The sequence below is a fragment of the Fringilla coelebs genome (genome assembly GCF_963513975.1).
Source record: "Fringilla coelebs genome assembly, chromosome: 6".
NCBI lineage: Eukaryota > Metazoa > Chordata > Aves > Passeriformes > Fringillidae > Fringilla > Fringilla coelebs.
Window position 1 is genome coordinate 37700947 of NC_140034.1, and position 288358 is coordinate 37989304.

The following is a 288358-nucleotide window of genomic DNA, read 5'->3' on the forward strand; positions in this document are numbered from 1 at the left end:
TCTGTTTCTGTGAAACATACTTTTCAAATTAAGAGTAATATCCAGCATAGCATGAAATTCATGCTTGCTCTATAATAACATACTGGAGGAGTAATACAACAAATATTTTTTCCATAAATTCATTAGCCTACAATTTTTCTCTGGGTAAACCTTTCAGATTTTGCTGAAGTAAATTTTTGGTGAGGGCTAGGTATTTCACCTCAAATAAGGCTGAGAAGAAAAGAACAAATAAACAAAACCATGTGGGAACTCAGCGCACCTCTCCTGATGCCCAGAGCTACGGAGAGAACCCTTGGGGAGCTCGGGAGCCTTGGAATGTTGCTAAAAGTACCTGGTGGCTCAACTTTGACCCTACAAGAGATGTACCACCTATATGTGGGGATATAAGAATCACTGGTGTGTAAAGGATATAGAAATAGAACATTTATAGGTTAAAGTACAGTTTTTAAGATTTTGGTACAGGGGGGTTGGAAAAACAAGATGGAGGGAGTTAGGGCCTGCCACATGGTTCTTCCTCCTTCTTCTTGTCTTCCATTTTCCATGTGACGTAGGTATTTTTGATAGGTTTATAGTAAAGGTACACTTAGTAATAAAAATGATAACTATTGGAGACGAAAGATAAATATAGTTTACATAGACTTTGTTATAAAAAGATACGACCACCCTGTGGGCAGTCAGAGTGCCTTTGGCTGCCTTGCTGGTCAGACCCCGGCTGGGCAGAAAGAAAATTTTTGTAGATAAGAAATAATAAACAACCTTGGAGACCGAACCTGAGAGTCCAGCCTTGTCTTTTGGAGCCCGAGAAGCGAGCCCATCTCACCCTTGTCTGGGCAGAGACAAATAACAGCCCGAGCCCGGACAAAACCATTCATTTATACTATCAGAGTTTAAAAGCTTTATAAATCAGGGGAAAACTTTACATCTAAAAGCAATGTCTGTCCCTCTGTTTAAGCAACTATGGCCACATTCACCTAAACCCACAAGGCAACATTAGTGACTGAGTCCCGAAGGATCTGCCAGTAGCTGTGCTTCTGAGCCCATGTTCCATTGAAATTAAAATGTAATAAAAGGTTTAATAAACTTAATAAACAGAGTCCCCAGGGCCAAGTTCCAGTACATGAAGCAATAGTTATCACAAGGGAAAAATCCTGTTTCCTCAAAGATAAAAGATGCCAATGACATTTTTGGATAAGAGATAGATTTTTTTGACCGTGTGGAATTGTTTTTTAATATCAGTGTTCTTACAAGGCTTCAAAGATGCAAGAAGTTGAACCATGTTAATTAGTAGCAACGCTATTTAAAATTAAGTGATAAGTCAGATAAACTTCAGTTTTCTCACAACTTCTACTCTTTCAGAAAGAAAAGTAGCACTAGCAGCATCTAGATTTCAGATAAGTAATGCAGCCTCAGAAAAGCAGTTCTGCATGAAACCTTGCAATGAACCTGTCTGAAAAGATAATAAATTTTTAAATTATTGTCTCTTCACTGCACTCAGATCCTACTTTAGCCTGAATGTAGTAATACAAATAAAATATGGGTTTTAATTGCCCTTTTAACAGTTAACTAAGAAACAGGCCATAGTACCATGTTGTGAAACCGTAGCATGGGTTGTACAAATGTGGCTAACCATGCCTATGTCCAGCTGCCAGCCAGGGTTCACTCACCAGGGGAGAGCAGAATGAGGAATGTCTACAGGAAGATGGCAGAATGCCCTTTGTGCAGTCACAATTTGGTAGTACTGGTAGAGCGATCCCTTGCTTTGTCCACACAGGCATGACTAAATGTCTAAAGCATGTCTCTATTACACATTTTACATGCTTACTCAGAAAATCTGACAGTACTGTTCACTAGAATTTCTAACTAGTGAAGCACTCCTAGTAAATGTGAAGCCCAAAGGGGACAAATCCACAAGGTGATCCTTCATTTCATTTTTATTTGCTTCAAATTTAGAACTATTTGTATCTTTAAAAAGGCCAAAATTAAAAAAAAAATTAAAGCAGAGTGTGAAATAGAAGAAATAGAATAATCTATTAATTAATTTGTATTGTCAATTTGCAGCTCCTGTTCAAATGTTACAAGAGCCGAAAAAAAAGCAGTTTACTGCTTCCAAAATAATGTAGTAGAACCCAACCTACAAGTAAAAGTGCTCAGAAGTTTAGGATTTTTATTGTGGAAAGATTTACCAAGCTGCTTCAGATTTTGGCAAGTAAGAATCCAAAAGGAAAGAGTTTTCTAGAAATAATCTCAAAAATAAAATATCAGTAAAAGAAACTTGTGAGCACTTTTGTATTTTCTGTATGTTTTCATGAATAAGAGTTATTGCACTAGTAAAAAAATAGGTTCATACATCACATTGATAGATTAAATAATTCAGAAATTTGAAGGGGCAAAAAATCTCTTGCATTAAGAGGCTTTTCTAAGGTTTTGAGGCCAAGAGTTTGAGATATCAGTGAAGAAACTGAAGAAGTTAAATAAGATTGTGTTCTGGTTTTTGATCAAAGTAGACAGAACAAAAATACAGAAAACATAGAATGTAATAACCCATGAAGTTCAAATGAGTCTATAAACAATATCAACATTTCTTTTTTAAACTACTACTTTAAATCTATTATCTAAAAAATATTTAGCTTCTTATGTAATTTATGTGTCTCCTCTACATGGATAGTTACACATAATATTTCCCAGATAATAGGAATTAATCCTGGATATCTGGCTTAAATGCTACGCTCTTTTTTCCCCCCCTGCAATTAAGGCAACATAATAAAAAAACTAGCAAACCACATAGAAATGTTAACAACTGCAAAATTATTTCTGCATCTGAGGAGATCAGTTGAAAAGCCGATTGCCCGTGACTAAACATAAATCAGAACTCAGTGTCTTTTAAAACACAAACAGGAAACACAAAAGTTTTAATTTACTAAGAAAACACCCAAAAGATTAAAAAAAAAAAAAAAAAAAGAATCCTACTACTCTTCTAAAAGGAATAGATAAAAAATAAGTACCTCTACAACATTTTCTGTCTCTGGAGCTTCCTGCCAGCTGGATACAGCTTTGTGCAAGTCTGGCTGAGTTTACTGCTTTCTGTTTACTTAATGCCTTAGCTCAGATAAAAAAGAAGGTGTATCCTTAAATACTATACGTACAGCACAGCACATTGTGGTCTTTCTTCAGCAAGCAAGTTTGAAGTTTTTCTTAACAATATTTGACTTCTGAAAAAAGGGAAGAGATTATTTAGGCTGAGTGACCTTTACCTTAATTTTTAAAACTTCCTTGATTTTAAACAATTTCCTTCATTCATTCCCTGTTCCTGCACTATGCAACCTTTCAATTTCTACTTCAAAAAATGTCTGACTCAAAGCTCAGAGAAGTTTTTCTGAGACATTTCAGTCACTGATGTCAAATACATTGATTTCTACCTCTTCTGGTGTGGTATGCAATCATTTCACTTCTAGCCTGTCTGGGTGTCAAGAGCTGTTTGGTGATGTAAGGATGGACAAAAGTGCATATATGAAGTATTCAAAGAGATGAAAGTGTATGCATTGGATGCACCCTGAGACTGATATTGATTGAAGAATTGAAGAACATGGGAAAAGGAATTAAATACTTGAATAGAATGCATTTAGAAATATTTTTTAAATATCTGTCCTTAGCTCTCTCACAGCTCAGTGATGATACTATGAAATAACCCTTGTCAAGGGGATGCCTGAAGCCCCTGCCATCCAAAGTGACATGACAGACTTGAAAAGTGGGCCTTTGAAAATGCCATGGGTTCACAAGACCAAATGCAAGGTCCTGCTCCTGGCTTGAGGAAACCCCAACCACAAAGGCAGGCTGGACATGGAATGATTGAGAGCAGCCCTGAGGAGGACTTGGGGGTGTTGGTGGATGAGAAGCTGGACATGAGCTGGCAATGTGTGTTTGCAGATCAGAAAGCATATCATACCCTGGGCTACATCAAAAGCAGCGTGGCAGAGGGGCGAGGGAGGGGATTCAGCCCCTCTGCTCTGTTCTGCTCTGCTCTGGTGAGACCCCACCTGCAGTGCTGTATTCAATGCTGGAGACCCCAACACAGAAAGGACATGAACCTCTTGGACTGAGTCCAAAAGAGGGCCACAAAGATGACCAGAGGGCTGGAGCATCTCTCCTGTGAAGACAGGTTGAAAGGGCTGGCATTATTTAGTGTGGAGAAGTGAAAGCTCCAGGGAGACCAAATTGCAACTTTCCAGTACTTTAAGGGTGCTTATAAAAAAGATGAGGACAAACTTTTGAATAGGGCCTGTAGTGATAGGACAAGGGGCAAAGTCTTTTAACTGAAAGCAGGTATATTTATTTTAGTTATAAGGAAGGTGGTTTTTATTATGAGGATGGTAAGACACTAGAACAGCATGCCCAGAAAAGCTGTGGATACGCCATCCCTGGATGTTTTCAAGACCAGGTTGGATGAAGATTTGAACAACTAGATCTAGTGGAAGGTGTCCCTGCCCATAGCAGGGTGTTTGTAACTAAATGATCTTTAAGGTCCCTTCCATGTATGTTTCTTTATTGTCAGTGACTTAGAAATCCTCTGATGAATGATGGACTTTACTGACTTTATTAGCCAATCTCAATTAATAAGATTATAAGATTTAATAATTTGCAAATTATTACTTTTGTTAAGGTTATACCTTGAGGCAGAACAACACCTTATTAAATAAAATCACAAGTGGATCAGTTATACATTATTTTTAGAAGTTAAACTACCAACAAGAGCAACTGTGACAAAAGTATGATATACACGCAATTATTTTCAGTTATGACTGTTTTTAGGAGAGCAATACCTAGAGAAGAATTAGAATATAATTTTTCTACCCAGAAGATCTAAATTACAAAGGAGTACTGCTGATAGAACAAACTAACCTTGATAGCATATGCTCATTGTTAGGGAGGCTAAGCAGAAGCTTCCAATGGTTCAGCAAAAGTGACTTTGGTATTAGAGAAATAAGGGGGGGGGGGGCGGGCGGTTCTTACTCTCATATTTATTAGAAGAATGGGGCAACGTGTTTGTGGTACAGGAAAGAAATAAGCAGATCATGTTGCAGATGTGAAGGAAATAATCAAATGCTGATATTTTTACAGACTAACATGGTGCAAACTGAAGAGAATCTTTCTATCTGTCTTTTAAAACAACTCCCTGGTGGAGTTTTTTTAAATTTACTTCTGTTTCTACTTGTGGTGTGAAAAGAAGGTATAGCAAAGGGGAAAAGTGCCTGTTCAATTGTGTTGCCTTGTGTTACAACGTCCCACAGCTTCTGCAAATTTGGAAAATCCAGCTTGTCACTGACTTAAGAGACTTTTTGGAGAGATATAAAACACCCCAATACAGATGCAGTACCATGAAGGCCTGTGCCCAGAACAATATTTGTACTGTCCTGGTTCACATCACAGATTTATGAGAGCTTCTTAGTGGAACTACTGAAACCTTTAGTTTGGGGAAAGCTTTCCTAGATGTAATGGGGCAAGGGACTCTGGTTTTCTAGGCTAGTCACTTGCAGAACTCACTTGCAGAACTCACTGCTTGAAACTAGATACATATGTTTGGGCTAAAGCACACTTCTCCAAAAAGCACGCAACCCTGTTTTAAATGATATTAAAATATGCATCTTTAATGATAAGGAATCCATCCTCTGTTCTTCCATGTTAACTCACCATCACTTGAGTCTTCCCTAATAAAAACTGCCACCTTTTTCCCAGCTTGAATTTGTGAAGACTCACAGTCACCAGCCCCAGAATCTTGTTAAACACTTCTCCAGCCATATTGAACCAACTTCTGCCATCAAGCTTTGCTCTGTAAAGTAGAACACAGACAGGAATAAAAGGAAACCAAGAGCAGCTGGTAACTTTGAAATATCTCTACATAAACACATTTCAGTTATTTTGGATATTCTTATGACCCTTCCCAATCTTCAATATCATCCATAAAGTACAAACAGAAGTACTGGAGCTGGTGCCAGGAAAGAGCATATATCAGTATCACAGAGAAAAGTTCCAGTTTCATTTAATCAGTATTTGAAATTAATATTTTCCCAGAATATAACACACTGGAGCCTAGAGGGCTGGATGCATGCTGTCTTGTCATATGATGGTTTGTAGCAGGCATTAATCATTACAGTCTTTTGTCCTTCATCTTCTAAAAGCGTGACCTGCAACACAGTACATTTGATCTTGTTTTGAAAATACCGAATAAACTTAGTTTTAATCGGAAAAAAGTAACAAGTGAAAATCAAACAAACATTTTCAATCTGAACAACAAAATTTGGGAAAGATTTTAAGAAAAAAAGCCTTAAAACCCTAAAAAGTTGTACAAGTTTAAAGTAGGAGTAGCTATATACCCTTTACCTCCATACATGGATAAACATGAACATACTTACATGATTGTTCAGAAGCATAATAATATCAGTTACCACTGCAAAGCACTGTATTATTTGTCTCAAGTAAACTGATGAAAATGGCTGATACATATTTAAATCTCCTGGAGATAAATTTCTAAGTGCAGGTGTGTCTCAAACATTTGGTGGGTAAAAATCTCGGTCCCAGTCAAACAGGGTGATCTTCAACACTTGATCTAGGGATAAGATTTTCCATGTAAAAAATAAAATTACAATAATACCCATATATGTTACTGATATGTTTGAGTGTCGAGGCAAACAGTTGAAGTGACAGGGTTTTCTAATAAAAGACCAGCAAGACCTCTGGAAGCAGATAGCAGGAATAGTCATTAGGCAGCATTCTCTGCATAAGCTCTCTTAATCATTGAATGGTTGATATGCCAGCTGGCTTTTCCATAAATCAAAACTATTTCAATTTGATTATTTGAATAACCAATGCAAAATAAGGTTTGCTCTCATTATTCTATAAATAAATTCCTTCAAAAGTGTTGAAAAGAACCCGAACCAACCAAAGAAGCCAAACACACACACAAACACACATGCATACACAACCCCAAAACAAAACTGTTGATGTTGTGATCTGAATTTGGAAGAGAAATATTTTCTCTCCTGATGGGAGAAAGGAGGGAAAGTAACATATACTTGCTACTCATAAAAAAGCAATATTCAATAAGGAACATAAAAAGGAAAGGAGAATATGCATAGAAACCCCCATGGTCCCTCAGTTAATATGGCTCAGAAAAATAAAACTCACAATTAGACTGCTGCCCTTCACACACCAGTAATTCACAGTGCTCTTCTCAGACCAAAATAACTGCAGTCTTACCTTGCTGTAATCTCTATATTCAGAAGTCTGACATATTACATCCAATGTCTACATCTCCTTTCAATCCTTCATTTTGATCACACCACACATAACTTGCTTGTCTGGGTTCTGAAGACTCTGCATGTCTTTGCTGTGTTCACCAGAAGTGCTCTCTCAGCTGCAAGACTGCCAAACTGGTACTGTATTACTGGTTCTTCTGGAGTTGAAGAAAATTAAATCAATAGCGTTCCTCTTAACTGGACACAATAACTTTTATCAAAGGTATCATCATCTCAGTACAGCATGATCTACCTTAGGAATAATTTATGTTCCATTTAATTTTTCTTTTTTAATTAATTCCTTTCCTTAAAATCTTGAAAAAGAAATGTAAATGCTGAAGTTATTAGGCTTAGAGAAGACAGATATGAAATGTAACAGTCTTCAAGTAAAAGAAACCTTTGCAAAGAAAAGGAAATAATCTCTTTAGTTTGGAAGAAATGAGAAATAATGTGTGTGTACTACAGTGAGAAACTTCAGTCAGATATTAGAAATAAACATTTTGTGATAATGCTGGTAAACTCCAGCAAGAGGCTGTCCAAGTAGGCTGTGGCTTCTCTGCCAGCTGGGGCTTTTTTGTCTGATTCTCATGATGTGGTTTTCTTGATTCTCAGTGCTTCCCCTCCTGCAAGACCAGAGTTAATGAGACCCAGCCCTCTGCATGAGAGGGTCAACTCTGGTTTTCACTTTTGTGAGAGAGAAAGAGGGGTTTTTTTGCTGTTTTCAGCCGCAACCTATGCAGCCACACAGTACAGCAGCCACAGAGGTGCCTCTGGAGCACCATCATTACCTTCTCTCATGAAGATTTGTTCTGCCCTGGTAACCTAAAACAGGGACGAAAATTCTGTTCTGTTGTGGAAAGTCTATGCATACTCCCACACACATGCTGGGGTTGCTGTCTTTTCATGCTTGACAGTGAGTACCACACAATGAGCATATCAGTGACCATGGACAGGCAAGAACAATGACTTTGTTTCTTGATGGAAACAACTGCTAGAAGAGTGCTTCCAAAAGCCCAAAGCAGACACATTAGGGTCCGAAAAGAAAGAAAGAAAGAAAGAAAGGTAGGTTTCCTTTTTCCTGGCTTTATGAGCATTTCTCAGTCATGTCAGAGTCACAATTTTGTCAAAGGTCACCTGTTTGCATGCTAAGATGATTATCTTGTCACATACATCTACAGATGTGGATATACCTCCAGGGGTGTATTATGCAACATGCATATATGATGAAATGCATTTGTCAACTAGGCAGAGAAATTGGGATGTGCAGGTTATGAATGCCAAGGGAAAAAAGGACAGATATTCTGTAATTGCCTTCAGACTCCACAGAAGGCTTAAGTCTGAACCCATTGTAGTGAGGTTATAGTATCAAATAATGTGGTTTCTCTCGTTCTAAGAGATCAGACCAGTCTGAAATTTTCTATCCACCAGAGCAAAGGGTGAGTTGTTATAGAAAGGTATGGACACAGTTCAATTCTTAAAATTCAATCATCTGTGACTCAACTGCAATAATTAAAATAGTGCTGGCACCAATCAGTATAATAATTCTAGAAAGCTTCTGACAGTGCCCCTCTTGCTGTAACAGAAATGTAGTCATCAAGAATGGGGCTGTCAGAAGTTAGTGCAATCTTTTGTTCCTTCATTTTACTTATTGACTACTGCTATAGTGTAGGTGAGCAGTCCTTGGATCCTAGCCTTCAGACCACAATTCTTTATCTACCCACAAATTGGTTAATTCTTTTAAAAACTAGTCTCCTCATTGCCTCCACTCCATCCACATTTTTTCCCCTAAAAGAGACTAAAGTTTCCCGATAGCCTGTATGCTTTATTTGGAATATCACATTCTCTGCTCAAATGCTGCCATTGTGCTGATAAGTAATAGTCAAAGACTACTTTATTAAAAAAATGTCAGAAGAGTCCTCTGAAAGTCACCTGGTCCAACCCCCCACTCAAAGTGGGACACTCACCAATACCAAACCACATCACCCGCACGCTTGTCAAGACTTGAAAAACTGATGCATAAGAAGGTAGAAGGTGCTGTAGGAGAGTGCTGCTACAGCTTGCACAGTGTCGGTGTTCCTTCTTGGGGAATGCTTCCCTGAGATGCCGCAATGGTAAGGAGACAAAGCCTTTGGACGCTGTTCTGAACACACACATTTCTATGCTCTAGGCCTTGTAATACAAGTGTTTGAAGACATCTGAGGTAATCTCTTTGTTTACTTTTTGCAATACAGAATGAATGACAGTTTCCATTACCTGTGTTTATGATTGCTTTGACAAAATCCCAGAGCAACGTGGATCATTTCACACAAATCTGTCCTGAACAGCAAGTTGTATTAAGTAAAGCAACACTAAAAAATGGCTGTCTTTTTCTCTGTTCCACAGTAAAGTTTTCACCCAAACAACTGCTCCAAATTAAGAGCTAAGGCCTCATGAAGAGTCACAGCTGATGTTTCTCTGCTAGTAGAAGTGTTAGCTGTGAAAATAGTATAGTGGTGTTGGGAGTGAAATCAAAGATACTGCTGTCACCTAGAGCGTCTAAAAACTCCTATCAGGAAGTTTTCCCTGACACTCAGAATAAGTTGTCCCACTGAGATGGGATTAGTGCATACTTCACTAAATTCAGGCAAGTTCAGGCAAGGAAGGAATTTGGCCTAATGAATCATAGTTTGAGTTGGAAGGGATCTTTAAAAGTCATCAGGTCCATCCCTCATGCCATGAACAAGGACATGTTCAACTGTGTACCGTCACTGGGCCTCTTCTAGCCAGATAGCTAGACGGGTCCAGGGTTCCTTCAGGCGAGCAGTCTCGGGCTGGGCAGCTCAGCCTTCTGGAGGCCGAGTGTCCAAACCCTAAGTGCCCTATAGCCTGACACCTCAGCAAGCACCGTGATTAGCAGCTCTTAGTGATTTTCAGCTCTTTTATAATTTCAGCTCTTTGCTTGCTAAGATGCTGGCCTCAGCGGCTTCCACAAAGCAGATGGAGAGAGAGGAGAAGGCAGCCTCGGAGATTCCACGATGGTTTATTTGCAGGGAGTGCGCGAAGGGCTCCGACGGCAGCTCTTCTACCCCAAATAGGCAAGGGTCGCTACTTATATAGGGTTAGGAGGGATTGAAAACTGACCAATTGTAGGGCTTAGGGAAACTAGCCTACAGGGTCACAGAGAGATAAGCTAGGCTAGAGGACCTAAGTGAAGACTCCAGGCTTAGCTATTCTGACTCAGCATTTCCTTATCTCAGGCTTACATCCTCCACGGGGCCTTAGCCATCTCAGTGTCTGCTACATTCAACTAGACCAGCCTGGTCAGAATCTGATTCAATGAAGTCTTTCTGATAACCCTAATACACAAGGAAAGTAGTGCTCCCGTACCATCTCTGATAACAGTTGTATAGGCCTTGGCTCCTGACTACCTCCACCTGTCCCCATATGAGAGGACAGGTTTTTTTCTAGAGACACCTCCTCAGAAGGTTCCTGCAATCTTCTTAGCATCAGCATGGTCATTATGTCTATTTCAGAGGCAGGAGAATATCTGCATACCTGACTCTCCTGGGACCCTTTCCATAACCTCTTGCTGTATAACTGAGAACAAACTGATGGGTTAAATAAAATTGTATTTACATTGTGCAATGCCAGCATTTACAGCCAGCTATGCTGACTGGCTTTCATAGAGTTGATTCTTTTCTTCTGCTTTATAGTAAGAGTAAATTTACCACCAGCTTACTGATGGTATCTCAGTACAATGAGTACAATATAGTCATTGTGCAACATATTCTCCAATTCCAATATACATTTACAGATTTTCACATTTTCTTAGATTTTTGATAACTTGGAAAGAAATTTGGATGAAGGTATTTGTCTTAACTACATCTGCCAAAAAGTGATGTGATTTTATAACATTAAGCAGTGCTTAAACAGCACTGGAAATGTACATTTTCTGAGGAGCAATGGAAGGGCTTTGGGAAGGCTAATCTTAAGGAAAGACAGACTAATATATTTTGGGCTATCATCTCAAAACTGCCCTAGAGGCCAGAATATTTTAGGGATAAGGGACTGCAAGAATCCCTTCAAAGAAGTGTAGAGAATGCTTCCTCTTTCTGTTAGCAAAAGCTTCACAAAAGTAGTATTTTTTTCTCTGCCACACAAAAGAGACTCCAGCCTTTGCGGAAGACTGGAAAAGGTGTGCAAGCACTGTGTAGTCTAATATGTAAGCAACAGGTAATTGGGGAAGAAGAATTTTTTTTTTAATGATTCTGTTTAAAGGTTATCTTCAAACACAAATAATTGAGTATCTCATAATAAAACAGAATAGCCTGGCCTTTTGCCAACAACTTGCAAGAAAGCATTAGAGAGACTTGTCTTCAAGAATTGCTGGTTCTTTCTTCCTGTATCCTATTTTGCTTACACTTTTGTAAAACTAACAATAAAGGTAAATCAGGCTAGACATTGCTGATCTTAACCCCTGCCCTCTCTTTAAGATTACCTCCTTAAGACACCTAAAAATTTTCCAACTAGAAAAAAATTACAGGAAGTCTGATTAAGATTTTAGACTCTCTTTGCAGGCATTTGGCTGAATATTGATTTGGGAAGGTAAATGAAAAATACAGAAACAATGAAACAGCACTAAACATAGGCCCTCCATACTGCAGGGAAAATCCTAAAGTAATAAAACACGCTAAATGCTACTGAAATATACTAGCTGTGGAAAGTTACTGGACAGTCTTTCTGTACTCAGGAATGCAAGTTCTATCTTCTCTCACAGAACTAGGCAATCTTCATATCTAGACCTTCTGCCAGTTTTTCTTCCTCCTACATGACTCTTAACTCTGGTATCTGCCTGGAGATAAAAAGTGAGAATTTCAGGCATCTTGCTTTTCTGAATGTGTTACTTTTTCAGAAACTGCAGGTTTTTGGTTTCTCCTGGTCTAGCTATTCCATAAAATTCCATATCATATGTAATAAAGAAAACAGATACATAATTTTAAAAGGTTTTGTACTGTAAATAAAACATTTGAGCTGGTGGACAAAGATGGGTAAGAACTGACTAATGGATGGTGACTACTGTGTGTTTTTCTGATCATGCAGACCTCGGCACTGTATTTTCAGGAGAGTGAATCAGAACAGCAATTGTTACACTCCAAATGGGCCTTTGTATTGCTGATCACTATAATCAGACAGTTACTTCACCATTGTTTTCTAGAAATCACCTGAGCTGGTTCTTCTGGTATAAGACTGATGAATGATTGACATTAATCTTGGGGATATTGGCTACTTTTTGAGGGGAAAAAAAAGAGATTTCTTCTTAACAGAAGGAATAGAAGAACTTTAGGTAAAGCAATCCATCTGTAGTTTCTTGAGAACCACCAGTACCACCAGTTAAAAAAGAAGAAGGCAAACAAAATCTACATCTTTAAAATACGGTATATGTAGTAATTTTACCAATCAAGGTTTTTTACCTAGCCTGGGCCAAAAGAGAGCTCAGGGAAGGGAGGGAGTTAAGAGACAGCCACGCTACCAGCACAGGCTTGAGCTCTGCTCTGCACTGGTGCAGCCCCACTGCAGTCCTGTGCGCAGCTTTGGATGCCGCCATATAAGAAAGACATTAAGCTTTAGAGAGCATCCAAAGGAGGCCATGAGGATGATGAAGGGCCTTGAGGCCCTTCATAGGAGAAGTGGCTGAGGTCACTTGGTCTGTTCAGCCTGGAGAAGAGACTGAGGGGAGACCTCCCTGCAGTCTGCAATTTCTTGTGAGGAAAGGAGGAGAAGCAGACTTTGATCTCCTCTCTGTGATGACCAGTGACGGGACCAAGGGAACGGCCTGAATTTGTGTCAGGAAGTTTAGACTGGATATTAGGAAAAGGTTTTTCATTCAGAGGGTGGTTGGGTACTGGAACAGGCTCCCCAGGGAAGTGGTCACAGCACAAGCCTGGCAGAATCCAAGAGTATTGTTTGGGCAATACACAGGCATATTGTGTGACTTGTGGATGACCCTGTTCAGGCCCAGGAGCTGGACTCATTGATCTTTGTGGGTCCCTTCCAGCTTGGCATATTCTGTGATTTTGTGATTTTACCTTCCACAGGCAGAACTGAGACCACGAGGGAGCCAGCGGGTTGAAGTGCCACAAAACAATCATGAGGCAAGGGTGTGACCTGGCTGGCATAGAAACAGAGTCACATTAAGTACACTACTCACCTGTTTGTGTGTTGGTCACCCCACAGCTTTGCACTAATGACTAGAGACTAAAGCCACAACCTTTCCTCAGGGCAGCAGCCCGGGAATGAATACTGAGTCCATGGAGAAGCTCCTGCATCCTAGATGGAGAGCAGGATGGTGGCTGGTCCTGCAGCCCTGGGCCCAGGAATACCCAGGATGGCAGGGCGTGTCCCGCTGAGAGGAACAACAGCTGGGTCCCACTGACAGGACCAGGCTCATGGTCCTGGGCCAGGGCTGGATAAAAAGCCAACCCACAGGGCTGGGCTCAGCTCCATCATGGCCATGGGCACAGCCATGCCAGGGCATTGGCCCAAGCACAGGCCCAGGGCCGAGGTGTTGCACAGGCATGGCTGAGCTGGGGACCAGCGCCCGGCAGGGCAGGCAGAGGCTGAGGGCCCTGGGCTGGGCTGGGCTGGCAGTGCCCCAGGGCTTGGGCTGTGGCAGGCTCCGGCTGAGGGCCCCGGGCTGGGCTGGCAGTGCCCCGGGGCCTGGGCTGTGGGGCTGTGGCAGGCTCCGGCTGAGGGCCCCGGGCTGGGCTGGGCTGGCAGTGCCCCGGGGCCTGGGCTGTGGCAGAGGCTGAGGGCCCCGGGCTGGGCTGGGCTGGGCTGGGCTGGCAGTGCCCCGGGGCCTGGGCTGTGGCAGGCAGAGGCTGAGGGCCCCGGGCTGGGCTGGGCTGGCAGTGCCCCGGGGTCTGGGCTGTGGCAGGCAGAGGCTGAGGGCCCTGGGTTGGGCTGGCAGTGCCCCGCGGCCTGGGCTGTGGCAGGCAGAGGCTGGGGGCCCCGGGCTGGGCTGGGCTGGGCTGGGCTGGCAGTGCCCCGCGGCCTGGGCTGTGGCAGGCAGAGGCTGAGGCAGGTCCGGCCGGGTGGAACCCCCAGCGCTGGCGCTGCTGCTCTGGGGGGCCCTAGAGGTGCCATGGGAGCTTACAACGAGCTATGGGCCTGGGCCCCCAACAAAATAACAGTGCTAAGGCTCTTCTATTTCTGCTTTTTGTACTCCTGTATTTCTTCTTTTGCAATCCTTTTTTTGTAAAGGATTTGCTGCACTTTGTGAAAACAATTTTTTAGTAGATTTCCTCAAACTCATTCCTTTGTTTGAGCTGATCGGTCCTCAGGAGGATTTAGCTCACCTGTGGGAGCCACAGCTTCCCCAAATCGACGGCTGAAGAGAATCCTTGGGCTGTTTTCTCACTAGGTCCCCACACTGGGGTTGGAGACAAGCCGCAGGTCCCCTCCAAGCCCTGGTGAAGGCTGGCTCCCTGGGGCTGCAGCAGCCTCCACAATGCTCTCCATGCCCGTTCCCCCTGTCCCTGCGGCGCTGCAGCCACGACTGCACACGTGAGGTGTACAGGGATTGGGCTTCCCATGGAATGCCCATCAGCTCCTGTTCTCTTGTGTGCATGTAGTTAATCATTTTTGAAAAGCAACCTCCCCACAAAATTTCATATCTGCTGTTGGAGCTTTAATCTCATTTGCTGGAGAAAGTAAGATAAATAGTGAATGGAAATAATCAAACTGGTGTGCCATAACTGCATATTTTCTTTACATTCAGCTCTTAACAGACCCTCAGCCCGCTGAAATGTTCAGCTCGCAATTCAAGTTTAAAATCTTTATTTTTTGTTCCTCATCTTGTTTGCTCAGTACCTCACTCCCACTCTTCTGCTGAAAATGGGCGAGAGTAATTAAGCCAGAAATAACACATGCACCAAGCTGCCACAATTAATCCACCAGTTAGACTAATGTAGTCCAATTTTACAATCTAGTTTTCCTGATTTTTCTGTATAAAACACTGCACTTTTTAATCTATCACACCAAAACTTCTGCTTTGAATCAAAAAACTTATCAGAAGGGTATATTTTTAAGAGAGTTAAAAGACTGTAGGGGGTAAACATGGAGCTTAAGACTGAATGAATAAGTGACAGAAATCTGGTACATCTTGCACTTCCACAGATCAACAGATGATCTGGGTTGATTGTACCATTTTCAGAAAGGAACAATTATCTTTACAACCCTCTCTTCCATAAGAAAAAAGATTACACAAGGCATTTTCAAATGTCATTTGATGATTTCCAAAGCAGCTCCTAGCATTTGCTCTCTGCAGTGATTGGCTCACTCCTGTTCCTCAAAGATGTCAAAATTTAACAGCCTGTTCTGTATTTTAACTTAAAAACTCCTACTTCTCTTTCCCACCCCTTCCCCTTTTTATGCAATAATTCATATTTTCACTGTTGGTTTTATATACCTGATATTGTTAGATAATAATTTTGTACCTACCTGATGAAAATTTAGAAATGCCTCTAGTCTTTCCAATTTGTTTGCCACTGTCTCAAGTCTGCTTTTTTCTAGAATATTTTCAGTTTTATTTTTTGCTTGTGCAAGTAGCAGATCACAGTATTTACATTTTGAATATTGCCAATTATATTGTAAGGAAGTTCAGTTCTCAAATTTTTATTGAAAACTACCTGAATTCAAATATTTTTCGCTATGCCAATTAAGAATTTGGGCTTAACTGGAGAGTTTAAAAATATCTATACTTTTTCTTCCATGAGAATATTGTGTTGTGGATACTCTACACTCAGTAGAAAATGGACACAGTTGTATCATTTTGCAAAACATTTGAACTTATGGTAATCACATTGGGTACTATTTAAAAGCAGTTATCATATTTAGCGTGGCATCACATATATATCAGATATTATTTATAGCTTTTTTAAAAATTACATTAGATATTTAGTATTTGAATTGAACTGTTGCTGCTAGTTGAGAAAATAATCCAAACTGGAAGACAGTTTCAAGCACATGCAAGCAAATCAAGACCATTTTTCAACTGCAGATCCAAAGTCTCCGCAGTTATCTTTGCAAATTTTTCTTGGGTGTTTCTGGGTTTTTTCAAATTTCCCATTCTTTGATATATTTCTAAATCTTCATTTCTTTGAGTCTAATAGTATACAATTTTAGCCATTTTTAGATTGCTTTATTCCCTGGAGCTAAACCTAAATAAATTTTTACACCCTCATTTTCCATAATTACTACAGAATTAAGCAATTTGATAGACTTCTATCTGCTGTTCTATTTATCAAATTAATCTCCACATTTCTGCTGGAGCACTAAAGAAACATTTGTAGGTGTGCTGTAGGTCTTTGGCAATACTGCCTCATCTTGTATTACAGCAATTTCCTTCTAACACGCTTTAAAACATTTCTACATTGATCATCCTGTCTGTGAATATATGTCTACCTAATGTACACCTTCTCTAACAAGCCCTGGGACATACAGGCATGGAATAAATATTTCATTTTCTAAAACAATTGAAAGCTATGCATTTCCAAGATTTTATCTTTACACCTAAATTATTTATGTGTGGGAAGTTATTTCTGTGCAATATATTCCAAGTCATGTTTAACAAGAATACATTTTTATAATTTTTCTCTTAATGTACATTAATACCTCACTGCCTGATAAATATGTATTAAGATTTCAGCCTACAAGTGGATTTTCCAGTCTCTGGACATAGCTCTTCCTTTAATGTTTTCAAAATAATTGTGTTGCACAAAATCTGTTTATTAAGTTTCTTGGTAAGCATTTCTAGTCCTTGTATTTGGGCTTTGTAAAACACTTTTGCTATGACAGTTGTACTGGCACTTCGGAAATGCTGGGAGTCACTTCAGTCTTTGTTCCTTCCTCATGCAGTCCTGTGTTCTGCTCCTTGTCAGGGCTCCCTTGGAGCCTTATTGGTTTTATTTTGCTTCCTGGTGCATTTGATTGTTGTTTCCTAAGTATAAATTGGGCAATTCTAACTATATTTTCCTCAGTTGTGGATACTGACATCTTATTGCAAGATGGCCTTGGACCAGATAGCCTTTCCCCAACAACTTTTTACTCATTTTTGTTGTAAGGACTTTATTTATTTCTTTCTGGAAATTCTGTGTTCTTTGGTACCCAAATGACTTTTCTTAACTTGCCTTCTATTTTTGACAGATATCTAAAGCAGCCTCTGAATCAGCCTTTTTTAACAGCTGCTTTACTTCCTTTCCTCATGGTGCTCAGGGTTAAACACAACTTGCACATGTACCCCTCCAATTTGCCTGCCCACACTTCTGCAGCATTTCAGGCACCCAGGGGGTTTGGTCTCCTTGTTTCATACACACAAGCTCTTATGCAGTTTCTTGACACCCTCTTTTTTCTACCTTATTCCTGGCAAAACTTCCTGTGTTTGGCTGCTAGTGAAGATGGTGGTCCTGGTTCCAAGGAGTACTCTGCCACAGTAGCTAGAATGAAGCCAGTTGGTGACTTAGACTCCAGAGGAGACCTTAATAAAACACCATCAGCTTCCCCAGCTGGGTAATCCCATGTCTATTCCTTTTTTTTCCAAGGTTTCCTCTTGGCAGGGCAGACAGGAGGGCCTGGCAGCAGTGCGATGGTGGCAGGGTGATGAAGTAACTGTGAGCACAATATGTGCTCCCTGAATAGACAAGGCACTTTCCTCGCAGGGTTGCAAGATGAGCACCTTTCACCAGCAGCATGTTTGTCCAGAGTAAACAAAGGCTAAGGTATTGCAGATCAAAACATTAGCAAATCAGGTTGTCATAGCATTGTAATACTGACATTTCAGCTCCTCTTGAGTGAAATTGAGGTCTTTCTGTAGTACCATTTGCCTTCATTCTGCAATAAACACACCTGTTTAATTATATTCTCATGAGCCTGGACAATTGAATTTTTTTAATCCAAAAGGATGAGTTTCTGTGGAGGACAGTCACAGTTTTCTTCATTCTTCAGTTTTCTGTGAAAGTCACATTCTATGCGTCAGAAATATTCAGTCCTAACCCTAATGCACTTAATGTCTTCATTTAGTCCATGAAGTAAAGCTGAAAGCATATTCAGGCTTGGAGAGAGAGAGAGAAGGAAAGACATGATGAAACAACGATTGTGGTATACCCATTGTTTGACCATTTGAGAACTGTATGACCTTTGAGTTTACTGAGAAATATGAATAAACATGTGAACATAGTGAGCAATTTCTCTTCTCTGAAAGCTTATTGTTTTTGGAAGAGACTTTTATAACATTTGTTTTTGTCAAAGATAAAGGACAAATCCTCCTAGCTACCTTTACTCAGCTCCAATGCACACATTGTGAAGTTTTTTCTGTAGAGCATGAAATAAACAGAAACTCGAGTGAGCATAAATATTTGAGGACAGATTAGAAGTTTCTGTGCCAATCATACATTCTTTAAATAAGCCTGACATGGTTTTGTTCATGTTTTTCCAGGAGACACAAGCAATTCTGCAGAGCTGATCTAGACAGAACAGAAAGTTATGTGCATTATGGTGGGGAAAGAAGAGAGTTACCAGCAGTCCTGTGAGGACATGACAGACATCATTACAAGCAAAGGCCCCAGGATAATGTGTATGAAGAGGAACACAAAATCAGCAAAATAGGGTTCAACAAGATCACCTTAATTGCTTACAAGCAACTGCTCTTCCATGTGGAAGCAAGGAATACCCACAGGGCACTGTGATGGGAAGACCCAGCAGGACACCAGTGTGCCCCTCAGGAGTGCCTGCACACATGCATGCAGCATTGGGAATAACCATGAGGAGCTAGAGATCCGCCTGCCATCACAGGCCATGATCTTTTTGGGACCACAGAGACATGGTGGAATGGCTGTCATGGCTGGAGTGCTCTGGCAGAGTGATATAAGCTCTTAGGAAGGACAGGCTTAGAAGAGAAGGAGAAGTTGCCCTTTGTGACAGAGCATCTTGTGTGCAGGGAGCTGTGCCTGGAGATGGATGATGAGCCAGCTGAGAGTCCAGGATGTACTGCATAGTCCTGGGTAGGGAATCAGGAAAAAAGCATCATGAAATGCTTTGCTGAGCACTAGAAGAGGTTGTCGAAGAGAGGTTGTGAAATCTCCATATCAAAAAATAGTATATTAAAAAACCACCTGAACATGGTCTTGGGCAACAAGTGACACTGCTTGAGCATGGGGGTTGAACATTTCTTTTAACCTCAACCATTCTATGACTTTGTGATCATACAAAGACTGAAGTCAAGTGTTGTCTGGCTAATCCAAAGGGAGTCTTAGCTTTGACTTAATAAAATGGTCGAAAATAGGTAAATTACAAATTCTGTTGGTATGAGTCCTTCCAAACCACCACTCTATGAAGTCTGGAGATACAATCAGCAATGAACCCATTCTTCATTACAGGAGCAATCTCTGAGCTCTAATCATAACAACTTCACGATAACCTAACTCTTTCATAATGAAAAATAGCACTTGGAGTTTGAATGGACTGCACTGTCTTCCAAGGCCACAGAATGCAACAGTTACTGCATTGGACAATGTCCTCTGCCCACACAGAGATGTCTATTCAGGAGGCTGGAAGTGGACACAAACACCAAAGAAGCAAAGTTTTGAGACAGAAGTTTTCATTCAAGTCCTATGACTAATGCAAGGAAGTACTGGAATTAACACTTTTAGTAAGAGCAAACAACTCATACGTTGGAGTCACATTAAATACATTCACACAAAACATTTGCTTTGTTGATTCAGATGATAAATACCTCAGTAAAAATTCCTGAGTGTTGAAAGGAGTAAAAGGATTAAGTCATTGTGCCCTTTCTGTGATACTGATCTGACACTTTTGACAAGAGTTCCTCTCTGGGTTTGGTGGAACTAGTAAAATGTTAGCAACAATGGAAATATTTGTTTGTTTCAAACTGGATTGTCACTAACAGACAAGAGATCAGTATCTTTGAATTTAGCCTGTGCGTTCATGACCTATTGGAATGGTATTTTAAAAATGAAGTCTACCTGGTTCACACTACCAGTTCTTCATCATAAGATCTAGAGATTATACTTCCTCATATTCCCTTTAAAAACATCCTGAGATTTGGGGAGGAAAAAGAGTACATTCAATCAGTTCATCTCTGTACTTATTTACTCCCAAGAGGAAAAGAATGTGTGCTGCACATAGTTTTGAAGTGGAAAAATGTGTGATATGGAGAGAGGACAAGATTATTTAAAAGTTATCTGAGAACAAATAAAAGGAAAGGAAAATATGTATTTATCCCATTTTTCATCAAAAAATTAAATTTTCAAACATCCTTACAAAAATCTCAGGTTTGAAGAAAGGAAGGAGAAAATATGTGGAATGTAATATAATTACTATCTTCATGCTAGATATGAAAATAAATATTCTGAAAACCCTGTGTATGGATATAAAATTTTCATCTGGAACACTTAAGTAGCATTAAGACTTACAGTTTTGTTTCCTTTTCAAACACATTAAAGGAATAGTAAAACTAAAAAATAGCACTTGTGAACATTTGAGGAGGCGACAACCTGAATGAGGGGATCATGTGCCCTCTCAGTCACTTTGCAGGCAGTACCAAATTGTGTGGGAATGTTGATCTGTGGAGGGTAGGAAGGCTGTGCAGAGGGACCTGTACAGGCTGGATTGGTGGGCTGAGTCCAGCTGTGTGAGCTTCAACAAGGTGAAGTGCTGGATCCTGCGTTTGGATCACAACAACCCCGAATAGCACTACAGGCTTGGGGAAAAGAGGCTGGAAAGCTGCCCAGCAGAAAAGGACCTGGGGGTGCTGGCTGACAGCAGCTGAACATGATCCAGTGTGTGTGTGTGTGTCCAGGTGGCCAAGAAGGCCAGTGGCATCCTGGCCTGTGCCAGCAACAGTGTGGCAAGCAGGGTCAGGGCAGTGATTGACCCCCCGTACCTGGCACTGGTGAGGCCACACCTCAAGTGTTGTATCCAGCTTGGGCCCCTCACTACAAGAAGGACATTGAGGTGTGGGAGTGCATCCAGAGAAGGGCAATGGAGCTGGGGAAAGGTCCAGAGAGTAGATCCTATGAGGACTGGCTGAGCAAGCTGGGACAGTTTAGCCTAGAGTAAAGGAGGATCAGTAGTGACTTTATCACTCTCTGCAACTTCCTGAAAGGAGGTAAAAGTGATAGAACAGTGGAAATGACCTCACGTTGTATCAAGGGAGACCAGGCTAGGACCAGAAGTTTCTTCACTGAAAGGGTGGTCAGCATTGGAACAGCATACCTAGGGAAGTGGTGAAATCAACATCCCTGGAAGCATTCAAAAAACATGTGAACGTGGTTTACTGGTGAACATGTCAGTGCTAGGTTAAGAGTTGGACTCTGTCTTAGAGGTCTTTTCCAAACTAAGTGATTCAGTGATTTTCTTACCCCGCTGCATTTGCACAGAATTCAGCTGCTGTAAATTGTCAGTCATGGGTAACAGTAATTCCATATTCTCCCCTTTGAGATGTAGCCCTTAAACTACAGAGTATGCCTAAGGCCTGTTTGGCACTTTGTCCCAAGGCCCTCTGATGTTGTAATGAATGTTACAGTGATGACAGAAGGGGAACAGGAGCTTCTAGCAAACAGTCAAACTCTTGAGATTGCAAAACTGCTTTCTTTCAGCTTTCAGTGCTTGACGTATAGTTGTGATGGTGGCTCCATAGGCTCAAAAGGATCAGAAAATATTGATAGGTTTGGAAAAAATCTTCTCTGCTTTACTCACCATGGTTTGTCATAGAGGATTAAATTTTCTGCTTTTCCTCCCATATCTGCTCCTTAAAACAGGTCTGTGCTTTATTTGCTCTGTGTTCTCTTTGGCATTTGGGCAACATTCACCTAGCAAATTCACAAAATTCACCTAGCAAAATCTCTTCTGACCTTACATTAAAACAGAAAACTAAAGGAAAAGAAAGGGAAGCTGTACTAGGTATTAACAAACAGAAGTGGCAGTTCAGCAGCAGTACTTTGCCAACTGGCAGGATGAAAAACCAAATGGTAGTGAGTCTATAGCCTGGCCTCAGCCTGGAACATGATTTCCCTTTTAACCACCTGTTGGAAAATTCTGTCAGTGACTTGCAGCCCAAAATAACACTGCAGGAGCTGGTGCTGCACTGTCACCTGCCACTAAATGTGAGGCTAAAAGCACAATGGGAAAAACAACAACAACAACTCTGCGGCTTTCTTCTGCTGGATGGCTGTGGTGAACTGCCCAGGTAAGAGCTGGGGCAGAAGACTGAGCCTGACAGGCTGGGAAGTAAACACAAAAGGAAGGTAGTGTGGCTGGAGGTGCCAGGGTGGGGAACTGGGGCTCTGTAGAGGAAACAGAAGGATGAATCGATACCCTTGAGAATATTTACATAAAGTGCTTCAAAACTGGACAAGCAGCATGGTAAAGAAGCATGGAGGAACTTTTTTGAAAGATATTTAAGTCAGCCATAGAGATCAGAGACAGGAGTCAGTGCCTCATTAACAATGACAGAAAATTAATAGGGTGGGGATCAATAACAGAGAGCCTTAAAAATGAAGGCATATAGCCAATGTCTGATGTAATTAGAAAAGTAGATCTCAGAAATGGGATATAAAAAGAAAGAGAGAATGGATTATATGTTGTCAATCAAATAAGACCTTAAGACAAGTCCCAGGCAGAGTGATCTTGTAATCAAATTAAGAAAGATGGCAAAGTCACATGGACAGTAAGTGACAGACCCTATAGCAATTTCTCCCAGTCTTTTCTCAGGATAGTTCAGACGGCTGAATCCTCATAGCAGAGGAGATTGTGAACACACGTACCTGCCAGAAGAATGATGCTTGGTGCCCCACACCAGCAGAACTCCTGTATTGGTTCTGCTTATGCCTCAGCAAGGAGCACATGCCAGCAAGCCAGCCAGCTAAAAAGCATGATGGTTGGGCAGGAACTCTGCTCCTCACACTGCTCATGTTGCAGTTTGTTGTCTTGATCCAATAAAAAGCAGAGGCTTTGGAGAATGTCGCTGAGACCTACTCACTCCAATACTGTTTCCTCCAGTACCACACTTCCTTTTAGCTCCTCTTCACCTATTCATTGCTTGAAATAAGAAAAAACTCAAGATCTTTTACAACAAGGCTGTTGTTAAATACTGACTTTTAAAGTCTACAATCACACCCACAGTACTCAACTCCTCTGCAAATTTTGGATCCATCAAAGACCATCATAGTTTCTCCCTGACCCTTGCTCCTCCTCCAGAGATCTCTTGACCAGTGACTCCCAGAGACTCCTCTTCATGTTTCTTAGCCTCTATTGGCTGTAAAAAATATTGTCTTTTCTGCCACTTTAGTCTTCTCATGCTTCCAAAAGAGACTGAGAACAGACAGAAAGAGGCAAGGTCTGCTGATGGTTACCAAGAAAGTGCAACAGTTTTGAAACCACCTCTGGCTCAGGATGTTCCTGAACTGTGGATGTTAAGTTCTCAAAGAACAGTTTCTTCATGGCCTATTTCTTATGTTCATGTCCTAATCATCCCACAATGGCTGTTGTCTGAGACAGGATAATGGCTCAAAGGGATATTTGATCAGACTCAGCCTGGCAGCTCTGATGGCAGCCCTTTCCAACCTAGAAGGGGAATGCTGCATCTGTATTCCCTGGCAAAACTTCTGACAGTCTAACTGCCTTCTTGTGGGAGCCCTTCCCACCCAGCACAACTTTCTTTCTCCACTGGACAGGTTTGTAGTATTTATAAGACCATCCTGTTGGGAACCTGTCAGAAAACCTACTATATTTCTCCCTCGCCACACAATTTTATTGTGAAGCATTCAGTCCCCTGACAGAAAAGAGAGAAATCAATCTTCTACAGCCTGGTCAGATAAGTAAGAAAGTAAAGCTTATTATAGTTGTACATCTGTCCTGTGCAGGACATCTTTACTTTTTTAGAGAGATCCTTGCAAGGGATGATCCAGAGCAGGGCCAGGAGTCAGACTCAGTGGTTCTCTTGGGTCCCTTCCAACTCAGCATATTCTGTGATTCTGTTTCTACTTTAATTTTTTAAAATTAATCCCAAATAAATTTCAAGACCACAAAGAGACTAGCAGAGATTCTGCAAAACCTTGTCTCTCCAGCCTGATTACCAGCTTCAGGAATGTTTGTTTAATTCTTGGAAACTGAATGCAGTGTTAACATCTGATGCAAATTAGCTCTGTAGCCTCATGGTCTGCTACTGTCTGGAACAAGAAATTTCACCGTAAGTATTCTATCATGACAAGTAAGTGCTCCTTCTCTTTTTTCTTCCTAATGCAAGTACCGCTTTTTGAGCAAGTCACATTTTCTCTTAGCTTTGTTCACGTCTGAAAATAAAGTCTGGGATAAATGAAACAAAAAAGAGCATGTAAACATTTTGACAGGTGTAGAGCACCACCTCAGCCTGTTCGACCAGTGAGCCACTAGCTCCTTCCGCAACCATGCAAGCAAACCAAACAATTTCATTCACATCCAAAGACTGCAGTCCTCCCACACCAAGAGAAACCCCTCAGAAAATTCACCTTTTGCTGTGCTTGTGCTAGAATTGTAACAATAGCCTGGCTTCTAACCCATTAAAAGGGTCAAATGTTGTCACTCACTTCACTTGCAAAAAGCATAATATCTGAATGTGCCTGCCCAATGGATTGTTACCACAGCTCCCTGCCATGGCTGAATGGTGCTTTCCTTCCCAGAACTTGACAAATCAGTTCTTTTTAATACTGAATGACTTTCTACAATACCGTGTTGGTTTTTCCACAGGATTAATTTTCAGGCTCGGTAATAAGTTAAGAATAGAAGTATGCATAAATATGTATGTTGTTTTATAAAGAAAACAAAGGCAATAGTAAACTACAGACACATTTTTTCCAGAACTTAATCAGATACAGTTGTGTTATTACAAACTTGTGACAAAAAGCTAGTGCAGGCATTTGGAGAAGAGTGCTTAGGAGATGCTGCTGAGCTGTGGCAGTTGTTCCGCATGCTCGGGAGCAACCTTACCTCCGTGCTCCCCTGAGCTCAGGGAACTGGAAAGACAAGCCAAGAGACCACAAATGGAGCCAGGCCCTGCTTTAGAAGCACAGTTCTCAGGTTTGAATGGGCTTGCCTTTGAGGCACTGCCTTTCATTCTCTTTGCTGCCCAGGCACTGCAGCCCCAGCGTCACATCTTTGGTGTTTGAGAAAGGCCACGCTGAGAGACCAAGAGTTAGAAATACCTTTATGCAGCCTGGACCACTCGCTCTGTGACAGCCCACTCTGCCAGCCCCTCCTCTCAAGGCTGGGGTTTAGATCACATTTGCTGTATTTTTGTCAAACTCCCACTTCAATTCAGCCCTACTTTAACATCTGAAAAAACATCTGTTGTTCTGCTGTGACCATCTGCTTCCATCCCCTAGAAGCCAGGCCAAAAATACCCTGGGACTTTGAAGAACAGCGTTAGCTGAGACACATTTATGTTAAGACAGCCCAGCAAATGGGTTATCTTAAAACTTACAGGAATTAATGGAACTTAGTTTCTACCTCCAAAGGTAAGTTAGCATCATTATTCCCTTTGAAAAGGGACTGCAGAAAATGGAACTAATCTACCATATAAATATGCAAGGTGAGATAAAATGAAGAATTCACTCAAGGTGTCTCAGGGATCTCTAGCTTGTCAGAGTGACCCTGAGAAAGGTGGAAGTTCATGACCAGGAACAGAGGGGCAATAATCCTTTAGAATTTAAATGCTTTCTAATTTTATAGTAATAACTAATTATTATTACTATCAACCAGGCATCAACAAATTTGTCATGAGTGATGAGTCACCTTATGGTAGATTACGGTGGATCTCTTTATGCATCACTTTTTGAGGAGAGCAAGATCTGAGGAACTAGCCAGGCTGTCTCTGCCCATAAGTCAAAACGTTATTGTGCGGCAGTCCACAGCTAGCTCTGCCTTCACTTTCAGTAAGTAACACAAAATAATCACCACAGGAAGAGTCCTGCCATGTGACTTTGCAATTCGAGTCAACCTGTGAGTGAAAATATTCCTCATGAGGACTCTATCCAGTTCCCACTGCCTCCCACAGAGTCTTCCCTTTCATTGTAACACTGGCTAAATAGACCATAATATAATATTTGGGACCGTATGTCTTCAGGCTTCTGGGCATTCAACCCAAAAGTGTTTCAAGATACAACTTATTTTTCCCCCTCTTTACTCTTAATCTGCCTCTGGAAGAGCACTAGCTGGTGTGAACAGATTGTGCTAGCTGAAACAGGCAACACAGTGACAGGAAACACAAGAGTACACTCTGTAATATTAATGTTCTAAAATTAAAAACCCTTCATTGTTATGTACTAAAGGGATGTTAGCCCAAAGCGAAGGTGTTTGTTAAAGACCATATACCCCATGCTGTTACAAGAGTTCATTCCCACTTCCAGACTTTGGTTGCTAAGCTAAATTGCAGAACTCTTCATAGCAAATCCTTTACCAGGAGTAGAGCTAGAAGAGGATTTGACAAAATGCTAAAATGGTACTCAGCTTATATTTCATCTCAAGTTTGGCCATCTTTGTTTGCTGTCTTCAACTTCCTATCTTTGATAATTTGAGAAAATATTGCAGAAGTTTACAATGGAAATAAAAATCAATAATCTATTTAATAATTAACTAACCCTGATTCAAAATTGAAAGTAACTGCTTTGTGTTTGAAATTCATCTAGTCTTTCTCAGATGAAGACAGCATTTATTGAAACATTAAAGTTTACTTCAATAGTGGAAAACTATTGTATTGCACTAGATAGTTTATTTTGTTTTGTACTGGGTAATTTGAAATTTGCACTAAGTAGTCCTTATATTGCACGAATTGTTATTCCCTTCTCCCATCACATGGTTTCTCACTAATCCACCCCTCTGCCCTATACCCCTGGTGGTCTGTCCCCTGGCTACCCCTCCCCTCGCCCCTCCTCAGTGGTATTCCATGGGCTGCGGTCCTCTTCCCCCGCCCCCATTCCCTCAGGTATAGAAGTTCCCTGCAAGAAGGGAACCTCCTCTTTTCTACTTGGGGGGTTGCCAGAGTCTGAGGTGTCCCTTCCCAAGCCAATAAACAGGACACTCGTCCCCACGTGGAGAAGAGCGCTTCTCGTCTTCTACTTTCATCCATGTAAGACTGTGTGGGCCAGGGTCCATAGCTAGCTGGAGTGGGCTCAAACAACAGCCTGAGAGACACGGTTTTACAGAAAACCAATTTGCCTCCATAGTCCATTATAATATTTCTGGTGGGAGAGCTTTATTACAGTAAAAATAGCTACTCTCATTTTTCAACAACTGGGAAGTCTTCAAGAGTAAAGCATGAAACAAAAGTTTGGTTTTTTCCTTTTAAGAATATATGCCATATATGATCTGCTTTTTCTAGTCACAGATCAGTTTTTTCCCCCAACCAAGGAAGACTACATTAAATTGACTGTTAAGTGAGTGCTTGTGCTAACTGCAGCCAGAAAAAACATTGCATTAGCACCACTCTTGGGAGAAGATGTAATTTGTCATAGTGACCTTCTAAAGCACACGTGGGATATGAGCAATAATTTTGCTCTGATTTCCGTAGTATTAATCGGTACAAAAAGTCGGCTGGGCAGCAACGGCTTTGCTAAAACTGCCCTATCTGAAGAGGGCCACACAACAGCTGCCAAGTCAGTGGTGTTCAAATTGCCTCTGCTTCTGCTACCACTTCCAGCACACAGCCTAAAAACTCATTGCCACGTGGCTACTTTCAGGAGTTGAGCTTTTACACAGCAATTTCACTATGAAAAATAATGGAAGGAAGCTACCTGTCGGCAGATCTACCACCAGGAAGAATTACAAAGGGATGAAGTAGACACCACTTACACTGTTGCACTCCAGGCTAATATTCTTGCATGCCAGGTGGGGTATCCGACAATTGCATGTTTGTCTGTAGTCTTGAAGGAGAGCCAAAAAATTATTCAAGAACGGTCTTTCAAAAAAGCCCAAATCATCTTGAGTCTCACATAAAATTTTATCTGTTTAAGGGTACATTTTACAGCTGTTGAAATATCCCCCTCCCTTCCCTAAAGCAAAGATATTTTGATTTTTTCCTGAAGCAGGCGCATTGAAACAAGGCATTGTGATCTTGTTTATGCCATTTACAAAGGCAGATCACTCCCAGCCTCTAATGTTCTGCTCTACTGCCCCTTCCTCCAACCCACTGAATCATAAATTCAATCTCCCCAAAGACTTGATGCCTTTTGGTCATCATACATATATACTCATGCCGGAAAATAACCTGTATTCTTTGTTTCCATTCCAATGCTCACTTAGCATTAAGCTGTATTTATGAATCTTGTTTAACGTGCTCTTTAACAAGTTAACAAAGTTACTTATCTGCAGTGTAATTTATTACCCTACCCACCCTTGTATTTTCTGCAGAACAAGCTGACAGAAGTTTAATAACAAAAAAAAACTGCCTCAGGAAGACTGAAGAAATATAAAGTTTTTACTTGAATGTTAATGTGAGATTTGGGACATGAAGCTGAGATTTCCAGCAAGTTTTTTTGCCAATGGCTTTCTTCCCTTTCTCTTTTTTTGTGATCATGGGTTTCTGTACTGACATATTCTAATTTCTCCAGAACAGTACTCAAAAACCATAGCTCTCATATAGCAAAATTGTATACATTTACTAAAACCAAATAAACTTGTGCAGAATCCACAATAATTTATGCACATTCAATTAAGTCAGGGATGTTGCTTGCAAGCATTTGTATGAGTAACCACTAATAACCCAATTGACCAATTTCAAAACTTTATTGTTTCTTAAAAATAATTTTAGAAAATTACTTCCTGCATTATGGTTTTCTGTAATATGGGTGAAAACAATGTGCTCCACTCACATCTGGTTCCACATTTGGCAGAAGTGGAAGGCTAGCCAGAAAGCAACATATTTTGTCTTTAAATTTGCACAGTATTCCTCCTCATGGACCAGAGGTTCTTAGTGTTTCCAGGCTATGACCACTCTTTTCCCACCCTCCTTATGGCTCAGTCTTTCTTCTGTTGCCAGGGGATTACAAATATTTTGAAAGACAGAAGCTCAAAATGGTATCTAAAGAGTTTTAGTGGAGCAGAGAGCCTGCAATTAGCTTTCAGGAATTATACATCACAATCAAACACACCAAGAAATGATACCAAATCTTTTTCTAAAGCTTGATATGAAGAAAAGAAAAAAAATCCCACAAAGAACACCCCTCCATAACCATCCATTACCCCCCCATAACTATCACTCTTAATACACTCCCTCACTTCATACTGCTAAAGGGTATTGAGTCTCTTAAAGTATCCACCTCACACTTTGTCACCGACTGCCAGCACTTAAGAAAACAATTCTTTTTCATTTCAAATAATTACTCATGTTCCAGTACTGAAGACAGAGTACCAAGTTAATGACACAGAGTATATTCTACCCAAAATGCGTTCTACGAGACTTAGTCACACTTAGGTAAATTATTTGCTCTACAGAAAATACACTGAACAATCCACAGACTGCTGGAATGCAGCTCACAGAATTTAGGAAGACAGTTGTTGAATTCCAGGATTTTCCCAATGAGAGACTTGCTGCCCACACCAGCAGTGAGCTACAGTAACAGAACTGCACTTTACATTTTGCATTCAGTTAAAAGACAAAACTTAAGAAACTTATGTGCACTGCATATTCAGAGAAGCCAGACTTCACAGAAATCACTCACTGGCAAATAGTCAAGTCCTGTTTGGCAAGCTGGGTAACTCCTACTGTTTTTTTTTAAAGCAGTTTCACTATGGAACAGACAAGCTACAGCAAAGTAAACTCAGGCTTCACTTAGAATCTACTGTAAATAGAGTCATAGTATAATTTAGATTAAAAGGGACCTCAGGAGGTCCCCAAGATTAGCCTCCTACACCCAGCAGGATCAGATCCATGGCCACATTGCTCCAGATTTATCCAGCTGAAAACTTCTGAAGACAAGCTCTTCAGGCAGCCTGTTCACTGTCTTCATAAAGGAGTTCCACCACCTTTAATCAAAACCTCTAGTTTCAAATTATACCATTGTCTCTAATCCTCCCAGAACCCACAACAGTAAAAAGCAGACCACTTTCCTGACCACCTCTCCAGATTCACTGGAAGGCTGCTATTAGCTCCTCCTGAAGTTGCATCTTCTGTTACACTGAAGATCATGTTTATGGGTAAAGAGGAAGTATAACATATCTACAAGTAAAGCTAAGAATTTATTATTAGCATATGGAAATCTTTATCCAATTAGTCTATTAGCCTAGATGTAATTACTATAGGAAAGGAACAATAACACAGGTTGTGTACTTTTAGACAGAAGTTGCAGTAATAAACTTGTAAGACACATTTCTCCATTTCCCTCCTTTTCAGGGGTTATTTTCACCCTTCTGCTGTTACTCTGCATCTCAAAACCAACATCTCCAGACTGCTGGAAAAGATAACTTGAAGCTATCAGCATCTGAAGTCCTTTGTTGAGAGGAATATGCAGCTGCTTTCTTCTTCCTCCCTCTAAGATCTACTTGGGGTGTTTTTTATGTTTGCTAACATGCTTTTACAACTTTATTTTTCCCTCTTGGCCTTCCAAGATCCAAATATATATGAGCCCTTCACATATGTTACATGTGATTTCTTTTTTCTGTTACTTCCTAAACACAATTTTGTCCAGTTCTTGTTCTGCTTTAAACAACCAACCAAGCCAAACAAAAAACCCACCAACAAACCAACCACAAAACCAGAAAAAAATAGTAAAAAACATACCACACCAAAAAAACCCCACAGCCCAAACAAGGAACCAAATCCCCCCCTACCCCCATATTTGACTGCTGGTGAGTAACCACTCACCAATACAGAACTATGGGGTTTCCAGTTTCACACATGTGCCCCATCACTAATCTGTACTCTTCTATTCTACATCCTTTGTTTCCAATTCTAAAGGCCTGCTATTATATAACATGCCTGCATTTCTCTCTACATCATTATTTTGCTCATAAATGTCTTTTTGCACATAAAATACCTGCTTAATACTCTTACATATATATAACTATGGTTGCACCACCTGAAGGTAAACAGAAGTAAAAGAAATTAACCACAGACACTTGGCCAGTTATAGAAATTGTTATAGCAAAGCTAAGTTAAACAAAGATAGAGGCAGGCCAAAGAAAGTTCATAAAGGGAAGTTTGACATTCCTCCTCAGGCCCTGCAGGCCTTGCCGACTCAGTACTAAGTTGATGGCCTGTTACTAACAGCCATAATACACTATAACAATGCTTGTCACAACCTTCTTGGAAGAAGCTGAACAAGCCCTAATCCATGACCATCTCAGTGGCCTTTCAATAAATACGTTTCAGGTGGCTGAAATCTTCCTTGAACTGGAGAACCCCAAAATTTGTCACAGTCTACATGCAGTCTCATATAAAATACCAGATACATCATCCTAAGTTTTATCAATACTCACCCTGCCTTCTGTTACGGATAGGTAACGGCAATATATTACCTATTTCTGAGAAGTTCCATTCCTTCTTTAATTTGCCTTCCTTAACTACTGATTCTCTTGGCTGAATACTGCTTCTTCTCAGTAGAAAGAAGTATGCTAAATTAAAAGCGTGAAGTCTTCCTCCAAAGGCTGGAGTTATGTGGGTAATGCCTACCTGTTAAGGCCTGACACAGTTGGGCCACAGGAGCCTTTAAATTTTGATGCATGTCAAGTCATAAAGAACCCCAAGCAAGTATTGAATGGCTGACTTTCCAAAGAGCTGTAGAAGTTTAAGATATTACAACTCTCCATGTTTACTAGCCCCACAGTCCAACCAACCAAGCAGAAACCTAAGTTGGTGGTTGGGTTTTGTTTGTTTGGGCTTTTCCACCCAGATAATTCCACACACAATAGACTTTGAGATTCCTTCAGCAACTGAGTGTGAAAGGTGATCTAAAATCTGCAGCAATTGATGATGGTGGTAAGGTAAAACCAGTGAGTACAAGATGAAAACAAAAAGAAAACAAACCTATTTGTTTGGCTATTAAGCATTTCCCTCTAAAAAGACTAAGCTACTGTGCTGAACGTCAGACTGCATATGTATCAGTAGCTTAAGTACCTAATTTACAACTCACAAGTACAGCAAGGAACACTGTGCTAAGCAAATCTCAGTTACAGCTCTTAACTCAAACTTCGAGGCTAAGTCTTCCAGCCTGCTCAGTGGCTAATCTCTAGGGACAATTTTGATTGACAGACAGCCCTACAAGAACCCTATAGATGTCCACAACCAGGGAGTCTCAGAAAGGATGTGTGTTGGGAAATCCTGTATTGCTCATCCGAAGCCACCATGTCTGTGAGACAAATTCTGGGTACTACGTTAAAGGGGATGGGGTGGAGACAGTACTTGCAGGGAAGACAGACAAAACTCGAGAAAGTATAAATTTAGTTATAAACTCATATATTAATTCAGATCAGAAAGGAGCTCAAGGTGATCCCAAATCCATGCTACTTCTCAAAGCTGGGTAAGCTACAAGATTGAATTGTGTTACTCATGCTTAAATCTAGCTTTCTCTTGAAAACCTCCAAAAGAGACAGAAAAATCTCTCAGGCAACCTAGTTCACCATTTAATGGTCCTAAGGATTTTTTTTTAATATTACATCTTGGCAGAATTTACCCTGTTTCAAATTATGCCTGTTGTGTCTCATCCTCACTCTGAAAGCCCCTGAGAAATCTTGCTTCACCTTACTCAGTAGCTTCTTTAAGTTCAGCTGTATGCTTTAGCATTTTTGATTACAAAAGTAGACTGGACTTCTACAAGACAAGCAAAGTCTGTGTTTTAAGTGAGATGCAGTAGAGGTGCAAGTGAACTAACCTTCCAAGAGGCTCCATTTGACTCTAGTGATAAGGACCAACTCCAGATGTTAGAGAGTGATCCGGGAGTCAACAGCTGTTCTTGCAAAGAAAGAGGGCTTACTTTTCATTAATTATTTCACAATATTAGAATTAAATATAATAGTCCAATTAAACTTAACAGCATCAGTTTCTGAAAAAACAAGATCCAGACAGGAAACCCTTAGCACCTCAGATCAAGGGATAAACAATCAACCTTATTAAACCAACAAACCAAGTTTATTTATATAAGTCTGTACAATTGTGATGAACTATGCTAGGACACCAATGAAACAAAGTAAACAAATCTCTCCCTCTCTAACAAGTGGGAGGTGTAGTCACTCACCTTTACATGCACTTAAAGGAAAAAAGATTACAGCTTTCATACAATTATGTAACTATTCAAGAGTACTTTCTTCATGTATTATTCTCAATATAAGAGGTTTGCATAATTTACTGACGGTTGCCTTCTCTGAAAAACAGTATTTTAGCAAAACCCAGAGACTTTGAGAAGGTAAGTGGCAGCTCCATAATTGCAGATAACTAGGACATAGTCCATCATTCAGATTGGCATCCTAAACTCACTGCATCTCCCATGTTTCAATTTTCTCTACTAAAGGATACTTGCAACACTGTATGGATGTCATCCACAATTTGGTGGTTTACAGATAGTCTTGTGTTACCAAATGTAGAAGTTAACTAAAACTAATACATCAAGGCCAAGCATATTAAAAATACTGTATTTGAGTTAAGTTTACCTTTAGAGACCATTTGCACTGCATCTCAGAGCTCTGAGGCATTTCTGTGGAAAAAAATCAGTTCCTGAACTGTTTGATTTGGCAATTATTTCTGCAAACCGCTAGAGTGATTATTTTTAAAACTGTCTATTGCCAAGTAAGTTTAATAATTTTTTTTTATCACAAATTACTTTAGATGTTGAAAAAACCTAATCGTAGCAAATGCTTATCTACACAGTGAATCAGAATGTTTCCTTTGAAGTTATGATAGTACAACCCATAAATCCAATCTTAAAAAGTTGTAAGTATGTATATGTGATAGCCTACTGTAACAACTCCAGAGAAGCCGCTAAAATAGGCCATCAAATAAAGTAGTCTATAATTACATATTTACAGAATAATCCACATGTCCTAGAGCTATGGACTATTCAGTAAATAAGTATTGAAATATTTATATTTATTTGTTTACATGGTTGGCTTCATACGTTGATTTTCTTTTTATACACAGTTCGTAGAATCAATCTGCACATATTACATGATGTTTCTTTAAAGCTACTATTAAAAAAAGGAAGAGAAAGTGAAATAAGAACTAGATTAAAATTTCATTAAGAATCCAACAAGAAAGTGTCAAACACAGGTTTTAAGATAACCAGTGTATGATTTCAGAAAAACAACAATGCTCTGACACAAGAAGAGCATTGCATTTTTGCTCCTTAGAGTCCCTCAGAAACATTCCTATCCAGTTCAGTGCTTGTTATATACGTACTGGCCTGAGTAGGAACACACACGTGCTTGCACGCTTACCTGAACGAGGGCCTCTAACCTTTTAGACTTCTAATTCTCTTTTAATTTAGTTCTTAGTTTCATATATTCTGTTGTATCTTGTTTGGAAAAGTTCTTTGTTAAATGTCACTTATATTTACATTTGAAATTTTTTTTCTTTTTTTACACCTGAGTGATAATTTAGCTGTCAATTTGTGCCTAGTCAAATATTCCATAAAGCCATATAATTCTTGTGCTCGTGTTGCACTCCACTTGTACCAGTTTATATATAAAAAATGTCCATCACCTACCTCTCATATTACCCACTGATCTTTCTATTATGTCCTTCCCCTTCCCTAGAATGTGATTTTTTAAAAAAATTTTGTTTATTCATAGAAGCCCCATTTAAATGGTTCAGAAAGCAAGAAACAAAGTAAGCTGGAGTCCAGTGAAGACAAGATAACTTAACAAATATGTAATATTGAAGGCTTGGAGAAGAAACTAAAGCCCAAGCAAATGAGCTCCCCAGGATCACCCCATAAAAAGCTACTTCACCCAGTTACAGCTGTAGAGTCTGGATGTGCTATAGATGACAAGTCCCACATTAAGAGCTGTGTACCTCTTTCTCATCGGTTAAGTGTAATTAAAAAAGAGAACATGAAGTTAAATAGCTATATCAGCCAAGCCGTTTTAGTAAGAAGAATCACATTTAATGAGTTTCTTTCTTGCAATTTCAGATGCTCAAGTACAGCTGGTAGAAATTCAAACAGCCGTAAAGAACTGTGACAGACGGATACAAATAGTACTGCAGCTTAAAAATGATAAAAAACACCTGAAAAAAAGTCACACAACCCTCCCAAAAAAATTTACACTTTGAACCTAGGCCAGTTTTTGAAGATTCCCTTCTCCAAAGCTAGGATGAAGGAGGAAGAAGAAGAGGGAGAAAGTGCAGATGACCTTCCAGCCACAAAGGTCTCGCGCCAATGTTTATTCACTGTGCCTGTGGTGGTATGTAAGGGGAGATCACCAAGTGCTGATTCTGCGACTGCCAAGAGATTCCTATGGAAATCCAGACCTCAGGCTAATACTGAACACAGAGTGGACCAACGAGCTGCATCAACAAAATAAAAACAAAACTCAAACTAAAAGAAATGGGAAAACCCCAAATAGCACAGATCCACATTTGTGAGGGGAGCAGAGGAAAGGGCAGGAAGGGAGGTCTATACAGTAAATAGTTGAATGGTTTATGTTACAGATGACTGGCAGTTTTAAAGAGTCTCTTCCCAGCTCTATTGCTGCTCCAACCCAGAAGGGAGAACTGAAAAGGGAGGAAGAAAAAGTAGGACATCATCATGGAGCATGCAGGATCAGAAGCAGCAGAGTGGGCATGCTCAAATAAGCCCCCGTCTCTTTTTGTAGTCCTCCAAGTTCAATGATCGCCGAGGGGCACCATCTTTTGCTGGAGGAGCCTTGGAGGTGATGGCCAGTGCCTTAGATTCTGTTGGGGACAAGAAAAGAGTAAGGATAAAACTACAGGCAAAATTTTTACTTGTTGTTTTTGCTGACAACTTCACCACAAAATCATGTTTGGCTTCTCCAGTATACATCTTCAGTTAATAATACAGACAGTATTGGGGAGCTTATACTCATAGATGCAGCACATGCAGTTTTGACTCTGTATATTAATCCAGAGAAAGAGAGTAAGCAAAAAAAGTCAAATGTTCTACTTATGTCTACAACACGCATTTTTATCAGTCTCCAGATTCTTCTGTTAAGGAAGGAGACTGCACAAAATAAGATGCCAAAATGGTGTTCTAAGGAAAACTGTGTTCCTCATCCTTCTCTCTTCAGTGCCTAACCCTCATCTGCTTGCTAACTCTCAAGTCCATAACTCTCGCTAGCTGTTACACAAAATCTCTTGTTTTTGACCTCTTGCCTCATTCTTTAGTCTTACATCCAGAGTTGACCTCATCCGGGAAACAACTTCTCATGCTCTTGCTTCTTGACAAGGTTTGTCTTTGTGCATTCTTACAGTGCTTCCTAAACTACTGTCCTCCAAGAAACTGCAGGTCTAATCCTTCAAGTAATGAAAGAAATGGATGTTGCTATCACACATCCCCTCCTCTTCAGTTCAAGTTACCAAGATGGTAAACAGAGTCCTTACTCCCATTTCCAAAAGCCCACCAATCTTTGAAAGAATTATTCCAGAAGAAGTAAGTTCTATCAAAATGGGCTGGACAATCACATCCCCAAACTTAGATGGAACACCTACCTGAACTGGGAACCTGAAGATCAATCTTTACATCAAAGTCATGCACTTTGAAAAGATCTTCTGAGAGGTCACTAGCTGATTTAGAGTTCACATCTTTATCTTTTCCTTGACCCTGAAATGAAAACTACAGGTAAGTCTCCAAACCTTATCTGGCCACAAAAACAGAAATAAAAATGTTTTTGCCCCTCTTCTGTCATAAACACAGTTAGTGCACCTTTCATACTGCTAGAGCAACTTAAATTTCCTTTTTCCAGTAACCAAGAAATGATTGCTTTTTATGATAAAGCTCTACAAGATACCCTGTTCTAGAACTGAAGCATGCACAACTGCTATTTCTCACAAGCTTCACAGAGCAAAAGGATGATGGTGTGAGGAACATAACAGAGACCAAGATGGAAACTTACCTTATTTATGTCCTTTGGAGCATCTGGTAACACACCAGATCCATATTTTGCATTTAGCTGGGCAAGGATGGCAGCTTGGACAGCAGGATCTCTGGACTGCAAAGGTGAAATATTAGACAACAATAAAAATAAAAAATTCATGCCTTTAAACTTGCAAAAGCTAGAACTACATTTTGTTAAAACACTGTTCATATCCATGAATCTAAAGCCATAAGACCCAGCTTTCAATATCTCAGAAGGCTACTGAAATCATCCTGACATCATCTGACAATAGCAAACTAAAAATCATCTTCAGAAAGAAACCAGAAATACATTTCCTGATTATACAGTTTGTTTCTGTGACTAGTCTTAATGCTACTTATTGCGTATTTGCGTTCAGCTTACAGTTCTGTCTGAAACACAGACAAGAAATCTACAGAAGACTATTTTCTTTACCTAACAGTTCTCTAGCATAATAAAGCTACTCAGTTACAATTCTTTTTCAATAAAAAAGTATTTCAGAAATATTTCATTCAAGCCCTGCAACAGAATTTCTCTTTTGTTTCCTTGCTGGTTTGTGGAGACTGATGAAAGCCAACTGATGAGAAGTTGGTTTTTTAGGTACCTACACCAGAACCACATACTATTCCAGAACAGACCTCAACAAGGCCAGATTACTTAGAAAGAGGAGGTGATCACCTTGTTACTCATCAGTTATATACAGAGGAACTGCAGGAGGAGGATTTGCAACAGTATCACAAGGGAGGTTTATGTTGAACTACTTCTTCCATCACAGGCCCAAAATGTTTGTTCTCCTCTCACCCTAAACTGATCTTTCAGGAAACTTTCAGCTAATTAAAAGTGAAACTCACACCTAAAGCAAACTGTCTTCCCAGAGCTAACGAAATCTGAATAATTCAACATAGATGAACTCACGACAGAAGTCTCAATCATGGTTGCTTTTGCAGTACATACCCACATCACTTATGTCCTTCACACTTTGTATTAAAAAAGAAGAGGGACCAGGATCTCACTCAGCTGTATCTCACACTGGCATTCAGGGTGTTAATAGCATATGGCACAGTTAGGAATTTTTGTTCCTACGTTCTGCACTACACTGGTTTCTGTTTTTCAACTAATTGCCTCAACTGAACTTAAGTCTTACACTCACATTAGACACTATTGTGGGCTTGCACTGCCTCCTAGTAAAGGGGTCCATTTGTTGGTTCTTCATGCTGTGACTTTCAGCCTGGAGAAGAAATAGCACATGGTTTTGCAGAGTTTGCTACTTGTACTCTTTTAAATCCTCCCACAGGCCCCCATCCATGCAATTACTCATCTGCTATATACAATACCGGGATCAGAGAAAAACCAGCAACAACACTACAGATTAGAAAGATTTTAATGCACCCATCATCCTGTGCTTCACAGGAAAAAACTGTATTGCATGCAACAACAGAAAATAGGGACACAACTCTCAGGAAGGTTAATGCTTAAGCATTTGTTAACAAGCTTAAATCTTCCTTCATAAAAATGTAACTATGAAGAACCTAATATCTCCTTCACTCTTTTATTATCTGAAGTCTCCTTTATGAGAAAACTTATTTTCTTTCCCACATAAAAAGCATTAAGTCACTCTTATAGTGACTAATCTGCTGATAAATGAATTGAGCATAAGGATAAAGCCATGTGCTTTCAAATCATGTTATTTGCCTATATAAAAGATTTTACAGACAATTTTAAAAAATTAGTGACTTTGCCATGCAATTATCCCTCTTTGCATCATTTCATCTCTACTTGTAGAAAAGTATTAATTCAGCACTATTTACCACAAGAGCCTTCTCAGACTCAACGATATTCCACTCTCTATTTCTCTGGTTGATGTAACTGCAGAATGGAAAAAAAGGAGGGTGGGGGAAAGAAAAAGAAAGTGACTGTCATTTATCAGTCCCTACACAGCAAAACAGATGAAAGCATTCTTACAGCTTCATCCTGACCACAAATTACTCTTATTGTAACACAACTTCCTCCTGGGGTATATAGGAGAGAGTTTACATTTTTGACACTTAACTGCATGACAGATACAAGAAAGTGAAGATAGACAAGAACTAACAAAGCCATTACAATACACATTAACACAGTGTACAGGAAAAAAGAAACAAAATCCTGCAGTTAATTTGTTAATTCATTAGTTCCTCTTTTTAAAATATTGTTTGATACTATTTAAGAAAGAAAATTCCCAATATCTGCTTCTTACCTGATTGCAGAAATATTTTTTGTTCGTTGACGATCCAGGGCCTCTGCTCTCTCTTCAAGTTCATTAAGCTGATCTTGAATCTGCTTGGCCTTGTCTTGGTCTCCCAAATCCTCAGCCATAGCCTTCAACCAAACAGGAACTCATTAGGCACTACTCTCTACCCAGAATTACTCAGAAAGACAACGGATATATCCATGAATCAGTCAGCCAACCCTACTTCAGTCGTGAATGTTCTTCCCTGCATGGTAAGAGTACAACAAAAAGCTACACTTTCCTTACAGCTCAGGGCAAAACTGGATTTCTTATTCTGAAGAACTCTGAAAACCCTTACACTAAGGAGGATGTAGGAACTCCAGTCCCAGCATGGGAAGGACAGGTCCGTTAGATTACTTAAGTTGCAAGTTTTATTAAAATTTAACATCCCCATTTAGCACATCAGGAAGAGAATTATTTCCACAACTGCCAGTTGCCATTTACTTCAGGGAGCAGGCCCCCGAGGCACGACAACAGCTTATTGCGCCACCTGGTGACAACAAAAAGCAACTGCACTCCCTCTGACGGGAACCTACCTAACAATTTACATGTTCGTGTATAGTAAAATAGTGATCACAAAAATACAGTTAAATCAAGGAACCAAGAAATGCACATTAATACAAGCTCTTGCGTTTTACTGTTTATGAAGCTTTAATGTCTAGAGAAAGACAAACAAATTTTGGTTCTATTTGTGCTGTCCTATCTTCCGAGATACTTAAGACTGCTCCTTTTCTTTGCTTCTTGGCTTTGACTTTTATGCAGTTAGGCCTACTTGTTCCAGGAAGACTACAGGTAAAAACAGTTTGTGGCAAGTAAACCTTTCAGCCACTTCTTTTTTTTCAATAGAAATTAGTAGGCATAAAGTGACAATTCAGTTACCCCTGAGTAAAAAATGTAACACAACTTCTGCTTTTCCTATCTTAAAATAAGAACAGGAAATCAACTTTCGAACATTATTACGAGGTACTCTAAAAACAAAAACAAAACAAAAACAACAACAACAAAATGGACACAAAAAAACCCAAAAAGAAAAAATTAATAAAAAAGGAAACCTTTCTGAGGCAGACCAGTTTAAGACCTTGTTTAATGGACACAAGAAGAGATAGCATGAAGTGTTGGCTATTGCCCCTAAAAAAAAAAAAAAAAAAGTGCAATAGCTGACTGGATTCTGAGTGTTCTGATTTCAGCAATGAACCTTGAGAACCCCCTTCCAGCTGCACAGTTAAACTTGAGCCTACTGCTGACTACTGCCAATCCATGATGAGTTCCTCTTCTGTGAAATCAGACTGTATTAAGCTTGCAGGCATCATCTGATCTCTCACCTTCTCCTTTAATAGCTGAGTTTTCTTCATGGCATAATTTGGAGGTGCTTTTCTGAACCTTTCCTTCTCTTTCACAATCTGTAAGATGCAGAGGAAACAATATGAATATGCAAATATGGAATCTCTATTTCAGTACTTGGACATTTGAAGGAACAGATGAGTATCACGTAAGAAATTTATTTATTGCCACTGAATTTGACATACACTCTGATGGTTCCATTTTTTAGTTTGTGCCTTTGGTCATGAATTACAGCTCCATTCTCCTCACTACCTACAAAAGCCTGATGCTAATCACCTTTGGTCAGTACCAAGCAAGTACAAAACTGCAAAATCTGTGATAAATGCAACTACCATGATGCTGTCAAGTTTTTCAGAACTTGAGAACTAAGCTGCCATACTCAGGAGTTCAGAGATACACAACACAAGTTCAAGAGGACATAAAGGCATCAATGATAAAGAAAAGAAGGACTGAACACAAAACAACAGCAGGATCACCGAATTACTCTATCCAGTTATGAAACTTCCTTTTGAGCCCTTTATTCCCTTCTTGGAAAGCAAATACCATGATCATTTTGCTTGTAACTACTACTGCATGAATTCCTGTCACTTTAAGCCCTGACACAGCTTCACTATAATGCACCATTTACCTCTTCAATGTCCTGATCATTAAACTTGTAATTGAGGGCTTCTTTGATGGACACTTCCTTCTTGTTTATCTCATCTAGTGTGGGTAGCTGCATCCCAGCAGAGAACATCTAAACACAAGACAGAGTTACTTTCTACTTAAAGTATGTTTGGCAGAAAGCTGCTAAGAAGAAACTGAAGTCTGGCAAACTTACTGCTTCCTTCCACTTCATAAATTCACTTTCAGTAAATTCCTGATTTGAGACAAACTCCAAGCGAAACACACGTGAATCACTGCCATGCCTGCAACAATAAAATGCAAAACATCCCCTTGTGATGGTGTAAAGTGGTGACATTAGATGTATATGTGTAATCTGATTAAAGATAAACAACCACACCTCAACATAATCATAACAGCCTGCATGAAATTTTTAATTTTGTAATTTTATAATTTCTGCTACGCACATGGAGGAAAAAAAACCCAAATAAACCCAACACAAACATTCTAGCATTAAGCAGCATGACAAGGCTCAGTCTACTTTTCAGTTCTCGCCTTCAAATCCCACACAGACCATTATTTGCTCTGAAAAGTGTTGTACAGAAAAGGATGCTGATTTATGAACTAAAGAGGACTCCTTTAGTATCTTACCGCAACTGTAGACCTTTGTTTGTCCGTGTGCCACCAAGCTGGTAAACCTTTGCAGTCTCTACCACACCAGTTATTTCAGCAACCTGTATCAAAGAGTAAAATATATGAAAAGAAGGATGCAAGAGAGGTTTAGCGATTTTTTTTTTCACGTTCCGGGAATGTAGCTGGCATATTCAAGCCTCTCCATTAGAAATGAAAAAACTTAATCTAGCTAACAATTCTAACCAGATCAAGGAAAACAAGACACTTCAGTATACATTATCAGGTACTGAATAATGAGTTGCCTCATACATAATTTTTGAGTTAAAAAATTATACCATCTGAATGCCTGATGCAGTTTTTGTATCTTCTCTGCCTTCCTGCCCAAATAGTGTACACTCTCCTACCTTTTATATTTCCTTCTTAAATAATGTTGGTTTGCGTTAACATATGTTTCAAATTAAATACACTACTGCTGCTCAGATACTAACCACAACCCTTCTAGGGGCCTTTTTAAGGCAATTTTAGAGACTATTATTGTATCCTATGATTACAGCAATGAAACAGAAAAACAAAACTGTGTTCTCAATGCAGTCTCTTCTGAAGGCACAGGGGTGTACTAGAAACTTTGTAAAAAAAGTCAAGACGACACAATAACTTGAGAACAGTCATAGAAATAAGGAATGAATCTTATTCATCCTTACTTGGTCTAAGCAGAGTCCAAAACTAGCTTGAAATACAAAAGATAAGACATGATAATACAAATGATAACCAAAACTGGAAGATGAGGCTTTTTTAGTGCTCCGTCTCTCTCACTAAATTTATCTCCTCCCCTAGGTGGTCACACAGATTTATTTATTCTTAAACCAGTCTCCTCCACCTCTTTGGCAGCAGTTACATTTTCTGGTTATAAGCAATCTTTTTTTATCAGTCAAACAGTCACTGGCACCTGAGACCTGATAAGCTGCAAATATTTTGTTACAGCACACAAAAAAGAACTAAACCCCTCAGAGCTAAGCTCACCCGATAAACAGGCTTGCTGTTGTGATTGCCGATGCCAATACGGACGAAGCAGCCAGTGACTGTCTTGGCAAAGAAGGGCATGTGACACCAGCGCTCCAGCTTGTGCCGCGACAACCGTACTCGGTTCAGCTCTTCAGGCAAGGACACGGGCTGGGACTTGGGAGGAATTTCTTCTTTCCTGATTTGAGAAAGGTGAGAGGGAATAAAGAAAAAAGTAGAGAAATAATCAAAGCCCAAAAACGGGGTCCTGAGTAAGGTGCAGCATGAGCACCTTACTTAATTTAAATTACCAGTAAAAGGAATGATTCATCAACTGACTGTAGATGTGTGAATTTAGCATTCATGAGAAAGGCTTAATGTGAAATCCTAGACTTATTAAATACTGCCCCTGCTACCAGAAAGCAGAAAGACACACATCAAGGCAGTTTATAGACTAATGCTTTAAGATAAGCCAGCACATGTATTTGCCCAGATATATGCCAGAGTTCTGCAGCAGTTGAACTGCAGGACTAAACAAATCAGTACACAACAGTGTAATCTGGGCTAAACCTGACAGCAGGGAACTGAAGTTGCAAACCTACCCAAGGTAAACAAGTCCCATGAACCATGATATAGTGCCAAGGACTCAAACCTGAGCAATGCAATTGTGCCCAGAGGCAAAAACACTTTAGAGACACTGAACTGCCCCAAGCAATCCTCTAAAACAGCATGCGTCTACCTAAAGTAGATCTCTATTTTTGAACATACTTACAAGTAATCATAGCCCAGTGTTTACTACTTACTCTTCCTCTTCATCAGAGGATGACGATCTGGATGAGCGATCACTTTTCTCACTAGACTTATCATCCTCCTCCTCCTCTTCATCATCAGAGTATACTTCACTAGTTTTTAATGGCTGTTTTTTTGCAAGCAATTCAGCTGGGTGAAGGACAGAGAACAAGGAAAAGCAAACTATAAATATTTTATGAAATGCTTCCCTATAAGAGCTGAACCTTAATTGCTTTAAAAAAAATCCAAGAGGCAGACAGGTATTAATTTTACACTAGATACAGGTGGTACATGTTCAAATCCACTAGTAATCTGTGCACTTCATTGACTTCTCTCTTTGCATATACATCAAGTATTTAAAATGATCCTAAATCTCAGCCTCAGCTGTACTTAATTTCAGTCTCCCAATTTGACTGCACATAGTAATTCAAGATGGGTGTAACAACTGGATATACAAGTAAAAAAACTATTATGATCAGACAACTCATCGTTATTTTACAAGGAAAAATAAAAAACCTCATATTTGGAGAGGATTACAATAAAATCCAGCAGAGTAAAAAAATTGGCTACATCAAAAGTCAGTGGCAAGATGGACAAGATGATGGGCCAGTGAAGAAACAAGCAAATGTAGAGAGGGTATCACAAATACAATAAGCAGGAGTTTGAATGATTCAAAGATTAAAAACCTGAATCCAAGAGACCAATTCAGACACATTAACTAAACCTTATTAAGAACCATTCAGTGGACTGTGATTAAAGTTCTGGTTTTAGGCCACTCCAGGGAGGGGCAGGGGTGAGGAATACTCCATCAGTGGTAAATTGCCAAGTATCACCCCAGGTGGTCATGTTGGGCAAAGACCAAGGAAAACAGACATGGAATTCATTCACTCCAAGGTGTAGGATTGTTGCAATAATTTGAAACAGGAAGTAGTGCTTTCACAAAGCTGCAATAATGCCTCAAAAACTGTAGCAAGAGCAACATTCTTTCATACCTGTTCTGTTCTTCCTTTTCTCTCTTTCTGCTTTTAGCTCCTCCATTGCCTGAGATTTCTTGTCTAGCTTTTCATCCCGCTTTGATCTCCGCTCTTTGTTATGTGACATGACCTAAAAACATACAGAAAATCTCTCAACACCATAAATCCATAAGTTGAAAAGCATCAAAACAAGAATTTGTTTGCATACTTTGAAATTTTTTCAAATAGAAATTACTAACTTAATCCTTTTTGAAATCAGTTTTTTTCAGTTCATTTTTTATGGAAGCTAGAGAGGGAAATCAATCTGCAGCATATTTCTTTATTCTGCTTCATATCAAAAATAATGAACATATTTATAGTTCAACATTTCTGCCACCAAGTCTTAGTCTCATAATTCCTCCTTTCAGTTAAAAAAGGACCAGAGAAATAAAACAAGTAATTCAGCAAATAACATGTAATGAGGAAAAACTGGATGAATAATCTTCTCATTTGCTGGTTCTGCAAGGCCAAATCAAAGCACTAGTTTCCATTTAGTAGCAAAGAAAGAAGTTATGTTAAAAAATACTTAAAGCAGAAATAAAGTTGCTTGTAAAATCTGCGAGATGGATCCAAATCTTAAATGTTTAAAGTCTTATTGTATTTTCCATTTCTAACAGGTCTATCTCTATAGAGAAAGCAGCCTCTATAAGCATAAAAGACAGTCATTTCAGCAAAGTTGAAGTAATGTCTGCAAGGCACTGTAAAAGAACTCTAAATAAGGTCCTTATACACATGCATATATGTATTTGTGAGCACACTTCGTGTACTATAAATGGACTATTAAACTATACACACATGTACATATATGGGGTTGAAGGAGTAGGGAAATGTGATTCATTCCATTCAACGTGTGCCTAAGGGAAAACTCATCTCACCCAATCTGATTTTAGGTGTTAAACATCTGTTTCACTAGAAAATAACACAGAGTGAATTGTCAGCTGAAGATGCCCTCTTGCATTGCACGAAACAATAGGCAATAAAAAGCGTAAACAATCAGCTGGTTCTTAGATGGCTGAAGTTAGGTAAGATGACTCTGGGAACCTGCCTGGCCTGACTCTATATTAATGGCATAATCTTCACTATTTGAGACCACAGCTCAGTTACAGAGGCCTGACCTCAAAAACTAGTGTTGTCCTCTTTTTACTGGAGGTAGGAAAAACTATAGAACTACTTCTGCTCCTCCTGGCATTCAAGCTTTTCCTTAACATCCCTGCCAGAGGAAACTAAGCATCTTTGCCACTGTATGTATGTGCACACAAAATAATTAATACAGCAGCTGAGCAGTTTTTAGTCTGCTCTCTCAAACTTTTCAAGAAGAGCATGGAATGTTTCAGACTGAACTACAGAAGTTTGGCTAAAGGAAGTATAAAAGGTTGCTTTCCTTTTCTCATATGGGAGGGCGATCACAGCATCTGCAGACACAGCTGCAACTTTGATTTTTCATTAAAGTAGTATCAGTGCACCCCTCAATAGGCCAAAGATGTTAACTTCCTTAAATGAACTGGAAAAACTGAAGATAGCTAGAGCACATAAATTAACTAAATTCTGATCTGCTTACTACACTGCTTGACATTAAGGGAAAACATTAGGGGTAGAGAGGCCATATCCTATCTCCTTTCGCCAAGGAAAAAGGGCTTATTACCAAGAACAGTTTCATTTCCTACCTGGGATTCCTGGATCTGTGTGAGTTTTTTCTTCTCCTGCTCTTCCTCTTGCTTTTTCTTTTTCTCTTTCTTTTCTTTCTTTTTTGCTGTTTTTAGTTTTTTCTTGATTTCAAATCTAGTAGAGGTTATTGGAACAAAAACAATGTATGAAAGAATGCTCTTCCTGAGAGAGCAAAGGATTGCTCAGATGCTATCACAATTGCTATTAGGCTGCAAGTAACACTTCAACTGCTTGTTGCTTGTTCCTTTTATGTTATCCTGTCCCCCATTCCCATCCCCTCCCTTCCCCAAGAAAACATAGTGAAGAAAAGCTGAACACACCAAGTGCAGACTTACAGAGAACTAACCTAAAGGGCTGATGAGACCATGTAGAAATTACTATTCCACAGAAATATGCCCTTACTCCATCTTCCTCTTTGCCAGTGCAGCAATCATTGCATGCTGCCTCCAACTCTAAAATCATGTGGCTATTTCACATAGTTTGAACCTAAACACCTAAATATTTTTTTCTTTAAAGCCGCTACCATGCTAACTTTTTCATGCTTAAACTTCATCATTTTACTAGCACTGGTCTGTATAAGAATGACTACCAGGTTTCAAGTCCTCCTTCAGCAGCTGAATTCTCATCAGACTCAGTTTCTGCAGAATAATTTAAGCACTTCCATATCTACCTTCATGAAATAAATCACCCTGATGTCTTATTTTCAGCCATTGAATTCAGAAGAGTAGTAATTTCAATAGAAGAGACCCAAGACTGAGATTCCACTGAATCCTGGCCTAGTCATTGCTTTAGTGAAGTGTGCATATGGGCAAACACAAGAAAAAAAACAGCTTCTAAAAACTGAAATTCAAAATGTTCTATCCACATGCACATTTCACAGTCCATTCTTCTTCAGTCCTTTACACCTGGATTTTGTAGACAACAAACCGAAGTGTCAGATGAGCTCATTGCCCTTTATGCCTTTAACATGAAGCATAACACACAAGGCACAAGCATTATATTAGATGCAATGTCTGCTGTAATCCAAATGAACTCACAGCATAATGTGCATACAAAGAGCTTTTGAAAGATTCAGCTTATCCTAAATGACTACCCCACCACCCCCTTAGTTTTAACTCCCAAGACTTTACACACACAGCCAAAATTCATTTAAGATTAAATCAGTAACTCAAGCTTTGACTATTCAGCTTGTTTGTATGAAGTATTCTCCAGCATTCATTCTAAAACAGAGACACTCAGTTACCATAAAATGGAGAGTAAAATTTGAAAGATATTATGTCCTTCTACATGATCTAAATCCAAACTTACAATCATTCTGATCCCTTTGAGGAGAACAGCAGACCACATAAGATTCTGAATGTGGTGTTAAAATCAAGGCAGGCAGGCAGTGCTCTAGCTATGGCTTGGACAAACACAGTTTGGCAGTCGCTTGTATTGACATGATTTACTCAACAGATGCCAGTCCTCTAGGGAAATTTCTCAGCAAGTGAGAAAAGAGAAGGGACTAAAGAAGAAAGAAACTCAAGAAACCTTGTCCCATACATGCCAAATCCTTTTGATTAAGACACATGGGAAGTAAAATACCTCTACTATAAAAAGCTGCCTGGACAGTGTAACAGCTACAGACAAACAACAAACAACAGTACATAAGGTAGAAATCCACAAAAGATTCCATGAAAAGGACATATCCAACACCCCTCCTCATTATTTCAGTATCTCTACCTTCTATTAGGGCCCAAACCAGTTTCACACCCATATACAGGCAACCCTAACACTGACCTGTGCTTCACCATCGTTTTCTGAAAAATTGCTGAAACTCATGTACACCTTATGCTTTGTTTGCCTTTTCCCAAAGCCTCAGCACATGACAGTTAATACAAAAAAGATGAAGAAAAAGCAGGTCTTCTGACTGTCTGGCATCTAACCTATGGAGTAGCAACATAACTACAAGGATAGCTGATAGTTTCTCAGCTGTTAAATATGCATGGTTCTGTCTCCTACAAGAATATGCAGAACTCCTGCTGTGTGCTTCTTAACTACTACAGGGACAGTTTAGTTACAAAAAATATACAGTCAAGCTTAACTCACTTAACAATGCTGAATGCTTGGACCTTAAACAAGAGAGCACAGTCAGCATACTCCCTACACAACCTTTAAGAATTTGCTACCAAATATCAACAGATATAAAATTCACCTTCTCTTTAGCACTTCTCTCTTCTCTATCCGGTTAAACAGTTCCTGCTCTCTCTCCTTTTCTGTCATTTGTTCCAGTCGAGCTCGGTCTTCTTCATCTCCCATCAGGTCTTCTCCATAGCCATCATGGAATTCTTCATCTTCAGATGAAGAATCTGAATCTGAGCTAGATGAGGAGCTGTTGCTTTCTGAGTCAGAGACTTCTCCTAAATCAAAAATATAAGGCAGTGACAATCAGCTGGGGCAAAGCCCAACCACTTCGCTAAAGCATATTAGCAAGGGATAACATGAATTAATTCTACACTTGTCTTCCACTACACTAAAAACATACGTATAATGAAATGTAAGGCCGGACTGAAATTATCATAATATATGTATGCAAAAAAATTTTAAAATGAGTGGACTACATTTGAATACAAACTGGGTTATAATTAAAAATTCTTAGTAGAACAAACAAATTTAAAAGGACTTTTAGTAATGTGTTGCAGTCCTGAAGTTAGACTTCTATGCCTATATGCTTATGTCCCTGACAAGTTGCTTATATAGCCATGAATTTGTGGGCACACACCTCAAACACCATGATCAACCACCACAGAATTGCACATTAACCAACTCAATTATAGCAACCTGAAGGACCAAAATTAGTCATAAGAATAGTGCAACACTTTGAATTGCTACACCAGGAGATAAAGTTGAAACCAATATCCTCAGGGCTGGCAATGCCCTGACACTAGCCCTGTTACTGTAACAACCCCTCCCAGCTACCCAGGGGTTTAAGGAACAGCTGACTCCCCTATAGTATTGGGTAATACCACCTTTAAACTTGCTCCAAGTCCAAGCACTTTGATTATCTCAAATTGAGACTGAGACTCAATCTCAATTGACTAAATTACATTGAATTACGAAAGCAGGCCATTAGGATTCCTTCTTTCACTTCCATTCTGGTATTAGTATATCTGGAAACTTCAGCTTTGCAAGCTCACACTATGAAAACCCTTGATTTGTAAGCACTGGTATACACAGATGCAGTCAGACCATGCCTTTGAATCTGCTGTGCTTGATGCACTTAAAACTGTAAGCCCCTTCATATACTTGTTTAACTTCCGTTTTTAGTATCAATGGATATTGCAAGTAAGCACTTGCAAACCTTTATGGACATGATGAAAACAGAAGACAGGAAGTTTGCCCAGCATTGAAATGTATTCAATATTCATGTAAAAAGATTCTGACAAAGTTATAGAATGATTTTTCTTCTTCTATGTCAGTATAAATGGGCAAGAATTCCAATTCAGAGCAAATGCATGAAAGATAAGCTCTCATTTGCATCACAAACACTATGTACCTTTCCCTTTGTTATCACAAGAAGTTTGGGATGGGAAAATATGTCAATGAGAATCAAAAATGCTACCCACATGGATAGATAGGACATGCTAGAAGGAAGCAAGGAATTTTCCAGGAGAAAGTCCAGCAATGAAACATCATTCATTCTTCAGCTGAAATAGCATTTAGTTTGTAGTTGTAATGGAGTGCTCACAGCAACGCTATACTGAATTACCTTAGCCACAGTAAATGTAAAAGTTACCCTGACTGTAAGTTACACAACTAAAAATCTTTGAAGATGGTCTTCAACATCACCATGCAACATGTCTCTTTAGGGTGCACAACAGGCAAGTTCACGTGGAACCACTCTAAATAAATGCACACATGTTATCTTACCCTCTTCAGGTGCCGAGCTCTCAGCTGAGCTGTCTTTATCTGAGCTGCCAGAAGAGGCAGCTTTGTTCATCTGTCTCTTCATGGCTCCTTTCTTCTCTGCCTTACCCGCTTTTCCCTTTTTTTTGTTTTTAGAACCTCCAACAGTCCACTGCAAGGAAAGAACCAAGAAAGGGATCATGGGACACAAAAACCACTCTCTTCTCCCTTCTCCAGAACACTGGAGTAAAAGCAGTTGAGAAATAGCTCAATACCTGATGGCAAAAAAATCATACAAGTGTAAAGAAGAGGAAAAAAAAAAGAGAAGCCAATAGGAAACTTATCACATAAATGAGAGCCTTTTACAAGGTTTTTGGGAGTAGAGTGTTGTGTGGTTGGTTGAAGTTTTTCCTTTGGAAAAAAAAAAACCAGTTTTAACAGTTGGTAGGTCTCTGCTTTTAAAAGATAATGAAGACTTCAAAGTTGGCAACATCTGCCAAGCAAGGAGGTATTGAAAATATTTCCCTAAGAAAATAATTTTAAAAAATGTGTCCAATGTGTTTGTAAAGATTAGGTTGTTTACTATTAAACAGAAGCAACTAATGTTTTTCCAGAACTAGTTTAACCAGAAGCAGATTTTACATTTCATGAAGGACACCACTTGTACACGACAGCCTCTCCAAAATCTCAGTTTTACCAAAAGTACACAGTGTCTGTATTTCTATGCAACAAGCCAACAGTGCACTCATAGATGCAGGTGGTGGCACTACCCCCTATGTACACAAAGTAGAATCAAATCAGAATCACAGAAGTCAGTAAAAAAAAAAGGAAAAAATACAGTATTAAGTCCTAATTTTAATTTTCTTTTAACGTCATATTTTCAGTCAACTTAGACCACAGTTTCAAAGTACAGGACTTACATCACCAGACAGATAGCCATTTTAAATCCCAAAGTCCCAGAAGAACTAGTATTTACCTTACAGTGTGATTTCTTAATAGAATTTTTACATTGTTCCACTACCTGGGTAAAACCAGAAGGGAATAGAAGCAATAAAGACTGCCCATGTATTACTTAAAGGCATTACAATATTTTGCACTTCACCACCTCTTTCCTGAAATTCTCCAGGCATGAGACCCTCAGGCTTTATATATATATATATATATACACACAAAAATCCTCTAAATACCTGTATATTATTCTCATCTTTCACATACATCACCATCTGGTTGAACATACAGTCTTAAAAAACCAGTCATAATGTAAGTGTGCGAATACAACTGTGCAAAACTGAGGTCTTGCACTGAAAACTACTCTAAGTGGATAAAAAAACCACCTTAGATTTGACCTCAAACACATACAAACTTCAGGCTTCTTACCCAATCACTCTAACCTGGGGGATGAATCAAGTCTATCTCTGCAGACAGTCATCATTTCATCAAATCTGACAAATTGTTCTGTCTGATAAGACACCATCCTCAGAGAAACCTGGTGTTCAATTACCCTAGATGAAACTCAAGCAAGCAGTTATAAGCCCCTACCTAATCTAACAATACCTGAACTAATACCTTTGGAATTTCCCAGGTTTTGATTACTCTCACACCCACCCTTGTACTTTCCATACTACCAAATGCTTCGTCATGTACTTTTAGGCATCATTCAAAAATCTCTGTCAAGGCAAAAGCTGGTTTTGTTTTTTTTTCCTGAGGTAAAAGTACAGTGGTGAGCCTTGCAATTCATACCCTATGCGAGTACCCCAGAGTCTGTTATAGTCCATAGGACAGGTGAGAAAAAACTGCACAGAAAGCTTCTAACTTTATACCAGCCTGAGCTTCTACTGAAGTTTTAACTGGCTTCAGCATTAAAGTTTTACTCGTTCGGTGTTACAATATTGGTGTCTAATATTACTTCTGGTTACTATGCTCATATAAATCAGTAAAGAACAAGCCTGCACTCTGTCTAAATCTCAGCATTAAGGAATCATCTCCCAGGTGAACAGAAAAGTGCATTTTTGCTATTTGCTAACACTCATCACCGGCATACCACAGAAGACACAACAGCAAGAAAAGTGAAACTCAGTGTTTAGCAGTGCTGCAGAGGTGCCTCCCTCCTAGAGCTCTGCCACTTCTTTTCAGTGTTCTAACGCTGAATTATACCTCATGTCAGCATGCTGCACAGCAAGGAGGCAGCACACTGAAAGCCACAGTAGACAGCACAGTTATATCAAGACCTTGAGAGGTCATGCTGAGATTAAAGAAGCTAAGATCAGATAAAAACCAGCAGGACTTCAGTGAATAAAATGTTTAATAGCTGTACATACATGCATTACATATCACTGTTTTCAGCTTTTAAATCACTAGTAGAATTGTGGAGAAAACCTGTGACCAGGAAGATAGGACTGAAAAGAAACCTATGTGAAAAAAACCAAACATGGAAAAAAACCAAAACAAATCCAAAAACATGGAAACAAACCAAAACAAAACAAAAAAACAGCAACCAAAAAAAAACCCCAAAAAACCAAAGAAACAACAAACAAAAAAATCCCCACCCAAACAACAAAAATCCCAAACACACAAATAAACAGCAACAACAAAAAAATAGACCACAAAACCCCAAAGCAAAAACAAACAAAAAAAGCACACCACCAAAACAAAAAACCACCCAAACAAACCAACACAGAATAAGGTAATTAAAAAATCTGCTCTCTCATCTAGGAAAGTGTGCTTTGGTTTCTCTTTCACCCTGGAGATAACACTTCATCTCACTTTTGTTCATTCAAGTGACCTCTATGTCCATCTTCCAATTTCAGTGCTGTCACAAAGCCAAATTCTTACCCAACTCAGTTGCTTCTGGGCTTATTCAGTTACCTCAATCTCTCATGAATGCCTGGTTATTCCCAGAACAACTATAAGACAAGACAAGAGTTAGGACAAATCTTGGACCACTCAAAACCAGGACAAGCGTTAAGACTCCTAGACTCACAAAGTGCAGTTGGGCACTGTTGCACTTGTCATTTGGACACTCAATGAGCTACCTGCACTGCTCAGAGATAGTGGCCAATAGGAATTTCTTCTTGCAACAGAGGAGGACACAACAGCTTAGCTGGTCTAGGAGGGAGAGAGAAGGAAATATTGGAAAGCCAAAGTCTTGAGTCCCTTCCTCATGCTACAGCACGCCAGCAGAAATCAAAAATGCAACATGTTCACGTGCAACATCAAGTAAAAATGCACACAGTTAGAGTCAGAAACATTTCTTTGCTCTTTTTCCCTTAACTCCAGACAACAACCACTTTCCAAAATGTGTCCTCTACTGCAGTTTCTCCAGTTCCCCTCTTCCACGCTGCAGTCAATGCCTCTCATGCTTCCCGTGACTGTACCGCCTGCTGGGAACAGCCCCTCTATTCAGCGCTGCCTCCTCGGCCACCAGCTGGAACCCTCCATGGTTCCAGACACAGCAAGTTCATAAACCCGTGCACAAGTGTACTGCAACGTGGCTTTCTGCTTATTGTTTAGCACTACCAAACAACAGAGCTTTATGGCTTTCTCACAAGAAATAGCCAGAAGAGCCTTTTGAATTTTCCTCTTGCTGCCAAGGTTCATAGTGCTAATAGCTTGCATATTTCCTCCAAGAAACAGTTGGACATGATGATCCTAAAGGTCCTTGTCAACCTAAATAATTCTTTGATTCTAAGAAGTCCAAATTAAGCCACAGTAACCAGAATGGACTTAGGGAAAAAAAAAAAAACCCAACCCACCACATTAGAAATTATCTAGATTTAGAAGTCAGCTTCTAAAAAAACAACTACACAAAGTGACTTAAGAAAACAATTTATAGCTCAGACAACCTGGAACATATTTCCAGTAGGGAGATGAAATAAGATTGTGGAGAAAAAAAAAGAAAAAAGAAAAAACCCCTATATCTGAAGTGAGCTCAGAGTGCAGAATTGTTCTACTGCTCAGATAGTTGCTGTTTCCTTCTATGCACATGGTACCTAAATGCATTACACACTGAGATTTTAATTTGCAAATGGGTGTTCTCCCAGCTTTTTTTTAACCCTCTATCAACCCAGAGATGCACAACTAAGGTTGCCAGCCTGTCTTGCCATATACTTCCCTCCTGCCACATCCAACAGCTTTATAAGCAAAATGCAAACTCGCCACAACATCAAAGCAAAACAGGTCCCTTACCAATGTGTTCCTTTCCAAGACCACATAAACTTCAGTAGTCCGGTTGTCACTGCATTTAAGTGCCCCAAGGTAAGTAACAACAGCTCAGCTTACAAACTTTCATGCATTCATACAGGAAAAAAATAAGGCAGTCCACCAGGCAAGCCATGAAACTACAGTTTCAGCCTGTCTGAACTCAACAGCAGGAAGCACAGATATGAAAATAAGGCAGTATTTACTGTCTTCAGGCTTTCTCAAAGCTCAGAAAACTCTACAGACGCTTCAAGGAGGAAAATGCTCTCTACTACTACTTTTAAAACAAAATAGTAAATAAAAAGCTCCTGTTGTTTATCCTGTCTTTCACGATCTACACCTGTCATTTGAACACCTCAAACACCTTCATGATAACAACAGCCTAGCAATAAGAAAACTTTAAGAACTATTTTAGGCACAGAGAGGAAACTTTAGGTATGAACACCAAATGGAAAGGAAATAAGCAAATAAAGAAAACACCTTTGGAAGCCAAAGAAGAGGCTTTCCCAGGAACTGGCTGAAGAAGGCTTCATGGCCAGATTATCACCAGACACCTGATCTACCCTTTTCATTCAAGTACAGCTCCAAGAAGCTCCCAGAAATCAAATCCCAAGAAGTTATCCCCATGCTAGTTTGAAATTTAAAGACGTTAGTTACAGACTAAATTTTATACCGATTTTGTCCACAGTTTATTCACATTACTCCTTTGGACATGCCAGCCTTCATACAATTAGCTTGTGCTATTCAGATTTGCACTTGCACTTTATTTGGAGTGGAAGAAGTAACACCACCTCTCTTACTTGAGAAAAGCTTTACTATTGCACCCATTAATAGCTGAAGGAAACTGTCTCCAGGAAAAGTCAAAGTTACAAAGCACAGTCTATAAGCTGTGTATAAGAAGATTAAAGCATGGCCTGTTTCAAATTTCCTAAGCTTGAAAAAAATGTGTGGCAAAGGCCTCATAGGACTGGAGAACCTACTCATTTTTGAAGGTTTAATTAGGCAGTATTATAAAATAAAAGTACGGAGAAAAAGACAATATTCAGTACTGTAATTTCTACAAACCCACAAAAAGGCATCCCCAAAACAGAAAGAACACATGCAGTATTCTGTTCATCTGTGCTTCGCTGGAGTGCTCTAACAAAGTGCAGTAAGCAGATACAAAGAAGCATAAAACCCTCTAGGCTGTTACTTGAAACCAATCTCCTCACTAGCTGCATGACTACTGCTCACCTCCTCTGTCTCATAGTTCTTGACAAGATCTTCAGCTATACAGTTCCCTAAAAAATTAGCACATTTGTAAAAAAAGGTATAAACAGGTAATCCTCACTAAACTCCAGAACAGTACTAAGCACTCATTATATAAGTTTTCTAATTCTGGAAGGATATTCTGTCCTTACCCTGTAGGTGTTAAAAGGCAGAACTGAACCCTTCCTGACATTAGAATGAGTGTACTTTTCAAGAGAAACAAACAGGAGCTCCTGTAGCATTGTGGCTTTATGTCTAATCAATGCTAATGTCAGTGAAGTTGTTGCAGAAGTCATCCACTCTTCTCACACAATAGAATGAATTATCTTACTGTAAGCAAAGATGCTTAAAAGGAAAAGCAAGAGCCCAGAATTAACCTACTGCAACTGAGGAACATCATCCACCTAATGCCTTTAATCAGTAACAAGAACACTTTGTGGACACACAAACCTGGCATGGTAGCCCCAGCAGGAACCTGGCTAGCACCAAACTGGTTACATGCAGAAAGCTACCAGTTTGACATGGTGAGCTCTTGAGCAGACATGGTCACACACCAGATAAAGGAGCCATCTGTGTACAGATTAGTACATCTCTTTGCAAAGGTAGCTCTCCTCATTGCAAAGCCCTGCAGCCATTGCTATTTATCAGCTCTCTGAACAAAAGACTATAGTGATTCAGTCAAGAATGCCCCACAGCCCCACCAGAAGACAGTTCAGAGAATTCCTCCTATTTCATTGCTTGCAACTCACTTTCAGTCTGGTAGCTAGGAAATTTGATTCAGACCACAGAGGTGGTTACAGAACTCAGCATCTGGGCAAGAAGCACATTCTCACTGATACACATTAATGTAACATTAAAGATGTAGTGACATCCCTTGGGCACTATTGTATAGATACAGCATGATTTGTACCTGCTGTTACTCAGTAATTCCAAAATGTTTTTCTCTCCCCTATGCCCCACAAACTTTCCTCCCTCTAAAAGAAAGCAGCATGCTGCATTATGCTCTGCAATAGATTTAGGCTTCTTTCCTGTACATGCAACATAGTGCCAATCTTGGAACACTTAGTGCTTTCCAGGAATCACAAAGGACATGCACATTGAAAAGCCTCTGTGGAAACACATGGATATGATTAGGCACATTTGTCCAGGGCAGCAATTTCCATGCCTTTGCCTCAAGGTCTTCACCTTGCAGGAAGTCCAATAATACAAATTCAACTTTTAGACCCCCCCCATTTCAATTTCCAAGGTCGAACAAACTTCAAACCAACCACAAGAATACTTATTAAAACCTGAGTTATTCAGCAGGACTAGTGTAGTCAAGCCCAGGGACGCACAGAACGGAATGACTGGCAGAAGCAGAACTGTTGTAAGCCAGCCGCTCATCCTGCTGTGACAAGCAGCAGTTCAGAATGCATATTTCAGGCACAGGAATAGAAGCAAATGTCCTAATTACCTCTTCTCTAAATCTTTTTCCTCTTGCGGCATGGAGGTCAGAAAGAACATAGTATCAATTGGAAATGATACACAGATTAGAAAGAGTATCAAACACAGTGGGTGCAACAGTAGCACTGCTGACCTGCAAGGTCTGTGCAAATTTGTGAAGAGGTATTGTCACATTCCACATATAATAGAAAGGTAGACCTTACTTATTATACAAGTTAAAATTCTGACAGCTTTCAGAGATAAACACAGAATGGAAGGCTTTATCATCCACATGCTCTCCACACCCAAGTCTACTTTTTCTAGACAAGCTGGTCTCCACATAACTTAGAATAAATAAACTGTGAGCCAGCAGATCTGAACACACACCATGACAGACTGAGTAGCTCCCCAATAAGAAACCTAATATATCTATGTTGTCCACAATTTTGTCTGTCTTGATGCCTTAAATGTGTATTAGATATACAAGGAGCAGGTTTTTTTTTAAAAATTATTGATTTGGAAAAGAGTTCCAAGCATATTTATTTAAAAAATGTCTCAGGAAGAAAATTAAACTGCCTATTCTTCACACTTACTGGAAGAACTCTGCTACACTAACAAATGCTTTATAGTTGATCACTGGCCTACCCTGTTAGTCTGCAAGTTGCCATAATGGATAATCTGCACTGTTACTTTGGAATAAAAAATACAAAATCCCACACCAAACATCTTCCTGTCAAATATTTAAGAATAGGTGGAATAAATGACATCACTATAATTTGCAGAAAGTGTGCAAAAATATTTGTAAGCTTTCCAGAAATTGCTTTTACTCACATACCTGTATAACATTTGTCAGTGCCTGTTTTAATAGTTTTTAAAAAAAATTTCTTTTCTCGATGCACAGGCTTTCAACCAGCTCTAGACTATAGTATCAAGAACAAATACTAAAAACACAACCAGCACATAAGCACTGTTATACAAAAAATTGAGAAACCTTAAAACAAAGTAATGCTGAACTCTTTCTTGCCTCTTTCTTCAAAGATGTTGATCAAAACACACCCTGTTGCATATCCAAATGGCCAGACAGCTAATTCACAGCACAGTTCTTGGAGAATAAAAGTAGCTAAGGAGAACAGTTTTACTACCTGTGAAATAGTACTATTTGCCTTGACCCTTCTCTCAAGAAGGAAGCTCCACTCAAAAGGTGAAAATTTCACTCCCTGAATTCAGAGTCCAGCTTTAGCAGCTTCACTGCTACTTCAACAGCAAGCACAACACAGGCAGCTCACCATACCATTTGAATGTGGGAATAAACTGGCAGTCATCTTTTCTATATACAGACTATTTTGTATACAATTAGAATCCAAAACATATTTTTAAAAAACAATTTCTAGCCTTAATGAGTCTCCATTAGTCTCCATCACTGATAGCCAGTCCCATCTTATGAAATCAGCAGGCTAAATATACTGTATGACAAACACACTTTCACTGCTTAGGTATGATCAGGCAAATAACCCATAGCAATGTCATTGATAACACGATAAAGTCACCTCATCATCACTGTCTGATGTCTCAGAGTCCGAAGATGCTGTAGGTTTGCTCACAGGTGGTTCCTTTTCCTCAGAGTCACTGCGTTTCCGTTTGGCCAATGACAGGAGCTCCTGGTGTAAAAACACACACGTTTATTTCAAAGTGTTGTAATTAGTTTTAACAATCCAGGTCAGCGCACATGCAGGTTTCTCTGCAATATCTGAGTACATCTCAGTAGCACGATTATTGCCACCTACTAAGGAACAACTCTACTTATGTTTCATAAATATACATGTGCACACACAATTTTAATATTGGATGCTACAAAAGCATTTTAAAGATAACAAGCTATAAAAGGTAACTATTAGTACCATTACTTTCTTGGCGTAAACAATATAATACAAATTACTTTCAGAGTCATGTCCAGATCTGTCTTATTTGGACTGGGTAATAATTCAAAACCACCCTAACTACACCATGAAGCATCAGCCCTAAAAAGCCAAATACCAGTAGACAGCAGCTTCTCCTAAACAACAGAGATGTTTGCAATTATACACTTTAACGGGTAAATGCTTTAGGCATCACTTTTTCATCATGTTTGGTAATATTTAGTCAGTGTGTTCAATTCCTTTCACTGCTGGTACATGCCCCAGAATGCACTTAAAGCTTTGGACAGACACAGAGCAGGTCTCAAGCTCAAAGTCTGTTAAACTTAGTAGAGCTGTTCTGCTCAAAAGAAAGCACTTTCACAGACAACACACACCCACACAAAGAACTACATGGCTCTCAAATACTCTCATCATCTACTGTTCATCACTTGTTCAGGTGACACAAGCAGTAGTACAAAACAAACATTTTTGAGGCTGTGTTACTGCCTTTGCAGCCTGGGACACAGAACCTATTCTCAGAAACATTACTCTGGGGCTGATGAGTCTTAGCTGTGTCTAGAAATACAGCCACACCAACTTCTGCAGTCTTGGGAAGTTGATGCTGGACTGGCTTCCATTAGTTTCACAACTGGATTATCTCAACAAATTGATTACAATTTACTACCTCAAATGAGAACACAAACACTGCAGAAACTGATGGTCTGCCTACTTACCAACAAAGAAACTTTTCATTAGTTCATTAGCAATGGCATTTTACCAGCCGTTCTCTAAAGAAGCCCTGCAACATCAACATAGCACGTTTGTACAATTAACAGACCTCTGGAACCTCCTGAAGAAGCTTCAGCAGGGCTTCTCCTTGGGAAGCTCTTGAAGAGGAGCACCCCTTTAAAGCCATATTCCTTTTTCTTTTCTTTCTCTCTACACTAGTTCTGTTTTTTCCAAGATACTATATTTAAAAGGCTGCTAGCCCTTTGATTCAACAAGCCTAGATTGCCATGGGAATCCGTCAAACATTTAATCTACTCAGTAATCAACATTTAAGTCAGTATTCTCTCATCTCAAAAACACGGCCTCCCTGCTACCTGATCTTCATCGCTGCACACACACCTCCCTGCTGTCACAGTTGCTACAAGCAGCTCAGTGGAGGGGGAAGCACCTACTACTCAGGTACAGCTGCAGATGTCTGCTGCCGGTGAGGGATGGAACAGATGCAGAACCACGTGGTTACTCCTACCACCATCACTCCGATTGTCCGACTGATGCTAGAGCTAGTCCAACTCCCATTTTCAAGTTCTAAAACTGTCAAACTGATACACTGGCAGCAAGATGCTGGCAGTGCTAAGGACTAAAGGTATACAAGATCAACCACATCAGCTCCAGTGTATTTGTTTTAACAGAGTATTTGATTGATTTTTCTGAAGCCCCAGACTGCAAAATTATTTTTGTGTTTTGGGGAAGGCTTTTTATTGCAACATAGCAACAGCTTCTATATTAAAAACTCTGAAGGTCCAACACATAAATTTCACCAGACATGCCAGCTTCAGCATCTTCGACCCACCAAACTTCTCCCCGGAGCAAGCACTGCCATCCAAACTGCAACACACTTCACCTATAATGTCTTTATTTACCATTGGAATCACACCATCAATACCTGCTACACCAAAAGGTGAATCTTTGAAAGCAGCCCACTGCACAGGGGGAGACATCTCTTTTGCAACCCTGACACACTTGAACTCACACCAGACATCGCACTTACAACCCTGGGAGATGCTCTGATGACAAATACATAAATACTAGCCCTTCTCACATCTACAGGCTGGTTTCCCATCAACAGAGCTCCCCAGTGAGGTCACCAAGATTGAGAGGGTCGCATTAAACACGCATTAACACTCCGGGAGCCTGCCTGCCCCGAGGAGAGGCAGGGACCTGACACGCTGTTCTCCCGGCGTACCAAAGCAGCATGGAAAAGTTGCCCAGCCCTTTGGGCCTCTTTCCCCACTACTCGAGGTGAGGAGACCGCTGGAAGCCGGGCCTCGCTACCCCCTCCTCAGGGCCAGACCGCCCGGAGCATCGCCCCGAAGCATCCACCGCCCCTCCGTCCCGCCGGCGCCGAGCACCGGGCCCGCTGCAAAGAGCCCCCGCCAACGCGGGCCTCCTGCCAGGGGCGGGCCGGGGACCCGCCGGAGGGACGCGGGCTCTCCCCACGGCGGCCGCGGGGCCCCATCGGGCTGAGGAGGGCGAGAGCGCCGCGGGACCACGGGGCGGGAGCGAGGGAGGGATGGCGGCGCCGAGCCTCGCGCGGGCCGGCGATCCCAGGCCCCGCGTTCGGGCCGGGCCTGCCCGCGCACCTGGTCCAGGTTCTCCTCGCTGCCGCTATCCTCGGTGTCGGAGTCGATAAGGACACGGCCTTTCCGCTTCTTCACCATGGCGGAGCCGGCGGTGCCCCCTCCCCGCCCCGGCGGCGGCGGCGCTCGCACGGCCCGGCCCGGCCTGACCCGCGCCGCCCGCCCGCCCGCCCGACACAAAGGGCACCGCGCATGCGCGGCCCGTGGGGCGGGGCGAGGGCGGGGCCGCCGCTGCCGCTGTCCCCTCACGGAGCCGCGCGCGGTCCCCGCGGCCGCGCCTCCGGCGCCCGGCGATCCGCGGAGGTCACGGGTCGCGCCTCGGTCGCCGCTGTGGGCGGGACGTCGGTGGGCGCCGTCGCTGGCGGCGGAACCGGAGCGGCGCGGTGCTCGTTCCTTGGCGGAACCGGAGTGGCGCGGCGGACCCGGCGGCGGGAAGGTGAGGCGGTGTGGGTGCCGTGGTCTGTCAGTCGGCCGCTCTGCGGGGACGGGGTTCGGCCGCCGTCCCCCGTTCTGGCCTCGCCTCTACCCGCCGGGCTCGGTCGTGCGGGCGGGATCCGGGCCCGGTGCCCAGGCCGCGGCGGAAGCCGAGGCGTCGCAGGGCCGGGCCGCTCACCGGGCCGGCGCTACAGCGGCGGGCTGCCAAAGCCTTGCCGAGGGACAAAAACCGGGCTAAAGTAGAATGTATTCAGATTCTCCGCTCTCTTCTGGTAGTCGGGTGAAGCAATGAGGAGGAAGGGTTTCTTGATCGCGAACTTGCTCCGATCGTGCGAAGTGCACGACAGAGCATAATGTGGGTTTCTTCAGTGTAGCTTTAGACATAACTTAATTAGTGTGTGAGAATAACAGTAGTTAATTTTACAGTGAGTGAAGGAAGGTGAGTGACATATAGAGGATATGAGTGGGGTACCTGACTCCAGTCTTAAAAGCTCACACAAGTTGAATGCATGTGACATCATTTTTGGTTTTGTTCTGTGGCATGAAAAAAAACCCTCGTTTAATTTTACAAGAGAAAATCGCCTCTGTACAGAGCATTGGGGAGAGTTTTCCTGAAGCCTTATTAAAAAAAAAAAAAAACATATTGAATTGTAGTCTTTCATGTTAAACTTTTCACTCTTTGCAAATGTCTCTGTAATCCTAACACAGGTATGTTGAGGATGACTTGGAAGAAGATTGTGGGACTTAGTATTTTAAAAGTCTTGTCATCTGTGTCAGATGAGATTGTCATTTTTGTCTATGTGGCAGCAGCATCTGCCTGTTGTGGATTTGTGATTTTCATGCACAAATAAAACTTTTTAGTTATATAGGTGTCATCTTTCAGAAACCCTCATGGGTTGTTTTGTTTTTGCTGGTGTTATCCATAACACCTAAACTTATTGTTGGAAGGGATGAAGAGAAATTGCTTTTCTTTTCTCTTTTCAGTTTTGTTTGAAGTAGTTTACTTGGGTTTTCTTATTTGCATGGGGATTTTACACTATGGGGAGAGGGGAAAGCATAGGGTGGAAGTTAATAAGTAAACTCAAGTTTTGAGGAAGTGTCATTCCTGATTTTTTTTTTCATTCTGTTTTCCAATTACTTGGATTTCCAGCCAGTATTGATTATGAAAGGTAAATAATTTCACAAGCATCCCATATCTAATCTTATATAACCTTTTATCTTTTTCATTAAAGGTGAAGATCAACTACAGTAACTACAGTAAGATAGCTCTGAATACTAGTTCTGTTGTTAAATTAATGTTCAATCCATTAATTGCCTTACTGGACGTGGATTCTTCAAGTTACCAGTATGGCTCTGGCTGTGATGCTGCTGAATGGTGCTTCCTTCCACGGTGGATGCTGCAGGCACAAAGTTTTGCTCTCCTCGCTTGGGCCTCTCCTCAGCAATTCCAAATTGTACAGCAGCTACAGGAGGCCAGGGGCAGAGCCTGAGAAAAAACTGTCTTGGCGGAACGCTGATTTCAGCTTTAAGAAGAGCTTTGATCACCTGAAGACTCAGCTAAGCTTGCTGAAGAAGGAAACCCAAGATTACTTAAAAGGACCTGGAGGCCATCCATTAAGTCAGCACTTGTTGGAACAAACAAGGGTGTTGTGGCAGTTTAGGAGCCAAGAAGATTTAAATAAATGGGTTGTTTCCTCTGATGTGGAGATTGGAGGGAAAAGTAAAGTTTACATCAAATTGGGTAGGAATAACCAGGCTGCTCTGCTGTATGGAACCCTCAATACAGAAGTGCCTCGTGATGGGGAGACCAAATACAGTGGATATTGCACTATGAGATCCAGACCACTAGTGGTAAGTACAGCTCTGTGTTTGCGCAGCTTCTGATACTGGATCTGAGCGTGTTTGTGGAATCCCGATGACAGCAAGTGGCCTGCTCTTTACTGCTGATCACTTTCAGGAGTACTGCATTTTCTCTCAGGCGTGTAATTGCTGCTGTGCCCGTTTTGACCTGGAAGGAACTTAAATTTTTTCTTGCATTTCATTTTCCTTTCTTAGAAAAGGAATAATACACATTCGATCATTTACTTATGTACAATAGACAGACCTGTTTGCAACATCCTTACAAATGAAGGATATGGAATGAAACTTTATGTCCAAAATTGATATGATTAAAATAGGCATCTTTCTAAATTTGAAGTTGATTGAATGTGTCATAAGTAAGAGTTTTCTGGGCTTTAACTTAGTCTATTCATCAGACTCGGTTAGGGTGAATGAATCATTTTCTCACAGGAACAGAAAACAGTGCTTTGAAGTGTACTTTTTAAAGGTCTGCCTCCTACTGTACATCAGAAAAAAAGCAAGACACAAATCTTTGATAGCTCAGAATTGAGCAAAATAGAACCAGAAAGGGGTGTGCTTATTATAGATACTGCTTGTTTCATCCCTTATTTCTAAGCACCTTTAAAAGCAAAGGAACATTTTCATGTGCTGGATAAAATCCTTAAATATTTAATGTGTTCTGTTGTTTGTGTCTTGGCACAAGTGCTTAGGTAAAATAATTTCTGGGCCAGAATCTTGAGGAGCAGAGAATATGAGTAAGCAAAATCAGTGGGTAAATGAGAGACATAAGAACACTGATTAAAATGGTGACATTAGATGAGATGACTGGAACAAGTGGAGTCTTGTCTGAGTTAAACTCTCAGGACTGCTGCTGACTTGTGCAAATGTGACTCAAACTTTCACCTCCTAATCCTGAAGTAGTGGAGTGTATCAGTCCATCCTTATTTAAGTAGAAAGGCTCAAAACTGTTTAAGCCATAAAATGAAGTAGCTACAGGCCTTATATTTATATATTCATAATTACTTATTCTGTTACCTACAGGATGAGTTGGTAGAACAATAGCTGATGGTTAATCATAGTAGTGCTGTAAAATAAAGGGGAAGCATCTGAATTTTTGGTGCTAATTTTGACTTCTTGGCAAGTTTGGCCAAGAATAACCCCCCTCATTGCTCCAAATGACTACACTGTAGCTCCCTGAGACTCTTGGACATGTCATCATGCAAATGACAACATCAGGATTTTTCAGATCTTGAAAAAAATGCAATAAAGAATTAGACATGCTTGCAATCTTATTATTTTACACAGTTAGTAAAAAAAAAAGTTGGAAAACATTCAATGCTCCCAGTGTTCACTAATCTTCCGTTGGGAAGTTATCAAATGGGATAAATTATTTCACTTCTTCAATTTCCTGCTGTCACTTCTGAATGACCTAGAACTGACCACAGAATATTAAACTTAGTGAACTACATAAGAGCTGATCTATCACTACAGCATTTATGTAATTGCCTCGTAGGGAATTCTGTCCTTGGAAGGAGATCTGATTTCTGATAGTTACAAGATTGTGGCTTATAATGAAAGTGTGAGTCCTCAGGCGGCAATATTGCAATTTGTGGTCTCTAATGTAGTGCTGAAGGAAATTCAGTGTGCTCAGCAGCCAGGCTGATGATAGAGTAGCTGTGTTCACTCTGTTACAGTAAATACTATCTGATATAATAACAAGGGCAGTGATCAAAGCAACAATGCTCTGTTCCTCATAATGAAAGTGTCCCTCTATTAAGGAGAAATAATTCTATTTATCAATAATTTGTAGGGATCTTTTAACAGGAAGAAGTTTTATGACTGGTCAAACTTCAATAGTCTGTATTTACGTGTCCGTGGTGATGGCAGACCTTGGATGGTAAACATTTATACAGACCCCTACTTCTCTCATCAAAAGGATGACCTCTACAGCTACTTCATGTTTACCCGAGGAGGCCCATACTGGGAGGAAATAACGGTGAGCTAATGAATCTTTCAAACTAAGGAGGCTGTCTTGAGGTCCTGGCCAAAACACAGGAAGGAGAATTCTTTCCAGTTTATATTGCTGTCCACTCGATGTTTTCTTTATACAATAGACATGTGCCTTTGGCTTGGGAGTTCCCAAAACTGGACTAGGGGAGGGCACACCGTGTCAATTGTGTTAAAGAATTGATCCACCATATGTTTCTCTGAATGCCTACTGTTGGCTCTTACTGGAGTAATAGGATAGATACAGCAATTGAAATTTAGCAGGTGTTGCCTGGAATATTCTCTGTGGTAACCATTTTATCTGTAATCCAAATGGATGTGGACTGTTGTAGGATTTGATCCCGGCAACAGGATTTGCTTAACTTGCAGTCAGTCTCTCTGGAGTCAGTCAGACTCAAGAGTTGGGGTTTGTCATTTGTGACCCTTGACTCTGTGCTGTGACACAGAGTAATATTTTTAAGTGTGAGTTGTGGTTCTTTTCTGGTGCAACTTGACAACCTTTTGTAATTCTCTGATGACAACTGTAGGGAGGTTTGCACATCCATGTGAATTGGTGTTGAGTGCTCCACAATACCATTATCCGGTCATGTGGGAACAGCCTGCTGTTCCACAGACAAGGAGCCAGGAGGATGAAAGTTGGAGTGTCATTGCTGGCTTGGATGTTTTCCTCTCACCCTCACCAGCCAGCCCTGCTTTCTTGCTCCCACTACTTTCAAAGAAATTTTTTCATTACCCTGAAGTGCTTTGCTGGAGATACTGATGTCTGAGTACGAAGTTTGTGCTGTGAAATCCGCAGTTTGGGTGCAGATGAGCTGTCAGTATGTACCCATGGTAGACTTTGCAGTAATTTCTGGCTTATATTTCCATGTTACTGGAAGGAGATATTCTCACTGTGAGATTCTCTCAGCCACCTCTCAGTACTGCAGCCGTTCATTGTGTCCTGACAGGGTAGCGCTCCTGTGTGATGCCTGCGGCCACCACAGGACAGGGTGGGCCTGGAGCTGGCTGCGAGTGGACAGTTGAAAGGGTTCATGTGGCCCATTTCTTTGTGCCACTTTTATGTACCCAACTAATGCTAGTACCAGATACAGCAGAGTGTTACTTTGCTAACAGGTTATTTTCTTTTCCCTAAGTTTCTATTTTATACAGTGGTGACACTAAAGTCTGATTTTGTGTTGTTTTGTTTTTGTCAGATTCCATTCTCCAAATTCTTTCTCTCCAGTCGGGGAAGAGTCCAGGATAACCAGCATCCTCTCTGGTTAGACAAGGCAAGTTTTCTGTAGGCTTTATTTGAAATTTCATTTGGAAAGGCAGCATAAGGAACACACAACTGCTCTGTAAGAAATTAAGAATTTCCTTCAAGATGGCCTGATATAGATAACTTAAAAATTCTCTAATGTTTGTGAATTTACAATTGAAGGGCCTCCTCGTATTATAAGGTACTTATTCTCATGTGTTTTTAAATGAAAACATAAGTTGTATATGGGCTATTTAAAAATATTTACTAGGAGTTAAAGGGGCAATCAGTACTTGATCTAAGTATCCTCTGAAGTTTTGTTGATGACTATTTTATGTGTGACATTTGACAGTAAAAATTATGCACTTGCAGTGTAATTTTACAAATATATTTTAAAGAAACCAAATAATCAGGGAAGCAGTGTGAAGGTAGTTTAAGAAATCTTAATAAAATGTCTTGGTCACACACAGAATATTTGGAGTTGGAAGGGACCCGCAGAGACCATCAAGTCCAACTCTTAAATGAATGGCCCTCATGGTACTAATGTATGTTTTCCTGGGAACCTGGAAAGACAGAAAATAATTGTTAAATATGAATAAAAAAGCCAGGAAACAGTCAGTGTATCTAGGGCTTGCGAAGAAATAGATTCTTTAGAGCAGAGTTTAGGTGACTCCTGTAGATTAACTGTAAGAATGTGATTTGGAAAAAAGGAGCTTTAAAAACTCTCTGGACTCCAAAAGCCAAGGGGCTGCTTGTAGAGCTTGCTGCCGGGGAAGGAATAGCATTGAAAGCATTAGAATGATCCAGAGGAGTGTCAGTGCATTTACCTAGCTTTGTTGTTATTTATTTAGCATGTATTTGCAATATAGATTTAGATTCAGTCCACATTTATTCATCTGACACATCCTAGACATTATTTTCCCAAACTTACAGCAGTCCTTGAAATCATGGGCACTGTCCAGACCTGCATGTCAGCAGGCTTTGGGGCAGCTGAGTTTATGAGGAGGCATGCACTGGTGACTGGACTGAGCTGTTAATGATGGAGGTGTTTTGTAACTTGAGAGAGCTGGGGGAGCATTCGGGCAAGCCACAGGCTAATAGAAAACACACATGAGCCACACAAATTTGTTCTTATATTTAAGAACATTATTCTAATTGGAAAACAGTGGCTAAGAACCTTGTCTTACTGTTAAACTCAGTAATTAAGTTTCATGCCAGCTTAAAATTAAGTTCTAAAATGTCTGGTTTGCTGTTTTCACAGAGTAGATAGTGTATCACTACCTAGAATGATCCCTTCCATCCTTAATTACATCTTTGTTGCTCCTATTAATGAAAGAATTGTGATTTGTGATTTTATGAAAATATGTTTAGAAACCCAATTATGATGAAAGTGGCTGTATACAAAGCATGAAGGATAAAAGTAACTGTTGCTTTAGACTCGGGCCATTTTAAATCAAGGATTTATTTACACAGTGGTTGAAAGGCACATGTGGAGTAATTTCCCACTGGGGTCTGTATTGAAAATGGGATAGTGAAGTGTTCAAGCCTTAAAAAATGCTGCTGCATTTTGAACAAATACCAGTTTAAAGAAGATGGCTGTGATCAGCGTGTAAAATAGGGAACTGGGAGATACAACTGAGTTTGATTGTAATATTATAAATACTGTTCTACCCTGTGTGTCTTTTAACTAGGTTAGAACCCTTGGATTCACCATTGGAGATAAAGTAGATGGTCCATTCCAGCTGGAGATCGATTTTATTGGTCTGCTAAACGACAGAGCTCATAAAGAAAAGTTTGCCTATGAAGCATATGACAAGAACACTCCAGTTTAAGTTGGGTGGCTGTCCTTTGGAACATTCTTCAGATATTTGGTTTATTTTTATAAAATACTTATTAACATGTGGCTTTTAACAACTTGAAGGGCCTATGTAAACATGAAATAGATGAGTGCATGAAGTGTGGCACCACTGGCATCTTTAACTACAGAATCATGGAGAGACTGTACATGGATGGACTGCAGTGTAGCGAGAGCAGTTGTGATGTTCTCACAAAGTAACTCTTCTTGGTGAAATAAAAGTATTTCACAAGTTTGTTCTTTTTTTATTCAACATTTTCATTTTCTACATCATGTGGTTTGTTGACTGTTGTAAAGCACTTGCATTTGCTAGTTTTAAACTGAAAAAGGTATGAGAATAAATACTCTGAGGACTGGTGCTTGAGTGTGACTCAGCTTCTGAAATTTACAAAGAGCAGCACCAGAAGTGGAAAAGGCAGAACTATTTCAACCTTTAGCTTTGGCTCCTCTACATAGCTAAAAAAAGAAAAAGCTGCCACTGCCAAGATGGAAACAAGAGCTGTGCAGCAGGCTTGACTTTTCCTTCAGAGCTGTTGAAGATAATCCTACAATGATACAGAACCAAGAAGTTGGAAAGAAGCAATGCTCCAAAGGAGTGGTGGGAGGAAAGCTGCAGCTCTGTCTGCTCCCTGAGGAGGCAGAGCTTGGCTTACTTAGCACCATTACAGGGCAGGGCAGATCTTGGCTGTGTTGTAAGAATTCACAGCCTCAACTGGTGCACAGAACCTCAATACCTCCCTTTTTAGAGAAATCCAGTTTTCAGTAATTCAAGATAACCACTCAGCACTTGTTTTGTAAAGTATATGTTTCAGCTGTCAAATTCAAGTAATCAAAGCACTGATCTCCACAGTCACCTTGTTTAAGTATACTGTAGAAATATTAAATATACCTGTATTTTATATGGAAGAGACCACAACGAAGCAAGCTGAAACAGAATCTTGTACTTCCGTTTTCATTTCATTCATTCAGCAGCTTAATTGTAGAAGAAGGATGATACCAGGAAGATTGCAGAGCTAACATCTTTCATGGAGTGGGAGGCAGGTGAGTTGGTGAGGAAAACTTGGCGCAGGAAAACACAGCAGTAAATACACGTGTGAACAAAAAGGGTGCCAGAGTAAGGAAGCAGTTGTAGTTAGTATACTAAATGATAAAGCCAGTGATACACAGGACATATACAAAATATTTATTCTCTTCTTTATTAAAAAAATTGCTTTTTCTTGACATTGCAACATATATTTGATTGGACACCATTCAGTGAAACAATTATTTGCTCAACAGCTGAGATTACAACTGCTAAATTACCTTTCCACTTCTATCCCTAAAAAATCCAGACAACTTTTCTATGTATTTTTTACATGTAAAAGTAACAGCTTCTTTTAAAACCAAGTATTGAGTGTACCTCAACCCAATTATAACATCTTCTCAGCATCTTAAGAGGTGAAAAGCAAGAGAATTTTAACATCTGCTATATACCATAGAAAGGAAGAAAACCTTACTGTTGAAAGCATTCACTGGGTAGTTTGTAAATTCAGTTGTGACTTTTTCAAAAAGGTAGTTTACAATTATGTTATGCATTAGTTTGCCAGACAGCTTGCATATTTTTTCTTCTCTTTGAAATTCCCTACTATTTCATAGGCATTAGATTAGAAATGCTGAATAATTGCTGTAACTTAGAGCATTTAAGGATTGATCTGCAGAACAGGGCAAGCAGGTACTTCCAAATCTTGCCATTTTAAACACTAGAACATTTTGAAGCTACTGCTATCTAAAGCCTGAATTCTAGCACACAACAAGTGCATACTGATGCACAAGTCTATCCTAAGTTACAAGGAGGCTTCTCAAACATTTTTCATCCACTGATATTTTCTTCTTTAACATCTTTTAGTCAAGTAAATTAGTTAAATGAAAACATTATGAAGCAACAAGAGAGTTGTAAGCCCCTGAAAGTTTAGAATCTCAGTGAAGTTGATCATAGATACATTATGCTCAGAGCACATTACAAGGTCTCATCAATTGCTTTCTGGATTCCACTAGCTAAAAGCAACGTGAACCATACACAGAGCACAAGCCTTTACATGAGAGGAACAGTATTTACAATGATGTCTTAGATACTTCTCGTTCATCCTAACACCCAGATAGGCCTCTACGTTTTCCAAGAGCATGAGCCTTTTTCTTTCTTCTGTCTTGCTCAAGCGTCTCACGCCTTTCTTCCCTGGAGGGAAAAAAAGAGACCATGTCAAGTTTTATTACACTAGCAACAAAAGGAATCTGAAGCTGACCACAGCCTAACACAAGTTTAATCAGTGTGCTGCCTTTGCCATAGGCAGAGATAAGAGTACTATTATGGACTGGACCCAAACATTCAGGCAAATACATCTGCTGAGACATGCAGGTCTAACACTTGAGGTAACAGCATGTCAGTATTGACAGCTTCTTCCAAGAAGAAGGTGAATCTCCAAACTCTGGAACTGATACTGTTCATGGAAAAAAAGTCTTAACAGATTCAGAGCAGCCTTTTGTTGGCCTTCTTGAAATTGAACAGTCATTGGAAGGAAAAATGGCTTTAATACAAAAGTATTCTTTCCTAAACTACATTTAAATCCTAAGAAGAATGAATCATCATATTATATCAAGTAACACCATCTATAAAAAGACGAGTGGGGTACTAACCTTGTCTGGATATGTGGCTGTTTGTAATCTTTCCTGTGTGAACAGATACCACCAGACCTACCGAGAACAGCATTTTCTTTAGATTCTCCCCACGGTTTTAGTCGTCCTACAATTTAGGAGCAAAAAGAGAGACTAGTTTAACAGTTTAGTAACTAATTGTGTGCTTAACTTCTTATTAATTTATCCTAGCTAGCCTGTCTCTTACTGGTTGTCTTGAAGATGATATGCCTCTTTAAGCTGTATTATCAGTTTCACCAGCCCATTCCCTACAAGTAGTTCTTCTGTAAGTAGAAACAGGTGACCGCACTTAGAAGTAACACTCACCATGCAAAGTTCAGCTTCTCAGATGAGATTAAAAAACCCCACATCATCGTGTAAGGAATATTTTGTATTTCCTGTACATGCATCTATTCAGTGGAATGCAAGGATATACATTCTTGTATTTATGGGCTTTAGGTCATAAAATCCTAATCTTCAGTAGGGAGGCTATTGAAGCACATATTATGAAGAAATTTCATATCAGACTATGTGGGAATCCAGAGAAAATGGAAAAGGGACAGGAAAAGAGACTGTAAACTTTGCTCTCACTGTTTGTATCAAAGTGCCCCGTAGGAGCAGCTGAGTCTAAGGGCTGCACAGGGTCACAGCACCTTTGTGTGGCTGATACCGAAGTGGCCGAGAGAGACTTGCTTTGAGATCAAACGTCTTCTTTCCACTTGTGGGTTCTGCAGGTTGAGCTCCAAACTTGAAGGGGGTAAGAACTACAAAAGGCACCAAGATACCATAATTAGAGTAGCGAGAGCATCAATGTACACAGAAAGACCACACTACAATTATCAAGACCAAAGAACTATGAAATGCCCCTGCTGCTACTTCTAAAGATAGAATTGCACAAACAATGCAATTCTCACTTGAAATAGGGAGGGGCAAGAGTTGTAGAGTACTGGCCCTTTAGCTATCATTATACTACCGAAGAGCACATACAGCTCCATGTGTTCTTCTAGTCCTTCAAGGCAAATTGAGTTTCTTCTATGCCTATTTGGAACCAAGTTGTTTTTCACGTTTAAGAAGAACTCTTTTGGAACAGGTCAGCTTCAGATCAGTGTGGAATTTTGCTTGCCCCTTGAAAACATCAGTATTATTATACAGCAAACCAGGAAGCTCTGGGTTCTTAACCTGTGCAAAGATCCCTGTAATGCTAAGGGCGTCAGTGGCTGGATAGCACAGCTGTGCTGCTGCAGAAATTGTTAGTAATCAGAAGACTTCTGATTTTTCTTAATTTTATTTCCTGAGTTATCACGGTGCTGAGGCTGATAACAGGTTGTCCTAAAGCACAGCTAGAAGCCTAATGCATGCTAACCCCACAAGAAGAACGAGACCTCTGAGAAGGTGTCAGGAATTCCTTTCTGTGCTGATGGAGGGTCCCTGTATCTGCTATATGAATCTTTTGCTATGTAGTCCTTCTATGTCTAGAAGACTTTCTATCCTCTTTCCTGAAGGTAGCTAGGTACCATATGTTTAAGTTGTAGCACCTAAACATTTTAGTCAAATCACTGGAAAACAAAGGAAACAAAGAAACTACTGCAGTTTCTGAAGAACCAGTCATAAATTAGAGAATTAAATCAAAACCTGGGTATACATGACATTCAATTGTTAAAAACTTGTGCACTAATTCAGTAAGACAAAAGTCTTGATCTGAAAGAGCCAAATATTCACCATCCACCTTACCCTTTGAGGCAGTCAGATCATTATTTTTTGCATTTCCCTTACTGTTCTTCTGACTTATTAGTTTGCAGCTCTTTTGAGTGTCAGGTGTGCAGATCTCCATGTATGGAGACATTCTAGATGGAGTCTTGGTAAGAGAGCGTTTGTGCTCATTATCTTTTGTGGCTTCTGAGAACCTGAAAGATTTTAGAAATATAAAGACAAGTTTAGTCACCTACAAGGAATGTAAGCAAAGTGCCAGAATTCTGTATTATTTATTATCATTTATTTATTATTGATAGAAAGATCAACTGTGTGAAAGATGTTCACAGCTCATACAAAAACCATACTAAAATACCTTGCTGGTATAACACTAAGTTTCGAGCCAGTGTCAATAGCAGTAAGTACTACTAGGAACTACAAAGAACTGACTTTTTTGTTATGTTGAAAAGCAAATATCCTTTATATCCTTTGGTGCAATAAGCCAGTAGATTTATTCACCAATAGATACGATTTACTTTAGACTGGATTCTGTAGTAAAGCATTGCATATTTCATTAGTTTTAAAATTCAAATAAGGAAAAACTGAAAGACAACTAACAGAATGCTGGGACCTCAAAGACCTACAAGAGGAAAAAGCTGAACATTTTGAAACACACAAGTTACCTGCATACCAAGACAAATACATTCCATATGTATTCCAAATGTGTATATACACATTTTTAATGAACACCTATGATTACTCATATCTGTGCAGATGCATAAAATTCAAAATCTCACAGAAACGCAAGAGAATAAGCTATGAGCTTGCAAGATTTAGAAAGACAAGGAGTAAATGTTGAAGAAAGCTGTTTTTGTGAGTGAGCAAGTTTATGATGAAGTACAGCTTACAAGGTCCACCACAGTGCAACTGGGGAATGGAATTTTGGAAACAAATTCTATGTTTTTGGTTCACATATTGCTAGAAATCAATTAGGGCTACAGTGAAGACATCCAAGCTCATCCAAGAGGACACTAGAGGCAGTGTATTTTTTACATTTGTTATCTATTGAAGTTAAAAAGACATTTGAAGCAAAAACAAAGCCATTAAGTTTGTAATCTTGATTTTGACCTTTGAACAGCAGAAGACCTGCATGCCAAAGTCTCATAAATATGTATTAACAGACAGCAATATGAGAAGTTGCACTATCTGACTTAAAAACAAAAATCCCACATACACTTTAGTCAGGGACAAAAAAAAGGCCCAGCAGCCATGATCTTGGCATGCAGAAGTGGAAAAGTGAAGGTCATCAGAGAAAGGAACACAACCAAGGGCTGTGAACAAGTGTGTATTGTTAGCAAAGGGAGAATATCTAATCAGAACTTCAGTCATTGTGGAAGGTTTAGGACAATGATTATAGTCAAAATTAGTATAACAGTTAGAAATCAACAAAGAAATAGTAGAAATAAAGGCTTTCCTTAGAAATCCAAGCAAAAAGAACATTTATTAATAGGATACTGTAAGGACTGTCCTTTCAATTTCTTCTTTTAAAAGACTTTAGGAAAATTATTAAGAAGCTAATAAAACATACTGATAACAGAAGTTCATGAAGTATTAACACTAATAGAGAATTACTGTGGAGGAATGATGACATACACATGATGTTCTAAAAGGAAATGAAATGAGGTATAATAGCATTGAGTAAGAGTTCATCCATTTAGCAATTCCTCATGACTTCTGGTGTCAGTTTCCATCTGCTAGAAACAGTCTACTTATAGTAGTCAATCACGAGAGGACCCCTGCTGTGACACTGAAGGGGAGGGGAAGTAGAGGACAAAAGGAAGAAAGTACCTAAAAACCATTGCAAGACTCACCTAGAATACTGAAGAGAGTTCAAAAATACAGAAAAATTATTTAGGCTAAACAGAAGCTATTAGGCTGCCTGGCAAAACAGAAAACCTAACACAGTAATAGAAGAAAAATAATTTACTTGATTTTGCATCATTTGGCTTTAAAAAATGAAAGCCAGGACTTGAGATTCTTTCAACAGACATAAAAATGAAGAATGAAGATAGTAACAGCACAATGAGGCTTAAACCACCCACAAAGCCAGGCTGAAAGTTAGTAACCAGAATTAGTCTTGCACAGTTCATGTTTGGAAAAGAAATAATGTAGTAAAATCACAGTCAGTGTTGATTATTTCATGTGTATCACATCAAATGGCTTGCTGGTAGCTTTGGTTTGTTCTTTTTACCTGACATTCATTTTGGATGTTGAAAGTACAGAAGGATGAAATGATGATTTCTGGGATAAAATGCTCCGATTAGCAGCGTTCAGAGAATTGCGTGGTGAGCGCCGCAGGTTAAAAGGAGTGCTGGTGGTGGAGAATCTGCCTCTTTCTGCATTTGGGCTGAATAAAAATCTTTTGCCACTGGCTTGTTTCTAGGGAAAAGCAAATTCTGAGTTACTATACTCTGCTGAAAATTTATCTACAAAGCAGCCAAGAGGAAGGGAAAACACACAGTGAATCAGAAGCATATGGCCTCTTCCGTTTTCTCCCTTTTTTCATCTTTAAAAGCATACTTTAAATCTAAGTATTTTTATTATCAAATTGACCTGACTACAAATACCTTAGACTATGGAGTGTCTTTTTCTGATGCTCTTAAGGGATTTGATTTTCTGGTCAGCACCTGCCAATAGTAATTTGTCTGAAGTATAAGTTGATGAAATATATGCCATTTTAAAAATAAATATAGTGTTCAGGAGTTTCATTCATTGTTACTGTTTGATATGGACAGTGCTAGAGTAACCAACCTGAACAATTCTATGGCCATTGCCATATTCATTCACACATTCATTGATACATTACTGTCACTTTTTTAGGCTCTACTGCACTTTGTGAGAGGCCCTGTTAGCAGCTTTCACCAATGTGAGGGTGAAATACAAGAACTGAGAACAACACATATTGAATGTATTTTTAAGGAGAATCATATGCAGCCATGGGATGATAGTTCAGGCACAAAAGAGAAAATATTAAATTCCTGCTATTTGAAAAACAACCTATCCCCTTGGTTAAATTTTGCAGCAATTCAGTTGTAAACAAAAGATCCAGGAGGTCTTTCACAAAAGTAATTGTGACAATTATTTTTACTCAAGAACAATGAGTTAGTTGTTGGTTTCTACAGCAGTACACTGTTAACATGTAAAACCTTGTATTGTTATATAAGTTTTATACAAATAACTATATATATTGGCTATAATATTCCACTGCAGGTCCACATGACCAGCTACTTACTGATCTAAAGAGACCTGGCAGGCCTTTTACAGAAAGGCCCTGGAAACAACTGAATATGCCAACAATGGGTATCCTCCTGTATTTTCTCTTACCTTGACTGTGCTGCAACTTTCATTCAGTTTTTTTTTCCTCTCAACGTAGTCAGCAATAGATTCCATTTTCTTGAACTGAGCCTCATGCAACTTTTTAAAGTCTAAGAAGTTCCAAAAATAAGAACATTCACAGATATAATATGGTTCTAAGGGAGTGTAGTACGTAATAGGAGAACTTTGTGACACCTATTGTCATGGGCTCAAAGAAGTCAATGCATCCCTCTAATTAAAGGCTGTAGACACAGCTGACCATACAGGACCAAAAGAATCTCTGTCACCAGCTACATGGCCCGTTACCTGGTAATCTGGAGGATTATAGAGTCATGGTCTGGGTTGGAAGGGGATTTTAAAGATCATCCAACCCAACCCCCAAATTCTGCAGTTAAAGAAAACAATAAATACTTCTACATTTGAGATGATTTAACACACTTTAAGAAGTGATGAATGTGAGCTAATGTATAGTAGTACAGCACAATCACAGTATTTATAAAGTGAAAACTAAAAAAGCAGGAATTATAGTATATATGTGTTCCTGTTCTTTGAAAATCATTAATACAAGTATTGTATGGAGAAGTCACCAAAATGTTCAATAAACCAGTTTTTTAACATACATGCCAGTCATTTACTACTATAAATTTACAAGCTGGCATATGTACCTTGAAGTGTAACATTTTGGAAATTTTTTTGTTTGCTTATTTTTTAAAGAGAGGATATTCTTTAATTTGAGCAGGAATAGAAATCTGAGTTGTAAAAAACTAAGTAAAGTCTCTCTTTACACAGAGAAAACACATCTCTTCCTAAAGATGGCAGGCTATCTTACTTGGTGTGGTAGTTGTCACTCCTGCAGACCTAGATGCACGGCCTACAAGTAAAGGGATCTTCCTTCCTGCAGGATGAGCATTACCTGGTACAGCAATATTAGAAAAAATCATTATAACTCCTGGATGATTTAAAGTAATCACAGTAGTTTTAAATATTGTTCCAATGTTTGTTTCAAAACACACTTTATCTCTTCAAAGCGGGTTTAGATTTTGAGAAATAGAACCATCTGGAATAGGTATGTTCTAAGTCTCTCAAAACTGATTTAACTGGTTTGTCATTAATAATATATCTTGTAAAATCACAAGCCCAGCATGATTCCTAAAATCATGTTAGGTTCGTATTTATGAAAGTAAAATATTTTTCAGGGAAAGTTTTCAAGAGAACTGTGCTTGTGGTAAACAAAAACTTTAAATTCACAGGCCTTGATATGTGTTTTTTAAATGTTGATACTAAAGACGAAATGCCTTTTGACCAACTTTTCTGCCACTGCCTTATTTATATACAAAGTCCAAGTTATTTTTGTCATCTCTGTTCTCAGGTGTAGTAATACGCTCATGTTCACATTTTAATGATTAATTTTCTTAAGAAAAAAAAAATCAGGCAACAACTTTACATCAAATTCAGCATTTGCGTATCAACAGCAAACACTTGCTTTTCTGGTCATTCACATCCCCTCAAAAGTAAACTTAGATGACCACAATATATTGAAAGAAGCCCTTATTGGAAACAAATAATGGCATACAGTTAAAAAAATCAATTTGTTGATATTGAATGCAGACTTGTTACTACAGCTGTAGGAAGAGATGAGCACTGTACTGTCAGGATGAGTGATGCCCCCAAGCATCCCCCACATACCCTATTGCTTTTGTTTTTAAAAACAACCTTCGTAGAAAACCCCACATTTTTTAGTTAGTTCAAAATTATTGGTGGTCTCCCATAAGATTGTCCTTGTAAATTCTATGGAACAACAAGAATATCCATAATAAAGTTACAGACTACATACACTGGTCCTAAGAGAGCAAATGCAGAAGTGTATCTTACTTGACAGACACCTCAATATCAAGAAATTATCAGATTAGGTAGACAAACTCATTTCTTTATGTCAGCTGCATACACAAAGCAGTGGAGGATAAATAAATTAATATTTTCAGTAGCATCGTGTTTGAAGGACTAAAAACACCACCAGACGAAAAAGTGATCCAGTGGAACACATTCAGATACTCTTAGGAAGTTCAAACAAATGGTAAAGGATTTTATGTTTTCTGCTGATTTTACTCCTGGAAAGCAAAAGATCAAACTGTTCACCTGTAGAAAAAGATAAATGGACCATAACAAAGCAAGTCCTCCCTTTCTTGCCTCCTTCTAGAGGCCAAACAATACCTGAAGGGTACTCCAAAAGGCACTGATCCTTTTGGAAGTGTAAAACTCAAATACACTCCTCTCTGAAAAGTCCTTCACTAAAAACAAGAGTTCTGAAGTCAAAGCCAGCAAAATTCCTACACTGCAGAATTTGTGGATTTGCATTACAAACATTAAACAACACAAGCTCAAACCAGATCAATTTTCTTCTGGTATCCCCAAAACAAGGTTCTGATCAATAGATGTGCCACAAAAACTGTAGGAAGACTCAATAAAATTATCTTGTGGTTGTTCTAAGTAGCATAAATTAAAGTTACTTTTATCCAATTTTCTACTTACATTGTCTTCCCCTGCCTTTAGCAGAAGTCTTCTCTGCCCGTTTCTTCTGTCCAGCACCCATCCCTGGATTCTCAATAGCTCTCTCTTCAGTTATTTGGATTTTGTTTTGTGATATCTTCTGTCCCTTTTTGTGCTCACCCTGAGGCACTTCATTTTCTTTCATTTCAGAATGCACCTGAAATTTAAACATACTTTGTTTAACCAGTTTGTTCCAACTGGATATAAAGCAAGGCTGTTGTTCTGAGAACAGTGAGTCAGTGGAACACATTGCCCAGAGAGGTGCACAGCCTTCATCCTCAAGGGTTTTCAGCACCAGATTGGATAAAGCCTAAAGCACTGGGCTCTAACCTCATAGCTGAGTCTGCTTTGACTGGGAGATTGAGCAAGAGATTTTCTGCAGTCCAAACTGAATTAACCTGTGAAATACTTACCCTGTTACTTCAAAAACTTAGATATATTAGAAAGCTTTGACCTGCATAGCTCTCACATTTTAGTATAAAATTGCCTTTATGGATTACAGTTAATGATTTGTAAGCAAGATTAAATTCACTGGGGATGTTACTTTTTACTGTTGTATTTTTGCATACTGTACAATTCTCTAACACTAAAAGATTAACACTCCTCATTTTCTCATTTCCCTCCTCTACCTCAGTAAAAGTCTTTCAGACAGTTCTTAATTTACCCACTCCTTGCAACTCAAAAAAAGTTCAACCTCCATCTCACCTTGTAACTTTCTCTTCCTAAGTCACACAACCCTCACAATAAAAAAAGTTATGAGGCTTAGGCAATTATGCAACTTCTGATAATTTTTTCTGTACCAAAAAAGAGAGAACAGCCTTATTTTAGCTAAATTCTGAAAGTAGCCTAAGATTCAGAATATTACAATGAACTAGTGAAAGCAGCCTTACACTCAGATAAAGTTTTTGGAATTGTATATTTCTTAGAGGAATTTATTTTCTTGAAGCAGTGACTAGAAGTAATGTCTGTTTATTATGGGGCAGTGCATAAATGGACAAAAGTCAGTGCTACAAAATACAAAAGACCAGTACCAGAATGCTTGAATATCAATTTCTGTACATGTCTATACACACAAACACACGTATATAAACACATACCATCTAAAAATGGGGACTGAAAAGAAATCAAGTGTGCTTAAACTACGCTCAGAGGAAGGGAGGACAGCACACAAAAGCATGCAAAGCAAATCACCTCTTTCTCATCAGAAAGCAGTGGGTTTTCTTCACTGCTATTAGTTTCCTCACGGGAGTTCCTCTTTTTTCTGGTTATTTTCTTATCCTTACCACGTCTTTTTGTAATGAAACACACTGAATCAGACATAATTTCCTCCTGATCGCTCAGTTCATCCGATTTAATGGAAGCAGATGCACTCTTTACAGGACCCTGTAGCAGAAAAATACTATAAGTGGAAAATATATCTGACACAAATATGAACTAAATACTCCAGATCAGTTTCAATTTTATTATTTTAAAAAGTATTTTACACTGAGGATAAACAGTAGCATGCCACATAGCAGCATAGTAATCAAGAAACTGGCACTATCTAGGTTCCCCTAAGCATCAAAGCTCTTTGATGGGAGCATCATCAAAGCATCATCTCTTCTCATTGAGGACAGCATCAATGCTCTCATCAAAGCATTGTTTGGAGACTTTAAATACAATTCCTATGATTGGTTTATCATATTTTATTTTAATAAGATTATAAAAGCCTAATATTTTATATTTGGAATCTAACTTGCATGATGCCATGACCCTTCCATATTTGTACATTTGTGGAATACTCTTCACCAGTAAAAACAGGGCTCCTTTCCTGCTCGTGAAAATTGTAAAAAAGCTGACAGGGTTTACTCCAGTTCCTCAAGCCTTTAAAGAAGATTTTTAAGGGATGCACTTAAAGGGAGATGTATTTTAGAAAAAGCAGATAAATTACTTTAATCAAAAACATTGCCACACTCAACAAAATAATTCAGCTTACAGAAAACTTTTTAAAAAGGTAAGAAAACAAAACACTGAGAGACAAATAAAGGAAGTAGCATAACTGTATTGCTTTCATTATAGAGGAACTAAATTGTAGTAGATGCAAAATGCTTTCCAATCAGTACCTAGTCCCCTTCATTTAGGCATTCAAAAGGAATAAAATCTTTTTATATTTGGTATTGAATAGTGTTTGGAGCCAAACAAGCAAGAATTAAGATTTGTTCAGTGGAAATTAAGTGTTATTGTTCACAGAGAATATATTTGTACTGATCCTGAAAAATACACTGCTAATTTTGGCAGCTGAAAGGAAATCAGCTTTTAGTTGTACAGGCCGCTTCAAAACTAACATTAGCATGTGTATTTGTGTATTTCTATCAGTATATAAGTACTTTAAACTAAGGGCACTAAGAAGAAAAGGTATTTTTCTATTACAATTCCCATTGTGGTCAAAATCACCCTTAAGCACATGCCCTGCTCTATGGGTTACAAATTAAAGTTTACGTTTCTTAAAAGCAAGGTCTGATTTATTATGTTACCATATTTTCTCTTTCTTCATTTGTCCTTTCAAAGTGTTGCTTCAATGATTCCAGTAATTTGTCTGCCTGAAGAGAAATCAGAACAACACATGAACCAAACAGTCCATGAAGTCACTGAAGAGCTGCCCAGGCCCAGCCCACATCCTATAAACTGACCCAACAAGTGAGCAGAACATTTCCTAAATCCAGCAGCATAAGGACAAACCTAGGACGTGTTCGAGTCAGTCAATTAGAGGAAGTGCCTAAGGCCACAGATAAATCTGCAGCATATTCTCCACGGAGGCTCAAAGGCAAATTTCCTTGACTAGGTTTCTCCTGCTCTATTTTCCAGGAGGCTAATTGTTCAAGGAAGGAGACAAACTGTTTTAAGCCCCATAGCGCAGCTGAACTTGAATTAAAATTGTGTCAAATTTCTGCAGTCGCTTCTGTCTCGCCCATGCTACATGCAAAGCATTTTTTTCATCCCTCGCATACGTTCAGTGGTAATAGCAATAAAATAACGATGAAAACACACCATTGATAATTCAGACCTCGAAAGACTCCTAAACACCTACATGGAAAGGTCACCACAAGAACAAAGTGCCCCAAAACTCACATTCCCAGAAAAACTCTTAGTCCTGTGAGGCCAGGGAGCTGCCTTGTGCACCCCAGATCTTTCTTTTCAGGCTTTCTGGCTTGTGCCATTGCGGCAGGAGGAGCCCGGCCGTGCCTCACACGCACCTGCAGCTCCAGGCAGGCCCTGCGGCGGCCTCAGCCGCGACCGCCAGGCGCGCCCTCTCCTCCCTCCCTCAAGGTACTCTCTTGGGCTGTTCCTCCCACTCCGAGTCGGAAGAAATAAAAACCAAAACAAACCAAGCCAAGCCAAACAAACACACACACAACGACCCGCGCCTGGGGCGAACGGCGCGGGGACACCGGCGTGGGGGAATAGCCGGGCCAGCAGAGGAGGGGGCAGCCGCCCCTTCTCGATGCTCCGGGGGACACCGGAGCCCCGCTCTCCCCCTCCCCGAGTGAGTGGACGGCAGCACAGCCCACCGGGGCGCCCCAGCGCGAAGGCACCGCCGCATCCCGCGGGCGGTGCTGCGGCCAGCGCCGCTCCAGACCCGGGAGGGTGCGCCCCGGGAGGCCAGGGATGCGTTCTTGCTACCGGGTACGGGGGCACCCCAAAACCCAGAGCTTCGTGGGTAGCGCTCCCTCGTAGCCGCCCCGCCTCACCCGAAGGTTGGCCCTCAGCCCGGCGGCCTTGGCGATGCGCTGGAGCTCGGCATATTTCAGCGCCTCCAGGGGCTGCAGCGAAGCGAGCGCCATGACAGCAGCTCCGACCGAGCGGCCCTGCCCGCCGCGCGCCAACCGACGCGACTCGCGCCACACCTGCCGTTCGAACTGACCCGCTGCGCCAGCCCATTGGCTGAGCCAGAGAATGGGCGTGGCCAAAGGGGGCGGAGCGCGGGAGCCACCAATGGCGGCGCGGCCCGCCGCGCGTGCTTATTTTCAAGCGCGATGAGGCGTTCCTGGCACAGCAAGGCGCGCGGTGCGGCCCGCTGCTCAATGGCCGCGGGCGGCGGGGATTGACGTGCCTACTGACCAATGGCAATGCAGACTTGAGAACCAGCCTCCAATCGCCATACTCGGGGGGCGGGCCCCGCGCCTGAACGCTTGGCGGGAGGAGATGGCGGTACGGCAGCGGCTGAGACAGCTGTTCCAGGACCCGCAGCCCATCGGGGCCATTGTGGTGGAGCGGGCGTCCGCCCCCGCCTCTACCGCCTGGGCCTCGACGCCCCCGCCGCCGCCCCCGCCGCCGCCGTCACCGCCCCTGCCGCCGCTGTCACCGCCGTCGTCTTCCTTGTCGCCGGCCGCGGAGCCGGCATCGCCGCCGCGGCGGCGGGGTCCGCTGCCGGAGGAGTGCGCCGTGTTCCACTGCCGTGGCTGCTGGACGGTGCTGGGGGACTCGCTGCAGCTGTGCGGGCAGGAGCCGCCGGGGCTTAGCGTCCTCGTCTGCTTCAGTCAGTGCCGCGTCGGGCCGGCGGGTGCTGAGGACGCGCCGCTGCCCCGCGCGGGCCTCGGGGCGGGCAGCGGCGGCCGGGCGGGGGGTGGTCCGGGAGCTCTCGGCGGCAGCGCGTCTCTCTTTCTCCTCAGAAGTCACCAGCGATGTGACCTGGGAGGACTCGCTGCTGGTCGGCCTGGAGGGAGCCCTCCTGGGATGGTGCGTAGCTCCCGTAGTTCTGCCCCGGGCCTGCCGTGAGTGGCCGCCGCGGTAAATAGTGCCGTCAAAGCCGGGATCCGGCAACACCGGGAGCTCCTCCGGCTTGTGCGAGGGGGGGGGTCTGAGGGGCTTGGCAAACTGCCAAGTGACTTCTGTGCCTGTTTCACATTTCGGATGGAGAAACCTTTTGTAGGGATGTAGTTCTCACTTGAAATCAAAGAATTTTGCTGCTATAACCTCTGCAGTAGAAGACAGCTTAACTTGTAGGTCCCTTTCTTCCCTTCCCTTAAAAGTCTCTTACTTAAAACATCTCTGGGTTTTGTTTGGTTTGGTGGGATTTTGGTTGGTTTGGTTTTGGTGGGAGGGGTGGCTATTGGTTGGTTGGTTTTTCTTAATACTGAAAATAAAAAACTTGTGCTGCCCTATTCAGGAACCTACCGTTTGCAAGGTTTGGTAACTCAGTCTAACGGGAGGAATGTAAAATGTCATCTAGGGGCTTACAGAACCAGTAGCTTGTTTAAATGATTTTTAAAGGCTGTTTTACAAACTGTAAGGACTGGGAACTTTTTGAATATAAGACATACTCTTTTTTTGACTTTTTTCCTTGCCCCTCTCTCTGCTTGGGGTAATAATCTATTTTATTAGAAAGAATTTACAACTGGCACATGCATTGTTTTATTACTTAAATCATGTTTGAGTAGAATATTCTAAACCACTCTGTGATAATAAGATGTACATTTTCTTCCTTAATAGCAACTTCACTTACTAGAGAGATTACTTCTTTCACAGCATGCCCAATTTCTTACGGTCACGTTGTTTTTGTACATATTACTTTTTTGAGGAGGAGGCATTATTATGCCTTGGATTTTGCCCCAGTGGAACTGAAGATTTGATGCCCTCTGACAAATATACAGCATCTGTGGTTTCAGAAACTTCTGTTTAAAAACACTTCCCTTTCAACTTTTAGTGCTTATCATTTATTATGCTGTCGGTCTTGTGGCTCGGCCGTGGGCTTCATTCTTTATTCTTCTGGCAGTGACCTGGCGCATCTCCGGGACTTGTTCTGTTTCTTCAAGGACAGCATCATGTGGTGAGTACGTTGCATTCTTATGGTCAGTGACTTCACAGGTAGTTGTAAGTTACTGTACAACTAGCCTACAGCTACCAAAAGTGGTTTGACTTTTGTCTGAGCACAGTGGTGTGGGATTTTAATATTCTTGATGCCTAAATTGTGTTGATGTGAGTCCCTTCGATTTGCGTAGCACCTCTTGAGTGTCCTTGTGTAATGTAAGGCTTCATATTTCCTTGTGTGCAATGCTGAAATCTCAGGTCCAGATTCATTTAGCTAATGTAAGGTGTCAAAGTGATTCCATGATAGGGTGAGGATTTGACTATAGCAGCTGCAAATTACTTATAGCAGGTGATGAGAGGATCTTGATTCCAAATTGAAACCATTGTTACGTTTTGAATATTTTCATATTTATTATTTTTGGCAACAATCTTGTAACCGCTTTAAAATCATCTGTCTAAATAGTGCAACTATATGTTTTTTAACTGTTTTTCTGTGGCTTTTTTTCATTTCTCCTTTTGTTTTCCAGTTACATCTTAAAAAATCAAATGATTATAGAAGCTTCTAAGGTGAATTTTCCAGCTGTGACCTTAAAGAAACGCATGCAGAATGTAAGATTTCCACAATAATGGAAAATACTTTTAAAATGCTGATAATTTTGGACATTAATTCAAAAACATTGACACAAATATGGGAGTTTTTAGTGCCTAAGATTGAGAAAATGCTGCCTTATTTCACAATAACTGACTCAATGCATGAGACGTGAAACATTTTCTAAGAGCTCTAAACTGCAGAACATACCCAATTCTAGCTAAATTTTGGCAAAAGTTTGTTTTCCTTTTATCTTTATACCTTGCAAAGAAAAAAAACCCTAAAATCATTTATTCAGACTTGGCCTAAGTATTATGACTTGTGTTGTCATTGTTGAAGAATTTAAAAATAGATTTTTTTTTTAATTTGAAAGGGATTTTTAAAGAGTTATATTTTTATGTCTGTGTAAGCTCAAAACAGCATGGCAGTATTTGTATTTTCAGAGAGAACTCCAGGACCTCCCTCCTGTTTAGGTGTTCAAATTGGATGTTCTTATCTGTAACCTGACTTGTTGTTATGTTAGTTAATTGCCTGTGCCTAGGCTCAAATAAAGTTATTGTGTGTAGGAGACAGCCAGTATATCCAATATTTATAATTTGTTCATTACTTTTTTGGGGGGCTGAGTTTAGGTTTTAGTTTCTCTTGTGATGGGGCTTTTACATTTCTTAAGTTTTGTCCTCTTCGAAGTCATCTTCCAGTTTCTGTAAGATCAGAGTGTTTTTACAGGTAAAGTGAGGCTAAAATACAAAAATCTTACCTAGATAAAACTTCTGCAGTCGAGACATTATTTAGTTATAAATCATAAATAATAAAGTTAGTAATACATGATTGAAGTAAAAATATGACAGCACTTCATTGCAAACACAATTTATGGGACTGTAGAGAGTTTGCTTGTTGACTAGAACAAGCTCAAGCATCTAGCCTTTGCTTTTTGAGACATAATGTCCACATGTATTCCCAAGCTAATGATGAAACGTTTGTCCACATATTGTCAAAGAAGATCTCTGGCTGTGTGAAAATTTGAGTTAATTAGGTAAGATCAGGTTCATCATAGTAAAACTGCAGCAACTCCATCTCCATATTCCCTTATGTCCCTGGAAGGGCTGATACTGGTACACATTGATCCATCTCCAGTCTTCAGTGCAGCACTCTGATCTGGGTGCTGGTTTTGTCAGTATTAAACATGCAGTATAGAGATCAAGCCCCTCTATATTTTCCCATCTTGAAAGTGAGCTGCACTTTAGCCACTTAAAGTGGGCGCCAGTCATCCAAAGATCCAGTGTTAGGACTTTTTTTGCTAATTTCAGTACTCTTCTCTTTTTTCCTAGATAAAAGAAAAGCTTGTGGAGTTCAGTGGTCGTGTAGAATCATTGACAAGGAAGCTGGATAAAATAATTATGTAACAGAATGGCAAAATTCTACAACAGATCCAGATGACCTACTATCAGGATACGCAAGAGTTAATGCCAACTAATACCCATTTTCAAGAACTGCTGGAGTTGTTTCTGCATCTCTGCTGAGTTTGGTCATTACGAAGAAATAATGCACCAGACCAGGTCTGAGTATTGAGCTGTCACTTTGTGTGTGGAACTGATGATGAAGTGCAGCCCTTCAAGAACGCATGAGAATCTGACATACTTAAGTTATGCGTGGAAGACTGAATAGCTCACCCATGCAGCGTGTTACTCTCTGAGGCTGTGGAAATCTGACTGGTTTTTCTAATGACTTCAGGGGGAAAACTTGGAAATACTGAAGTCAGGTTTCTGGAGCTATGCAAAACATATTTAACAAGGTGATGCTATTCAAGAGCCACCATTACAAACTGAACCTTCTTAAAAACCTAAAGCTCTTGTCCTACCTCTTAATACAGACACATTATAATTGGCAGCCTTGGTTTTAATGGCAGGTAGATTTTGGTCATGTGGCTCATAGCTACATCTGATATGTGAGCCACTGCTAAATGGATTCCTAAATAGTTTTGAGGTTTGCTTGTGTGCATTGCCTGCAAAAGCAGCAGACGAGCACAGATGCTGCAATGTTCTTAGAGCATGAGTCTGGATGCATGGAGGCAGAACACAAGGTTTTGAATTCCAGGAAAAGGGCAACCCATGTGCCTGCCAAGTCTGCTGAAGTGCAGTCCCAGGAACAGGACTGAGTGAGCTACTGCCTTGAACAGATTTGAGCCTTTCTTTCTGGAATGTTAACTATGAAACCAAGGAACAGTCTTCTGCACAATTGTGGAAGCAGTGCTTTCCTGAAGTTATGACTGCCTGTTGCCTTCAACTGGCCAGCTAAGATGTTTCATAAAAAATACCTAGTTCTGGCTCATTGGCATCTCTCGCTGTTGAAAATTGGTTCTGCTTATTTCCAAATATTTAGAAAATAATTTTATAGAAAAGAAAGCACTACTTACCCTTTATTACTGGAACAGAATATCCCTAATTCTTGTTTTTGGAAGATTAAGGTCCCTTTTCCTCTCCTCTTTGCTGCCTAAAGGGCTAAGGTTTTTCCCGAAAGGGACAATGAACTTTATGGAAAGTTTAGTAGTTGTCTGTAGAAGTCTAGAGAGGATTATATTTACTTGATCAGCTTAATTCCAGTGATGCAAATTGCCTTCTCCTTCCATACATATGACCAGCAGGTTTCAGATGTCATTGCTGCTGCTGCCAGTTCTGTGTTTTGTCTTATTTGTAAAATAACTGCTTGAAGCAGAAGGAACTAAACTCACTGTAAGGCACCTCAGAGGTTTTAGGTGGGCAACTGGTACTTAGGCTACTACTAATGCTCACTGTGCTGCTTTCTGTTTGGGAGTTGTTATGGTCCCAGTTCATTGTTGTAAACAGAACCGTGGAGTATCACCAGTCGTTCTGCAAGGAGAGGAGGGACTCTCACAAATTCTAATACCTTAGCACTTCCTTAGTGCTTGTGTTGTTGCAAGCAACAATGAAATGTGGTTGATAATGGGACTGTTTGCTTTTGCCCTTTCATTTTAGTTTCTGCATTGAGACTGTTTCTTGCTATTTTATATCTGTGTTATGAATAATGCTAAATTGTTTTGCTTCATTAGTGCTGATCCCTAAAAGAAAAAGAAAGCTGTCAATTACATTTTTGTATTATGTTTAAAGTTGTGAAGAAGGAACTTCTTAAATAAAAGCTGAAACTCAGAAATTCATGTAGTCCAAATCACTGCCAATATTATGTGAGTCATAGGCCTACTTCTTTCCTTTGATTATTTTGCAGAAAAAACCCCATCACTTTATCTTGCTTGGGTCCTCATTTGTTATAAAGCATTAAAGTATTGGTTTCACAAATTATATTACATAGCATAGACTTAAATAAATAATGAGTATGTGTTGAAGAATAGCTGGCAAATTTTTAAACTGCATTTCTGTAATCTTTGAAACTGGGAGGACCTCCACCAACCACAGAAGAAATTTTTTTGAAGTGTAGTCACCAAAACAATAAACAATATGTCCATAAAACAGTCTTCTGAGGTGCCTTATTACTTTTAGGCAATCAATACAAGAAGCAGAGAGTTTCTGCCACCCTCTAAAATGACCCTTGAAGGGACTGAAGTTATGCATCTTAGAATGAGTGGAATAACAATCTTTGTTTAGTTGCTGTGTAAGTCAGAAGCTCTTGTGCCTGAAGACTGCTGGGACATCTAGCCCCAAAGCAGATATCCAGCATATATGAATTCAGCTCAAGTTGTTATGTTTTGACAAAGCTACAGCAAGTGCACCTCAGAAGTGGAGTGGAATGTACAGTAATTTGGTTAATTTGTCTTCTGAACAGATGACACATCCAGTTTTAGTGCATTCTCAGCCTGTGCTGCTTTATTGCTAAAAAAGTTTGTATACAGGTGCAGAGTTTCCAGGTTCATTTTTAAACAGTTCCTCTTTACAGTGTCAAAAGAATAAAATTTTATCTTGAAATCCTCAAAGATGCATAGATATAAAAGCAAGCTGCCTTTTGGAAAAAATCAGAATTTGCAGGGAGACATTCTTTCACTGTTACCATGTAAAACATGTGCAATGGGAGTACATAGTTTGTAGTCACACCAATAATTTCCTCCACTAATCCATGCAAGAATGCTATCAGAAGTTCAGTATAAGTATTCTTTAGCCTATAAAGTACTAAGGTAATTTTTAGGAATTGATACCTAATGCTTCTCCTTTGCTGTTATATTTTTCAAAAGGAAAATAACTTCACTGATATCCTGAAGTAGCTTATTCCCCAGGTTATACTGAAGGGAAATACAAAGGATACAATGGCTTACTCATTACAATATTTAACAGACTTTAAAACCATGCATAGTGTTCTAAAGAATTAAAAATGACCATGGTTAACCACTGGGCTAACTTTGTCTTAGAAATTTTCTTGTTTCTTGAAGAAGTTGGCTCAAAGACTTTCATTCAGTCTAACTTGTGATACCATGGAATAGTTATCTTCTCTTATAATATTCGTATCTTTATTTGGCAATCCTTACATATTTAATATGAGCATTCATGGGTAAAACCACAGTTCCCATTCTAAACCCAAAACACAGTGCTTTATGAATGGTTGGCTATGAAGTATGAAGAGGAGTTAACTTGACACACCTTTTCTTCCTCCAAGACACTTCTTTCTACTTAAGAGAGAGGACTGAGCCTCTGTACATGGAGAAGTGTTCTGCACAAGTTAAGCCCACTTACAAAATTAAGCTAAGCTACAAGTATGGAATTCTGCAATTACAAGCCAGTATTCTACATGTTTAATTACAAGTTTAAACTTGGAAAAGTATTAGTGACGTAGGCTATGCCACACATTCTCTAATTTTCAAACTGCCAGCAGAAATTGACTGCATTATCCACGAAGAGACTTGAATTACAGAGAACACACTAAGAGTTTACAGAAAGATGGCACCCAAATTCCCTTTTATCTAGTAAGTGAAATAAAGAAAACAAGAAAATTGCAACCTCTGTTGCAGAAGATAAAGACCTTCAGTGATCAAATCTCATTTTCTGTTTTTAAAAATCTCTTTAAAGAACTTAAAAAATATACAAGATTACCAGTATTTTCAGGTTCATTCCTGCAGATGCCATTATTGCTGGCTGGTACCAGTATGCTTCAGTACAGCTGCCTATGTGGCTAGAGTTACCTGAAAATACTGTCTTAAAAAGCTATTCAACACCTGAAAAATATGTACTGTGCTTATTAATTTCAGTATTCTCCAAATAAGTTCTCTCACCACACTCAAGCTATTACTTACTGCTGTCTGGCAAATACTACACTCAATTTGAGTCTGTGGTTTTGTTACTTGTTTGTCGCCTTGGGTTTTGGGGTGATTTTTTTTTGTGGGTTTGCTTTTTTTTTCTTTCCCACCAGTTGCTCCCCTGTACCGTGTAAGAAACTCTGCACCCTTTTCCATGCTACAGCTGCAGCAGGTGAGAAACCTCATCTCGCCTCTAAACATGCTTAGTTCGTGCCCTGCTTTTTACATGCTCAGGACAGTGATATGAACCAGACTAGAGGTTATAAAGGCGAGCTCTGCTGATCTCGGTTCCTGATTTACAGTTTTGGTGCCATGCTTCTGTCCCTATCTATACATTCTGCCCCCTTCTCTACAGAGGCAGCACATTCTCTAAAAAAAAACCCAATATTTGAGAATCAAAGCAGGAAGTTCAAGCTATTGGTATATTAATTCCTATTGCTTCATTATGTAAAAATGCATATCTCAATTTACTGGTAATAACTACATTACACTAGACATTTTGAATCATGCATAATTAGAATACTAGCTCTAAGATTTGGTTTGTGGGCCTGTGCCACTTTCCTTCAGTTTCTCCATGCAGTTCTTCATGCCTAAGGCATTACAAACTACCTGCCTTTCATTTGACCTGCAAACACACTCATTTGGAGGGGAAGTGGAGAGAAGCAGACAGGATTTACACAGGACACACTGAACAGAAAGTAACCTTCTATCTTTAACTTTAGATGGGGTAAAAGTCTTGGGAGTTTGTCTATATTATAACCCGGTCAGAAACATGCTCTGCTGACATCATGAACACTGACACTTTCTCTAAAACACAGGAGGAAGTGTAGAGATTGAAAGGGAACAGACATCAGAATCCATGGTTAGTATTCTGCACTGTTGAACAAGACACCCTGATTCAACTGTTGGCTTTTGTGTACCAGTCGAAGTGCTACAGGGGTAAAATGCTGGATCATTCCTTGAAAGAAATCCAGTGGAATCTAACTTGAACTGTCATTCTGCAGCTCTGTACCTAATCAGCAAGCAGGATTATTAGTTTTGGAGGAAGACCAACCAGCTTCCTAAGGATGCAAGAAGCAGTAATTTCTAAGATTCATTATACATCAAAAATAGTTCCATCTTCAATATATTTTTCTTTTCTGCCTCCCCCCCAAAAAACAGACTGCCAGTTCTTGACAATGTAATCCTCATGTAAAGTGTGAGTATCCTCAAGCTCAGTACAATTTATTCCCACTTACTATCAAGAAGTCTTTGCAAGACTTCCTTTTTTCTCATAAATTTGACAAATACCCTCAGTTTCAGAAGGTACAATTCCCAACACAATTCCCACACTGGCTAGACCTTCTGCAGCAGCACTACTGGATATACAAACAGAATATATTTGTAACATCTGGGTTTAGTACTGCTAAAGGAGGCATGTCCATACTGATCATTATACCTTTTGATATACCACACCCAAGCGTGGTAGCACCTGACACTTCCGCTTAGGTTTAGAAGCTGTTAAATCAAGGAGGTTGAAGCAAAAGCCATGCCACAGTACAAGAGCTGAAAGGCAAAGGGATTCCTTTTGTTGCTGTGAATAGTAATTCCTAGTCCAGCAACCCATAGAATTCAGATCATTATTAGAAGCCTGAACTGGGAAGTGTATGTAGATAGCTTGCCTGGCTCCATCAGTCTTTATTTCCTTCCCCCTGTTCTGAGTGGATATACCCTCGAAGAATTCTGTTCAGCCACAAAGTTCATACTTCTGAAGCATGAATGTGACTTTGTTTTCATTAAAATTTCATTATTATGTAAATGTACTTGCTGATCACAGACCACGTAATTTCAAAATTTCTCAAATGTAATCAGAGAGCAATCAAATGCAGGTCCCTATGGCCAGCTTCCAATTTTATCAAAAAATCAATAGTTGGAATTTAAGCTGATTACAATCTTTCAGATCAATTAGTTTTCATAAGCATATTACATATTAGCCAACACTTAATTTAGACATTCTCATGCTTATCCTGTTACTTTTTACTGCAAAAATGCTCACAGCCCTCACAGTTCCATTATCAATTTATTAATAGCCAAAGTGCTTCAGCCCCTGGTTTAAAAACACAAGAAGCTTCCATTAAGCTGGAAGCTTACAGTCTAAATTACTTCAGCTTTCCAGAAGAAATGCAGTCATATTGATCTAAACCTCTGATTCTGTTCAGAGTACACTACTATATGTTGTCCATACATGAGGTATCTACACTGAGAAGTGTCAACTAGGAACAGTTTGGAACTCCTGTGGCTCTTTTATGCAACCCTTTGATAGCAAGTAATTTTCTGGATGCAGATCTACAGGTGAAGATCAATAACCCTTTGTGTTACCAGAGGCTTCACAGTACATTCCTCAGCAAAACTTCAGGCATCAGCTGAAATTAATTATAGTCTCAAGCAGTGTTTAGCAAAGCTGAAATTATTTTCCGCTGTAACATCTTTGGAATTCTACAGTTGTGCTTGGCATGCACAAATGTTTTGAGTGTCAAGTGCTCTCTAATATTTTGGTTTTTTGTTTTTATTTAAGGACTACCTCAGATTGGTCTTTATAAACAAAGAAAGCAAAACGTATTTCCCACCACAAAAGCTTCTAACTTTAGAATCAGGTTCTCTTCACAGTACAGTTATTTTGAAAAGTTTAGTTTCTCAGAGAAACAGAGCAAGTGCTAGGCTACAGGGAAAGAAAAAAATTACAGGGAAACTTCAGCTATCCTTTCAAAGGGAACTGTCTGCCCTTCCCCCAGCACTCACTGACAGTGCTTCAGACATGTGGCAAAGCTAATTTTTCTTTTTTTACTATATATATCACGTTCATTAACTTAGTATTCAAGTGCCAAATTCCCTCCAATGAGAGGAACATAAGAAGAATTCACCCTTCTTCTCAGGAAGACTCTTCACACAACTCCCTGCAGCACAGAGCGCCACAAACTTATTTGGTTATTACCCACTTACTCTACTGTACAGTCTTGCTAATGCAAGTTATTTACTATCACATGCAAAACAGTTATTGCTACTAAAGTTCTATTTTCTTATTAAATCATCTTATGGCTTTGTTTGCATCAGGGATTCTTCCCCCTACATACTGTGCTATTTTGCATTCCAGTTTCAGAGGTATTTTTCAATTGATTCTCCCAAGCACTAAACTACTTTGTTCAATGGTACAGCTATGTCCATTTAGAATTGAACCTGACTCTTAGCACAGGTCCCCCAGAGCTCTGCTGTAAATGGCCCACCTGTCCAATTTTCTCAGAAATCTATTAGATGCAGAGGGTTGTTTGGTTGGTTTTGTTGGGGTTTTTTTTTCCCTGTTACATACATTAACTCTGCCTGGATTACTGTCATTGCACGGAAGTACATGCTTTTTGATTAATTACTTTAAAGATATATCGTACCAAAATTACAAAACCAAGCTACCCATTCCCTCCCTCCCCCTAATGGCCATTTACAGGCAGGTCTCAGGAAAAAAAGATGCAGTATCCTCTCTAAGCTGAAAGAGAGAAATGGGTGAAGAGCAGCACTGGCGTCAAATAAAAGACTTATTCCTAGGAAATCAGAGGATGCCATCCACAGAGCAATGCACATCTCAAGAATCATACCAGTCTCCTATTCGACCAGTCCAAGCTGCCCATTGAGTGCTAAATCAATTTTACTTCCCTGGTCTAAACTTTCCTTCTGAAAAACGCAGAGGGAGAGACAGAAATCACTAAAATTGAGCTTAGAGCTGGAAAGCAAAACTGGAAGTTACCTAAAATACAAGATACTGAATTCTCACTAATACAGGGGTGGGGAATCTCTGATCCATTGGCTAGAGACAGCCTGCTGCACAGACACAGCCTGCAACTTCATTTTCCAACAGCCTTTGACCTTAACGTAGTCTCTCTTACTAAGATGTATGTAAATGCAGGATCCACCAAAGTTATTTTAAGATTCAATAGGATTTCAGCCAAAAAAGGTTCCCCATTCCTGCAATAATGGAGAAAACTCTTCTACGCATAATTAGCACATCACATTTTGCAACTATTAACTTATCACACAATGAGGATAATGTTCTGCTAGCTATAATCATAGAGTCAGATCTGAAAAAAAGACAAGATTATTTAACAGGCTTTGTAAATTATCTGAAGGTAAGAGCTGTGTACAGAATGTACACAAACTCCTTAGCATACTCATACTTTTGTGAGTATATCACAGGATGGGTAATAGATGGTTCAATAAAATTGAAAATGGAAGAAAACACCAACAAAGATCTAAAAGAAAAGAATCACACCGATAGGGATGAGAATTATGGATACTTGCGTACTCTAGCTTACTACTGCTGTTGGACAAACAGACAAATATCAAAAAGTCAACTATGATTCTATGAAGCCCATTAAGTGAATGAGTTCCATTTCTAAGGATAGCATTGCCATTGTCAAAGGGAGGATACTGCATGTTTAGACCATGTTTTTGACATTCCTATTGTATCCTTTCTAGTGTTAATTACATTATCATCACTGTTTACTAATAAATTTGTCACTCAGAAATTGTAAAAATACTACTAGGCTCATGCACTGGTCCTAACATGGCACTACAGTTTGCTACAAAGCACTAATGCTTATGGAACTATACACATCTCAAAATGGAAGACATTGGTGATTTTGTTGTTTTCAAACAACTTGTAACATCATTTTGTCCACAAGTATTAAAATATATATATGTATATATATATATATGAGCTATTGCACATGCCCCTTGTTTTTGTAATCTTTCACATGGGAAGATTTCCAACCAACATAAAGGAAAAGCGGAGCAAGGAAAAGTGAGTCAGACGAAGCAGCATTTCCAAACACAGCAGCTCTTTAAAGGTGCTGGCCAGGAAGGTACAACAATGGGGGTCTTCTGGGCATGCACTATTGGAGTATTACTTCTGTGAAAGCCATAGATCCTTAACCTAATAAAATCCTGATGTTCTAAAATTAAACTCAAAAATTAATGCTGCTACACTGTCATGAATAGGAGTTAAGAAAAAAATCAGTAATTCTACTTTTTTGTTATAATGCCGGGTTACAAAATATTGAGTTTAAGGAGCTTAGATTATTAGCTCTCTAGTCAGGGAAATTTGCAATTTTTATACATGTCCACAGAAAACTAAAATACCTTCCTGTCCCCCAAGTATTTTGTCAAGCTATGCAAGAAACAACTGCTATCTCTAACATCAGAGGGGTAAGTATGGGCAGAAGGAAGAAAATTCCAAGATCTACATCAGACATTTCTTATACCACATACTTCCCAACCACTGTAATCCTATGATATTGACAGTATTTTCCACCACTTAGATATGGATCCTGCTTCTACAGACATCTCCATTAAATCCTATTGACTTCAATGTAAGGAGGCCCTAAAACAAAGTGTGCTTTTCTAGTTGCCTTCAATGCCAGAAAGTTCAGACCATATTCAGCAAAGTCAGGCCAAGCTGGTGGTTGCCTCATCAAGCTCAATGTTAGCTCTTATCACACAGCTCACCACAATGTTACATGCAATTTTAAAGCACCTCTCTGCTCATTAAATTTGGCATTACTTCAATATGCAGCGTCCCGCCCACCACTCTTAAGCTTACATGTCTGCTTTTTGCTTCATGGAAAGACAAAATGGGTGAAGCTGTCATTAAATCCTATTGTTACAAAACAAGTCTAAACACAGACATTACTTGGAGGATTAGAATCAACATCAACGCTTGTCCTCACTCTGCTACGGAACTTGGTCCCATAAAATGTCATCCCATTTTTGATACTGGAATGCTGCCCTGGCAATCAATCACCAACATTTAAGAAGGATTTCAATTGTTTGCTTTTTCAGCCATTTTCAGGCTGGCTCTCTCCAGCAGTTTTCTAAAAGGAAAAATAGAACAAGAAATCTAGAACACTTCCCGAACCATTTTAGTATCTTCCGTACTTTAAGCTAGCAAGCCACATTTCTAAATCACAAGCTTGGAATAAGGTGCACTAAAAAGAGTTTCAGATTGGAGGTGGAATATAATACATATCCCAGTTCTGGTAGTTTTTTGCCAAAAATCTTGTTATAGATAAGCCCATAGCAGGGAGCATGTAATCAATATATGCTCCCATCTCAGAATGACAGAAAATATCCTATATAATCACAAATTACATAGACAAAGAATCTTGTGTAAACATGAGAACAACCAGATTGTGCCTTAGTTTGGGAAGGAATAAGAGCCAGAAAAAGGACTGTACTAAGTATTTCTGCTCTCAACTCACCCCTCTTACGTGGCTAACATTCCATTTTCTTGGACCTATTTCTACCTAGATGGAGGAAACATAAAGGTCCTCTCAGTCATGAAAGAATCAAAAAACTAGATTTCATCAGTGGTAGGAAAAGCTGAAATTGTGTCGAGGAAGCCAGGTAGATAAACTGCAACTTTACAGCTCTGGTCTCTTCCATCCCATCAGAAGTTAATTTCTATAATAAAGAAAGATGTTCTGCCCATCTCTTCTACTGTAGAATGGTCTTGTTCCTTTTGATGCTAAGGATTCATTAAAGCCCAAGGAAGGTAATGATTTAATGCAAACCTAGTCATTATGCTGTTACCCCCAGAGGCCTTCAAAGCTTCCTTTTTCTTTGCTAAAAATGAAATGATGCAGAGTAATTTCTTCTTCAGGTGAAAGCTCTTCATATCCTGCACTTACAGAGATTCACACATGCAAACACACATTTTGATCACAGCCTGGGTATACACAGTATAGACAAGGTGATTCTGTATTTGTTCTTGTGCATTAGCTGCTTTATGTGAGTTGATACCTATCTACAAAGTCTAGCCTGGGATCTGGGACCTGGACTAGAAAATACCTGTAAGAGATGCCCCTACTTGTTTAGTAAGTTTCTTCCTCATGTCAGAGCAGAAAACATTCTGGTTTTCCTGCTGCAACTTTTCATATATATGAGGGCAGTCTGACACAGCAATGCATGCAGGTGCTTTATCTGCTAGGAAATCCAATTTGACACAGCGAAGTACTTAACCTTCCTAAAATTAAGAAGGAAATACCAGTGAAAAACACCAGCTTCTACTTGCATCTGATTACCAAGTATTTTTCATTTTAAAACAGAATGCAGAAAGCTGAATGAAGAGCTGGCACAGATGACATTTTTTCAGGAAAACAAATGCCGATTTCTGTTACTCTGCTTCTGAGTTTTGATAAAACAGTGGGCTACTTCTGTGGGGGAAGTCATCTGGTGAATCAAATGTTTGGTGAGATGATTCAAAGAGAAGTGGACAGATCTTTGTTCATTCAGCTCCATGGAAATGAAGGACGGGTTTTGCTTGCTAGAAGAGAAATATCCACATTTTACAGCCTTTCAGCAAGTAAGAGGACCACCTTCTTAGGAGAGGATCTGGAATTCCAAATTAAAAAAACAGGGAAGGTAGTTTAGGAATCAGAATAAAATACATTCAACGTTAAAATGCCCACCAGATCACTACTTTAAAAGCCTGACTCTAATGAATAAAATTATCTGGTTTCACAAACTGCAATAATCCCTTGGTCTGTAAGATTCTGCATCTAACTTTAGATGGCCATAAGCCGGCTAAGGAAACACTTCAGAAATGCTGAACTATACACTTAGAAGCAATGCAACTAAAAATATACCACTGTTAATTAGCTGTGGGGCTTCAACTGCGTCTCCAACACAGAGATGACAACAACGAGGCAGCAGCAGAGCGCACATGGCACAGAGTGTACGTACTCTGCTCTAGCAGGTCACAGCTCAAAGAGACATCATAAACTACCACCCAACTAATTATGAAACTGTCAGTCCTGGAGAGGAAAAGAGCACTTAAAACAGCTTTAAGATCACATACATTAGCTTCTTACTTTTACTCATTTCTCCCCACTTATCCACAGCATAGCCAAATTTCAGCAGATCCCCTGGCCTTCCATCAGTGATACTCACCTGGTACTACCTAGTTACAGCAGCTGTTAACACCAATATTTTTGCATTAAGTTGGAAGCTAACATGGGTGCTCTCCTGCATTGCTATTGCCAGAATGTTTATTAACACTCTCTTGTGTAAAATAAGAGATTCAAAATAGAGAAAAAAAAGAAAAAAAAAAAATCTTTCTCATATACAAGAACATGAGAATAATTAACCTCTTCCTCTCTTTTCCCTGTCTGTATTTCTTACTTTAATTACTTTAATTACCTTATCATTCCGTTGATCAAGTCCAAAAATAGTCTTCCAGTGACAATTTTCAGCTCCTATGTTAGAAGCAGTGAGTAGACCATGAAAATGGAAATATAGTACATATCACTGTCGATATCACTCTTGAGTCACTCAAATATTTCAGCTGATCATTGGGTTGACCATTGACTGCTGGGAAAATCTTATTCTTATGAAGATGTGGAAAAACAGACCTGGAGACCTGCAATAAAACATGCCAAAGGTTTGTAACAGAGCTGAGAACAGAATACAGCCCTTTGTTGCACACTTTAACTACCAGAATATCTTTATTTAATTCACTGGGAAAAAATAAAACAAAACTACAGAAGTTTATTGTCATCTTGGAAATTCTGAATGTACTTTTTTTTATTTGATAGTTTACATTTGGTTATTTTGTCATCCTTCCAATTCTATCTTTAACAAATAACATTTTTAAGAAAACTATTCCAAATTAACACAATTTGTCTTAGCAGAGCAAATGACATCACAGGACAGGGATTTTATGACTTTCAAGGCATTTATTCTTTTTAGAATATATAAAAGTCAAATCAATGTTTCTTTAAGGTGAAGCCCAACCTCAAATCTGACACTGTGGACACATTCCAGTTCTCTGAAAGCACACTACAAAAAATTAAAATCTCAATGACAGATTTCTTTGGTCAGGAAAAAGGGAACTAAATCAGCTGACAAACTTGGTTTAGTACCTTACATTTAGTACCTAAATAACCTCCCACTTGTACTCACCATTATTTTTGATCATTCCACATCCTCTTCAGTGAGCTTAGAAAGAAAGAGATGAATAAACAAAATTAAATTTGCATCTAGGAAGCAGCTCAGATCATACACGATTAACTGCATAAGACACAAAAGGTGTACCTTCCATGAATGAGGTATCATTTTTCGATTTCCTATGTAAAACATGCTGATGTTATTTTTCAAATTATCAGATATACCCCCTCTTTTAGTTTAAATCAAGAAAATTGGACTCAAGTGTGAAAGAGCCAGGACCCACAAACTTTAAACAACTGGAGGCACACATTTCAGTTTCATGGGAACTGAGATGGATACATATTCCGTCTCCGTAAGGCAAGAAACTTTTTCACGTTAATAACAAACTACTGTAGTGAGGATGCTGAGCTGACAACCTAACAGGAAGAATAATGGATTGCTATAAGAAGAACTATCTCATCACACAGAACCTAAATTATTCAAAATTCCTCAGCAGAGTATTATTAGCTTCCACACCCCTGCACAACACAGCACTTCTACAAGCACCATGCACCTGGACCTTCTGAAAATCCCCAGCCATCAGACAATCCCTATTTCAGGGGAGTTACTTCCTTCCCATGTTGCCAGTTCTGACCCCTCCTACTCAAATTTTCCCTCAATAGCCAGCCAAGCACTATGTGACTTTGAGACATTAAGGAACCAACAGCAAATGCTTCACAAAATAATTAACTTGAAAAGGAACAGTTACCAGGATTGGTAATAACCCCAATTGCCTTGTCATAATAGAAACCAATCCAATCTTTGAAAAGCTGGGTCTTCTTTCAATAAGACTATGAATTAACTAAACTAAACACTAAAGTAATTCTTTTTAAAAAAGAAAGCAGCTGGTGACATTTGAAGCAACTCAAGCAAAGGAATGGTTCATCCAACACTGAAATTCAGTTAGCTTTAACCTACTTTTTTTAATTTTAGCAAGTTCACTGACTTTGAATGCCCCAGTTTTTAACTACTCTGCTTGATACACTCTCTACCTGACTTTCATCAATTCCGTGAGCACAGAGTTCACAGCAGTCCAACAGAACTTGCAAATGCAACTGGATATATCAAGGCTATTAAAAATGAGCAGGCACTGAGACTGATGGCGACACTATCAACTCTTCAGATAAAAGCTAGTGGACATTACAAAGAAAAACAATTGCCATTTTTCTTGTTTCATACCGTACTGAACATACAATCAGTTGATGTGGAGCAAGAAATAACTGTGAAAGCTCAACACTGCCTACATGACTCCTCCTTCTTTGTTAAAAATTCATAATGTATTATTTTCATTAAGTCTTGACCTATTGACCATTAATTTTTTTTGCTCTACCATAACTAAAGATTAGATTCCATGAACTTTAAATCTCACATTCAGATAGGTGCCTGTATTGAAGAAGTTCAGTAACTTCAGGGATTCCAAAGCCGAAAAGAGATGAAGTGGTATCTCACAAATAAATTTACCAGCAAAACTGCAATATTTATCTTCTCATATATATTAACATACTGTATTACCAATTCACGAGTATGGCAAAAAAAAAAAACCCCACAAAAGTTGGTGTTCTGACATAATCAGCACACTGGAATTGGAGACTATATTAATATAATAGTATACAGCTATGCAACCAACTTTCATTCTGCCCTCCATGCTCTGTTTTAAGGTACAACAAAAACTGAGATCCATCAAAACACTATCTTTGACTCTTACACAGACACAAATCCTCCAGGAGATGAACAGAACTAAAAGGACTCAAAAGATGATTCCTCTTCTCTTACCTAGAGCCTGAGAAGTATGAGGAAGTAAGGAAAAAAAGATCTAGAAATGGGTTTATGTAGAAAGACCAAAACACAAAAAATTGGAAGTATAGTGGAGACCTATGGAGACACAGAAAGCAAAACTGGCCCTACACAAGTCCACTATGGTTTTCCCTATGGCTTAAGAACTGCCAAATTTAACCTGGAAAGTGGACAACGACAAGTGCTTAAATTACAAACACAAATACAAGAGAAAGTAGCTTACACTCCTGCAAAAAAATTAGCTGCCTTCATGCTCTTTTTGCTTTCTAGCCAACTTTGAACTAAGCATCTGAATCCAAGCTACAAGGCAAAGGTTAGAACTTGTAAAAGAAAGTCTAAGACTGGTGTGACTGGAGAAAGAACAGGAGCACCTGAGTGTGGAGGCACCAAACTAACACTGAGCAGGAACTGGGCTCTAAGGGGCTTATGTTAGCAGCACCCAGGTTTGCAGGTCACATCCCCCTGCCACTTCAGAAGACCTGGAGACAACATTGATAACCCACAGTCAGGACAAAGTAGAGACACAGGGCAATGTCTCCTCCAAAAGAGTACACAAAGGCACATCTGAAGCCTAGAATGGTTGCCAGCCTAGGAAGAGGCCAGGAAACAGTAAGGACCTGTCAGCTTTTGTCCCCCATCAACAAAGACTGCCAGTCTGCTGGATCCATAGCATGCTGCTATGGTGCTTGGCTGCTGTAGAGACATCCCAGGCACCATACATACTCCATCTTAATTTTTTGTTTCACTCTGTATTTTTAAATAAAACCCCTTTCCTCTTTTACCAGATTTCCAATGCACATCTACTTAATTGTTGGTACAATATTTTAACAGTACTTCATACCACAGCAGAGAAAACAGGGAAAACTGCTTAAAGATGAACTTTCAATTTCCATGATACACACACTGTAGGAACGTGCCCTAGGAATACTGCTCAGGCAAAGAAACAACCCTTCTTCCACACTCTAGTTTGTAAAAATCCTCTTCATTTTTTTTAATCCCCTAACGACTGCGCAGGTTTTGCATCTTGCACTCACATAATCTCTGGCATGTCAGGACTGGTTTCAAACACTGCTCCTTTTTTAGCTTTTAAGAATGAACATGGGAAGTGTTCAAGTGATACTCCAGACTCTTCACAAACTTGGTCACAGCCTTCTAGCCTTGGCTGGCCCATGACTTCTGACACCCCTGAATAAGAAGTGACAACCATGAGATGCATAGCCTGCTTATGCAAATTCTCACACTGCAGACTCACAGCACTGTGGGCAAGATTGTGAACCAATGCATATTGATTTGACATATACCAGAGCAACAGGAAATTCTGATATTATTTTTAAGATACTACTTCTTTCAGCTTTTGTGCACTGAAAGCAATTAAGAATAAATACTAATCCATGTGAATTTCTTACTGCTAAAGTAATATACAACTTCACACAAAAGCAAGCTGATTGCTTATTATTCTTCTAATGATAATATAAAACAGAATCATCTTTATATGCAGTAAGCCAAAGACAAATCCCCTGGCATATTTTAAAAGTTCATACACATAAGTAGAAATATTCATCAGTAGCAGCATACTGTGTCTTAATGTTATACTGCTATAAGCTGCTATTACTGTTACTACACCAGTAAGGGTGCACACGAAAATCAGTAAAATGCTCCTTAAGAAATTTTTCTCCTAAGTAGCTACTGCTTTCAGAACTAATTGTAAGACATGCTTATATTTCTTTTGAGTTATTTCACCAGTTACAAACAACTACTTCATTATAAGGTCATGCATGCTAACACACCACGTCTCCACAAAATCTAAAGCTACGCTTCTCATTTAACCACTTCAACTTGCTTCTTCTACCTGACATGCAGATTGAAAATGCAGTCACAATTCCAAGACGAACCCGAGATTTTAAGGACTACTATCAAATACAGAACACAAGGAATCTCATGCTATTGATACTAATTCTTTTGCATTCAGTAAGAACTGTTGATCCCCCCCCATTTTCTTTTTCTTCAGATTTAAACTAAGTACCATTCTCTAGCACAAAATTCCACGACAATTTTGAAGAATTCAGTGCATACCTGGCCTGCTTACTAACAGGAAAGAAGAGTTAGTGCATTTAGCAATAGTTTCACGTGTTTCATGGTGTCTTAAATTCTTTTTATCTTATTATCAACATGAATCTATAGAGCTAAATAAAATTCCACTATAATCTCTCCTCTTTCCAAAGAGCTTGTTTTGCAGGGTAGGTTTTTGTACCTTCTGGTTTTGTCAAACAACCAGGAAGCCATCCCTTTTGTGCACTCCTGTGTCAGCACTACAGACATCATAAAAGGATATAACCATTCAGATTAGCAGAATTCATCCAGCCCACACATCGCATGAATAAGAACGATAACAGCAGCGTAGCTGTATTCGGCGCTATGCTCGTAGCCAGACATGCGAAGCCTCATTTCAGATGATACATTTCGGTTTCCCTTCCCCAGGTCGCCGCCGTCCGCAGCTGTGCCCAGTCGGCTGCGGGGTATCGCTGCGCAGAGAACAGGCTCTCCCGCTCGGCCATCTGCTGCAGCCCGCCGCCGGAGCTGCAGGACGCCCTCGTCCCCAGCGCCGAAGTTGCTCAGACTTTTCAGGGCAGCGAGCGGGTGGGACCGGCCCGATTCCGGCTGCCGTCCGTCCCCACACGGACACCGGCCCGCTCCTCGCCCGGGGCCGGCGCGGCGAGAGCGCCCAGCCGCTCCCACTGCTCTGTCGCGGCGCCGCGGGAACGAGCCCGAGCCCGGGCCCAGCCCAATCACGGGGCGGGACGGGGAGGCGGGTGCGCGGGCGCTCGGTCCCAGCCCAGTCGGGGATCCGGCACCAGGCTTCAGGCTGGACGCAGCCGCTGGTCCCGCCGCACTCACCTGAGCGCGGCCGAGGCCGCGGGGCCGCGGCCGGCCCGGCCCCTTCGCCTCCTCCGCCCCTCACTCCGCCATCTTCCCCTCCTTCCCCCGGCCTCCCGGCGGGGGCTCACTGCGCCCGGGCCCGCCCACTCGACCGTGAGCCTATTGGGTGCCGTGCCCATGCATCAGCCCTCTGGTTTTGGCGGTGATTGGCCAGCGGCGCTGTCCATCACGGGACTGGCCTCCCGCCTCCAAGGAGGCCCGCTCTGATTGGCCCCCGGCAGGGCACAGGGAAGCGATTGGCTCGTGCCGCGCGAGCGGGACTGGCCCGGGGCGAGTCCTCCGGTGACTTCCACGGGGATTTAAAGGGGCCGCGCCGCACGGGCTGGACAGCCGCCGCGCACCGCCCGGCCGGGGGCGAACGGGCGCGGGGATGTGGGGTCCCGGCCGGCGGCCCTGCAGCACCTGCTGAGCTCACCGAGCATCATGGTTGCTCCGAAAGGCGGCCTTCAGTCATTCTGCCGGGTTTTTGTCATCCGCAATTTTTTTATTCAATTTTTTTTTAGCAGCGGTAATTTTGCACTTCAAGCTGACGGGTGGATGCATTGAAGAGTGTGAAGAGGAGTACGTACCCATTCAGAAAACTCTCAAGAAACACCCCCGTCTCACCGTGATTCATCCCAGATTACTACAAACCATTTAGCTCAAAATCTTAACACGTGTGTTCGAACATTTAATACAACGCTTTTCTGCCGCGTCACGTTTTGGAGCAGACTGGAATGAAACGCTTTTGCTAACTTCAATATTTTGCCTACATTCTATTTACAACCAAAGCTCCAGTTTCAAAGAACCAAAAGCACGTTTTTATGTTCCATTCTACAGTTACAGAACATAATTTTTACCCCTGCTCTTCATGAGTCAAATCCTGTATTTGGATTCTTTTCCCAGTTGTTGCCAAGCTAAGGGGCCCGCAGGTTTCAGTACTGATTAGATAGCAAAGCTATTTCTGCTGTCTACAATCTTCACAATACTCTGGTACCAGCTGCAACCACATATTTCTGCAGTCAAGCCTCCAGCCAGTCTCAACATAAACTCATAGGTGCAGATTTGAAAATAGACTATCCCTCAGTAGACTGGGTCACCTGTATTTAAAATCCTATCCCTTGTACTACTTTTCCAAATGACAAAGATGAAATATTAAGTAGCTCTATGAGCTGGCAACACATTCACCTTCAAGATGACCTTTCTCAAGAAAAAATACTTTTATAAGCAACCAGGTATGCTACAAATACTACTTTAGTGGAAATCTGCTTGTATCTGTACAGCTTAGTTAAATTTAACAAATTTAAGATCTCAGGTCTCTAAAACTCCTCTTACAGTTTACCACCTTTTAAATTATATGTTACATATATAGTTTTCAGAATATTGAGTAAGATAGCTATTTACATGTCATTTATTCTGCTAATGGCAAAGTTAGATTTTGATAGTTGAGTTATTGGAGGAAGGTTGGTTGTTCTTTGATCAATTGTGTTATGGGGTTTTTTTGCAGTACATCTGTTAGACCATTTGTGTTCACCTTCAAGCACATTAGCAAAAATATCTGACATCTGAGGTGGGAGCTTGTAGGAACAAATGTCACAAATGAGCTCTGCATGTCCTCTTCTGGAGCTCATGTTTTGCACTGGTTTCTGCCAGCAGAATGAAGCATTATCAATACTTTGAAAACAAGCTCAGTTATAAGAAACTGATCTGTAAGACCTGCTAGCACCATTCTTACTGGTATTTAGCTTTTCCAGTAATTAAAGGATAGTTGGTTGCCCTACAGGAAGAGCTAGGGGATGGTTTGGTTTTGGTTTTTGTTTATACAGTGGAAGGTTTACTTATGGATTGATAAATACAATATCCAGTCTCACTGGGACAATAAGGCACAACCATAGGTTACAACTATAGTGTCAGAAGACAGAAACACCTACTTCTAAGCAAATCACAAAGCCTACAAGCAATTTTTACTTTTCATTAGTACTGTTACATTCCTATTTTACATGAGGCAGTTATAAAAGTATAATGTTTCTTTCTCATACAGAGTAGAGCTTTTCAATTTACATTTCTTTCTAGAACTGTGCTGCACTCTGCAAAACCATGAAGTGCAACATTTTCCTTTTGAATTCCTTTATTTATAACAAATCAAAAATCCTTCAGAGACTTGTATGTTATTTTTCAATGAAAGTGATGATTGAAGGAACTGAGAAAAAAGGAAATGCACATTTAACAGTAGTTTTGAGACTGGTAAGTATTTATAGAAACATTAACACATGACAGAGAAGCAGTTATAACACCGATTCTTCGACAAACAAGCTCCCAGGATTTTTTGGTTTTATTGGAAGTATCTCCCAGATTGTGCAATGCCCCAGCTGAACTACACAAGATCATTTGTCAATCTAGCCACAGAAAATTGTTACTATTGAATCTTCAAGGATTCCAATCTCTTTAATTTATCAGCAGTACAATAATAGTATTAATCATCTTACATTTGCAAAGAGATTTGTATAGAAATACATTCTGAAATATCTGGGATAATATGATCTTTCCAAAATTGTATTCTTAAGCCAGAGCTTTCTTAAATACAGCTACCACCCTCAACACAAATATAATAGACTAGGACTTTCATACTGGAAAATATAAATAATTACTCATTATGCAGGCCACTATAATTTGGGAAAAAACCTTATGAAATCAGTTTCACGATTTCATGTTTCATTACACTGTTACCAGGGGCCAGTTACACAACTACAAATCCAGATTTCAGCATGACTGGTTTTCTTGCATTTGGCACACTGGTAAACAAATTTACAGTTTCAGACACAAAACCACCCTGATGAGGGGAGGGATCTTAGACGAAAACAATCTGGAGAGGACACTTCATGGTCCACCAGCTGTCAAGCCTGCAAGCTATGCAAAGGAAAGAAACAAGTTTCTGCCTCTGCTGCTAGAACAGTTCAAGTGACATAGTGCAGATTTCCTATTCCTTTTGAGAATATCACAGCCTGTCCCCACCATAGATTCTACTATTGTCCCTGTGAATTCATTCCACAAAGAACAAAATCTATTCACAGTACTTTAAAGTACTCTTAGCTATCATCATGCATTTGTGCTAGTTGTACAATGAAGCCATAGAAACTGAGAAGTTCTCAAGTAAAAGGCAGACTTAGAAGCACTGAAGAAACAAGTCTGCATGTAAAGAGCCAAATGGGAAAAGGGCAAAAATATTTTTTAATAAAAGGCAGCTGTAATGTGGCAAAAGTGAAACTATCAATGCACCTAGTATTTGAGTAGATGCTTGTCTCTGAAATATTTCAGAGGGCACTTCTGTGGCATGTTCCTGTTTTTCTAGTCTCAGATTCAGAGCTCAGAAGAATCAGTTTGTAGATTAAACAGTAGTGTTTAAGGAGAGACATTTTTACTGAAACGGTAGTGCAGAAGGAGACAAGAGAAAGGGCAAAAAACCCAGGATGGACAGCATTAAAAAAAAGCTCCTTTTCCAAGTTGCATGGCAGCCATTTCCCTTCGTTCCTGTTGCACAGGGAATGTTCACATTGGTAGAACAAATCAGGGAGGGGTTGAGATGTACTGTATATGCACCAGTAGCAATGCTCTGGGGTATGGTGCTAAGGAGAAAATGAAGTTCTATTCATTACATAGTTGGAGTAGAAAGGAATAGGCTCTCCATCCATCAGTGAAGGAATCGAATGCTCATTTTCTGCTCTACATCCACCTTCTCCAAAACCTGCAATAAAATTGAGAAACAGCTACTTAAGTTATTGTACATCTCTCCTACAAGGTTTCTTATTCTAGTAGTGAGGAAATGGGCAGGAACATGGGATGTCTTCAATTCAGCATGCCAGTACTTCATCTAGATGGAGACTGCTGTTTCTCATTGTGGGCTAAGGTCTGTCCAAGGGAAGGAACTTAGCCATCAAAGCCGCAAGAAGGCCATCGATCAAAATGTAACTAATGTGGTTTCAGTCTGCCAACAGCACAGAAAGGCCTGGATTTCCAAAACTAGATAGTTTGGTAACATCCAGCCAGGAAACACAAGGGAGAATGGAACAGAGAAAGGGATGTGAGCAATCATTGAAGGGCAAAATCAAGACCAGAGCACCAGTAATGTAGATCATTGCAAAACTGGGGTGGCAAGTTCATTCACTAAATTGCTATTAACACTGAGGCATGAAGACATTACTCTGCTCCAGGCTTTTTCAGGCAGCAGACTTCAGTGCTCCAAGATTAATGTAATTTATGTTTGAAGAGACCTCTGTAAGTCTTTCAGTCCAATCCTTCAATTCCTACTTAAAGCAGGACCTACTAAATCAGGTTGCTTAGGGCTTTGTACTGGTTAAGCTTTAAGTATCTCCAAGGAAGAAATTTCCACATCTTTCAGAAGCTATGACCATCCTCTTAGTAAAAAGTTTTCCTTAGAGCAAACCACGATTTCCCATATTGCAACTTGTTTCTGTCACTTTTTTGTAATCTCCAAGATAAGTCTAGTTCCTCTTGTCAATAGTATCTCATTAGGTAGCTGAAATTGTTCTGCTACAGGATAACTTCCTCCACTGACTTTCTAAAATGGCTCCCTATTATTACCTATTTCAGACTATCAAAACATGTAATTCAGAGTACCAGAGCTAGGAACTTGAATACCAGTATTGGTTGTATTGCTAGCAGATGAAATCTACACATAAAAGCTGATCAGTGCTATTGCAGCAGAAGAATTAATCTGTTCTAACTGTGCTAGTCAGGTTACTTTTGTAGAAAGAAGAAGTTACAAAACAAAAAGCGAAAGTTCTTTAGTATTTTCAGGGCTGTAGCTTTATTTAAGAGTATAAAGAAACATGTGGACTAATTATTAGCACCCCAACAGTATTAAAAAAAACCAAAACATTACTAATAAAGGCATGAAAAAGCTAGCAGAAGGCTTTGCCCAAATGCAGGCACAACTATTTTAATGACTTCCTCTCTGTTCCCATTTGCATGTCTGAATGACTTGCTCATTACTGAGCAGCTTCACTTAGTCATTAAAAACATAGTTTACAAACCTTTACAAATTCTGCAAAGGAGATGGCACTATCTCCATCTTGATCAGCTTCCTGGATTGTCCTGTCAGCAATGCTGCCCAGCTGTTCATCAGAAATATTTACACCAACCATCATCCGTAATACCTGTAGCATACAAAATAACCATCACTGACATAGGAACAGAAGTATTCTTAGTGCCTTCTTTTTATGTGTACTGTCAAAATAACACCACACAAGATTTTCACTGAATTAATTTCTAGTCAGACTTCTGTTGTCCTTTGTACATTAAGTCTTTCAGGAAATACAGGTATCTTTTGCAGCCACCACTGACAAAGAATCCTGCTTTTTCACTAGGCAGCAGGAAAAGGCAGAAGCAAGAGAAAATTTTTGGAACTAGGAATGAGTAATTTTGTCCAATGCTTCTTTTTCCCCCAGAAAACATACCAGCATTTGATTGAATATCTGCTATTTGAGATATCTGCCTACAGGAATCTTGAAAGTACATGGTCCAGTGCTGTTACCCTCCACATTCAGTAAAGCATTTTCTGAGCGGATAGAAGAGGGCAGTTCCAGTCAAAAGCAAACCTTTTTCTTACATCAGGAACCACAAATTGCCATGTGTACTTCCCAGGATTAGTAGCATGTAATTACTCCTAGCACAAGCCTAGTTTCATACATACACAAAACTGATGAACTTTGATTACCTTTGCTACAATTTCAAGAAGTTTTATTGTGTATAGAGGATGCACAGAGGATCAGGCAAGCAACCTAATCCACCTCAGCGACTGTCCTTTTGAAATCCATTTAGAAGTACCTTTGAAAGTTACAGAAGGTACTTTTTAAGAAGCTTAGTGTATTTGTTGAATGTTTAGGTGTCACTAGCAACAGGATCTGCCTAGTCTACCAAAAAGGAATTAAGTCCCATACTATATCTAAAGCTTTAAGGCAGAGGTAAGCAAAGCCACCACATTACTCCAGCAGTTCTTTTGAGAAAACCATTCTAGCTCCCCTCTTCCAAGTGGGTATGAAGTGACAGAGAACATCATGATTGAGTCATTCAAAGTAGCCCGGTGCTATTTACCTGGAGAAGCTCATCCCTGGAAATTTTGTCATCTTTATCTAGATCATATAATCGAAAAGCAACTACAGGGAAGAAAGAAAGAAAGAGAAGGAACAGTTAAAATCAAGTGCCATTATTTTTCTCCAAAACAACAGATGTATCTAAAAGAAAAACAACAAAACTAAATACTTGTAAATTATTTTAAGAGAATTAGCTTAAAATTTTAATTCACCATAGAACTCATCCTCAGTTCTATAAAGTATTGTTACCACAGACAGAAATAGCATTATTGCCAATAATGGAAAAATTTTTTGTTCACAAGCACTCTGCTTGCAGGGTATTTCCTAAAAACCTCAAGTCATGGAAGAATAATTATCACTAAGATACATTTAGACCTTTAATTTCAGAGCCAACTGTTTTTACATGATCATTCATTCTCTTTGACTATATTCTGGATGAGATATGACAGAAATTTTAAGTGCTCTGGGGACTGTTACCAACTTTAATTAGCAAGAAAGAGCATTCTGTTCATAAACTGCAGGCAGACATCCAATACTTAAGAAAGCACTCAGCTGAAGGTGGGGGAAAAAAGCAGAATTTTATGGAAGAACTGGAAAAATAAGCATAAACGTTCATTCATGTATGGGACGTGGCTTCTAAATCTGAAATAATTTTGATACAAACCATTTTGCAACACTTCTGTTATGAGACATTTTGCAAAGTATATATATTACTCAAGAGTCAACTAATTCCACCAAATTCTAAATAACAATGGCTCAATTGTTGACATTCTGAACAGTTAAGGTTCCAAGTAAGCTTTTCAAAAGACCAGGCATTAGAAGAGATCATTCCACAGGAAATAACTGTGCAGGAGATCCCAAGCCCCTTTCCTCCATTCCTAAGCAGGGAAAAAAAACCCCAACCCAAGCAAAAAGAAGATGGAAAAATTACTGATTCTATAGGAAGGTTCATATTTCTTACAGTGGAGCTTGTTACTTCTGCTGTTCAGTGGTTCTGGTCCATTCTGGTCTTTGCTCTTTTCATTATCTTCTATGGGTCGGAAGTGGGCTAGTGTCCTCATGAATCCACGGAAATTCACCTGGTCCTCTCTGTGTAAGAATTCAGCAGGTCAGTTTTCGGCGTACCTTACACAAGCTCTTCATTTCAGTAAGGAAGGCTATTAATATCCAAAGCACCAAGAGGATGTGAACTCTTTCATTCCCATCTCCCCAGGGCTTGGCTGCCTATGCTGTTGCAGGCTGGGATCGTTGCGCTGTTACAAAGTATGATGTGTAGAAAAACAGAAGGTGTGAGAAATCTAACTGGGCTCCCCTTCCCTGACCCGCAAAGTCTATTTAAACTGAAGCCCTCACCCTTAACCCACGCCCAAGCTTCGCTGCTGCTGTGCCGGAAGGTAGCAATGTATCTTGCTGATCTGGATCGACCTAATACTAGTTTCAGCACTGTCAAGCACAGGACCTTGGCTGACCTGACTGCAGTCAGTGGCCCTGCTCTGCTCTCTGTGTTCAGGTGTGTGCCCTTCTTCAGCAAGTACATCACCCCTTCCAGCTCTGCTGTCACCCTTGGCCCCTGCCTGTGGGGCTGTCATTGCTCACTGCTCTCTGACAAAGAGTTCTCTACTTTCTGTGGGAACCAGCCATGTAAGTACTTTCCAGGGTGCCTGCTTTCTGTTCAGTGAACCCAGCCTTGTTTTAGCTGATGTTATGACTCGATCAGACAATCCAACCCTTCATCAATCAGTAATAACAACTGTGTTCAAGAGATTCCATAGGACAATCCAGAGAGGCATAATGAAGAGAGACAATATTGAAAATTTGATCATCTCTTTGGATTTGTGTTAGAAGTATCATAATCTATGTCTTAAATGTAATAAAAACCTAAAATCAACCAACCAAAAAAATACAATGGAATAACAATAGTACACTTACTATATCAGATACAGTAAGACCAAATTAGTTAATTGTAATGCCACTTAACACAGAATAATGTCGATACAAGTTTGCATTAAGAACCAAATTATATACAGGGCCTAGAATTTCTTCATAAGTGTTAAGTAGTTTAAGAAGAAGAGTGGAAAACTCTGACAGAAGCCTGAGTTTGTCAATAAATAAAGCCAAAAAAAAGTCTTGTAAAGTCAAAGTATTTCTCATTAAGAGAATTAAAATATGCTGAGGAAATTATGTACTCACACACACTGTATGGCAAGTTTGAAGTGTTCAGGTATTACTCACTTCAAATTCTGTGCTTTAACTATCAGCATTTCACTTCTATGAAAACTTCTGACAAACTACAAATTTTGTACCGGCTCATCAATTCAGTTTGTTGACACTCACCCTTCTGGAAAGAAGGCATTGATAATTCTGTCTCCGAGTGGATTGATGGCAAGCTCTGGAATCCGCTGGAAGTCTTCACGGCTAAGGAAAGCAAGAACACAACCAGTCAGCATAAAGTTGAAGTCAAAGAAAAAGTTGCTTAAAAAGAATTCGCAGTAAAACATCAGGGGAATCCTATTTCTGCAGCAAGACATTTGGTGATTTTGAAAATGCAACTTTTTAAATCAGGTTTTCTTTATGACTAATGGCAAAATAAAGCAAAAGACAATGCCAAACCTATATTGCATTACAAACTAGCAGTGCTCATTTATCACATAAACAACACTTCTCAGACACTAACATAATTTGTGCTAGAAACATTACTTAATAATGCCAACTAGTTTGCAATGTAAGAAAAGGAAAGCTTCTGAAGTTGCTTTGAAAGAAATTCCGGCTCAATGAAAATATTCATTGGGGTTTTTAAATAATTATTTTGATACTTAATCATATGAGTTGTCATGACTTTTCCAGGCTGCCTTACTTCAGATTCTGGAAGAATACCATACTTCTCTAAGCATACTATAGGTCATTAGCATGTTCTGATAGATTTTTTTTGTCTGTTTAGGCAATAAATCTGTATCTTATTATAAATGCCAAATTTCAGATTATTTTCACTTCAACCAAGCAGTATTCCTATTTTAAACTGGCAATTTTACACTTTTACAGGTACCTGTACAGCAGATATAATTTCACCAGTACAGGCAAATACTCACTGCTCTTGCCAGCCATTCTCTTTTCTGGTCATGATTATTTGTACACAGCACAATATAAACACAGCTATGCTTACATTGTTATTCTTCTGATCTGAAAGACATCATGAGCTGTACTGAATACACATTTTAGAACAGTATGACATGAACACATCTTCATTCTCCTATTAGAACTACACTAGAATTTTCTCTTGTCTTTCAATCTGACAGACTGTCAGTGACAGCAAAGTGGGTAATCTTGGTGTGACCAAGGCAAACACACCAAATGTGTCTTAGTGAGCAAGTTTGCTTGGTTTGTTTTTCCTTACAACAGAACACAGCAACTTACCAGTTAGCTCAAGATGCACTTCATAATCATCTAGATTTTAAACTGCAAACAGCAAGGGGGTTAAACTGTAAGAAATTTCCACTCTATTCTGTCTAGATGTGCAACTTGATGTTTCCTGCCCAATCTTCAGAAACGTTGGCAGCTCCCTTCAAGTCAAATGCAGTCTTGATGGTTTTGAAGTTGGGGTCAAACTCTTAAACTTGATAACTGAATGTTTGCTACTTTTCAAAACTATGCTCACTAACTAAACTGGCAACAAGGTCTGACTCATGGCATCATTAAACTAAAAACCTGGCTTAGTAAACTGAAGGCAACCAAATTTTGAGATTATTCAAATATAAAAGCCTTTTATAATGCTGTGATATTAAAGGGTAAAAAAGAAATTGGCTGACTTATCACCAGTCTAGCTTGGGAAAGGCAGAGAAGCAAGATGTTCTAGTTTTAAATGTATTCTAAAGCACTCTTTGCACCCAGTCAACACCACAGCACTATTAAGAATCCTAATTACAGTGCATCTGTTACAACATGGTTAAACTGTCTGACCTTCTAACAGAGTGACCTGACCATATTTTTAAGTTTTAAGAGCAGCAAACTTCTGCTGTGACCAGGTCCCGTGTTATTTTTAATAGGCAAAGTTAACATCTGTTTAGCATGATCAACTTGTTGCCAGACCCTTCAGGACTGCCGCATTTTAAGCTATTGCTGAAGGGCAAAGTATGCATTAGTGATTTAAGCAGGAGATGCAGTGATGTGGAAAGCCTATGTCCTAATAACAGTATTTTAAAAGCAGAACTTCAATGTCAATGCTAACTTTATAACCTAAAAGCTGCTTTCTCTTCCATGTAGACCAAAATCCTAATCCTTCAGAAATTTTTACTTGTATATAATGACTTTTTAGTATGCAGCCTCAGTAGACACTTGGCATTTCAGCCTCCAGTGATTCTGTTTTCTAACAGGAGATTAACAATTAACCACAAATAATTCCCTGGTTCCAAATCTATTTGTCCTGTCATTATCAGGGTTGCAGTAGAGCACTTTTGCTTATTAAGAGCACATTACTGAGTGAGTGTTATAACTGAAATAGCTGCAACAGCCATAAAAGGAAATGAATGTGAGGTAAGTTATTCTCCACTTCATAAAGCTAAGCTTTCCTGCAGTCATTAGGGACCAACTTCACCTGGCTGAAGCTGGCACTTACATGAAACATAATACCCTCTACTTCTTATGTGTTCATACATAAGGGCAACAAGGCTCTTCTAAGGTATCTTTACAAGAACCTGACTTTTAGGAAATCTCTGCTTAAATGCAACAGGCAAAGCAACCTTTAATTTCATGTGAACATTATGCAGGCCAACCATTTAACACAAATATGCCAGTGTATTCGTAATTAGATGTAATTTGCACCAAAGAATTTCTAGATTCTAAGCAAGACAAGCGTTCCTAAGCATGAATATTCCCTCCAAGGCACAGAGCAGATCCCCACTGTAAAGGTGGTTCTGCCTGATCCCAAAGACTGCAAGAAGTCTACAAGACCCCCTTTTTCCTTCCATTTCTGGTTGTACATTCTCCTGTTACTTCTACATATTAGCAAAATGCTGTTCCCTCACCAGGAATGAGGCGGGGTATCTAGAGCTGAGCTAAAATAAAATAATGGAAAGGAAAAAACTCCCACATATACGTTCATCAGAGGTGGTAGAGGAAAGGAAAGATGCCCAGAGAATACAGGTAACAAGAAATGACTTGAAGAAGGGAAATAATTAAAAGCAGTGAGATGTATCATGCAAGTTGGTCAAAAAGATTTAAGAGCTTACTCCTGAAGAGGTTCCATTGCTCTATTCCCTTTGCTAACATTAGCTTTGCATTCATCTACCCTTTTGATGGTCTAATGTATCCCGTATAAAAAACTCCCTACCTTCTCCTCTCCAATTAGCTTTCTGTTGAATTCACAACTTGAGGCAGTTCAAAAACTTCAAAAAATCTAAGAGCACCACAGCTGACAATGAGGCGCTAGAGGCCTGGAGAAGTTATGGGGAAAGAATACCAATATCCCCCCCTTCAGGATTGTGTCATCCATCTCATCTAACTCCATCCTTACGCATGCTCTACACAAATGTTAAAAGTTGCTTAACTATCACAGCACTAATTGGTTCATAAACCTAAGGCCAAGGAGTATGCAAAAAGGTGATAATTAGATGAGCAATAAGGAAGGAAAGAAAAAAGGCAGTATGCATAAAGTGTGGTTGAAGATGCAAGTATAGACTATTCTTGTACCCCGTCTTTTCCAATCCAAACCCATATCCTTCCTGTCTTTTCTATTTTAGATAAAGCTAAAAATGCTTTGCATTTGCTTGAGTGAAAGTAAAGAATTCCACATTCAGAGAGCTAGCTTTTACGTTTTGTAATCTTGCAGTATCTGTTTTAACTAATAGGACCAAGCTTGACATCTTTCCAGACCCAGATGGTTCAGTCAGCTGACAAAGACTGACAGATGGCCTGGCTGGCTCATGTTACCCTTCTCTCAGGATCAGAGGCTTTCTGAAGTTCTCCAGAAGACATGTGTGAACAGCTTTCATAAATATGAGACATGCATAAACAGCTCAGTGTGTCTATTCTCTGTAGCTATCAGATTTCAGAACATTTTCCCTTCCTTCCTTCGTCCATGCTTACCAGGCTATACCAATTACTGTACAGTAAAAACCACTTCTCAAGCGCTTAACCTGTCTTTTCCCCTAGTGCCCAAGAAACTACTGTTAAGTGGAGGTTCCATACAAAAGTTACATGCAAAGATTGCAATGTACATAAGTACCTCCTTTTATAGCTCTATACATGTCTGTCTAGAGCAACTTACAGTTGATAAACTTTGGAACAAAGGTATTCTTGTGTAATGTACACTGCAGTACCAGCCCAACAGGGAGACTCACTAAGCAATCACATACTTGCCCTGTTCATGCTACACTATTTCCTCATATTGGAAATCAGCATGTAATTAAGGACACATGTACTCTTTTCCTCCTGAGCTATAGTTAGGATGTAGACAGAACAAGTATATTCCAGATTTCACAATTTAGATGTAGCTATGGACAACCAAGGGTATCAATCTTTTGTTTTGACAACTGAGCATGTCACAATATTTAAATCAAAGGTGACAAAAGAATTTTCAAGAACAGTTTTGTCTTGTCTTTTCCAACATGGTTTTGTTTAGAAAAACTAATTTTGTTTGGAAAAGGTGAAGCTAAGGAAAATTACAAAATTTTTCTACACTTTTAAAGAAAGGTGAAGGTAAACCTGACATTTTTACCTTTACAGGTAAAACTGGCTGTAGCCACTTAAAGAATAAATATGTGAGAGGGGAAAAAATGAAGCAAAAACCAAGAACTTATTGAAAACCAAGCTTTGTGTTTACCAATAACCATTTCTAATATTTCATTTCTGTAACTCTTTAAAAACAAAGTGCCTTGAAATTGCTCATAGGTACACAGGATAGAAATATCTGGCTATGAAAGATTTCTGCTTTTGATTATAGTTCCAGAACTACCGGGATTAATCATCATCTACCAGATTTTCCATACAAAGTGCTCTTTACTTTGCCCTTCTTCAGAAGTGTGGCATGCATTTAAAGATTTATTTCATGCCATAAAGAACTGACTGACATTTCTTTTCCTAACCATGGTCACATGAGTGATTTTGTCATGTTTGATTTGTAAGTCAAAGGTCTAAGTCATCCTTACGGAAACAATAAATCTTGCTCACAGGAAACAAACAGAAGACATACCCTCTAAACTGTTTGGTGGCAGTAAGCAAGTGATAACTTCCTCTTACTTGCCTTAAAGCATCAAGTTCTCTTTGATCTGTATTTCAGAAATCAACATCTATGACCTTCCAAGTTGTAGTTCTTGCTCTCTCTTCAGTCTATTTTTCAGGAAGTAGTTTTCCATTACCTAAACTTCATAGTGTTTGCATTTTGAGGGTACCAGAACAAGTTTAAAAAATTGAATGCCACTCTTAAGTCAGACATGTTTGAGAGTGGGTTATGCTTAGGGGCCAAGACTGCAAGCTAAGGAATCATAACACACACGGTTGCTAGGATTTCCGAAACAGCCTCCACTTCCTTTCCTAAGTACCACATGATTATCAACAATGGAAGTCTGCCTCCTCCTGATGTATAATACCGTGAAACTAAGCATTGTGCAACAAACATTCATAGCATATTTAATAAATTACTCCTCTTACATAAACTGAGTACAATCACTTTGACATTTATACAAACCTTACGGATTCAGTAAGTGAATTTAGTGTTAGAGGAGAACATGCAAGAGTCAAGGAAGAGCATGTCCTAGGTTCAAATTGTCCTAGACTAATCCAGTAGCCATCACCTTAATTCATCAATTAATATTAAATTCACATATAATTTTAAACATAAGGAGTATTAACCTTATCCCAATCTCATTTGTTGATCTCTACATCAGAACTGTCAATGCTACAATTTATATAATGTGTTGGTTTAAGTGTCAGAGTGAGCTTTTAGAAGTTCCTGCATATCCCATCCCAAGCCAATTTTTTACATGCACAATCAATTTAGTCATCCCTTCAGCTATGCAAGTCTAGAAATTTACAGTACAGCCACAGTCCAAATCACTGGAGTCAATCAGCCTCAAAACCTACAAAAAGCAAAAAGGGAGGGAGAGTATTTTTAACCCAAAATAATCACTCTGTAGTCCTGTTTACCATACAATCCCACATCCAATTACTTAAATGCTGAGAAGTCAGCAATTTGTGGCACCAGAAGGAACTGCGCATTTCCTTCAGGAAAGGAAGCTGCAGTAAGCCCAAAGTACTGCCAAAGACCATGTATCTTACAACTTGCCACTTTGATCTTCAAAGAGGTGATTCCAGCATTACAGTTAGGTTGGCTTATAGGTAGGCCTATAGCTTTTCTGGGTTTATAGTGCATTCTGCAGTCATATTTTACAAGAACACATACAAAACTTCAGGTGACGCCTGAATCACTGAATTTGACTGGGATAGAGCTGCTATGAAAGAAATTAACTCTGTAAGAGCCAGATCTCATGTTATGCTACAATGATGTCCCTTTCCTACTCTCTCCTGCATTCTTCTCCAGCTTTCCTATGCCACTGAGGCTATATGGTGAATGGGAAACAAAATCCATGAGAGTAGGAAAGGCTACAGAATGACAGCAGGCAGAGATATATTTTAACAGGCCATCCTCTCACCACAGTTTACCTTTTGGTTGAGAATACCCTTTTCTATCAGACTTGGTCCATCAAAATGAAAAATATTTTGCAGATAAAGTTAAAGACTCACCTTTATTTAATTGACTAAGCTGTGAGAAACCGGTTTACTTCTGCAGCTTTCGAATTGTAGATAGGAAACAAACACTAAAGATCTTAGAATGTTCTGCACTACCACTTTAAATAATAGAATGTTTGTTTAGTCCCACTGACTTGGTTCCAACTCTTTTTTTATTTTTAAGCATACTAATAGATATGTATGTTCAACAAGAGGTGCAAAGTTAAATATAGTAAATGGATCCAAGTAGCGTTTAAAGACACTGGATATTAGAAACAAGTACGTATAGATCTTTTTTCTTATGAAAGCCAGGATAAAGATGACACAGCAGAACCCTTCTCATATAAAACAGTAGAAGCATATAAAAAAAGGTAAGAAATAACAATCTAAAAGTGTCGTTTCACAATTCTGAACATTTTTATAAGACTCTGAATACCAAATCTGAACTTTGCCTATTAACTACTACAAACCTTTAACACTACAGTAAAGACAGTTGGTACTTAGAGCACCTCAGCTCAACAGTTAGACCTTTCATGTAGACAGCAGGTATGAAAGAACTTCTTACAACAGCCTCAGTGATTTACCAATGAGAAAAACAGGCAGACATCCTGCAACAGCAAGCCACCAATACAGACGTGCCAATGCAAGTACAGCCGAATTACCCACCTAAGAGTGCCATTTTCTCCTTTGTCCAGGCTGGTGAAGCGACTGTATAGGCGGGTGATTTGACTGTGGGAGACTGAAGAAAAAAAGAAAAAAGATGACAAATTAGCATGTCAGTGATTCCTCATAGGAGAGCACCTCATTACGCTGAACTGCGCTGTTGCTAGAAGCTGTATTCAAAAAAGAGTCCACATAGAACCAGTTACATTGAAAGCACATGACAAGGAGCATTCAGGGACTTTGTGAGCTATAAATCACAGCTTAGTATTCAAGAATCTACAAATTACTCATCCTTCAAAAATCTGTCTAAACCATCTTCTACCCATTTCTATTTTTTATCTTTAACAATTTTTGGTTATCTGACTCAGTAAATGTCAATTAAAAAGAAAAAATATTTGATTCATAGGTCCGTTTTATTTTCTTTAATTTCTTTACAGCTAGAAATAATCTGGACACAGCCTACACTGATGACCTCTATATCACTCATGACACTAAAGACCCCTGCTATAGTATCTTTCCTTCACTTTTGCTTATCTCTACTCCCATTGTCTGTTTTCCACCTTAAGACAGAAAGTGAACTCAGTTTCTCTGTATCTGGAAAGTGGTCAGAGAGGCTCTAATTTTTACTTTACTTTTCTTCCTTTACAGGACTGCTGAAATCTGAACATTTTGGAGTTCATAGAATAAGAGAATAACCTGTCTTGAAGGGACCCAGAAGGATCATTTGAGTCCAGCTCCTGGCCCTGCACAGCACCATCTTCAAGAATCTCACCATGTGCCTGAGAGCACTGTTGAAACTGAGGAGCCTGTTCCAGTGCCCATTCACTCTCCAGGTGAAGAACCTTGTCCTAACATCCAAACTAAACCTTCCCTGCCACAGCTTCATGCTTTTCCCTCAGGTCCTATCACTGCTCACCAGAGAGCATTGATGAAGAGGGTTTTGTTCCAGAACTTGGAGCCACATATAGATTTATTATTAAATTTAACAGTATTTTTTAGATCCTGCATTCAACCAGCAAAACTTTGGTGCCCAGCCCTCTGTTAAGATCTCTCTGCCTTCGAGGGAGTCAACAGCTCCTCCCAATTTAGTGACACTGGCAAACTTACTTAGTATGCCTTCCAGTTCTTCATCCAAGTTGTTTACAAAGATGTTAACGAGAACCTCCCTCCAGCCCTGAAATGGAGCCCTGCAGAACCCTACTAGTGACTGGTCACCTGATGTTACACCATTCACTGAAACCCTTTGGGCCCAACCTGGGAGGCAATTGCTCACAAAATTAATTTCCAGGTTCTAGGACATGGAATTTAAAATCAAAAAGCCTATTTCTAAAAAAAATTTGAAAATGAGTGGGGCTACAAAGCAAGCAGAAAGTTATTGCAAACTTTAAATCTGCATTTTGAAACATAAATTACAAAGGCAATACTAAGTTCAGCATAACTGTGTCAACATTACCAAGGTACTAGAGAACCCAAGATATTAGACAACTAGATCTTTAGCCTGTGATGTGAATGGGATAAACCTCTATAGAATAGCAATTCCTTTAACACTGAAAGAACACTTGTCCTGGTTTCAGCTGGGACAAAGTTCATTTTCTTCTTAGTAACTGGTACAGTGCTGTGGTTTTTGGATTTCATAGGAGAGTAACAATGACAACACACTGTTGTTTTGGCTGTTGCTAAGTAGTGCTTACCCTAAGCCAAGGGCTTCTCAGCTTCCCAGGCTCTGCCAGTGAGGAGGTGCACAAAAAGCTGAGAGGGAGCACAGCCAGAACAGCTGATCTGAACGGGCCAAAGGGATCTTCTGTACCACAGAACATCATGTCCGGTGTACACAATTCCGGAGGGAATTGGCCAAGAGGGGCCAGTTGCAGTTTGGGGACAGGCTGGGCACTGGTCAACAGGAAGTAAGCAGTTGTACTGTGCTTCATTTGTCTTTCTTGAGTTTTAGATCTCTTTCATTACAATTAGTGTTATCATTGTTATTATTAACATTTTAAAAATTATTATTATATTTTACTTTATTTCAATTATTAAACTTTTTATCTCAACCCATGGATTTTACCTCCCCTCTCCCCGAGCTTCTCCCCCCTACCCTGACAGGGAGTAAGCAAGCATCTGTGTGGTACTTAGTTGTCAGCTGAGGTTAAACTACAAGGCCCTACAGGAGATCCTGGCTTTTCAGTCTCTTCTGATGAAGTTAATAAATACATGAAATAGGACTGAATTGAATGTTAATGTGTATTCAGTAAGGTGTTATTGTCTACAATGTTAAACTAGGACTTAGTGTAATTTTCAGATTAAGTAGTTTAAAAAGCCTTCACCAGGACATGCACAATGCTTCTCTTACTTGCTCAAACTTATTTGGGAAGAAGTTGCACAGTAGTTGTTTGATCTGTGACAAGTCAGGCAATTTTTTTTTTTCAGGTTTGTTCTTTCTTTCTCAAGGCTATTTGTTTAGGTTCAACAGTTCCCTCCTTTAGCATGACCTGCCAGCAACTGGGTTTTCAAAGACATTCCCCCCCCCCCAACCTTCTTGTCTCCTCAGCAACTTGCATTCTTTGCATAAGATTGGGCAATTTGCTCAGTTTCACCTCAGGCAACTTCTCTACAATCAGACTGGACAGCTTGCTCACTTTCAAGTTAAGCAACACACACAGAAAACAAGTACCAGTACTCTAAAGACTTCAACCTTCTGCATTTCTGATTCAATGTTTTAGATACCATAACAACAACTGATGGTGAAAAAAAAGAAGGCTGGAGTTAGATGTATTAGAAGCCCCATACTCCCACTCCTCCCTGCAAACAAAGAAGGTGATGAGAATTCTACTCAGCTACTATTCCCAAACTGATGTCAGCATCTACATTTTTGGAACATCGCTGTTAACAGCTAGTATGTGAGAAATCGTACGTAGCTGTTGACAGGAGAAGTGATATTTTCATTAACGTCACACTAGACAAAAAGCACATCACAGCTTTGTGAAAAAGGAGGATGATTCAGATTCACCACTGTCTTCTGTCGTAATTTCCTTTTGGCTCTCATCCCTCACAAAAGCTGTGTCACTGGACATTCTTCACTGCATTTGTAAGCAAAGATAAGGATTCTCTTGAATACCTAAGAGAATTAAGATCTGCCATTTGTGACTGCTTCTAAGGTTATGACTGAAAATCTACAGTTAAGGCTTAAAATTAGCTGAAATACCATTTTATCTATACTGCTACTCCACTAAGATTCTCCTAAAAATTTAGGGTCAAGACCTCTAAATTAGGAGTTGCTCTCTCTATTTTACTTATGTTAAATCACTGTAAAGTTTTTAGCAATTACATATTCTTGTCTACAACAGTAGCATAAACTCATATAAATATATTTACATACTTTGAAATATATATATATATATATCTATTATCTGCTACCATGCAAACATTTTTCCTCCTAAATTAAGGTATGAGCATTAATTAATTATTAATCCTTAGGCAGAGTGCTTCAAAGCATGGAAACTAAGGGTGTGAACCAAATAGTTTGAATACTGTTACATTCCAACAGCTTTCCAAAAGCTTGCAACAGAATGCAGACAAGCAACATCTTGGGTCTCTCATCTGTTTTTTTTATAGCTGTTACTGAAATATCAAAGCAATTAGGATGACTTCAAGGTGTTTTCAAGCTCAAATCTCAAAATGTTTATATGCAAAGCAAACACTTTCCAGACATCATCATGTGAGATTTAGGACTGCCAACTTCAGGCTTCACACCTGCTGCTGAGAACCTCAGGCATTACCTTTGCACATGTCTCCGAACTTACCCTACAAAGTGCTTTTCACTACCAAAAAAAAAAAAAAAAAAAAAAAAAAAAAAAAAAAAAAAGAATCCAAGCAAATTTCATTCAAGAGATTGTGTGATTGCATAGTTTTTGAAAGACTATGCTTCTAGTGCCCTAAAAGACATGTTCTTTATCTGTTCTGATGAAGAACATTAACATACAGTTTCTCACTCATGTCAATCTCATTAGCTATTCAGTTTTGTGCTACATTAAATTGAGCAGAAGTTATATAATTCCACAGTTGAACTCAATCAAATTGGTTAAGTGTTCTACTCAGTGCTTCACACCTACCCCAGATGAACTGTAGAAAACACATTTCACAGTAAAGAGGCCAAAAAGGAATCCTTGGGAGCACTTATCAGACCACCAGTTCAAGATGGACTTGCAATGCTGCCAGATTTTTTCATGTCTACAAAGTCCATCTCTCAAACTCTTCAGTAGCTAAAGTATCATCAACATCAAGTTTCCAACAGACCACAGCAGTCTATTTGGTAACAATACCTTAGCATTCTGCCTGTGAACTTTCATCCAGATAACCAGTGTTTGTTTGGGGTTTTTCCCCACCTTGTATAAATATTTTCATCTATATGAAGTGCATAACAGTGCTAACAACTTGGTGGAATTTTCCATCTACCTAGAGAAATATAAAAAAGCTGAGAAAAATCACATTCCTAAACTGCAGTTACAGACTGGGGAGAAGAAGAAAATGATTGATAACGTCAACGAGACACACTGTGATGACTTACAAGCAATCATGAGTCAGAGATTAGCAATGGTTGGTTAACAAAGTAGTATTAATTATAAAATTTACTAGATAAAAACATGAGAAAATGAACAGACGTCAGGTCACAAAGCTGAAACCCACCAGTCATAACTTTGATCACCCTCTGATGATACAAGAAAAGCATTTTGAGGCTAACTAGAGTCAAGTGGATTTATTGCTTACAATGCCTATACAGCCATATTACTGGTATTTATTTAACTATCACGTAAGTCAACTTTAAGGAATAAAACACCACAGACAAAATCAAGTAGCAGCATGAGGAAAAATGTAAAACCTTCTGGAAAAATAGTCCAGATTTGGGGTTTGGATTTTGAAGCATCTTTATAAGTGAGAGGAGGCTACCTTTACTCCATGATCTTTGTGACTAAAAAGAAAAAAAGCAATAGGAAGTATTGCTGGATAAACAGAATTTGACATTCCTGTTTGTTTATCACAGCCTTCCTGCAGAAGGTGTTCATGACAGATGGAAAAATGATCATGGAAACTATGTTAACCCACTCAGCCTGCCACTACACTAGCACCAGTGCCGTCTTAATCTTCTTCTACTCCTTTCCTGTAGCCACTCATTTTCCTGACACAAATAAACTAACACTTAAGAAGAATATATGATACAATTTATATTGGAAAGAAAACTGAAGAAAGCATTTTCAAGTAGCAAGAAAAGATCAGAAAGTATATTCAGAAGAAAAATTGTCAGCTGGGCACGGTATGTTAACCTGAGAAGTTTCCTGGGGAAACAAACAGCAAAGTTTGTGATACCTATGATGTTATGACCTCTGCTCCCCAGATAGTTAGGAAGGCATCCTGCATTTATTACCGTTTAGTGGAACTAAATAATTTATTATCATTTGCTGGAACTCTCAGGCAATCATTCTATCAGGCAAATTAACACTGGAGTTTCACCTTCTCTAAGGTACTTTATGTTTATGCAGAACAACTCGATCAAACACTGTAGGGTAAAGTATCTAAATATTAGAGTCCAGCTTAAATAATGCTCTCTCAGTTGCTGACTAATACAGAAATTTCACTTCTTTTTAGTTAATAACACTTATCTCTCGTGAGTTACATTACTTCTTTTATGGTTTAAATGCCACTCAGCAGTCATTCTGAATACCCTTACGGCAAATTCAGCACCAGCCCACGAAACAAATAACACTTGGGGGAAAAAATTACTATCCAACGACAGTTTCTTTCGGTTAAAAACTGAGAGAAACTCCAGCACCAGGCATCGAGACAGACAACTCTTCAAAACCCAAGGAGTTACCTCTGACCGAATAAATTACTGCACACACCAAGAGCACAGCTTCCCTTCTATCCCACTGGGATCTCGCTGCTGCTACCGGCAGCGGTGGGGGGGAACCGAGAGGAGCTTCCCAGGTTTCCGCGGGCCTGCCAAACATGCCCGGCCCCGGGGGCTGCGGGGGCTGGGACCGGGCACTGCCCCGACGCGAACGCCGCGGCCGCGCCGGCAGGGCCTGCCCGGCCCGAGGGACTGCGAGCGGCCCCGCTCCGGCCGCCGATCCCGCGTACTTCCCGCCCCGCCCCGCAGCACTCAGGCCCCCGCACTCACAGCCCGTCTCCTTCTTGATCTCCTCGATCTCCTCGTCCCGCAGCAGAGTGGACGCCCGGGAACCCATCGCCGCCGCTGGGCCCGAGGGGAAGGGAAGGGAGGGGCCGAGGGAAGAGTTACGCAGCCGAAGAGCGGCGACGGCGGTGCCACAGCCGCGCCGGCACAGGCCCGACTGCGGCCGCCCCGCTGCTCTGAGGCGGAAGGCGAGCGCGCACCGACTGCCGCGGCCCCGCCCGCCACCTCCGCCCGCCCCGGCCCGGCCCCGCCCGGCCCTCACACGCCCGGCAGCCGCCCACGAACGCCGCGCGCACGCGTGTGGAAAGCTGGTGTGCGCCGCGAGAGAGCCGCCAGCTAAAGTAACTGCGTTGTTCTTCCTTTCCCGAGTTGATAGCGGCTCCTGGTCCTGCGGTCTCGCTTCCTTTTGCAAATCGCAGAATCACAGAACGGCTGAGGTCAGAAGGCACTGCAATGGATCAGCTGGTCCAAGCTCCTTGCTCAGGCAGCACTTGGCACAGAATCCCATCCAGATGATTCTTGAGTATCTCCGGTGAGGGAAGCTCCGCAGCCTTTCTGGGCAACCTGTTCCAGTGCATGGTCACCCACACAATAGGGTTTTTCCTCATGTTCAGGCAGAACTTCTGTGCATCCATTTCTGCCCATTGCCTCTTGCCCTGTTGCTTAGCACCACTGAGGAAAGCCTGACTCCATCCTCTGACACCTTCCCTTCATATACTGATAGACATTGCAGAAGTCTTGAGAAGAGGTTCAGTCATCTCTTCTCGAGGCCAAACAGGCCCAGCAACCTCAGCCTATCCTCCAGCTGACCATTCATCTTCATTGCGCTCTACTGGTTGCTCCAGCAGCTCCACATCTCTCTTGTACTGAGGAACCGAGAACTGAACACACTGGTTCTGATACAGTCTCACCAGTGGGGAGTAGAGGAGCCCTGGTGAGAATCAACCCCCTCGATCTGCTGGCAGTGCTCTTCCTAGTGCACAGGACACCACTGGCCTTCTTGGCCACAAGGGCACTGCTGGTTCATGGCTTATTGTCCACCAGGACCCCCAGGTCTTTCTCTGCAGAGCTGCTTTCCAGCAGGTCAGTGGTAATGATAAGCATTTACCCCAAAGAGTGGAACCTGATTCAAGTCTGTATTTTCTTCCCCTCCTTCATGTCATTAAAGAGCTTGGAAACTGGCAGAAGCACTCCAGGATTAAGTATAATTTTTGGTCATGGAATGGTGAGGTTTGCTTACTGCATTTTGGGGCAGGGGGGTCATGCTCACCAATAGTTCAGCATTTTAAATCCTTTTTTGGTCGCATCTGAAATATTCATTTTTTCTCCTAAAATCGGTAGGAATTAGAATGTTGTATAATTGCACGGCTTTTGTTCCCCAATTATCTATAAGTGAAATAATAATAATAACAGCTCACTTTGGGAAGGTCTTGGGACTGTGTTGCATTAAAGCTTACTGGTTAAATAACAATGGTTAATGTTCAATGAGACTGCTAATGAAAGTAACTCCTCCAAAGGTATTCAGCTGAGATAAGAGTGCCCCCTGTTCACATCCTGAAGGCAAGTTCATTGGATATGTTGTTGTACATTTGCAAGACTTATGGACTGTGCTGAGAAGTTAAAATGCTTAAAGCTCATGTTAACTTGATCTTACTTTTATTCACAAAGGCAAAAACATCTCTATTGAATGATCTTTTTATCTGAGCCTCCTTCACTAATGACATAAATATGGGGATATTTAAGAAAAACATTTCTAATGTATAAAGGTCCTGTGCATTTCTATTGGCATCTGCTTTGCTTCAGGGATAGGAGCAAAGTACTGAGGGGCAACTAGCTAGAAGGCATCTACTGGACTTACCAAGTGATTAACTTACTTCATTCTGCCTTTTTTTATGTACTTGCTTTATTCTATATGTTATAGTCTGTAAATTCATTAGTTGTAGTTCAATGCTGACTTTGTTTCTGATGGGATGCTTAAGTCATTAGACGTAACTAGTCTTTAATAAATGCCCAAAATTGCTTTTCAGCACTAGAATATAAATTGTTTTAGTCATTAAATTCACCAGATTCAGGGAAGGGAACAGCAAAGCTTTTTGAGTATATTGAACTACTTCCTTTCACAGGAGGAGAAGGGATGGGAGGTGCTTGCTGGGAGAACCACAACTCACATTGACTATAATTCTGATTTTCAAACTCACTTTTGCCAGTTCTGAAAAGGTGAACAAGGTGGTGGGTATAAGGCTTCTTCCAAGGTAAAAGGTTCCTCCAAGGTATTGTTTACAATTCTTCTCTCTCACATTTTTCTCTCTCTTTTTTACTTTTGTTTGTTTGGTTTGGTTTTGATTTTGTTTTTTGTTTCTTGTTTCCCAGTAGTGTTCCTAGGTAGAAGAATTTCCTTGGTTTGTTTCCTTAGCTTGTGGTTTCAGGGAGAATTTCCTATGAGCATTTCACCTGTGGTGGAACAGTTTCTGAACAATTGCACAGGGAAGTTAAAGTTATATAGATGCTCTCAAAACATTTATAAGTGTTCCTGTGGAAAGCTAGTAAAAATATTTTTCAAACTGTCTCCTGCAGACCCACAGTCTGAGATAGTTTTACTTCAAGTCTTCTCACAAGACCACATTTAAATAGTTATTCAAATTTTATAGTTCTTCTTATGGTCCTGCGATGTTACCATTTTATGATTTTAGTAACTTCTATTTGACTACAGTAAAGTTTCAGTGATGCAACTGTTTTTTTCATATTGGTGAGCTTGTATAATTGCCCTCCAATTACACTACCTAACTAATGGATCAAGTATTATTGATTCAGGGTAAAGACTTACAGATATTTAATTTGCATCGTTTTTGGGCTCCGGTCAGGTGCTTTCTTCTTTGTACCTTGAACTGCAGTTTACCTTAAGACTCTTCCTTATCTTTGCAGTGAACATCTGTTCAAGTTCTGCTTTCACCTTATACTTTCAGAGTAAATGTGAAATTTTATCTGAGATAAGGGCTTTTTTGTGGACAATAACCTTATTGTTGACTAGCTTCAGGATCTTCTGTAAGAACCACTCATGCTGAATTAAGGAGTTGCTTCATATGCAGTTGTTCATTTTCTGAACTGAGGCAGAGGTTATTGCATGAAATACTTCTTTTCACATTGCACCAGCATGGACATTTTAATAATGTTTTGACTTCTGTGTTAGGTTTGGTTGTGTTGCTTGCTCAGGTGTACTTTAAGCTGTTGAAGTGAACAAACAAGCAGACAGAACCAAGTAGACTGTGGCCCATGGAGTTCTCCCTGTGTTTCCTTAGAGAGCCATCTCAGGCCTTCAGATAGCTCAAAATATTCCCTCTGAGGTAATGTGGATATTAGCCAAGCAATGCACTTAGTCTTTGTCAGACAACGTTTTTCCCAGAGATTGTTATCTCTTGGTTTGTCTGTATCAGAACAAGATGTATTCTGAGAGAACAATGGTAACAGAAAGGTAGGTACAGAACTTGTTATCTGCAGACATCAGAAGGAAACTGGTCTGCTTTCCAAAATATTTATCCTGTAGCTCTTACCAACTGTAAAAGTGGCTGAGCAGCCCAGCTTTGGAGAAATCAAAGTGCTTCAGCCAGTGAGCATTCCTCTTAGTGACTATTTTAATCTTATGCTTGTTCCTGAAATGTACATGGCATGTTACATAACTCAAAGCTCAGTAAGTCTATTTGTAGGCACACAGTTTGTGGTGATTGGGAGTGGGGCTGCAGCCGAGCCTCATCCCAAATGGGCTACAGCTGTGAGAAGCAGGTGAGCAGCACTGACAGCCATGAGCCATGCAGTGCCCAGGTGCACTGACCAACCACCAAAGGGAACAGAAGACACACAGCTGCAATGCATGAACATGAGGGTATAAAAGGTTGGGCTAAAGAACGAGGAGGGCAGATGCTTGTAGCCTTCTGAAGCGATATGGTGTTAGTCTGTATGGGCAAATGCTTGAAGCCTTCTGATATGGTGTGGTGATGCTCTGTATGGGCAAATGCTTGAAGCCTTCTGAAATTGTATGGTGATATTTTGTGTGTTGTTGCTGTCTCAACTGTGGCATATGCTGCCACAACGATTGTCCTTTGGGTTTGTGTTGGCTGTCAGGTGCTGATCTGGTTGTAGTGGTTCCTGCTCTGATACATATGCAGGTGTATGCATATACGTGCACCGATCCAAAATCAGCTCCTTCTGTTCTCAGAGAATGGTGACAAGGATGCAAGGCCTTTATAGGCTCAAGAACAGGTATTTGCATTTACCTGGGTAGTGGGAGAGGAAACAGAATCACAGAATGGTTTGGGTTGGAAGGGACCTTAAAGATCATCTAGTTCTAGAGACGCCTTGTATTAGACCAGATTGCTTAGAACTTCGCCCAGCAGCTTTGGTTGCATGACCCCCAGCAGGGGTTGTGTACCTTTTGGGCTCCAGCCTTGAACAATTCCAGGGAGAGGACATCCACATCTCCTTTTATATAAAATATATACTTTGATAATTTTACAATAGTCTGCTGTTTGTATATGCTCCACAGCTGAGCTGCTAAGTGTTTCAGCTATTTCACTGTCTGTTCACTTTTATATTTAACAATTCAAATACCAAAGTATGGGAGTAAAAAAAAAAAAAAAAAAATTAGCAAGGGTTGATGTGATCTGTCTGTTAGTTTTGTCTTTGCAGCAATCTTTTCCTTTCCCTAGCCAAGCCTGGAAATTAGGGTGCACTTGTTTTTAGTGCACGTAATATTTAAATCTCGAACCTTTTTGTTTCATTGTGCATCATAATGAAAAAGAATAGTGCTGCAGTTCACTCTTAGGGTTGGTTTTTTTTTTTTGTCAAATAACAGAGTTGGGGTCATGCTTTAGACTGTAGGCATTTAAATCAGACGGTTCATACTTCAAGTCATGCATGGCTGCTGCTGTGTCTCTTTTACCAGTACAGCATCCTTCAGTGTCTTGGATACACAGATGCTCTTCAAAGGTATTCTGGTTGGCAGCAAAAATTTAACCAAGAGAAACTTCAGAGCATTCTCTCGGAGAAGGTCAACATTACACACACTGGTTGTGACAGTTGTTGAACCGTGTGAATGTTCTGGCTAGAAAGAATGTTGTTCTAGCTAGAAAGAAACTGCAAGCAAGACTGATAGCTAGAATCTTGTGTAGATGTGTTTTAAATGGTAGTTACTACCCAAAAATAGCAGCAGGTTTAATGTGTGGGTTTTTTTAAAGACGTGTTGGCTGCTCTTGATCGAATATGGAACAACCTGAGGCCGCTGTGACTTAAGCAGGAGCCAGGTCATCTTGTGCATTATGTTCTTTGTTCTTTCTGCCCCTTGCACAAGAGCAGAAAGAAATTCAAATACAGGCATCCAGGAGTGGGAAGCACCTCCTGGTAAAAACAGAGGTGAAAATGAGGGAACAGGCCAAATTATCACAAAAATCTGATTTTGCTGGTGCTAGCCCTTGGTGGTATGGTGGTTAGTATGTGTCTAACAGGAGAATTAAGAGCCTTTTGAAGAGAAGAAACTAACACAATGGGCATGGGTATGTTATACATAGTTGATTTGTGCTTGCATATATACTAACTTTTCATGTCATAGGTATGACTGCCTGTCGGAACTCCTCAAATCCCTAACCTGGGCTATGTAGTAAACTTTCTATGGCACAAGTTTCTCTCAGTTACATTCTAATCTTAGTTTGGCCTTTTGCCCTTAAAAATTATGTTATTTCATTACAGATCAAGTATCAGTCAGTGTTAAGTCTTGACTATATGAAAAAGGTAGAGCTGAAAATTCCCACCAGCACTCCCAAAGGTACTGGCTAGAATATGTAACAGAAACAGTGGAAATAATTAACCAGAGCTACCCACAGTAGGATCCAAGGTACACAGAATTGCACTCATTGTTCTGTTGTCTTGGTATGAGCTGCCATGCCTGTTTTCCTCGCACTGATAGTTCTCTATGCTCGGAGATTCAATTACTCTGATTCCTTGGCCTGAATCCTAATTCTAATGGAAGTAAGCGACTGACAGTCTGATTTCGGGTACCCTGTAGTGTACCTGATACCGTGGAATTAAGTTCTCTTGTCTTCTACTCTGTACTGCTGGAAGAATAAGTGGGAGGTACTTCTGAGCAAATTCTCACAGATGCTTTTTGTGAAGCACTTCCTAGAGACAGCTTCTCAGTGTTGTTAAAATGGGAACAGGCTGGGTGCACAAGTGAGACTCTGCATAAAAATGTAGCAGCGGAATTAAAAACTCTGGCTTACATGGAATCCTGCCTGCATAATTTGAAAAATGTTATCCCTGGATTTATCCAGTGGCAGCAACAGTTTATTCCTTACAATAAGTAAACTAATACAATTAACACATCATTTAGAGTGTAGCAATGTTCTGATGTTCTTATAATATACTTAAAAAATCACCTGTTGAAGTAAGTTTATTAAAAGTTTGTGGAAGTTTGGTACTGCTATTTTACGTTTGACTTCCTTGGGGGCAGGGGTTTTATACCTCTTGGGCTCTAGCAGCCTAAAGAGCTGCATAGTGAGCAGGCAACTGGCTGCTGTCAGTGCTTACATCCCTAACCTTGCTTTTTGGGCATCCTCACACTTTGAAACTCCTGCGTTTGTAAAATGTGGGTTGCATATCTGTGCACTACCAAAATAAATACTGCGCTTCTTCTTAAAGGTGTGTGCTGAAAAAAATACAGAAAATTTGACAGCTTGAGAGAGACTTTCCATAAGACAGATGTCCACGAGTCTATGAGTTAAGGTTTAATCATAAAATGTACAAGTGAAGAATTCACTGCTGCTATCTGATTCCACAGGTCAATGCAAACAGATAAAAAGGATGGAACCAGGCTCTATGTGTTGTCAGAGATGAGTCATAATGGCAAAATCAGTTTATAGGCAAAAGGTCTGACAACTTATGTATTCTTTCACCATGTTTTCCTTACCTTGCATCATTATTTTAGGTTTTGGATAAAAGGTAAAACTGTAAGTATCCTGGGAAAGTATCACTGTATGTTTACTCTCTTCTGATACTAAGAGTACTGGGCTAGAAGGAGCCATAGACAAATACAACATAAAACTTATGTAAGTCATTTTTAAAACCTAATCTACCCTTTTACATTACAGCTTTAAGGAGTCAGATTGCTAGCTCTGTGCTGCATGCAGTCAGAATAGTGATTAATTTGCTCATAGCATATTTTACTTCTAATATGCAACCCCACTGTCAAACCTCCACATTCTTTGCCTTGGATGAATGGACATTAGTCATGGCATATTGATCCCTTCCATCACAGGTTGCCAATGCTCTGCAACTGTTCTGCAGTTTTCAGCGACAGCTTGTGGCTTTCTTCTGCACCATGTCTGCACATAACAGGTGAAGATACCTTCCAGTGAGATGTCATCACAAAGTGCAGACAGCAGGTGACTTCAGTGAGTGATTTAATGGGGCACCTTCTTGTGAGCTGTCCTTTGCCCATCTTGAGATGTTTCTGTGTGGTTCTTTTTTTAAGAGCAAGGCAGTAAGCAGTGATTAAATTGCTGTAGCTAAGGACATTTTGTAACACTGCCTTGAGAGACAGGTGCAAGCATTAGTTGGCATCAGTGCTTATGCTGGTGTTTCCTAATAACTCATTTGAAATTCAGGTTTTGAAGAACCATAAAGGTTGTACAATCCAGGCTATATATAACTTGGGTGGGAAGATGTTCTGGATATGTTAATATTTTTGACTACTTCTGAAACCTAGTTTCAACAGAGCAAATTGCTTAAAATTAATCCTGAGTCAGATGTGGAAAAAGGGAACTTTTATTGACAGCACTATTAGAATGAAATAATTCTTGCACAGCTCAGCAGCCAAAGTATCATTCTCTATTTTCCTTGGTTTTGTTCATCTTTCAGATGGGAACAAGCAAGGGAGAACTTGATGGGCTAAGAACTAAGATTTGGGGAACATTAAACTTGATAAAATAGACTGTTTCATATGGAAGGGACCTACAGTGAGCATGTAATCCAACTGCCTGACCAGTTCATGGCTGGCCAAGTTAAAGCCTGGTATTAAGGACATTGTCCAAATGCCTCTTTAAATACTGTTAGGCTTGGAGCATCAACTACTTCCCTAGGAAGTTTGTTCCAGTGTTTGACCACCCTCTCAGCTAAGAAATTCTTCCTAATATCCAGACTAAACCTTCCCTGGTGCAGCTTTGAACCATTCCCACATGTCCTGTCACTAGATACCAGGGAGAACAGCTCAGCACCTTCATCTCCACTGACCAGCTGGTGATGCTGTGTTTGATGCATCCCAAAATGCCAGGGCACACTGCTGACTCCCACTGATCCTGCTGGCAATCAGATCCCTGTCTGCAGGGCCGTTTTCCAGCCACTCTCCCAACATATACTTGCGTCCAATGTTATTCCATCCTAGATGCAGAATCTGACATTTCAACTTGGAAAATTTCATCCCATTAATTATAGCCCAATGCTCCTAACTATGTAAATCCCTCTCAAAGGCCTCTTGTCCCTCAAGAGTCAGCAACACCTCCCAGTATAGTACCATGAGCAAACTTCCTAATGGTGCATTCAACTCCTACATCCAGATTGTTGATAAATATACTGAACAAAACAGGCTCTGGAATTGAACCACAAGGAATACAAATGGTATCCCTCAACTGGTGCCAGTTGCCAGCTAGATAGATGTAGCTCCATTCACTAGAACCCTCTGAACTCTGTCCTTCAGCCAGTTTTTCACCCAGAACACCATGAACCTGCTTATCCCACAGCTGGGCAACTTGTCCAGAAGGATGCTCTGAGGGGCAGTATCAAAAGCCTTACTAAAATCCAGAAAGAATGTGACCATCCAGAAAGCAGGACCCAGGCATTGATTGTCCCCTGTACTCAGCACTGGTGATGTCCTGCCTCAAACCCTGCGTTCAGTTTTGGACCCCTCATTACAAGAACCACATTGAGGTGCTGCAGCATGTCCAGAGAAAGGCAACAGAGCTGGTGAAGGGTCTGGAGCACAAGTCCTGTGAGGAGCAGCTGGGGACCTGAGGTTGTTTAGTGTGAAGAAAAGGAAGCTCAGAGGGCAGGTTGTGCCAGAAGAGGTTTAGATTGGATATGAGGAAAAGCTGCTTCATTGAAAGGGTGGTCAGGCATTGGAACAGGCTGTCTGGAAAAGTGGTGTAGTCACCATGCCTAAAGGATGTGTGGATGTGGCACTTAGGGACATGGTTTAGTGGGGGACTCAATGGTCTTTGATGTTTTTTCTGAGCTAAATGATTCTATAATTTTTCTAGGATTTTTACTCACATGACCTTGCTTTTTTTGTTCTGGAGAGGGGTTGAGGTGGGGTGAGAAGACTTCCAAAGAAGCTATTAAATAAGGATATCAGATACTTAATGAGACCTCCCTATATAGGCAAGACTTTTTATCAAACAGGAACAATCTCTTTCCTACAAGAGCATTTTTTTATCCCTTCATTCTGGTCTTTTAACTTCCTCAGTAAATACAAGTGGGTTTGTGCTGCCTGTTCATAGACTTAAAATCTTTCTTCAAAAGCCTGGATTAAATGTTATTTGATATTGCTATAAAAGCTACTCAGTGAAATCTCTTATTCAAACACAACTTTATTTTTATCTAAGTTTTAGAATTCCCAGAGTGTCTCTCAAAATTTCTGTTTTGAGAATTCTGTACAGCAAACCTAAGCCAAATGACATCATGCCTTCCTTATTACCAGACTAAATAATCCTATTGCCCTGAAAACTAAAAGTGGAAAATGACCATGTAATGCGCATGCAATAAATATACCAGTGTAACCCACTCCATAGTGCAGTTTTGCCCAGGGTATCATGGTCATGTTGCTTAACTGGGGCTTATTTTCATGTTCTTCTGGTTTCAGTTGTGATTGCTGATGATGTTACTATCCCTAGCTGCTTCTCTAGCTCCCTTCATGGGAGGTGGTTTTTTGCCCGTAGGTCTTTTATTTCAGCTCTTAGGAATCCAATGCAGTTTCAGAGACAGATGAGAGAGAATCTAGCATTAAATGCTGGAATAGGTGTGTGTTGGTTTTTAGTTCATGTTTTTTGTTGGTTGGTTTTTTTTGCTGGTTTGTTTTGTTTGGTTTTTTTTTAAGGAAGCAATCCCTCCTTCCAAATTTCTGCTTCTCTAACCAACACAGGCTTGTATACAGATGGCCTTAGACACTGAAAGCATTCAGTTGCACTGAAAATAAAGATCAACATCAGGAGATATGTTGTAAACTGCAGAAGTCTATGATGAAAAGCTTTTTTAATTTTTTTTCAACTTATATAACTGTCTTGGGACAGAGTACATTTTCTTCTTAGTAACTGGTACAGTGCTGTGATTTTTGGATTCAGAATGAGAATAGTGTTGACAACACACTAATGATTCGGTTGTTACTCAGTAGTGCTTATCCTAAGCTGAGGGCTTTTCGATTTTCCATGCTATGCCATGAGGAGCTGAACAAAAAGGTGGGAATATGGCCAGGACAGGTGATCCAAACTGGCCAAAGGGATATTCCATACCATAGAATGCCATGCCCAGTATTTAAACCAGAGGAGTTACCTGGAAGGGAGCTGATTGCTGCTCAGTGATGACACATTGTGCATTACTTTTTCTCTTGGATTTTATTTTTCTCTCTCCCTCCACTTATCATTATTATATTATTAGCTTTTTTGGTTTTTTCAATTATTAAATTATTTTTATCTCAACTCACAAGGTTTACCTTTTCTTTCGAGTTCTCCTCCCTACCCTGATGGGGGCTGAGGGGAGTGACCTTAAAGCTGCATGGTATTTAATTTGTGGCTGGGATTAAACCACAACAATAACTGGTTTTATCTGCACTGGGATGCACAGGAGAATCTTGATATATGGTCCTTGAGACCCTTCCTAGCTTCTCTGCATTAGTTCTGAAAGCTACGTACCTTCTGCTGCTCCACTCATCTCTAATGGATAACTTGATGTCTGACATAACTAATTTAAATGCTTATTGGACTGGGTCTGGAGATCACTTTGTGACCACAAAGGTAGGTATGTCTTTGACTACTTCTCTGGTTAGTGATTGTATCTAAGGCTCTAATGGATAAACTCTGGAGTACCCAGTTACCAGAAGCTTCTTTTCCTGCAGCTGTACACCCTGCTTTATGCTACATACCTTGTTTCCGGTGTGCAGAAGTGCTGGTGTCTGTATCTACCTAGCTCCATTTCCTGTTGGTTCAGTAGCAGAACCCCCACCCCATGTTTGCCTAGTGGATGGTGAGTTGCAGCTCTTAAGGCATGAGCACAGGCACCTGCACCTTCTGTTCACTCGGCTCAGAGACTGAGAACCACTGGGCTCAACAGGGGCTGGTACATGTGTGAGGATATGAGAGTGACAGGCAGGCGTAAAGTGTCTGGAGATGACAGACTTGCTTTGTTTTGGTGAGTGTTTGGTCCCCACATCTTGTTCTATTTTTCTCCTGATCTATCAACTGTACTGCTGAGCTGGTTTGCATACACTGTCTGGTTTTCAGCAATGTTTGTTCACCAAAAATTTTTATTTCTATTAAAGCATGACTGACTTATCTGGTCATCCTTGTTTATTCTTACAAGAGTTATCTAAAAAAAAAAAAAGTGAAAAATCAAATAAAGTAATATTTTTCATCTTTGGTTACCCAGAACCGGTGGTAGTGTATGCTCAGATACCTTGGTGTGGCTGGATGGTGGAGACTTCTGTAATTGTTTGTTAATTTTTAAAGCAGAAAGTGGAGGAAATGAGATTTTTGGTGAAAGAGCTTCACTTATTGCACTGCTGGAAAGAACAGGTCCATGCAAACCAAACAAGCAGTGGTATTGGTGTTGTCTTTTTCTGTCTGCTCAATGACATAATCCTGTGGGAGCTTGCACTAACTGTGTAAGACATTGTTGGTATTAAATTCGGGTGAAAAGTGCGTGGTCCAATATCCTCATTCATAAGAAAGAGACCAAACTAACATGATTAAATCCTTTTCGGTCCTCATTTTTGCAGTTTTAAATGTCTTGAAGTATTTATTAGGAAAAGAGAATGCAGCTCTATCTTCATGAAAACTGGTTTTCTTTGCCCTAGTTTAACAAAGTACTGAAGCACAGACTTGAATCCTTTGGGAATTACTTAAGAGCTCAGAGCCATAAATCCCATTATTGAGGATTTAGGAGTAGATTAGATAACCACAAGAGGTCATAGTTGCTTCACAGATACAAGAGAGGAGGTCATATTTGAAAATCTTTTCTATTTAGAGGAAAGCTGCCAAAAAAAAAAGGTTGTTCTTAGTTCATGGAAAAAAAATGAGCTTGACATGTGAATTTCCATGTGAAATGCATGTGAAAGTAGGCATGACACAAGAGAAAAGAACAGTTTGTTAAAGGGAAGAGAGTACAAATTCTACTTTGCATTGGGCTATTTGTAGAATTTTTAAAGTGGTTCTCAGCTTGCTGAAGACAATCCTTTTGTAAATCCATCTATTCCATAAGATTAGCCAAGGAATTAACTTGATCCTGGGTATTTCAAATGGTATTTTGAAGACTGATTTGATATCTCATCTGGTTGTCATACTTTGCATTCTAAAGCAGTTGGCTTCAGAAATCTAGTATGGGTAGCAAAAGGAGCCATTTTCACTGTCATTTCACTGTTAATAATTTTCTGTTGTTTCTATATCTTGTGGGTAGATCACACAAATAAAAGTTTCTTCTACTTTATTTGAAATCTGTTTGCAATACATATTTAAACTCCAAATGTGTAGTGGCAAAATACTGGAATAACTTTCTGACTAAATCAGCTCCTGCTAGGGTCAGATCATCCTTGTGGTCTTCAACATATTCAGGAGTGCTTGATTTCAGACTTCTGCACCATTGCATGTACCTGCGTCTGATTTACTAGCAACAGTAAAGTATTGCCAGTGGTTCACAGCAGCCAAAAGAGATAATGCAACATTCTTGTTGATGTAGTACTGGCAGAAGAGGATGAAGAAGAAAATATAGAATAAAATAATAAAAAGGAAGGAAATAAAAAGAAAGGCATCTCATTGATCCTGATGTTTTTGGAAAGGTATGTTGACACTTTCTGTGGTTGCCCGTGTCATCATCTGCAAGTGGTAGTTGAGTCTTCTGAATGGTGGATGCTCCCTCCTAAGCAAGGGGAGGACACTCCCTGACTTTTTACCCACAAACCAGATGCAAAGCAGTGACCTCTGATCCTCAGAGCTTCATTAGCGAAACCCTCAGCTTCCCTCTTCCGTGTCTTTCAAAAATTGATAATCTTCCTCCCTGCTGAGGGGGAGGAGTGAACACAAACTTCCCACCCTGAAATGCTTGGCAGTTCCTGCATTTTCAATGTAACTGTCTGCCAGCAGTAATTGTTCTTCTTGTGGATGCAGACACCTAGGAAAATGTGTTTGTTTCTCTGCAGCTCTGTCACTAGAAGAAAGCTAGTAAAGGAGCTACATGTGCTACATTTTTAGCCCTCCTTGTGGATTCATACCGATGGTTGTTAGGTACTTGGAAATGCAGATGTGTTCTCATGCTTAGGACTTAAATTCAAAGAAGCAGATGCCTGGGAACCCGGTGTACAGAAGCAAGTATTTTCCTAGAACTGCAGAGTCCTCTTGTTGAAGAGGTGCCAGTTCACATGCAGAGCTCAGGTACCACAGAGCCATTACCACACCCATGTGCAGCACAGTTGATATCCCCAGTGCACTTATGGTAAAGCTGCAGTGGATAAGGTGCTGTGCTGTATGTGATAGTAGGATTGTTGTGTTCCATTGGCTAATTACAGAGGGACCTCATCCCTGGTTCTAACAAAACTATAGTATGTTATTTCGTATTATTGAATTGATTTCTTTTCTGTTTCTTTTTCTTTGTTAGCTCATTTGCATGGAGCTGCGTCAGCTGGCAGACGTGCAGAAACTGAGAAGGGAGAAAGTAATAGAAGACTACAGAATGAATGAGGATGGTCTTTTGATCCAACCAGCCATGGAATTTAATAGAGGGAAACAATCCATAGAAGGATAGAAACTACAGAGATGATGTCGATTACTTCCCCCCCCCAAAAAAAAAAAAAAAGGCAGGGTCTCACAACACATCCTTCAACAATCAAGGATGTACTTTGTCAAAGCAGAGCTTGAAACTCAAATTCGTGTAGTAAAATCTGTAGGAGGACCTTAAAGTGATTTCAAGCAGACTGTATGAATTTAATTTCTGACACAGGTGATTTGATGAGCTTAGATTGGATGTTTGGAGACATTCAAGTGAAAAAAGAGGCTACTCCCCTTGCAGAGGTGTCAAACAAAAGCTCCTGACTTTACAATGAGAGGTAATTCAATATTCCACTGTTGAATGGAAATAACGATGGTCTGTCTTTTGGAGGAAATTCCTGCTGTGTCTGACTGTTCTTCTCTAGATCTATTTTTGAGATCTATTTTTTCCAAGAGCTATTTTTGAAGAGTGACTTATTTTTCTTGCATTAACAGAAAGTGGTTAACAGACCATTTTCTTAAACTGTATAAGTTCTTTTGCTACCTGTTGCAGGTATGTAAAACTCACTAGAGCAGCTTCCTGCTGGAAGCTGCAGACCATCACCACCACTATTGTTTGCCACACTGCTGCATCCAGCTCTGTGGATAAGGCTGTAACACCACTGTGCTGTGGGGTGTGTGTAAAAAGCACTTCAGGAGGTATAGACCAGTCCCTCCCCAAGCAAAGTAAAATATTAGGGCAAAACTACTGCTCTGCCACAGGACAAAATTAATGTAGGCCATGCCTCAAGTCCCAGAACAAGTTTTCTGACATATTGGCGAACACTGTATATAGAATAGGGAAAAATGGAGAAGGTCAGAGGTCACTGTGCCAACCAGATTGCAGTCCAAAACCAATCTGGGCATCAGGCTGCAAAGGTGAGAATAATGACACGAGCATGGAAGGGATGTGACATCTGCATGTGAGTACATGCCACTACATGTTTGAGTTGGTTTTCTTTTGATGTAAATTGGTGTGACTGTTTATGAAGTATCTTAACATTTAAAAAAATATTTTTAGGGGGAACATGTTGCTTTTCTGGTGTGTTGTGTTTTTTTACTTCTCCCCACAAAGTACCAGATCAGCAGTATTTAAATAGGTTTTCATTTGAAACTGTAAGTCAGACTTGCTCGCTTGGCAGAGTGACAGAAAAACTGCCAAGGTTTTCTTTGTCATTTAACTGAAGGAGATTTTTCCAAGCAGTCATGGGTTATCACAGATCAGTGGGGTACAGTGTGGAACATGCAGGCTCTTCTGTCAGAGACAGAGCAAGAACACTTAGGTTGTATTTCCACAACCAAAACCATTTGGGTCCATACAGTCCTATTACCAGACAGAAAACACTGATATATCAGGTAAGGGAAAGAAGGAGGGAAGAGGAGCTGAGAGATGAAGGCATCCAGTCTGGGATGTAATATGGAATGTCTTTACAGGATACAAAGTAATTGCTGAGGCTACCCTTCTTGATAAGAGACTGAGCTGCTTTCTCATCCTCTTCCAAGGACTTGATCTCTGACTGGAACAGCATTATCATGGAATAAGGATTTCCAGAGAAGGACTTCACAGCCCAGTTGCATCTGTGCCACTATAATGATTCAAGTAGCAAAACTTTCTTGGGTAAATATAAGCACTGCTTTCCCTTTGGTTCTCTTTTGGGAATGGCATAAAGAAAATAAATGTATTGGAATGGAGTCATCACTCACTGATGCACAAGATTAAAAATTACTGTTTTCTTCAAGAAGAAAAAAGGGGTTATTTTTTAACATCCATCAGGCACAGTGATGGTGCTCAGTGCCAGCTCTGTTTGTCTGAGCTCATGTGGTACTAAGATGTAACCAAATCACGCACACCTCCTGAACAACGCCGTTCCCGGCTGTACTTAGGGGCACAATTAGCATCACTAGCTAAGGACAACTCTAGTGAAGTTTTACTGGAGTAGCAGCAATGGTCTTATTTTTATATCCTAGCAACTGTGGGTGGTGGTTTAAGCCCAGCTGGCAACTAAGCACTATGAAGCTGCTCCCTCCACCCTGTCCCAGTGGAATAGGGCAGAGAATCAAAAGTAAAACTTGTAGTTTTAGATAAGGAGAGTTTAATAATTGGAAAAAAAAAAGGCAATAACCAATAAGAATGATAAAAAGGGAAAGAAAAATACGTGATGTGCAATACAGTTGCTCACCCTACACTGACTAATGCCAGATTCCCTTCCTGATTCCAGATTGGCCTCATTTCCAAGTAGTTGCCCTCAGGTATACTGGGCATGATGTCCTGTGGTACGGAATGTCCCTCTGGTCAGTTCAGGTGAGCTGTTCCTGGCTGTGCACCCTCCCAAGATTTCCTTCTCAGTGGCAGAGGATGAGACAAGTCCTTGACTTAGGATAAATACAACTTAGTAAAACTTAAAACATCAGATTTTTTATTCTGCATGCAAAACTCAGTAGTCCCAGCTACTAAGGAATTAACTCCATCCAGCCAAAACCAGGATACGGATACCTACCGAGCACTGGAGCGACAAAGCTTAGTCATGAAATACAGATTTTTATCGCTATGCAGTAGGTGTTATGGATTAATCATCCATTTAAGGATTTCTCCAAGTGTACTGGTTAATGGGTTTTGGGAGGCAGCGGTGCTGAACAGCTGATGGCCACACTGTGTTTACGGTGCAAAGCATCGTCGCAATTAACCTTCAGGCTTATTTCCTCCAGAGCTCCTCTAATGCAACTCATAGCGCATGACGAAGCGAAAGTGATAGAACGCACATAGCCCCACCAAATGTCCCCACGTGTTAACCCTGGCAGCGCCCCGGTTCCAGCGCCGCCAGCCCCTCACCGCTCGACATCTGCGGGGGCTGCAGGCCGGCACAAGCTGCCTGGCTGCCGCGGGCGGCCTCCGCGACACGCACACAGGCCCGGTACCGGCTCCCCGCCTGCGCCGGGCCCGGGAGCGAGAGCGAGCGGCCCCCGAGCCCCGAGCGCGGCCGGGCCCGCCCGGCGCCCCCCGCGGCGCCTCAAGGGCGAGCGCGCGTCACTTCCGGGACGCACCCGCCTCCCCGCGCCAGCATCGCGAGACCCCGCCCCGCCTCGCGCGAGACTCGCTGGCTCACCCGGCCGTCTGGCCGAGTCTCTTCGGCAATTTCCGTCACCGCCAGACCCTACCAATCGGCCGCAGGAGCGCATCGATGAGGAAGGGCCCCCCGCGGGGTCCCTGCGGGGCCGAACCCCGCGGTGCGGGCCTGGGGTCCGTGCGGCGACCACGGCGGCGCGGGCGGGGCGGCGGGGCCCAAGCGCGGGGCCGGGGCGGCGGGGAGGCATGCGGGGTTCGATTGATCAGGCCTGGGCATGGCGCCTCTCCTCCCCCCCGCCATGGCTCCCCGTGTCCCTGCTCCTCTCCTCTCAGTGAGCGAAAGTGGCCGCCGCCGCCGTCCCAGCGCCCGCAGCCGCCGCCTCCTCCTCAGCACCAGCGCGGGCGCCATCTTGGCGAGGCAGGAGCCGGGAGCGCCCCGCGGCAGGAGACAGGCAACGCCAGCCCCGGCAACGCGGGGCGAGAGGCCGGGTGGAGCAAGCGGGGGAGCGAGCCCGGGAGACACCCCCAGCCCCCCGCCGCCGCCGCCGCGTCGCCGCCGGGCCCGGTACCCAGGTGAGCCACCGCGGCCACTGCGCAAAGACACGTCGGGCCGGGGCTACTGGAGGCGGCAGTGGGGGCGCCGGCTGGGCAGGCCGCGGCTTCACCCCCCGCGCCGACCGGCGGCCGCAGCAGCCGGGCCTCTTCTTAAAGAGACAGGCCCCTTCCCCGCCCTGCCCGCCGGATGCGCCCCGCCGTACCGGCGGCCGTGGAGCCGCCGTTTCACCCCCCCCAGCCCCCGTCTAGAGCGGCGGCCGGGCCCCGCCAGCCGCGGGGGGGGGGGGGGGGGGGGGGAAGGGTCGGCGGGAGTGGGGGCTGGGGCGCCGCCGCGCACCTGCCGGCGCACGTGCGGGCGGTGGCGCGTGCGCGGGTGCGGACGGGGGGTGCGGGGCGGGGGAGGGGGGGGGCGCGCGCGGCGAGGGCGGCGGCGCGGCCGGGCCGGGAGCGCCGCGTCACCGGTGGGAGCGCGTGCCCGTCGCCGCCGCCTGCGGGGGCGCGCCTGCGGGAACGCGCTCGCCTCCCCCCTCCCCGGTGCCGTCAGAGCGCGGCCTCCGCCCCGCGGGCCCGGCCGGGCCGGCCCTGTGCGTGAGGCCGCGTGGCGCGGCGGTGCCCGCAGAGCCCGGCGGGGCGGGGGCCCGGGCTGCCCCAGCGCTCCCGGAATTGCCACCGGCACCTGCAGGAAGGGGCCGCCTGCCAGACTCGTGGCGTTGTTGATGGAAAGTGTCTCCCGGGTGCCCCTGAAACGTAGTTGAGCGTTGTGTTCGCGCTGGTGAATGCGCACTTCCCTAAAGCTGCGCTGTAAAGTCCGCTCCTGTTTGACTGCAAACAGGTAGCCTAGTGCAATTCCTCTGTGTAACTCAGTACAATTTCTGTTCATGATTTAGCGTTACACGTTCTTAACGCTATTGCTTGTCTTCTGTGGATGATTTTTCCCTCTGTGGTGTTGCAGATAATAATAAAATCCTTTAGTTTATTTTCGCCTTTGCATGAAGAAAATTGTTCAAGTCAAATTAGTTTTTGTATTGTGAAAAGTGTATAATTCGGATTTTAGTTCCCTTTCTTACAAAATAATATACTGCATGGATTTGTACAGTACATCTGATAAGCCCTGTGTGTATGTGACCAACATAGTTTGTAACTTAAACGATTCATTTTTGTTGTCACTCCTTTAGTGTGTATGTATAAGAGTGTCGTGACACTGAGGGGTTGGTAAGGTAGTGGGGAAAAAGTACAAGAAATAGAACTGTAGCTTGAACCTTTTTCCAAGGCTAAAGGATATTGCCTGTAATTCTTCTCTTGTATATTCTCAAATGTATATTGTTGAAGTTGCTGAAGATACTGCCTCCCAATTCTCGATAGTTCAAATGAGCAAGTTTTGTTCCATTTGGGTATTACATAATAAACTGTAAATTCTGTAATAAGCGTGCTCTTTGACAGGCTAGACTACATGCTACATTGGTTACATGGCAAGTGCTCTTAGAGCTTTTTTTGGACATAGTTCCTTTTTCGTGGTCTGGGGTGGAGGGAGTAAAAACCAAACAAAACTGAAAATATCCATGCAGTTGTTATTTTGTGTGCACAGAATGGCAAAATGTGAGGTTAACTGTTGGTGCTGCTGTGTAGAGCAGAGACTATAAATGCATTGTCAGAGGCCTCCATAAACACTATTAACTCTCTTGGGACAAGAATTACTCTAATTGAACAATTAAATAGGTTTGTTTTTCTGCTAATTTAAACTTGGAAGCAGAGCTCTGACACGCCTACTTTTGTGTTCAGTATGTTTGAAGGTATTCTGCTGTTTGCTATATGCTTCTGATACACTGCTGTATAATTTTTCTTTTAAATAATAAATTAGGCCTTCTCTATAACTGTTTTTTTTTTGAAATTGGAAAATCCAGAGGCTATGCCCTGCTGACTCTTCTCTGTATTTAAAAGTGATTAAAAGGTGGAACACAAATCACTGAAATGCTGTCTCATTCCTTGGAAACCAGTATGAAACCTTACCACAGAAGCAGAACAGCAAAGTAAAGCATCTAGTTTACCTAGATTTCATTACTCAGAAAAGCAATTAAAATGTCTTTTTTTAATTTCAAATTCAAATGGTGTGAATTCAGAGTTTAGTTGTATATACATTAATTTTATTTGTTCAACTTGAGGTTAGTGGAGGCTTTCAGTTCATATGAAATTTCGTATTTGCTTTTTGAAAAGTCATAGTGTCTTATATATCCTAGTTATATTTAAAACGCTGCCATAAAAGAAAAAACCCCATATGGGATCTATGTTTTGCTTTAAAATGTGGTCTATAGCTCTGGGAAATTGTTGTTAGTGTAACTATGCATTTACCAAAGCAAGCTAAAATGAGCGGGGAAAGGAGAGCATGTAATTCAAACAAATAGTTCTTCAGGTTTTTTATGCCACTACATTTTTTTCTATTGGCGATTATATGCATTTAAAGAAGTCTGACAAAAATATGCCTAGGTGCCATTACTGTGCTAGTCTATGTTTTCCACACAGACCTTGACTTGGTGAATCTTCTGTTTGGATATATTTGTGTCAGCATTTATTCTGGAGATCTTACTACTGGAACATCTTTCAGCATTAACTATTCTGCTCCTCCAATAAGACCTGTATGTCTCAATTCTAAATTTCTTCAAGAAGGAAAAGTATTTTAGGGATTTGCATAAGTTTCGAAAATCTGTCTTAGTAATTTGGTGACAAATTGCAAAGCACAAAAAAACCATGTTTGGGAAAAACCCAGAAAACTGCTAAAATTGCAAGGCAATCAAGGTGGCATAGAAGACTGTATTTTTGACCAGTTATAATCCTTATATAGATAAAACCTTCCATGCTATAAATAAATGAGGAATACATACTTTCTGTGATTTCAGGTTTTTGTCCACATAGACGTTTTTGTCAGTGTGTTTGCAGTGATGGATGGAGAAAAGAGGTTGCTTCTGTGGGCTGAAATACTGGAACAAGTATTGGTGCTCACCTGCCAACTGGTCCCATTTCATATCCATGCACTTAGTGTGTGGCTGGGGAGACTGAATTACTTTTACCTCTCTGATTTGCCTTGCTAAGAAGAGGTACTGTGCATTAGTTACAGTCCAGTACCTTTTACTTGCATGGCAGCTTGTGTTTGTGTATATGCCCTCAGCTAGGAGTGGAGTTGTTATCATTATTTGCTATGACAGTTGATGTTAGTCATGAAGAGCAGAAAAACTAATCCTCTGGGCCTTATCTGAGGTGTAGAGGTGGCAGCAGATGCAGGGAAAAAACACAAGAAACTCATGGATGAAAAAGTATTGCTTCAAACAGCTCTGCAAAGCAAACCCCATCCAGCTTGCAGCTAGACACAAGAGCCAGATTTTTCACTTAGCACTTAGGGGGCTCCTGTTTGATACCAGATTTTGCACTTAGCACTTATGGGGTTCCTGTTTGATGCCAGTAGGAAAAGCTTGCTGGACTTCCATTCATAAATATGCAGTGGATATTTGTGTAAATTGGGAGAATCTACTTTTAAAGCTAAGCTGTTTTAGGAGACCATGGTTGTGCTGTTTGGTTCATGCAGGTCAGTGGGCATAAAATTTAGAAACCTTGTTATAAAACCTAGCTGCTCTCAGAAGGTGTCCTTGGAGGATTCTCCTCCAGTGCAGGGTGTTTGCTTACTGACTGGATGCTATAAATGGGCAGACTTGAAAAAACAGGAGTGAGGGAAGAAACCCCACCCCTACATTAACATTGAACTAAGCAATGGGATTTAAAACAGGATAAGGAAGGCTCTGTCAGAACTGAACTTAGATATTAAAAAAATACAATTACTATGAAAGCTATTTGCATGAAGTTGATACATTCCTGCTGATATTTTACCTGTACTTCTAATAATTTAGTGGTCCATATGATACAATTAAATGGCTTCAGTGTGAACTACTGATTAAGAGTGCTAGAAGATTCAAAGTGCCAGCCTGGCAGTGCAGAAGCTATGTATTTCCAATATGCTGTTTTTCTAAACTGTTAGAACTCTAGGGAAGAGGAAGGGAGAAAGCAAATAGCTATTGAATTTGATACTGAAACTTAACATGAAGTTGGTATATATCAGTAAGAAAGTCATGATGGCACAAGGGGCTTCTGCTCATTTTACCCCTGTAACATATGAGTATTTACCTAAATGTTACCATCAGTAATGAAATCTTTTTGAAAATCTGTGTTTTGTCCTTAAACTGAGTAGACAAAAGGATAGATTTTTGTTTCAAAAATGTCAAAGAAAGGTGGAATGAATGTAAATCCACTGAAGCAGTATGTTGGTGGTGTCATACACAGTTACATACAGTAGTGGATCAGGCTGTGTGCCTCTCGTTTGTTCCAATCTTCCCTCACTTCAGTGTTCAATCAGTTTTTGCTATTGGAAATCTTTGTTTGTTAAAACCTATAGTGGAAATGAAAGGATAGGGAATGAATTATCTGTCACTTAGCCTTCTGTATTATGACTTTGATCAGCAGAGAAGCACTCTGTGACTGCCAGCATATAAATAAATGAAAGGCTGAATTAAATGTCTAAGTTATTCACTATTCAGTATGCTTGTGTAACACTTATTAAATTTGTTCTGGGCATTGTAAATATGTTTTATGGATATTGTTAAACTCTCCCGTGCTTATTTGGTAGGCAGGATGCAGACTAGTAACTGTTTTGAGGACAAAAGTAATTAATGTTGTATGTACAGGAGTCTTGTGGAGCAATTAAAATAGGAAGACTAGAAAAAACGTGCCTTTTTATATGGGTGAAATGCAGAGGAGTTGTGCTGTGTCAGGCCAAGGAGGACTTCATTAAATGCGGAAATGCAAGGTTGAGTTTGGGGATGTGTTTTTCTGCAAAGAGCAGACAGGTGAAAGATGCCATGTTTTTTGAGTTAACTGTGTTAATATAATACATGGCCTTGTTGATGGACGCATTTTGAAATGGAATGGGAAAAGGAATCATTATACTTGTTTTGCTATGATACTAGGGAGAGATTTTCGCTCTTGTAATATATGTAATTTTTATTAATGATCATGAGGAAAGGAAAACCCCTTTCACCTTCAAGGTGTTCTTTTCTACCACCTCATGAATGATCTCTTCCATTAGAGGCACAAGTTTCATGTTTCCTCTCCTTTTTTAACCCTTTTACTTAATTTCTTCGCAGAAAGGGTTGTCAAGCATTGGAACAGGTTGCCCAGGCAAGACGTTGAGTCACTGTCCCTGGAGGTATTTAAAAGGTGTGTGGATGTGGTACCTGGGGACATGGTTTAGTGGTGGACTTGGCAGTGTTGGATTAGCAACTGGACTTGATGATCCTAGAGGTCTTTCCCAACCTGAATGATTTTGTGGTTCATTTTGTGTCTTCCTCTCTCTTGGAAGACAGTTCTTGATTTAAGTTTTTTTGTTTGGTTGGTTTGGTTTCAAATGCCTCTTAAGCAGTATGACATATGTAGATGAAAGTTGCTTGGAAAATGTGCATCTTACTACCCTTATCATAGGGAAAGCTTTCAACTTAGCTTGTTGCTAAGTTCTGCTGGAAATGAGGATTTGGTGACAGAGGTCAGTCATTCAACTGCTGTCAGGTATGCAAAGATATAATATGTAGGAAGTTTCGCTCTAAAAATAATTTTTATCACAGAGCTGTTACTTTGTCTAATGAATTCTGGTGTGTTATTGGTTATCTTCTGTGGGTAAGGACATTAACTCAAGACCCAGTATTTATTAAGAAATACTACAATTTGCTCTTGTTCAAGCATAGCCATTAGTCTTAAGCTGAGGATCACTTATCATAGTTTATTGTAGCTTTGAAGTTCTGAATTTGTTCTGTAATTTTGGAGGACAAAAGACTTAGAGAAGGTTAGATGCTGGGCTTAGATCTGTATATGTGAAGAGAGAGCAGCTTGAAGATTGGATACTCAGTCTGTATGTTCATTTAAATAAGCATAAAACAATTTAGTCACTGTTTTAATAATTGAACAATTACATGTCTTTCAATAAATTAATGAGAAGTTTGCTTCAGATTTTGTAGTATTTTTAAGAAGTGATAGAAACCAGAAGAATCCTTCAGAAGAGCATTTAATCTAAGTCTGACTGGTTTTAATTTGAGCATCCTGTTCTAGTTGAGAGGTGTCCCTGCCTATGGCGGGGGTTGGAACTACATGCTCTCTAAGGGCTTTTCCAGCCTAAACCATTCTATGATTTTTGTCCTCCACCAGAAGTAAAAGCTTAAGATATTTGTTTGTTTGTTTGTTTGTTTGTTTGTAAATATTTAAGATCTTGACAGCACTTTCATTTATAAAGTAACAACCTTGGCTTTGGAAATCACGTACCTTTCTCACTGTTATTATTACAGTGACGGCATGTTTTGTAGTCAAAGAAAAGTAAAATTTGAGTTGACAGAGCTATTATTGTAACAGTTGTTATGACATCCTTTGTAGTTGAAGGAAGAGAAAACTGCAGTTGACAGAGGAATAAAATGTTTTGATACCTTTGTTTCTAGAGTATGTAGTATGCAAATATTGCCGGGGGGTGCATTTGAATTTATTAGGAATCTTAAATCCAGAGAACAAATAAAAAAAATCAGGTGGACAGTTTCTGCTAGTGGAAAAATATAATGCTAGAATACATTCTAAATTTGTAAATATTAAAAAGTCTCTTGAAAGTTGCTTTTTATGTATTATTTTTCTTTACTAAAATAACAGTGGTGCTTTAGAAGGAAAGCGTTTTTGGTCACATGTTTGTAGCTTGTTTGCCAGCAGGTAACAGCTATATTTTTAGTGCTGAAAGAGCATTGCTATAAGGTAAAGCAGAAATATTACAAGTATTTAGTAGACTACAGCTGTGAACTGAGTGATAAAAAAAACAGAGGAACAATTTTTTTAGTAATTCTTCCTTTTTGGAGTCAGTTATATATATATGCTTTTTGTTCAGGGTTAAGCATGTTATCTTTAATAATGGTAAAAGCTTACTTTAGTTGCTTGAAGACTGTCTTCATAATACTTGGAGTTTCTATGTCACCACTTGGATTATCATACTTGGTTAAAACAGTGCTTGTTCATATCAAGCCTCAACCACAGAGTCATAAACCAGAAAACTAAGAATCTAGGTTTTGACTGTGGTAGTACTGTGGTGGAAAGTTGAATGGCAATTTCTTTTTGTTTACTATACCTATTAACTGCAGCCTAAGCTTTTGCCCATAGTTGCCTTGTTTTCTTGTCTTTTTTGTCAAACAGGGATCTGTTTGCTCCTTTCAGAGGAGTTGTGGTGCTGATGGCCATTGTTTCCTTTTACAGCTCTGTGTTCAGAGGCACCTGTGCATGAGGAGAAGTTTGTTCTATGGCCTCAGAGCTGGGTGCCAGGGAGGATGGCAGCTGCTCAGAGCTGGCAAAACCCCTCTATCTGCAATACCTGGAAAAAGCTCTGCAACTGGATCAGTTCTTACGACAGACGTCTGCCATCTTTAACAGGAGTATATCCAGGTACCAAAAGCTTTTCTACTTTCCCTTGGGAGTGCCAAGACAGATATTTTTATAATATTGTTCCATGCCTACACCATATGAAGAATTTATCAGTGACTTGTTCTTTAGAAACTTTTCTGCTTTAAAGGAGGAGAGGTTGCTTGGATTGCTCAGCCTAGAGAAGAGGAAATGTAAACAATACTATTAAATTTAATAATAAATCTAGCATTAGCTTTGAGTTCTGAAATAACGCTTTTCTGATTTCTTCTCTCTGGTGACCACTGATAGGACCTGAGGCAATGGCATGAAATTTTGTCAGGGGAGATTTAGGTGGGATATTAAGGAAAGGTTCTCTATCCAGAGGGTGGTTGGGCATTGGAACAGGCTCCCCAGGGAAGGGGTCACAGCACCAGCCTAACAGAGTTCAAGAAGCCTTTGGACAACACTCTCAGGCACATGGTGTGATTCTTGGGGACTCTTCTGTGCAGGGCCAGGAGTTGGACTTAAAGATTTTTGTGGTTCCCTTCCAACTTGTGATATTCTATGATTGTATGAAAGATTTTGGACTATGCTTCTCTCAGTTTATAGTGATAATACAGTGTGCTACCAGCTCATGTATGAATTAGTACAATATTTTAAAGCTCTTTTTTTGTAGCCGAGTGGCCAAAACTTTCTTTATCTGCAAAAAGTAGAATGAGGAAGCCCTAAGTAGATTTTCAGGGACATTTACAGCCTTTAGTCAAAAAGAAAATGGAAAGATTTGTCAGATGCAGAATTTGTGTAAGTTGTAGCAATGAGGCATCATCAGTGTGTGTTTCTGTCCCAACACAATTGCGTATTTAATTTCATCAGTCTTTTGCAATTGTGGAGTTACTGAAGTGATAACAGAATGGGCAACAGATAACAGATATATTTATAAGCATGCATTAAAACCCACAAAAGGATTAGAAAAGGTATATCTACATTTTTCACATGTCCCAGTGAGTATGACAGTATTGTGCTTTGGCTTGACTTGCATAGTTCATGCTTCTAAAACTACACACCTAGTTGGAGACTGGAGGTGCAGGTTGATAACATGGCCAGGCTGATCTCATGATTAACTGTTGCTAAAGGGTTAATGGGAAATTACTAACAGCAATATTTCTAATGTGTAAAATTACATCTGAAGCAGTCTCAATTCTCAAACCTTTAGACAAATGCACATATGTAAGAAAGCTGGATGGGCATCTTCTCTTTTGAATATTTTCCTGTCATTTTCACTGTATTATGGATCTTCTTGCAGTGATGAAAGTGAAGATGGATTGGATGACAATCCTTTGCTGCCTCAGTCTGGGGATCCCCTGATGCAAGTTAAGGAAGAGCCTCCAGACTCCTTGCTTGGAGAGTCTTCTGGAGCAGGGAATTCTGGGATGCTGAACACACATTCCCTGAATGGAGTACTCCAGCCAGGTGGGCATGTATTAGGTTGAATTTCTGCTTTCTTTGGGTTAGTCTGGAAAAGCATTATTTTTTAATAACTTTATTTTTTCTGTAAACAGAACCAAAGTCTGAAAAAGGGAGCTTGTATAATTTTTCCAAACTGAAGAAAAGCAGAAAGTGGCTGAAGGTAAGAATGTTGGAAAGAAATGCAGCTATTGTAGAATCTGTGAGTAGAGTTACCCACCTAGCCATTCTCAGTCATTTAGCAGCAGTCCTGGCTAACCAGGGAGGTCCCAGTTGACTGAAAGTTTGTAAACATGACAACCAGTTACAAGAAAAGCTGGATGGAGAGCCTAGGGAACTACAGAAGTGTGAGCTTGTCCTTGGTGCTCTGTGAAAGGTTATGGAGCAGATCATGTTGAGTGTCATCACGCACCATGTACAAGATAACCAGGAGATCAGGCTCAGCAAGCATGGGTATATGAAAGTCAGGTCCTGCTTGACCAACCTGATCATATTTTGTAACAAGGTGACCTGCCTAATGGAGGAAGGAAAGGCTGTGGATGTCTGTCTAGACTTCAGTAAAGCCTTTGACACCGTTTCCCACAGCATTTTCCTTGACAAGGTGGCTGCTCACATTTGGATGGATGCATGATTTACCAGGTGAAAAACTGCTTGCATGGCTGGGCCCAGACAGTGGTGGTGCCTGGAGTTACATTCAGCTGGTGGCCAGCTCCAGTGGTGATCCCCAGGGCTCAGTACCAGGCCTGGTCCTGTTTATTGTCTTTATCAATGATCTGACTGAAGTGATCAAATGCACCCTCAGTTACTTGCAGACAAGTTGGCTGAGAGTGATGATCTGCAGGAGGGCGGGAAGGCTCTGCAGAGGGATCTGGACAGGCTGGATGATGAGCCAAGGTTGATTGCACGAAGTTCAACAAAGTAAATGTCCTGCACTTGGGTTGCAGCAACCCCATGCAGCACTACAGGCTGGGGGAAGCGTGGCTGTAAGGCTGTCCAGCAGAAAAGGACCTGGGGGTGCTGGTTGAAAGCAGCTGAACTTGATCCACCAGTGTCCAGGTAGCCAAGAAGGCCAATGGCATCCTGGCCTGTATCAGCAGTAGTGTGGGCAGCATGACCAGGGCAGTGATTGTCTGCCTGTACTTGGTGTCCTGGTGAGGCCACACCTTGAGGCCTGTGTCCAGTTTGGGCCTCTCACTATGAGAGAGACATTGAGGTGCTGGAGTGTGTCCAGGGAAGGGCAATGGAGCTGGGGAAGGCTCTGGGTCACAGGTCTTAGAAGGAGCAGCTGAGGGAGCTGGGGGTATTAAGCCTGGAGAAAAGGAGGTTTGGGGGGGACTCCCTAAAGGGAGATTGTAGTCGTGAGGATGAGTTTTCTCTCCCAAGTAACAAGCAATAGGGCAAGAGAAATGGCCTTAAGTCGTGCCAGGGCAGGTTTAGATTGTATATTAGTAAAATTTTCTTCACTAGGAGGATGGTCAAGCATTAGAACAGGCTGCCCAGGGAAGTTTTGGAATCACTATCCCTGGAGGTGTCCAAAAGGGATGTAGATGTGGCACATGAGAATGGAGTTAAGTGGTGGACTTGGCAGTTAGTTTGCATTCAGAATCTGAATTAATTTTAAATTAAACTAATCTGTTATAAAATGTATTAAATGGAGATTTGGGACTTGACTGAAAATTTGTTTTTAAGTTGAACTCAGTACAAGGTCTCAGTGAGGAAGGCAGAAAAGAGTGGAATGGTGGCTTTATGCTGTCTTTGCATTTTCACTGTATTGTAGCCATCTCAAGTTAGCAAAAACTTGTTGCCAAGAGGTTGAATGAGAGCCAAACTTGCAGAAACCAATGCAGGTAGGAGTGGTAGAATAGCAGGACAAACTACAAATGGGGTAGGGTAGCACCTGCAAATGACACATCACAAAATACCCCTGCTGTTATCTTGGTTTTTCTCACTGCTGCTTTTCTGAGACCACAAACAGACAAAGTGGACTAAAATTATTTAACTGTCACAAACTAACAGAAAACTACTTTTCTCCAAATCAGAAAATTTTATTGAATTCACTGCTATATAGGTCTGCTCCTCAGAAATCTATTTTCTAGGAGTCTTTTTAGATGGACACTTTGTTAGTGCTAAGTATTATTGTTGGGCAAAACCCACACCCCTTTATTAGGTAAAGGCTCAAGTGCTTTGCATAAATAAACAATTTAGCGCAGGGACTTGGGATTGTTAAATTAGTTCCCATTTATTCTTATTAGAGTATCCTTCTGAGTGATGATTCCAGTGACACAGATTCACCAAGTGATGAGGATGGAGAGGAGGAAGAAGAATTTTCTCTTTCAAGGGAGGAACTTCACGATATGCTGCGATTACACAAGTATAAGAAATTACATCAAAGTAAATATAGCAAAGACAAAGAGGTAAAATTTTTACATTTTCTTGATTTTTATTCTTTCTTTTAACTGCATTATTTTAACTGCTCTTATGTTTTTATCAAAACTTGTGATTTTGTGAACTGGAAAATACACTGTTGGGTAGACAGTAACTGTCTTACAGCAGTTTTAGACAAGGTTATTGAATCAATTACATACATAGAATGAGATGCTGTGAATCTGTCAGTAGTGTAACTAGTACTGGCACGTGTTATATATAGTTTCCACAATGCTCTGTCCCAGTCACTAGAGCAAATACTGGGTGTTAAAATGCAAGATTTGGAAGATATATATGCAATGTATATGAAAATGAAGTTGCTGCGAGTTAAATTCTAATACAGGTAGTAGCTGCTATTCAAGTGTATTTGTGTCATCATTGAAGTGATGAATAGTAAGGCAATGTTTACAATTTTGAAAGGGAGTGCCTAGTTTACTACTTTGTCATTTTCTGTCATGATTTGAGGTTTTCCTTGACTCTTTTTCTTTCTTTTTACCTTTTTGTTTGTTTTGGATTTTCGTTTGATATTCTCTTTCTTTCCCTTAGAAGAAAATGGACTGCTGCATTTTTGCATTTTTCTTAATAGTAAGCCAAACTCCGTGGCTGCTTTGATTCTAATGTATTTCTTCAAATTATAAGGGCTTTTACAGAAATGTTCACAGCTGATTTGAATTGCAGCAGAAAGTCTTAGATGAAGGAGGCTATCCTATTCTGTTATCTGAGAATGTGTCTGAAGTTAAAATTTGTCTTCCTGTTTTATATTCTTTTCAAATCTCTCCAGAAGAGTGAAGAAATATTTTCCCACACAGGTCTTTGCTTCTCTCTACTTCTTTCTTTTGTTTACTTATGAAGCTCTGAACCAATATTGTGTTAGCTTCTTGAAATATTGCATAGCTACACAAATATTCATACACCACATTTTTAAACTGGTCATAGTTTTGTTAGGTTTTACACAAAAACTTATTTCCAGACTCAAAACTTATTTCCAGACTTATTTCCAGACTCATAAGTTTTTGTGTAAGTTTTACACAAAAACTTATTTCCAGACTCATTATTTCTTATTTCATAAGAAATAATACCCAGTGAGAGTAACCAGTGAGTGTATTGTTAGATCAGCAGTACACAGTTATGGAGGGAGAGGAACATATTTCAGAAAAGTTTGTTTATGCTTGTGATCTCACTTTTCAAAAATCTTCTATTAATTTAAAAGTATGCTTAGATTTTAATTAGTTAATTCCTGAGCAGTACTGCCTTTAATTTGCCTGTTTATGTGTAACCTATGTGGAATTGTTCACTACTTCATTTGAATAATGCTGGGAAAATACTGGCATTTTTCATCATTTAGAGGAAAAAATGCTGAGACAGCTATATTTTTACTTGACAATCCAAGTGTTCAAGTTGTTTGTCCTGTGGAAATCTTTTAAATGCCTTTTCTTTACACCTGTCCATTTACATCCTTTGGAATGATAAAGTAGGACATGTATGTAATTTGGGATTGCAGGCAAAACAAATGTTGGGTCTATAATTGGACCTCTTCATGTACTGTGTTGTCTTGCTGGGCAGCACCTGTATGGAAAAGACAGAGCAGTATGTTTTGAAAGTGCAGCCTTCACTGCACCTCTTACTTAACCAGGTGGGCTCAGTTCCCAGTGCAGAACTTAGAGGCCACCCCTGGGATGAGTGGTTTCACTTTAGACACTCTGATAGTTGATAAAAAGTGTAAAATATGGAGAAGTGCATGCTTCCTGATTTCTTCTTTATGTTCAGGATCTGAGCTTGTTTAGGGGCTGTTTCTGTTACCTGCTCACTCTCCCTTTCAGTTGCAGCAGTACCAGTACTACAGCGCGGGGCTGCTCTCTACCTACGACCCCTACTACGAGCAGCAGCGCCACCTGCTAGGGCCCAAGAAAAAGAAGTTTAAAGAAGAGAAAAAAATAAAAGGTGAAGTCACTAACCTCATGCTTTTAAATCGCTGCTGTGGTTTAACTTCTTTCCTACGTTGTTTCCTTTGATTAAACATAAATGTTCAAAACTTGTGGGTTTTGCAGGGAAATACCAAGTTCTGGCAAAGAAAAATGTCTTCAGAAAATATTGAGCGTTATCCTCTGGCTTTTAGAAAGCTAGGGTGGAAAAAAGGTGTGTGACTGAGGAGTTCCTGGCTTAAGATTTTCTTTGTGGACCTTATTCAGTGGTTTGGAATCCATAAACATTGTTTCATATCATGGTCCATTTACTCAAGAGTATTTTGAAAACATGATAGGTCCTTGAAAAGTTTAGGAGCTTATCCAGTGCCTGCTGCAGTTATTTCTGAATATGTAGTTTTAGTGATCAGGAAGTTACAGGGGGTGAGTGTTTTCTAGAAAAGAGAGGGAACTCAGAGTTGATGTTTGATATCAGTTAGAATAGAATTATATCTCTGACATAACAACTCGAGTTTCTGAGATGCACATTTGCCAGGAAGTACAATTTCCTTTCTTGTTTGGGCTGGCAGTAGTTGTAAACCTGTAAGGAAGCAGAGAAGGCTATGAGCTGTCAGCGTAAGGTTAACTCTCTTAGTGTAAGTACTTAAGTTTGAGCTGTGTTTTAAAGGGGTGGTTTTAGGCTGGCTTCCATTCTTTTTGCAAGTTCCTTTAACTGTGGTGGGTTTTTTTTTCCATTAATCTTGCAGCACATATAATTTTGCATACTCACAATGAACATTTTTAATATCTGATACCAGTATCAATTTCTTCTGAAAGCTAGTATGACATGACAATCTCTTTCAATGCAGTCTTCTCTTTGCTGAGAAGTTTGCTTTGAGACTTACTGTACTAAATGATAATGTTGTCACCTTTAAAAGTCTAACCTTTATGTAGCTTTAAGTAGAATTTAGCTGAGCAAGAAACATGCGCCAAGTCCGAGACGTTTTAACTCCCAAGGTGGAATTATTTCCTGGGTGGAAATAATTGCATTTCACCACTCTATTAAACAGGAAAATCTTTCAATTATAAAGTTCTGAGGAAATATCTAATAGTATAAATTAATTGTGCCAGAATTGGGAAACATGGTTAAGTTTGGCTTTTTAGTTGGTTCCACATATAAATTGACTACGAGAATTTACTCAGGAAAGGTGCCTGATTAAATGTGTCCCAAAAATAGAAATGTATTTTTATGATTGTTGTTGCCATGCAGGCAAGTTGAAAAAAGTAAAGAAAAAGAGGAGACGGGATGAAGAACTCTCTTCAGAGGAGTCACCACGACGCCACCATCACCAGACCAAAGTTTTTGCCAAGTTTTCCCACGATACACCACCACCTGGGTCCAAGAAAAAGCATTTGTCTATTGAACAACTTAATGCACGTCGGCGCAAAGTGTGGCTTAGCATTGTTAAGAAGGAGTTGCCAAAGGTAAGCTTGGCTAATGGCAGTAGATCAGTGATGATACAAGAAAGTGAAATAGAAAATCAACTTAGTGGGGACTTGACACTTAGAAAAACAGAGTAAAGTAAGACCTGATTTTTTTTCTGTAATTCGTAAGCAACGTGTAGTTGAAATATCATCAATGGTACCTAAAAGGATCATGCAGTGCTTTGCTGTGGCTATTCAACCCTCGGCAATGAAAAATGCAGGAAGCTCTGGCAGGTACTCACACTGATCTACAGGATGGCAGTATAGAGCAAACCACTATCTAGGTTTACAGTAAAGTTCAGAAAAGGGGTGTTTCAGTCACAGCACCTGTTTTTTCAAACCTTACCTCAGAAACAGATTAGGGAAAAGTTTTGTATCCTTTACAGTACAAGCTTCAGGCACCTTTGAAACAGAAGGCTGGGTTCACTGTTGGTAGTTTTCTGAGATGGTCAGAGTGGACCTTAGAACCTGCTTTTTGAAGTTCACAGTTAGCAGACTTTTGAATTCTAGGAAGTTAAAACAAGTCATGACTGTATCTTTATGGACTTAAAAGCCAAACAAAGGATCTTTGCAGTGAGAGAGACCATATTTTCTCAAAAGATGAATTTTGATCATGTGAAGAACATAGGATCCACATAAATTCTTAACATCTTTGGGAAACAGTGGAAAGTATTGTTTGCCTCAGTGATAAAAATGGAATAGGAGACCTCTGCTTTGCAACAGTAATAATTAAAGAAACAATTGTGAAAAAGGAGGTGTTTTGCATTCTTCCTTCAGGATTTGGAATATATTTATGTATGCCTGCGGTAATTTAGGGATGAAAGGCTGTTTCAGTCAAAAGGAAGAATACTTACAATACCTATTCTCAATTATACAGTAGTGTGCATGACTGAAGTTGGTACATGTACGTGCTGAAGACTAGGTAGTGATTTTTTAAAATACTGTGAAGCCATTACCCTTTTACTGATTAACGTGTTGTGCTCTTTTACAGGCATACAAACAGAAAGCTTCAGCCCGTAACCTCTTCCTAACCAACAGCAAAAAGGTAGGTGGTGTTTAGTTTCATACTGTTCTTTGTACTGGATGTAATAAACCAACTGTAACCTCTCTGTTTCTTACAATACTGACTATACCAGCAGGGCAGTATAGGAGAAAGCACTGTATACAAGTAATTGTGATTTATTATAAGGTTTCTCATTTTTCAGTTGTGTTGTTTTGTCTTGTTTCGTAAGCAATAGATAAAACAAGCAACATGAGTTCCTTTCATGAAATCTTTCTGGCTTTTGAAAGGTTTAGTTTATACATTTTAAATTTACTAATCTTTGATACTATATATTAGTGGCTTTGGTACACTTCAACTTTTGAGTTGCCCATCTATCCACTACTTAAAACTTGCTGGTTTTAAGCATTCTGGTTGAAATCAAAGGAGCTCTCGGAATATTAAGTGCTTTAATTTAGATAAATATGTAGAGGACCTGAGATCAAAAATAGAGCAGTTTTCAGCCTAAGCGATTGCAAAAGCAATCCGTCTTCTCATCAGTCTTCTCTGAGAGTCGGCATTGTTTCTACCTAGAGAACTTTGCTTACAAGCACTGGGTAACAGCTTTCTGAGCACTTTTCAAGGGTTATGCTCAAGTGTCTGATTCGTTTATATGGCTAATGATGAAAAGGTAATCAAGCATATGACTGAGAATTGTTAGAGACAAGGCAATGTAGGAAATTTCCTGTTCTGAATATACATTATCGAGAAAGGGAGCATTTTCTATGTAAGGGATGTAGAAAATGGGACTTGTTTTTATGTTTAAGAAACTTGGCCAGTAGAATTTATATTTTTTAAAGTTTGACTTTTTTTTTCCCTTATTTTATAGTTTGAAATCTGTATGTTAGAATTGTTGATGTGCAAATTTTGGTGGAAGAAAAAAACGTCACAAACTAAAAAACTTAGCAATTTTGATCACTATTACAATGTGATCAAATGATTTCTACTCGAACAAAAAAAATTGTATTTTCTTATACTTCATGAAATAGTAGCGAAACTGTAGAATGCTCCCTCACTTTTCTGTGTATTAATGTGAACAGAATTGTGTTCTATCAATACTGCTATTGCAGTATTCTTAACTATATTCTTATTGAAAAGTGAAAAAATAACTCCTGAAAAATGTCAAGAAATAGGTGAGTAAGAGCTGTAGGTAAGCCTTGACTTTTGTTCTTCTGAGTCCCTTTCAAGGACCTATCAATTAGATCAGTCTTTTAAGTATTATGTGATGCTGAAACTGTCTTCAGATTTTGTCTTTTCCGCCATCTCAGAATTTTTTTGGCAGATTGCATTCTCTCATGTCATTTCAGAAGCATTGCTGCTGAGTAAAGTATCACAGTTCTTTCTCTTTTGAAGTATCAGACTTGGTTATAATTAAATCTGATACTATTTATTGCTGGCTTTTTACAATCTGCCCATTTTACCACTGTTCCTAAATCTTATTTCCTTGTAGCTGGCCCACCAGTGCATGAGGGAGGTTCGTAGAGCTGCTATCCAAGCCCAGAAAAACTGTAAGGAAACTCTACCACGAGCGCGTCGTCTCACCAAAGAGATGCTTCTCTATTGGAAAAAGTATGAAAAGGTGGAAAAAGAGCATCGGAAACGAGCTGAGAAGGAGGCTCTGGAGCAACGGAAGCTGGATGAGGAGATGAGAGAGGTACAGCAAAATCACAGATTGCTGATACTTATTATGCTGAGGAGACACAGAAGTGAAATTTAAGTTTCTAAATACAAGCCATGAAATCCAGTTATTTGTTCTGTTTTGGTGCTATTCCACATATTTCTTGTGCTATCTTATTTTTATTTACATCATTATACTAATGTTAGCAGGAGGTGATTAAAAAAAACTCTTCAAATTGCATAAATTCTTTATAATTGAGTGAAATTGAGGAAGGAATCAGGGAAGCTGTGCATGTCTCACAGACATACACAGCTCAGTGTTGGTAAGGCCAACATTTTGTAATGAATTGTACCTCTTTATGGATCCAGAAGGGAAGACACTTTTTCATTGACATTGATTTTTTTTGTCCTGTTCTTTCTTTTTTTTCCCCTGCTGCTGTAAGATGATTCTGTCATTTATGTACAAGTCACAGAATTCTTCTGTGCTTGCTTTTTTGTTGGCCAACTGACGACTTCTTGAACTCTATTACAGAGTAAAAGGGATTGAATTCAAGAGAGTTTCCTTGTAAAAGCTCTCTAGTGAAGCTGTGGTTGTTATTTTAGATATGTATACCTTATATGAGGAAAGGTTGAATCTTAAAACTAAATATAAGGCATTATAATGCTTAAATGATGCTTGTATTTATTGTGTTCCTTTCATTCTTGCAAATTCATTAACATTTGGCAAAGTTTTCTACTGACTTAGATAAATAGACTAATTTTAACTGTTGCATTTTTTGCCAAAGCCTAAGGGTGAACAGAGCTTCTGCAGTGCCTTGCTGAATGCTGAGGAATGGGAATATCTCAACTGTTTAACCTGTTGATGTACTCACGTGTACATAATTCCCTCTACTAATAAGTAACAGAATGTGGGAGGGAGGTTGCCATGAGAACATTTCTTAACTGCTGAGTTCCTTTATAGACCACTAAAGTCGTACTATTTTTTGCTGAAATTTTAATTTTTCAGTGTAAAAAAAACTTTGAAACTTTCTTTTAAGAGATTATGGTGTTTTTGTCATGATTACTGAATTTAAAAAAACTTTTTATTTACAACTATTTTAATATAGTTATTTGTGGAGTTGATCAGTGTTCTTATGTGCAACTAATAATGTAGCACTTCGCAAAGTGATGTGCTTAACGTCATCTAGAGAGATTAGTTGTTGATACCTTATTACATCAATTTTTTTTTGTTTAATTATATTTTTAACATTGAACTCTTGTCCTGTCTCTTTTTCCTCTTCTTTTGTTTTTGGTAAATACTCTTCTCTTAGGCTAAGAGACAGCAGCGAAAATTGAACTTCCTGATCACACAAACTGAATTATATGCCCATTTTATGAGTCGTAAACGAGATATTGGACATGATGGGATACAGGAGGAAATCCTGCGCAAACTGGAAGACAGCTCTACCCAAAGGCAGATTGATATTGGTGGAGGAGTAGTGGTCAACATCACCCAAGAAGATTATGGTAAGTGATTAATCTACAGTCCTTTCCTTGCACTCTTTTGAAATTTACTGTACTCTGCGTGTTATCGTGCAAACTTAACAATTTCAAGCACGACATCGTTCTGTGCAAGAAGGACTGCTCCAATTATTGGAATTTATCTTTGTGTTTGGGGGGCTTCTGATGCAGAGCTCTAATATGGGTATGGTATTTTCAGATAGCAACTATTACAAGGCCCAAGCTCTGAAGAATGCTGAGGATGCTTACCAGATTCATCAAGCCCGGGTATGTATATTTTGCATCCATGAAGTAGAAGAGCAAACAGAGTAATTGGCAGAGGCCACACTACGAGGATCTTTCATAGCAGCCAAGTTAAATAGGTTAATCCGGGGGCCAGATTTGAATTTAATTCCATATACACATTTCATGTTGAACAAGTAGAAAACCAGAGTATTAGGATTTGGACTATAGGAACAGGCTCATTTTCTTTTCATTTCTGGCAAGTATCATGTCTTAATGTGAATTGTAAAGCCCTTTACACTACAGTTTCTTGATAAGTTAATGTATTCACCATCTTATGCATTACCTTCCTCTTCCTGTTCAGACCAAATCATTTGATGAAGATGCAAAGGAGAGCCGTGCAGCTGCTTTACGGGCTGCTAACAAATCCGGGACTGGGTTTGGAGAGAGCTACAGTTTAGCTAACCCATCTATCCGAGCAGGAGAAGATATTCCACAGCCTACCATTTTCAATGGAAAACTGAAAGGTTATCAACTGAAAGGCATGAATTGGCTGGCCAACCTATATGAGCAGGTATATTAGTACATCTTGCACATTTTTATAACTTCTGGGATTATTTAAGTCATTAAAGTTGGCCAAAAAACAATCTACTGCTTTTAAAAATAGACTGCATATAGTTGATCTTTAACATATTGGAAGAAAGAAAAGTACTAGGTAGGCCATGTACCAGTGTTATTGATTATTTAGGACATAACAGCTTTGAATGGGGCTTTGAGTTCAGTATTCTTTGTGTGGTTTATACAGCTGTTTATCACTTAGATCATACATAGAGGAGACTTTTTCTGCTTGGAGTTGCATACTGTTTCAGGCTTGGGTCAGCAGATAAACTGCAGGCAGTCTTGTCCTTGTGAGTGTGCCCAGGTCACAATGGCATCGTGTAGAGCAGAGAGGCTTAGGGGAAAAATTAAAGCTGAGAGATGTATGAAATACAGTTGAGATCAATTACCTCTCAGAAGCAGATGCAAGAGATGATAAAGTTTCGGAGTTACAGTGGGGCTGTTCCCCCTCAATTCAGTAGCAACTGTTCTGCTAGCACTTTGTAATTTAAAAAGTAGTAAAGCGAAGGTGTTCATTTATGGATCTTTTGCAGGGCATCAATGGAATCCTGGCAGATGAAATGGGTCTGGGTAAAACAGTACAAAGTATTGCTCTCCTTGCACATCTGGCTGAGGTAGGTGGGTTATACCTTGTTCCTGGGTAGTGTGCTTGATGGAAGATGCATACTTTTCACATGTTGGGAATGAATTTTGGATTATAAAGCTTAAATGTCTTAAAGGCTGTTTTATACATTGTTTCCACATGAAGCCATTGAAGTAGTTATAAATATGTATATATGTCAATTTTTATTTATATAGAGTTTTCATTTATTCACAGAGTAAAATCTTCTCACTTGCACTGAATGTAAAAGCCTTAGGAGAGAACAAGTTGCACACTTGATGGTTCACTGAGTCGTACAGATCAAAGTACTCAGATTCTGAGCTTCATGGCAATTAGCATTAATTTCCATTTTCCAGTAGGGTTTTTTGGGAAGCATAGCGATTCTTCTGTACTAGGGCAGACAAACAAGACAGAATTAGCAACAGCAGCTTACTTCTTAATGCAGAAATAGATAACATTTATTTAAAAAAATAAAGGTCTTGATTGCAATCCAGTCACTTGCCCTAAATAGGAGATATCAATGAAGTGATACTAGAAGCAAAATGAGCTGCACTAGTAACCAAGTGACAACTGTGTGCATTTCTTTATGTTACTGCTACTGTTGGCCAAAATACTGTAAAGGTGTGCAGAGCTGAAGATTCTTGAGCTCTTCTGTATGGAAAGAGTAACAAGATAAGCTTGTCTGCCTGTGACACTTCACCTTGAGGTTTTTCAAAGATTACACAGGGCTTTATTCTTCTGCCTCTCCCTTAGGAGGGCCAACTTGTAACTACTAATATATTCATGGATCAACTCAGTTATTCACCAGAGAGCACTGTAATTTGTGATGTGGCAGAGCAAAGTTTTTCAGTGTGACCTGAAGTTCTTATCAAAATGATAGGGGCTGTTAGTAACATGCAGGGGGCAGTTCTGAGAAACAAAGGAGTTTGTTCTGAGAAGAACTTTGCTGTTACAAGTTTTGGTTAAACATTAGATCCGCTCTGTTTGATTTTGTATCACCCTGCTGTGCTGGGACAGTTTCGCTATTTTGCATACAGTTCCCTCTCATGTAGTCACTGTCATTTAATAGATTTAAAGCCATATCAAACCATCTCTTTATCACCTCCCTTCAATTATTTTTTTAATTTATCTTTTTATGTGTGTTTTCCAGAGAGAGAACATCTGGGGACCTTTTTTAATAATTTCACCTGCCTCTACTCTGAACAACTGGCACCAGGAGTTTGCCAGATTTGTACCTAAATTCAAGGTAATAAGCATGTCCAAGAAATTTCTTTCTGTTTCCTTGAGAGCAAACCATTTTGTTCTCCTGTGTTCTGTATCATATCTGGGTGCGTACTGAATATGAAACTCTGTAATGAGCCTGTTTCTGAAGCGTTTAGTTATTTAGGCCTTAAAAATATTCTGACTTTAATCACATGGTTTTCATTTTGCACTGACTTAAAGGCACCTTCTCAGTAAGGAGCTGTAGTAGGTCAGCATGTGGATGGATAATTTTTAACATGTGGGCCTGGCAGCAGAACCAAGAATTACATACCAAGTTTTATGTAACGTCTTCGGGGTTAGAGCTGTGTTTTCAGTCATTCATATGAATTTGAGTCAGATAAAGATCATATGTGAACAAACGCTGAACAGAGGGAAGCAAAATGCAGTTATTACAGAAAAATAGAAGAACTATGGACATACAGTTAATAATCAAGGAAAAGCAGAGAATTAAAACACAAATAGAAAGGAGCAAAAATATTAAAAGAAAACAAATGGAGTTTTTCAGGTATATTGTGAGTGTGAAAACATAGTGAATAGAAATAGTAAACAGTAAATTAGAAAGCAAGGAACTAACAGTTACTGAAAAACAAGCTGCTTACCTGTCCCCCAGTGGAAAACATTGGAGTGTTGCAAAGGAAAATTTGAAAAGAAATGTGTGCTGCTAAAACAGTGCTGTAATTTCAGGATTCAGTATAGACAAAAGTGTCAGAAGCTTGCAGTTACATCTGCAAAGAGGAACAGATCATAATTTAAGTGTTTGGGTTGTTAACATCATAACCTTTGATATAAAGAAGTCTTGATTGGGTTTTTTTTGAAACATCGGATTTTCTTATTTGCAGAAAACAGTAGAAGACACCTAGTTGTGAGTTACCAGTACGCCAATAACATCAAGCTAATTGTTTGAATGTCTTGGCTACTTTTAAAAGTGTGAGGAAAAAACTTTGAATGTATTACTATAAGTGATACTTGATTTTTGATCTGGGGCAGGGCCAAATTGAAGGACTTAGCTTTTACCAAACAGCTTGCTTTGGAGATCCTGATGAGACTGTACATAGGCTATGGTGTTGTTTAGTTTGAGGTATCTGTATGAGGAGAAGTTGTGCTAGAGCATAGTTCAATACTGGATTATTCAAGTGACTTGCAATTTAGAATAAATTGGCATTACTGAGCCTTTAAAGCAACTAATGAAAAAATTCAAGCACTTGTGTTATTGAGGAGGTATTCAAAAGAAAAAAAGCCAACACAACCTAAATATAATCCATTCATGTCTTTTCATAGCCCAAAATAATAGGGGCTCTTGATTAAAAAGCTTGGGAGCTGTTGGCCATTCTGTCTGCTTTCTCTCACTTCCTTTGATAAGTTCGTTGTATAGAATAGGCAAGCAGCTGTGTATGCTTTTTCCTTCTCAGGAATGAAATACAGCAAATGTTTGAAAAATGCAGTCAGGATGCATGTGAAAAGATAGTTTTCTCTTTTTTGACTTAAACACTAAACTGTTTATATCATTGTATAGCTGTTCTCTGGTGTGCTGATCTTTTTGCATGCTGATGTTTACCTCATCCATAGAACAAAATGTATTTTAAAAAGAAGTTTTCTAAACGTACTGTCACATGTTTATAACTTCAATCAATCTTTTTTTCAACCAGCTTTGTTTCTTCCTCTAATCATACAGAAGTGTGCAGTCAGTTCTGCTTGTAGTAAATCATAGTGAATTTATGTCCATGGCAGAATATGTAAACTAAAAGACAAATCACTTTTCAATCAGTCTGGTTGTTTTACAAACAGAACAGTAGGAAGAGTATTCAATTAAAGGCTTTTGGAACCTGTCAGTTGAAGTTTTAAGACTTTTCACCGCCTCGGAAAGCAGCATTCTTCCTCCCTCCCAAACCTGCCAGCCTTAGCTGACTGTAAGTCTTTCCACCAGGCAGGAGATGGCAGTACAGTGTTATTAACCAGTGGCAGGAGTCAGTGCTGTGCAGAGGTCTGAGTAATAGGACCTATGCAGTTTTGACTGTAGATAGTTGACAGCTTTCTCTGGCAGTAGTGCTTGCTTTTAAAATTCTTATATTAAATTTATCCATGCCAGACATTTTAACTTCATCTCAGGTTTCTGGGGTCAGTTCTGAAATAGAAAACCCCCAGGACCATGGAGATTGTTAAACAGGCAACAAGCCCCTTCTAGTCCTTTAGCTTTAATTATAGCAGTTGAGTGTAGACCAGTTGAGTTCTGCCATAAGCAAAGTATAATTTTTAATTTTTAGAAAAACCTGACTAGAAAGTTTGTGCTAAATGCTTATGGGCATTTTTAGAGTCTCAGCATAGCTCGATGGGGCCAAGTTTCTTGATACCTTTTCCTGGAATGCTCTTTTTCAAAGTATTTTTAAATGCTTTCTGATTTTTCTCAATGGTAAAGAGCTAATTTCCCTCTTTGTTGTTTTGGAGAAATAAGTATGTAATTTTGTAGACTACAGACTATAAATTCCAGAGCTGGTGTCATTATTTGAAAATAAAGTCTTTCTAATTTTTTTACTGTTTCAGGTGCTACCTTATTGGGGAAATCCTCATGATAGAAAGGTGATCAGAAAGTTCTGGAGTCAGGTAATACCAGCATGAACATGTACTTTGACTGTCTTTCTCTGTGCAGAGTAAACAAGAAACTGTTGCTACACGTCACCAAACTAAACTAATGTGTGGATGCAGAGTTCCTTAATTCCTGTAGTAGCATTTTCATTAAGATAATGAGGTGGAAGACTTCTCTTGTGCTGAAGAGCAATACCATGCAGGGCAATTCAATGCGGTGTGGGGTTCAGATGAAGAACTAGAGCTCTGTAAATAAAGCAGGAAGTTTCGGTGTCAAGGACTGTTTATTCTGTTTGAGTAACCTAGCTTGGGATGCCCCAGTGCAGGATCCCTGCAGTTCTGCCAAGATTGTTCCTTATTTAACAATAAGGAGTTTTGTAGGGTTCAGTACCCAGGTCTTGTCTTGCATGTTAAGCATCTGAAATTGTTCAAGGGCTGAAGTCCAGGTCCGCTAGTTGAGTGACTGTGATAAAACTAATTTTACAAGTCAGCTGTGGAAAATGCAGTAGTAATGAGAAGATTGGAAAACAGAAGTCTGAAATTACAGTGAACTCCTGACAATGTACGTACATTATGTGGACATTTGTTTCTCCTTTTGCTGTTGTAGAAGACATTGTATACTCAGGATGCTCCTTTCCACGTGGTAATTACCAGTTACCAGCTGGTAGTGCAGGATGTGAAGTATTTCCAGCGAGTGAAGTGGCAGTATATGGTGCTGGATGAAGCACAAGCACTCAAGAGTAGCTCCAGGTAATAAACTAACTGAAAACAAAATATTTTCTGTGGATCAGCCTCTTGGGGGAATATCAAGAAAGCATCACGAGAACATAAATTGATAGAAGTTAAAGTTGACACACATAAGACCCCTTAAGTATCTAACCTAGTTAAATATATATATAACTCTCTGACACTGGATAGATCTATTAGGTTGTCGCATTTAAATTTTCCAAATATGTAAAATGTAATTAAAAGGTAGCTTTGGAGCAGAACCTTGTATGGAGCACAGGACAGTTAAACAAAGCAGTGTGAAATGCTGTTCACTTTCCCTCCTGACTACTCACAGAATTCTGCTTGACCAGTGGTCTGTAGTCTTTAGCTTACATTGCTTATATTGGCTCCATTAAATGCATTATTTTGATTCTTTATTCAGTGGCACTTCCAGACATGAATGAAGGTCAGAACCCCACGAGTACTGTTGGCTGCAGTAAAGCCCAATCTGTGTTATGAGACTCTATGCCAGAAAATTTTCTGTTTGTTTTCAAGTAATGGATTTGTCCGTCTTTATTTCTGTAATTGCTTTCCCATAACCTTTGTCCAAGTTGCCACTGTACACAGTGAGTTGAGGATTGCTTTAGATGCAGGCTAATTCTGACCAAAGTTTGTCTCTTCAGCATTCTTGGGAAACCACCCCTCAAAGAGGATTTTAATGTATAGCACAGCACTCCTACCACAGTAGCCTATACACTTCCTCTTGTAAAGTGTGAAAAGTACGTGACATTCTGATTCAAAATACCTGTTTCTTTTGGAAAGTTAATTATTCTGATCATGAGACTTAATTACTAAGCATTTGTTTTAAAAATGAGTAAAAAAGATACTTAGAAAAATAAATTACACTCTTTAATTTTTTTTTTTTTAATTTGAAAAAAGGCTATTTTTTCCTGTAGTTGTCTTTTGAAAGACTGGGGAACAGCTGTAATAGTTTTGTCCAGTGACTTCCAAAGATCATTTGAGAAACTCACTGGAAACAATTTGCATTAAAACACCTTATGTTTGATATCATTCTACAGTTTTCTCTAGGAATTATTTTTCTTGCTTTTATTCATCAGTGTTCGTTGGAAGATCCTACTACAGTTCCAGTGCCGAAACAGATTGTTGTTGACTGGGACCCCAATCCAGAACACAATGGCTGAGGTATTTAGGAGCTCAGAGGAGTGGATTTTTCTTTATAACAATAATACATACCAGATATATGTAAACAGTTAGGAAATCTGTTGTATTTGTGTGGTTGTGGGATCATGCTTGTAGCAAACCACTGGCAAACAAACATGGGAGGGAACAATATGGAAACTTGCCACACATTTAAATAAAACTAAAGATATTTGAAGTAATACTTAGATTACAGGATGAAATCTAATTCTAGTGACTTTTCCTTTTATTGGCTGAAGTAATTAGACTGTGTTTGTCACTGCTTTGTAATGTGGTTCTGTTAAGTTGATATCTGTGACATTGTAGGGAGAGGCAGGAACAGAATGAAGCTAGGGTTTTGCTTAATTTTGCCATGTCTCATGATCTAGTGAAGTGATTTTGCTTATAAAGAGCTGCAAGATTTTGAGATCCCCGATTAGTTTGTCCACAGTAGGATGACTTTTGCTAATCTGGTGTTTTCTCTTCTCCTTTTAGCTATGGGCCCTGCTGCATTTTATCATGCCAACACTGTTTGATTCCCATGAAGAGTTCAATGAGTGGTTTTCTAAGGACATAGAGAGTCACGCAGAGAACAAATCTGCTATTGATGAGAGTGAGTGCAGTGTGTAACTGCTATAATTTTTATATTGCACATCTGTTGCCTTTTTGAACTAATAATGGCTAAATTTTCTATGAGATGTGGCATCTAAAGCAGAGGATGCATAATGAGATTGGAACATTACTGAATTGCTGTTGATAGTTTCTGTTGAAGTTTCTGTTTCTGACTGTAATATAGCATGTGTAATGAATAGAAAAACAGCATAACACATCAGTAATTTTAAAAAGAAAAATCAACAGAGAAATATCAACTCTATGCTGTAAGAACTCACATGGGGAGGAATGGCTGAGCAGTTAGGGACTTAATTTGTCATAAAACACCATATAATTTTCCTTTTTGATGAAGTAATTGTTCTTTCTTTCCCCTTCCCTTAATTCAGACCAGCTATCCCGCTTGCACATGATCCTGAAGCCTTTCATGTTGAGAAGAATCAAGAAGGATGTGGAAAATGAACTGTCAGATAAGGTGAGAAAAAGTATTTCTCTGGAATGGGTATTAAAGCTCTATTGTCATAGCTCTGTTCTCTGATCTGGTTTTTGCAAACTTGTTTGTCAGTCTGCATACATGAAATTTGACTTCTCTATGACCTTCACCTTCTTGCACCACATCCCAGCAATGTCATTAGATGTGAATATAACTGAAGAACTTCTAATTAACATTTTTCTTGGGAAAGCATTTTATTACCAGTTAAAAATGAAATATCTTCAGTCCTGGTTAAGTTGACAGAAGTATCCCTGATGGCGGTGAAGGAGATAGATATATCAATTACTGGGTGATAAACATTTCCAGTTGACTTTGTAAAAGATTTGGCATGGATTTAGGATTTTTTTTTCTTGCTTGCCTGTACAGAGAAATACATAGTGGCAGCATCATGCTCTTTTCTCTTGCCAGTCTCTTAATTTCACATGGATGTTAGCAGTAATAGATGATCTTGTGGTCAACAGTCCCCAGGTTGAGAGACATCTGGTTTGTTCTGATGTGCTTATTAATTTCAGTGGAATTCCTACAGACACTGTTGTGTGATGCACCCATTGCTGCTGTGGGTCCTGACACTCCTTAGCATGGCTCTAAGTGGGGAACTGTAGGATGGTAGAATTGAAGTCAGATTTTAAACTGATCATCTGCAGGTGTGATGTCAGCTTCTTAAGAATCCATCTGTTTACTCAGTTGTGTTCATGTACTTTTAAAGTTCTGTCTCCTACATCATTACACAAGCCTTCCAAAACACATCTGTCAGTTATGTCCTTTCCAGGTTAGATCCTGAAATGCAGATCTGAATGCAGCTGCCTATAAATGTATTTTTTGAGAAAGTTATGTTTTCCTCAAAGTGTGTTTCAACTTTATGTACACTGATGTTATCATCCTTCATTTTAGAGAGGGGAATGGCTAAATCTTCATTATCATTTTGCAGATTGAAATTCTTATGTACTGCCAGCAGACAAGTCGACAGAAGCTCTTGTACCAAGCTCTGAAAAACAAAATTTCTATTGATGACCTCTTGCAGTCGTCAATGGGCACTACTCAGCAAGCACAGACCACCACTAGTAGTCTCATGAATCTAGTCATGCAGTTTAGGAAGGTAAGGCTATTTCAAATAATAATGTTTGAAAAGTGTGATTATTGATTAGCACAAAACTAAGATACATCTTCTAGAAAACACCATATTGAAAAAATCTGACATAGGCAAGCAAGTTTGCATGCAATTCAGTTGTGTTTCAGATGCAGTGTAGTATTGATGTTGGGTAAAGAAGAGCTTTAGCCCTATGATGCATGCATCTGCTAACTGGTTTGGTTACAAAGGTGGGTTGGGTTGAAGGAAGCCTTTCACTTGGGAAGAAGATGCAGTATCTATTACATGAATAGCAAAAGGTATGAGGCCATATTCAAATTTGAGCAGATACACTAAAATAACCATGCAATATTAAGCAATACTAAAGTTTCAGTGATCATTGGTCATGGTTGATTTGGGATATAGATACTGCATTGGTCTAAGTTAATTCCGCCCAGCTTTTGACACGCTCTCTGTCTTACAGGTGTGCAATCACCCAGAGCTGTTTGAACGACAAGAAACTTGGTCTCCATTTCACATCTCCCTAAAGCCATACCAGATTTCCAAGTTCCTCTACCGTCATGGACAGATCAGGGTCTTTAACCACTCACGGGACAGGCAAGCCTATTCCACTTCCTAGCCAGTTTAGCGTATTTAGTATTATTACTTACACTTATTTAATAAATGCTAATTAGCTCCCTTACCTGGTGTACTTAAATGATGTTGGCTGAGCAGTCCATTTCCTTTAGTCATTCAGCTGTTAAATATCTGATATAGGTTCTCCTTCTTGGTGGAATCATAATCACAGAATATCCATTTGATTGAGTAAGAAAGACAGGAGAAGGAATTTAGAGTTGTTGCTGATGATGTGTAGTAGAATTAAGCTTTAAAAGATCCTTGAAACAACAAAAAAGCCCCGCCTGATTTCCCTTCAGTGAGTTTTCTCATGCAAGGAAGCTGTCCATATCTGTCTGTTGCAACATGGTATAATGTGAGCTGCTAGTGCCTTGACAGCTCTCAATGCTCACCTTGGATGAGGAGAATCTGCCCAAGTGCTGTTTGCTATTTTCTCCAACCATGCCAGTTCTTGATTAATTTTGCCTGCATTCAATTATGAGAAGTGCTGATGGACATGTATAAAGACAAGATCAGCTTTTCTAGAACATACAATGCAGTTCCAACACAACAATGGTGTGTCTCAGTGTCAAATTAACATCAGTGCATGTAGACTTTCCTTCTACTGCTGTCCAGTTCCAGGTATTCAGAGCACTAAAATACTTACAATGAAGTGAATGGCTACTCTTATCTTCTGCTTTGTGTGATTGAACATGTTATGTGTTAACACCTTCTTATTGATGTTGTTTGGTTTTGTTTCTTTAATTTTCAGGTGGTTACGGGTTTTACTTTCACCATTTGCACCAGACCACATCCAGCAGTCTCTCTTCCACAGGAAGGGTAAGTTTTCAGTCTTGAGAAGCAAGTTGGATTTTAATATGCCTCCTTCTTCAGGGGGAAGGACTGAGAGGCTAGATTAATTAGTTCTCTGAGATAATATGATGAAAACTTAATAGAATTTGTTTAGTGTTTGTACATACATTTCATTTGCTCAGAGAGGAAACGATGGAAAGCAGCTGGAAGAATCTGTGGATAACTTGTTGTTTAGTTATTGCTTAATCCTAGCACAGTATCTTAATTCAGTCTGTCTTAACTTGCTTCAAGAGACTAGTGCTGCCTTTTTAATCTAATGTGAATTTTTCATAGATTCAATTCTAAGAAATCTTGGATTCATTTCAGTACATGCTGTGTTGTATCTTAAACTGCCAACTTACTTTCAGCTAGAAACTAGATGAGATGCAAGTGACCCAGAATCCATCAATGAGCAAAATCCCCAGAAAAGCCGCTGATGTTGGCAGATACAATTTATTATAGATGATTGAATATTTTTCCTACAAGAGCTAATTAGATAATTCAGCTACTGAGATGGGAAAATCTTCAGAAGTATAAAGCAAGAGAGATAGTGGCTGCATTACCATGCTGAAATCTAGCATGGACCACTTCAGCTGGTATTGGGGCTATGCAGTGCACATGGGTGGGCCTGCAGGGCTTTTCCCTACCAATACGTGCAGCTGCTTCTAACCCATTTGACTTCCTGGGTGAGAGGGAGGATGTGTGACAGGCATCCTGAGGTATGCATGTTCTGGTCAGCTGTCTGGAAGATATTTGTTCAGATTTGCAAATATGCACTCTGCCTGTTGATTCTTAATAAGTGAAACAAATGTCCACTGCACTTGGGCCTAGAATGTATTTATCTTGCCCACACTAGAAAATGAACTGGAATATGGAGTCTGGCAACAGAGATTAAAATTTAATTTTCAGTATTTCTAAAAGATCTAGGTTAAATTAGGATCTCCTGTTTGGTCACCTAGATTTGTCATGTGTCATAGAATGTGAATCCTGAGTTGATGAAGTAAATTTAGTTTTCAGCTATGAGTGTCTGTGAAATGTGCTGGCCTAACTTCAGTATTTCTGTGACCTAGGCATCAATGAAGAAAGCTGTTTTTCTTTCCTCCGGTTTATTGATGTCTCTCCAGCAGAAATGGCAAACCTTATGAATCAGGGACATTTAGCCAGGTGAGGACAACTTTTTTTTTTTTCTCTTTTAGTAATTACAGGAAAAGTACAGATGATGTCAGTTATTCCTCTCTAAACCTGTGTTTTCTATGCCTCCTAATATTATCATTTCTCTATCATTATCTAATACTAGAATAGCTTCTAGAGTGTTCCTCCAGGTATAGGGCACCATTATGCAATGCAGTTTTTATGCCCTGTCACAAGAAACCCTGTGTTACAAAGAGTTGACATTGTAAATACACAGGATGGTCAAAGGGCAAAAGGAGAGTTTGCTTAGGGTCATGCTGCAGGTTGCTGGTGTTATCAAGCACAAAATCCAGACTTTGGAAGGCCAGTTCAGTGCAGTTCTTACCAGTTGCACTTGAGTGTATGTTTTAAACACGTGGAATAAGCTTGTGCTGTGGTAGTTGTTCTTCAGCCCTGAGCCATACTTTCCACGTCTTGTTTTTAATACGGAATGTAATTCTGCGGCATAGGCTTTGAACTGTGGATTTATAGCATTAACTGTATTATCTTGAAAGGAGAGGTGATGTTTTAGGTTATAGTGTAGTCTGAAAGGACTCTGAGTCAAGTTAAGAGAGAGTGTAAGAAATTTTAGACTAAATGTAGGTCTTCATTATTAAATAGAAATGTTCCACTTTAGGGCTTTTTAAGTGTAATATTATTTTTTTGTTCTGGTTATTTTGAATGACTGTTTCTTGACTGCACTTCAGTAACACAACTCAGATTTCTCATGATGTCTCTCAATGGTATTTATGATAAATTCTGCATTACACGTGTTGTTATGAATAATTCATACGTAATTTACAGAGAAGTCAGTGCAATTTTAAATAGTAGTGCCTAACTGGGGCTTCACCATTTTAGATTAAGTGCTTCAAAGTATACCCTGATTTAATCACTTAGATTCAGTTAAGCCACCTTAGAAAAAATTGAAATAAGAAAAATTTGAAGATGTCTAGCAGAAATTATTTTCTTTAAGGCAGGACGCTGTAAACCTGATATTCTGAAAAAAAACCCAATTTCTGTCAAATAAAGTTATGTTGTACATATATTCAAGCCTTTCTTTCACAAAGCAGTGAATAAATGCATCTCCTGTGTTTTTTTTCAGATGGTTAGCTCTTTTCCTGTTTCTGAAAGCATCCTACAGGCTCCATCACATGCGCTCCTGGATGGAGACTGAAGAGGACAAAGAGCAGGGGTCACGTTTTCTGAGGAACAGGGATTTCTTGCTTGATGTAAATTTCCCACTGTCTTTCCCTAACTTGCACAGCTGCACTTTGCTGCAGGTAAGCAAAATTTCTGTGGTCTGGAGACAGTAGCAAATCCTCATGAGTGAGGAATGGTGAAAACCATTCTGTCCTTATAAAACAGGGAGAACAAACTTGATAATGGGATAATGATACTGTCTGCTTGTTTAGATGCAGTTAAGAGACTTTGGAGTGCTGAACAGAAAAATAGTTTACCCCTATATCCTTCACATATGGCATTACATTTCAAAACTTGCTATAATGAATAAATCATTTTACTTAGAAGACTTCAAAATATTACTGGAGCACCAAAAGTAGATAGCGGAGCAACAGAACTAGACTCATGATATTTGTCAGGGATAGACTCTATATGTAAGCTTAGGAGTTTCGTAATGTCTTTTACATGCAAAATGCCCATTTTCTGAGTGAAACAACTCTTTTCTTGTCCAATTTAATACATTGTTGCAGCAGCTGGCGAAAACAGACCAGCGTGACAGTGTTTTATAGTTGGTGAGCATGCATTTTCAGTGCTGTATTTCTACTCTGAAATTTGCTTCTGCTACTGTCTGGTAGATCCAAATGTATTCAAATTACTGTGTAATGCAAGATCATTTTTGTTAATCTTTGGCCTAGGATATGTGTGAAGATTTTGCCTTTTTATTACTAAATTGCAGTTGATTTCCTGAGTTAGATTAAGGCTCCATTGATTCAGTTCACTGGGAAATAAGTTCACAGAAGTGCTAGCATGGAGTCAGGAAAACATCTAGGGCAGTTAGCAGATATGCAGAAAAAAATCTTTTCTGAAACAGTGAGATTGTGCCAAATTTCTCAAGGGAATATTGCTTCTGCTCATGAGTCTGGAAGGGGAAAGGAGATAGCCAGAATTCAATTGAATATTGTGTAGAGGAAGTTGAAATTGAAGACGCATAAGCAGTAGGAAACCAACCTTGGACTTGGTGTCATGTTTTGCAGCGTTAACAGCAAAGCCAACAAAACGAGTCCTCCTGGTTATCAAACAAAGAGCCAGCCAAGTGAATGTGTGCCTGTTAACTCTGGCTGTGCTGGTATTTCAGTAGTCCATGTTTCAATGTCTAGCTTGATAACATCTCAATGCTATATGAATTTGCTTTCAGTTAGTTTTTTTAAGATTACAGTCAGCTCTTTCTATAGTGCCTTCAGTGCTTATCTCTGAGACTGTAGCGTAGCTCTGTCCTCTTGTTTGTACAAAGAATTAAGGAGAAATTGTGTGTTGTTCTAAGTGTGGCAATAAAGAAGATGGTATCAGAAGTCGTGTGCACTTAGAGAAGGTAGCATTCATTTTAACATATGTACAAAGATGATCTGAGTCCTTACATAGCCTTTGGTTTGGTGTGTATGAATATCAAAGTGAAAATCATTAGATTTTCTGAAGGATAGAAAATGGATTAAGATTATAGATTTTAAGTGTAAGATGTGGAATATGCACGTGTAGCGTTTAGTATTAATGATTAAATTAATAGAATGGTCTACAGACCCACCTATAACACAGTCTAGGAAGATTTTAATATTACTTTGGTTTCTCCAGATAATTTCTATTCTTTGAGGATGTCAATACTTGTGTCCTAGGGGTTCCCAGGGCTGTTGACTGTGTGTAACTGTTGACTGTTGCAACTAATAAGTTCAGTACAGAAAAAAGCCAGCTGAGGAGCAGAGTTCATCAGTGTGTGCAATGCAGTGCATTTGTGATCACTCCAGTGAATCTAAAGGAAGAATAGCCCTGCAGTTATGACAGATACTTTAAAGCTGTTTTCTAGCCTTCCTGTTAGACAAATTACCACCTGAAGTCACTTTAAAATAAGCTATATTTACAGAATTTTGTTTGCAGAGCTTATATTTAGAACGCCTTAAAAAAAAAGAAAGGGTGGTTGGGGAATGCAAAACCTAAAAAGAGTTGAAAATCAAGCTGTCCTTTACATGCCTGTCATTTAGCACTGCACATTATTGTGAGTGAAATTAACTAACTTTTTCCTTAGCCCAAAATGGAGAAGCTTTCAGTATAACATTCCCCAAGGCCTCCTCTTGGGCTTCATAAGATAGTAACATGTAGGGAATGAGAAGTGTGAGAAAGGAGGAAAAAGGAAATGGTAAAAATCTCAAAAGGCTTTTCTTAACTGCTCAGATCAGCATTTCCGATGTAAGAGACAAAGTATGAAAATAAGTCAGTAGAAAAAGAGACACATTTATTTTTAATGGATATTTCTGAAATTGAAGTAGCATCTGTCTAAAGATACGTTTAATCATGTAAATACAGAAATTGCTTGCAGAGTGTGAGGTCTCGATTGCCACTGCTCAACACCTCCACATGATATGTATTCATTTGTATGCATTGAATTAAATGAATATAAAATCTGCTCTGTTTACATGAACCCTTCCCTCCTTTCCTTTCGTAATTTTATTTCTATTAAAAAATTTAGGAGTGTTAATGGGTTTAAGATGTTGGTAGCAATCACCCATATTTATGTGCAACTCTATTTGCAGTATAGGAGACCCTCTTTCAACTTATTTTGGAGTGCATAGTTGTATATTCATGGCTTTTAACAATCTTCCTCTCTGGTTTTTGGCCTTGTTGTACTAAAGTATGTGAGCCATTTCAGAGCTGTGGCTATGTTCAGTCCTGTAACTTTACCCAGTCTTTTCCATGTATGTGGTTGATGGGAAGCTGATGGGTTTCCACTGTCCCTGTTATATCTGGTGACTGCTCCATTCATGAATACTTAACAGCTGCATATGTCAGAATTCAGAGGGATGTTTCTTATGTGACCTGCTCATAGTTTGTACACAGGAATCTAGCACTCAAAGCAGATTAATGCCCAGGTACAAATATTTTTCTATTATTTTGGGTACCTTCTTGAAGCTTCATTTGTTTCTTCCTAGGTACTTCAATTGCCCTAAAGTCATCTTAAATTGGTCTTTGATATTGTTTTCCAAAAGAGAATTAAGTAACAAACTTGCATGGGTTTGGAATTACGGTTTGTTAACTTCCTCTCTATCCATTTCATGTATCCTGACTTTCAAGGAAATAATTACCAAACCCCTCTATTGACCAGGGCCACAATCAGTATGTCAATGCTTGCTGTCATAGACTTACTAGAAAGCTTTTGTGACTGCCTGCAATGATGATTCTTTTACATAAAATCAGCTGTACTCCCAGTGTGGGGTCCAGGGCTGGAGAAGAGGGAAGCTTTGAGCTAAAGCAGTTGTTTGCTCTTCCCCCTCTGACTCTTGCTGTCCTTTCTTTACTCTCAGCTGTGGAACCCTGTGTCTGCTGATGCAGGCATACCCCACATCCTTGTATGAGCCAACTGCAGAAAACCTTGTATTTTCATGGCTGTTGAATTTTTTGTTTGATCAGATGTGTAGCCCAAGAGGCTTCTAGAGAGGAGACAAAATTAGCACAGGAAGTGGCACAAATATATAATGGGAAAGGACTTGCCCTTTTTAGCAGCAGTGTTGGTGCTCTGTTGCCACTGTTTCTGTTCTCAGATGAGTAAGCCAGCATTCATATCATTGTCCACAGGCATGTATTTCCCAGCCCTGTGAGTCCTACACTGTTGTTTCAGCACATGGCCAGTTCTACCAGGTGGTGAAGCATGTCACAAAACTCACTTGGAGCTGAGGGGCAAGGGTTTGTTTTCATCTTGATCAGCATCTTAATGAATACAGACAGCTAGGCCAACAAGAATGGGCTCTGTGGGGACTGGAGAAAACATGTGAAGCAGTTGTTGCTTAAGCCAGCATTACTGATTAAGAATTGTCAGCTGAGTTAAGAGCCTGGGATCACTTCACATTATCCAGTGGGAGCCAAGCTTTGACCTGTACTTTTTAGCTCTGCTGAGTGTCATTGAAAGACTATTGTCAGCTTTCAGCTCTCGGCTTTCATATATAGAGGAGGAAGTGTTCGGTCAGAGTATGAACTTTATTTTTGCCAGCTCCAGCCCATGAGTTGCTGGCAGCAGGCAAAAGGCATGCTTAGGGGGCTAGGGTTGAGTGCAGGTAGTGCTGGCATGTGTGTACAGTCAGACTGTTTTCCTCTCTTGCCAGCAGGTTCCAAATGATACATGCTTGCCATCTGCATCTTGCCCAGTGAATGGAAAAGAAAGGGCCCAGAATGCATGATCCATAATAGACGCCTGCTGTGGGTGTTTTCTAGCATTTTTTGACCTACATAGAAATGCATATATCCAGTGAATGACCTGCTATACAGGGTGTCCGCTTCTATCATGTATCTGGATGTTTATGACTTCAAATACTGGGATTGGATAAAATTGGGAGGCTCTGTAAAGTGAAAGCAGCATTCCATTAATTTTGATGCATTAGGAACTGGAGTAGAAAAATACCAAAACCTGAGATCCTGTTTACATCTTACTTAAGTGAACTTAAGTGCTGGAATTGCCAGGAAGGCATATCCTGTGGTCCTATGGCAGTGAGAGGTATACCTCTTACTGCTTATAAAATTTTTGCTAGTTTCTTATTGTGTGCAGAATAATGCTCTGCATCCAATAGGAAACAAATATAATAGAACTATTGCTCTTTATGAATATAGAAGAGTCAATAAAAGCTAAGTGACAGAAATGGCTTAGTCTACTTAGTCTATAAGCAGTTTATTTCATTGTGTGATGCAGATATTTACAAGAAAAAAGGAACTATAACTGATGCAAACAGAGAAAATTTCATTTTTTGTTATTTTTCTGTGTAGATCTGAACATCTTCAAAGAGCTTTCCTTTCTTTAAACTGTACTGTCATCTGAGTATCCCCACTTCTGAGTCAGTATATTTTTCTGTATCAAAAGGACATTTTGGCAAATTCCAGGTTTTAAACATGGATTTGTTCATGTGTGTAACCCTGCTAGCATTTCTAAAATCATCAGGATAAAATTTAGAGCCCTTTTGCACAGAAGAGAAGGAAAAGGTTGGAAAAGATGCAAGTCTAAAGATACCAATCCAGCCTTATTTCAATTCTTAATTTTTTTCTCTCTGCAAAATTTAACTCAGAATAGATAAATGAGTAGCTAGAAAAAACTCTGAGCATCAGACCTACTAGAATATTCCTGTACTGCCTTCATTAGAAAAGCTAAGGTCAAAAGGTTCAAAGGCAGAAAAACTTGTTTCTGGTTCCAACTGAGCATCAAGACAAGTGTTGATATGATCTATTCTGATTGCAAACATTTCTGGACTTGAATGTTCTGATAATTACAGAAAGATTCCTCACATATTCTCTGCAGAACATGTGTAGAGTTTTCCTTATTCAAAGAGACATACATACAGAATATGCTTCGTCTTCCTCGTGGGTGGATAAAAGATTTGAGAAGAGTGTTTCTTCATAGACATTAACTTCTTAATTTTAATTTTGTTTTCAGAACCTTGTGTTCAGCAGCCACTGTAAAGCAGTTACTGGCTATTCAGACCATGTCATATATAGAAGGAGATCAGCTACCTCATGTGTACGATGCTGCCAGGTGACTGAGCTGCCGTCCTTCCTGTGCATAGCCAGTCCACGGGTAAGTCCAAGTTAAGTTGTAAATTATGTATTTTCTATTGTGTTTTAAACCTTGGTAGGATTGTGTCTTTGGAGCACAATGATATATGACTTTTTTTGGTTGGCTAAAACTCTTGTGAGGATATCCTTTTGCTACGGTATTCAATAGTGGTTTTTCGTAGGGGAAGTGACTGTAATGTGTACTGAGGGGAAAAGGAAAGTTGTAAGATGCACCCAACAGGAGCTGTTCTAAGATTTCGCTTTCTCTCCTGATACCTAAAGCAATTATAGAAGAGATATTAAAGTAAATTATTAATTGATAATCCAAGGGGGAGATTTAGGTGTCATCACCACAAAATGAGGTGATTGTTTGGTCAACTCAACTGACAAAAGAGAGTTAGGAAGCAATGCTTTTTTGAAAAGGGTGTTTGTTTTCTCTCTTACACTCCAGAGAGGAATCACCAAATTGCAGTATCTAAGGATTATTCAAGTTGGCATTTTCTAGGTCTTTTGGATGTTTAGTGCTACTGCATGGGGTTCTCAGTCGTCTATTAAATGAATTTTGAAATTAATTCGGTTGAAGTTTCCTGGCTGACACGAGAGACCTTCATTAGGTCTCTGGCTATTGCATTCCATGTTGCTGGATCTTGACAAAACTGGACAAAATGCAATTTTATTACCAGACCATCCAGATGTTACATTCTTTAGTCACTGCTGAAGTTATTGCTGTAGGCCTCATAAAATTAAGTGCAGTTATACTTTTGCATTTGGAGAAGGGTGAATGGCAAGCAGGACCTCACAAAAACAAGCTCATTACCTACCTGCTACTGCTCAAGCTGAATTTATCCGTGTCAGCAGCTCAAGGGCCGGGAATTCAGCTGAACTGCTCAAAGTCACGTGTCACGTCTCTGTCAAAATGTACTGCCTCGCTGGAGAGCAAGAGGTTATTCTTAGAGTAAATTGTGAAAACCGCTTTGCCTTCAGATTCCTTTGATTTGTCCCTCTTTGTACCTAAATTTGCATCATGGATGAAGAGTATGTTGAATTGCTCCCCTACAGTAGAAAGGGTGGAGAGGGGCTTAGAAGGCTACAAATTAAGGGAAGGGCAAAAAGAAATCATATCTGACATTTATTCTAGTGAAAAAAAGTAATTTGTTTTGGTTTGGCTGGTGAATAAAAATAATTAAGTGTAGACATGGCTTTTTGTTTCTAGGAGCACAAAAATTTAATCTTATGTTCGTTAGAAACTTTAGGCAGGAATGCAGAAGACCTGAAAGAGCACATATGTTCCCAGAAGCTATAGCCTTCTGTTGTTGTTTGACCTGTGATGAATTTTGGGAAGTTAATGGAGCAAATGATAGAAATAGGAGTGTATGTTTATGTAGCAGCTGGGGGAGGGAGGAAGTCTTCTTTCTATGCAGGCAGTTTTCATGAGTACAGACAGGTCTCAATCAAAAAAACGTAACTTGGAGGATGGATCTTGCTTTGTCATTAAGAAGCTAATTAAAGAAATTTTGAATAATACTGTTTGGTTTAATTTCAATAGATTTCTTACACACTGGAATATTGTGTGAACACAGTTGGGTCATCTTACACTGTCTGAAAGGTTAACTTTGCATGAAGATAAATGCAGGAAGCATTTTACAATTGCCTTAGCTAAACTAACTTGTTTAATTTAGGGTGGAAATGCACTCATACATCCCTATCACTGTATTTTTGATGTATTTCTGAACCGTGACTCTTATAATCAGTCAGTTTGACAATAATGTGTTGACAGAGGAGGATTTAATACTGAAGACTGCTCTACCTTTTGTTATTAGTAAAATCAGAAAAACAAATCTGTGTGGAGAAAGCTTTGAGAAAATGCACCATGACAAAATAAAGAGAAGAGTGAACAAACTTGCATGAAAGACTTTTTGTTTTGTCCCTTTCAGAAAAGTCTTGTTTTCACTTGTAAGGGCATGCAAAAGATACAGGACTCTACCCTAGAAATATGTGCCTGCTTTTTAAAAAAGAGGAAGTGATGGTAAAGATAGTCTTAGGTCCACAGAGGTCAATCAGTTTTGCACGGGATATGTAGGAAGAGTAGTTCTTGTTAGTGTAGAAATAGCACTGAGTTTGTGTCAAGATTGTCTCCTACTAGTTCTTCCTTAGGTTGAGGTGTTACTGAAACATGGCTTGTAGAATCTTCTGACTTTGTTTGTCTTGTAAAAATCCTGGTGTACAAATCTGTGTATTCTTTTCAGAAGACAGGGTATGTTTATGTGTCAGAAGTTAGTCTGCTCTGTTTTGTGTGTAGTGGCTGCCTCTCCTAGGGGTGGAAAATCTAGGTCCTGGAAATCAATATGGCAAGTTGCCTGTGCTTGAAGAGAGTATTTGTTCCAGTCTGTCCAGTGTAGAAATGTAAACTGAAATGTGATGGTGAATAGTTTCTCTTAAACAACCTAAGTCTGTACCATCATTTGTGGTTTATAGCAGTGTTCAGGTGACAGAACTTGCTTGCATTTTGAATTTTTTGTATTTTGAAAGAGATTTTGCCCTTTTTCGCAAAGGTCAGACATCTGCTTTGACTGCAGGTGGCAGCACAGGATAGCAACAACTCTAAGAGTACATTTAGGTAGAGGAAATGTGTCCAAAGTCTTAACACACTCTGTTCCACTTTGCAGTGTTTTGTGTGGTTATGTGTAAGACCCATAGACAGCTATTAAAATAGCTCTTGGCATCTTGAAAAACAATGGCTTTACCATTAGTGCAAAGATTGTGTATGCTTTTTTGTTGTTGTGTTTTGGGGTTTTTTTAAGTCTTATAACTGTGCTCAATAATCTGTTTAAACAATTGTTTGGCCCTTGTAAACAGAAGTCTTTATGAGATTAATTTTTTCCTATGAGAAGAACTCCTGTGAAACTTGTCTGGGCCACAGTTCCAGCTAGGAAACCTTGCTTAATACCTGTTATTTTTGAGTTAGCTGACAAATGTTCAGAGAGGTACAGCCAGTATCTAAGATACCAGGCAGTCTTGAGGTATGGGTTGCTCTCTTTACCTTACAGTTTTTAAGTGCAGTGTTTAAAACTGGTGATAATTAAACTATCTATTGCTTATCATTTAGACAAACTGTTAAAATATTTTCATTTGCATGATACAATGTTATATATGTTACTCTCAATATAGCAGTTTTATCACACCAGAGTAAGCTGGAACAAAAATTTTAACTCCCAAATTTAAAATTTAAAATATAGAAGCTTTTCATCTGCCATTCAGAGAGGGTTCTTTTATTGTGTTTAATGTTTCAGATATCCCATTATCACCCTAATTCCCACCCCATCTCAATTCTGCAGGAAGTCCACTGCTTACTGTTCACTATTAAAACCTATAGGCCTCCTGTACTGTTTCTTCCTATGCAGCCCCACTTGCCTCTTTTAAATGTGAAAACTCTCACAAGCTTGATTTGCTCTATTTCATTTGTTTCATTGCTTTTTGTAGTCCTGGAGGGAATGTAATTTTCCACACTCTTAGGATTCATGACAATGTTTTTAACTTACATGACTGTATGTGGGGGATTTTTTCATTGTACTTCTGAAATAAAAGCAACAATGACTTCTAAGTTAATGATACATTTGCTTCTTACATTGGTGAAGAAATTGTCACGGCATTTGAAGTCTCTCTGTAGCCTGTATTGTAAGGTTGTCTTAATAGTAAAATTTGTTTTCATTTCTATGTGAGTTTATAAGACATTATTAAGTCTTTAGATAGTATGTAAAAGCTTCTACTAGCTTTCTTTTGTAAACTTGGTTATAAATAGATTTTGTTAACACCCCAGAATGTTTTCCCAAAACAGACTTGCATTCAAAAAATGTAGAAGTTGTTTGGTTTATTTTTTTTTTAATCTTGTGCTAGACAGGGAATTGTTTTGCGTTTGCATTTGCATTAAAGTGTTGTAGTTGTGTTTACTTTGGATCATGGTATTTAACTCCTGGTGAAGTATCTGAAGTTAAATGCAGTAGAGCAGTCTGTGCTGCTCTGTACCATGGCTCAGTTTCACTTTTGGTTGTTGTCTTGCTGTGGTAAGGGAGAGATACAAGAAAGCTGCAGATTTTACAAAATCCAGCCTTTTCTGCTGGAACAGAGTTTTTCTTGAGCACCTTGCAGCCATTGGCATTTAGCTGTTTGGCTCATGTGCACCTTCCACTCTGTACAGATTTGGGTGGATGGGACAGAAAAGGGGGAGTTAAACTGATGGAGCTGTTCCAGAACAGTTCACATGGCATGAAATCACACTTCCCGTGTTTGCAACACTGGTATGTCCAGCTGGGTTGTATATACTGAAACAGGTAATAGGGCATAGGATTCATAGAATGTCTCAAAAAGAAGAGCACTATTTCTGTGGCCCACTTCATTCAAAGCAACTGTGAAGCCCAAGAAATATGCTGTTCCTTTTTTCCCCATTTCTAATTTATGAATTGCCCTAATTTTGAATTATCACATGAATTTCTGTTAAGGACACTATGTGTAATTTCTGCTAATGAGTTAAATACTTGATTGTGAAGGGTGGAACTAAAAATAAGTAAATCTTGGCAAAAGGAGAGGTTGAGCAAGGATATTACTCTTACAGTTTTGCTATCAGTTGTGTAGCAGTTGGCAGAAGGTATAGTCTGTCAAAAGGCAGGTTTTCTGTGCCTTGTTGTTCATGTGGTGTTTTTTGTGGTGTGAAGAGATGTTGCATCTTTGCTTGGTTTAAGCCCAGCCAAAGATTGTCTTCTGTTTCTACATTGTATAATGACTTAACTTCTAAAATTTGATTCTGTGGTAAGGTACTTGAACTGGGGATTTGGTGACAGGGGGAAATGTGAATAAGAATGCTGATTATTATTATTATTTTACTTGTAGGTAACAGCTGTGCCACTGGAGTTCTACTGCAATGACCGAAGTGCAGAATACGAGCGCAGGGCACTAAGGGAAGGAGGCAGTCTGGAAGCAAAGCAGTGTGTACTCCATGGATCCCCTGAGCTAGCAGCTGACTGGCTCAAGCAGTGCTCCCAGTTCTTCCCAGAGCATCCAGGAGGGCTCTTAGGGATTAGGCCTCAGAACGGCTGGTCTTTTATCAGGATACCAGGTAAGTTTGGAGGTTGCAGTGGAATGGAGATGAGATAAATAAGGACATCTGTTATTTGGTGGTAATTTATGCTTGGCTGTGGCTTTTTGAAGGATTGGGGATGGTTGTGTATTTGTTTTTCCTTCTGGGTGAAAGTTAACCTGGTATCTTAATATACACCATGATTTTGCATCCTCTGTCTGAAGTAAATCTTCAGTGGATACCGAAAACATCTAATACAGGTTTTTTTAATGCTTACAAACCTCTCTTTGCATGTCAGTCCTCCAAATGGCTATAAAGAGATAGATTTGCTTACTAGAGCACAGTCTGCTCTCACAACCTAATATTGATTTGAAGTTGGAGATAGGAAGATTGCATGAAAAGTAAGGGACATATCTTGCCTCCTAAGGTGTTGGAAGAGCTTCATATTGTCCTAAAAGATCTTTTATTCGTCTGCCTGGTGAAAAGGTTAAAATTACTTTTAGCAGTCTGCCATGAGAATGATAGGTTTAAAGACCAAGTTCAGAAGAAATCAGTCTGGAAAATAAAGCAGGAGGGATTTACTGAATTTCGATTGAAATAAAGACTTATTCATATTTCCTTGTAAAGTAGGAAAAAAGTACCAGTACACCAGTAAAATAAATGTACTGTTTTTTCTTAGAATTAGACTAAAGTAATCCAATGTCTCATAGGGTTTGATTGCCAGTACTGCGGTGACTTTCATGGGCCAGACGTGCTCTAGCTGTCAGAAAGTGGGCCTGAGCAGCAAGCAGAATTCTGCAGAAAGTACTAGAGATCTGACAGATAGCCAAGAGGAAAAACAGCTTACACTGCCAGATGCAAAGTTATTCCCAGACCCTTTTGGGTCAAGGATGTTTGGCAGGGGAAGTTAGTACGGTAAAAGGAAAATGGCCTTTTGCTTGCTACAGTCCAGTTTAAGAAGGTACCCTCTTAAGTGTTTGGAGTCACTTGAAGCACATACATGTTTATACCTAAGAAATTTTTCATGAGCTTGCACTGGATTAATACTCAGTGATAGTTGATGATTTTGTGATTTCTTCGGCAATTCTCTTAATTGTTTGTTGTTTATTTGGAAAAAGAAAACTAATCTCTGTAGCAGAAAAGTGGGAAGTATTGAAGAGATAAATTAATATAGAGGACATGGATAGAGAAATGCAGAAAAGTAGCCAATGCAGAAAAGAAACAGGGCTTCATTATCTTAAAAGACTTCCATTTTAAGCTGGGGGCTTTGTTATCAGCAAAAAATTTTAGAGGAGTAAAGGTAGGGTACAAGAAGCTTTCAGAAGTGAAAGGATATGTGCGAGGTTGGACAACTGTTGTCAAAGCACAGCAGAATTTGGTTGAGAAGGAGGTTGGGATGAGTGTGTTACATAAAACTGGCTTAATTTAGGAAGTGTTGGACCTAAAAGTGAGGTAAAAAAGTAGTTTTGTACAGCTGCGTTTTAATTAAGTGGAAAGTAGCATTCAAACCTGAACTTACTCTAAGAGGAGAGAGCACACACCACAACAAGACAGCTGTGTTCATAGGTGCAGAAACAGGCACGGTGCCTTACAGAAAGTGAGTGATGTGCTGAAGGAGCCATTTGCAAGATAAAGTAGCAAATGTCAAATGGAATGGTTGCTGTGAAGGTCTGTGGCAAATGGGTGACAAGAAAAGGGGGACACCTCTCTCTCCTAAACCCTGATCTATCCTCTCCCAGACTCTGCATTCCCAGTACCCTGGCAGCAGGCTCAGCTGTGATCACTGTGGGAATCTCTTGAGGTTTTTCCTGTTCTTTGAAAGAAAAATGGTCCTGGATTAAATGGCAGGAAGTGTCTGAGTCCTTTTAGTATCGATAAAAAGCACTGGCCTCACTGGCTGTTTACTGTGAGAGCCAGCTAGCTCCTCACTGACCCCATTGTGCCGTCAGGAGGGGAACCAGGGGTGTCAACTGGAACCCAGGCTTTATCTCTCTTTCCTCTGCTTTTTGCATGTCCAGAGGCACTTTTTCTCATTCTCCAGAGAGCGCTGAGCCCAGCTACAGTCATCAGCCAGAGCTCCTGACAAAGGTTATTCTGAGTCATAATCATTTGTAACTATTCTTCCCAGGCCCACTGTATCCCCTTGTAGATAATTTATGTCCACATCCTAGCATGGCTGGAGGCAGTTGGGTTCGGTTTTTTTTTCAGACTGACAGCCATTTGGTCTGGTTCCTTTTTCTTGTTTTTTTCATACAGTGCTTAAGAACCCAAAAATTGTGTCCTAGGGAGAGCTCTTGGACACTGTAGTACAGGACCTCTATCTGCTGATTCACTTGAAGTTTTAAAAGTTCCTTTTAAACAACAACAAAAACAAACAAAAAAAATCCGAAGAATTTGTCATTTGAAGTTGTAGCTGATCATTAAATGTAAAGACATGGAGAACTGCAAATTTTGGAAACCCTCTTTAAAAAAGTAATAGTTTTTTTCTTCTCCTAGGTAAGAGAAAATTAGAAATAGAAGTGACAGAAACTAGAGGTGGAAGACACGGGGTTTTTTTCTCTTTTGAATAATTCTGGTTTTTTTAAAGATGGCATGAGTAAAGCACATTTTCTGTTATCATTTTCCAGAATTTGTTTTTTGAAGCACTAGGTGGCAGGCTTTCAGCATGGAAAAATACTTGATCTTGGAAAACACAATGGCATCAGGATAGCATGCTTAAAGGTGCCAGGTTAAGGACAAATGATTTTCTCTTCCAGAGATAATAAATCTCTTTTTTGGTAGTACTGTTTTGCCCTCCTATAAAAACCTCAAAAAATTTCTCACCAGTGCAGTCTGCTCTACTGATGAGCTATTGGATGACTTATGAACTGTTAGCAAGTTGCTAATTTTTCAAATAATCTGCAAATAAATTATTTTCTTGTAATTTGCATTTCATTGCAATTTAAAAATAGTAACTTATGCAATGGACAGGAGCCAGCAGCAGAGGACATGCATCATTTCCAGTTAGCAAAGCTTAATTCTACCTATTGGTGCTTTTGTGACAAAGACAGTAGCATTTTGCTTTTGGAAACTTGCTAATATGTTAATCTGATCCTGTCAACACTAGCTTTTGAACCAACCCTGCTGATTCTCTGAGTTTTATTCCAGTTAGATAGCTTTGGTTAATAATCATGTTAGTTTGTCACTATATCTAGATTATATATCTAGACTATTCATGTAGCTTCACTCAGTATAATTTGTTCTAAAATAGCAAGCTGACCAATTAGAATGAAAGCAGAATGTCATGGCTGTATTTATAATTAAAGGAAATAATAACATTTTGTATAAAGTGTAAATACTGCTGTTGAACAAAGGCTTTGGCTTCCATAAGTGTATTTTAAAACCAAGTGGCTGCAATTCATTTCCATTTTGCTTAATTGCCTAAGTTGAAAATTTGGTTTTCCTTAGAAGAACGCATGAAGCTCTTAATGATTTATATGTAATTGAGACTGAATGCTGTTCTAGAGATGAGTGCATCATTATACATTATGCTGTTCTTAGAACAAATGCTAGCCTGATGTGTGGGCTCAAGTTCTCCTTACAGTATTTCCTTGACTCAGCTCTCCAGTTAATGGATTCCCAAGGGTAGTTCCAACAATTTAAGCAATGGCATGGTACTTGCTCCAGGCAGAGCAAGATCATCACTGCCAAAAGGAGGAAGTACAGTCACTATCTAGATAGGCAGACAAGCAAGAAAGGGAGACCTGTCTTGTCTTGGGTTCTCAACTAGTGCATTGCAGGTGCGTGGCTCTAAAATTGCCATAGGAGAGAGCATTCACAGCATTGTTTTATAGAGCAAGTGGAATAGCTAATTATTTTAAACTATATGGAAACTCACCATTTTTTGAATTTCAGAAAGGAGATGGTTCAATTTTCTGATGTTCTGATGTAGATTCCAGCATCAAGTCCATTATTTATATTTAAGCTAAAGATACTTTTGAAAGAGAGCAACTGCGATCCTGCTTTTCCCAGCAAGCCCGTAGCTGTACTTGCAGGGATTGCTTACTACTCTGCCACATCACTGCACATCTACCACATCACTTTGGTACTCATGGACTGTGTTGCCTGCTGTGCTTGTAAGACCTTTTTAGGAGTGCTGTTATATGATCTGTGCTCCTCTCTTCTACTAGTATGAACCTGGTTTTGGTTATATTAAAATGCATGGTGGTCAGATGAAAGAATTAATTTTGTATATAACTTTTTTTTTTTAATTGGGATATTGGGCAAGACAGTTAACTGCCTTACAGAAAGCTGAATTTTCTTCAGCCCATGAGTTAATTCATTCTATGAAGCAGGAAGTGTGCAAAAGTGTTACCTGCTAGGCATTAGAGAACATTACCTGCTAGACATGCTGAAAATCCTTGGGTTCTGTACTAGCCTGCACCATCTGCAGTTGTCAGCTTTCCGTTTTGGCTGTAAACCTAAGTTCAGACATCCAGAAGAATAGAGAATCATCAATGGCCTTTCCAACAGATAATTTTTTGGAAGAAAATTTCTCTTCATCCTCTTTCAACAGCAGTGTATTGTTTACTGAAGTTTATGTACAGAATGTACAAACAGGAAGATCTCCTTCCTGAAAAATACTTCATGAGCAGTGCTGAAATAGACAGGACATGAAGTATAAAATCTGAAGTCACTGAAAAGATTGCCATCTGGAAACATTTTTTAAACAAAACAAAAGAAGAAAAAAAGGAGAGGGCAGGGAAGAATTCAAGGCAGTGCTGTGAGGGGATTGTTGTTTTACAGTGACCTAGAAACTGTTCTTTCCTGGGAAGGTGAGGGGTTTGATTTGTGGACGATAAGTCTAAAGCTCAGCAGCAGGTAGCAGCAAGTGTGCAAAGGACATCATTTTCATGTAGTGGAAAATATTTCTTCAAGTGTCAAGGCATTTAGTACTTGTTGATCTGGGCAGAATAAAACCTTAGGTGGGGGATATGGCTGTCCAAAAAAAGGATTGAGCCCATACTTAAGACCGGTCTGCAATGAGATTTTGCCACACGAAGCATATGGGTGTACTCCCATCCCAGCAAACAAAAATTATTGTTACCATTGTGATTTAAGTATCTGCCAGAAGGGATGTTGCAGTTGCTTCCATCACACCTCCTTACTTCAGAGATTATAATGCAGTGAAGTGCTAGGAACACTTAGAAGATAACTTGTTGCATGTATCTGGGTTTGCTTTATTAATTACCTGCTTTTTTTCTATTTCTTTTTAGATAAAGAGAGTCTGATCACTGACAGTGGAAAACTTCATGCTCTTGATCTTCTGTTGACACGGCTGAAATCTCAAGGACACAGAGTTCTCATTTACTCCCAGATGACACGGATGATTGACTTACTGGAGGTAGGAGAGCTGTAGCTGACAGAAGACAAATTATGAAGATGGAGATTTAGCAACACTGTTTTGGAGAAAGTATATTAATTTAGATGCAGCAAACCTAAATAAAATTACTATACCAGAGGATACCCAGAGGTTAATGCATTAACATGAGAATATAAGAACTGCCATACAAAACTAGACCTAAGGTCCAACCTAGTGTTCTGCTGATACCAGTGTATAACAGCAGATGTTACACAGAAAATAAGTACAAGAATACTGATACTTCACCATTACTCACTCAATTTCCAGCAGTTTGCAGTTCAAGGGGTTTCTGAACCAAGTGTGCCTCCTATATACTCAGTTGTCCAACATGGATTCTTCTTCCATGGACTTGTTCATTTGCATCTTGACACCTTGTTAGGTGTTGATATTTGCACTGCCCTGAGGCAAGGGGTTACATGGCTTAATGATCCTCTTTTCCTGGTTTGACCTGCTTCCTTCTTTTTTCATTTGATGCTTACATGCCTTTTTATTGGAAGGAAGAGGGAGAACAGTGGTAAATTTTAGTGTTTATGTTGATTGTAATTTCACAGACCATTATCATTTCCCTCCAATTCCTCTGCAGAAGTTTCATAAACATTAGGAGGTTCTCTGGCATGCAGGATAGGAAAGAAGTAAGGAACGAAGTCACAACTTATAATTTTAAACCAGACATTCTGCCTCTGAAGAAAAAAAAAAAAAATCTTTATTTGATGAGCAGCTGTGCCATCAAAGAGCTAGGATACTGTCTTCTCCACAATAAACTGAAGAGAAAAAGTGAGAAGCCTGAATCAATAGCTGCCTAAGTCATGGGTTCTGTATGAACAGGAGAGTATTTTAAGGTCAGCAGTTAATAGTTCAATAACAAATCACAAGCTGAATTTTGTTTTTGCTGCTGTGAGGAAAAACAGAACTTGCATGGTTGCAATTCTGTATTTTGGCACTTTGCCTAGCATTGCTTTGTATGCCTCTTTTTTTGGCAAACATTGGACATGGTGTAGGTTTGTTGATACCCTGCATTACACCATGAAGCTCATAAAGCTGTGTTTAGCGCTTCTGTCTTTTCTCTTAGCATTCAATTTGAAATGCTTATGAGCATACCATTTTGCTATTCCATCTCTTGAGTGTTCATCTTCACTTGTGTTTTATTATCCAAATAAACCACCTACTAAGTCCTCTCTTTCTCCTTCTCCCCACTCAAGTAACAGATGCTGAAGTTAAACAAGCTAAAAATCAAGTAAGGACTCTATTAATAAGAAAATCCTTGCAAAAGCTGTGCACCTATAGATACCTATTTTTTTCCCGATCTGTCAAAATATATCTGCCTAGTTGAATATAAAAAAACACAGGATGTCTTTTTAAACAGTATTTGGACTATATTGCACTAACCTAATCTGTGCAGGGCAGAGAGCACAAAGCACATTGTTTACAAAGTTATAAAATGATGTTTGTTTTATGTAGCTTCAGCTGAAGAGCTCCTGCGTAGTTCAGCCATTATAAAATGGCAGATATAAATACAAAGAGGAAAATTATTTTCTTTCAACAGAAGATGATAAATTATAATTTCAGTATTGTTTTTTTATGCAGATATGTATTTAATCCTTTTTAAGATTTTGTTTTTCTCTCCATGTGATTGCCTTCTTCTGTAAAAGTTTAATTGGGAATGAAACTTGGTTTCATTGGGAATCTGATTGTATTCATGAGATGAGGGGTCGAATTATGTTCTGTATGAAGTAAAATTCTTGGTTATACTCTACCAAAAGTTAATCAGTTGTGTGAAAACAGAAGAGTACTGTATTTAGACTGTGCAGTAATATGAAGGGAACATTTTCCCTTCATTTTGGAAGCCCAGAAGAGCACTGTTTTTAGCAGCATTCTTGCCATACTCAGCTAACGGAGCTAATGTACAAAGCTAGTTTGCAGACCTGGGGGATAAGTGCTAGTACTGCAGGTGTAGAATAACTTGTTCTTTTGCACTTCGTGCCTGTGTGAAAATATCTGAAGTATGGAATAAGGATAAATGCACCTGATGGAATGAAATAAGTTGTTTTCTGTTTGTGCTGAAGTTTGTTTAGAAGACAGATAATGAAAAGATGGTTAACAGATGAGGGAAGACTAAGTCAAGATCAAAAGGTTGAATCATCATAAAGGCAGATAAGGACAGTAACAAAGAAATGAAAGGAAAAGGTTCTCGTGATGATAGTAAAAGAATTTATCAAATCTGGAGAAAAGGTGGCATAGCGCCTGACAACTCTATCTGTCTGGTTTTAGTTGGTGACAGAAATCTGTCATAGAAATAAGTGGAATAAATTAATAGTTAATTAGGATTTGTTTGTCTGTGTGGTGAAGTAGCTGTTCTCTGCCTTGAACTTCTGTTGTTCTACTCCAGAAATCCTACTAGCCATGAGCTCTGTTTCATGGAGTTAATACAAGTCCAGATTTGGCCATTTCCGCACTGTTTACCTGATTTTCTCTTTCATCTGCTTCATATTGAAGCTTGCTTCCTCTGCATCAGATTTTTTCTCCGTTTCCATATAATATGGCTGCTCTTTCACTATTTCTGCAGAACACAAAGGGATCAGGAGCCCTGAAGGATAGGTGAAAAGTAGAATTGGCATGGTACTGTCAGAAGGTTCATTAGAGTGCAAGCACTGCCGTGTCTTTTCACAGCAGTTCTGTGTCTGCTGAGCACTGTGGCTTGGAGCAAGACAAATCCAATAGTTCTTGCTGCTAAAGCACTATCTGTCCCTTTCTGTCTTCATTTGCACTCATGGCATCTCAGAAAGACTCAGGCACCAGTATGGCTAAACCTAACTCATGTAACCAGTAGGTGTTGCATCTTTTCAGCCAAGCAAGGACCCCATTGTTTAAGCACCCCAGAGGATGTCTTTCCAGAGAAGTTCCATGGTTATTTGAGCTTTGTATGTGATTCAGATTTTGTTGATAGTTGCACAGGTATCAAGAAATGCTGAGACCTTAGAGCATGAAAAATGTGTCTCAGTGGAAAAAGCCTTTGCTTACAGCATTCCTAGCTGATGCCATTTGATTTGTGGCTCAGGCAATGGTTTCAGTTCCACTGCTTGGCAGGAGCTGTGGGCTGACACACCAGTTCAGTGTTCAGTGTTCAGTGTTCTCCTACACAAGAGAGAGCATAGGAGGCTCTTTGCTGCTGAGATAAAGGCTGGACAGACATTATACAGCACCAGGTTTTTAAAACCACCAGTCAAATGGTATACAATCGACAGGGAGCAGGTGCAATTGGTTTGTTTGGGAAGGTTTGCTTGCACAGTAAAAACTTGGGATTTAATAAAAATTTAGACTTTGAAAACAAACTTCCCATTCTAGTGATTTTTGTTTGCCTATTTATTTATAGGAAAAGGCATGTACCAGGTCTGCAGTGCAGCAAATTTATCCCCAACTCTGAATTGACATTGTCATTTATCTCTTACATAAAATGCAGAAGCTGACATATGATTGAGTGGCTTTAATTTCTGGATTGTATTATTATCAGTATTGCTTACAGAACATTTGTTGATGATGTTTATGGAACCTTGTTGTAATTAGCAATCCTATTTTTATTGTGTGTGGCGGGGGGCTCTGCATGAATCAAGATTGACCAATTTCAAGAACAACTTTTTTTTTTTTTGTGCATGTTCTTTGCAGGAATACATGGTTTATAGGAAACATACCTACATGAGATTGGATGGCTCTTCAAAGATTTCTGAGCGAAGGGACATGGTAGCAGATTTTCAGAACAGGTAATGTAGTTTGCAAGGTGTGTTCGTGCTAAAATACATGTACCTAGGAAATTGATGTCAGATGTAATGGAAATAAATGAAATTTACACTTATCTTTCTTTATATCAAATTGACCTCATTTATCTGAAACAGCTTCTTGGTGGTTTGCTGACCAGTAGTCAGTGGTTTTGATATGAATTTGTGAAAGAGTACTGGAAGCAGTTTTAGTGTATCCACCTCTTGTACTTCTTACCAATCCAAATAGGCTGTTGCTTAGAAAGAAGCTCAATATAAAAGCAGCAAATGTCTAATGGTTAATAAATGCTTTGACAATTGACACTGTAAAGATGAGATTGAAAATCCTGCATATGCTAGAATATTGAAAGGACCTAGTTTTCTGCAAAACAAACTATTTAACCATATTTTACTAAGAAACCTGAAACTAGTATACAAAAGATAAAATGGGGATTTTATTAGCTAGAAAGGTAGGGTAACTCTTCTCATTTAGTAAACCAAAATGGATCCTGACCATTTTAATAAGAGAATCAAGGTGCATTACTTACAATGATTGAGTTTATGGTTATTAAGTTTCCTTTTAATCATGAGCTATGGCTTAATACTATGTCATTTTGGTACAGTAGTTCACAGTAAGGTTATGTTGATATGAGCTTGTAAGAAGGTCACTTTCTTATTTCAGTGGAGTTAGGTTCATAGATAGTTCTTCATTGCAGGGTGAAAGCAACATTCTAGACTTGAGAAAATTCCTTATGTTAGTGATCCCAAAGTATTATTGCTGAAGATAGGAGTCAGTGCCTTTCAGGTCACTGGTTCATGAGGTTGATGCACCTGAAGGACTGTGTTGCAATGATGAATCTTCTAGTGAACTTAAACGTGTGCAGAAGTGAGAGGACCATGTAGTACCTTTCTTTCTGCCTGTTTCCAGGTGTCAGAAACAAGTTCCTTGCAGGTCATGATGTCCTCCTGGAATCCTGACACTTCCTCCTGTAAGGTCCTTTAATCAAAAGAAGTGAAAAAAATTGTTTTATTAATGAACATAATTTGGTTTTAATAGCGAATAAAACAACTGAAGAAAAATAATAATTTCAGCAGGAAATCCCTTTGAAATGTACGTCAGCCAGTCTAAGCAAGAATTCCTATTAAGATGTTAGTTGAGTTCCTCTTATACATAATTTACATATGAGAAATATTTCCAGAAAAAAAAGCATGACTGAAACTAAACTATTCTGCAGGATATCCTTGCAAGGTGCTGAAAATACATGATCATTTACATAGCTACGGCATGATAATTAATTCACATAGTCTGTGGCTCTGTCCACTTGGCTTCCCATATGGCATATCCAGAAGCATATCACAGCTGCATGTTCAGGTGACTGTCTATACACACATCCCATTTTTGTTACAAGAAAACAGATTACATGGCCAAAGGTTGCCTTCAGTGCAAACCGGCACCTGTTGACTCCTTTGGCTTTTTTACCTGCAAGATAAAAGTCTGAAGACTGACAGCTTGGTTTTAGTTTCTTCCCATTCATCCTGCTACAGTTTCTGGTACTTCACTGATTTTACATTTGCCAAGTTATTCAGACAGTGTAGTACCAAAAGGATGTGGCATTCCAGACTGTCTTCTCTTAAGCAGAGAAGGACAATGTGTCAATGTCTTTGGCGTCCCTACTAGTGTACTGTCTGCTTTGTTTGTGTTAGCCTGTTCACAGATCCATAAGGTGTGGAACACTTCAATAAATACTGGTGACCCTGCAGAGACATTAGTGCAGTTCACAACCTTAGCAGAAACTTTGATTTTGCTGTTATCACTTGAGTTTTCATCAGTACTTGGTCATGCTAGATATAGGCTTGTCTCATTGTTTGTTCTGTTCAAAGCACCAAATTTAGAACAAAACTTGAATCTACACAGGTTTGACTTTTATTTCTCTTTTTTTATCAGTTGAGCATCATTAAGGCAAGATTTCTTTAACATCAGTTCTGTGAAACAATAGGTTGTTCTTTGTGTGTATGAAATCTTAATTTCCAGTGTGGGCAAGATAAACAAGCCCTTGTTTGTTTTGATACAGATTAATAAACTGCTATTGCAAATTGAATGTTTACATGTTCAGACAGTCCTCATTTGTAGATTACCTTCTTTCACTCTTTCATATGTTTCTTTTCCTTGACCATGAATGAACAGCACAAAGCGTTCTGAACTGTTCAAGTAATAGAAATAGCCCTGATTGCTTCATACGGGACAAAAAATTGCTTCTGTGGTTATTCCTTGTTTGTGCACAAAATAAGGGAGTTTCATCTCTTTCCTCTACAGGAATGATATTTTTGTGTTCTTGTTAAGTACAAGAGCTGGAGGCTTGGGCATTAACCTTACAGCTGCAGATACGGTAGGTGAAATTTGGTAACAATTTATGTTGGAAAATTGGTCGTTCTGTGCCAAAGTTGGCACTCTCTTGCCCACACTGATCAATATTTTTAGTACTGCCATTCACATTGTGAAATTGCATATACTGTTTACTTTGTTATTTGCAATGTAATATTATCTTGATGATAAAGTTGTAGAATATTGGACATATTGGTACACAGTTTTTGGTTACAGTTGGAAATTTCTTCCCACTCCACACATACTTCAGTACCAGGGTCCAGAAAGGAGTTGGATTATTGAAGGGGTTTACAGGTGCAAATGACACTTAGATGAAACAGCATTCACTGTATGAATGACCCTTTGCTCCTAAGGTTCAGTTGCAAAGGAAGCAGTAGAATAGTTATCAGTTACCCTTTTTTCTGTGCCCAGAAGAATGAAACAATGCCTATAAAAGAAGGAAGGCATTTGTAGTTGAGGATCAGCTACTCAGGAAGGATAAATTTCTTCCCCTGAGGTGTAAAGACAGACTGATTTAGGTGAATTGCAAGGATTTGCACTCTGGAGCAGCTGCCCCTAATCACTAGGGAAGGAATACTGATGAACCATTCATCTTTTCATTAACGGCTATTCTTGTACTTGTAACCTGCACCTGGTGTGCTTGCAGATTTGACCTCAAGTCCGTAGCCACACAAACCCAAAGATCTCTGAATCAAAAAAATCCTACCCTATCTTGCTGTCAGTCACAAGAAATCAGAAGAAAACAAATATCTGTAGGATTTTCAGGGTTTAAAAGAAGAAATAAACAGATGGAAGCCCAGGCAGATGCCTTGCATGAGTACTTTTAGTGGTTTTCTGTGTAACTTTCTTAATCCTTCGCTGTCTAAAATTTTTTAAAGTGCTTTTGGTTTTGATGCTTATTGTGCATGAAGTACTACTAGAGTGATAGTGTGATATGAACTTAATGTAGCATTTCAGGTTTTTATAGTCACAGTACTAGAAAAATTAGACTTTATCTAGGTTTTGAATAAAAATTGGAGTATTACTTACTTCATGAAATTCTGATATGACAGTAAGTAACACTAAAATGCATCCATGATGTGGAGTGTAGTCTATAATTAATTGTATGACAGTGATTTAATATGATAACAAACTTAGGAATTGTGTGCCTCCCTATCAGGTCTATTTAAGAAGATATTAAAGACATTCTTTGGAAGTTGAAACATTGATACTGTCAGTTAGTTTGAATTCACCTGAAATGCAATGGAAGAGACTTAACAGGACTGGGCAAGGCTAGTTCAACACAGCCTACAGTGGGGCTGTAATTCTGTGAAACATGATTGAACTTCTGTTGTTATCATTATATTGAGTTTCTGTTTGCTTAGTCGCCAGGTGCTCTAAATGTGTGTTTTTATTTAATCCCTTCTGCTGTTGCCTTGCAGGTAATTTTCTATGACAGTGATTGGAACCCAACAGTAGACCAGCAAGCCATGGACCGGGCCCACAGGCTGGGTCAGACCAAACAAGTCACCGTGTACCGCTTGATTTGTAAAGGCACCATCGAGGAGCGCATCCTGCAGCGGGCAAAAGAAAAGAGCGAGGTAGGAATGAGGAACTCGCCTGCAATGAGAGGTTACAGGAATGGTATCATAAAGCATGTATCAACATGAGTAAAGAGACAGAGAAAGTGTCTGCACGGAGACAGAAGAGAAGACAAAAGGAAGTTCAAATATGTGTCTCTAACACAGCAGCAGTTCAGTGACATATGAACTGGAAAGAAATTAATTCTTTACAGTATGACTTCATGAAAACTATTTCTTGTGTTGCAGTGAAACTGTTCAGGCTTCTTTAAGACTAGGGCTTCTGTCTTTGCTGTGTGAGAGTTACTGATTCTTCTCATGTTACACAACAGCTGATTTTTTTTTTTTTTAAGACATTTGGAAGGTAATCAAGTGGAAATTATTTGAGGTGTTAGGGTTGCCAGAAAAGCTCAGTGTCCTGCAGCATCAAGCAATAAGTGTACAAGGAACTTTAAACCTTATGATATTTTATTGGCAAGAAAATAACTAAGGAGATTAATGTTTTTTGGTAGCAGTAGGTACACTATACACAACATTCAGATGTTTTGTATATTGGAGTTTTTTCTAGCTTTTGTCTTACTTGGATGCTGCTCATGATGTTGCAGCAACTGGATGCATTCACATTTCCCTTGTTGAAATCATTTTTTCTGAGATACCACACAGTTTTTCTGAGATACTGCACTAGAGTTACCAGAAATCAGGCTGAAAATAAGGTGCAGTCTGCTGGTGATCCAGATCATTGAAATTGCCTTATGTCAAAGCTTGTTTTCTTCTGTTAAGTTGCCACTCTTAGTTGTTTGGTTTGTTTTTAATACAGTTTAGTAGTAGAGGCTGAGTGAATTCTTAAATTGCAACACCAACTCAGGATGAAGGTACAGTTTTCAGTCAAGGAGACTAAAAATGTTGCACCCTTTAAGAATGTGATCTTCACGATCCTCTGTGCAATTACTTGAAAATTTGAATGGGTAAATAATACTTGAGAGGGCTGTTGCTGTATTTTTGTTTTGTTCAGAAGTATATTAATTATTATAATTTGTAGTTTCTTACATACTGCTTCAGAAAAAATGTAACTTTCCATAAGGGATAGTAATTTTCTGCTTTTTATTTCAGTTGCTTCTCGTATTTTATACCCTGAAGTTTTGCTGCTAAATTTGGTATGATAGAGAAATTGGATCAAGTCTAATTTAGAGAGATGTACTTGCATGATTTTTGCAGCTTGATTTTAGTGATGGGTGATGAGAAATGTTTCATGGTGGCTTTGACTAATCTTTCCTTTTCTTCACTTGTTTTTTTTTTCCCTTCTAGATTCAACGAATGGTAATTTCAGGTGGCAATTTCAAACCTGACACCTTGAAGCCAAAAGAGGTGGTCAGCCTTCTGCTGGATGATGAGGAGCTAGAAAAGAAATGTATGTGAAATTTGAGTTTCAGCAATTCCCCCATTTTCATTACTTCATTACTTTATGAAATCTGTGTCTTTATCTCTATGAACACATGTATTGCTGATAACAACTTCTGTTTCCTGTCTCTTTATGTATTGCCAACTCTTGTTAGTACAAGCTGGTTTGATATCACTGCTGAGTTGAATGAAGTTGTGCAAAATGAGACATGATGATGTGATTAAGTTTTTATTGGCACTCATTCAGGATCATTACATTGTTCCTGAATGACAGAGTTTTGACAAGAACTATGTGGGTCATGACAAGAAAAGTATTAGTAAAAGTGCTGTATTTCATCATATTTTTTAAGTTAGAGGCATAGTCTTTCAAGTTGCTTGAAAGAAGAATTTCCCTGTAGGACTTTTTAGTGACTTGAAAACAAATGGTTTTAATAGAGTAATGCTTTCAATGTGTTTTCATTTCAATACAACTGACTTTTATTCCCAGTTCTGGTAGAATAAGAACTTCTTGTAAGATTCATAAAAGGATGGGAAATATATTGATGACAGCTTTGTATTTTTTTGTACAATGGTGACAACTTTGTATTTCTTTTCCAACAGTGCGTCAGCGTCAAGAAGAGAAGCGACAGCAAGAAGAAACGAATCGTGTGAAGGAACGTAAACGTAAAAGGGAAAAATATGCTGAGAAGGTACTTTGATACAAAGAGGTTGCCTGTGTCAGTAACAGAACCAGAAGAGCTTTAGGATCACTGTTAGGGCATGTGGAAACATTTTATGCCAAGGCACAAAACCACCTTGCCTTTGCTGTTGAAAGTCAGTCTGTGGCAGTTCCTTACACAGAAGAGGGATATTAAAAAATAAGTAATACATAGTATTTTAGCCATTAGCAACTTCAAAAATAGGGAAGTACTGCCTTTCCAAACAAACCTGATAGTCAACTGATCATTAAATTGGTGACTTTATGAAGATTTTGTTTTGCAAGGACAAAAGGGGAATGTAAAGGAAGCACCAAACACAGGTAAATCCCATATAGCTATGAGGCTTCCATGGAACTAGGGAAGATTAGTTTGTTTAAAAAGCATCACTAAAACCAGTTTATGAAAATTCTGAGTTTTTAAGACAGGGAGGCTTTGCGTTAATTAATTGGAATTTGTGTAATGGTAAAGAATTTCAGGCTCACTCTAAAAGGTACTGGAAATCAAAGTAATTTTGTAAGAGTAATACTCCATCATTCCAGCTATTTAATAAAAAAAAACCAAACAAAACTCTTCTGAAATCAAAAGAAGGAGCGTTTAAGGGATCTGTTACCATATCCTTCAGAAACTTGTTTTGGGAAATTCTTCCAGTGGCATTCCTGACTTAAAATATGGCACAAGATTTTGGGTTGCTTGTTCCCCTTCTGTTTTATTCCCTTTTCATTCCTGGTATTACTTCATTTATTTCAGAAGAAGAAGGAGGATGAATTGGATGGGAAGAGAAAGAAAGAGAACATGAACCTTGTGATCCCATTTGTTCCCTCAGCTGATAACTCCAACCTGTCTGCTGATGGGGATGACTCTTTCATTAGTGTAGACTCTGCCATGCCCAGTCCTTTCAGTGAGGTAAGACTCAGTGCTGCTTTAACCCACATACTATTTCAGTTGTGGCCCTACATCTTGTAGGATTCTTGCTATCTGGTACTTTAGCTCTCGTAGAGCTTTGAGTGTGTGGGGAAGTGACGCGTCTTAAAGGTGAGCCATGCAAATGAAAATAGTTTATTGAAAATGCAACAGCTGCTAATCAGCTGCCTTATGGCTCCTCATGTTATTTGACATTCCATTATTCCCCTCTTCCTTCACTCTCTGCCTCCCTTTTTTTACAGTGAATTTATCCCCTGACCTTCCTTCCTTCCAGTCCATGAAATTTTTCTACTCTTACCTGGAGACCCACTTAACTTTCTTCCTGCTTTCTTGTTCCTTTTCCCTGCCTTTCTCATTCTCACCTTTATAATCATGTGCCCTCTCCCATACCAATATCTTCCATAGCAAGAACTCTCTGCTCCTCAGCCAAACACTATCCCTCAAATAGTTCCTTGACATTCAGTCTTTGTAAGTACCCCTCACTAGTCTCATCTGTGTCTCTGTCTCTGCTTCCTCACTTGCATCAGGTTCTGAATTATTGTGGTTTTTCTCCTCTGGAATTTAAAAATTCTCAGTGGCATACGTCTTATTTTCCTTCATCTGTCTGTAAAGAATTGCAAATTGGTTTTAGCAGCAAATGTATTTTGTTCTTTGCCAAGTTGATTAAGATTTTTGTATTGTACTGTACCTTTATTGATCAAGATTTTTATTAGCAGTAGTAGTGGATCAAGAATCCTATTTTCTCTTTAGAAGTTGAAAATGCACAGTTGAACAGCAATTTGCTTAAATCCCTGCTGAGCCCATTAGTCTTTTGCTTCATAACTTCACATGTATTTTCATGAATTGAAATTAAATAGAGGGTGGAGGTCTTTACTGCTGCTCAGCCTGTAAACAAAGTGTGGTGTGATCAGGCAGATGATGTATCATGCTCATGCTGTTATTGTAGAGAAAATGGGAAAGAACAAGTACCAGTTACTTGTGATTGTATAGGTTTTGAAGATTTTACTATTTTTGTACCCTTTCCTAACCTGAGGAGCTAATGGCTTTGTTCTCTGTCACATTTAGATATCCATCAGCAGTGAATTACATATGGGCTCTATCCCTCCCGATGAAAGCAGTAATGATATGCTTGTGATTGTGGATGATCCAGCTTCTTCAGCACCTCAGTCAAGGGCAACAAACTCTCCTGCTTCCATTACTGGCTCTGTTTCAGACACCGTGAATGGTCAGTACTCTTGCCTTGATTTATTACTAACATTTATTAAACCATGACTTTGCATAGCTAAGTAATAGGTTTTCTGCATTCTACCCAGGATATATGAATGGTTGGCAAGATTTGGGGGAAAATAATTGCCTTTTCATTGCAAAGTTACTTCTGATTTGATAGGAAATCTGTTTATATTGTGTCATTTACCACATTTACCTTTTTCTGTATTAGTTACTTCAAAATCTTGTGTCTTTTGTTCCTATGTTACTGAGGGCTCTCCTTACCCTTAAGTTTGTTACCAAATTACAGACAACCACAGAACTATTAATCTATAAGCTTTTCCTTGAATTTGCCATTGGGTTAATAATTAGTTCTTTATCTCCAGTGGGTGGTTAGAACAATTTTTTTCAAGTGCAATGGAATTTTAAATAATGTCAAGTGGTTTTAATTACTGTACTTTTTCACAGTGAAATAAGTAGAATCATAGTTCTTGATGAGTTTCTTTAGAGATAGCAGATGGAAGATTATCTCCATCTTCAAACAAGAAAATGCATCGCCCTGAAGTAGAACTTGGAATACTCCATCTCTTTGTGGGTTGGATTCATAATAATACAAGTAGTTGCAGTTAAGATACTGTTGCTGAAGAGTGAAGTTTTGTATACATAATTTCTTTTCATGAGACTGTTAGCTGCTTGCTAACAGTGTCCCTGTTACTGTAAGTGCCACATAGGAGCAGTATTCATGTAACTGGTAGGCAGCAGTATTCATGTAACTGGTAGGCAGCTTTGATAGGGCACTCACTGCGAGGCATGTGAGTCGCTGGTTTAACATTCTTTCCTTGTTCAGGCGTTTCAATGCAAGATACATCTCTCGCTGTGAGAGGCCAGTCAAGTCGAAGCCGGGGTCGTCCCAAAGGTGGCTCCAAAGGCGGCGCTGGGAAAGGCAGGAGCCGGAAGTCAATAGCGGGGAGCGCAGCGGCGATGGCAGGGGCCAAGGCAGGCGCGGCGGCGGCCTCTGCGGCAGCGTACGCAGCCTATGGCTACAACGTCTCCAAAGGTACGTGGGGCAGGGCAGGCGCTGCGCTGCCCAGAGCACAACCAACTGAGCTGGCCTGATGGCTGCCTGTCAGCAGATAGGTCAAGCGTTGTGTCGTTGGTATTGCTTGTCCATCGTATTCTGAGATCCAGGCAATACAAAGTGTGACATGGTAAGGGTGTGAGAGGATTGCCAGTTTTACCTCAGACAACCTTGAGTTTCATCTGCCCTTTGAATTGTCTCGCACCAAATATTTTTCCTCTTGGTTTTTTTTGGTTGGTTTTGGGGTTTTTTAATGCGGTATTCAGACAGATCAGATAGTGTTGTTTATGCCATGGCTGTGGCTGTGGTTTTCCTGCATTGCATCATGTTGAAGTCACAGTATCGCATTCCAAAACCTGCTAAACTGATGGTGATTGACGTGCAGCTTTACACCAGCTGAAGATAGCCCAGGGTATATCTGTAAGATGTTTTGTATCTTAAGGACATCCCTCTTCATTAAACTGTTGTAAGTCATGAATACGGAGCGGTCTTAGGACTGATTGTTAATCCATTGTCTGCTGTTGAAGAACCACACATGGAATAATATGCTCATGTAGAATTTGATTCTCTTTTCCATTGCTAGGCATGTCTGCAAGTAGCCCTCTACAAACAGCAATCATTCGGCCTTCCGGACTTGCAGATTTTGGACCTTCAAACGCCTCTTCTCCCTTGAGCTCCCCTTTGAGCAAAGGAAACAGTATTTGTGGGACCCCCAAAAGTTTAAACCTGACCAGCAGTCTCGTATCAGAAACTTCAATTCGGAAGCAAAGCAAAGGTGCCCACACCTCAGGTGGTCGGTAGTAATTTTGAACCCCCAAAGCTTGTCTGAACTGTGTTGGCTTTCAGAGTAGACCACCCTGCCAGTCGAAGGCGTGCTACCAAATGCCTTGTTGCTGTCCAGCACATGTGTGGGAAGAAAATCAAAGCACAATGGGAGTGGGTGGTTGATGTGAGCACTTTGATTATGTGTATTCCAAAAAACTATCTTTGCAGACACTGCAAGAAGGAGGGAAGGGAGTCTGGGGTAAAATAGCATCCAACTACTCCATGCAATATCCTGCATCTGTGTGTGCTTGAAGTCACACCAGTATACTTCCTCTCTTGTAGCCTGAGGTGGAGCCCAGCATTAATTCTGTCCTATGAAATCAGTATCTGAACCCCCAGGAGAATCCTGTAGAGTCACAAGACATTTCTGTCCTGGCAGCTGGTCAGTGAACATGCAGGAGTAATTGGGGGCTATGCTGAAGATGATGTATGATCAAAAAAATTCTTGGGTTCTTCTGGTGTGGATCTCTGGGTTCTTTAAAGACTTGAAATTCAAAGGAAGGTGTCTCAGGTGGTTTCCAGGGAGCAGACTCTTTTCAGCACCATTTGTCAGGAGGATGTTCAGAGCTGCAGAATACAGGGAGCGCTGTCAGGCCTCATGAGAGCAGCAGCACAGCCTCTGCTTCACACAGTGGAAGAAACCACAGGCCAGTGATTGGTTTGCATTTCAGAGTTCTCATCAGCACGAACACTCACCCTGTTCAGAATGATTTCTCTCATTTTTGAGGCGTGCAGAACTCTTAAAAGCTTAGAAACAAAATAATGCTCTATTTGTATAAATCTCGAGAAGGAGGAAAGCTGAAGTGTTGAGGAGGAGTTTGTGCTGCTCCTCTCACCGTGCCGTAGCAGAGCATGGATCTGCAGCTTGCAGAGATGTGAGAGGAGCAATCCTGAGAGAGAGAGAGAACTGTGCCATTCCCCCTTCCAGCCAAATCCTGGGAAAAGAATTGTCTCATATCCCAGCCATCCCATTGACTGTTCCTGCAGTGTGTTTTCCCTTCGTCTTTGTGACCATCACACGTACTGGCGTGGTTGAGCTCACTGCAGTGTGGGCGGTAGCCGTGTCCCATGAGGCTGGTGGAAGGCAGTGCTGCCAGCACCCATCCGTGTTCTTGTTCCCTGGTTGTTCCTTCCCCGTTCTTGATGCACAAACCCTGCCCGTAGCCCCTTGCTTTGCTGTAAGCGTTGTCTGCATTGCACTGAGATTTAGGTGTGGGACAGTTGTTCTGTCTCACACGTTCAATTAAGAGGCTGTTCTGCCGGGGCACTTTCATCCCTTGAGAGAAGCAAGTTGAGTTGCAGGTCTGGGCTGTGACAGTGGAAGATGATTTCTTTTTTTATTATTATAATTTTTTTCTGACCCCAAATCCTTTGCCTGGCGTCCTACAGTGTAGAGCGAGTGCTTCCTGTTGGTTCTGCCTCTAATTTGCACACCTGAAAATAGCAGAACTGAGCTTAGTTAGATTGATTTTTGAACAGATTTGCAGGGGATAATTGAGGGGGAGGTGATGTTTAATTAACTCATGAAGACTTCCCCCTTCCCCTTCTATTCACATGTATATATGATATTTAGAGGGAATCAGACAAATGCCAAGCCTTTTTTTCTCTTTGAATGTGCTGTCTATTTTTGTAACTGAACTTGTACATATGTATAAAGAGAGACACATCTTTCTTTTACTAACTGGAGGAGAAAATCTTAAATAAAATGGAGTGAGATAATTTTATGTAAATCAGTGTCTTTGTGGTTTTTATGCATGTAGCTGCATGAATGAGAGGAATAGGGAAGAGAGCATGGAGGGGTGTGCATCTGGAAGTGCTTCTGGAGACAAATGCTGCTCAGTGTAAAGCTCTAGAGTGTCTGTGCTCTGGCAAGTATCATGTTTGTAACCTTCTTCAGTTACAACTGTACCCTAGCCCATGTTTGTATTCACTGATTACCTCATAATCTATTTTGGAGTAAATGTGCAGCAGGTCACGAGAAAACAGAAGCAACTATAATATTAAACAGTACCTGGACTTCAGTGGTTGAATTCAATATAGTTGATTGTTGAGACATTATTCTCATAGTTATTTCTTTTTTGTTTTTTTTCTTTCCAGTGGGAGTTGAAAGGACTTTTTTATGCACAGTTTTGATCTCCAAACTGCAAGACAGTTGCATTAGATTATAATCCAAAGTGGATAGGAAAAAAAAAATTATAATTTTAAAAGCTTGCAAAAATGTAATATGTACTGTCACATGCTATACTTTTGGAAGATTAAATTATTGATATTTAAAACACGGATAAATATAAAAATAAAAATATTTATTTAAGAGTAGAAATCTATTTAGATTATATTTATAAAATAAATAATTGAATATATTTAATGTAACATAAATAAACATTTAAAAATATTTAAAATCATTTAATCTTCAAGAGAAACACCAAGTGACATCACAAGTTGTGGCAAAAGCAGTGGTAGGCCATCTGCTTGCACAGTTGTGTCAGTCCAAGAAGTTCAGTAAGATCTGACATGGTTGTAAAATAAATGAACTGCTAGATCATATTCAGTTCAATTTCTGCACGACATTACATTTCAACATTCCTGGTATTATGCATCACAGGAGAAAAGATTCTGTGATAGTAATCAAGGAACTGGGAAAAATCATGTGATGGCTGTCCTAGTCTGATTTCTTGGTTTGGGGAAGGAAGTAGTGCTATAAAGACAAAGTCTGGGAATTTTTCAAGAAGGTGGAGGTAGTTTTGTAATCAATACCTGGGGAACAGTTCTGTTGAAGTGAGCAAATGGGTGTGCACGCTGAAGCTTTGTTCTTTATCATTTCATCTGAGCATCTTTTCACTCCAGCTGTGTGCTATGCACTTACATGCATTAATTCACTTTACTCCAAGAGATCGAGGTATTTGCTAAAGGTGGACACAATGATTGAATGAACTGAGTTTGTGTATTGAGTTGGAATAGTAAAATAGCTGTCAGTGTGGTTTGGGGCATGTTGGGAGTGCCGTGTATTCATCACGTTGGTTGATTATACCATTTTACTCACTGATTACTACAAAACTGTTAAATACAGTTCACTGATCAATGCTCCTATTGAAGACATTTAAAGGTGAAAATTTTCTTATGTCCTGAGAAGTTAGGACTTAAAAGTGCTGTAGTGTCCCAGCCTCACACACATTTTTGTAGTTTAGCCTACAAGGGTTGTCTAGTTCAGAAGGGTCCCAGAACACCCTTTGTCCCTTAGCCTGCATTTTCTCTTTTCTATTATGGCTCAAGTCTGCTGTCCTTTCCGCTTAGCCAGCCACTAAATTTCCTTTCCTTATTCTGCAAAGAGTTGAACCGTTTACTGCAGGATGGTTTGAACCGGGAACTGCTTTAATTCTTCACTTTAGGATATAATTGCTGCACTGTCCAAATGTAGCATATTTCTGTGCCTTCTCCCCTCTCTGTCGCATGCTTTCCCCACCACAGTGTCCCTGCTCTTTGCTGTCTTGTGTCCCCTTTGTAGAAAGCTGCCTGTCTGCCTAGAGCTGTATCTTGCTTTATTTCCATATCCCCAAAGTATTTCCTTCAGCAGCATTTCCCAGTGGGGGAGGCACGCAAAGCTCAGTGGGAAAAGCTCCATGCAGCAGGAATAGGGATCTGCACTACTTTGATTGTAGCTCAGGAACAGCCAAGTTGCAGCTGAGAGGAGGAAGAGCACAACTGATAAAATCACTCTGAGGCAGGATGTGGAGCAGTGTAGTTTGGGAAGTGCTGCCTGTGGCCACTGCACTGCATGTTCTGTCCTGGTCTTCTCAGTGAGCTGGCCTGCTTCTGCTCCCAGATGGACTTACAGGCTCCTCAGCTTCTCACTTCTGCCTCCATCTATCTTTTTTTATTGACTCTCCAGTCTGAAACACACATTATAACTCTCAGGGAGCCTTAGAGGCATGTCTTGTGCTCCCCTTCCTGCTCCAGGAGGGATGGTGGTGCACACCCTGCTGTCCTCTGGAAATTTCTGTTGGAGTGGCTGGAAAACAATTTGTAGTTCACTACCCAAAAGGATGCTGCTTGCATGTGAAGTATAACTGAGACATACATACTAAAATAAAGATAATCATATCTTATACTCCTAGAACTGTGAAGGATTTATTTTTTATTTGCAGCCTGCACATGTTGCATTGCAGTCAATGAGAGGGGAAGGGATGATTCAGCCTTTCTCTCAGGAGCATCTATTAGGACAATACCGATGGCCCAGCTCTCAGATTCAACCAGATCTGTAGAGTAAACAAGTTGTTCTTGTAGCACTCACATTAGCATGTGCTCCTCTGAAAAGCATCCAACAAATGCCTCTTGAAATGGAAGAATGCATGATAAGATGAGTTGGGCTTCCTCCAGCTTCAGCCTCCTCTTTGCTCCTGCCTACCCCTTCAGAAAAGTGAAGTTCCTCCAAAGCTAATGGGCCTTCCAGGCATTTCGTACTCTATTTATAGCATGCTCTTCTAGGGGCATATGAGGGAATGCTTTTGCATCCTAAGCATGAGGAAGTGTTTCAGTACACAGGTATGAAACAATGACGCCTTCCTTCCTCATCTGATGAGCATCCCTGATAGAATGAGGGATGAAAACATTGGAACATCATTTTTGTGTCTTCTTGAGTTTCCCATGGACTGTCTCTTCATTCTTTGTCAGTATTGCTGGTTCTCTTAGGTCTGCTGTACTTAACAGGTGACCATGTGAGCTTATAAACATCCAAGCACTACAAGTATCCCTTCTCTGTAACTTTTTTGTAAGCAGATTTTTTTTTCCTTCCAGTCCTCAACCTTATCCATCCCTTTTTAAGACCCAAGTGTTGTCTTCAGTGCTTTTGGTTGGTAGGGGAAATGCTTCTGTCTAAAGTGTTAACTTTTAAATGCATGACCCTTATGCCTTGCACCTCTGTTGTGAGGACTGTGAATTAAGATAAAGCTAAGCGTACAAGAAAAACTCTTATTGTTTCTCAGAGACTAGAATTTACTTGGAAATTTACTACTGACTTGGATTGTCTCACAAAACTGATTTTTGGACTATTTGTTAAATTTATTCAAATTTTCTTACTCGTAACAAGAAACTAGCAGCTTTCTTCTCAAGATGTCTTTAAGAAATATTCTCCTCTTAGGTGAAGGAAATCCTGGTAATCTCGCCTCTCATCTGTTACTGTAGTTCCTCTGATGTATCCCTACATCTTAACTTCCCAACTGGGTCTTCCTCTAGGAAGAAATACATTACAGGTGGGAGCCCTCCCTCCATACCAAGGATAAAATGTCATCTGTCTTTCAGGTGACCGTCCTTCAGGTTTCTTTTCAAGTGTGGTGTTACAGTTTCCCTTGATGTTACGGTAGAGTTAACACAGAAATTCTCATTTTTATTCAGATTAGTGAGTACATTTTAGAGTTACAGCTGCTGTGTAGACAAGTGGTTTTATGGTGCTTGTTCTTCAACAGTGTTCCTCAAGAACTCCCCTCCCAGGTAAGCTCTTTGCTGAGGAAGAACATTCACATTTGCTGGGAACAACTATTCTACAATTCACAGTCTTCTGTAATTCATGTTACTTTCCTCCACAGTCAAGTCAAAGCTTGTATCAGGATTGGTCTAAACCCATCTGAGTTCTCACAGAAGTGCTTCCAAAGCAGTCACCTTTGGCAGCCCTTGCCCTCCACAGTCAGTCAGAAGCGGCAGCACAGAGTGCCTGTCTGCATTTCACTCTGCCTATGGAAGGCTGATGGGCTTTTTTTAAGAATGGGAGAGTCAGCAAATTTCACCTGTAGCTGGCTGAATGTTGCTTGAGGTTTTTTTTTTTAAACTACATTAAGCTTTTGGCGTGTGACTGCAATTAGCTACGTGCTACTGCACAGTAAATGCAATGGCACGTGGCCGACACACCCTTGAGTGACACTTCATTGTCTGTGACAAAGCTCCCAGGTTTTCCTTTGCAATCAGGGGAAACAAGAGATGTTCAGACTATGTGAACCTTCAGAGAATTTTGAAAACTAACAGCCAAAAACCTGTTTTGGGGGGTTACTCCGTGCATCCAGTGGGTGCTAATGGGACGGCCCTTTTGAGTCTTGGTTTTCTTGCTGCTCCTGGTCTTTCCTTAGAGTTCGTGTGAACAACATCTGCATTCCTGCAGACCTCCCTCTTCTTGCCATTTAATCTAGATTTTTCTTTGATTTAATCTTATTTACAATCACAGTACTATGGTATTTCATAGAACTATAGAATGTAGCTAAAACTGTCAGGTTTTAGTTGGAAGGGACCTTGAATATCATCTACTTCCAAACCCCCTGCCATGGGCAGGGACACTATTTTTGTTGAAGCAGATCTCAAAATAGCTCTAAAGGTGCATAATGGGACATTTCAGTCTCTAGATTTCAAGGGCCCCTGACACAGTAATTCAGCTTCATAATGTCTGTTTGTTCAGATGACTGCAGTCTTTCATCATTCTCTGCATGTTCAGTTTGGAAGAAATTACTATAACTATCTTGCAGTCATAATTTTATTGAGATACTTATTTAATCTGGTTGCACAATAAGAAAATTCTTTCTTAGTATTCAAGTAATTTGACAATCAGATGAATTCCAATTGACTAACTGGAAGCTTACTGACACTGTGATTCTGAATCTAATGCACAAGGCGGTTTCTAAAACAGTCTTGATGTGGGACTGGAAGTCCTGACAATTCCTTTTATTGGCTGCTTTGAAGTTCTTTACATGATTTTGAAACAACCAATCATGAGCTTTGCAGCTTCCCTAGCTTTGATAACTTGCTGTTAGCATATGCAATCAGGGGTATATATTGTATAATTAACATAATTTGGTTTCACTGCAGTTTGCTGTTGTTTGTATCATTGTGTCTGTCTGGAATCAAGTAACTGAATACTAAGAGTGAGAACTGGTTTGGTAGAATAGTCACAGACAGATTAGAGAAGCCCAGCTCTGCCTTGCAATGATATAATTGATAGCATATGGGAAAAGTAATGTTTAAATTTTTACTTTAGACCAGATCTCATCTTTGAGATGTTACAGGAATTAGCACAAGTGGAAAGTTTGGAACTGTCAGCAGATAAAAGAGCTTGAGATATGGCAAGAAATTTGAGTGATGCCTATAAAGTAAAACCACCTCAAGCTATATAAAAATGTTTCTCTGCTGTGCTTAAATTTTAGTTGCTTTGGTATGTGAAAGTTTAAGAATATTGAGAGCAAATCACTAAACTTGCAACCACACAGATCCTTACTGAACAACTGCAAACATAAGAGTATCCATGAAAATACGAGATGACTCCTGCATGTTTGCATCAGGATGTAGTGCTGATTACAGGAGCACACACTGTCTCTTTTCCTGTGTGGTATCACTGAGCACCCAGTGTACAGTTCTGAGCACTCTGAAAAAACATCTTCCCTCAATAATTCACAATGCACTTTGAAAGTCGTTGTACACTTTTGAAGTCATATTCTTGATGTCTCAGCTCCCCATCTGTACCAGAGAAATTACACCTCTTCATAAAGGTCTCATGAAGAGGAATTTTGGCTTTCCAAGGTGCCACAGTGATGTGCAGATGTTGCTATAGTGATTTGCCAGAGAAAAGTCAAAGTGGAGAGGGAACAGTCCCCCTGCATTTGTGTGCATAAAGGCATAAACAAATATAGGACCACACAAGAGAAAAAGGGAATTGAACTGCTGCTCATTTTTAAGGTCCTCCCATCAAATGAAATGAGGCAGCAATCCTCTAGGAAACAAGTAGTGGATATTTATTCTGAATGAGCCTAGTCCCACAGTTACTTTTTTCTCCTCAGTCCTGAACTCATCTGCCCTCAAATGACAGGATATATTCCCAGGAATAGATCAGTACATATGTAGTTTAGAGACAGAAATGCTCCAAGAATCGACTGTGCTGTGCAGCAGCAAGAAACACTTTCATCTGGCTCCTGCCTAACATGTCCAGAGGTAATTGAGTCTCAACAGCTGCTGTCAAAAGAAAGATGAAAAGCAGCATCTATCATAGCTGTGGGGAGCTGCACTTTTCCCTCTCTAAAGATGGGATTGTGTGTTTGTAGGGGGGAAACAACTTGAAGTAAAACAGTCCTATAAAGCAGAGCAAAGAATGAATGTATGTATAATCTGAAATGAATTTATGTATAATCAAAGAACCAGCTAGCTGTTCAAAACATACTTTTGGCTCAATTCTACTTAAAGAAATGAGTACTTCACTGGAAAACAAGAATAAGTGAGAGACTTCAGCCCGTGACGCCAGTAGAAGCACCCCGAGGACAGAGCTGCTGACCCCAGCTGTCTGTAACAGGATCTCCCACCCCTGTGCACCCCCGGCGCACCCAGCAAGGCGTCAGCCGCGGTCCGGGGAGGTCACTGGCGGCGCTGGCTGTCGCTCGGCACACTGTCACACGTGGAAGCACACGTGCCAGCGCTGCCCCAGCCCGCGGCGTGCCCGGGGCGGGCGGCGCTGCCTCTCCCGGCCGGCCCCGGGGTCCGGGCAGCGCGGCGGCTCCCCGCCTCCCTGCGGCCCCGGGCATCATCCGCTTCCTCGGGGCCACTCGGAGTCTGCAAGGGCTGGTACGGCGTCTACGCAAGGAGCGGATAAAAAGCTGCTGTAAAAAGTTTGTTTTCTAAATGTTTTCAAATGTCACATATGCTTTGTGTAGACAGAGTTTAATATCAGCAAGCTGGCTGCTTGCGCTCCAGGCGGCTCGTTTGTAGACGAGGTTCTAATTGCTGTAAGTGGGCTGGATGTGCGTCTGTGAAATGAGTTCCATATTGTCTGTGCTGTTGGTGTCTCCCAGTCCTCAGGCTCAGTTTAAGGCAAAGCAGAGAGCTGAGGCCAGAAGGCAGTGAAACACAGAGCTCATGCCGTCCTGGACCATTCCCTATTCTCCCTTCGCCCGTGGATGAGGCGGGTGTGGTGCTGTGCCCATGAGCGCATCGCGCAGTGCTGTGTGCAGGTGGCGGGGAAGCCCCGCTCTGCGGCTGGAACTGGGAGCGCGGGCAGGTGCCCCGTGTGCCGGAGCTCGCTGCTTGCAGGGCACAGGTGAGCTGCACGTACCCACGGCCCAGCCAGCTCAGGTGCGGGTTCATCATGTTTCTGATTCTCAGGCTTGCTAACCAGCACGGGTACATGAAAGCTCTCCAAAATTCACCCTCTGACTTGCCTTTCTGTGAGTGAAACTCTGAGATTTCCAGGTGCCTCAATCGCTGATACCTGCTTGTGGACAAAGCAGCACTCTTGGAGCTTCCTCCTGCTATGTGAGCCAGCAGGATTTGGGTAGTGGGATAAAAACTTCCCCTTTCCTTTGGTGACAGGAGTTTTAAGTGCCAGTAGCTATCAAGTGTCACCTCGGTTGTCAGGCTTAGGCCAAATTGATCCCTGATGTTTTTAATTGAAGCTTCATGGAAATGAGTCCTTTTAAAACAGTGAGGTGAGGGAGGCAAAAAGCAGCGTAAACAGGAGGACATAAGAGAGAAGTCTTTGTTCTTGTGTTCCCAGAGCAGCCCAGCGTGGTCTGGGAACAGTGTGGTGTCCCCAGCTAGGAAAACAGCACCTCTGTCTTTGAACTTCCCTGACCTTTTACGTTATTTCAGTCTCATTCTCTAGAGTTCAAGGTACTGGCTGTGCTTCAGGAATTCACAAGCATAAACACTCATCAGTGTGGCTGGCACTATGATGAGATGAAAAGGGAGTTGAGAAGGGATAAAAAACATCCAAAAGCCAAACAAAAAGTGTACAGGGTTTGTAAACAAAGCATGTAGAGCTTCCCCAGTGCTGCCCAGAATGCCCGCTTCCTTCCGCCCTCCCTCCCCTCCGGGGCTCAAGGCTCCTTCAAACCCACAAGAGGCTTCTCTCATAATTTTAATACAGCATATAAATCAGGGAGGTTTTCACCTAAGCCAAGGCAACTAAGTTAGTAGGAAATTCCTAAGTGCTTTGAGCAGCAGCTAGTTTTGCTGCAAGTGTAGTTTTTCCACAGCTTGACTGTAAATCAATTTTGTTAATCCCTTCCTGTTCCTCCCATGCACAGGGACTGATTCTGTACTGAGCTGGGCTGAGTGCTGATGGCATATACACTGCTCAGTCATGCACCGGGACTGTCCCCTTTTATGCTGCATCAGTCCTTGAGTTCTTAAAAACATTTGGATTTGGTGCTACTGAAGTCTGTGCCCTGTTGTGAAAACCGGCAGTATCAAAGTGAGAAAGAAGTCTGACTCAGGGAACATCTCCCATCCAAATTCTGCTCATTTGCTTTCCTTCCTGCCTTTGGGCTGAAATTACTGCACTGAATGTGATAAAACCCGATTTAAAGTTTCAGCCCTAGACTGACTACAGGTTTTGGGACATGTCAGCTGTGCCCCCATTCTGGTGCTGAACTATCCGGAGTGTGTTACCTGGAGAAGTGTCAAAGCACCCAGGTGGCCACGTCTGGATACTTCATGCAAAGTCTGTCAGCCCTGTGCTGGTGCAGCTGTACACCCAGCAGACTCTATTTCTTTCCCCTGCTTTCTTTTCCCTCCGAGCTTTCCCGGTGGCAGGAGCAGAAGAAGGGGCTGTCACCAAGGCAGGCAGGCAGGCGTGCTTTCTGGGCAGACGCACGCTGTATTCAGTGCTCACAAAGTGCCTCTGCTGCCGCGAGGGGAGCGCGGCCAGCACGGCCCCCGCAGCCTCCCACACACGGCAGCTCCGGCTGCAGGGGCCCGCCTGCAGCAGTGATAAGCTTTCCTTGGGGCTTCATCTTTTGCTATTCCTCTGCCTGTGAAATGTCTGTAGGTAATTAAGTCCATATTACAGGCTGTCTCTTGAGGAGCGGGCTGACACATATGGAATAACATGTGCTTCATACAACCAGCTGCAGTTCCTGTAACAGATGCTAAGTCCAGCATGTGCCATTCCCTGTGACTTGCGGGCCACCTGCAAGACTCTCCCTGACACACATGGCAGAGCCCCAGGGAGCCTCTCAAGCCTGTGGGCATGCATGCAGAGCTCCACCTTCCCCCTTCAGCTCCTCCTGGGACTGAGATTCTGGGCTGGCTCCTCAGTAGTGTTCAAAGTTTGTGAGCTGGCCCCACTCTTGGGATGCTCTAATGTACCTTTTCCTCAGGTAGACTTGACCAAGCACTGGCTGCTTTCACACCCGTTTGAGGAAATCTGGTCTGTTCCCTCTCTTCTTCGCTTTCTTACCATCTTCTTCCCTTGCAAAGTTGCATGCATTTATTGTCATCAGCCACAAATACGAATTTGGTCTCATTAATTTTCTGACCTGGAGAAGTACATGAAGCACAGGTAAGTTCACACCTTGGAGATGCTATATTTAAACTACATTTTTACTAAAGCTGGAATCACTTTGTTGGATTTACCTGCGTGGTCTCCTCTGTACTGGACACTACACCTTGAAACTGCAATTATACTGTAGCATCTAAAAGCCAGAGATTTTTTCCTTTTGGTTTGGTCTTCTCTGAATCCTTTTAACATTGCTGAGTTTGCTTATCCTTTCCCTGCCTTTCAAGGACTGTTTGCCCTCAGGAGTGCTTTAACACATGAAGGCTGGGGCTGGATAACTGTTGTCATCTACTTAGAGGGTTTTTGCCACTGCAAAGCAGCTGGGTAGGTCCTGCCTTAATGTGCTCAAGGAAATGGTGACTCAGGCCCATGTTCCAAGACTGTGTGGGAGCTGCTGGGCAGGAAAATGGAAAAGGCTGAAGAAGGAACTGAAATCATCTGAATCGTGCTGGTTTTGGGCTTGGGAAATATGCAATTGATAGAGCTTGTAAATGTGTTTCTGTTGCAATTGGTTTCTAATGTGAGGTGACCTGATAGGCACAAGCTTGTCATAGGGAAGTCAGAAAAAACTGCACATGCAGTAGGAAGCTGCTGGATAGGGAAGCATCTCCAGAAGTGTCTGGCAACACTGTTTGTCCCACCCTCTGACAATGGTGAGTGTTTTTTCCCAGGCCAGTTATCAGTGGCAGGGCTGCCGGAAGCTGGAGCTGCACCCTCAGCCAGCTGCTTCACTTGGGCTGGCAAGTCATGGCACGGGGACAGGAAACCTATAGTGAAAAAATACACCTGGGGTAGGACTCTGTCTTTGTGTGTCACCATCCACCTGGCACTCCCAAGTGCCATGGTTGTGAGACTGCCTCCAGGCAGCAATTATATTCCTCCCGCTTGGTTCACCAGAGGCAAGTAACCCCCCTTGTGTAGCAGTGCAAAGTCTGGGCATGTAGCAAATATTGCAGGATGGCATCTCTCCTTGCTCACATGGCCAAAGTTCAAATCTGGGAAGTTAACCTTTTAAATTAATCAACTGACCAATATATGACCAGTTTCCAGACTCACAGGACACAGTAAAAGCCTTGGGAGAAAGAAGTTGACTAATTACCTCAGGGTCTTACTGACTTGAAGATGCAGGGACAGGGTGACAGCAGCAAGCTGCCATTTTCATTGCTTCTGATGAGAAAATGGGGTCCTTTTTTTGAAAGTCCACTACAAAGAATTCCTTGGGAAGAAAATGGTAGTTCAGTGGAGTAGGGTACCTGTGCTTAAAACAGTGAAGGTTTTCAGGGAAGAAGAAACAGCCGCCGAAGGAACTTTCTTAGTGCAGCTGCATTGTTCACAAGCATTCACTGCTTGTCTTTTACCAGATGTGAAAGACCACGGGGCCAACCCAGGCTAGGCAGGACAAGGCAAGGGGCTCTCCCTGTGCAATGGCAATGGAGGTTGCTCAGTGCACATCTGATGTTAATTCCTGTCAGTGGCATCTTTGTGCCTGTGAAGATTGGAAAGGTGTGAAGATGGTTTTATCTGGAATTATTCTGCAATCTGACCCCAGTCTTGTACTAGTGAGGGAGTGTTTCTCTGCTGGTGAGTTCAATCTTTAACCCTCTCATTTTCCAGCTGGCGGATACCCCAGCCCTCAGGGTGCAGCTGCTCAGCTGAAGTGAGAGCCTCCACAGGACAGTGAAAGCGTATTTTTCTCTAGTCTGTTATCCCTGCCTTTAATTAGGGGTGTATTCAGTGGTTTCAGTTAGTTTTTACTCCATCACTCGAGTCCTGAGGCAGGTACAGTGGCACTGGTAGGTACAGTGATCTGCTGGTGCTGAGGGAGCTGGTAACTAGAGGAGTGGGAATGTGCACATTACCCCTGTACACACCACGTGGGGCACAAGGCAGGAAAAAAATAACTGACTCCCTTACTGTAGCCAGCAGATCTGGCTGCAGCTGCAGTTTCTGGTCCGTCCACTATTACTTCTTGGAAACAGCAATGCCAAATTACACGGAGAATGAAAGTCCTTTCACCTGCCAAAGAAGAATTACATTTCCATGCCTGCCCTGCAGAGTTCGGAGGGCTGGCTTGTGTCTGTTATCAGCACCAGCACTCCACAATCAACAAGAGCTGGAAAGAGAAAGTCACTGAATCCCCTTTCCTCAAAGGGAAAGAGTCAATCAGGTTCTTCCACTAGATTTGGCAGAGGCATGCTGCTCAGCAAGATGATTTAAAAAACCAAAACAAAACCACAAAAAAAGATCCATAGGAAACTTTGGCAGCATTAGCAATTACGACTTTGTTTAAAAAAAAATCACCACTAAAAAAAACCACAAAAAACAAAAACACACAAAAAAAACAACAAAAAGAACTACATACACACACACACAAAAAAAAACCCCAAACAAAAACAACCACCCCAAAAACAAAACCCCAAGACTTAGTTTGAACTCTAAGTCCATAATGAAAAAGACTAACACCAAAGTACATGAGACTGACTTTGTCAGTTTGTTTTATTACTGGGCACAGCACCGTACCACTTCATATGCATACAAGCCACAGTAATACAAACAATCCCTAGCCTTTTTTATAATTAAAAAATCACATGGCATTTGGGAGGAGCCAGCAGTCCCAGGGGTCAGCTCTCAAGAGCTATTTTGCTGCAGTTGCAGTAGCAGCAGTTTTCTCACAAAATACTGTGGGTTTTCATGCTGTTAATATGTGAAGCTGAAAAAGTCTGAGCTTGCAGCAGTGCCTCTGCTTAACATCATCAAGGCAGGTTTTCAGCAGCTCACAGGCTTGCAAGTATGCTCACTCATGGTGCTCTGCAGTCGAATGGAAGGTGCCAGACAGACACCCCTGTATGGAACTGGAACCCTCAAAAAATGCTTCTACAGAAGCCCACGTCATCCTGAAGCACCAGAGGTTTATCCAGTTCAGGGCTAGTTAAAACTCTCCTGCATCCTGACAGCTTTCCTGCAGGCAGCACAGGCTTCCCACACAGGCAGGAGGTTTTCTTTCAGTATCAGTTATGTCTGGAGCAGCACAAGGACAGTGAAGCTTGGAAAAAAGCTTGTCATTAAAGCAGGCTTAGCTCCCCAGAAAACGGATTTAAAACTAGAAGGCACAAATGCAAGGTTGAGTGTGGGCTGCACACCACTGTGGCATGTGAGTAGTTTAGATACCCCTCCTAAGAGGAAATGTATCACGTAATAAATACAGTATGACATTTTAGAAAAGAAGTGCATTACTGTGATCCTTCACAACATAAGGAAGTAGGATCCTCAAGAGCATTAAGAGGCCTGTTCACTTTATATTGCACAAACATTCTAAAATTTAGTGTCAGGTCATTGCATTGGAGGTGGGACAAGGCAGGGAAAAAAAAATAAAGGTTTTATTTGGCGGAATCTGCCTAAGTCTCCACTACCACACAAACAGCTTTTTGCCAATCTGAGGTAGAATTACATAGATACTGCTTAAACCCAGTCAAGTCCTGCTCAACTAGTCTTCAAAGAAAAAAAAAAAGATAAGAAAAAAAGAGAAAGTGCACAGAACAGATGAGCCTCTTTCTCTACAGAAAATGAGTGCCTCAGGTTTGACTCCCAGAAGCAAGTCCTACAGAGCAGAGTTCCTGTGAAGATCCCAGCTCCTCAGCTGGAAAGCAGTGATGGGTATTGTGATGCTACAGATAAGGAGTGTAACAAGTACTAATTGCAAGTCCTATAGCAAGTGTTTTACTCTCCACTTCCTCCCTCCCCAACTGCTTGCTAGTTCTCCCTTTATTCACTCAGTCCAGTATATTTTATCAGAGTTAAGATTGTCCCCACTGCTTTCTTCTCCTTTATGTCCCTTCTACTGAACCCTGCAAAAAAATTTCCTATTTCAACCCTTAGACTTCGGAGGGACACTTGCAGCTTCTTCTAGAGACTCCTCTGTGTAGTATAGACACGGAAGGATGGAAATAAGAGCCTCTTCGATGGAGAAGAGATGTTTATCCTCTGCTTGAGGACAGAAGTAGCGCATAAAGTCTGCCAGTCTCAGCAAGTACTCTATGTTATGACCAGCACAACCACTTGAGACAATGATTTGAGCTGCAATGTCTTCTTCAGATGCTGGGCCAAGGTAGGAAGGGTTCTGGGGTGTTGCAATGTAAACAAGAGCCAGGATGGGTTCCTCTGCATCTTTATCCTGAGGGTGGAACTTCACCAGCTTGGTGTCATAGCCTCCCAAGACAGCTTCTCGCATGTTGAGATACTCGAGCGATGCAGCAATTTGTTCCCCACGGACTTCATAGGCTACACCCCACGTGCACGCCTGAAAGCCAAAGAGCAGGGTGGTTAGGGGATGCTGTGACTGCACTGGCCTGTCTAGCCACCCGCTCCTGTTTCAAATCAAGGTTCCCTTACTCCGGGAGTCCCCGCACAAGGGATACGAGGGCAGGGAAGGGGAACACACCGCACAACCCCCCACGATCCCGGCGGGGCTCAAGAGCACCCGGCTGCCGCCGCACCTTTCCAGGAGGTGACGCGGGCACCCCCCGCCCGGGCCAGCCCCCGGTACTCACCCCGCAGTCCTCCAGCAGCGTCACCACCCGGCCGGGCTGTGGGCACAGAGAAGGCAGCGCCGTTAGAGCCGAGCCGAGCTGCGGCACCGGCGCCCCGCGGCCCCCCCGCCGCCGCCCCCCCTTACCATCTTCTCGCTGCCGCGGTGGAAGGTGTCCCCCTGCCAGAAGCGGCGGCTGTACCCGCGGATGAAGCCCACCTTGCGCGACGTGAACTCGAAGCCCGGCCTCCACACCAGCGAGCCGTACCCGAAGATCCACACCGGCGCCGCCAGCTCCGCGCCCTCCGCCTGCCCCGAGGGCGAGGAGGAGGGGGCGGAGAGGAGCGGGCGTGGCGGCGGCTCCGGGCTCTCCTCGGGGAGCTGCGGGTCGCGCTTCATGTCGGGGCTGCGGCTGCGGCGGTGGCGCGGCTCGGCCGCCGCGGCGCTTTAAAGGCGGCCCGGGCCGGCCGCCCCGCCCCGCCCCGCCCGGGTGATGCAAGGAGGGCGGGAGGTTTCGCGGCGCCGCGCGTGGGGCAAAGCGGGGCGCGGGTTGCGTCAGGCGGGGTGCCCGGCCCGGGGTCGGCCTGTCCGGCCGCGCTGGGTGCCACATTCCCGCCTGGCGATGCCAGGGGATCGGCCTCTTCCAGAAGCCAGAGGCCGCAGGAGCAGAGCGCGCCGTGCCCAAAAGGGAGAAGCTGGGCTGGAATGAGCGGGCAGGCCCTCGGGAGCCTGCCCCGCGCTCCCGGCGTTGGCTTTACCCCAGAACCTGAGGTGCTGCGTTGGAAAACCAAACAGTTAATGTTTAACAGGGTGGCGCGACAGCACCTGCGTCTACAGGGCCAAGGTGTAAGGAACACAGGCAAAATAAAATAATGACATCCACTCTAATGCGAGGACACGGTGCTGAATCCAGCTACTTGAGTGCATTTTCCCTAGTACTATATCCAGGCTGGAGTGTCAGCTTGTCATACATAACATTTGTTACGTGGAGGAGTGCAAGTGCTGTCTGTGTATGCGATGCACATCCAGCTGTCACCCACCTCTAGGCAGGTTGTGACAGCTAAAGAGGTCGACTTTTAACATTACAAAGTAACTCCTTTTGGTGAAAGAGGAGGAGAAAGGATAAGAAGCAAAATCACCAAAGTGTTTCTCATTATTGTTCTTGCACTTAATCAATCTAAACAGTCTATTTACAGTCTTTTATTTATTTTCCTGTGGCCCCCCATTTTCCTGTGGGTGCCCTGCAACCAGCACCCACCTTTCCATTCCACTTCACAGGGTGTCGCAGCTACAACACCCACAGTCTGTGGTGGGCGCTCCCTGTGCTGTGGTGTGTTCAGCACGGGTGACAAGAGTTTGCACGGCTCTCACATCTGCCCTGCTGCTCTGTGCCTCACACAGCATGTCCTTTTCTCCTGCCCTGCACAACTGACTCTCTGACTTGTCACCGTGGATGACCCTTCACAAGGTCAGCCTTGTTATGGAGCCCAAAGCTCCTTCATTTTCCTCTCCACTTGCGCTTTTCCCAGTCACCTTCTCTGTCTTACTCAGGCTCAAAGGTATGGGGTTGGCATGGCATGCTCCCAGCCCTTCACACCACACACCCATGCTGGCACAGGTTGCAGCCTCTTAATCCTTTTCTGCTGGTCCCTTTCCATAGGCAGAAGGTGAATCTGTCACCTGCTTGTACAGCTGCTCTATTCAGAGTTCTTAGTCAGACCAAAAAATGCTCCAGAAACTGTTCTTGTCAGCTGTCTGTATCAAAGCTCCACTTGGTAAAACAAGAAATTAATGTCTAGTCTTCTATTTTTTCAGTCTTGTGGTTCTGTCCCCTAACATACAAGACTCCTGCCTTAGCAGGAGTTTGTCAATGTTAAAATGATGTAGCCTTTCAATCAAATGAAAACAGTGTCCTCTGGGAATAAAACCAGTCTTCTGTGTCCCATTATATATGTAGGTCAAGTGTATATTTTTCATATTCAGTTCTTTACTTTTTGTTTCCTGCTAAAATCAAGGAAATTTGAGCAAACCTCCAATATGTAGTTAATAAAAGCGTTAAAACACCTCTGTAGGTGCATCCTCATTGTTAAGAGCACAAAAAGAGACAAATCAGTCTAAAAGATAAGATGAAGGTGGTCCTGCTAGGTTCTAGTCTTAGTAACACCAGTTGGAAAAAAAAAAAATCTGACCTCTGTCTTCAGTTTTCCCCAGGATGTGAATTTTATCCATTTTCTTGGTTTGTACAGTCTGGAGGAGACTGAGGGGAGACCTCATTGTGGTCTTGAACATCCTCATGAGGGGAAGCAAAGGGGCAAGTGCCAATCTCTTCACTCTCATGACCAGGAAGAGGACTTGAGAAAAAAATCATGAAGCTGAGTCAGGGGAGATTTAGGTTTGATATCAGGAAAAAGTTTTCCATCCAAAGGTGGCTGAGCACTGAAACAGGCTTCCCAAGGAAGTGGTCACAGCACCAAGCCTGTCTGGTTTCAAGAAGTGTTTGAATAACACTCTCAGGCACAGGGTGTGATTCTTGGGGTCAGGGCCAGGAGTTGGACTCGATGATCCTCATGGGTCCCTTCCAACTCAGCATCTTCTGCAATTCTATGATCTGAGAAACGCACTGTGACTGTGAAATGCATGTGTGACAAACAAAGCTCTAGGTATCTTATCTGCTGGTACTAAGCTAAGGAAAATTGGACCAAGAAATTCAAAATTATATCACTGGGAAGTGACTGCATGTTTGATGGTGAAGGAGAAAAATTGCTCTTTTCCTTTGCAGAGCTGTCTCATCTGTGTTTCTGCCTTTGCTTAAAGGCTCTGGTGCATGGCTAAGCCAGATTTGCAATGGAGAGCCAATGTGTACAGCAAAAGCCTCAGGGGATCAGCTTCAGATCCCACACCAGTTAAACACTACAGGTCTCTGCTCCCTGCAGTGGTGTACAACTAGATCAATGAAGTATGAGGTTAGACACTCCTTTTGAAGTCCCTGATTTTCTTGTGTAAATTGGAATATTGCTCCATCATTAGGAGCACAGCCTGAGGGAAGACTGTAACTGAAGTTGTAGCATATACAGCAAGAGCTTAAGAATTTTTTGTTGTTGTTGTCAAGATTTCTTTCATTCATTTCTTACCTTGACTGTATCTTTGCTGTACTTTAAAGTACAGTGGATCACTAGGATCACTAGGGGCAAATGCCTGAGCAGAAAAGGTGTCTTGCAGGCAGTGTAGGGGCAGCTGTGTAAGTGAAGCAGGTGGGTATAAAGGAGATGGTTGGAGCTTGTGTTCAAAAGGCCAGGGAAGCAGCCTGCCAAACTCAGACACAGGAATGTTCAAACAGATGTGAGAGAGGACATGGAACAGCAGTGGAGTTGACTGTTGGGGAATATGATGTAGATTTTGTAGTACAACAAAAGGAGGTGGAAAAAAGCCATAGCGTTTCAACAGTTTAAAAGTGCCTAAGGGAAAAAGAAATGGAATATAATGGTCATACTCTGTTAATATAATGATAATTTTAAAAAACCCTTTAACAGCAGTAAGAATGTTTGCTTTGCCCTGGAACCTTTGGGGAAGAGAAAAAGGTAATCATAGCTTTATTTGTTACCCCTGAAACAAGTTTTTCCATATTTCAGGAAAAGGAGGGGCTAGTTTCTCTTTAGCAGTATGTGCTGTGCTTCCCCAGAGCAGGCATTCCCATGTTAGTGTGGGGTGACCAGCAGTGCCAGGGCTGCCTGTTTTTCAGGATACTGGTGAATCACCTTAGAGCCAGAGGAACCAACAACAGGGCTGGCATGACACATAGCAGTGGCTTGTGTGTCAGGCTCTTATTTACTTCAATAAACTGAGGGCACATACTAGGTCTTAACAAAAGTTGGTATGTTCAGAAAATATCAGCTGGGGATAGGAAGATTGCCAGATCATTTCCAGATACCAGATAATCTTCCAAAACCTTGGCACTGCTTTCCTCTCTACAATGAGCAGACAGGAGAATATAAAAACTAATTGTCCTCTTTTCCTGAAGGCTTCAGTAAAGATTAAAGCTACTGGAATTGGAGGTTAAGTTCAAAAAATGCCACAGACTTTATAAAGAAATGTAAATCAGTACTATTCACCTGATATTCACAAAGCCACATCCACGTGCATCACCAGGGGTCTTACTCATGTCTGTTTGAGGAACCCAATTCTTATGGCATTCACAAATCCCCTCCAGATGTGAACACTTACCATAGAAACATGCAGTCAGCCTTGTTTCAAACATGGCAATGCAGAAGCCACATTGTCAAAGCTTCTGTATTAAAACCTGGGGATCCAGAAAGACACATAGAACAGTAGGAAATAGGTGTATTTGAACTTGTTTGCTGCATCCAAAGGGAACACACTGCCATTGTTAAATGCATTAACTCGTGGGGTTAAATGCAGTCTTGAGCACAGAGAACTAAAAATGGCAAAGGACATACCAGTACGTTGAAGAGAGCAACTGTAAAATCCAGAGGAAAAAGTACCATAAGGACATCAGACTGAAAACCAACTCTAGGACAAGGCGGTAGTTTGGGTGATTCTTCTGCAGGACAGAACTTGAACTGATGCTGACTTACTCCACATTTAGTCTGTTTATCCCATGATTGCTACAGCTCTGACTGTTGTCAGCTGTCTTGGGAGATTTTGCAGTGTCCCCAGTTCACAGATGAGAGTGACAAACTTGGAGACATTACAAACTTGATTTGTATTTGATTTAGTTATATTAAGGGAAAAAATAAATCAATATATCTAATAAGTGTTTTAACATGCCATCAATACCTTACCAGTGTCTTGGTAGTTGGCTGAGGTGTCCTTTAAGAAAGTCCAGCACTCTCATTTTGGCTTTCAAGTTGTACACCAGAGTGATCTGCTGCACAATGGGCTTTGCTGAGTTCCCCCACCCTGTTCTCACTTCAAGCTCTAGTGGGCAGTTTTGACTCCCCTGGCAGGAGCTGGACTTGATTGCTCTGGTCATCCTGTCCCTCTCTCATAATTTCATGTTGCTGACAAAGTTCCTCCCAGCACTAGTACATAAAAAAATTCTCTATAAACAATCAGAACTACAATTTCAGATTTTTTTTTTTTACTGGGTAAAGGTAGATATAATGAGCAGAGACTGAAGAAACTCTGTGGAGTTGTAGCAGCTTAGGGAATTTTGGCTTTCCTCCCTTCAGGGTAGGAAAGAAGCTCAAACACTCCCTAGTAGCTTAGCTTGAGGGCTGAACAAATTGGACGCTGAACTTAAAATCAGAGTACAGACTTGTGGAACCTCCTTTTGTTTGAGCCCACAGCATCCCAAACCTAGGAGCTCATCTGAGTGCCATGCTGTGAGTCATGAACTCAACTGGCTCATCTTTTGGTACAGCATAACCCCCTGCTCTTTGCTCCCCATGGCCTCAGTCTGCTTCCCAAACACCAGAGAGGCATTGTGAGGAGTCATGTGGATGTCCACATTGGCAGCTTAAAGGAAAGACAGGGATGGAGGAGGCATGGGCTCACAAGGCCGGGGTTGGGAACTTCAACCCTGGCTGTGAAAGTCAGCATCTTGTCTGGGCTGATGTAATTTTATTTCGTTTCATTGCAGGAAGTGATTCAGTTTCAGTTCCAGTATAAAAAGAAGAAAGATGGGTTTACAGCTAAAATTTTAAACAGGTCTGAGGAAAAACCTGAAGGAACTGGTTGATACAAGCAGGTAGACTGAAGAGTCCAAAGACAGAAATGTGGCAGAACAACAGAAATTTTAATTCAAAGGTAGAAAGCAAATCTATGATTCACAAGTAGGAAAGGATAACTGTTTAGGGAAATAACCACCTGTTTTCAATAACAGTTTAAGAAATAATAGGGAATTCACACAGGATGGAAAAGGAATAATGCAACAGAGAAACTTCTGTTTTGATACTTAGCTATGTAATGAAGTAAGAACTGCAGAAATTTGGGCCAGTTTGCACATTTGCAAAGAGTTTAAAACCCAATAAGAAGCTCTCTAGTCAAATAAAAAGAGGATTAAGATAAAAGTGAGATTACTGGCAGGCATATGACTTTGGTCAACACCAATCATACCTTAGATGCAAACCAATAAAAGTCAAGATGGTGATTGCTCTGAGTCCTTTAAAAAATTTACCACATCTGAAGAAAAGCACTAGTCTTAGAACTCCTGGTGCTTGTGTCAAGGGAGGTGAAAAACAGAGACACAACCCAAAAGTTTATTAGCAAAGAATGTAAATATATAAATAGGGCAGGTATCACAAGTGGAAAATAGCAAGTGGTTCCTGTATTTGAGACATGAAAATAAGTCACACTTGAGCAAACTAAAGCCCTGTTATTGAAACTGAATTCACACAAAGGGATATGAGCATTAACTAGTTAGGAGTGGCTTAGCTTGAAGATTAAGAATATCCTAACCTGCAGAGCAGCAAGTTTTTAAGTCTGCAACCCCCACTCCTCTATATGAAGGGCCAATAATAGAAAAATAAGTTCTTCATGTAGCTTTAACTGCAACAGAGATTATGTGATGTCATTACCTCTATTACCTGCTGCCTTTCCATCCAGCGCTCTTGTTTGATGAGCAGAAAGTTTTCATTTCAGGAGTATCACAGGAAGCAGCTGAAGTATAGCCAAGCACCAGAAGTTCCCCAGATTTGTAGTGTCAGAGAGGCTTCATCAGTTTGCAGTGATGAGGTTTTGTCCTGACACACTTGCAGCTGTTCTTACCCAGATTGTCAGTGTCTTGTAACAAGCATTGCTTCTCTTCTGCTGTGGATTAATTTTCTACAACACTGCTAGCTAGAGCATGACCACAAAGCCCTAAACCAGCACAAACTGAGAGTTCTGAAATATCTGACTGATACATTAATTACAAAACAAGGGCTACAGAACAAATGCAAACCCTGTGAAACATTACCTCATCCCTTGACTATCTGAGAAACCCCAGATAAAGCAACATTACAGTATCATCTGGAATTTTGAAGGGTAGAAGGAAGTTGAAATTCATGTCCTGCTTAGCAGCAGAAAAGTGAGCTATAAAGTCAGCCACCAAGCTTTAAGAAAGAACCACAAGTAGCCAACATGCTTTTCAAAGAGAGGAAGCAGCAAGCTGCCAAGAATAAGAAAGGCACAGGAGATTTCTCCTTGGTTAGAAAGCCCATAAAACACCCAGCTAAAGAGATGAGAGAGAGAAAGAGCAAAGTCTGCAACAAGACCGAGCAGCACAAAGAGGAACAAAGTCCTCCCTCTAGGAGGCATCTGGTAACACTGCCATATCCCACTGAAGGAGAGAGCCAGCCTCCCAGCAGCACTGCCCCTCTTTGTAATGGCCAGAGGGATGGATTTGCACCTGGAATAGTCACTAATAGTCTTCATCAGAGAGAGGAAGAAAACCCACCTGCTACCCACTCATACAAGTCCTTATCAAGGCAAAAAGGAGTGTAGGCACAGTGCTTTTGACTCTTGATTGCTCTAGGGCAGGAAGATGTGTGTGTTGACTTTACAATCAAAGCAATAACCCAGCCACTCAATATGTGGGACTTATGAATCAGTCCCATGTGGAGAAAGAGTGATAAGTAGCTATCTCAAAAAGAACTTCCTCCTTCCCTGCATCCCTTCTCCTTTACTTTAGTTTTTAATGTTTACATATGACTCACTTATTTTGTAGTTCACTCTTCTGAACATTTGCAAGCGAATGACCTGCTTAATGCAGAGGAAGACAGATGCTTTTGCTGTTGTATCAGTAAATGGGATTTGTTTATTTCTAGAGTGACTAAAAGGCTCATTGCTGTGACCAAAACCCCCAAATAGTCCTGAGACTGTGGCTCACACCAAGCAGATTATTGTTAGTAACAAGTACTGAAAGATTTTGCTTTAAATGTGGCCATGCTGGGCAGAATTTTGTGTTCTGATGTAAAAACTACATTTCTGTCTGAAGGAAATTTGCAGTCCTGCTGAAAATATTTGTCTTTCTGTTTTAGTGTCTCTGGCATGTACATTGAAAACAGTTTGTGGTTTGAAAACCAGGTGTAGATGTGTTGTATGTGATCTAGCATGTTTGGTTTTGTGGCATTAATAGGACAGATTCTGTCTCAACAGTAGCTCCATTCCTTTTGTGATTTCCTAAGTCATGTCCACTTAGGTTTTGGGCACTTAGTCCTCAGCTGTCTCAAAATAAAACCCTGCTTTCTTTGCACTTTAATTTGGTAACCTAGGTCTACAGTTTCCTTTTCTGAATTTTCCTGTGATTAGCCCAGCAGATCCAAAGACCTGTCCTTCCTAATTACAGGGGCTCTTCCCTAAGATGAGGAGCAGTATGTGCCAATGATCACCACCTTAAAGCCCAATGCTATTTATTTAGAACAAAATGCTATGGAAAAAAGCTAGTTAATAAGCCAAGACATGACTCACACACCTGCTAAGTGTTGCCTGTCTTCCTTGTGGTGCCCTGGCAAATATGATAAGCAAGATCTGCCAGCTCTTTAATTCAGAGAGAGCATCTGTGTATCTGCTCGTGCTGTCTCTGCTCCAGAAGACAAAAATGAGTGCCAGGATAACAGGCATGAGAACTTGTGTGAAGACATGCAGGTTCTACAGAAACACTTCTTACTCAGCCTGGAGCACAAATGGATAAGTAACATGTGCTGCCCAGCAGTCAGTCCACACCATCCTTCCCATCTTGTGGGCCAGCAGTTAGTGCTGGAGCATCTCCCCAAAGCTGGGTAGACTCCTGCCTGTAGCAGTCATGCTGCTCTCTGAAGTCAGGTGCCTGCCACCTTCTTACATGTGGGAACAGCAACAACTTGCGTGGCTGGACAGCTGAGAATACTCAAAAGTAATCAGTGGCTGTTGGATTTTCTGTATGGCCAAGGATGGGCATTGTCCTCCTCTGCTCAACCACATGCAAGATCAAAACAGGAAAAGCATCTACCTGGACAGAGCTGTCCTGCGTGTTGGTTGTGGCCAGTCCTGGGTTGTCCTGGTGCATTCCATGCTTCATAACCTTTGTGGCAGTTTGCTGTAGAAGCATTTGAAAGCTTGGTGTTATCACTTCCATCATGGGGATATCATGACCCTCGAATACTTTAAAACCATTGCTGATTATGAAGGTAAATTTATTTCAACATTAAACCTCTTTTACTTGAGTTTGTAGCAGATACAATGCTTCCAAGCCTACTGGAATGAGAGGTCAGAAAGTGCAGCTGTAGCCCATGTGGAAACAGAATTTTTCTAGTGAAATAAGATGAATCCTGTCTTGAAGAGAAGGAACATGGTCTTGTTACCAGACAGGCAGTGGCTCTGGTCACAGCCTCTTTGAAATCTGCTTTGGCTTTACAAAAACCCCAGCACTATGTGTGTCTCACTGTGCTCTTTTTGGGGAGGGAAGGTTTCCTTTCTGCTCTGTATGTAACACTAGGGCCACGTAGCAGAGGGTTGTGCTGTCCTGTGCTAAGATGGAAACAGAGGGCTTCTGAGAACATGTCAAGTCATAGGCTGTGGTGCTAACAGAAGGTAGGCAGGACGAACACCAGTGTCCAGGCTTCAGGCACTTTACTACCTGGCCAAGACTGCTGTTGTAGTGGCTGCAAAGAGAGAAGCTGATCAACAGGGTGAGTCAGGCATTAGCATAAATTGAGGTGAATTCCCTGTGGCTGCACTGTGTGTAAGGGGGTGTGTTTGGGGGAAGCTGACTCCAGGCACGTATCAGACTGGGCTGATTCACCTGTGCTGCCTGTGACACATGGCACTGTCAGTGCAGGGCCCTGGCAGCCGGGCTTATAGTGACCGCTGGTGTTTCTGCCCCAGCTTTGTGTCACCTAGACATGCTTGTGCCTGCAGGCACTGGCTTCACCTCCCTCCTCCAGGCAGAAACCAGAAGTCCCTACCCAGAAGCTGTGTCTTTGCTTTTCTTCTCTGGGCTTAAGTCTTGGGTGCGCTTTGTGCAATGGTAGCTCTGTTCCCGTGCTGTGACAGAATGCCTGAGCAAGCAGGGCTCCTGCAGCCCTGAGCAGCCTCTCCAGGAGCTAATTATAACTTCCCTTCTCCCACTGCATGTGTGAGAAGGTTTCTGTCAGCTTTTTGATGGAATGTGTGGCAAGGAAGGGTAACTCAACAGCTTTTCTAGGTGCAGAGATGTTTCCCTGCACCTTCTTGCCGTGTAAGCAGTGTGTGGGAAGTGTTGACAGTGCAGTTCTGTGGGCCGTGCTCCTAATTGGGAGGCAACAGGAAAGTGACTCACGAGACATTGCATCCTCCTCTGTGCAGGCAACATGGTGACTTGAAGAACAGGCACTGGACCACACAGAAGCTGTGGGATTGACAGCAAAATGATATAGGCTGACAGTGACCAAGCTCTTGGCTGGATAAGGTCCCGACTGAAGTCATCTGAGCTCCTCTTAGGAGTTCCTCAGCTATCAATGACCTGTGGGCACCAACAAATAGAATTCTGCTCCATCCAGAGCTGTCATACTGTGCCAGGGTTTTAATAGCCATGGCCGAAAACAGCATCCAGTGTTGACAGAATGAGGTATTTACTGTTAACCTGTCTGCTTGCGTAACTGCTCTGTGCATGTAACTGCGGTGTCAGTCTGAACTCTTTCCTGCACTCACCATGTCCTGATGTTGCTGCTCTTTTGGCTAGCCCTGACCTATCAGTGTTCCCTGTGAGATTGCTTTTCTCTGTCTGGTCTCATTCTGCTATCGATCCTGTTCTGGCATTAACCTTTTCCAGCTCTACCATGACGTCTCCATTGCAGATTTTAATTCTTCTTATGTTCCTAACCTTGTCTTGTCTGAAACCCTGCTGCATGCTGAGTTTTTTTGGAACGGATGTGAGAGCAGAAGCTCTGGTGAGCCATGCTGAATTCAGTAACTTCATCTCTTTATGTCAAGGCCAGAGATTTTCTTGTCATTCTTCCCATTCTAATGTCATCTCTGAGCAGCTCTCCAGTAGTTTGAGGTGCTGTGGTATCTTCTCAATGCCAAATACCCTGCCCAGTTATATCTATCTGTGTGTGGAGACAGTAACAATGTCACCAAAGCAGAATGTAAGTACAGTTTATCTGCCTTGTCTGGAGTAAAGGATAGTGTAGGGTGCAGTACTACATGCATCTGGACCCATTTGGCTCTTAAAAAACAATGGGACTTTTTTGAGAGGAGGTGGAAAAGAGGGAGAAGTGAGATTGATTTGGCTTATGTGTTTTTTTAGATGTAATCTACTTAAATTAATCCAATCTGAATTCTACCTGCATTCTACCTGTAACAACATTTGTAGCACTCATCTCTCCAAAGCCAATTGTAATGACCCAGAGTAAAGGGTAATACGGTTTGGTTGAAACTGGATCCAGATTTTAGCAAGGCACCGTCCCTGTTTAATGGCCAGTGTAAAATCTGGCAGTGAGCAGTACAGTGCTGACCATGGGGAATCTGCTCTCAAGACAGACTAAACCCGCAGACACTCTGGTGGCATGGACACTGGAAGCTGATGACTAGTGTGTCAGTGGAATATCAAAATCATAGCTTGAGTGGTTGGTATGTTACGTAATCATTGGACTGGAATGTTGTACACAAGCAGAGGGACCGTCACCACCTGTTTACTAACTCTGATGTTACACATAGCCTGAGGTTACATCAGGCTAAAGAGCACACAGACAGATTCTCGTGAGGTGGGAACACTAACTGGTGCCAGGACAGCAGCTGACAATGTCAGGGTTTTTTTAGAGGTATTTCCCTCCCCTCATTTCAAGGAAAACCATCTAAATGTTCCCTTGATGGTATCCTCAGTATAAGATTTCAGGACTCTCAGCTAACACATGTATTTCAAATACTCAGATATGAGTGAATCTCACCTTGGTACAGTTTGCCCTGTTGAGGAAAGACTCTGTCCCATATCTGTGTGTTTTGGATAGAAACAGTTCCTTGAGTACATCTTCTCAATAAAAGAATAAATAAGGTGTTACCTCAGAGCCTCCAGACCACAAAGTGGCTGTACGGCTGCTTGTGTTCCAGTTTCTGATGAATGTGGCATTGCTATCAGCAGTGCTGGGACATGTACAGCCTATTCTTAATTTTACACATACATGTCACGTTGTGGAACAGTTAGTGGTTTCCAATATATTTTAATCTGTTCTGGTTGTGTTCCCATTTTAGGAAATCTGTGCCAGCTAAGATAGGAAGGCTGTTGCCTTATAGATTTTAAGAGGTTAATGATTCTTCAGGATAATAATATTCTCTTTTTAAAATTGCCCTCTAATCTCAACCTCTTCAGAGCACTTGGCTACAATCTGCCAAGACCCCAGCCTAGCAGCAGGTAGCTTGCAGCATCAGCTGGAGCACCTGGGCACTGTCTGGAGGAGAGAAGCTTCATGCAGAGGTGGATGCAGGGTGAAAGGACAGTAGTGTTCTTCTCTCTAAGATCTTGGTTGGCAGATGCTTACTCCTAAAGTCTGTCACTGCAAGCTAATGCCAAAGCCTTTATCTTTATCCCCTGTCACACTGCCTCAAACTGTGGAATGGGCAGTGACAATGCTGCCCTCTCATAGATTGACCATCTGCATGTATAATATTATGATCAGACCCAGTTGTGTTTTAAAGCTTAGACAAGAAAGCAAGGATCAGAGGTTCCTGATTGAAGATTGATAAGAATGTGTTTAAATAACTCGATGCAGAACTTAATAATGTGCTTACGATTAAGCAGTTAGTGATTCCTTTAATTTGAATCCGAGCCTATGCATAAGAGAGGTCTTCAGAGTCAGAGGTAGAAAGAATCCCTCCAAATCTGCCAGTGCCTTTTCTGTCTAATCCTGAAGATGGCTGAGGCATCACATTGTTGCGCAAGGACTGTTTCATGCTGCATCTCCAGTTGAATAATCATCATCTATTCTTCTTCTATCCCCCACTCCATACTTTCTGTGCTGAAATGGAAGCCTCTAACATGAAGTTTCCTCAAACCAAGGCTGTGGATGGCTGTTCTCTTCTTGATCCCACTGGTGGGAAAGCCCGAGTTTTCTTGTTGTTTCTCCAGAGCTGCTGGCAGAGCTGTGTGTATATGTTTTATCCTAAATGAGCAGGACAAGCAAACTGCTCTTCAGCAGTTTAAGATGACATCTGATGGCACAGTAGCTTAGAGTGCACCTCCAAGCATCCCTCTTTTCCCTTAACTGCCTCATTTAACTAGCTTTACAAAATTTTTCCTTCCCTGTATTGCAAAGCATCACAGTAGAGCCTTAGGATTTCTTAGCCCTTGGATTTCCATGAATGAGCAGACAAAGGGAAGGGAAGCAGACAACTATTGTGTGTCAAGGGCTTGGCTGTAAAAGAGCAGTTGTGGGTGGATGCACAGATAGGCAGGTAAAATGCAGCAGCAGCAGAAAGGATTTAGATTTCACTGCAAGGTGATGGAATGACACCAAGCTGTGATGGTGTAGCTGAGGGGGGCTCCATTCATCTAACAAAGCCCATGTAATGCACTTTTTTGCAGTCAGGCAGTGCTGCAATACAGGCAATGGGAGACCAAATCTAAGCCAAGAGCGGTCTCTTATCTTCCTCCCTTCAGGGTGACTTGGTGTATGTTGAACATAAATATAGCTTTGCCATGTGTCTTCTTTCAAACATCAGCAGGTGTGAGGTCTTCTAGTTCTGTCATAACATTGGGTTATGCACCAAAGAAAAGTCAAAGCTAGACTCCATAGCATCCTCTGTGGAGCCTTGAACCTGAGAGGTAACTCCTCTGACAAATTTCAGCCACTTTCCTGTAACAGAGCTGGCCAATTTTCTTTGAGCTATTTTTGGCTGTTCTTTAGAGATAGATGTGGTAGAGAAAGATAATGAGAACAATTAAAGAGGAATTTCAAGGTGCTGTGCTGGAGGTAATGGAAAGAAGGTGTCATGATATGATTGTGCAATAGCCTCACGTTTTAGGTATTGCTCACGGCGGAACGTGCTGTGAGAGGACTCAGTACCTGGGTAGAAGGGTCATTGTGGCTTGTTACAGCATCCATGATATATGTAGCAAAGATTGCATCATAAGGCTGAGCATTAGCATTAAACAGCATCTGAAGAGCCTTTAAGTGGGAGAAATCCATGTGGGAAGGCCAGCTGGTTTTCACATGTGGCTTTTCCCAGAAGATATCAGATCAAAATAGTTACAAGCCTGAATCCCCCAGTTTTTCTGTGTGTTTGTTGGGAACATAGTGCACTAGATTTGAAAACAATTGATTTCATGCTTTGTGACCAGGCTAGTGAAAAAACAGTTACAAATGGGAAACTGAGAAACAAAGGCAGGGCAGGAAACAGAGCTGAGCTCTCAATATGACCCTTTAAATTGAAAAGGCTGGCATAGATTTCATAAACAAGGGAGTTGGGGAACAACACAATTTAAAAGCATCATTGTCTTTTGTCAGATTTTTATTGACAAATCTTTTTCCTGGTATGTTGCCTCTGTATGAGAAATAAAAGCAACCGCTTAGATAGTGTTATTTGACAAATATTGTACCAATGGATCCTCTTAAGAAAATTGAGCAGGCAAATTCCTCTTCTCATGCAGGTCTTTTTCCTCTGATCTCTCATCCTCCCCATTTCCAAGTGCCCTAAGCAGGACCACTCAGAATCACAGAATATTCTGGTTTGGAAGGACCCATGGGATCATCTCAGTTGAACTCCAAGCCCTGCACAGGACAGCCTCAAGAATCACATCATGTGCCTCTTAGCAAGTTCTAATCTGCATATAGAGAGGTGATGTGAAAGAAAGATGCTGATGACCATGACATCTGAAATTATTTTATGGCTTTAGTAGACCACAAGTATCAATCCAAGTTTGTGTTGACCTTGCTCCATTCAGTGCTCTAGCCTGAGCATACCTCTTGCCTGAGCAGGCTCAGATGTTGCATCAGTATCCTCTAGTAACACACAGAACTCTTTTTACACCAGTTAATTGAGTCTAACTACCCCTCTTGGCAGGTGAGTGAGTACCAGCCCCACTTTACACCTAGGAAGAGTGGGAGGGGAAAGTTGCTTGACCCAAGTTTAATTGGCAACCAGTGTGAGCAATGTCAAATACCCTGTTTGCCTGCACCTGTGCCCTGTGCATGCAGAAATGGTGAAGTTCCTTGCAGAACAGGGAAGAGGAGTTAAGTGTTGGGCTAACATTCTGTGTTAGATATTATATTGCATGTTGGGTGCCAGGTAATGTGTTGAGAAATGCACGAGGGGAATGGGCTCAGGGGCACAAGCTGCATTGCCAAGGAGAATAACAGTGCAAGTGACATGGTAGTCAGGCAACGGGCTCCACTGGCCTGCTGAGCACTGGCAAGAGGACAGCCTGGGTAGTCTGATGGCAAAAGGGATGCTGGCCTCGTTTCAACTGCTCAGTCAGGCTGCATCAGTTCCCTGGTTGGTATTTCCTTCCTTCTCCTCTCAAGAAAAGACAAGATAATTTGAAGCAAAAAGCCAAGACTTTGCCCTCTGGAGGGATTCCAGGTCTGCAGATGGACCGGGCTGTTTGCAGGGCTGCTGGAAAGCAATTACATTTGCAGTTCAGGGGAAGGGAAGAGGAGGAGGGAGAGTCACTGAACTGACAGCAGGGATAAGAAGGTAGCTCATTAGCACATCATCTTTTCTGCACCCTTCTGTGTGGGAGCAGATCTCCATATGATGACATTCAGAGTCTGGCAGGAATGTCATCCTGGAACTAGTAGGAATTTTTCTGCAAGAAAGTGTGAGCAAGTAGGTTTAAAGAGATCAAAAGTGTGTTCCTCTGTGGTCCAAAGAGCATAAAGGTTCATCCTTCAATGTTGTTTTCAAACTTCACCACCAGCTGCTGATTTGGAATATGAAGACAAAGTATGGAAGTAATGAGGTATTCATTAAAACAAAAAATACAAAAAACCCATAAACAAACAAACCAACACCCCACCACCACCACCAAAGACCCCAAAACCCAGAAAAAACCCAAGCCAACCAATCAAAACGTCCTCTATAGTGGATGAATTTTTAACTGAACATTAGAATTAGAGAGCTGATCATATACTGAGCAGGTACTTGAGCCTGGAGAATTCCAAAAGAAGCCATTGAAAAAAACCTTCTCTTTATGGCATTCAAAATAATTTGGAGAGCAAGTCCTGTGTCAGTGACAGTGGCTGTTGGAAACACCTCAGTACAGCAGTAATAAAGATATAATACACTTAATTAGGACCTAAAGGGTGAATTCCTTATGGACTTATTCTAAAGACTCATGTGACTGCTTAACAACACTCCCATCCCCTGAGCAGTCTGCATGGTCCCACAGGAAAAGAACAGAAAAAGCACACCTTAACTGTTCCCTAAAGGAACGTTGAGAATGGGAAATGTGTTTTGTCTCACATCAGACAAGCAAAAAGTCTGTGCACCGAGTCCTCAGTGGCAGAGATGTTTTCCTTTTCATGAAGATTTCTGTTTGCATGTGAATCTATTGGTGTAGGGATCTTGAGTACTTCTGTTGAGACATGGATGAAGGGGCGAAGAATGAACTCATGCCGAAAGCTTTTGAAGCCAGTGAAGCACCAGGTAAACACCAACCCTTCTTATTTTCTCTTAATTCTTCTGTCTCCCCAGTATAAAGCTTGTCCAGCTGAGAGTGGAGGAACAGGAGTGCCCGCAGGACCCACAGCGCCATGCTGTGGTAACACCTCTCTTTGGACAAGCAGTCCAAAAGGAGTCCGTTCAGTAGTGCCTCTTCAGGGCTCTCTCTTCGTGTCACTGTAGCAGCTCTGCCCTTTGCTTGGGCACATCCCACACGCTGCTTAGTGACAGCAAGGCGCAGGGCAGGACTGTAGAGAGGTGTTTGTCCTTAATGTTAACTCCTGCCTCCATGGACAGAGGATCTCCAAGCACTGTACAAACAGTGCCGTAACCTACAGTGGATAAACAATGCCTGATGGAGAACACGGTGAAGAAATGGGGGATTCTGCAGAGGGCAGCTGCAGAGACTGTACAGTAGGGGATGGGAGAGAAGAGAGGGAATGGATCCCTAACCCTGAACCCCTCTCATCCTGATTTACACAAATGTAACTGTTGGAGTCAGTGCAATTGCATTAGTAGGAAAGCTGGCTGAGAAATAAAAAAATTATCTCCATGTCACTTCATCAGTTGTTCTTTGTACTACTAGCAAAGCTTTCTTCACACTCCAGAACACACTCCATCCAGCTTACAGGAAATTACATGCTGCAACTGTTTAACAATGCTTTTTATATAAAACTAAAGCAGAGGACAAAAGGAGAACACAAGATGTGTGCATAAAATACTGCTCAGGTTAATGCAAAGGCATTTTGAACCTAATAATCATTCAGCTCTGCAAAATTATGGGTGAGGCTGCTCAGCACCCTGAAGGCAAACGTGTGCTTGCATGAAGAGGGCTCTCTTTCATTTGGCAGCTGCAGCCCTGTGGCATTAGCTGCCACAGGACACAGGGGGACGGCTGGACTGCTAAAACAGAGGTGGTGTTTGTGGAAGTGAACAACTGCACCTAGAAAGATACCAAGAATGGCATCCACCCTCCCGGGAAACGGCTGATCTCTGCAGGTCTGGGGTGGTGTCTTTTCCTGAGGTATCTGTCCTGTGTGGCTGCCTAGCAATGCCTTGAATGCCTCTGCCTTTCCAGAACGTGACTCAAAAAGTTGGAGAGCTGCAGTTAGTTACTCAGGAAGGAGGGAACAGGCTCTGGAGCAATGAAATAACAGTGAAAGAGAAGCAGAGGTAGACAGTGAGAATTCCTTTTCAAAGTAAATGTACACAGTGCAGGTATTTGCTATGACATTCTGATGCCTTTTTATAGAATCTCAAAATGCTTGGGTTGGAAGGGACCCTAAAGACCATCTAGTTCCAATTGTCCTGCTGTGGAAAAGGACATCTTCCACTAGACCAGGCTTGCCCAAAGCCCCATCCAGCCTGGCCCTGAACACTTCCAGAGATGGGGCATCCATTTTTGGTCAGGCTCTGCAACTGCCCACTGCAGAGTTCACCCTCTGTCTCTCACATCCCCCATCAGGTATTGTTATCTAATTCTGGTGTAGGCTTACAAATACCCCTTAAACTGTTCTATCTGCCCTTTCACTAGTAGAATTCCAGCATGTGTGTGAGCCTGAGAAAAGGAAAACTGAAGCTAACCAACCACACCCAAAACATCAGCGCTGCAGAAGTGACTAACTGTGCTGGACCCTGAGGGGTTCTGGTGCCATCTTTAGCCGCACATGGTCTGCTCTTCCCAAGTGCCTCCAGGCTGCCATGGGGGTCCGGCTTTCTGAGCCTGCAGTCCCACTGACAGGATTGCTGCCTCTCCTGCAAACCTTCAGAAGCCCTATACTCCATGGCCTCTCTCCCTGTTTGCCTTAGAGGCACCAATTTAATAGCTGTATGTTAATAAGCCTCTGACAAGAAACACAGGGCTGCATGTACAGGCTGCTGCTTGGACATCTGGAGCTGATTCCTGCCCCCGAGGGCTCCAGTGCTGCCAAGGACCCTACTGCTGCTGAAGCAGGTGTACAGGTGTCTCCTAAAGCAAAGGGGCAACTGAGAAAAGCAGAAAGCTTTTCTGTGCCTTCAAAGCACCAACTTCAGGGTGGCTGTGCTGCAGCCTTCTGGTTCTATTTTCAGTCAGTTTTGTGATAATGGGCTGGAGAGAGATGCAACTTGCTGTCTCCCACACACTGTTAGCCTGTCTTTTGTCACTGAGGAGCTCCTCCTGGTGCTACAGCTGCAGCCCACCAATCCAGCTCATGGCCAGGGAGCACACCAGAGGAGGGTCCTGGGGTGGGAGTCTGGTACTGAGGGTGAACAATGCTGTTTGTTTTCTCCCTGTGCCTGCTGCTCTGCAGTAATGCTCCCCATCTGGAGCTGCAGGCTGAAGCTGAAACATGAGCAGTGACTTTCATAGAGATGCCCTTCCTGGCTCGGCACACTGGCACTGAATTAATGTGTGTTACCTGATGTGCTGCATCATCTGCCATGCAGAAATTAGTCACTGAAGGCCAGGGTATGAAGCTTCCCTGATCCCTGTGGGCTTTTGAAAGGGTAGAGTTTGGTTTGTCTCTTATAGCTTAGAGAGCTTAGAGAGGGTGTTAGCATTGAGTCTCATTGAAAGTGCCTGAGTTGCCTCCCTTGGCTGCTGGGGAACGTTCTGATCCCTTGTGTGTACTGTAATGTGGGTTTGGGTGCCACACACCCTCCTCCCATGACTCCAACCTGACCCTTGAATGCAGTGTTTTGCAGTGCCTCAGTGCACTTTCCATGGTCACTTGTGACCTTGCAATTGGGGTTCCAGACCTGTGCAAAACCTTTTAACTATGTTAAAACCCCCATTTTGGCCAGACATCTGCAAACTGTGAACGTGCAATGATGCACCCATACTCCCAATATTAGTAAGGGATGCCCGCAGCCACAAATCTTGCAATATTTACCCTCTGTTAGCCCCACTTTTCTGTTCCCCAGTAACCACAGTGCACAGGGACAGAGCCTGGTGCGCCTTCAGTTCCAGGAGACCCACAATTCTGCTCAGTTAAGGTGCCTTGTGACAGGGAGATGTAGTCTGCCACCTACCCTGAGCAGCTGCAGGCTCAGGCGGTGCCGACTCTACAGACCCCTGCTGGCTGAACAGGGCTGCTCAGGGATGCTGTACCGCCGGCTCCCGGGGGCTGCAGGGCTTCTGGAACTGCTGCAAACACGTGCTCCCTTTTCCTGCTGCTCTCCCTACTCTCTGGTACAGATGAACATACTCAGCTTTCTGAAGACAAAATCTGAGTGCAGCAGCTTGTCCATGGCGAAGAGCTCCTTCCACATCAGCCGTCTCCACTCTCAGATGCTGCCAATTTGGATTCACCTGGTATGCTCCATTCCTCTCCAGCCTGCTTCCAGCAGTGTGCCCCACAGTTACTCATTGTGGGAGAGCCTGTTCTAACTATAATGTACAGAAAGTGCCCTGCTACCATTGCCTGCTCAGATTTCTCATAAGAACCCTCAAATGGAATGGTCAAAAACTTTATACTGCAAGGGGACCACTCATAGTGGTACAGTCTTATTGCCAGGTATTTTAGTAAGAAAACACCTAGTACAAACATGCACATTGTGTTCATTCAGGGTCAGCTAGGGAAATCAGCTTTTGTTTTTTATGTTATAGATCAGTTATTACCACTTCCATGTCTTCACTCTGCAGTTTAGAATGCCCAGGGTCTTTCCAGTGTTGCATCTGTGAAACACCTGAATATTATGAAAGCTTCAGCAAGGGCAAGTCCTTCCTGAAATACTTCACAGTTTAAACAGACTGAACAGGCAAAAGGTGAAGGAACAGGAATATTGCTTTTTGTTGTAATTTTTTTAAAACTTACTGTAGGTGAGATGTATGGAAATAAAAGTACCAGCTTAAAAGTACCATATCCCTGGTGTTTGTCTGCAAAGCGTTTCATTTTTCTTCATATCTGAAAAATGGTGACACAACACAGTAAGTAACTGGCAATATATATTAGCTGGGTCAGGCCCTGAACTGGCTACTAGAGGGGTAGGGACACCTCTAACGCCCCTAACTGGGAAGGGACATCTTCTAAGGGCCATGATTTCCTTGGGTGCTTAAACAAGGGTGTAAAGAATAGTAGGAGGAAGGTTGTCTTTCCACCTGAGCCAGGGACCTCACCTCAGCTTTAGAGGCTGTGACATTCAAGGAGAGACAGAAAGGGCTCAGCTGCCTCAGGCACCAAAACAAGACTGGGAGCATCACTTTATTACAAGTAATGAGAAAATACCACACACTAATAAGCCTTGAACAGAGTGGAGAAAGAAGAAGTGTCTGGATGCTGAAAGCAAGTTCAGCGATGGAAGTGGAAGTATTTCTACCATGGGGGTGATGAGGCACTGGGACTCGCTGCTGGAGACCACATTAATCCCTTGTACTCTGATGCTTTCATGTGATTTCTCACAGTGTTTTGCTTTAGGCAGCTCAGTGCCAGGTGTCTGAGAAGGCAGAAAGTCCAGTGACAGAGAGGGTGTCTGCAGAGATGGGCCCCATGAGTCCCTCATGTCACCGCCTTCTCTGTCCAGCTGACTCACGCTCTGCAGGGTGCCTTGCTGCCTTCTGCTGGCTTGCAGTAAAACCCTGGGAAATTATCAGCACTTCGTTTTGTTCTCTCCCACTTTATGGAACGTGTGAGACTTTATGGAATGTGTGAGACTCACTTCTTTAACTTGGGACTGGGCAGGGAGCGGGACGGTGACAGTGTGGGGAGGGGGCTTTACTTCACACGGCAGCCCGGAGCACCCTCAGCCACCGGCACAGTGTCCATGATGGTGTTTCCGTGTGAGTGGAAACGGGGGTGCTGGGAAGCTGGTTCAGGCCTGGGAAAAGCAGTTGGCATGGTCATAATCCGGCAGGAAACGGGAAATGGCGCTGTGAGGTAGCAAACAGGAAGCGCCGGTGGCGGTCCGGCGCGGCCCAGCGAGGGCTCCGCGCTGCCCCCTCAGCCGTGAGGGGCGGCGGGCAGCGCCTGCTCTGCACGGGGCTGTTCATCCTTAGCGGCTACTTCAACAATCGAAGCAAAAAATCGGTGAAGGCTTGTTTGCACTTCCGCAGCCATGAGGAGGCTGAGGGATACCAACGAGCCCTTCCAACATCCTTCAAAGCCGCATTAGCGGTTACAATTGCACCTCGTAATTCAGGAGAGAGAAACAGCCAGCCATGGAAACGGAGACCTCCTCAAGGACGTGTAGGGGTTAAGTGTCTGCGTCCCACTCCCTTCAGAGAAGTGCTGCTCCTCAAATTCATGCTTTAGGACGCCTCTTACGCAGCTCAAACCATCTTAAAAGCAGTTGTCAGGTTTCAGTTATTGACATTGACCCTTCCAAGCATCATTCTTCCCCCCAGTTATTTCAGATGCCTCTCCAGGAGCAAACACTGGAAGGATGTACCTTTCTCCGTGACCCCTAGATAAGTCACACGGTTGGCTTAAACAAGACGCTTCACGCTTGGGTGGCTGCAGTGAGGTGAGATGAATCTGCATCTGCTGGAGATGACTGAGAGCAGATTGTGCAGCAACTGCCAAAAAAGGCAAGGAAATTCTTCCTCCTCATGTTTGAAAAATGTGCATCTGATGCAAGGGTTCCTTAACACCTTAACGTCTCCACGAAAAAGGAGATTTTTGGAATTATAAGCACACGGGTATTTCTACCTCTTCCTAGGATGTAAGTGAACAGAAACCTGGACAGGCATTGTGAATCGTGGCTAGAGTTTTGAAGAACTTCAAAAACCTCCTCCTAAGCAACTTATGACAAACATAAATACCATTAAAAGCATGAAAATCAGTATAATCTTCATGAAAGGAGAGGGTTGGGAGGAAGAAAAGAGCCTCTGTACTGTAAGGAGACATGAGGGGACGGGAAACTATTGATGAAGAAACTAACACCAGGACCTGGTGGGCTGAATTGAAAGAGGGGATTAGAACAGGCCATTTCTTTTTTAATTACCATGCTTTTATCTCATGTGGATTTTTACCCCCCAGATACATGTTGTTCAAATTGTCTTTTGTTTCTTTGTTGACAATCTTCCAGAGCACAAATGAGTTTATGATCAAGAACAAAATGCTTTGGCACCGCTTCGGCATTTTCTGCCAAAGCATAAAATGTAAGGCAAATATTAAACAGTGTTAATAGAGAAGTACTTTCAAATGCACAGTGATTCATATCTGCACCAGGAATTTCAGCCCTCCTCACAAACCTCCGTGGGAGCCATGTGCCCCAGTACAGGGATCATCAGAGCTCCTGCATGATGCCAGGAATGGCCAAATCCTGTTCTGACTGGTGGAGGCCTCTCCAGCTATAAACCTGACTCTCAGCAGATCTGTTTGGATGTTAAATACAACTTAGTTCGATTTCATTTATAAAAACACACATGGTGTCTCTGTGACCTTCTAGACAGTTAGTTAAAAATATAATCACCAAAACCACTGTGAAGCCAGCAACAATTCAACAAATAAGCTATAAAGTACACCTAAAAGATGTCATCACCAAACAGCCTCTCCTCAAACTGCATTATTTCCTCCATTAAATGTGTATTTGCAAAACATGATTATGAGCAAGGTGCTCCTTTTGAACCTTGGGACTCTCCCTGGGGATGACCTGATCTTCATGCTGAGCGGCTGGCAGGGTGAGTTGGCTGCAGGGATAGATGGAGTCTGAGCACTGTCTCCAACTTGGCTGGCAAGGGGAAAGACAGAATGTTTGCAGAGGAAATGAAGAAGGATTAAGCTCTTCCGTGGTGGTTATGTACTATGCTGCTATCTCTGTGAGAGGCAAGTCCATCACAATTGTACAGTCTGTGGAAGAGATAAGGTAGTCATGGGATGATCTCTGTTATGCAGGTCACACAACACCCAGGGCTATGTTACCCACAGGTGTAGACCCCTCTTGGTGCCTTAGCTGTGGGTGTCACCTCTCACATGACATGTCAGCCAGAAGTGACCCAGTCAGAGGGGAGGATGGAGAGATGGAGACTTGGGCAGCAGGAGTTTTTTCCAGTCCATTCCATGCCCTGGACTTTTAAACTTGACCTACTCTTCCGTCCAGGGGAGCACTCCTGCAGTGCTGCTGGAAGGCAGTGAAGACCTCTGGGTGGCGGTGACTGCTGGGTGAGCTGTGTAAGCAGATCAGTGGTGTGTCTCTTTCCCTTTTTGTCTCCTGAGAGGTGAAAAGCTCTTTGGAGGGGACAGCTGATGTATCTGAGAATGGAGCACCTCTGGGAAGCTGCTGGTCTGTCATCAAGATCTAAAAGGGAGGAAACAAGGTACATTCCACAAAGTACAAAGGTCCTTGGAATCAAATGCTGTGAGTGGAACAATTGCATTGGCGTCTGAAATTATTGCTGTGTACACAATCAATTACCTGATGGACCAGAGTTCCATCCTAACCCTGCAGCATGACAGACCACTGTACTGCAGAAATATGCCCCAGAACTGTACAGGGGCAGAGAAGCAAGGATGGCAATGGTAATGCCCAGCAGAGACAGAAGAAAGGGTAGCTTTATGGTGCTGGGTCACACCATTTCCCTGAGAAGGTCTGAGAGCAGAGTAGGATGGTTTAGAGCAGATGGAAGAGTGATCAAGGAGAAATCTCACTGCTTTGGGTGTCACTGGCCGACCTGACAGCTCTGGGAGCTGAGCTGGAAAAACTTAAAAAGAAAGAGTAGAACTTAGGGAGGGAGAGGCACAATGAGGGCAGGGACTCTTGATGGAGAGGGTGTAAAATTGAAGTTGTGAAAACAGTGAAGTGTGGCAGAGGGCCACTGAGTGATGTCAATTCTCCACAACTGAAGTTTGGATCGAGTGCAAAATGTGCTGGGAGTGTCATATTTGCTGCGTAAAACCAATGTGTATTTATGGGTCAGGTATGGGAGATAAGGGAATGACAGGCAAACACAGATAGGTAACTGTTGCTTAGGGTGCTGGAGTGAGGGTTGGTTAGTGACCTATGGTGCCTTTCTCAATTTAGCATAAATTAATGAAAGGAAAGACTGAGGAGCAATGAAAATACCTGATATGCATTTTTATTTTTACAGGGATAGTTTAATCTGTTGGACTAGATGGCTGCAATTGCACAACAACTAATTTACTCTTCCTCAGCAGCTCTTTCAAGGCTGAAAGCTGTTGCTGGTCAGGTCTTGTGCATGTCCTGTATCGACCCCAAGTTCTACAAGCGCCCCTCACCTACACTAACTTAAGTAAACTCTGTGCCCTGTGCCGTGTCCTGCTGCATGTTGTCTCAGCACCAGTGGGTGCTATAGCTACGGGTATATCCCGGCATCTGTCTCCCTTCGGCCGCCGAGTCGTCAAAGAGGAAAGTGATGTAGGGTTGGAGCCGAGCATGAAACAGCTCAGGGGAGGCACTGCCCGAGGCAGTACCCCTCTCACTCATTCCAGCTCCAAAATTATTTAGACTGAAGTGCTCTGCGTGGCTGTGGAATAGTTTTTAACAGGTGCTCATACAAGGAAGCATGCAAGATTTTCTCAGAAGCAGAGTCCATTCTTAAAATTGTTGTTTTGTCACATGACTTTCAAGTGAATTTGTGAAGTCTTTTAAAACTGAATGCCAAGTTTAGCTGCAGTCCTTGAGCCAAATCCATAATCTTACCATAGTTACTGCAAATTATGCTGAAAGCAATAAATTGCACAGTTTGGTATGAGAAGTCTATAAGCTTGTCAAGAGCTTGTTAAGAGAAAAGGCACTGCTTATCACAATATTTTGGTCCTGACATGGTCTGTGGTCCTCAGGAGGAATCTGTGAAACTGAGGCTGAGGATTCTTTACAGCCAGAAGGATCTCATCTCCTGGTGAATTCCCACACTGTGGCTCAGAGATGTACTCACCTGGGGGGGGACCAGGCTGCTGAGCAGTCAGAGCGCAGTGGCCCTCAGTGAGGAAGGTTTTGGCCAAAGATGTGGGTTAAATCCAGGTCATATTATGTGTTCAGCTAACTTTCTTGTGGTTTCTTTGGCAAGGACTTGGGGATGTGCACACGTGCAGGGATTCACATATGCTTTCCATGTCCCCCTGTGTGGAAGCAGGCATTGCTCCTGTTTTTCCTGTGTAGGATCTGTGATCTATTCCGGTAGCTGCGTCGTGCAGTGCTGCCTCCAGTAAATATTCACAGATTTCCTTGTAAGATGATGCTTTTTTTTTTTTTTGCCTCTCTCCTGTGTGGATACACAAAGGCATGTGTTGTACCTGCTTTACCCCATGGGATCTACATAATCAGGTCCACAGGCTTTAATGGATTTCAACTCCTTTCTGTCTATGGTTACAGTTTCCTGTCATGTTTTGAGCAGGAAGAGCTGAGTCTTTTTTGGTCTTAGCATTCCTGCTTGCCTAGGCATTGGGAAGAGTTCTCTGTCTATTTTCCTGTTTGATTTTTGTGTGTGTTTTGTTTTAAGCAGGACAAAGTGCATGTGTGTATGTAATCCATGTGCTCAATTAAGAGAGGCATCTGTTGGGTTTATTTCACATTGCCGAGGAAGGACTGCAAGCAGGGAGCATCTGCTCAGCTTTTTGTCAATGGCTTGTTTTTCATAATTTGCTCTACAGGGTGAATGTTTGGGGAGGGGGAGGTGGCTTCTTATTTCTGAGTTTCATCTTAAATTTATTTTTATGGTAGCTGGGGAAATTGGCTGGGATTTGAAAGTTAATTTTGCTGTGAAAAGGTCTAAAGAGGGAGAAACAAAACCATCCAAAGTAAACAGTATTTATGTAACCCTAATAATACACTCAGAAGGACCCTTATGAATCGTTATTTGCAGTATTTTAATGACTTCTTTTTAATGAAGTAAAAAGAATTTGTTATGGTGCTTTTAAAATGTCACTGGGGGTTTTGATTTTTTTATTTTTTGAAAAAAAAATAGCAAATTTTGCTTAGATTTTATTTTGGGGAAAGATAGGAAAGGCATCCAATATTCAGATGATTTTTTGGCACTTTGTCAACAACAACAAAACCCCCTGATTTTAAAATAGAGCAGCAGTAGTTTCCTGTTCTTATAGTTTTGCTTTTGTGCACTCAGATCTTGGCTGTATTGCACCTAGCTGATTTAGTGAGAGACTTAATTGCCTGTAAATGTATGTGCTTCAAAGGCTACTAAACCTGCTGGGAATGTTTATACAAGTGTGCTTTTTACACTTTTTTTTTGGTGGAAATGTCCTCCAAAAAGGCTGTAGAGGATAATGACTTTGTGATGCCCCGGGAGGACACAGCTGCTGATGTAGTGTGGGGAACTCGGGAGGAGAAAGCCTGAAACTCCCCCTAATCCCACAAGTGAAAGACAAATCTTACCCTTTGCAATCGAACAAACAAGGATACAATCTTACATGTGCAGGTGTAGAGGCTGTGCCAGCCTAACCTGCAGACTAGATTTGGATCTTATTAAAAGTGTTTAAAGAAACAGGATTAAAAAAGACGGTAATAGTGTTTTGTTCTGTACGTGAACCCCAAGACAACGCATTTATTAAGCCACTTTGAAATGGTATTAAATTTGCATCTTTTGTGTCATGACTTGTCAGGGGAGAGGAAGAGTGAAGCATTAATAAAAATAACTTTCCTGACAGTTCAGTCCCACCCATAGCAAGAGAATGTGTGTATATATATACGTGTGTGTATACATGTAATTTAAATATTATCTATCACAATATAAATATGTATAACATTTCAAAATGTCAGATGAATGCCACTCAGCTGAACAACTTTGTTGACATGTGTTAAAACTAAAACTTTTTTTATAAAAAGCAGCTGACATCAGTTGGTGTGCAAAATGTAAATGTAGGGACCAGGCAGGCGAGGTTACTTCTGGGGGGCTTTGCTAACTTTGGCTGTCACAGAGTAACATGTGTAAAAGGACAAACCACAACAAACTTTGTAGTAGCAGGAAAGTATTTTCATTGCTCGAAAAAAAAAATAAAATTCAAACTTTGTCATCACATTAAAAACATTACATGAGAAGTAATAAACATATTTACACTTCTGTTTTGATTATAAATATACATTATATACAAAATAATGTTATAAAACGTAGAAAGTTCAGTGCTTCTGATTTTTTTTAAATTACTGAAATACTAGTCTTCAAAATAAACTACAAACAGACAAACTAAAACCCATATTATTGATTTCTGAAGGTCATCTTCAAAATGGTCCTACGTGGTCAGAGCAGAAAGTCAGTAGTGGACAATATGAAGGGGTCTTGTCTGCACAGTTCAAGGGAGTAGATGGGCTAGTCCAAAAGGCTTTACAAGGGCAGGAATATCGCTGTCAGAGAGACAGCACAGTCCGGGTTTCCTCGAAGAGATCTTGTTTCTCCCTCCTCATTCTGCCCCTTGCCCTGGTCTCATTCATGAGTGTCACGGCACTTTCCACTGGGCTGTCCGGTATTATTGCTGTGAGTATGTATAGAAGAAAGGAGCTTCTGCCCGCCTCCGGCTGCCAGGGACAGACACAGCGAATTTTCCATGTAGCACTGGGTAGGTATGAAAGAAACAGGATGAGCCTAAAACCTTCTAACTTTAATCTCCACCTGTCTAGGCAGAGGGCATCTCAGTGAGTGCTTTACTACCGGGCATTTAGAACCAGGATGAAGAACAAGAGTTGGAGTTTTGCAACCAGATAGAGAAATGGAGGGGTGAGTAAGTGGGTTGTGTCACACTGCTGCTGCTTCTTCAGAAAGTAACAGCTGCAATTTTGAGACTATTTGCAGTAAAAGGTGGCACCTAATTCAGAAACACTACATAACCCCCCGAATTTGTGTCAAAATAAGGCAGGGGGAAGAGAATGAGGAAGGAGAAGAAAAGAAGTAATGTCTATTCACAATCATTGGTAGTGCAAAGGGCATGAAAACAGCTGAGACAGCTCAGCACATAAAGGTTCTAGGAGCTGATTGATTTTAAACGCATTTGTAAGGCCTTATATAGAGCTGGGATCACCTCCTCCCTATCAATAGGGACGAGGCAGTACACATTCCTTATCACAGCTTCCACAAAAATCATGTTCCCCATCATGGCTTGAGTCAATCAGTTCTCCAGAGCATCACCAAATGAGCTGACATGTAAATTGGGTTTTCTTCTTTCCTCCTCCTCTCACCCCTTACACAGTCTCCAGTACATGCAGCAGGAGAGAGGAGATGCAAATGGATGTTTAGCAGGAAGTATCAACTACCTCTGCCCAGTACTGTTCAGGTAACTGCAAAAAGAGCAGTCAAGTTTCTATTTGGGCTTGTTAGATTCTCTTGACACATTATAGGCACTTTTAAACCCAGAAAAAATTGAGACCTCATTTATACTGTATCCATTATCTGCATAGCAATGTGTCTTGCTTCGCACCTTCCATGGCAACATCTGTGACAGTTATGTGCCTCCTTATCTACCAGCACCTCCCATAACCAGAGTTCTGGAAAGCCAGGGGTCTGTCCATGAGGAACTGGCCTCAGCATCTTTTAAAACACCAACATTTTTAACCTCTCTCTTCCCTCTGCCTCCCCTTTTCAATAGGAAATGAGATTTCTGGTATCAAACTTCAAACAAGGGCAGTAAGAACAAAAAGGTGTATTGCATCTTTCAGTAAATTCACAGTCTGTCCAGTTCACTCAGTTCCATCCTCCGCCTGAGAGCAGCAAGTTGCATGTAATTAAAAACAGTCCAATCCAGTTCTGAATTGTAAACAATGCAGCAGGAACGTCCATCTACTGGCATCATCAAATCTGAGGTGCAAATGGTCTGATCTTCAGTCTTATACCTGTCAGGAGATAAAATAACACCAGGAATGAGAAGAAATCCCGGCATACAGAGTAGTGCAGAACTAAAAACTATAATTCAGCTATATCAAACCAAAGCAATTTAAGCCAAACATTACTGCAGTTTAACTCTCACTGTTTAATGTTTTCATTTGGGTCCAGAGGCAAAGAATCACAGGCCAAAAATAAAAATAGTCATCTGTGTGATAAGTGGCCTCTCTACCTGGCCTGAGGAGGAGAATGCTTACAAACCTGCGTGCTTAACATTAGGGATCTGTTTAAAAAGTACATGGTATAGTTAAATAGCTTGTGTTTAGAAGCATTAAGCCTGAACGGTGTGCAGAGGGATTCTAGGGGGTTGACATTCTGAAAGCAGAAACATTTCTGGAGATGCTTGATGTAAATTTGGGAGCCTAGCTTTGGTCAGCAAGATTTTTGAAGATACAGTATTTAGGTCACTTAATGGGAATGAAGCGTCTAGCTGTCATTTGTATCTCTGAATCCTTTCTCTTAGTCTTAAACTTTTAATATTGTTGGTTGACTTGTGTTCCAGCTTGCTTTCAAGGGGAAATCTGATATCCAGCTTGGAAAGAGAGACTGAATCCTGCAGATCTGACTTCCCAGATCACTGCTGTATGGCACAGCAAGCTTCTCTTTTCTACAGGCTGAAATTAGTCCTGAAGATGACTACACCGAAGAAGGCAGGTATTGGTTAAAGTCAAATTGCCTTTAACTTCCACTGAGACTTTTTCCAAAAGGCTGGTAGTTCTTCAGGAACTATTTGGTTCCTCAATATGTGCCTTTCACAGTCTTTAAAGTTCAGTGTTAGGCCTTTCCTTTTTTTGTGTATCCAACTTTTCAATATAACATAAAAATTGAGACGGTTTTATCAGTAACAGCATTAACTTCTGCTAGAGAGTATTGAGCTGGAGTTTAAATGCTAAGAGGTTGGAATTACCTTATAACAGACTTCCTAAATGGCTGTTATGCCTATCCACTAACACATCCTGCTACCTTCTTCAGCTAGAAATCTATAGCTTTGCCTGCTTCCACAGAACAAAGATTATCCATTGTAGTGACAGGAAAAAACATGGCTTTACATCAATGGGCCTAAGAACGATTATTATGTCCATTTTTTTCTGACCACCTATTGTAGAGGAAATAATCCTACAATGCGCTGAATTTTTATGGGCTGATGTTCTGTGTTTTCATCTACCACTGACTTATCTATGCCCAAAACATCTGCTTTAATAAAGTCAGAGCGGCTTATTTTTTTATTTTCCCCACTACGTGTTTTGTGTGGGCCACAGAAGAGGAGAGGAAAATGCTGGAAGTATTATGATCCCTGGAAATAAAGGAACCTTCTAAGATACAATACTAAAGGATAATTACCCTTTTACCTTGTGAAGTTATGCCTGTCCACCTCTGCACTGACTTACCTCTGTGGCTATGATGCACTCATTCCGTTCTTCTGTTATCACAAAGACGGACTGGTACATTGAATCCCTCGGAGAGCATATCGCTGATATTCTGCATTCTGGCTTTTCACTAAGGCAGGGCAGAGAAAAAAAGAACATTAGCTGATTACTGACAAGCCTGACTCTCAAAATCTACCATGAATATGGAGCGGTGGAACGAGATAGCCATGAAGGTGTGGAAGGGAAGTGCATGGGATCAAGTTTCACACGTTCTGTGGCTGTCGGGATATTATGCTAGAGAAGTGGAAATAAGGAACAGTGAGAGTCTTCCTATGTCCCTGCCATGTCCAGCCTAACAGCGGGTTCCTCAGAGCCCTCAGTCTAACAACCACATGCAGATCCCAGACAAGACCTTCAGCACATGAACCAGAAGACTGATAAGCCACTGAACACCTGCTCTTTTCTCCTTTTGAAAAAGAGTAGTTGTTTTCACTCCACCATTCTTCTCAGTAAGCAGATCATCTTGCCTTCTTATAAAGTGAAATACTTATTTTTAATCACTGTATGCCTTTACTGTCGTTCCTCCAAGATCTACTGAGGAAGGAAAGATACTTCTTACTTTCACTACTGGCCTAGCCACTCCAGGTTCCTTCACAGTATCCATACCAGCAGCACCCTGCACAAACACTCAAATTAATTGACTTGGCTAAGGGTAGTACTTGGTTGTGACATGCATACTTCAGTATGAAGATTCCTGGTTTTGGTCTGGTTTGTTTAGTGTATTACCTGCTTCTAGACTGATGTGAAGATGCATGGCTTTAAAAAAGACTATAATAAAAACTGCATTCTCACCTGTGTAGTCGGAGGGGAGACTTCTCTCCTAAACACTTTTCACTTTTGTAATATTTGTCTTCCGGTGTCCCTCTACTTGTCAGATCTTTTACCAGATTGTAGTCCAGTTTATGGTTCTTGGGTTTGTAGTTTGATTTCTCCAGCCCACAGTCCACTTCAAGGTCTTTATTTTTATTGGTGTTTTTCAGCTGGGAAGCTGGAATGAGATTGTCCTTCTGGAAGTCAGACAGGTTGTTCATTGTCTCCAGCTCCTGCTCTGGGTGCATCCTCATCTGCCTGATGACCATTGCTATCATGCAGAACAGTATGAGCAAAGCCACCAGCCCCACCCCCATGGATATAGCAATCCAGGGGACTGGTTTAGGAGGAAGTGTAACGGGCACTGAATAAACTGGCAGTTCACAGCGGTTGCCCATGAAGCCAGAAGGACAGTAGCAAACAAAGTTGGCACTATAAAGTCCACTGTAGCATGTGCCTCCATTCTCACATGGCCCAGAAGCACATTCATCTCTGGTTTTGATGTCACAGTTCCTGCCACTGTAGCCTGGCATGCATGTGCAGGTGTAATCGTTGATTAGATCATGACAAGTTCCCCCATTGGAACATGGGTTTCTGGCACAATCATTGATGTTTATCTCACATTTCTGACCAGAGAAACCAGCCCGACAGCGGCACACACGAATCTGCCCAAGGTAAAAGCAACTACCATCTGAGGGGAAAAAAGTGAAATAAAAATTAGTTTGCAATGCACTTCACTCAGAAATCTAAACCCTTCTCCAGTCAGCATGTTATGCTACCTCAAGGAGAGAGAGGTTATTTTACAAACAACTGCACATCTAAAAGTTCATTCCGCTTTACCTAATTGTATCACCGCGCCTTAAAATTATGCCCCTTCTAAATATGTAATAGAGTTAATTTAATTTAATTCTGCCATCTTCCCCACCATATGATAAACCTCATGCATTTTTTTGTTGCATAGAAAATGGCAGAGACTAAAATTAGGGTGGATGTGGAATACAGAGGGGGAGAGGGACTGATGTTCTAGAGGAAGAGTAGAGGTCAGATTGGATTTCTATCACTTCTGCACTGAAAAGCACAAATGAGTCAGGGTCATGAGATTTTCTGATAAAAAGACTCACCATTTGCACACGGGTTGCTTGTGCACCTGTCAACTTTTTTTTCACAGTTAGACCCTGTGAAGCCGAAAGGGCAAACGCAAGTGTAGCTGGCCCCTTGATCCTTTTCCAAGCACGTGCCACCGTTGAAGCAGGGAGAATCTATACATGTCAGAGCGCTGTGCTCACAGTGAGTGCCATAGTAGCCAGGGGGGCACAGGCAGTGATAACTGTTCTCCATATCCTGCAAAACACAATGTTAGGCCACTGTTACTTAATGGAAAGAAATGATAGCTCCCTGCACGCTTAGTTCTGGTCAGCAGCAAGCGCTGTTCAGTCTCTTCTCATCCACAGCCTGATGTGGCAAAAGCAACTGCAGGAGAGTAAACCACTGCAGGTTGGACTGTGAGGGAGAGAGTTGTGGATCAGCCATACTCAGCATACAGGAGTAACTGTGCAGCTACACACGCAGAGCAGATGCAGTTGTAAGGAGCACGCAGGCAGCTACACAAAAGCATTGCTAACACCACTACTGTCAAATGGCATCCAGAGGTCTGCCCAGACGTCTTCCCAGAGCAGGGTGTATGTGTTGACCTCACAGCTGTGATCAGGCCATTTATCCTCACTGTGAGAGTCCTTTTTTATTTCACAAGGGTTTAAGTTGCTTTGGCTTGTGTAAGTCCCACCACTTAAATCACAACAAACTGTTTCTTCTTTCCAAGGGCTATAAGTCCAAGGCCTTGGGAGAAGGGAGGTAGGATCTTGTGCTCTAATCTAAAAATTGTATTGGCTTTAATCTAAACATGCATCAGATTACATTTGATACCTATAATCAATCAGCCTTTACCAATCCATCATTGGTAAGAATCCATCATTAAGTGGATCCAAAAACAGGCTGAAACACTAAACTACGAGAATCCAGAAGTGTGGAATTCTGTTTCACAGAACGTTTCAGCTGATTGCCCCCGTATTGTTTGACAATATCTTCTCACTTTCTATAGCAGAAGGCAAAATTTTCTTTTATTTGCTATTAAAATACAGACAGTGCATTTCTGTATGTATGGTGGTTTGAGAAGCTTATTTTTAACAGATCTGCTCCCTCATCAACCCTGGATCTTGCCAAGCTCCCATAATGGCTGCCACAGAAACCCAAGGATCAGTTGACCAGTTCTAATCTAGATGATACATCTCCTCCTGTAACAGACTTCCTCCCCTGACACCTCTCGGAAAGGGTTCAGTATGATAGTTGTGAGCGTCAGTAATGAAGCCGCGTCCTATCGAATTCCCATTATGTTGTTACAGAACCACTGCTGGAAAGGCACACCGGGGCTTGCTGCACACAAAGGCTTTGCATTTAAAATGCCCCTACCGTGCAACTGCCGCCGTTCCTACAGGGATTGCTGTCGCACTCGCTGATCTCGTGTTCGCAGTCGACGCCGGTGAAGCCAGGTTTGCACGCACACGTGTAGCTGCCCTGGCCAGTGTTCATGCAAGTTGCTCCATTTTTGCACGGCCTGTGGTGAGTGCAGTAGTTCAGATCTGCAAAGATACCAGGAGTTAGGAAAACATGTCTTTGATGGCTGGGAAATGATATACATACAGAAAGGCTGTAGTCAAGAAAAAAGACAGAATTTCCAATGAAGCATTTCATTTTGGTATTGATGGGAATACTGGAGATTGTTATCTGGGTTATTACCAGTCATAATCAGATTACCATCTATCACTTGAGCTCTGAATTTTGAAAGAGCTGGCAAAAATATAACTTTCTTAGTGTTTTGGTATATTCTCCCTTTTTTGTGGACATAAAACTGTTAGCTGCAATGGGATTTAGGTACCACACTCAAAAATGTACTTCATAAGCGTGTGTTTTCCAAGACACACACCACAGCACTATGGCCACTTCATGTACAGCATGTTACACACTAAAAGAATGAGCCCCATCTTTAAAAGGTGTGCTTTGAGGCACATTCTAGAAAGGGAGGAAAAACAAAAGATGTTTTGGCTTTGAGATTTAAACAAGCACTAGAAATCTTTTATTGTTTATTTGCTCTTTTGTTATGGATGTTAGTAGATTAAACTGTCAAATGCCCTGCCAAGCCTGACGGTTTTATTTTTTTTTTCCTTTAAATTTGAGACAGAGGTTAAGCATAGGACGTAAGAAAAGCTTTATTATCTCTGTAAATACTATAGAGTAATTTGAATGCAACTGATTAATAAATAACTATAAGCAGAAAAAATCCTGCAACTTTACTTTTCCTTCTTAATTCAGCCTTCACCATCTTAATCCTATAACTGTCCTGGAAACACTTAGCCTGCTTTGAGCACTTAATGATCTCAGTGCCAGCAGTGCATATATGGCCTTGAGGACATGACTGCTCAGCTGGCTACGGTTCAGTGATTCAGTGGGTTGAATAGGTGGAAGTGGTCTGGTGTACCTTAAAATGGAACCTGTACTTTTCATTCTTGCTTACATGATTTTTCTCTCATGCTCCAGACTTATCACATGAGTTAACTTCCTTGTATGCAAAATAAGGAAGGCCCAAATGATGGTGTTTACTGCTGCTGGAAACTATTTAGTTAACTCTTATACTTGTACAAGGAATAAACTTAGCTTGAGCAGGCAGAAAACTTGTCTGTTCAACACTCATCCAGATTGTTAGGTCTTTCTCCAAGAGAAACTTCTTTTGCAAGCTACCAAAAAGGTTTCCTTGTTTTCAAACAAAATTACTACAAGAACTGGTATGTAAGGCTGCAGTGCTACAAACTGATGCCTGTGAAGATGTACCTCGGGGAGGTTTAATTCCCGATCCAGTGGGTCAGATTCCTTAGCGTACTACTAAGGAGTACCCAACCTAGAGCTGTAAGTGCAAGCTTCAGAACTAACCTTGATCACAGAAGAGGCCACCCCATCCTTCATCACATATGCACTGCCATTGTGTTTTACAAGTCCCATGGCGGCAGCCAGTATGGGGAATGCATTCATCACAGTAGCGGCCTTGCCAACCAGGACGGCAGCTAAAAGAAGAGTCCAATTAAAACATTAATGACATGGAGAAGAGTTTAAGTTTCTATTACAAGGTGACATTTTAACTGATGTTCAGACTGCATTTGCCATCTACTCACAGGCACTCTCCAGGCTTCTTGCAATATCCATTCTGTTCGGTACATCCAGCCAGACAGATGGCTGTAAAGAGAACATAAAAAAGCATAAATGTTTAGGTAAATACACATGGTGCTACAGAATACACTTTTAAAGGATTAAAAGCTTTTAAAAAACACTTCATAAAGAATTTTACACTTTCAAATCTTTGTTTTAAAACTTCTTGGTACGGGGAGTTCTGGAACAGGAGGAAGTGAACAGGGAGAGCCAACACTTGACAAGTTGTCCTTTAGTTTTTCTGTTTATGCAACAAACATGAACTCTTGCAACTCTTGCTAGAAAAGCAGCAAGAGAAAGAGGCTTTGGCTTGTGCTAATGAAAGGCTGAAAAAAACCAAAGATACCCTGAGCTCAGAGTAAAAGTTCCCACTACTGCACTGCAACACCCATCTCATGTCCTCTGGCTGCAGGAATGGTTGGTGGCAGACTTTGTGCGAGCAAGCTGCTACCCTTTTACCTTGCAACAGCTACTGCTTTTCAGGGCTATCAGCCAAGGTCCCTTTCCTGCCAGCTCGCTCTTTGCTGCTAAGGCTCGCATAGGTGCAGCACGGCGCTGGGTGGTTGCAGCCAAAGGGGCCAAAGTCCTCAGCGCGCAACTTTGCCTCTCCAGACAGGGAGTGGAGAGGTCGGCATGAAAACACGGCCCGGGCCACGGGCGGCCTCCGTGAGCTTTAGAGCCGCGGCCGACGCCCGCCGCGCTGCCCCCCGCCCGTCTGTCCCTGGCACTCACGCTCGGTGCAGTACTCGCCGGCCCAGCCGGGCAGGCAGGCCAGGCTCCCGTCTGCCGCGCACACGTAGTGCCCGAAGCGGTCGTCGCGGCGCTTGCAGAGGCGGGAGCAGCTCTCGCCGTAGTAGTTCTCGCTGCAGACCACGCGGTAGGAGTAGCGCAGCTTGGTCAGCGGGCCCTGATGCACGTCCTGCGACCAGTCCTCGCCCACCGACAGCGACCGCTGGATCGACATCTGGCTGATGAGCCACTCCTGCGGGGGCGGCCGGGAGCCTGCGGGAGAACGGGCGCGGGTCAGCGGCTCTGAGCCCGCCGCGTCCCGCCCCGCCGGGCCAGCGGAGCGGGATACCCCGCTCGCACGTGTACACCTACATACACACATACATACATACATACATACATACATACATACATACATACATACACACATACACATATATATACATGTACACGGGCACGCGTGTGGATGCTGATATATGCGAGGGTACAAAAAGGTGGCCACCAGGGTGTGCGAGCCCGGGCCAAAGGGACTCAGCCGAGGGGCCTGCGAAAGGAGAGCTGCTGTGAAATATCCTTTTCCTCTCCTCTCAGAAAAACATCCCAAAGCCATTATTCCTTTCCAAAGGGCGGAATTCGAGCAAGGTGTAAAATACAGGAAAAGGCGGACGGGGCTTGCTGGCAGGCTCCCGGCTTTCTCACCGCAGCCCGCCTCGCTTTCCCACGCCAAAAATAAACCGGAGGAAACGCAATTGTGTTGGAGATTAGGCCGGGGCAGAATCAAAGCGGCCCCTGATGGATATCGTTGGGGGACCGGCTCCTGATGGTGGGATAAAGCCGGCCCTGGAGTTATGGTATAAACAGCTGAGCCGGGGGGGCCGCTCGGCCCGGGGGGGACCCGGGACGGGCCCGGGGGCGCTCCCGCCGCGCGGGCGCCCCCTGCCGGCGGCGCGCGCAGTATTCACCTTCCGGCAGGTAGTTGTCGGGCGCGTGCCAGGCCTGGATGATCAGGGAGAAGGTTCCCTGCGGGAGAGAAACCAGCGTCAGCCCCGCACCCCAGCGCGCACGGCCGCACCGAGCCGAGCCGAGCCGCGCCCCACCGCACCACCGCACACCGGCCCTGCCCTGCCCTGCCCTGCCCCGCATTTGCGCTCTCTCCCCGAGGCTACAAACTTCCCTCCTTCCCTCCCTCCCTCCCTCCCTCCCGCAGACCACGGATACACATCCCCACCTCCAAGCCCCCCAGCCCCTTGCTTTATTTCTCTTAATAATATTAGTTATCCCAAGGGCTTCTGATCTAACTGCGCTTTCTCATTGCACTTTTTCCCTTTTTTTTTTTTTTAAAGGAAGTCCTGGAAATAAATCTAAAAGCAAAAGTAGTTTGTTTACATTACAGGTTATCCGCCCGCCGCGGCTAGCCTGCTCTTGCCACCCTCCTGCCCCACCATCAAAATCAGGTTTAAAGTAGAATCTCACCGGCCACGTGAAGTTAAAGGGCAGCTTAATGGGGCTGTCAAATCTCTCTGTATCCTTGATGCTGAAGGAGTTTATTCCCAGAACCGGGGTGATGATGCTGCCGAAAGTGCAGGAGCCCGGGGAAACCACTGCCTGAAAATGCTTCAAACAAACGCGAAAGAAGGTCCTGCAGTGGGGGGAGCAGGGCTTCCCGCTGGCCAGAGACGCGTGGCTATTCACGAATTCGTGTAGCTCCAGCTGGAAGACACCGGAGCCGGACACCCTCTGCACAAAGGGGAGACACACAAAATAGCCAAATCAGACCTTACCCGGCTTTGCCATGCAAACTTGCTTCCATCACCCACTTTACATTTCGCGAACCCTTTTTTTTTTTTTTTTTTGCTTGTGCCATTACCTGCTGCAAAATCGTTAAAAGAAACGTCAAGCCAAAGATGCGCAAGGCTGTCATCCTTGTGTTATTCGAGCTTCCAGTTCTTAGTGGGTTTAGTTTTCCTTCTGTATTCCTCAAATGGACCAAGCAAGCGCTTCTCGGTCGAGGGAGAAAAGAGAGGCGTCACGGCGATTCTCCGGGAGCAACCTGCTCTTCCAAATAATCCTCCAGCACCAGCAGAAATCGGAAGGTAAAATCCAGGTGTCGATCCGTTCCCTTCTGGGAATTAATCCTGCAGCCAGCCGCCGACCTCTGATCGCTGTCGTCGCCTTTATAAACTCCAAAGCCGGGTGGGTTTGGTGAGAGACGCGGAGGGGAGTGCTTAGTGTGGAACCGCTCCTCCTTTAACCGGTGCTAACAGCGCTCAGTAAATGGAAAACTTGCTTCGCTTCGAGCTGTTTATATAGTTGCCTCGCATCCTCACAAGCTCATTATGTAAACTGTCAGTCAGACTCACGGGCGATCCCTCCCCTTTTCCATCTTTCCTTTCTGGAAAAAAGAACCAAATGTTGCGGAGAGCCCTCATATCCCGAATTAATACCCTGCTGCCGCCGCCGCCGCCGCTGCTGCCGCGCTGCCCGCCGAGGAGCCGAGCTGATTACGAACGAGCCGAGCATCTGTTGAGATATTTACGGCGCTCACACTGGGAGAGAGAGTTCCCTCGAAAATCAGACGCCTCTCCACAGGGCAGCTTTCTACGGCGGCCGAACAATAGAGGATGAAATGTTTCAAAAATACCCTTGTTAGTTAGTTAGTTTGTTCGTTCCCCGTTGCCCTCCACCCCACCACTCCACGCGTGTGCCCCCTCTCCGGCGGTGTCCCGGGCGGCGGGACGGGGCGGCGCGGCGCCCCGCAGCCGCGGGCAGGAGCTGCCCTGCCCGGCGGGGGCTGGCCCCGGCTAGAAACCAAAAGTAAAACGGTGTTTGCCCGGCAGACGGGCACCCGGGGCGGCTCCCGGGGCGCAGCGCCCGGCTTTGGGGCGCTCGTGCCGCAGGCCCGGCCCCATTCCTGACCCCGGCTACCGGAGCCCACCGAGGAAGGGGTGGGTGATGGCAGGGGACGCGGGCACGGCGGGGATCGACGGGCGCTCGGTCGCCCTTCCGAATTCGGTGGCGAACGAGCGCTCCTGCGAGGTGGCCGGGGTCGACAGCAGGGACGGAGCTGGGTTTTCCCCGGGCTGTCCTGGCTCCCAGAAACATGGGCAAGGGGGAAACTCGGGCGCCTGCAGGCAAGCGGGGCGGGAGCGGGGCCGCGGGCCGTGTCTGGCCGCCTGGCCGCGGCCGGGTTGCGGTCTGGCGTGTGCCATAAAGCCCTTGGCCTGATTGCAGCGTGCGCTTATTGTTGGGTCGCGTGTCCCTCATTAAAGCCAAGCACAGAGAAGGCCTTTCATGTGGCTTTTTATTTCAGCTTGTTAAATGGATGGGAGGCCGGAGTGGGGGAGGGAAGGAGGGAGGGAGGGAGAGATAAACCCTCAGCTGTATGGTAATGAGGTCTTGCCACCTTTCTGCCAGCGCCCGGCGCGCCAGGCTGCGGGCCTCCGCGGCGTGGGTCACCTGGGGAGCAACGCGGAGCGCAGAGCGCTGCTGGTCCCCTTCCACCCCTCTCCTCTCCCAAAGGGTCAGTTCTCGCGGCGTTAGTTCCCCACTCCGAGTTCTTTGGGGTGGGGATAAGGAAAACCGGGGGTCTGGATCGTTTGGAGGCGAGGCATCATTGGGAGGGCACACTCCAGCCAAACTTCCCAGGCCGTCGCGCTCCCTCGTACATTTAAAGCGGCTGCTCTCCCTGGAGGCCGGCTTTGGCCCAGGATGTGGTCAGGGTCCAAACGCCCGAGGTGTCACCGGGAGGGCCGGGGAAGGGGCTGGGGAGCACGACACGGCTTCGCAGAGAAAGCGTGGGGGAAAGCCACGGGCACCGCCGCCGTGGATTGGTTTGGGCAGAGGAGCAGGCTAGAAATCGGGGTCGCCACCAAAAGAGGATTAAAACTTCTCCCGGTCCCCACTGCGCCTGTGAAAGCCGAGGCCGGGAGGCACAGACTCTGGCAATGTCGGGGGACTGCACCCGAGGCCGGGCACCCTTGGCTTGGCTCCGTCCCGAGTAGCCCGGCTGTCGCCCGGGGTACGTGTTTGTGCGAACGGGAGCCGTGTCCGTGGTGAAGATAAACCGCGAGGCAGAGAGGCACAGGCGAGGAGCTCTTTTGTCTCGGCCTCGTAAACAAGTGGGAAGGAGGAATGTGTCGCCGCTGGTGAACTCGGAATTTTGCAGCGATCCACCCGGCCAGATCCCGGCTTTACCAGCAGCAGCGTCAACTGTCAAAATCAAATCTGATGCTAATAGCTTCGGTACTAAATAAAATGAGAGGCCAGATAACATCAGTGCTTGATAAATGGTAATGAGTGTCTAACCTAGGGGAACAGAAGGGCTGTGGGGCTCTTTAATTCAGTATTGAAAGGCTAGCTGGGTACTGCAGGCTCTAGCAGATGTTAGTATGTGTGTGTTTTGATTTTTGACTTGTATTGGACGTTTATTAGGCTAACCAGAGCCACCCCACGCATGGCCACTTGGTCCAGGCACCATCTGGCACAAGCAGGGCGGCGTGCAAGAATAGGGCCTTGCTTTGGTGCTGAGGATCCACAGGCAGCATCTACCATATGGACCCGGAGCTAATGTAGGTTAAAGCAAGACAAGCTCATCTCTGCTTTTCACAGCTCTGCCAAACCTCTCTGCCATGCTGGCGGAGTGCACCTTGGCGGCTGGAGAAGAACTGCCACCTCTGCCTTCCCCCAGATCTGACGAAAAGGGAGCAAGACCCCAAGCACTCCTCAACGCGCTCAGCCGCTCTTGGGTGGCCACTTGGTTTTTGAGTCAACCTTTGCACCTAGCTCTGCTTGTTCCCGGCGGGAGCACAAGTCGCTCCAGCTCCCCACGTGTCGTCCCCCCCAAAAACCAAATATTTTCAGGAGATCAAGTGAGTGGTGCAAAACAGACTCTAAATCCTCCGCGAAACTCCAGACCATTATTTTGATTGCAGCTATAAAAAGAGTTCGTAATAAAATAATAACAGGGGAATATAATAAACCACCTGCTGCATGTTGACACACACGCGCAGGGAGTTCAGATAAAAAAAAAAAAAAGTTTCACTAATAGCATCAAACAGCTGAGCCTGAAAGTCGGCCGAGAGCAGATTAGAAGCACGACTCCTGCAAACTCTTTCCTGTGCCCAACATGCCATCCTGGGTCACTTGGAGAGCAACAGCCCAGCCACCTCCCCTAAGATCCTCGGCTCAGTTCGAGGGGTAGCTGTCCTCGGGACGGGGTGAAAGCCCCCCGAGCCCCCGGCTTTGCCAAGAGGGGAGGGGGGTGCCCGCGGCTCCTGTAGGGATGCTGGGCACTGACCGAACCGGACATACCCGGTGGTCGCCGCCTCCCCGTCCCTTCCACCCTGCTCCCCCTCTCTCCAGCTCACTTACTCGAGGTCAGGGCGCTTTCTTCCCCTCTTTCGCGCCCCATTTGCTGCCGGTTTATCTCCAGGCTGGCCCGGCTCAGCGTACGCGTGGCCGGGCCAAACGCATCTCGCTAACGAGACAACGTTAATTAATTCCGGGCGGGTGAAAGTTGCCAGCCTGCCCAAGCCATCCCTCCCCCCGAGCCCTCGTGCCAGGCTGCCCTCCTCCGTTCCCGGGGGAACGTCCTGCGCTACCCCACCCGCGGGATGTGCCCGAGCCCCCCCCGCCCCCGGCCGTCCGTGTCCTTGCTGCTCTCAGCCTGCCAAACCCCGGGAAAGGGGCTGCTCGCTATCGCCCGCACAGACGCAGCCAGCAGCACCTGCACCGCGATCATCAGCCCTTCTTTCCTCTTTTTCTGAAGGCTCCATGATTTCTAATCTGCTCACATCGCTCACGGGGGAACACTCCCGCGGGGAGCGGGTCTGGGCATGAGCGGCTCCCGGTAATGTTGCTGCCACCGTGCGCTTTCTGCGTGGCTTCTCCTGGGCCACTTTTAGGATCCTGAAGGTGCAGTGCACCCGTACCTACGGCCGCGGCAGGACCTGCCTGATGCTCCGGCCGCGCCGTGGTGCCACCCGGGGTTTTTGGAATGGGACACGCCCGAGGCTGTCCCTGCCTCCCCTGTGTCCCAGGTGTCCCAGGCTGTCCCCTAAAGCAACATGAACCCCCAGCCAGGCTGGCCTGGCTTCCTGGCCGGGTCAAGAGCTTAGCTGCGGGCGTCCTTCATCTTCCCCTTTCCCCTAACTCTGACCCTTGCCTGTGCCCGGGAGCGGTGCGGATGCCCGAGGGGCACGGCTGCTCACGCCCCTCCCCTGCCCTCAGCGCCAGCCGCTGCCCACCTCTCCTTCTCCGCACTCATTTGGGAACGGAGCGCGGGGCGCGGGGCGCGGAGCGGCGCACTCGCGCCTTGGAGCCCTTTAGTCACCTTTCCCGGGATCCGACCCCCCCACCGCCAGGGTCGTGGGCTGCGGGGCGCCCAGAGACCCCTCGCAACTCTAGAGCCCCGCGGGCTGCCCTGCATTTGTTCAAATTTATCATAACAAGTTTGTCGGTCAGTGCAGCATCCTAGCGCCTGTAGGAGCGCGGTGCGGTGTTTTACTGTGCACCTTGCGTGCCTTTCTCGGGAGCGTTCCTGCTTCCTGGCTCTGCGGTTTGTTTCGGGGATTGCCTCGCTGGTCGCCTTTTTGATCACGGAGTGAGTTTGATCTCTTAGTCAGAGACTCGCCCATTTATTCAGGGCTCGCCAGCTCTTCCATGTGCACAACCCCTCTTTCTGAGACAGATTCCCCGATGGCTTTAAACCCCTTAGCTAGAAAGTTGCGCATCGATTCAGCGCTGACACACCCCGAGAGCCCCTAAGAAAAAAAAAAAAAAGGAAAGAAAAAAAGGAGAAAGAAAAGAAGAGAAAAAAATCCCCCTTGCTTGTTTTGTTTCTGCCTAAAAGCCCGTAGCGTGGAGCATCCCTCCAGGGAGCGCCGCTCGGAGGGGTGTTAATGTGGTCGATTTGGGGTACAAATGTTTGGAAATGTTTCCCGATTCGCACAGAAGGAGGGGGGATTTGCAAACTGTTGCTGCCACATGGCCCCTCCAGCCTGCCCATTCTCATTGTAATGAGGCCGGCGCGTGCCTCATCTGCCGCGGGGCGCTGCCACGGGCGGCCCGGACACGCCGCGCCGCAACTGGGGCGGGCGGCACCGCCACGCAGCGCCCGCCCGCGCGGGGCCGGCCCCGGGCCGGGGGAGCCCGCGGCAGCCGCCAACGCCGGGCCCGGGCCCGGCCGGGCCGCGCTCCCCGCTGCCCGCTCACCCCGAGCCGCCCCGCGCCCGGCCCGAGAAAAAAAAAGCGCATTTCTGTTAAAGGCTGTAACGATCACCATTGAGTCTCTCGCTACAAATCGATGGCTTCTTTTCCATACAAATGCCTGCTTATGCCTTTATGTTCTCCATCTGTTTGTAGCTAACACCTGCCATTCAATAAATCGATTTGGCCATTTAATGTAACAGCTTCCCGGGACATTTTTTCATGCCAGATGCCACAGCAGCTCCAAACCTCTACCCCAGCCCAGCGCCCCATCAGCACAGCCGCCCTGCAAGGGGCTGTGCCTTGGCAGAAACCTGCTGCCGGGGTGTGGAGTGAGTTGAAAAGTAAAGAAAATATGAAAAAATGGCGTTATTAAAAAAAAAACAAGCCAAAACCACTAACCCCACCGATTTCACCTTTTTCTTTAATGCTCCGGTTTCTGTGTGCCTGTGGAAGTGTGGAAGTGGCATCTGGTCCTTGCTACCAGCGGCAGGTGTACGGGTGGTGCTGGGATTCCTGTGGGTCACAGGCATCAGGACACAGTGACATTTTTGGTTCTCTTTTATTTTACTCACCAATAGATGCTTGGCATGTTTTAGGGAATTTAATATTTTAAAGACACAAAGACACTGCCCGCAGTTTATCACTCCGTGACATGGGGCAAGGTTAATTATGGGGACTTGTGGGATGAGAGACCCCAATTCTACATGTTTTAGGGGGTTGTTCCTCCTTGAGAGGCCAGTTTGATGGGCATCAAGGCTGAGCTCTGCCAGCCTGCAGTCCTCGACAGGAAGAGCAAAGAGAGGTGAGTGCCCGCCCATGTGCTGCTCTGCCCCATACCTTGGCAAACCTTTTGGCTGCCCCAAAACACTTTCCCTGCTAAACTGACGCAGAGAGAGAAAAGTGGGTCTCTCTAGGTGACACCCCGTAGGTCTCAGGGGCTGGAAAACAACATCTGGGGATACGAGAAAGCGATATAATATAGCATGGGGGAGTCACAGCACTGTCTTCTCATGGAGGAAGTGAGCAACTCTGGGCCGGCTGAGTTCCTCCAGAGGAAGTGATTTCAGTACTGCTGAGATTTTGTTTGACTGTATTTGTTGTATAATTTATTGTGCCTAGAGCCTTTGAAAGGTGCCTTTGCTTTAAATTTGAATAAATACATAATATGAAATGTAATAGAAAAATAGTCAGGGATATGCACGTATTTCAGCTATGTGGGTCTGTTTCTTTCTCAACTAATTTAGTGCAGACCATGGATACCATTTGCAAATGTACCTGTAAAAGCCTAATTTGCTTTGAAAGACACAAAGTCATGCAGCCGTTTGGCACTTTTATCCAGGATAGCTGAATAAAATTATGATTTCTCATAAAAAGCACCCCTGGGAGCTGTGGCAGGAACTGAGGGCAGTCACCTGGGAGATTACCAAATCTTTCTCTATTTTGAGTCTGAGAATTGTGGCTGAGTTTGGCAGGGGAGAGTTGGAGGGGAGATTTCTCACTTGGAGCAGAAGTTCCCACATTTTGTTTCATATACAAGTCATGTATGGATCATCATTGATGGGTGGGACAGTGGCCTGAAGCAGCATAACAAAACAAGTACAAGCTGCCCTCTTAAAGGGGAAGAATTCCCTTTGCAGGCTCCATAGTAAATGTCCCATGGGCCAGGCTTTGGGAACTCCTGCATCAGAAGGTCTGTGTCTTCAAACAGATGGCCAGGCAGCCCTTGGCTACTTAGAATATGTTTGGGGCTATATTATATAGCACTGAGTAAAGAGATCTGTCACAGAAAAACAGTAAAAGGCAGTTTTAACCCTTCCCCTGGGGAGTGCCGTGGATCCACACTCTGCCTGTGTCACCAGTCCCTCCTCTCCCGTCCCCCATCCCGAGCCCACGGGATGTTTGGTAGGCGCCCAGCATTGTGGAGCTCGCTTCAGACAGTCAGAGGAGAAGCCTCAGACTCTGGCATGTGAGAGTTGGCAGAGCAAATCCCAGAGTATGGCCTCAGTGCAGCCACTGTGCAGCCTGTCCCAGAGGACAGAGAGGAGAGCAGAGCAGAGTTGGGAACTTTCTGGAGTGGCCAGAGGTGCGTGGCACACAACCCTGCACACGCAGGAGGCTGATGAGGTGCCATCGTCCCAGTGGGGCTCAGGGCTGATCCCCAAGTGGGACACCTCTCACTACGAGTGTCCTGCCATCAAGGCGTTGTGGCTGCACCGGGTGTTTGCTGAGCTCTTCCGCTTCCCTCACTCTCCTGGTAGTCTGGTGTTGGGCAGAACCTGTTAAACATCCAGGGCTGGATTTCTGGAGTGATGTGTAGGCCAGTACTGGCAGGAAAAAGGTCTGTGGGACTCAGTGGAGTTGCACCTGCTTGTGCCCCAGGATAAGCTGCAGCAAGGCAGTGCTGCAGCAGCAAACATCTCAGAGCTGCACATTGGCAAAAGTTAAAGGTATTTAAAACACAGCTGGCCACTTAAGTAAGAAAATCCACCTTGAAATCCCTTCACCAGAGGTAAAGCTTGCTAATGACTGGAGAGAAAGACCTTCCTGACTTATATCCCTTCCAATTATATTTATTTCTAGTAAAAAAGGGTTTTAACCAGGACCAGCTGCTTCCACAGCGAATCAAAACCAGTCCTAGATTGTCCAGATGGAGTCACTCAAGACAGAGACTTGAACGAGAGCTGCCACCGGCTCCAGGATTTCTGGGTTTGTCCTATTTTAAGAAGATCTCACATCCTGCAAACACTGCTTATGGGAAATGATTGGGTGCAGAAATCCTAGTAGGGGCCCATGAGGCAGCCTCATGTGGAGATGCGGCAATGTGGCATGCTGACATTTTGGCATAACGTGGTGATGATTTTATGTTAGCATCAGCCCTCCAAGAGGAAAGTAAATATGTGACATATTGTTCAGGGAAACAAAACAAACCAGACAATGAGGTCCTGTGCCGAGTGACTGATGTAGCCTCTGCAGGCCCATGCAAAACCTCTATTCCTTTGTGATCTGGGGATGCTGGGAAAATGAGTGCATCAGGGTATCCAATGCCATCCCTGGACCATCCAGCCCTCCTTGCTTTTTGTCTTTGTGTGCGGCCATGCAGGGAGCAAACACAGAGCCCCCGCTGAGTTTCTATTGTTTCTCCTGTCTAATGGCCCTACTTAGCCATGGAGGAGCGGGATGGATTTGCGCCTTGTGCACATTGTTCTTGGGGTTCAAAAGAATACTTAAACTAGAGCAGTAGTTAGTATGACAGTCGAATAGAAATGAACATTCACTCCAGTGGCTGTGGATGGCACAGGGGCTTGGACAATGGGACAAGGGAGAAGAAAATTAATGAATCTGTCTGTTTGTCTGTTGACCTATCAGCATAAATATCTTGTCACTCATATGTGACAGCAAATCTAGTTGGCCGAGCTCCCAGCTCTATTCTTTAAATCAAAAGTTTCATCAGGTAATTTAGCAGACTGAAAAAAACTGGTACTTGACCACATAGTGAGCCCTAAATAGATGAGCAATAAACACTTCATTTGTGAGTGTTAAATGATGTAAAACAGTGGTACACTGATGGCACGGGTACCAACTCCTTCCTCCCTCTGTGCCCATGGATGGTCACAGAGGTCGTCCTTTGCAGCCTACACAGGAGCCTTTCTTGAATTGAGCAACTGTGAGGACTTCTCATGAGGCTCTTAAGTGTCCTTATATAGGACTGTGCTGCCACCCTTAGCCAGCAGCCAGGGATAGAGAAATGTTCTGTCACCTGGTGCCCTTTGTCAGAGGCTGCTTAAGGGTGGCAAAAACTAAAGTTTCTCCAGGTGATCAGATCATCTGGGGGAGGGCAGACAGCAGCATCTGTCACATCCTGGAGGGAATGAAGGTGTCCTGAAGCTATCCTAAAGGAGCAATTAAAGAGTTGGGTAAGGCTGACATACTGTCCTCTTTAAAAGCCTGGGATGAGGCAAGGGCCCATCCTGTGTGGTTCTTCTCACACATACACAAATGCTGTGTGGAAACCCTGCTTCTCAGAGCCCCTTTACCAACCTTGTAAGAGGTACATAGGCTACATTAATTATCTTCTTTTCCTTTTAAGTCCCACTGAGAGGCGGGACCATATTGCTCATTCTGGGAGTGGACTCTGAGCTAGACAGGAGGAGTCACCATCTGCAGAAACCCTTCCCTCTCCACTGACTCCAGAGCTCCCTACATGACTTGATCAGGTGAGAGCCCTTACTTGTAGAAAGCAAAGGTGAGGCGAGGTTGAGCCCTCCCTTAGTGCCTGAGTAGAGCAGGGATGATGTGGTTTACCCTGATGCACAACAGCTCAGGTGGAATCTGAGCATCAGTCACTGGCCAGGGCTTGCAATGTCTAGGTGAGATTAGGATCAGGAGAGTCTTATTTCTGTCAGGAGCACAATCCTTATGACAAAACTTGCAGAACTGGGTATAAGGTGTAAATAAATACTGCCTCATAGGTTGCTTGAATTTTGGCACTATTTCCATTGAAACCTGCCTTATGGCACAGCAGGATGCCTGAGTAAAAGGCATCACTACCACCCAGAAAGGGTGCAAGCTGGGATATCTGGATTAAGCCAGGATCTCTACCGCAATCATGGTGCTGAATGGATTAATTGGTAAAATCAGGTTGTGCACTGTGGATTAGATTTTGAGTACCCTTTCAACTTTGGGGGCAGGGGAGTCTTATGCAAGATTCTGGTTTAGGCCCAGTCCTAATAAAATCTGGAGTGCTGCAGTAAAGGTAGAGCAAAGAATGTTTCAAATAACATGTACCACAATTAATGAACTCCTTGTAGGTTACAGAGCATTTCCATTCTATTGTTTATATATTGAGAATGCTCCAAAACAGATAGTGTGATGAATCAATACCTTTTAAAATATGTCTGGGTTTTATTACTTCATTAGGGGATCTCATAGTTAACCCTTGAATAATCAGCTTAAAAGCAGAAGGCAGATTTACTGGCATACGGTTTTACATGGATGCTTTTCTGGTCAAGTGCCAAGATATATAACAGTTTAGATGTCCAGGGTATTTACTATCCAGTATCTAGCAGAGGCTTTACCCTTCAGTCTTGTGCCATAGATGGTGGCAGCTCAAGTTGTTGGATATTACCACCAAACTGGGATTCTTTAACTCTTGTGCTAGGAAACATCTTATTCTGTTCATGAGGAATTGACCAGTAAAGACACTTTACATGCTTATTTTGGTGCCTGCTTGTTTCCCCATTTAAGAGTTTTGGCCACATTTTCATGTTGTGTTTCATTTCATTCTTGCTTCAGATCCCCTGTGGATGAGTGCTGCTTTTTGTCTCATTTTAGAAACAATTCACAGCTGACTAATTTCTGCTAACTCTTCCAGTTGATGAAAACAGTAAGCATTCATTTGCAAGGACTAATTGTGGCCTCAAAGTATTCCTCGATGTAGCATTTTTATTTGAGTTTTTGCAAGGCCTTTATGAGCCTTTTTCCTCATAATTTCCCATTTCTTCTTCCATCAGAAAGGGTAGGAGGAGTTGCAACAGGAGGGTAGTCTATGTCCTATTGCCTTGAATTTTAACCACCATGATATCTGTTTTTTCTCAGACCAAGTCTATATGACAGGGGACAACTTGCTTAACTTTAGCTCTCCAGCAGTGACTGCCACCAGTGGAGGTCTGATAGAGAGGCAACGACAGAAGATGCTGAAGGTAAAAGTCTGTCAGGAATACAACTGGTAGTCCAAATTCTGCTTGCTCTCTACTACCTGCTCTTCTTGCCTTGGGGGAGCCCACTTTTCTGGTACACTAAGGGTAGGTGGCATATAATCCCACAAAATATCCTCTGTGATGAACCTGTTTCAAAGTATCTCATCTTGCTACAGATAGTGAGAAAATGGTTAAAAATAGGAAATATATTCACCTGCCTATGTATTTCTGTGGTCCTCATAAGGCTGTTACTGAAGGTGGCATCACTATTCTTACCTGAGGCAAGGCAGCCCTGCCAGGAAGCTCTTCCTAAACCCAGAGGCAGGTGTTCCATGTGATGTGCATTGACCTGAGCTCTGTTGCTAGCCAGCACTGCAGCAGGATAGGAGTGGGGAAATGGAGAGAGAAAAGCTGTGTGACAGGAAAGACACTTATCCTTGGTCTGTTGCTGGTGCAGTTTTGCTTGGAGATTGCAGGTGAAGCCAGAGATTGTGGGATATTTTGGATGGAGAAAAGCACTTGAGAGGTGCTGAAGGTGATGTTGCTTGCTAAGATCTCAGCATAAAGAATGAAGGAAAGATGAAAAAGGACATAAGAAAACAGTAACGGGAGAAGTACAAAGGTAATTTCTTCATGTGGGGTGGAGAAGGAGGTGGGACAGGGACAGAGGACAGGGGGCTAGATTTAAAGAGGTGCCCAAGAAGTCTTCTTTAGCCTACAAAGCCATGATATCCCAGATATGGGTGTAACTCCTCTAAAGGCAACCATTTGGGAAAAAATCAATCAACAACTGAGTGCCTTTGCTGTGCATTGGTTGGCATCAGTTCTCAGAACAGGTTCTTAGCTCTGACTCTTTCTCTTCTTATTTACCAGATTGGCAAATTGATTAATTCAAGCTCAATTCTAAAATTGCTGTGCACATTACTTTCATTCACATTACTTTTATCTGCACAGTCATTCAGAGGCAGCCAGCAAGGATGATTAGAAAATTCACAAAAATCCCCAGACTCAGAGTGGCTGCAGCCTGGAAGAGGAAGCGCCAATAAAAGCTGCTGTACAACTACAATACTTAAAAAACAAGTACAATACTTAAAAACCTTTCTTAGCAAGACATAGATGTTCACAGTATTGTTGAATTTTGTGGTGTATCAACAGCAAGGTGTTTTCGGTTGACTCCTAAAATAACAGTGATTGGCAAGTTTTGTTGCTTAGAAATCTGCTGGAGAGTCAAAGCCTTGTACTGCTGTGGACACCAAAGCACCTCTAACAACAGACTCAGTACTGCCATATTTATTGAAGTGCTTTGTGCACAGCTTAGCTAGCCTGGAAATGTGCTGCCCATAATCCTATCAGACACTGTTAAACCAATGAAAGCAGCCACCAAATTCTGTGTCAGTGGGTCACGGTTCAGACCAGGTTCCTGTGATGGCCCAAACTAATTTTTCTTGAATTCAGTACAGCTGGAAGAGTTTTGACGTGCACTTCATAGGCTGATACTCTCCCACTACAGCACAAGCACACGAAGTACAAGATATTCTGTGCCACTCATCTGTTGTAGTTTAGCTCCAGCCTCTCGCTCACTCCCTCCTGGAGGGATGGGGGGGAGAATCAGAAGGGCAAATGTGAGAAAACTGATGGGATGATATAAAGACATTTTACCAGGCAAAGCAAAAACTGCAGATGTAAGCAAAGCAAAACAAGGAACTAATTCATTACGTTCCATGGGCAGGGAGGTATTCAGCCATTTACAGGAAAAAAGGGCTCAATCACACTTAACAGTGACTTGGGAAGACAAACGCCATAATTTCAAATATACTCTTCCCTTCTTTTTCCCCTCTTCCCCATTTACTCTATATACTGACCATGATGCCATAAGGTATGGAATATCCCTTTGGTGAGTTGGGGTCAGCTGTCCTGGCCATGTCTCCAAAAAGCTTGTGCACACCTAGCCCACTTGCTGGTGGGTGGGGCAAGAGGCAGGGAAGGTCTTGGCAACTGTGTAAGCACTTCTGTGCAGTGCCAAAAACATTCCCATGGCATCAATGCTGTTTTCAGCACAAACCCAAAACACAGTCCCCTACTAGTAACTACGATGAAAACAAAGTCTATCCCAGCCAAAACCATCACATCATCTAGTGTTCCTTCGTGGCAACGTGGAGGGGTAGCCAGTAGCATTAGGAAGTTTGTACTACACCCATCAGGAAAGTTGCTTGCATGCTTTGCTTGTGGATTGCTACCCATGGGCAGTAAGGCAGAAGCCATCCAATTAATTGCATGTACGACAGGTAGTGTGTAGGGGTGGCAGTGTCTTTTGGTCACTGATGTGTTGGGGGGTGACTTGAAGAGAAGCCACAAGTCCCCAAGCCAGCAGGTCCTGCTGGTGATTTTGCCAAGACTACTGCGCTGCTGTTTTCCAGCAGTGGTTAACTTTGGTCATTGTAGTCTAAAAAGTTCCAGCACTGGGTGAAATGTGGAGCTCTCAGCTGCTAACAGAGGGAGGTTGCTTTGACCTGAAGGTTAATAAGTCACAGAAGTAATTTCTGTCTATGAGCCCTTTGTAATTTCAAGTCTTTGAAATGTGGGGTGCAAAGTTTGTGGCTATACTTGGTGAGTTGTGTAGGGATGCTCCGAAGGTACCTGACTCTGCAGAGTTGTCTCTATCCTGTCCTAATATCCTAGGTCCTGTTCTGTGCCACAGGAATGGGAAGACTCCCCTTAGCTAGGCTCAGGGCAGGGTTGTCCATCAGGATTTAGATACTATTACTTTCCTCTCCTCTCCTCTCTCTAGGTGAAATCTTACTCTCTTTGGGGTGCTGGGCTGCCATTGCCTGCTGGGATATCTGCAGAGGGAGAGTATTTGGACAGTGGGGAGAAGAGCAGCACCAAGCAGGCTGTAAACCTAATTCAAACATGCAAATCAGGATCAATGTTTTGCATTGATCAGAGATGGTTTTTTTTGAGAGACCCAGGTCTCCAGTGGCTGTGAGTAAGTGCTGAAAGCTAGTCTAGCAAAGGAAGCTATTTCTGTGGAGATAACAGCTGATAATTGGTGCCAGCTCTTTATCAGTAAAGCAGCTCACAAATCAGAGTAAACCAAAGTATGAAAACTCTGTGAGCAATGACTCTTTTGCCCTGGCCATTTCCCTGGAAATTGAGTGTGTGGACTTCTGAGAGTGTGCATGCAAGTGTTCAAGTGAGATTTTTTTACTAGACCTATTGTTAACATATGTTTTCTCTCTCCCCAAACCAGGGAGTTACTTAAATAAATTGCCAGAGGTTTGTAGATATGTGAAAATTTCTGTGGAGTTTGGCAGTGAGCTTGCTGGTAACATCTAACCCTGGGTAGGCTGTTTATTTTGATGGCCTCTCATTCCAAAAGGATCAGAGAATCCCACCACTAATATCCAGGCTGAAAACTCACTGCTTTTCCAGGCCATTACTGGATACTGCATGGTTATAAAAGTCCTTCCCTTGCTCTGTGCACAGGCAGGGCCTGAGTCCCAGGTGGCATTTGATGGCCCCATGTTATGTGGCAGCTGATCACTTCTGTCCACTGAATTTGTGAAGCTCTCAATAAACCAAATTGTCTCATGCTTGCTGTTATTTTCACACCTTCCTTTGGGAACACACAGATTTAGGAAGATTTTAGGACAGGATTTAGGGATAAAGCTCAGCTGCCTGTACTTCAGATCTGTAATATTGTCATCTTTGGAGCTCTGCACAGGGCTCTGGTGTTTCCATCCACAGGAAAGGAAAGGACTGCAAAATATTTGAGGAGGTGGAGTGGGAGCTCCATCCACATCTGCCAGCAGTGGAGGGATCTGTGAGAACACACTCTGTGAAATCTGAAGACAAAGCTTGAACAGTGCAGTCACTGGCAATATAAGTGACCTTGGACTGATACAATGAGAAGAGACTACTGGTTAGCTCAGTGGTGTATTTTCTACAGAGAGAGCAAATGAATGCTTAACTGGAATTATATCTTTATTGCTTCTGTCCATCCAGAAATCAGAACTATAGGAAACCACTAGAATAAGCAAGAGCAGCCCATTTCTTTGGTGCATTGCTACCCACACACAGTCACGGGCTATTAATGTTTACAGCAAGTTAGCTTTCACCTACAGGCTCTGTCACTCAGCCCATTAACGTGGTTTCATTGAATCTTGCTTTTGTCTTGATACAGCTACTTTAGTAACAGCTGAAGCTGTAGAGAGCTGCTGTCACCTTGAGATTATGGTCCTGATGTTACACTGTGGTGAGCACAAAAAAGAGCTTAGCTGCAGTGCAACCCAGAGAAACTGAAAGTGGACTCATGTGCGCTCATTTATGGTAAATAAGAAGCTTGCTGAAAAAAGGTGGACTGTCTGTGAGTCAACACCTGTACCTGCTTTTGTGGTGTGTCATACCCTGGTATTTGCTGGACTGTGCAGGAAGGGCTGCATCCTCGTTCCTGTTATGATGAAGTGCTACCCCACCTGCCAGCAGGTACCTCTCTCAGCTGTACAGAGGGTTGTGCTGATGGTGTTTTGCTGGGAGCACAGAAATGGTGACTCTGTGCTGTGGATCAGTGGATTTGTGGTAACCTTTTCTGCTTTTTAGCTCTCCCTTCACGGAGAAAATTCACACTTCGCTTCCCCGCACCCCCCCCCCCACCTTTTTTAAAATTTTTTTTCCCCCCTACAGTCACAGAATTGCAGTTGGCTTGACCTGGGCCCTTCAGAACATGGTTTTGTTGACTCAAGATTATTAATTTAGCAGATTTCCATTGGAGATGCTCACAAACGTGGGTCTTGCTGGGTTAATCTTCATAAAAGAGAGAAAAATTGGCAGCAGGAGGAATTTTTGAAAAAAACAAATTAAAGGAAAGAAACGGGTGTGAAGTAAATTATTTGCCATGGAGTGTTTTCCTTTCTGAACTTGCAGAGAATGTAAGGGTATTTCCTGGGGACAAGAATGTCACATTTAGAGGTGTCCTTCCTTTGCTAATAGAGAGGCAAAAATCCCTTCAACAGTTAAATATTTCCTGCTCAAACATGCCCATTACAGGCAGAAGAGGTTCTGTGATTAGTGTTTACTGAACCTTTGGATCTTTGGTTTAGCTCCCACATACATTTAATTTGCTGTGAAGAATAAAGTTGCAGTACAGATGATTAAGGAAGTTTTTCCAAATCACGTTATTGTTTCATTTGTGCCTGAGTAATTCCTGCAAAGAAGGAAATATGAACTAATATAACATATTTATCTCATATCTCAGAGAAGGCTGAGGCCATTGCCAGAGGAGATTTCTGTTCATGAACCTGCCTGTTGGGTTTTTCCACCAGAGAGAAAAAAAATTCAAGGTGATAACTCAATTCAGTGCCCTGTCTTTTTGGTGTCTTTTGAGAGCAGCTGAGCTTCTGTGAACCCTGAAGATCAGACTGTGCCACGCTGTTCTTGAAACATCCTCAGGATTTTCATGCTACAGCAGGAGCTTTGGGTCCAAAAACTGGTGCAAAACTTCTGGAGGTAAAGAGCCAGCAACATATGAAATGAAAACCAATCAGTGGATTTCTGTCATCTCCCAGGTCTAAGCAACTAGGTCAGGGCATAGCCTTTTTGGCAGACTCTTTGAGTCTGATGGACCCCTCACTATTTCCTGTCTCTTTATCCCTTATAACCTGATGTGGTTGGAGATGTCCTTGGTCATTGCAGGGGCGTTGGATTACATGAACTTTAGAGGTCCCTTGCAACTAAAACTATTCCATGCTTCTATATTGCAAGCAGAAACAGTGTTTTCTGTCTTTATATCAACGTTCAGCAGGATCTGAAGGAAAATATGCAAGGCAGTTCTGATGTAGCTGATATGCTTATTTGAAGATGGCAGACATATCTGAAGAGTTTGGATCTTTTGGCTTTCGCTGCTGCAGTCAGCTGCTCTTTCAGATGGGCTTGGACAACTCTACCCTCAGCTTAGTGCCAAGCCTGAATTGCAAAAAAAGGGTTAAATTCTTACTTTTTCCCTTAACAAGTAGGTTCTGCATGTTCCTCATGTCTTGCAGTGGGTCTGGCTTTGTTGATGTCATGACTTTTTTGCCTAGAGCAACCTGGAATGACTCTGCTTGAGAAATGCTTTCTCCACAAGGTCTCCAGTACTCTTGACTCCCTTCTGAGTGAAGAGCATCTCGAGAGCAGCTTTTCTGTCAGACCTGAGAAGTGTAACCCCAGGTGTGATCCTGCCTTGTGCTGTGAATGTGACCACGTGTGCCTGTGAGTATGCAGGGGAGCAACGCGCTCAGAACTTCTGAAGCTGGTGTTGAACATATGGAGGTCCCACTGAAAATCACCCTTGCAGTGTAATGTGTTCAGCAGAGTGCTGTGCAAACAGCAGAGCTTCTGCCCTGCTCTGACTGAGGTACTGTGGGAGTTGAGCCCATGGCTGTGCTCACTGCAGAAGCACCATCACCTGAGCAGTGACAGGTTTGAGGGATGTGGGCTTTTGGTGGTAGGAACAATCCAGATTCCAGGTTTCAAACACTGGCTGTGAAATGTGAAAGACAGTTTTTAATCACCCTTCAGCCCATTGTATTTCTATCATTAATCCTTCAGTGCAACTAACCTTCACAGTAGGTGAACTTTTTCCTTTTTCCCCTTGTCATACATCTAGGTCCCACTTTGTGCCCATTCTAATTATTAGTGAAATACAGCATCTTTATGATGCCCTGGTAGTCCAGAGACTCCAGTCCAGGGCAGGAAATTCCCATCATTAAGGGTTTGCTGAACTCTCTCTCTCCAGAAAATGACATTTACTAATTACATCATTTTGATGTATATGATACCCAATCCAAACATGTTATAAATTAGCAAAAGCTCATTTGTTTCATGAAAAGTATTGTTCTTCTTTTATTCAATGACCTTTTTGTTCCTCTACATCCTGGACCAATCAAGAGCCGGTGCAGTCGCTGACTTCTGAGCACAGACAATAGCTTATTCCGTCTATTCTGTTCAGATGACTGTAGGAATAGGCAGTCACTTTGTCATGTGGAGACTGGAGGTTGTATAAAACCCTTTTTCCCACCATTTACAGAGAGTCTGAATCCTGAGAGGAAAACCCTGTCATAATAATAATAATAATAATCCAGAAGCTAGAGCCCATTGAAGTTTTCTCAGCTTTATGATTTGGGTGGGGCTGGAATGCAGCCCTCCCCAGCCAAGGCTCCCTCAAATTTTTAGAGCTATAGCATGGATTGCCTTTCATTACATTTCCAGCAGCAGGTTGTGTATTTTTCAATGAGCTTCATATGCAGTTTTCACAGAGCAGCTTCATTCACTCACAAATGCAGTAGGTCCAGGAGCTGACCGGTGCAAATCCATTGCTTTCTTCTCCAAACATTTTGGGCCAGGGAGTGCCTTTCTCCCGTGCGATTGTCAAGTGGCCCAGCACAACAGTCCTGGGCTGGACTGGCTGTGGCTGTTGTTCAAACACACAACAATCCTCAGCCCCCTTCTCAATGCTGCAGAGCCTGTGGCCTGTTACCAAGACACAGTGGCAGGCTCTGCTCCAGATAAAGCTTCCCACGGGGAATTTCTTGGGAAGGCTCTTTGAACAGAGAAAGGAAGGAGCAAGGTGATGGGGGAACTGGCACCGTAGCAAAGTCCTTGGGTTCCTTTTGTGTGTGGCCTCACAAACACTACCCTGGACTGGGGCAAGGGGTGCTGAAGTGCTGGGAAGATGCAGGCGGATGGTGACAGGGGTTTCTTCTGTGCCAGGAGGCTCTGCCCAGCAGGGCTTTGTGCCATCCATGCACCAAGGCAGCCACAAGATTTGTGTGGCCAGCCAGAAGGGAGCGGAGTCCAGTGGAACCTCTTGGGCAAGATCAGAGCTCATGGCTGCCCCACACCCTCAGCCTGCATCAGCTTCTCACAGCGTGCCAGGGAGCAGGCAGGCACAGAGTGAGCAGGGAGCAGAGGCAGGAGGACTGCTGTAAATCCCAGGAACGCAGCAGCGCTCCAGTGCCACTGCTATCCACAGGGGAAGCCCTGAGACACGAACCGAGAGGCGTCACACGTGTTCGGTAGGGTTAGGAGAGGGCTGAGAGACCTCATTTGCATCATTCATATATTTCTGAGCAGTCATTTAGTACTGCTCTTGTTCCTACCAGCCCTTTTGGAAGGCAGCGTGTACCATTCACAACAAGTGTTTATCTTCCAGCTTTAAAGACGGACGTCAGAATATTTCCCTCCTTATTCATGCTCCGTTTTTTCTCACAGCCCAATTATTCATGACATCACCACCTTTTCCTCCTCAGCCCCAGACACAGTGTTTCTGTGGCTACAATTTCCTGGACAAGAGTTTCCAGTTCGCATTGTTGGGGGGGTGGGGGGGGAACAGGAGGGGGAAAAAAAAAGGTTGTTTCATGTGGAAATGTTAAATGAGAAACACAGCCATGGAAAACTCAGATGCACTCACTCACACACACACACATGCACACATGCAGAGCAACAACAACAACAACCACCAAGGTTATTATAATTAATTTAAAATCTGTTTAGAAAAGGGTTCCTTTTATGTTGGACAGGCTCTTTAAGCAGCTCAAGAAGTATGAAAAACAGGAAATCAAACTGCCTCATTAGGAATTGACTCTGCTCAGTAATTAGAGGCTAGAAAACAAAACAAGGAAAAGCAGGTGGCGAGTGAGCTCCAAGCAAGCAGCTATTGTATCATTTAAATGTTTTGCAGGCTAACAACATTATTTTTTTTTCTGAAAAGTGTTACTTCCATGAAAAAATGACTATGAGAATCATCCAAAGTTTAATGGGAAAGTGCTGTTCGCTCAGAATCAATCCAGAGGCTGCTAACTTGGCTCAGCCTGGGGTTTAATTCATAATTAGGCAGTATTTTGCTGCATTTAAAAAGACAACTCTGTTCTCCAGCGTCGACTGCTCTCCCGCGAAAATCATGTTAAAAGTAATTACCAAGTGATCCCATATTTTGCTGATACAATCAGATGAGATAACCCTAGACATTAATATCAATTATATCTTCTCACAATAACCTTTGCTGAGAAAATGCTGCCAGTGATTTCCAGCAAATAGCTGTTTATGTTTTAGTCATGCCAGAATAGGGCTTTGCTTGCTGTACTCACTTACTCCTTCATTTTCGAAGGAGTGTGCTTTTTGCAGAGAGCTCACTTCCACTCACAATTATTTGCCAAAACCAATTTTGAATGGTGTGAGAATAGTCATGCTTGGGGAGTGCCTGCTCTGTACCTCAGGGTGGATGCAAGGCATTCACTGATCCAAGAAGGTCCACGTTGCAAAGGGCAAACAATTGTGGGGACTGGGTAGCTCTTTATTGATCCACAATATATGACTGTTAATAAATCAAATCATTTCCCAACAATTAAGCAGATAGATGCAAAAGATCTAAAAATCCAACACAAACATCACCAAACTTTTTTGTGTGGGGAATAATGATGACGGAAATGGCTCTCTTCACATGGTTCTCCTGTGGGCAGAAAATAGAAGCTACTTTTGTCGTACACATTTTTTTTTCAGTGGGAATTTTAGTCCAGTTCTCTAAAAACAACAAATACTAACCAATGATAAAGCATGAGTATTTACCTACTGTTTACTGCTGACATCCTGTCAGGATATGGTGCAGCTGAGTGAGTGCACTTTGGCTCAAGATGGGCTGGTGACTTTGCAGGAAGAAGCCCTTGATCAGGAATGCTGAGCAAATGGAGGCAGCAGAGCAGTGCAGTTTATCCCCTTGCTGGATGGGTATGTCATGGCTCCGTGGTGGCCTGTCCCTTTGAGCAGCCAGAGGCTGTGGCTTCTGGAGAGGGTAATGCTTCCCACAGCGTCTGCAAGGGTCAGGCATGGTGTGAGGCAGGTCTGGCAAAGGAAAGCTGGAAGCCAGCTGCAATCAAAGCAGGTTCTCTGGTGTAAACAGGGTGTCAGTAAGATTAAAAATCAGCCTTCCTGTGGCTGAAGCAAGCCACCAAGCCAGGGAAGAGCCGCAATTGGCACCGGGCTGATTTATGCCAAGACTGGTACTGTAGGAGGGACTGTGGCTGCTGCAGGGGTTTGTGATCTCTGGCATATTTTTTCTCCTGTTACGAAACTGAGATGGACAAAGAGGGAAGTGTCTGCTGGGTGTTCAAGTTTACTTAGGAGCAGCCTCCAGCCCACTGCCCTCAGGGACAGTGGGAGCATGGCAGCTTTGTGCTTCTGGAGCAGTGCTCAAGGGCGGGATATGTCACAGGTCTAGAAAACCCATGAAATATAAAAATAAAAATAAAAAGAGAAAAAAAAAGAAGTTCTATTGTTTGTTATTAATGAGGACTCCTTAAATAATTTATTTCTTCATGGAAAAGCTTCTAGCAGCTAGGAGCAGACATGGCTGAACCTCTGCAGTTATGAAAGGAGTTCCCTGTAGCTTGCTGCTCTGCTGTCAGCAGTGAGCATGGGGACCTTTTTCACATGAGCTCTCTCTTTCAGGCTGCTGCCTGCCTGGACAGGCTGCATAGGCAGGGCAAGGTCAGCAAGGGATGCAGCGGTGCAGAGCCAGCCCAGAGCTGCCCTTGGCTGCACATCGCTGCCTATGCTCTGCCTTGGGAGGGAGCTTTGTGCCAAACAGCTTTTGAAATTGGAACCCAGGATGCTTTTCTGTCCTGAAGACAGTTTTCTTGTAAAAGGTGGTGAGGATGACTTCTCCTGTTTGTATGAGTGGAAGCACTGTAAGCAGCAGAAACCTGCTGTATCTCGATTTATCCATTACAGGGTTTCTTCCTCCTGGCCAGCAGACTCATGTGATGAATCAGTCCCTTGGTGGAACACTGACAAGTGCCATGTCTGGTGGAGGAGGAGGAGAGGTGTGGGAGTATCACCTTGGCAAAGGGTGCAGGTGAGCATTAGGAACATTCCCAGACGCTTACAGGCTGCACACCCATATGGGAACTGTGTCCCTTTCACCCTGCGGCTGGTGGCTGCCTTGGAGGACAGCTCGGGGCTGCTGGAAACCACAGTGCTGAACAAAGGGACTTTGTGCTGGCAAGGAAGATCAGATATGCTGAAAGCACCACAGATTGCTAACCTTGCCTTGGTGAAATAGCCCCAGAAAATGTGGGCGCAGATTTGATGGAGCTTTTCCCTCCCATCACCCACCTCAGTGGGTTTCCTTCTGCCAGTAGGTTTGTGTTGCTTTCCTGTTGTGGTACATGTTTGCTGCAGGGCTAAGGCAAGTTGAACCTTATTGCCAGATCTATTGATGTTTACTAAAAATGCTAAAGCTGGGCAAATAATCCATGAATATATGTTGACATTTGTAAAACAATTTGCTTTGGCTACTGCTACACCTGTCTAGGGATTACTCTTTGCAAACATTCAGTGGGCTGACTTCTACTGTAAAGATTCACAGGAAAAGTCTTTCAGCATTTCAGAGGCCACATTTGAAAATGTTAGCTCATAAATGTGTGAGGGTTGGACCTGCTGCTCTGCATATTTATTAGGGAGCAGATATACATTAATGGCTTAATTACCTGATTGCAAAGCAACATTGCTACTTAAAAGAAACCATAGTAACTGCAGCATGGGAGGCATTTGAACCCCATATTGCTACACCTAAAATACACAGCCAGACATTAGAAACTGCATAAACCAGCATCAGAAACAAACCTGTGAAAATCATAAATATCTTTAAACAAAGAAAAAAAACTCTGAATACATCAAATGTGAATAATTTGTTCAATCCAGAAGTTCTTAGCAGGCACAGCTAATGATTTCCTGTGGTTTCACAGTGCAGTGGCCGAGAGGGATGTGGGAAGGAATGGCACACTGTCTCCTGTATTGTTTAAATCAGGCTCTTGTAGGTGAAATTTGTGAACTCATGAGAATGAAAGTTTCCCAGCCCTGGCAGGGATCCAGGCAGAGTTTGGGCAGACATTGTGCAAACTTCCCCGTACACCTCCAGGGGCTGATTTACTGCAGGATGAATGGGGTCCCTGAGCATCCCTGCCAGCCCAGCCCAGCAGTGCCCACGTCTCCCAGTCTCAGGTGGATGAGTGTCTGGGCTGCTCTGCCTCCTTCCGTCCCTCTCTCCCTCAAGAGGAGGAGGTATTGCTCCCTCTTCCAAAGCAGCTTCTATCCTGATTTGCATCAGGCTTGCTATTTCAGTCCTGGGAACCCCAAAGCTGCCAGATTAAGTTCTGTCGTTGTTTTTACACATGTCCCTTTGGGGCCGAGCTGAGCTGTTAAAAATAAGGCACTAGAAAGACGAATGGTTTCCGGGGGGGGTGGGGAGGGGAAGGGGAGAAGGGAAGAGGCTTAGGACAGCTGTAAAATGCTGCAAGGTTAAATAAAACTTTTGACTGCTTGTGTAGCTCTTCCTCATGTTCCTGAAACCACTGACGACCTGAAGAAGCTGGAGGAATCATTCTGCTTGCTGCATGTGGTTGTTTTGTTTTTGTTTTGTTTTGTTTTTTTTAACTTGTTACACAAAACATTGTTTTTTCAATTTCAGGAAGTCTCTTGATGCCCTTTGGTTGATTTTGTTTTGCTTGTTATCTGGACAACTAATATTTTTTCCTGTTAGGGGGAAAAAAAGATTTTCCCAAGCAGATTAAAGATGTTTTTAAAGCATATGAATGGTGACATGGTTCACTTTCATTGCTTTGTTTATTTTTAATAATGAAAAACACCTTAATTTATCGTAGCAAGACGTCCATCCTGGAGTAAACCTTGAATTGAGTTTTCGCTTGTTGTTTCTGATTTGTTTGTGGCTTCTTATCTCAGGGAAGGCTGCAAGTGTTTTCTCATGCTTTTCTGAAGTCAAGGCATGTGACAGAGTTTTCTTCACAGCACATCAATGGCCACCAACAATGACAACCACATTTGCAAGAAGGGCCGACTTTATTTGATCATTTTGAATCTTATTCTAAATGAATTAGTTTAAAGCAGGTAGGCCCATCCAGCCCCAATATCGGGGGGATTGTTTGATGTGATCTCAGGTCCTTTTTAAAAAGAATAAAGGAAATGGCTTGTGAATAGGGTACAGGTCTCCAAAAGGGCAGCCGAGGTAAAGTCAACCAAGCTCATTTTTGGGAATGAGGACTCCAGGTACCCCCATAACCCCTTTTCCTTTGTCCCTTAGGTTCCTATTATGTGCTGTGCAACAGCAGCAACATTTCTGAGCTTTCAGGCTGGTGGTCTCTTCTGCATCAATGCAGATGTAAGCAAGGTAAGAGGAAATCAGGCTGTTAAGCTTTAAAAGAGAAAGGCCAAAACTAAGAAGGGGATAAGAAAAGGTGAAAAAAAAATCTTGATTGTATATTGTGGGAAAAACCCCTAAATGTTGTGTGCACCACCGGTGAGCAGATGCCAGAGGAGCCCCATAAGGATGCCCTTCCCAGCCACAAATCCACAACCTCTCCCAGCCTCTTGCCAGGCTGGCTGCAAGGGCTGTGAGCTGCTGGGACTTGTGGGGAGGTCTGGCAGCCCCAGGGAAGCTGAAGTGCAATGGCCACTGCTCGGCAAAGGGACACAGACCTCTGAGCCAGCAGGTGTGGGTGGGCAGCACAGCGCACGTCCCTGTTTGTCCCCTCGCTCACCGGTCTGGAGGGAACCAGCAGGGCTGTCCTGCCCACCAAAGGCTGGAGGAAGTATGGCCAAGATATTTTTCTTGGCACCGGGACCTCCAGCATTGCAGGCCTGCACATGCTGCCTGACCCCAGCGAGCTGCCTCCTCCAGGGACTGCAAATCGTTTCCTCCTGCTCCAGAGGGGAGGTCCTGCTGCCCCTGCACGCCAGTGATGGCATTGGGATCATGTGGGTCTTTTTCAGCTGAATAACAGCATTACCCTCCCCAAACTGCACCAGTCCTGTCCCTGGAGGAGACACTGAGTTTTAACCCGGTGCTTCACACATTTCCAACTACCGGTGCAAATCTTGAACTCATACAATGGATTTAAATCACAGAGAAATTGAGAAAATTTCATCCTCTGAAGTGGACATCCTCTCCCTCTCTAGTTTATATGAATTATTTGCTAAAGCTGCAATAACTATTTGCATTATTCTCACTTCTGCAGTAATCTGCATTTTATTAAGCCAGCCTACATGCAAGAGGCAGGCTAATTCTTACTGACCATTTCAATTGTCCTGTAAGTAGAGGGCAAGTTTGGGGAGCAGACACAGCTGAATTTATTAGGAGAGCTTGCAAGAGAGGTACAAACCCTTCCAAAATGAGAGCTCACCTTACTCCATGAAATGCCAGAAAGCTGCATTCAACTTTTGCCTTTTCTGACTATCTAATAACGAAACTGGCCACGCATCTCAAGCAGGTGCTTTCAAGGAAGAAAAACAAAATCCATCAGCATGTTTATGGCACAATTTCAACAGTAACTGAAAGGATCTGGGTCTGGTGGTGAGAACAGCTGCACCTAGAGACCTCTTGGACAAACAGCTGGACCAGACCCAAAAGAGAGCTGTAATTGCCACATTATTACATTAGCCACTGAAACATGCAAGTTGTTGCACATAATCTCTTTTCCAAATGATGGTGGTATAGCTACCACTATTTCTATAAGCTCTTACTTAGCAATAAAAGCCCAAGTCAGGCCTGGAACCCTTAATTTCTGCACAAATGTGGTAAAAAACATTAACAGGAAGGAATGATGGAAAACCAAGATGGGCAAATATTGAAATCATGCTGTGCCTATGTGTGCAGACACGTGCTGTCCTCGCACAAGGAGGACACACCACCTCTGTCCAAAGGAAATGCCATTCTGGGAACAGAGACCAATGGGAGGATCCAGCCAGTGGCTGTGCCAGGCCTTGAAGGCACTGAAAAACTGCAGAGGTGCCGACCAGCCTCACATGGGGCTTGCTACATCCATGGGCCCAGAACTCTATTTAAGCACAGTCCAGGGCTCCCAGCCTTTTAACCTCCTTGTCTTAACCTCTTTGTCAAACCTCTTTGTCTTAACCTCTTTGTCAAATGCATTTAGAAGCTCATTGCCCTGTTTTCTACTGCTGACTAACCCACCTTTCGTCTGTTTGACCTCACGGCAAGTGTGGGAAAAAGCTGAGAAGGGAGTGATGGAGGGTGGATGGGGGAGAGGGATAGGGAGGTTGTGAAGGACATTTCCCAAGTGGCAGACACCTCACTGAGGTCTTGCTGCTAATGCAAGGAGTTCAGACCGCTTAAAGAGGTTCATAGGTTTGTTCTACAGCACTACTCATTTTCTGCAAAATGGAACACTTTTTAATAACAGGAGAACAAAAGCTGGAGGGGGTATAGCCAGCACTCCAAGCATGTAAAAATCAGAAAGGAAACCAAAATGTTTCTGATGAGGTTTAAATGTGGGCCTTGTAACAGTGCTGGGAAGTGATGAAACATCCTAGGCATCCATCATTACCCTGATTTCGAGACAATAGGTCTGAGGGCCTACTTGGTGCAGGGTTAGGTCAGCCTTTCCTGCCAACCTTGCAGGCACAGTGAGCTGTGAGCCCGAGGACACCCTTGCCAGGGACACAAGGGGAAGCACAGGGGTGATGCAGGGAATTGTGTGCACAACAGGTGAGGTGCTAATGCACAGCCAAGAGCCTTGAAGCACAGATCCCCTTCCCGTCTCCCTCTTTACTCGGTGACTGCTGCTGCCTGGCTCCGATGGATGGCCTTTCTCATTCCTGGCCCGTTTAATGTGAACCCCAGGGACCCGGGGCAGAGGCTTGCCGTGCGACTCCCGCCACTGGTCAGCAGCACTTGGCCTGTCTCAGGTGCTGTGTTTGTTAGGCAGAGGTGACTCTTGCCCTTGTCACAGGGCTGATGAGCTGTTGATGACTATAATCTCATTTTCTCAGTGCTGCAGTGTCACTCTGGGTGGACAGGGAGCCCTGGGCACTTGCTTGCTTTTGCCGGTCTTCCCTCATCTCCTTGTTAAAAAGCTCCCTTCTGGGTTTCCCCAACTGCCTCAACACAGACATACGTGATATTTCACAGCGAGCCTTGGCTTTGCATTGGCACATTCCCACAGGGCTGCAGGGGGGTGTTCTCTCTCCTTCCCAGAGGGGCTGCAGAGCAAGGCTTGGCTTTCTCTGTTGGGTTTCACATGTTAATTGTGCTCGCCATACTCTGCTGCTCACGGTAAATGAATGACTGTGTAGGATGCTGTGATGCTTCTAGCCCGACCTGGCACTCCAAACATGTACCCTGCAGCCATCTGGCTTGCTCAGTGACTAGGTCAACCTCTTCCCCTCCCTCTCCCTCCCTGTGATTCCTATTCCCTGTGCACAGGGCTTTGAGTGCCCTGGATGGACACTGGCACACGGAGTTGAGCCCTGTTGCCCCGAGGAGCTGCTGTTGCCCTTCTGCTCTGTAACCAGCAGCTCAGCAACCCCTGTGTGTGCATTCAGTCCTGGCCCTGGCACCATGGCCAGCTCAGGGAGCATGAGGGACCCATGTGGGACCAGGACCATCTTCCCTCTGCACTAGGCAGGCAGAGCAAGAGGAACTTTAGCCAACATTTTCTCTTCCATGAAAACCACCCACAGGGCTTCACAGAGCTCTGTGTGTGAGCGTGTGTGTCCAGGGACACAGGACGCGTGTTCCCACTTCGGCCCTTCAAGAAGAGCAGTGTAAATGGGCTCCCCAGGGAGTCCTGGCTGCCTTGCTGCTGGAAGAGACACAGCTGCAAAGCATCACTCAGAGAAGAAAGCGAACATGGGAGAAATTGGGACGTTGTTTCCAATGCCTTTAAATAGCTGTTAGTATTGAAGTTAGAGCTACTGCTTACAGCCTAATCTCTTACTTGAATTTGGGGCAAGATCACATGGTGAGGTCATTGCTCACAGCCATACAGCAGTCATCTTTAGAGATGCAGAACTATGAGTTATCATTCTGTGAGATAAGGTAGAAAGAAAATCTTGATCTTGAAAGTGGGAAAAGCCTCTAAACACTTAGGCTTACTGCAAAAATAATCAAGAGAGCTAGAAAAAATCTTAGCCAAATATATTCCGGTATGTATAAATAAGCTCTCTTTTCTCCAATGTTCTTCACTACAAAAGGAAATGTCACATTGAGTCAACTTGTGACCCAGATGAAATTACATGTATTTGTTTATTTTTCTTATTCTCCCATGTACAATGTGTTGCACTTGGTGGA

The 288358-nt window shown here is 41.6% G+C and overlaps 9 protein-coding genes and 1 long non-coding RNA gene across 17 annotated transcripts; 4 read left to right on the top strand and 6 right to left on the bottom strand.

Moving 5' to 3' along the window:
• Positions 1 to 33402: 33402 nt before the first annotated feature.
• On the bottom strand, positions 33403 to 61892 carry RTF1 (RTF1 homolog, Paf1/RNA polymerase II complex component; the record flags this gene model as incomplete). The annotated part of the gene is given in 19 exon segments (XM_084207605.1): positions 33403 to 36195; positions 36970 to 37081; positions 37374 to 37469; positions 38524 to 38601; positions 39182 to 39239; positions 39610 to 39731; positions 40965 to 41042; positions 41612 to 41719; positions 41804 to 41891; positions 42238 to 42320; positions 43240 to 43417; positions 44022 to 44157; positions 45000 to 45111; positions 46685 to 46799; positions 48880 to 49084; positions 50595 to 50742; positions 58985 to 59095; positions 61702 to 61869; positions 61872 to 61892. Coding segments are annotated over 19 exon segments (2124 nt in total). The 3' UTR covers positions 33403 to 36088.
• A 30-nt stretch (positions 61893 to 61922) lies between these two features.
• On the top strand, positions 61923 to 69306 carry NDUFAF1 (NADH:ubiquinone oxidoreductase complex assembly factor 1). Its single transcript, XM_084208077.1, has 5 exons — positions 61923 to 62134; positions 63366 to 63984; positions 65783 to 65968; positions 67173 to 67247; positions 68908 to 69306. The coding sequence occupies exons 2-5, from the start codon at positions 63481 to 63483 to the stop codon at positions 69046 to 69048; spliced, it is 906 nt and encodes a 301-aa protein (XP_084064203.1). The 5' UTR covers positions 61923 to 62134; positions 63366 to 63480; the 3' UTR covers positions 69049 to 69306.
• Positions 69307 to 71175: 1869 nt separating this feature from the next.
• On the bottom strand, positions 71176 to 83170 carry NUSAP1 (nucleolar and spindle associated protein 1; the record flags this gene model as incomplete). Its single annotated transcript, XM_084207638.1, has 11 exons — positions 71176 to 71283; positions 71742 to 71847; positions 72392 to 72502; positions 73470 to 73642; positions 75679 to 75866; positions 76812 to 76912; positions 77632 to 77715; positions 79332 to 79506; positions 80541 to 80732; positions 81863 to 81928; positions 83078 to 83170. 11 exons carry the CDS (start codon positions 83168 to 83170, stop codon positions 71196 to 71198), a joined length of 1377 nt encoding a protein of 458 aa, XP_084063764.1. The 3' UTR covers positions 71176 to 71195.
• Positions 83171 to 83531: 361 nt separating this feature from the next.
• On the top strand, positions 83532 to 87128 carry OIP5 (Opa interacting protein 5; the record flags this gene model as incomplete). The annotated part of the gene is made up of 5 exons (XM_084207325.1): positions 83532 to 83865; positions 83999 to 84065; positions 85033 to 85155; positions 85664 to 85745; positions 87054 to 87128. The coding sequence occupies 5 exons, from the start codon at positions 83532 to 83534 to the stop codon at positions 87126 to 87128; spliced, it is 681 nt and encodes a 226-aa protein (XP_084063451.1).
• A 2405-nt stretch (positions 87129 to 89533) lies between these two features.
• On the bottom strand, positions 89534 to 104713 carry LOC311154771. The gene is made up of 4 exons (XR_014616219.1): positions 104675 to 104713; positions 99962 to 99997; positions 99200 to 99419; positions 89534 to 98392 (listed from the first exon to the last, which is right to left on the bottom strand). It is a non-coding gene; the product is annotated as an uncharacterized lncRNA (long non-coding RNA).
• Positions 104714 to 106508: 1795 nt separating this feature from the next.
• On the bottom strand, positions 106509 to 126583 carry CHP1 (calcineurin like EF-hand protein 1). Its single transcript, XM_084207867.1, has 7 exons — positions 126356 to 126583; positions 120190 to 120262; positions 113140 to 113220; positions 111767 to 111894; positions 110807 to 110868; positions 109747 to 109869; positions 106509 to 108437 (listed from the first exon to the last, which is right to left on the bottom strand). Exons 1-7 carry the CDS (start codon positions 126420 to 126422, stop codon positions 108384 to 108386), a joined length of 588 nt encoding a protein of 195 aa, XP_084063993.1. The 5' UTR covers positions 126423 to 126583; the 3' UTR covers positions 106509 to 108383.
• Positions 126584 to 127587: 1004 nt separating this feature from the next.
• EXD1 (exonuclease 3'-5' domain containing 1) lies at positions 127588 to 142102 on the top strand (the record flags this gene model as incomplete). The annotated part of the gene is given in 9 exon segments (XM_084208707.1): positions 127588 to 127595; positions 129602 to 129701; positions 136747 to 136860; positions 137246 to 137285; positions 137288 to 137415; positions 140267 to 140380; positions 140382 to 140402; positions 140406 to 140714; positions 141850 to 142102. Coding segments are annotated over 8 exon segments (663 nt in total). The 3' UTR covers positions 140544 to 140714; positions 141850 to 142102.
• A 1694-nt stretch (positions 142103 to 143796) lies between these two features.
• INO80 (INO80 complex ATPase subunit) lies at positions 143797 to 207688 on the top strand. Of its 6 annotated transcripts, none has more exons than XM_084207438.1 (37): positions 144789 to 144866; positions 149218 to 149290; positions 151346 to 151531; positions 152793 to 152959; positions 153049 to 153116; positions 155206 to 155367; positions 157198 to 157318; positions 158549 to 158763; positions 159755 to 159808; positions 161253 to 161456; positions 162730 to 162925; positions 163119 to 163186; positions 163506 to 163715; positions 164293 to 164373; positions 165511 to 165606; positions 168162 to 168221; positions 168811 to 168953; positions 170030 to 170114; positions 170604 to 170721; positions 171107 to 171192; positions 172139 to 172306; positions 172761 to 172894; positions 173664 to 173731; positions 174814 to 174907; positions 176016 to 176193; positions 181551 to 181691; positions 186554 to 186779; positions 191996 to 192123; positions 195802 to 195896; positions 198205 to 198277; positions 199695 to 199853; positions 201138 to 201240; positions 201831 to 201919; positions 202676 to 202831; positions 203915 to 204074; positions 204903 to 205112; positions 205717 to 207688. In XM_084207438.1, the coding sequence occupies exons 3-37, from the start codon at positions 151389 to 151391 to the stop codon at positions 205932 to 205934; spliced, it is 4677 nt and encodes a 1558-aa protein (XP_084063564.1). In that variant the 5' UTR covers positions 144789 to 144866; positions 149218 to 149290; positions 151346 to 151388; the 3' UTR covers positions 205935 to 207688. The 6 variants fall into 6 exon arrangements, with proteins under 6 accessions (XP_084063566.1, XP_084063567.1, XP_084063562.1 ...); XM_084207437.1 differs by lacking the exon at positions 144789 to 144866 and adding an exon at positions 145998 to 146061; XM_084207440.1 differs by lacking the exons at positions 144789 to 144866; positions 149218 to 149290 and adding an exon at positions 143797 to 144052 and having other exon boundaries at positions 202679 to 202831.
• A 12926-nt stretch (positions 207689 to 220614) lies between these two features.
• Positions 220615 to 222189, bottom strand: CHAC1 (ChaC glutathione specific gamma-glutamylcyclotransferase 1). Of its 2 annotated transcripts, XM_084208006.1 has the most exons (3): positions 221927 to 222189; positions 221802 to 221837; positions 220615 to 221551 (listed from the first exon to the last, which is right to left on the bottom strand). In XM_084208006.1, exons 1-3 carry the CDS (start codon positions 222176 to 222178, stop codon positions 221120 to 221122), a joined length of 720 nt encoding a protein of 239 aa, XP_084064132.1. In that variant the 5' UTR covers positions 222179 to 222189; the 3' UTR covers positions 220615 to 221119. The 2 variants fall into 2 exon arrangements, with proteins under 2 accessions (XP_084064132.1, XP_084064133.1); XM_084208007.1 differs by lacking the exon at positions 221802 to 221837.
• A 27004-nt stretch (positions 222190 to 249193) lies between these two features.
• DLL4 (delta like canonical Notch ligand 4) lies at positions 249194 to 260551 on the bottom strand. 2 transcript variants are annotated; one of them, XM_084207781.1, is made up of 11 exons: positions 260184 to 260551; positions 259790 to 260053; positions 259279 to 259336; positions 258320 to 258589; positions 257554 to 257614; positions 257315 to 257445; positions 255800 to 255969; positions 254455 to 254674; positions 253316 to 254024; positions 252485 to 252593; positions 249194 to 251047 (listed from the first exon to the last, which is right to left on the bottom strand). In XM_084207781.1, exons 1-11 carry the CDS (start codon positions 260235 to 260237, stop codon positions 251042 to 251044), a joined length of 2052 nt encoding a protein of 683 aa, XP_084063907.1. In that variant the 5' UTR covers positions 260238 to 260551; the 3' UTR covers positions 249194 to 251041. The 2 variants fall into 2 exon arrangements, with proteins under 2 accessions (XP_084063907.1, XP_084063906.1); XM_084207780.1 differs by lacking the exon at positions 249194 to 251047 and having other exon boundaries at positions 252338 to 252593.
• Positions 260552 to 288358: the final 27807 nt, after the last annotated feature.

What these genes read in the sequence shown, in the direction of transcription:
- NDUFAF1 (XM_084208077.1), top strand. Translation starts at nt 63,481, where the DNA reads ATGGCTCTGGCTGTGATGCTGCTGAATGGTGCTTCCTTCCACGGTGGA. An exon ending in TGAGATCCAGACCACTAGTG is followed by an intron (nt 63,985 to 65,782) that starts GTAAGTACAGCT and finishes AATAATTTGTAG; the next exon opens with GGATCTTTTAACAGGAAGAA. An exon ending in CATACTGGGAGGAAATAACG is followed by an intron (nt 65,969 to 67,172) that starts GTGAGCTAATGA and finishes TGTTTTTGTCAG; the next exon opens with ATTCCATTCTCCAAATTCTT.
- CHAC1 (XM_084208006.1), bottom strand. Translation starts at nt 222,178, where the DNA reads ATGAAGCGCGACCCGCAGCTCCCCGAGGAGAGCCCGGAGCCGCCGCCA. An exon ending in ACCGCGGCAGCGAGAAGATG is followed by an intron (nt 221,838 to 221,926) that starts GTAAGGGGGGGC and finishes CTGTGCCCACAG; the next exon opens with CCCGGCCGGGTGGTGACGCT. An exon ending in CGCTGCTGGAGGACTGCGGG is followed by an intron (nt 221,552 to 221,801) that starts GTGAGTACCGGG and finishes TTTGGCTTTCAG; the next exon opens with GCGTGCACGTGGGGTGTAGC.
- CHP1 (XM_084207867.1), bottom strand. Translation starts at nt 126,422, where the DNA reads ATGGGTTCCCGGGCGTCCACTCTGCTGCGGGACGAGGAGATCGAGGAG. An exon ending in GATCAAGAAGGAGACGGGCT is followed by an intron (nt 120,263 to 126,355) that starts GTGAGTGCGGGG and finishes TTTTTTCTTCAG; the next exon opens with TCTCCCACAGTCAAATCACC. An exon ending in CCAGGGATGAGCTTCTCCAG is followed by an intron (nt 109,870 to 110,806) that starts GTAAATAGCACC and finishes TGTATGCTACAG; the next exon opens with GTATTACGGATGATGGTTGG.
- DLL4 (XM_084207780.1), bottom strand. Translation starts at nt 260,237, where the DNA reads ATGACAGCCTTGCGCATCTTTGGCTTGACGTTTCTTTTAACGATTTTG. An exon ending in CCTTTAACTTCACGTGGCCG is followed by an intron (nt 259,337 to 259,789) that starts GTGAGATTCTAC and finishes TCTCTCCCGCAG; the next exon opens with GGAACCTTCTCCCTGATCAT. An exon ending in CGGCGAGTACTGCACCGAGC is followed by an intron (nt 257,615 to 258,319) that starts GTGAGTGCCAGG and finishes TTCTCTTTACAG; the next exon opens with CCATCTGTCTGGCTGGATGT.
- INO80 (XM_084207436.1), top strand. Translation starts at nt 151,389, where the DNA reads ATGGCCTCAGAGCTGGGTGCCAGGGAGGATGGCAGCTGCTCAGAGCTG. An exon ending in GCACTCAAGAGTAGCTCCAG is followed by an intron (nt 168,954 to 170,029) that starts GTAATAAACTAA and finishes TTTATTCATCAG; the next exon opens with TGTTCGTTGGAAGATCCTAC. An exon ending in TAGTCATGCAGTTTAGGAAG is followed by an intron (nt 172,307 to 172,760) that starts GTAAGGCTATTT and finishes TCTGTCTTACAG; the next exon opens with GTGTGCAATCACCCAGAGCT.